Source organism: Bos indicus x Bos taurus, chromosome 9 (genome assembly GCF_003369695.1).
Source record: "Bos indicus x Bos taurus breed Angus x Brahman F1 hybrid chromosome 9, Bos_hybrid_MaternalHap_v2.0, whole genome shotgun sequence".
Lineage (NCBI taxonomy): Eukaryota > Metazoa > Chordata > Mammalia > Artiodactyla > Bovidae > Bos > Bos indicus x Bos taurus.
This window is the reverse complement of record NC_040084.1, coordinates 59,584,808-59,873,165: the sequence shown is the minus strand read 5'-3', so window position 1 is coordinate 59,873,165 and position 288,358 is coordinate 59,584,808. Positions and strand designations below refer to the sequence as shown.

The following is a 288,358-nucleotide window of genomic DNA, read 5'->3' as shown; positions in this document are numbered from 1 at the left end:
GCCTATCTCTGTGTGCACATGTGTCTCAGTGCCTGGATCTTCTGTATGACTCTAACCTTCCTTTCCTCAGGCCACAGTTGAGTCACTGCTTTTCATTAGGTGGTGTAATGAATCCATCTGCCCAGCGGAGTCTCCAAGCAGCACCCTCTCACCGTGCACATCTGTTCGGGCAAATCTGCAGCAACACCGACCTCTCTGAGATTGCAAACACTAAGAGACACTTGTTTTTTTTTTAACGTCAGCACACATTTATCCCATCCTCCCTTTATGTAGGTTAACAGGGAGATGCAATATTCCTGAGCATCTGGGGGCAGTTTTGAAGGGCAGTCCTATTGACAGGGCCTCCTGGCGTGCATGAAAGATGAGGATAAGTCTGAGTTTCATGGAACAGATCAAGTGTCTCTTTTACATGGCATTGTCCTTCTAGTTTCTGCTGCTCACGAAGGCAACTAACACAGGAAACCATGAAGACTGGGTGCCAGCAGGAAGGAGGCCCGGGCTTCTGACTCTGCTGGCCCCACATTTCATTCACAAAGTTGAAAGCACCACTCTCTAAATTCAAAGCGAAGCAGCTGCCAGGGAGAATTCAAATGGCAAATCTGAGGCCCCACTCGGGGTTGGCAGAAGACAGCAGGATTGAACTTCTCTCCTGGTGCCAACTTAGGACAACTATGGCTCTTGTATGGCTCTTAGGAACTGGAATATGAAGTTATTTCATTTGTAGTGTCAAAACAATGAGAATAAAAATAATCACTGCAGATCCTGGTCCTGCCATTTATGAGATGCAGGCATCATTTCTGAGAAGTGTAGGAGCACATAATACCCATTGTCCTCCTAGTAATTGCTTTGGTCCCAAGGGTCTTAATGGGGAAGGGGCTTAATGAGCTTTGGCTTCCCAGAAAATAGGAAATGGAACAAAATATCCATTGTTCTGAATGTAACCAGAATGATCCCCAAGACAGAAAACCCTAGAGTTATATAGGAAAGGGTACTCATGACTGATAAGAGACAGATTCTATTACTAGGAGATTTATTTCAATATGGGAGTAACATCTAGCATTATCCAAATACACAACAAACACTCAGCTTCACTCAGAATCTATTTATTGAGCCAGCACGATTCTGGGCACAAAGGATGTAGCTGTGAATGTAAAGAAATACCTGCTCTGGTAAGTTGACAGTTTAATGGGGGCATAAAATAACATGGGCTTCCCATGTGGCTCAGCAGTAAAGAAGCTGCCTGCCAGTGCAGGATATGTGGGTTTGATCCCTCTGTAGGGAAAATCCCCCAGAGAAATGGCAATCCACTGTAGTATTCTTGCCTGGGAAATCACATGGACAGAGGAGCCTGGCAGGGCTACAGTCCATGGGGTCACTAAATAGTTGAATACAACTTAGCAACTAAACAATAACAAAGATAACACGCAAATAAGAAACACATGGAGTGGTAAGTGACTTGCAAAGAGTTAAATACTGGATGGAGAGAGAGAGAGGCTGGGAGTGTTCAGGGAAGGTGTCTTTGAGCAGGTGACCTTGAAGTCAATATCTGACCATTGAGGAAAACCAAGTGAAATAAACACAAAGTTGAGGGAAAGAACATTCCAGGGAGAGAAAAAAACTTCCAGGTTCTGAGAATGAGCTTGGTATATTTCAAAAACACAAAGACTTGACCTGGGTGAGCAAGGTTAAATGAGAAAGAATGGTACCACACAAGAGCATCAGAGTTTTTCCCAAGTCATGACACTGTATGAGACTCCTTAGAGAATATATGAGGACATGGAAGACTAGGGGTCACTGCACAAACCTTAGTCCTCGGAGGTTCAGAAAAATGAAGCAAATCTGATGAAAGAGCAGCAAGTTTGGACAAGAGGCAGCCAGAAAACAGGCAGCAGAACCAGGAGAGTGTGTTAACAGTTTTCTAGGGATAGCAGAGAAGCAGGGAAAGGGCCATGTGAAAACGAGTCCTGAGGGAGTTGTTTTTTCTATTTTTTAATATGGGAGGCACAGGATCACACTCTGGTAGAGGAAGTGAAATGAATGGAGCCGAAGAGGAGGAAAAACTGGAGAAACAAAGTCCCTGAGAAGCACGAGGAGAGATGGGCACCAGAGGGTGGATAGTCCCTAGAGAGAGGAAGACTTGATCCCTGGTGACCGGAAGGAAGCCCTGAGAACACAGTGTGGTCTTACGGTGGCGATGTGATGAGGGAGGCCCTTTGGGTTGCTGCAGCTTTCTTGAGGAAGTGAAGGAGGCAAGGTCCCCAGATAAAACTGGGGTGCATATCCTGTGAAGAGCGACCATGTAAAACGGTCATTTCGGCGAACGGGAAAGCTCACCGACGTGGAGTGTGTGGTGGGCTCACCAGGCAGGGCTGAAGGCCACTTGGAGATTTTGTGATTGTGAATTATAGTGAAACTAGTCAGAAAATTTGTATAGAAATGAAAGTTATAAAATAATGATGTAAATACCTTTTAATAACTCAAAATGGGACATCATTTGGGGAAAAAAAACTGACTCACTCAGCTGTGTACCTAAAACTAACCCAATATTGTAAATCAACTGCACTTCATTAAATAATAATAATGTCTATATCACTCCATCATTCTCAAAGCATTCACATCCACTAGCTTGTTTGGCCAGAACATAATCCTGGGGAGTGAGAAGGTAGCATGAACACTTCCCCTTTAAAGATGTGCAAACTGTAGCTTAGAGATTAATGTCCAGCTTGGGCCACATAAGCAAAGCATCTGACTCCAAAACTCGTGTTCTTCTATCTCACCAGCATCTATGGAAGTGACTCAAAACAGGTTTAAAGACACAGAAAGACAGCAGTTTTACAAGTAAAAGACCCATGACCATACCTGTTTTGAAAAGATTTTATAGATGATGCTATAGCAGAATATGGCTGCCAGATTTGATGACAATCACTCACCGTAAAATAACTGTTCAAAGATTCTTACAGCATGACCGCAAGAAAAATACAGTTGATAAGTGTGGATGATAAATGGCACTAACACAGCATGGTGGTTAAGCAGGTGGACTTTGGGAAAAGAATTTCCTAGATTCAAAACTTGGCTTGATGAGTTTCAGGCTTTGTCAGAGGATAAGTAATTTAACTTCCCCAAAGTCAGTTTACTCACCTGTAAAATGGCCATGACAACAGTACCCTCCCTCATTGGGTTGTAGTGAGATCAAATAAAATACTTCATGTAAAGAGTATGGTACAGTGTCTGGTATACAGCTAGGGCTCGTTAAAGTTATACTATTATTATTAGTAGTAAAAATTAAAAATGCAATATGAGGATGGGCTGCTGTAAATTGTATCAACAGATACTAAAATGTGAAGCTCAGCAATTATTTTTCAAAAGTGAGTTGATAAAGGAATTTACACAGTACTCTATATATGAACCTAAGACTATTTAGCAATATTTGCCACCCGAGATACTAGAAAGAAGCCTAATCTACAAGACAATATATTTGGCTCTTAAAACAGTTTTCTGCTGGGTTAAAAAAAAAAAAAAACACACTCAAAGGAGAAAACAACCTTCAAGACCTTGCATGCCTGCTAAGTTGCTTTAGTCGAGTCCCACTCTTTGTGACCCTATGGACTGTAGCCCATCAGGCTCCTTTGTCCATGGGATTCTGCAGGCGAGAATACTGGAGTGGGTTTTGCTGCCCTCCTCCAGGGGATCTTCCCTACCTGGGAATTGAACCCATGTCTCTTACATCTCCTGCATTGGCAGGCATGTTCTTTACCACTAGCGCCACCTAAGAGCTTATACATATTTATTTATATGTATAAAGATCTCACTTAAAAATCTATTCAGGAAATATAAGCACATACGTAGTTCTGACAGAGAGACTATAGATAATATGAAAAACTACAAATTCTGACTAAACATGTTGGGTCACAATGTCAGTGATTCTGATCTTACCATGTAGGTACTTTACATCACATTATGGCAACATATCCAAAGCCATGGAGTTATCTGGCTGCCTTCTCATTAGAAAGGCCCTATGTGTGCATGCTAAGTAGCTTCAGTCGTGTCCAACTCTTTGTGACCCCATGGACTGCAGCCCGCCAGGCTCCCGTGTCCATGGGATTCTCAGGCAACAATACTGCAATGAGTTGCCATGCCCTCCTCCAGGGGTTCTTCCCCACCCAGGGATTGAACCCGCATCTCTCCTGTGTTGGCAGGTAGGTTCTTTACCACTATCACCATCTGGGAAGCACCCCCTAGAAGGGCCCTCGTCTGTCTATATGTGAATATGTCTGGCTTAGATGATGAGCCCACACTGTCTTATGGAGTTTCTCCCACGGTCATCCCAGCTACTGAAATAAGGTCATAAGGCAGCAGCATTGCTATTTCTGATCCCTGTGCAGGTTGAATGCTGGTTTATCCAGACCAAGTGCTTTGCAAAATTAAAGAGGAAGCCTGTATAACTGGCAGTAGAGGATTGCATATAAATCCTATGTCTTTATGAAACCTGATAACTTTTTGTAATTTGAGGAATAAGTCTGTTGAGTTAAAACAGCAAAGCTGTGCCATGCTTCCTGTAAAGCTATTTTACCTTTTCAGTCTGACTCTTGGAGTCTTTAGTACCATGGATTTGCTGAGCTTACATCCCTGCTAAGGAAGGCTATAGCATAGGTCTCCTTAAGTCCTGTGCCTCCTTAAACCACCTGTGCAAAATTTTGTGATATCCTGAACTCATCCCAGAAATGTGAAGGTAGAATCTCCAGGGCTAGAGCCCAGGAATGAGCATGTTCCACTGTGATCACACACTCCAAAGGTTGAGAAATGAAAACCTCCAAGGTTTTATAAGCTGCTATAGAAATATATGTGTGTATTCTACATTCCTAGACATATACTCATTTGGATTCAAATATTTAAGATTATTTAATGTCTACAGAGCTTATGCTCTGAGAGTTTGAGAGTCAAAGTGACTGTGGATTTTTCTGCTTAGGTCAGTAAGGTATTTCAGAAGCTTATCACAAAATTCTTTATCAGATAAGAGTGTTTTCAGCAGTAAGCAACAGAAAACCCATCTGAGTCACTTAAACAAATGAAGGGTATTTTTCTCACAAGACTAAGAAGTAGGTAGCCCAGGGCTGATGCAGCAATCAGTGATGTCAACAAGAAGTTAGGACCTGTTTCTTGTTCTCTCCTGACATCCCTACCAAGTGGCTTATTGCACTATGACTACAATATGGCTGCCTCTGCTCCAGGCATCAGGTCCACATTCAAGGCAGGAGGAAAGAAAGAAAGAGTAGCACTAGCTATGCCTCTATCAGGGAAGAAGATCTTGCTCACATCTCTTTGACCAGAACTGTGTCTTACGGCAATCTTTCGCTGCCAGGGAGGTTGGAAAAGTGACAGTTTAGCTTTTCTTGCCTCCAGAGTGAAAGGACTAGGAGGAAAGAGGGTTAAGAATGCCAGCAGCACTGATTGTCATATTTTGTATATCCATATGCCTAGTTGCACAGAGTCGGACACGACTGAAGCGACTTAGCAGCAGCAGCAGCAGCATGCCTAGTCCATTAGCTTCCCTGACATCAGAGAAAGTGTCTTAATATACCTCTCCGAATCCTGCAGTTTTTTTTTTAATGTCATCAATTTTATTGAAAATGGCAATAGCAGCTGCAACTATCATTTATTGACGACTTACATGTGCCAGGCATTGTGCTAGCAGATTCTTCTGTCTCACCGCTAATCCAGTTATTAGTACAATAATCTGCCCTGCAAGGTGAAAACCACTATTTCACAGGTAAGTAAACAGCCTCTCTGAGACTCAGAGAAGGTAAATTGTTTGCCCAGGGATACATTCTAGGAACTGAAGGAGCTGGGATTTAAACTTCAGTCTCTATGGCTCCAAAGCTTATGCTCTTTCCCCGGGCAAGCAGGGCTCTATACTTGGCTCAAAATTAGTCTTTAGTGATTCACACACACACAAATACACACACACAAAGAAATATAGATTTGTCATAATCACTACACATTTTTTTACAGCAGGCTCCATCTAGTACTCACATGCTACCCCTTACAACTCCTTGAAGTCATTCAAGGGAATAAAGTCATCCTGATGTTGAAGACATCTTCCAAGTGCTGTGGTCACTGGTCAGGGCAGCCAGCTCTGCCTGGGACTTGTTCTACTCCCCCTCCCCGTGGCCCCACATGCACTTTCCCCCTGCTCTTGCGTTCTTGCTGCAGGAAGCCCCTCTTGGAAGCTTTGTGTTGCCAGTCTTTCCAGGAATTCAGCAAGGTCTCTGGGAAATGCTGGGACAAGCAATTTGAAGAGGAAGTGCTATGGCTGTGTTACTTTCTGGCATAGAAACGGATTTTACACTGCCAAGGTCAAGTCGTTATTCCTGGGGCAGACTCGACCCAGCAATGGTGCTTGATGATGATGAGCAGGGCGCTCCACAAGACCATTCTGCAACCCTTGGGTCCCAGCTTCCAGGAGGCCGGCCCAGGGAGTGGACCCACTTTAGGTAGAAGGCCCTTTCTTATTTAAGTCTGATTTACAGGAAATGTGACAAGATGCAGCAAAGAAACTGACCTCCAGACAGCTCCTTAGATTGAACTTTGGGTATAAAGAGGAATCTTTGGATTTGTGAATCTTTCCTTCGGCTCTAGATAACCCCCAGAAACACTTCCTTGCCGGGTTAATAAAGCTAAGATTCTCAGGTTTTAGAAACCAGCTGCTGATCACAGTAAAATTCTCCAAAAGATGTTTTTGACGTCCCCGTTGTGTGGTCTCTTGGACAGTCAGAGGTGGGGTTAGAGAGAGAGTCCCTGAGGGATCTATTTCAAACCATGGAAGCCCAGGTAAGTATAATAACAACTTGTATTTGCTGGCTCGTCAGCGCTTAAAATTTCTCTTGAGACTCAGAAGCGAATCAGAAAACCTCTTCTTGATTTTGACTCTTGCAGATACTTAGTTTTGCTTGTGGTGGTGCGTTCACCGCTTACTCTGAGGAGGCAGGTGACCAAAGCTGACCCAGTCTCAAAGCCTCTTCTGTCTCCCAAGGAGCTCCTAGGAGCCTCTGACTGTTGGATTGGTGCAAGACAGACTCTGGACCTGCTTTTTCCGTGCCGAGCATGGATGGCTTCGGCAGTCAGCCCCATATAAAGCCCCCGGGGCTGACAGCCCACATAAACACCTATCCTTCTCTTGGTCATGGCAAACCAGGACAATTTTTTGATTCTGCCATCTCTCTACCTTACCTTTGGCATCTTCATCCACATATGGGGATCTCAGTCTCTACTGCCTGCAAACGCTGGTGCAGAGAGGGTGTGATGGGGGACAATCTATGTTCAATGGTCAGCCAGGAGCTCTGCTGTGACCTCACAGCCTGAGATGACCTACATTTTGGGTTTAAACTTGATTAGCATCTTACATTCCTTGGTTTTTGTAATGGGGCCTGAGGCCTCTAAATTCGTAAACTTATAAATACTACATGTCTCCTTTTCAAAGGCTGACAATTCACATGAGTCTGTAAACATCTGAGGAGGGTCCTCTGAACTAATCCTCCAGGCTCAAAATTCTCTCAGGCATTTCTTGCAAAGCAGCAGATGACTTGGGGTTTATCAAATTTTCCATTGCTCTTTTTGGCTCCCTCAGTAGGAAATAACCTGAGTGTCATGGTTTCTGCCATTCTATCATCCAGTACATCTATGCCTATTCCTTCCTGTTCCCTTAATTCTTTGTGACTTTTCGCTCTTTTGAGAAAATAATCCTGAGGGTAGAGATGAGAAACAGGTCTGCTTGTGCTAAAAATGGGCAACCCTTCCCGAGGAGGCAGAAATAAGCCCAACAGTTGGAGAAGTGGTACATTATTTTCTGAGTCAGTTCACATTTAGCAAGGTTCTTGGTGATTTCACCATCTCTGTCTGCTTGTCTTGGGCAACGTGGACAGCACAATGCCTTCCCATAAATGTGGCAGGATCGGGAGACTGGTTTACCACAAACCTCCAGCAGGTGGGGTCACAAGAACAACTCAACTGGATTGGGACCTTTTTTTAACCTCTAAAGTCAACACTGATGCTCCAGTGGCATAAACAGAATGTTCCCAACTCTCTCCGGGGGCAGATCCATTTGGCGATGTCTTTCCGGCTCGAGATAATTCCCCTCCTCTGGGAATGCCTTTCCCCCTCCTGTCTCATCCACAAGAGAGGCTTCCAGAAACCAGGCCTGCTTTTTGTGACCCTACCTTACTGTCCTAGTGATTGGACAGGTGGACACCTGGTCTAAGCTGGATCCATGAGATTTCTCTTTTGTGGATTTAGCAGTGAGTTTCTGAGCCACTTTGTATGGTGATTGGAAATCTTTCTTCAAATCTTACTTTCCTCCTGGGGTCTTCTCTGACCCATGTTTAAAACTGTACCCAGGGTACCTTACCCCACGTGCCAGGACCCCCACCTCCTGGCTCTGCTCCGTTTTTCTTTTTCCATCTTCTCATCTAATGTGCTATAGTCTCTGCTCTTTGATTTTGTTTGCATCCCTCTATTGCACTAGAATGTAAACTCCATGAAGGCAGGACTCCACTTTGTTCACTGAGGCACCCTGAGCACTTAGGCCAGTGCCTGGTATATTCTATACCCAGTTGACTTGGTGCATGAAAACTGGGGGGCCATATTTTGTTCTATGGTCTAGAGAAGCAGGAGAGTCAGGATGTGCATAGAGGAGAAAGAAGCAGACCTCCAAAGAGGGGAGCAAGAGCTGTCTCTCGGTCCCAGTCCCTCCTTGAGTCCAGCCTTCCCTTTTGCCCATGGGTTTCATGAGTCCTTGGGATAAATGGCCTCCCTTCCCACTTAAGCTGCAGCTGGTCCCCATGACTTGTGAGAAAAGATGTTCACTAATTATGTGAGTAGACAAAACCCCAGGCTGCCTAGATCTTGCATTCTAGTGGAGGGAGACAGACAAGGAAAAGTGAGTGGAATATGTGGTGTGTCCGGAAGTGATCAGGACTTAGGAGAATCAATTCAGGAAGGCGGGAGCAGAGATTTCTAGAAGGAAATCATCTAAAATCCTGACTAGGGACCCCAACTTCAGACGCTCAGGGAAAGCCCCACTGAAAATGTGATGTTTGAGCAGAAACCCAAAGCATGTGAGAATGCAATCCAGGATGGTATGTGGGGAAGAGCACTCCAGGCAGAGGGACGAGCAAGTGCAATGGCTCTGAGGCAAGTGTGAGAAAGCCCAAGGAGGCAGGTGTGGAAGAGCCCAGAAAGGTGAGGAGGAAGGCAAGAGGACAGAGAGGGGCAGGTGGGCAGGGATGGAAGGGCCCCGTGGACATTGTAAGAACTTTGGTCTTTAACCACAGTAAGGTAGAATGCAGCTTTGGAACACTTTAACATTTTAAAAGGAGCCCACCAGCTGTTGTGGGGCTTCCCAGGTGGCACTAGTGGTAAAGAATCCACCTGCCAGTGCAGGAGACCCAAGAGACCCAGGTTCAATCCCTAGCTCTGGAAGATCCCCTGGAGAAGGGAATGGCAGCCCATTCCAGTATTCCTACCTGGAGAATTCCACAGACAGAGGAGCCTGGCAGGCTACGGTTCACAGGGTCTAGAAGAGTTGGACGTGACACAAGCGACTCAGCATGCACTAGCTGTTGTAGGCAATCGTTGTGGGGCTTGTGGTGGTCAAGAGGAAGCTGAAATCCCAGAGGGGAGCTCCTGCTATAATCCAGGGGAGGAAGGTGAGGCTGAAGGGGCAGCAGAGGAGGAGGTGGTGAGAAGTGGCCCCGTGCTGTGTCTAGAAGGCAGAGCTGCACCTCCGACAGGTGAAGACCCTGGAATGGTAGCAGTCTCCCCCAGGCTCCATGAGTGGCTAGGCTCTTGATTCCCTGTACCCTGCCCAGTCCCCTGATTCACACTCTCCAGCCATGGCCTCTACTGGGTGAGGCTGGGCAGCCTCCACTAATCCTGGAGAGGCCACACCCCTTTCCCACCTTGAGGCTTCTTAAGGGCTGTTTGCTGAAAGGAAAGCTTTTTCACACTTGTGGCTGTGGTGTGGGGTAAACAGATCTGGCGTGGTCAATGTGGACCCAGTCCTGGGTTTGGCTATGGCTCAGGCCTCAGTTTTCTCATTTGTGAAACATGTTTGATTTGCACGATCGCAGGCTATCATTTTGCAGGTCTGAGGATGCAGTGATTCTGTCATTGAACCCAGGTCAAAACCAAAGACTTCATCTTAAGCCAAAAAAAATACACCCCTTGGGGGGTTCCTGGAGTAATGTAAGGGGCTTAGCCCTGGCTCAGGCCCACAGCGATGAGTGGTAAAAGTGATCTGGGATGTATTATCAACTGGAAAGAAAACAGGCCACAAAACTGAATTCCTAAATTTTATTTCCATAGGAAACAAAGATGAATGAAACACACTATAGCATCAGCAACGATTCTCTCTAGGAGGCAAAGTTATAGATTATTTTTCCCTGGAACTAGTCTATGTTTTCTGATTCTTTCAAGACCTTTTGATATAATTTAGTATATATGTATGTACATAAATGTATATGCTTTCAGAAGTGTGGTCTTCATTATTCTTTCCCTATTTTGATTGGTCCCCTCCTCCCCACCTTTCCTGTCCCTGTGGTCACTGTCTTGGCACATGTCCCCACAGCCCAGAAAGCCATTTATTTCTCCAGTGAACACCAGTATTACCTCAGTCAATCATCTATCCATTCCTTTGGGGAAAAAACAAGACTCCAAGGCACAGCCTTGACGCTCCCACCCACCATGGGCATCATCTTGAAACTCTCACCTGTTTCTGATGAGCCAGAGAAAGGGGTGGGTAACAAAAAAAAGGGTTGAGAGAAAAGAGACCAGGAGACTTGTTTCCTGAACGAGTGTCCTTAGGACTAATAGGACTGTTTGTAGAATTGCTTTGACAGCAGAATTGCTCTAGACTCTCCCACTATATTTGAACTCGGGGCAGCTTTCCACTGGGGAGACAAGTTGCCAGCATGTGGTTCTTGTAACAGGAGTGAGTGGGGAGGTCGCATGCTTGGGACTGGACCAGCGGCATGGCGGGTCCTGAGCGAAACTGTCCTCTAACTTGATTCAGAAATTGCTGTTAAAAGCACCCCGCTTGGCCATCCAGCCTAGAAAGCAAGGCTGTGGCAGAAGAGCCGGCCCAGCCAGGAACAGGATGTGTGATGGGCCCCCGCGACAGAGCAGGATGTTGACGGGTCACTTCCTGCCGAGAGGAGTCACCTGGTGAGGCTCAGAGCACTGAGCTCTGGGTGACCGTGGGCTTCCCTGAAACACATGGTTTTATAGATGCATATATTTACATGTATGTGTCCGTGTATATTTTTTCCTTCTTCCTTTTCACACCTCTGACTTGGATGGTGGTGTGAAGAAAGGCTGTGTGAATCAGAATGTATGAACAATGCATGTGAGAGATGCCTGGTTCCTGGAGAAAGAAAGAGTTCCGGAGAGGGTCGGGGCAGCTGGAGCAGACACACAGAAAATCATGGAATTCCACAGTCCAGACCCGGAGGAAGTAGAAACACAGATTATAGCCACGGTGGAGCCTGGAGGCTATTTATTCCACCCTACTCTCTCAGCAGGTGAGGAAACCAATGCCCAGAAACATTAAAGAGGAAAAATCTTGTTCTTCTAGCAGTTCAGGGACAGCAGATCAGACCCAAGTTCATTCACCTGCCTAAGTCTCTAAGTGACAGATTTCAAGGCATATAGAGGCTCAGTTGGACATGACTGAGCGACTAAGCACAGGACAGCATTTTATTCTTGTTTTGTCATAATAAAACAGATAGTTATTGATTCCTCCAAGGCAAACTCCAATTGGGAGGACTCTCTTTACCCTTTCTGAACTGAAAAGGTTTGTGTGTGTTCAGTCATCTCTGACTCTTTGCAACCCCGTGGACTATAGCCCGCCAGGTTCCTCTATCCATGGGATTTTCCAGGCAAGAATATTGGAATAGGTTGCCATTTCCTCCTCCAGGAGATCTTCCTGCCCCAGGGATCAAACCTGCGTCTCTTTCATTTCCTGCATTGACAGGTGGATCCTTTGCCACTGAGCCACCAGCGAAGCTGCTTCTTTTGCTTTGTGTGGGAATGGCTGGCACTGTTTGCCCATAGGCTATTTGCGATAAATTGCCTGTGAATTTTATCCTTAAGGCCTTGGGGACAGACGTAGAACCTTAACTTGAGTGTTTCATTTTTGGTGACTTTGCATTATTTTGGGAAACACTGAGGGAGTGGATTGGCCTTAAGTACAACCTCTCAAAATGGCTTGGAGGACCAGTCTGGGGACGTCCAGGCCACAGAGCTGGGACCTGCAGGATTACATACACAACTTTGAGTATCTATCCTTAAAGGTTATAAAATGCACCAGAGGATTTCTTCCTATTTTACAAGCCCACTGGGTCAATAGCTTCTGTGTTGAAATATATATAAATATGAAACCCATATGTGTATATGGAAATCGTCTTAATTTGGGCTAATACCAAGGAAAATTGGCCTAAATTAGGAACAGAACTAATCGAAAGGAAAAGTTGAAATAGGAAGAATTTAAAAAACAAAACAAAACCCCACTACTCTGTTCTCTGTAGCTACTCTTTTGTTTTGGTTTGGCTTGTTCACACTGTAGCGTATGCAGAAGTAGAAATACAGTGTTGTACACAAGAAATTTAATGTCATGTTATAAACCAATGTTATTACCTCAATAAAAAATAAAAGGACTTTGTAAGTGTGGTATCTGCAAAGTGTAATAAAGCAAAGTACAACCAAACAAACAAAAAAGAATACCATACATATGTCCATACATTTTTTAAAAAGGCAGATGCCTAAATCTTGCAAGTCATATACTCAACTCCCTGTGCACCTAATATTCAGCAGGGCTTCACTATGATACTGGTATCAGCTGTTTGAAGTACAGGTGTTCTGAAATGCTGAAAAGCCAGTCTTCTCAAACAGTGATAAAATCCCCCTTCACTCTTGTTAATTAAAGTTGAAACTACCACTGCTACTGAGTGATTTTTATCTCAATAGATGGGCCTATGAAATAGAATATCACAAACTCCAGATCCTTCTCATGGTGTTGGAGAGGGTATGCACATGACTCCCTTCATCTGAGACACCCTTGCTTCTCACATGACATAGGAAACATATCTTTTTTTGTTGTTGTTTTAAAGGGAAAAACAATTTACAGATCCTCTTGGAACACAAATAATGGATGGAATAATAAAGGAAACCACACTTTTGAGCTAACCTTGGGTCTTAGTTTTTACCTGGATGTAGAAACACATTGAAGACAGTATGCTCCCATAAGGAGTCAGATTGAAAAATGGAAAATCTGGAAAGCTTCTAATGCAAAAATAACGCCTCGATTGTTGCATCAGCAAAGGAGAGTCACTAGATTGCTCCCGCCCAGCATGATCCTCCCTCCTCCACTTCTGATTTCCCCTGTGACCCACGACATCCACCGACTGGGAGGAGAGCAGGCAGACCAGCGCTGCTCAGCCTCCCTTATCTCAGCAGAATGTTCCTGGGAGACATCATCTCCCCAGCTCTGTCTGCATCATTGGCTTTGTCTGAAACCGGTGTGTTTTGTTTGAATATTATTTTTTAAATAGTTGGCTCTAGAAGAGATATTGGTCTTTTTAGAAAACTGCTTCTGGCATGAACCAGATATTCTGTGACTTTAAGCTCTTCGAGAAAGCTGTGTGTATCGGAAAGCCAGCAGTAAAAGCGATGGTTGCTAAGGGAACAATTGAATTGCTGACACAGAGACACATGGTGGGACTGAAAACTCTTTTTTTCTTCTCCTGCCACACGGAAAAGAAAGCACATGAGTCAGAGGGAATGGTGGACGGTCCTTTCTGCTTGTTAAGAAAGCTAAAAGGCTGAAATTGCCTATTAGCTTAAAGGGAGCGAGTCTAGTGGCGGTTCAGGCTGAGAAAAGCTGAGAGCAGCTGGAAAGTTGGGGATAAGTCGGTGAAGGCAGAGCTGAAACTGTGACTCAGAGCGAGCTGAAAAGAAAAAAGCCACCAACTAATGAGACTCACGTTAGGCTGTAGCCGATGACAGTGTGCAACGGAAGGAGCTTAATCATATGTAGATAGACTTCTTTGAACACCAGCTCCTAAATACTTTGAAATGTTTTTTGATTGATTCATTCACTCCTGTACCCTTCAATTGCCATTTCTGAGAGTCTGTTGTTTGTTTAAACACCTTTTTTTTGAGGTATAAATTATATATCTTAAAATTCCACCATTGTGACTTTGTAGCTGAATGATTTTTTAGTAACTTTACAGAGTTCTGTAGTCATTCCTCCCATCCAGTTTTAGAATATTTCCATCTTGACATAAAGTTCCCTTTTGTCTCTTCAAAGTCAATCCTGCCCCAGCCCCAGGCAACTACTGATCTGTTTTATATCTCTATAGATTTGTCTTTTCTAGAAATTTTATCTAAATGGAATTATGTGATCTGTGGTCTTTTGTGTCTGGCTTATTTCATGTGATGTTTTTGAGATTCATCCATGTTGTGCCATGTATAAGCAGCTCATTCTTTTTTTAAAATACTGAACAATGTTCCACTGTATAAGTATATTACATTTTGTTTATCTGTTCATCAGTAGGTGGACATTTGGGTTGTTTCTAATTTAGGGCAATTATGAATAAACCTACCATGAACATTCATGCACAAGTCTTTGTGTGAACATATGTTTTCATTTCTCTTGGGCACATACCTAGGAGAAGAATTATTAGATCATATGGTAAAACATGTTTAACCTCCTAAGAAACTGCCAAATTCTTTCCCAAGTGGCGTTATCATTTTATGCTCTGATCAGCAGTATGTCGAGTTTCCAGTTTCTCCACATCCTCTGTCTCCATTTGGTACTGTCTTTTTGATTACAGCCATTCTAATGGGTGTGCTGCAGTATCTCATTGGGATTTTCCATTGCATTTCCCCAATGACTAATGGGGCTTCCCTGGTGACTCAGAGGTAAGGCATTTGCCCTGCAACACAGGAGACCTGAGTTCGATCCCTGGGTTGGAAAGGTCCCGTGGAGAAGGAATGGCAACCCACTCCAGCATTCTTGCCTGGGAAATCCCATGGACAGAGGAGCTTGGCAGGCTACAGTCCATGAGATCACACAGAGTTGGACATGACTTAGCAACTAAACCACCACCAATGACTAATGACCCTGAGTGTCTTTTCTTGTCCTAAGTGTTTGCCCATTAGGAAAAAACATTGAAATGATAGAATTTTGAGCGGAAAATATGAAAACAAACAAAAAAAAATGATGAATAAAGGCATGTGTTGGAATATGCTTCATCCCAGTTTATAGGACAGTGCTTCTTACTGCAAACTACTTGCATCAGAAGCATGCAGAATATTTGTTTAAAATGCACATGCCCCCTAGCCTGCAGAATTGATACTTGGGTAGGGGTTCCAGAGCCCACATTTTAAAAATTCCCCATTCCCAACACTGGGTGATTCTTATGCACACTGGAGTTTGAGAGCCTTTACCCTGAACCTAAGGCACCTTTTCTCACCTGGTGACTATCATGGACTGCAGGTCCAGGAGTCAGTACTGCCTGAGGTCCCCAAGGAACAAGGAGCCCTGGAAGAGACCTTGGCCCCAAGCGTCATGCTGCTGCTGCTAAGTCACGTCAGTCATGTCCGACTCTGTGCGACCCCATAGACGGCAGCCCACCAGGCTCCTGTCCCTGGGATTCTCCAGGCAAGAATACTGGATCGGGTTGCCATTTCCTTCTCCAGGGCATGAAAGTGAAAAGTGAAAGTGGAGTTGCTCAGTTGTGTCCGACTCTTTGTGACGCCATGGGCTGTAGCCTACCAGGCTCCTCTGTCCATGGGATTTTCCAGGCAAGAGTACTGGAATGGGGTGCCATTGCCTTCTCCACAAGCGTCATGAACTCTGTGTAAACCTGCAGGAAAATCAACTTTCTTTCCCTAGATTTCTTCTGCTGGAAATGGAAAAATTAGAATTCATTACACACAACACAATCCTTGTGTGCTATTACTAAGCAAGGAATTGCAAGAACCTGGTTCCCTCCTCTTTTACAAGGCAGATTGAAAGACCACAAGAATGCATGTGGGTTAAGTGCATAGAGTTCAAATATGACAGCAGTCGCCACCAAATTCATAAAAACCTTAGTTGTTTTTGACAAGGATAACTCTGTTTTAATGTCAGTTCCCAAAAGAAGGCTTTAACTTAGTCATCAGGTCAACTGAAGACTTCTCAGTGGTTGGCTTGCATCCTTCCTCTCAGGATTTTGAGTCTAGTGGTCAAGGATGGATGCAAGTGTCTTGATCGATGATACTCACCTATTAAGGCTGACTTACCAAAAGGGCTTAAATACTGCCCGTGAACTCAGGGCATGCTCTAATCATCTAAGCATCACTAGGTCATGCTCTAATGCATAATTTATAAAAACCATTGCTTTTACCTCAAAAATAAGAACAAAAATCCAAAAGGCCACGGCCAGGCTTTGGGAAGATATTTCCCTTGAGAAGGAAAGTGTAAGACTCAAAGGGACACATTCTTTGTACACCATGAGGATGTCATAAAGCAGAAAATGTTAATAAAACCAGTTGAAAAGAGGTCAACATGGAGGTGGGGCTGCTGGTCTGGAATCTTACCAAGAAGCTGCTTTTTCTTTCCATAAAAGAAAGGCTTGAAAGGGACTCATCCCACTTGAACTTCAAACTAGTTTTAAATATATTAGGGAAAAATATCTATACATACACCAAAGCTCCCACTTGGACACCCTCCCACTGGCTGGTGATTCTCTCTGCATGGTGGGAGGCACCCTGGGCAGTCAGTACTCTCCGTGGTTTTGGGGACATTCAGAATATGCAAGTGTGAGAGCAGGATGGGTCTTTGTGGGATCCTTTCCCTGCAAATGAGCCTAGGAAGCATGGTGAAGTGGAATTGTTTTGTAAGAAACCAGAAATACAAACATTTATGGAATTACTAGGCACAAATTACTTGGCACTGCAAATTGGAACAATTAGCTCACCTTTGTGAGGAAGGAATGTTGAACGTGAAACAACTTGAGAATGGAATAAAAATGGACCTATTATTCTTTGACTCAATTAAGGGCACGTAATATATTCAATATGCATTTGCCAAACCATATACTTATCTGTGCTGTTTGAGGCTGAAGGTGGGGCTACTTCTAAGCGAGACTCATTCACATCAGCCCTGCCACTCACCCACCTTGGAATGGCAGGAAATAATGGCTCCTGTTAAACGGATGAGAACTAGCCCAGTTACACAATATATTGAACAAAAATGATGCCAATAACACTGTTACTTTTCATAATGGGCACAGATTTTTATAGGAATTAGTGCTAGAGAAACGGACCATCTGAAATAATGCCATTTAGTAATGTGACTCTTTTCCCTTCCAGATAAGTCCACATTATGGACATACCCTTCCCTGTATTCGCCCAGATGGCAAATTAAATGTGTTGGTTGGAAGTGAGCTTTAAAATTGGCACATTAGGATTTCTGTTCTACTAAAATAAAAATATCAAGTGGCCTGTCAATAATAGTTTAATTTCAATAAACTAGAAATCCTTTTCTAGTTTGTCTATCCATATTATTTTAAAAATATAATGTGAAGATTTCCCTGGTGGTTTGGTGGCTAAAACTCCATGCTCCCAATGCAGGGGGGCAGGGTTTGATCCCCAGTCAAGGGACTAGATCTCACATGCCGCAACTGAGACCTGGCACAGCCAAATGTATAAATAAAAGTAAATACTTTAGAACATGTAACCTGGATAGTTATTATTGATGACCACCCACTGGGGAACGGGGGCTTCCCAGGTGGCGCTAGTAGTAAATACCCCACCTGCTGATGCAGGAGACATAAGAGATGAGGGTTTGATCCCAGGGTCGGGAAGATCCCCTGGGAGAAGGAAATGGCAACCCATTCCAGTATTCCTGCCTGGAGAATCCCACGGACAGAGGAGCCTAGTGGGCTACAGTCCATGGAGTCACAAAGAATTGGACATGACTGAAGCCACGCAACACACACTACTCCTCTGGGGAACTAGTAAGCAGTGACTCAAAGCTGCCATCAGAAGGGACAGTGAAGAGACTGAGGCACATACCTCCCCAGCAGGTTGGGCAAAGTCTCATCTTCTGACCCCTTGTCCAGGCCTGGCCTGAAATCACTATTTCTCAGTGATGTGCCAAAAACGACCTTGGAGAGCTGGGGTGGGCTGCACGGCTGGGCTAGCCCCAGGGCAATAGTTCAACAGGAACTTCTTTTTACAACTTTCTTCTATCACCTGATACTCTGTCTCTATCTCTGCCTTTTTTTTTTTCCTTTGGAGAGTGATCTTTGCTGTAATGCACATACTTGCTTTTAATCCACAAATAAACTTCTGATTCTTAGAGTACACTAGTTGGCTGTGTCTTGGCATTTATGTTTATAAAGTTGTTTCTGTTTCAAGTTTGAATGTCTTCCATGTTAGGACTCTTTTTTGGGGGTAGGGGCAACTTTTAAATTTTGAAATAATTTCAGAATTTCTGAAAAGCTGTAAGAACAATACAAAGAATTCCTATCTACCCTTTACCCAAATTCTCAATGATTAACATTTTCCCACATTTGCTTAATCACTTTCTCTCTGTGTAGATACATATTTATTAGGTTTTTTTTTGTCTGAACCATTTGAGTGCAAGTTGTAGCATGATGCCCCTTCACTCCTACATCATTCCATGTGCATCTTACTATGAACAGTATCGCATTTGATGCTGAAAAAGGAAAAAGCAGATAAGCAAAAAGAAGGAAATTAAAATCCATCTGGATTCTTGCTATCCAGAAATAAACATTTCACCATATATTCTTCCAGTTCTTTTCTATGCATATATTCAAATTTTTACCCAAATGTGATGTTAAATATACCATGTTAAGCCCTGCTGTCGGAGGCTACATAGCACAGAGGGCGAGCTCTGGTTCTGGAGTCAGCCTAGGTTCAAATCCTGTGTGTAATACTCACTTCATCTGTATTCATTTCCTGTGGCTGCCATAACAATTTACCACAAACTGGGCGGCTTAAGACAACAGACATGTATTTTCTCATAGTTCAGGAGGCGACAAGTCTGAAATCAAAGTGTCAGCAGGGCCGGTTGTTCCTGGAGCTCTCAGAGAGAATCTGCTCCATGTGTCTCTCTCTCCAAGCTCCAGGCGCCTGCCAGCAACCCTTGGCGTTCCTCGACTTGTAGACATATCACTTCAGTCTCTGCCTCCATCCTCACGTAGACTTCTGTCTGTGTCTCTGTGGGGCTCAAATCACTCTCTCTTCTCATGTTAAGGCTGCCAGTCATGGATGGGCCTGGGTAGATTTTGTTTCTAGCAATTACCTCTGCAAAGACCCTGTTTCTAAATAAGGTCACGTTCTCAGGTTTCAGGTGGCCGTGAATTTGGTGGGGTGGTAGGGGGTTGCTATTTGTCTCACTATATTAGTATTGTGCTCATGGACAAAGAATTTTACCACTCTGAGTGTAAGTTCTTGGGTTTTTTTTTTTTTTTAAGAACTAAGTGTGATAACACCCATAAAACTAATACATAACATCCAGGACACAGTAACCATTCAACAAATGCTAGTTACTAATGATGACAAAAAAATATGATTATACCATAATGTGATCGATCAATAACATATTAGCCATTTAGATTTTTTTCCATTTTTTGTTATCATAGGTGAACTCCTAATAAATATCCCTGTATCTTTAGTTTTGAAAATGTTTTACACATTCATGATTATTTCCTTAGCATAAATGAGGCATGGTTCCCCAAATTCTAAGGCTTTTGAAGTCCCAGTTCCATTCTTGGACTTCATGGGGTTACAATTGATTTCCATCGTCTGTTTCGGGAAATCACAGTCTGAATTCTTTGGCACAGCAGTCTGGAGACCTGTCTCAGTTTTCCCCAAAGTACCATTCCTGGAAATACACACTGAAGATCTGACAATGTGTTTTCTCATGCCTGTTTTCTCACGATTTTTCTCCGGATGGGAATGCAGTGGGGCCTAGGAGGAGATGCACCGTGGGGTTGTTGTCCCGGGGGGGCCACCGGTGGGTGGGGAAGGAGCAGTACCCATCTGGAGCTCAGCCACTGGATTCTGCAAAGCAGTTTTGAACACTCAGGTAGACGGTGAACCACAACAACCGTGACAGGAAAACAGCCCACCACAAATAAAAGCCTAGGGCTCCAGCTGACACTTGGGTGCTCACGTCTTAATAAGAAATTGCTCAGCAGTTCAAACGTCCTGGCTCAAAGCCCTCACTGCACGTTGAGGAGCCAAGGGGCCATCTTTCTGGGGCAACCCTCAGGCCCCAGGTGATCCCAGCCCCTGCCATCTGCCTCCTCCTGGGCACAGAGGTGAGGCCAGAGGAACAGGAAAAGGAAAAAGCCGTGTGCATGGCCCCTGCTGCAGCCAGAGTGCTTTGGTTTCCAGTTTGAATTACGCTCTTTACAGTGGCAGAACGCAGAGGGGGCTCACACAGATGCACCCAAGAACCAGGTGAGAAATAACACGGCGGAAGGCCATCCACTAAGGGCCTGGCTTCTGACAGTTTCCCCCTGGAGCAAACACACAAACATTTAGTCAGCTTCTTTTGACCACAATTAGAAAATATTACCAGGGCAGGTGACCACAAATGGTATTTAAAAACAGCTTGATGGTTTTGCAGGGGGAGCTAAGTCAGAGAAATGCTCCCCCATCACACGTACAAGCCCAGCCTCACCCTCCCTCCCCCGCAAAACTATTTTTCTTTTGACTGACATTCTTTTTTAAAATAATGTTTGAAATAGTTCTCAAAAGTCATGAATTTGAAGGTGAGTGGGGTCCATCTGAAAAAAAAAAAATCTATATTTAGCTTCGCAATGGGCTTGTGAAAACTTGTTTTTATTTTGATTGTTGTGGGTTTATACCCCTGGAGTTTCATTTTGACTTTTCGGGTTAAATGAGTTTCAAAGTGAAACTCATCCAATTGTCACATTTTCCCCCTTGTTTTAATGTAAAAACTGGAGGCTCTCTTATTCCAGAGGTTCTGACTGGTGTTTCTCCAGAGTTCCTCTCCTCTCCCTGTAGCAAGCTGTCAGCCCCAGCCCCCCGCGTGTTTAAAGCCTCTTTTAGAGCTGAGGCTGGGGGAACGCCCTTGGTTGAGGTGTCAGAAAAGCTGAGTTCATGTTCTTGCTCGTGGGCGGCGAAGCAACTTGGTCAGATCTGTGCTCGCCTCCTCCTTGGAGAAATGAGAGGCAAAGACCTCCTCCCTGTTTCTTAGGGTGCTGTGATGAAAAATCCAAGTTGAACCTGATTGGCAGTTAAGGAACAATATTTGTCCTCAAGTAAAAGTTGTTATCTAGGGAAGGATTTATCATCAAAATCATCAAGATGTTTCTTTCTTATATATATATATATATATATATATATAAAAGCATTATATATATATATATATATATATATATATATATATATATATAAAAGCATTTGGATTCAGAATCTGATGTTGGAAGCTGTAAAGTGAGTTTCTGCTATCCCAGAAAGGTACAGCCTCAAAAAGATACTCTGACTGTAAATAGAAGAACGAATTATTAAGCCCACCTGTGAAGAGAACATCATTCTATACTGTCTCTATTATGATGGTGTGTTGGGGATACTTTGTTAATGTCTGTTATACTTCATGTTGTTGTCGTTTAGTCATTCAGTTGGGTCTGACTCTTTTGCGACCCCATGGACTATAGCCCACCATGCTCCTCTGTCCATGGGATAGCCATTTTCTTCTCCAGAGGATCTTCCTGGCCCAGGGATAGAACCCACATCTCCTGCATTGGCAGGCAGATTCTTTACCACTGAACCACCAGGGAAGCCTGTTATACTGTATACAAAATAGCTAATAAGTTATAACTATATTCAGCTTATATTCATGTCCTATTGCTGCTGTGACACATTACCATAAACTGAGTGGCTTTCAACACAAATACAAACTTCTTACCTTCCAGATCTGATGATCAGAAGCCTGAAAGTAGTTTTCCAGAGCTAAAATCAAGGTGTTGTTACCAAGTCTAAGCTCAGTCTGCTCCCTGTACGATGGGTCAATGAATCCGAGAGGTGAGAGATGAGGCAAAGAGACTTTAATTGGGGAGGCTGCTGATCAAGAAGATGGTAGGTTAGCACCTCAAAATAACCATCTTATCAGGTTCTGGTTGCCAGATTCTTTTATAGATCAGAGGTGGGGGAAGATGAGGAAACAAAGTAAAAAGACCATTAATCTAGAAAACATCTCCTAAAATGGCAAGCCTCAGGAGGGGGATGTGTCAATTTCTCCCTTCCTGCTATCTACAGGTGGACAGGGTCCTGAAAAAAGGCACGTTTAACAGTCAGAGGGGCAGGATTCTCTGAGGCAGGCCATTCTGTGCGCTTATAATAACAACATCAACGAAAAGCAAGTCAAAGAAACAGTTCCAATATGGAGTCAGAATTGGCATCTTCTCTGCAACAGTGTCAGCAGGGCTGTGGTCTTTCTTGAGGATCCAGGGGGGAAAATCTGTTTCCCGCCTTTTCCAGCTTCTCAAGGCCGCTTGTATTCCTTGGCTTGTGGGTCTGCATCACTGTGACCTCTCATAAGAACTTCGGTGTGTCCATTGGGCCCACCTGGATAATCCAAGATGCTCTCTCCATCTCAGGATCCTTGACTTCGTCATGTCTGAAAATCCCTTTTTCCATGTTATGTCCATAACAACATACTCAAGGTTCCAGGGATTAGCATGCTGGCACTTTGGTGAGCCATTATTCAACCTGCCACAAGATATAAAAGCAGGGACCCAACTTCCCAGCCCACTGTTGATCCAGTACTTAGAACACACGCACATCATAGCAGATAATTGATTACTATGTATAAAGTGAATGCAAGAAATTATGCCTGTTTTGGCAGCTCCACTCATCTGACACTTATTGAGCACCTACTATGAGCCAGAACTAAGGGGTGCAGAGCTGTCCTGGAGCACACAGACAGCTGAGGAGAAGACTCAAAGGAGCACAAGTGAGCCCTGGGTGTCCAGAGTCCAGGGAGGCAGGGCACCCATTTGTACCCTTGCACTTTCTTCCTGTAATTATTGGCGGCTGCTTAGATAGATATTCTTATCTAAGAATTCTTTGAACACATCCTCTTGGCAAGTGTGATTAATTGCATTCAGATTTCTTTCTTTATTTCTAGTTTTACCCCCATGGGTATTTTTCTGATGTGTTAAGGAGTTTCTCCTGAGAATTATTAAAAGAATCAATGATTATGGCTCTGCAGAACCTCCCTCTCCCCCTCCCCACAGAGCGCCCCACTCAGAGAAAGCACAGGTGACCTAAAGAAGGTCACAGCACAGCTCAGATGCAGAGAAGAGGTTAAGTGGATTTCCCAAGCCAGCCTGGGAACCTAAGCACTGCAGCTCATTGGTTTTATGTGTAAATGTATTTCAAACTTCAAATGGGACTAATATACGTGTATGTGCCTTTGTGCTCAGTCACAAAGTCATGTCTGAGTCTTTCTGACCCCACCCAGGCTCCCCTGTCCTTGGGATTTTCCGAGCAAGAATATAGGAGTGGGTTGCCATTTCCTCCTCCAGAGGATCTTCCCAGCCCAGGGATAGAACCCACGTTCTCTGCCTTGGCAGGTTGGAATCTATACCAGTGAGCCACCAGGGAAGCCCAATATACATATTACCTTTCAGAATACAGTCTGCTAGCAAGCTATAAACTATTGGCTTCTGCACTAGTGGCCAGAGCCTGAATTTCCTGACTCAGTTCAGGACCACTCGGGAGAGTTACAGAACAGCATGTAGTTTAAGACTCTTCTACACAAAGTCTCCTGGGGTTGAGAAGCGGTTTTCGGGCCTTTTAAGGAAGCACCTCTGTCTTCTCTCTACCCTAGACATGGTTTCTTTGCATTTCTCCCTGTTCCCCTTTTACTCTCTGGCAGTCTGAAATGGAGATGAGCAGCCAGCTTGGAGGAGGGGATTGCCAGAGGCTGCAGATGGAGAAGCCCAGAGGCTGCAGCAACAGTGTACAGAGGTGGGATGTACCAGCTGCTAGTGGGAGCCATCTTCAAAGGTCAGGCTGCCTGCTATTTGCAAATCCACATTCTCTGCCGTGCTCCCAGCTGCACCAGGCACTTGCAGAAATCTACACTCACCCATATCGGAAAGGTTGAGGGGTCCTCCCAGAGTTGGAAGGGATACCTCTGTTATTCAAAGGGTATGAGTTACACCGTGAACACATTCGGCTCAAGTTCGATCTTGAAAGCTTCTCCTCTACACCGTCTCATGTCCCATTAGCTGATTGCGCTCCTGAGCATGAACGATTCTGTGCGGCTGCCCTTTGGATGGTGGATGCTGGAAAAAATACAGCGTGCTAATCCCACACACCTGCTTTCAATTCTGCCCACATGGGTTTGGAGTAGGAGGTCTGTTCGCTCTGATTCTTTCTACACAGTTTTTGAAACCTGCATTTTTCCATGCTAACACATCTCTGCTTGTTGGCACCTGAGTTTACACACATACACACACACACACACACACACACACACACCCCTTGTGTTCCCACACACTATTTTCTGAGTCAGCGAGTGTGACAGAGGGTGACCACTAGATGGCAGTATATGAAATACTCCTAACTTGCTCAGAGGAGGAGAAGTTTGAGGACCACCCAGAGATGGAGTTCCTAGATTTTAATCTGTAAATTTTTTTATAAAGAAGAAGAAAAGAGGAGCACTCTGTAGGTATGTCAAGTTTTTATTTTTCCAGGGAACATTATTAAGATATAAATCAACTTCCATGTCTTCCTAAGAGAAACATTTTCACCATGAACAGGAAGAGCAGAATCTCAAAATTAGGGATTATCTTCTCTGTAATAAATGTTGATTTAAAAAAAAAAAAACTCACCATATTGCCCTTGAATGCTCATTTTCATGCAAACCAGTGGAAGAGTCATCATGATCAAGACTTCAGAAAATAAACCTAGAGGAAAACGTGCCATTTCTGAGTGAAATCAAGATCTTTGCACTGTCTTATCTCCAGACACACTAGGAAGCTCGTGTACCTGAACCGGTGTGGAGGCATCACTGTTGAGCCATTTGCCTGATAGTCTAGACCACCTCCGTCTTTGCCTGTACCAGGCCAATCTCACCTTAGGGGTGGGCCTGTCCAGCTGAACATCAGCTAAGCCAGGCCTGTGGGGACTTCCTGCCCATCCCAGCTGGTGGGCATCTTGGCATCTTGCTCTACCTCCAAAGAATCTGCACTAGATGTGGAGTGAGACCCTATACGTAGTTCAAGAACATGATAAGCACTCACATCTCTTTATTGTTGGTTGTTTGGTCTCTAAGTTGTGTCCAACTCTTTTGCAACTCCATGGACTGTAGCCCGTCAGGCTTCTCTGTCCATGGGATCTCCAGGTAAGAATACTAGAGTAGGTTGTCATTTCCTTCTCCAGGGGATCTTCCTGACCCAGGGATCAAACCCATATCTCCTGCATTGCTAGCAGATTCTTTACCTCTGAGCTACCAGGAAAACCTGCTAACTACTTATAGATGGACACAAATGTTAGGTTTTTTCAATCAGAGACCTTCACTCAAATTCCATGGCTTGGGTAACTAATTTCTCAGTCTCTTCATTGGAAGATCAGGATCATGTTAACATTTGCTTCTGTTAGCCATTGTCAGAGTAAAGGAGGTAACCTATAGTAAGTGTGTACACGGTACTTTCTGTGAGTTCAATGCTGCTGCTAAGTATCTTCAGTCGTGTCCGACTCTGTGCGACCCCATAGACGGCAGCCCACCAGGCTCCCCCGTCCCTGGGATTCTCCAGGCAAGAACAGTGGAGTGGGTTGCCATTTCCTTTTCCAATGCATGAAAGTGAAAAGTGAAAGTGAAGTCATTCAGTCGAGTCCTACCCTCAGAGACCCCATGGACTGCAGCCTTCCAGGCTCCTCCATCCATGGGATTTTCCAGGCAAGAGTACTGGAGTGGGGTACCATTGCCTTCTCCGATATGCAGTAACTAATTTTTTTTTATTTGATGTGGACCATTTTTAAAGTCTTTACTGAATTTGTTACAATGCTGCTTTTGTTTTATGTTTTGGTTTCTTGGACACCAGGCATGTGGGATCTTAGCTCCCCAACCAGGAATTGAACCCGAAGTCCTTTCCTTGGAAGGCAAAGTCTTAACCACTGGAGCATCAGGGAAGTCCCTATTAACTAACATTAATAGCATAATTAATTTTTGTGCGGGATGCTCCTTTCTAGAAGCAGGCAGGCTGGGTCACCCCCCAAAGATGCCTTTCTTTGCAATGAGAATGTTAACTGCATTTTGGGAGAAATAAGCTCAGCACCTCTGAGTCTCCAATTTCCTATTATTAACGGCACTGACTCTGTAACTAGTCACAATTGAAAGCGACCAAGATGCTACATAGCCTGAGAATTGGTTTTGGGACATAGAGCAGGAGATCTGAAATTTCCCTTCTAGGATCCTAGGCAGCCCTGCTTTCTCAGAAGGATGACAATTACTTGGCATTCAAAGGGCGGACAGCCCCGTTAAGCGTCTCCCTCATTCACTAATTCTACATAATTCAGTAGAAGATCCCACAGCAGGTATCTCTACGCAAATAGAGCAGCCTCTGGTGAGATTGGAGAGCACAGAGAAAACTCCAGATAATCAGACACACTGAAACTGATACCACGACCCTGGAGTTGCGGAATGACTCACCCTAGACTGGCGTAGGAAACTCCGCTTGTCACCACCCTGGGTCGTCCACGGTGAGGAGGCCCTGGAAGCCTGTGCTTGCACTGCCACCTCGTGGTTATCAAAAGCAAGACAGTCTGGGAAGGATTCGGGACCTCACAGTCAGACAGACCCACCTGTGCCATGATTCCCGAGACCCAACATCCTCCTCACAGAAATTTTATAATATGAACATTTTATTCAAAGATTTACAACCTAATTACATAATTCAGTTTAATTTGATTTGATCACTCCCCCAAAGCAATGAAATGCTGTGAGATTCATGGTAAGGACAAAAACCCCAGCCTAGGAGTCTAAAGGCTCGCTTGAGTCACCAGCTCACTGTTCCACTTTGGGGAAATGCCTAAAATCTCCCATTTTCTCTTAGAAAAATGGAAGCTAACAATATGCAGGGTTTAGGTGACTGAGGTTTGAGTGTGAAGGTCCTTTATAAACTGTATGGTTTTCTTCCCTATTAATAACATCTTGTTCCCTCTTCCCTGGGGTTCAGCTTCTAGCCCTCAAAGCCCACGCTTGTTGTTCATTCGTTCAGTCATATATGACTCTTTGCGACTCCATGGACTGCAGAATGCCAGACTTCCCTGTCCTTCACCATCTCCTGGAGTTAGCTCAAACTCACGTCAGTTGAATCAATGATGCCATCCAACCATCTTCAAGTGTTTAGTGCTCATAGGGAATACTTGCTGCTGCTACTGCTAAGTCACTTCAGTCGTGTCTGACTCTGTGCGACCCCATAGACGGCAGCCCACCAGGCTCCCCCGTCCCTGGGATTCTCCAGGCAAGAACACTGGAGTGGGTTGCCATTTCCTTCTCCAATGCATGAAAGTGAAAAGTGAAAGTGAAGTCGCTCAGTTGTGTCCGACTCTTAGCGACCCCAAGGACTGCAGCCCACCAGGCTCCTCTGTCCATGGGACTCTCCAGGCAAGAGTACTGGAGTGGGGTGCCATTGCCTTCTCCAAGGGAATACTTAGAAATATGCAAATATATTTTAAAAATCTAAGCTTGTTTGTAAACTTTCCATAACAGCTTGTTGTCTTTAACCAGTAGTCCAGGGCAATGAATTCTCACTCATTCCCTGGATAGTCCTTGCCTGAAGGTCACAGGCTCGATTTCACACATGTCTCATGTTTTGTGTTTCTGCAGCCCAGGTTCCATCCCTGTCTGCTGAATGGATTTAATAAAGAGGTTTAGTCTGTTCAAACAGCTTTAATATGAATAGAAGGTCATTCCCCAGCAGCACTAAGACATGTTTCCAGGTAATGCGTTTCTCATAGTTGGACAGAAGATCTTTACTGATAGGCAGCAGGAGGAAGGAGCAAGTGTACCATGAGCCTCTGCAGGCAAAGGGTTCTGTAGACTCATCCCTGCTTACTTGTTAGTATTTTAGCAGATGCTCACGCCACACCAGCTCTATGTAGTAGGAACTATCTACATATGAACGTTTAACTGGCTTCCTTGGCCCAAACTTCACTGGCAATAGAGAAAGTCTCTTCTTACACAGTCCTCCACCTTAAAAGCAAAGATACATTCTGTATTTAATCTCTGGGAGCTTGTGGTTTTCCATGTGGCTGGATATAAGGGTCATTACTAGATCCCATCTACTCCCCCATCTTTCTCACCAGTCTACTACCATACAAGCTAGAGGTTGCCAACTTTAGATTTTATTTTATATAGAGATTTAATGATGGAAGAAAATGAAGAGATCATTGACTTTCTTTGCCCAACACAGCAGCCACTAGCCACATGTGGCTATCTAAATTGAAAATAATTAAAATTAAATAATAAATTTAAAAAGATTATTTCTCACAGGCACTAGCCATATTTCAAGGGCTTAATGGCCACTTTTCGAGCTTAGTCACTCAGTCATGTCTGATTCTTGCAAGCCTCTTGGGCTTTAGCCTGCCAGGCTTCTCTGTCCATGGGATTTTTCAGGCAAGAATACTGGAGTGGGTTGCCATTTCCTCCTCCAGGGGATCTTCTTGACAGGATCAAACCCAGATCTCCTGTGTCTTCTGCATTACATAGAGGATTCTTTACCAGCAGAGGCATCAGAGAAGCCTTCTCAAGTGGTGCTAGAAGTAAAGAAATTGCCTGCCAATGCAGAAGACACAGGAGATGTGGGTTTGATCCTTGGGTCAGGAAGATCTTGGTCTTCCTGACTACCCAAATATGGTAGCCACTAGCCACAATGGTCACTTGTGGCTAATGGCTACCATATTTAAAGCTCAGAAGTAGAAGTTTCCATTATCACAGAATTTCTATCAGGTAGTGCTAATAGACAAAAGCACTGATTTTAAAAACAAAGAAGAAATTACACCCTTCACTCAAGGGCTGAATGAAACCCAGTTTTCCATACTTGAAAGCTGCTAGTCCTCCTTGGAAGAAGCCAGGTCAGGCAGTGTGCAGAGCCAGGAAGGATGAGTCACAGGAGATGAGGCTCTATCATGACTCAGGGCGTGGGTCAGGCAAGCCCAAAGGCGGGACGTGTGTCATCCATGTCTGTATCTCCATGCCAGGACCAGAGACTGCATTGTGCCAAGGAAATAGGAGGAGCCAGGGGTAGCCTGAGCAGCTGGGTATGAAGCAGAAGGACAATTAGGGAAGACCAAATAACTCGAATCAAGATCTCCAATAAGAAGAGGGTGTCCCTGTGCCAGCTTTGCACTCCGTGTCGTCCTGGCCCTCCAGACTGATGCTCTGCTTACTGAGATGTACAACAACATTCTGAAATTGTTAAACTTTGCCTTAGTTCATATCCTAGGAACCTAAGTAATGAATTTCAACCCACTGAGTAAACACAGGCAAGCTATAGGTTAAAAGTTTACTTCAGTTTTATTTTTAGTAGCTACAGAGCTGAGCCACAGAAGGAGTATAACTCAGAAGCCCTGGGTTAATCTCCATCATTCCTTAATCCTGGAATGATCACTTAACCTCAGTACTCTCATCTGTAAAATGGGACAACAGCAAAGATCTCTTGTCAGGATTGTTGAGGCGATCAAAGGAGGTAATCAATATTCAAGACAATTCTGGGCAAAAACGGAATTGTACAGGTGGGGATTATTTATTATCTTTCTTATTGTTCCCTCTTTTGGCACCTCTTTCACAGCAGTTACGGTACTGAATTCTGGGTGGCCACATTACCTTAGTTTTATAGGATGTATGGATTTCCCTCCAAGATGTACTGTGTTTAAACAATCCATTGTTCGGTCGCTCAGTTGTATCTGACTCTTTGTGACCCCATGGACTGCAGCATGCCAGACTTCTGTGCTCTTCACCATCTCCTGGAGTTTGCTCAAACTCATATCTGTTGAGTTGATGATGCCATCCAACCATCTCGTCTTCTGTTGTCCCTTTCTCCTCCTTTCTTCAATATTTTCCTGCATAAACAATCGATGAATCTAACTAATGTCCTTATTGGAAGATGATACAGTCACAGCTATGTGGTTTTGTGATCCAGCAAAGAAGAGTTGAATGGTTCAATTAGCTCCTTGAGGAGATACATGGTGCTTGAGATATGCCAAATAAGCAGCAGGCGACCTCCGTGAGGAGAAGAGGAGTCGGCCGACTTCTTGCGAAGACACGGCTTCCTGCAGAGCCAGATGCAGTGCGCGTTTTCCTCTTGCTCTTTCCCAACAGCAGTGCTCAGGGGGGATAAACTTTACTTAACCTAATTAATTTTAATCACAGCTTTCAAATCTCATACTGTGAAAAGAATTACAAATTGGAATACATTAATAGAAGCCATAGTTTATGCTGTAAGCTAATCATGAAATGTTCATTTACATTTTCTGCATGAGTTTGCAATTACCATTAAAATAAAATTCCGTATGTCCTTTTAAATTACCAAAATGTGAAGAGCAGATTGAGTCAGACCCATTTTTGTGCTAAATTACGAGAAGAATGTCTAAATTTCCAAGAATTAGACAGCTTCCTCCATGTGAGTTGCAGTGAGGAATGATTTCCAGTCATCTGCTCCAAGCTATTTCCATTTTTAAATAATAATCTTTTAAATGAATTGTGGAAATGTCTCACCTGCTTTAGCGAGTAGTCCTTTGAGTTTAGTACACAGGAAGAATCATATATATATATATATATATGAGCCTCTGTGTGTGTATATATTGGTGTACACACACACACACACATATGTCTGTATACATACATTGTTGTTTAGTCACTAATTTGTGTCTGCCTCTTTTGCGACCCCAGGGACTGACTGTAGCCTACCAGTTTCCTCTGTCCATGGAATTTTTGGAGCTGATTGCCATTACCTCCTCCCAGGAATCTTCCCAATCCAGGGATCAAACCTGCGTCTCCTGCACTGCAGGCAGATTCTTTACCGCTGAGCCAACAGGAAATCCCTGTATATATGCATACGTGTCTATGTATATGTTAGGTGTATTTAGATCTATACATGGAAGTTTGCTTTTAGGTTCCATGTAGACTTTTATTTTATGGATGTGTGAATGTAAGTAAATGCCATCTGGTTCTTCAAAGGATGGAGGCAGTTTAGAGAAAACGTAGAGGATATAAGAATAATAATGATATTAATAAAGAGAATAGAATAGAATGGCAAGACTTGGGCAGGGTAATATCAGGGCTGCTGTGCATGGAGGACAGCAGCCTTTGCCTCCTTCCACTCGCTACACCTCGCTTGGTCCCGAGGCAGCAGCACAGGTGCTCTTGTCTCTTCCCAAGGTGAGGAGACGGAGAGAGTGTCAGTGAGGAGCAGAGTGGTTCTTTCAACTCCAATCTGGGGCTCTTTTTATAGGAAGGCTCCTGGCATTTAGAAATAAAGTTTTTGAACCATGACAGCCCAACCAGGAGGAACCAGTGGCCGTAAGCAGTGACCACGGGCAAGCAGCATTCTGATAGCTAAATATTTGTGACTGTAAAATGTTGGAGGGAGGTGAATGCTCCTCCATCACACTATATGAAACTTCAGCTCGTTCATTTAGCAACCTGGCTGGACTCCTGTAGACTTTGGTTTCCTGAAATATCTAATTATGCCCCCAAATATTCCTAGTATATCACTCGCTGGTTCCATAGCAATGCACAGAAACAACACCCTACAAAACAATAATAATAATAGTAACAGCAACTCCCAATTCCTGACTGCACGCTATGTTCAGACACTGTCAGATGGCAGTTCTTCCCATTTAACGATTTCTGTTCAAGATGGCTTTAAGTTATCTAACCAGTTTGTCTACATCTGTGCCTACCAAGATCGCAAGGGCCGTGTTGGACACCTGGTGGGCCCACACGGAGGCAGATCTCCTTTAGGACCAAGAGGCCTGGACCACTTTGTCCAAGAGCAATCCCATTCCCGATACCAGCTCTTTTTCAGATGCTGGCTTCTCTTGACTGGCTTCCTCCTGGCCTGACACTCATGGCTGACATCACTGATTTTGGATTCAGATAATCGAAAGACTATACCCTAGGGCACAGAGCCTGGACCTCATCCATCATTAAAAGGACAGCGGACAGTGTGTGGTCCCCAAAAGACTTGTGCTTTCAGATCCTGCACACTGGGATGTGAACTGCGGCTTCCCTGTATATCTGCTGGGAGGTCGAGTGATCCCCTGAACTGCTCTGCGCTTTCCCAGCCTCATCTGTTGGCAGGGATTTATGGTCGGTTTTGCAATGGCTTTGGGTGAAGATGATTGTGATATCTGCGTAAAGCAAAGAGAGTCACCGAGCAGACGGTCTGTGTGCAGTGTCTGAGGCTCTGCCTGGGCCCTTGTCTAAGCTCCTGCTTCCTTTTCTTGTGCTCTTAGTGTCTTACTTAGCTCCTGTTAGGAGCTCTCTGGGCCTATTTTCTGAGCAAGTGTCAGTTCCAGCCCTCCATTTCTGCCTCCTTCCTCCCAACTTTCACTTTTTGATTCTAGGTCTGTGGAGCCAGCAGCCCTTTTAGATCAGAGAGCCTGGACTCCTGCCAGACGGGGCCCTGTGCCTGGTTGCAGTCAGGGACTGAACACGGTCCTCTGGAGATCTCTGCCCTGAGCTGAGGTCAGTGGCTCCCCAGTGGCCAGTCTAGGTTGGCATCAAGACTGGGCAACAAGTGCATTTGATCTCGCTACTCAAAGTGTGCTCCGTGGACCTGCAACACTGACATCACCTGGGAGCTGGTTAGAAATGCAGAATCCTGGGCCACTGAATCAGAATCTGCATCTTGACAAGATCTCCAGGGGTTCAAATGGACATCCAGGCTTGAGAAGGCCTGGATTGGATCCTCACGTCACCTCTCCAGGTGAACTTGGGTTCTTCTTTCCAGGGTCAATGCTGGTGTCTGATTGATTTAGTCAGTCAAAATTAAAGTCAAATTTACCCATGCTGGAGTATTTTCATTCTTCTTTCCAGGTTCTCTAAAGCAAATTTTTGATTCTCTTTCCCTGACACCCACAGAAAATATAGTGTGTGTTATTCACTCAGTCGTGTCTGACTCTTTTGGGACCCATGGCCTGCCAGGCTCCTCTATCCATGGAATTCTCCAGGCAAGAATACTTGATTGGGTCTCCATTCCCTTCTCCAGGGAATTTTCCTAACCTAGGGATTAAACCCAGGTCACCTGCATTGCAGGCAGATTCTTTATTGTCTGAGTCACCAGGGAAGCTCCACAGATAATATAAGATCCTGGCAACTTGCTTCAAGTTAATTGCCTGTCCCCATGCCATCAGTGGAGTCTCTAGATGACACTCTAGGTCTTTCCTATTATGGAGACACAATCACACATACACTCAGAGAGGCATGCACACATACATAGGTGCATACATCTACACACACATGGACATATATCATGTTGTCATGTACATACGTGCACACACACCAGAGCCCATGTGATTTTCCACCCCTGGATCTGGGCTTCTGCTATCTCTTCTGCCTCAGTTATCCTTCATGCCCTCTTTGATTTCATTTTATTCATCCTTTAAGTTTCATTGAAAGTGTCCTCTCAGCCAGGGCCATCATTTGGCTCCACAAGGCCCTGCAGAAGATGATGCTGTTTCTACTGTTTCTATGTGATGCTGTTTCTACTGTCTCCACATTGCATTACAAAGTTTTGTTTGTGGCTTGCTCAGGTCCTGGAAACACTGAACGCAGTGTGGGCAAGGGCCAAATTGTATTTATTCATTTTTGTATCTCCAACTCTCAGCACAATGTCAGGCACGTTGTAGATGCTCCCAAAATGCCTACCCAATAAATGAAGTGGAAAAAAAGCTTAGCTTGTTCTGGTGGCTTGGTGTTTTCTCCTTTGAAGTTTAATCAGAATGAAATAAAATTACTGCAGACTCCAAGCGTTCGGGGAAAATTCTGTGAAACCTTGCAACCCAAGTGGAAAAAAACAGATCAAAGGGAAATTAGATGGCAATTTGTTCTTTAAAAAATTTCTGTGGTGGCATTTTAATTAAAGAATATTCTTTCTCATTGAAATTAGGAAACTCCCAGGGAAATACTTGGGATGGTAGAAAGTCCCTTCTTGAGTTTTTCACAAGCTATTATAGGACCTGCTCAGCTGCCTTGGTGAGGGAAAGCTTTGAGGGTGCAGCCCCAAGACCCTCGGCACTTACCCAGTTCTCTGCACTTCCCCCAGTTAAGCCTTTCGCCCCCCACTCACTTGACAGTTGAGGAGACTCAGTATAAATGACATGGCCAAGGCCACACAACTTGACCATCACGAGCAGAGCTGAGTTTTGCATCCTTCTCCCATGTCAAGCAGTTTTTTCCCCCAACAACCTCAGAGTGTAATCCCTTTTGACAAATATCGTACCTGAAACTCAAAGACTCTTCATAAGGTGACTGGATCAGTGTTTCCATTTGTCTTGGTGGCTCAGCAGTAAAGAATCCGCCTACCAATGCAGGGAACGCAGGTTCAATCCTGAGTAGGGAAGATCCCCTGGAGGAGGAAATGACAACCCACTCCAGTATTCTTGCCTGGAAAATCACATGGACAGAGGAGCTTGGCGGGCTTCAGTCCGTGGGGTCGCAAGAGTTGGACATAACTCTTGCAACACCGATCAGGCAAATGACTGAAACTAAGTTTAGACTTGTCAGCTTTTTACTTTGCTACTTGGGAATGCTAAGAAAATCTATGATCTGAATAATATTATACATTTTGACATTTTTAGTTTTATTATTTTTATTTATTTTTTGGCTTGTGGGATCATAGTTCCCCAACCAGGGACTGAACTTGGGTCATGGCAGTGAAAGCGTGGAGTCCTAACCACCGGACCACCAAGGAACACCCGATATTGACATCTTTAATGACCTCTGAATAAAGCTTAGCTTTTAAAAAATTGAATCCATTTAACTTCATGAAACACCCACCCCATGGTCATTTTTCTGATTCCACAGCAGACCAATGAAAACAGTAACAGTTTGGAGTCATGTTTGGGGGACATGGGTTTTGCCAAACTTTATTTGCTAGATCCACGCATTTTCTTGAAACCCCAGTGCCAAGTCAGGGTGGCAGAAAACCGAGTAAAGGCCACCAGCTGGCATTCCACACCAGGTCAGTCGTCTCCCTAGATGGTGTGACAGAAGGCACAGCTCACTCAGGACATTACTTTTCTGGAGTCAGCGTGTCTGCCTTATGCTCCTGAGAACGAAGATGGAAACCTGGAAAGCCCTGAAGTGATTTTCCCTGATAGTTGTAAGTAGGATTAGATAAGTAAGAACCTACCTGAGGACTTTATCCCATGGTGTACCCTCGTCTTATTTTTGCTTTGTCCACACAAGGAAAATAAAGATGATAACTTAATGTTAAGATGTGAATTGGGGGGATTACGTGCTAAGGGGAAATTTTTAAAAACAAACATAAACTCTATGTACATTATGAGAAAATTATGGAATAAAAAGTCTAAAAATGATTACTGTGGTTGGCTGAAGAAGGGGAATTGCAGATAGATTTTTTTCTTTAATGTTTTCCAAGTTTTGTTATTGTATTTATATCACTTTTAGAATTTAAAGTAATTTTGTAATTATAAAGAAATGAGAAAAACTGAAGAATTACGTCTTTACTGACTTAAAGGAAATATCCTAAAAGCAAGTAGCTAGCTAATCAGTGTGCTATAACAGGTTGTATTTTCCAAAGGTTATACTGGCATCGCCCCTCTGAAAACCAGTTGCATATAGCCAAGGACACTTTGATGTTCCATTGTAAATATGCCACGTGCTCTGCTCTCCTCTCTTGGAATGTTGCCCATAGAGTTCAGCTGCCATGCTGTGAGGAAGCTCGAGGCGCAGCCCATGTGGAGAGCCCACATGTAGATGTTCTGGTCAACAGCCCAAGTAAGGATTCAACATCAACTGCCAGACAGTTAAGTGAAGCAGCTTCCTTCCAGATGATTCCTGCTCCAGGCTTCGAGTCTTCCCAGACAAGGCCTCAGACACCATGGAGATGAGTCAACTGTCCCTTCTCTGCCTAGGTAAAGTTCCTGACTCATAGATTCCCTAATTCTAAGCATAGTTTTTTTTTTAAGAATTGTTTTTGGGGCCACACTGCACATGGTAAGGGGGATCTCAGTTCCCCGACCAGGGATCAAATCTGCATGCACTGGACTGCTAGGGAAGTCCCATCTAAGCATAACTACATGGTTACTTTATACCAGTAAGGTTTGGGGTTTGTTTCATAAGGAGTGTGTAGTATAATTCTTTTAGTAAAAGCAGTCAAGAGCAAAAACAAAATCTCTATATATCTATACATATAAAACATCCATATATACAAATACTCCTGTACATATATATTGAACTAAAATTTTTATTGTGCTCAAATATGCATATTTGCATAAACATGCAAAAAAAAACCACTTTAACATGTACATTTTCATGGCGTTGTGTTCACATTGTTGGATATTTATCACCACCATATATCTCTGGACCGTTTTTCTCTTCCCAAACTGAAATTTTGTACCCAGTTAACACTAACAGCTTCCCACGCCTACCTTCTCTCAACCACCCTGCTATTAATACCTTCTCTTTTCATGAGGTACTCTAGGTACCTCATAGAAGTGGAATTATACATTATTATGGCTGGCTTCGATCACTTGGCATAATGTCTTAATTGTGTCACAATTTCAATAATATTCCATTGTACATATATACCATACTGGTTTATCCATTCATCCATCGATGGACATTACTGTTGCTTCCATCTTTTAGCTATTATAAATACTGTTGCTATGAACACAGGTATGCAAACATCTTTTCAGGTCTGTTTCCAACTGTTTTGGGGATATACTCAGAAGTGGAATTGTTGGATCATGTGTTTGAGGAAGTATCATACTATCATTTTCATGGTGGCTACACCATCAGTGTTTAAAGTTCCCAATTTCGTCACATCTTCAGTAATACTAATTTTTTTTTTTAAATAATAGCTCTCCTTGACCCGAATTTCCCTAATGATTAGTGACGGTGAGCATCGTTTCATGTGCTTATTGGTCATTTGTATACATTTTTTGGAGAAATAGCTATTTAAGTCCTCTGCCCAATTTTTAAATTAGTTTTTGTTTGTATATATTGCTTGTATACATATATATATATATGTATATATATAAACATATTAAGAGGCTAAAGGCAGAGAAAAGCAATCAATCAGTCAATGGGTATTTGTTGCTGATAGAAGACCAGGAACAGTAGTCCTCTTTGCCTTTTATGTCATGTACTGAGGGTTTCACCTGTCATAGCCCGTGTCACTATTTGAATAAAGAAAAAAAAAGAAACTACTAATAAAATGTCATTTTGCCCAAATGTCTCAAAATCTCTGACTTAAGGTTTAATAGTACAGCCAAGAAAACAAGTCCTGAGCTGACCCTCCAAGCTTATTTCATTGGGAAGATTTTAATGAGAAGAAAACTTCCCTTCATTGTTTCAGTCACAAATGCTTGGCCCGCCGTTTCCCTCCCCTCCCACCTCTTCCCTCCCCTCCCACCTCCTCCCTTCTGGAACATGCTTAGATCAGGAGAGGAGGCTGTCTCTCTTTAAAGAGACTATTTGTTTCCATGGTAACTTGCCTTCTTCAATTTCAGAGTTGTAAACTGGGAAATTCTATTAAAGGCTTATCCAGGCAGTTGCTTTTGAAATGGTGTCTGATATTAGCTGTTTGCTTCATTCACCTTTGCTGCCCAGTAATCTTTTGAATTTGGTGATTCTATCAAATGGAGGAAGCAAAATGAAACAATATGAAATTGATTATAATCGGTGTGACTGGCCCCGCTGTGCACACTCATCAGGACCTGTCATGGGCTGTGGGCTGCCTGGGTGTCTGGGGTCTGTGTGGCCCAGGCACACCTCTGCACCGGTGTCTGTCATTGGAGCCCAGCACACGAGAAGAGGTGCTGGAAGAGGCCCCATGAGGTCAGCTGAAGAAATGGAAAGCAGCCCTGTTATCAAAAATGACTTAGATTATTAATTTCAAGTCTTATCTCTGAGATTCTGATACAGGCACGTGGAGTTGATTATACCCCTTCCGTGAAAGCAGCTGAAGTTCAAATAGGTGCAATAAAGCAAGTAACCAAATTACCTGAGGCTGATGATTTAAATTTTTCCAGTAGCACCTATGCTTATAAAGCTTCATTTATTGACTCTGGGAATAGAAGGTGTTTGGGTTTTGTTGACCAGTGTGATTGATATACATGAAATCTATATGGTTTTTAATCTCTTTAGCTACTCAAATAAATGACATTTAAAACAGTTTACAAGTATAGAAAATACTTCAATATCTCTTTCCCTTCTCAGGAAATCCAGCTATTTTACTCCTTTTGAAAGCAATTTCATTTGATTATAGGAAAAATAACATTCTATTGGTTTTCCTTTGTTAAAAAAGCTAATTGATGATTAATAGTTTAGTTTCAGCTTTTGAACACATTTGTTAGATAAAATATTAATATTTAAAAATAATATTTAGATTGGGATGATGAAAAATCTTTGGAGATGGGAGATAAGCCCTGGGATTTCTTTGGAAGGAATGATGCTAAAGCTGAAACTCCAGTACTTTGGCCACCTGATGCAAAGAGTTGACTCATTGGAAAAGACTCTGATGCTGGGAGGGATTGGGGGCAGGAGGAGAAGGGGACGACAGAAGATGAGATGGCTGGATGGCATCACTGACTCGATGGACGTGAGTTTGAGTGAATTCCGGGAGTTGGTGATGGACAGGGAGGCCTGGCATGCTGCGATTCATGGGGTCGCAAAGAGTCGGACACAACTGAGCGACTGAACTGAACTGAATGGTGAGGTTCTATAATAGTGTGAATAGACTGAATGCTACTGAACTGTACACTTAGAAATGGTTAAAAATAGTAAACTTTGTAATGTATGTTTTACCACAATGAAAATAATATTGAAAAATTCCAATTTTCAAAATTGGAAAATTTTCCAATTGGAAATATCTCTGCAATTGCTAAAGAAGTGCACATTAAGCAAAACAATCATACCTCAGGATCCTAGCTTTTTTCCCCCCCAACTTACTTAAAAAAAAAAACACTAAAATTTGTATACATTTAAGGTATACCACTTGATGTTTTTTCCTATAGGAAAACAGGGAAAGGAAATGGGAAAATAGGAAAAGGAAATGGGAAAATAGGAAAAGACATCAAGTGGTATACCTTAAATGTATACAAACTTTAGTTTTTTTTTTTTGATTAAAGTAAGTTGGGGTGGGGGGGAAAGCTAGGATCCTGAAGTGTGATTGTTTTGCTTAATGTGTACTTCTTTAGCAATTGCAGAGATATTTCCAATCGGGAAATTTTCCAATTTTGAAAATTGGAAATTTTCAATATTATTTTCATTGTGGTAAAATATACATTACAAAGTTTACCATTTTTAAACTTTTCTAAGTGTACAGTTCAGTAGCATTCAGTCTGTTCACATTATTATACAACCTCACCACTACCCATCTCCAAAGATTTTTCATCATCCCTGCTGCTGCTAAGTCGCTTCAGTCGTGTCCGACTCTGTGCTACCCCATAGACGGCAGCCCAACAGGCTCCCCTGTCCCTGGGACTCTCCAGGCAAGAACACTGGAGTGGGTTGCCATTTCCTTCTCCAATGCATGAAAGTGAAGTAGCTCAGTCGTGTCCGCCCCTCAGCGACCCCATGGACTGCAGCCTTCCAGGCTCCTCCATCCATGGGATTTTCCAGGCAAGAGTACTGGAGTGGGGTGCCATTGCCTTCTCTGTTCATCATCCCAATCTATAGCAAATAGATGGAGAAACAGTGGAAACAGTGAGAGACTTTTATTTTGAGGGGCTTCAAAATCACTGCAGATGGTGACTGCAGCCATGAAATAAAAAGACGCTTACTCCTTGGAAGAAAAATTATGTCCAACCTAGACAGCATATTAAAAAGCAGAGACATTACTTTGCCAACAAATGTTTGTCTAGTCAAGGCCATGGTTTTTCCAGTGGTCATGTATAGATGTGAGAAGTGGACTATAAAGAAAGCTGAGCGCCAAAGAATTGATGCTTTTGAACTGTGGTGTTGGAAAAGACTGTTGAGAGTCCCTTGGACTGCAAGGACATCCAACCAGTCCATCAGTAAATCAGTCCTGAATGTTCATTGGAAGGACTCATGTTGAAGCTGAAACTCCAATACTTTGGCCACTTGATGCAAAGAGCTGACTCATTGGAAAAGACCCTGATGCTGGGAAAGATTGAAGGCGAGAGGAGGAAGGGACAACAGAGAAGGCGAGAGGAGAAGGGAATGACAGAGGATGAGATGGTTAGATGGCATCAGTGACTCAATGGACATGAGTTTGAGTAAACTCCGGGAGTTGGTGATGGACAGGGAGGCCTGGCTTGCTGTAGTCCATGGGGTCGCAAAGAGTGGGACACGACTGAGTGACTGAACTAAACTTGATTTCTTACTGTAAGTATATACTGTGAAATGATGATTATAATAAAGCTAACATGTTCGTCACCTCACATAGCTACCATTTTTTTTCTTTTTTTGTGGTGAGAACTCTTAAGATCTATCCTCTTAGTGAACTTCAAGTAAACAACAATATTATTTATAGTCACCATTCTATACATTCCATCTCCATATCTTACTCACCTTAACTTGAAAGTTTGTATCCTTTGACCAACATCTCCTGATTCCCCTCCCAGCTTATCCCAAGGCCCTGGCAACCACCATCCTACCCTTGTTTCTATGTTTGACTATTTTATATTCCACATATAAGAGAGTATTTGTGGTATTTTCCTGTGTCTGGCTTATTTATGGGCTTCTCTGGTGGCTCAGATGTAAAGAATCCACCTGCAATGCAGGAGACACAAGTTTGATTCCTGGGTTGGAAAGATTCCCTACCCACTCCAGTATTCTTGCCTGGAGAATTCCACAGACAGTTGCTTAGTATAATGTCCTTTGGGTTCACCTAAGGTCCAACCTGTCCATCCTAAAGATCAGTCCTGGGTGTTCATTGGAAGGACTGATGCTAAAGCTGAAACTCCAATACTTTGGCCACCTCATGCAAAGAGTTGACTCATTGGAAAAGACCCTGATGCTGGGAGGGATTGGGGGCAGGAGGAGAAGGGGATGACAGAGGATGAGATGGCTGGATGGCATCACGGACTTGATGGACATGAGTTTGAGTAGACTCCGGGAGTTGGTGATGGACAAGGAGGCCTGGCGTGCTACGATTCGTGGGATCGCAGAGTTGGACACGACTGAGCAACTGAACTGAACTGATGCTGTTGCAAGTGGCAGAACTTTTTTCCAGGGAATAATATTCCATTACACACACACAGACACACACACACTCTTATCCATTTGTCGACAGGCGCACACTTAGCTTGCTTCTGTGTTTTGGATACTGTGAATAATGCTGCCATGAACTTGTGAGTCTAAGTGTCTTCTTGAGATTCAGGTCCTCATTTTCTATGAAGATTTCCTTCATCTTTAGACTACTGAGAAAATCCCAAATTTCAGTTTACCATCTTCAGTTTTGAGGCATTTTGAATGCTTTCCCTTTTTCATGAAAGATAATAAAAGTACTATGTTTGGTAGCCCTTATCTCTAAAGATATTTTTAAATTTCTTTGTTGCCAATTCTTGCCCTGGAAGAATTTGCTGTCTCGCCAGGGTCATCAAAAAACATGAACCACCCAGAATTATAAGGGATCTCTGCAGTCAACACATCTGTCCTACCAGAGCAGGCTTCCCTATCCCTCCATCTCAGGCAAGTGAACGTTCAGTGTTGGCCTGATCACTCCCAGTGATGAGTGGCTTTCAACCCCAGGCTGCCCATTCCACATCAGTCTCACTTACGTTCAGTCAACAGTGTGCTCTCACTTTGTGCTGGGCACTGGGTATACCAAAGGGAACAACATGGACATGGTCCTGCTCTAGCTTACATTAGAATGTTCTTTTAAAAAAAAAAAAAAAAAAAAGAATGTTCTTTTAGGCTGAATCCTGTCCCCTCACCTTGGGCCCATTTGTTCTAGTTGCGTCTGCAGAGTCACAAGGAGTGTTCTGGCACCACTTACTGGGTGACTGCCATGGGCAGCCTGGTGCTAAGATCCCTGGCAGCTTTGTTTCTTTTACCCATCAAAGGAATCCTTTGAGGCAGGAACCACTTTACCACTGAAGGAACTAAGACTTAAAAGGTTAAGTATCTTGCCTAAGATCATGCAGCTATTATCTGTTTCTCCATTCAGGTCCACTCATTCATATTCATTCATTCATCAAACACTGGTTAAGAATCTACTGTGCAACTGGCAATATGAAAAAAACCTGGAGGCTGTCCTTACACAACTCAGCCCAGTGGGGGAAGATAAACAGACAGCTACAATGCAGCTGCTGGGCTGTGTGAGACAGCTGCGTGGGCTCCCAGGGTAATGTCAGCATGCAGCAAAGTATCTCACCTGGTCCACGGCTCCAGATGAACAGAGCTCCTGTTGGTCTCTGCCATATCCTTGGCCCCTCTGATCCATCCACCACCTGCATCCACAGTGGTCTGTTTAAATTGTGAATCGGTTTTGTCACACTCACTCATTTGTTAAGTCAACAAGTATATTTGAGGGCCTACTTCATTAGTATTTGGGGACAGTGTGTAGTGATATGATCAGGACATTTACAGAGCTTGCATGATAGGTATGAAACAGATACAAGGAGATGCATAGGATAATTTTTTAAAAATGTGACTGCCATGGAAAATACTTTGGTATTTCCTCAAAAAGCAGAGAATTCTCAGATGAGCCAGCAATCCCACTCCAAGGTATACACCCGCAAAAGCTGAAAATAGGCAAACACTTATACACGAAAGTTCATAGCAGCATTATTTGCAATAGTCAAGAGGTAGAAACAACTCCAGTGCCCATCAATCGATGAACAGTAGTGTTAGTCGCTCAGTCGAGTCTGACTCTTTGAGACCCCACAGATTGTAGCCCGCCAGGTTCCTCTGTCCATGGGATTCTCCAGGTAATAATACTGGAGTGGTTTGCCATTCCCTTCTCCAGGGGGTCTTCCCGACACAGGGATTGAAATTGGGTCTCCTGCATTGCAGGTAGATTCTTTACCATCTGAGCTACAGGGAAGTCCTTAATAGATGAACGGAGAAACAAAATACAGTGTATCTATGACATCACATTATTATATTTAGTCATGTAAAAGGGTGAAGTGCTGATAGACGCTGCATCATGGGTGAAACTCAAAAACATGCCAAGTGAAAGAAGTGAGACACAAAAGGTTACATATTGTGATTCCTTTTATATGAAATATACAGATGTGTAAATCCGGAGAGATAGAAAACAGATTGTGGTTGCCAGGGGCTGAGAGCAGGGAAGAACAGGAAGTGGCTGCCTCATGGGTGCGTGGCTCTTTTAAGGTGATGGAGATGGGGATTGCACAAGACTGTGAATGTCACTGAATTGTAAAGCCAAGATGGTTAATTTTCATTACGTGAATCTCACTTCAAAAAAAAAAAGCACAGCAAAGGAGTCTATTTTAGACTGAGATGAAGGATTCGCCAAGCAAGTATGGGACATTCACTGCTTCTGTCTGGAGACTGTGATCTCAGGGTTGGTGGGGTAAATCATCCAGGTCATTCCCATCCTCATCTCCATCATCCCGACGTGTGGGCCCTCCATCACCATTTTCACATGATGCTTCCATATGTTAGGTCCTCACACAGGGTCCCATGCAGGAAGGACAGAAGGAACAAAGGCTTCTTCCTTCCAAGCCTCTGTCTGGAAAAGAGATGCCTTTTCAGGAGCTCCTCAGCAGTCTCCCTGCCACTGCCCCTTGGTCTTATGTAGGTCACTCAGCCACTCCAAGTGGTAAATGGAGCTTGAAATGCAGGTCTCGTGTTTCCAGCTTTTATGCAAGGAGACAGGCAAGGGAGAAGCACGGTGGAGACAGTGGTTGCTGCACATCTTTTTTATATAAACCTTTTTTCCCTTTATTTGAGCAACATCCTAGAAGCCCTTTCCCTCTTCCTTCTCAGGTGTAACTTAAATTGCTTTGGCTCTTTTAGGAAAAAAAAAATGGTATTGATGTTCTCATAGGTCTACGGCTCACTCCTTTGAGACTGGCTAATCTTGACTCTTTAAACGTCAGGTGTTTTGCCCATGAGCTGCATCACAACTCGTGACCCATCCATGGACGGACAAGTGGCAGCCTGAGATAAGACTAACCTACATGCCACTCCCCTTGTCTTGGAAAACTGTCAAGTCCTCAGAGGCCAACGAGGGTCAATTTCAGGCAGTTGAGTTCTTTACTTATGCCTTTTCCCTCCTCTCCCCAATCCATGTTCTCGGACAGAAAAAGTCCAAGGATACAATAAAAAAAGATGTAACCGTATGGCAGGAAGAATTTTCTTATATGCTAAGGAGGAGGAGCCTGGAACGCTAAAAGGATAAGTTCTCCCTCCTACTCTAAAAGAGTGCTTCCTGGTGGCTCAGACAGTAAAGAATCCACCTGCAAAGCAGGCGACCGGGGTTCGACCCCTGTGTTGGGAAGACCCCCTGGAGAAGGGAATGGCAACCCACTCCAGTATTCTGACCTGGAGAATACTATGGACAGAGAAGCCTGGGGGCTACAGTTCAATGGGGCAGCAAAGAGTCAGACACGACTGAGCAACTAACACAAAAACAGTCTAAAATGGTTCAGAAAACAGCTGAGCAAAAGGGACATTGTAGAGTCCTCTGACCTGGAGGTCCTGTTTTCAGGGGATGCAGAAATATAGACCAGGGTGCACCTTGGGGAAAAATATAAGGGCCGTTGGGCATTTTCAGCCACATGTGTTCTGTGTCAGTCGCTCAGCTGTGTCTGACTCTTTGTGACCCCATGGACTATAGCCAGCCAGTCTCCTCTATCCATGGAATTCTCAAGTCAAGAATACTGGAGTGGGTTGCCATTCTCTTCCCCAGGGGATCTTTCAGATCCAGGGATCAAACCCAGTCTCCTACACTGCAGGGAGGTTTTTTTTTTTTTTTTTTTACCATCTGAGCCACCAGGGAAGCCCATCTTTCAGCCACATAATGAATCAAAAAGTTTGTTTGTGCCCTTTCTGAAGAAGCTATTGGATAACATACATTAGCAAAATGAGGGTGTAAACCATAAGACAGACATGAAGTCCAGGAAACAGAGATCTAGCCCAGGAAAGCATCAATGCAGGGGTCCCAGGATGACAGCTGAGCAGCAGCTTGGAGAGCACCAAGCTGGTCAGGAGCTGGTGCTGAACTCAGAGGGAGATTGATGGCTCTACAGGGGACACAGACCTGGCCACTGTGCTTGAGAATATGAAAGATTATTGATGGCTGTGGGTGACACACCTGTTCGAAGTATGTAAAGGTGATAAACATCTAAGGCAAAAGGAAAATAGTACTAGGAGAAACATGGTTTTCAGAGAATGGCAATATAGTTCTAGTCATACTTTACTTGGTTCAACAGTGAATTCTAGTTACATGGTCACAATAATGTAATATTGGCAGATTTAAAATTGAGATTGACTATTTTTGGAAGAAGTAGAGGAGATTGAGAGATGTGGCTGTGTTAGCTAAATCCTGGCTACTGTGAGATGAAGCCAGAATTGTGGAATGCAAATTTGATAAATCAAGAAATAGTAGTATATTACTTACAAATGTGGGGCAGAGAAAAGGGGTGGAGAGCGGGGGTGGGGCAGCAGCTGCTCATTTTGTAGAAGATAAATGTGATGTAAAGCTATGTGGACTTTCAAGGACTACCTCAAAAAATTAAAAATTCATCTTTAAAAATGCATTTTAAAACTCAGGCAAATGGTAGATTTACTTGCTGCAGTGTGTTCTGCTTCTTCGCTCTGAGGATTCCTGCCCTCTGACCTGTGGCCCTGACACCATGGATGTGCTCCCCAGTAATAACCCTTAATGGGTAGTAGAGGAGGTGTCAGCGTTTAAAGGACTGGCTTTGCCCGCTTGTTAAGCAGAGCCAAGTTCTGAGGAATTTTAATTAAGCTCAAATTGGGAAAGCAGGGGAGGGGTTGGGAGAAGAGACGAAAATCCATTCCTTGTTATAGCATCCTTGTCATATGTTACTACTTACAAAGCAGTGAGCTGCCCTACTCCGCTACCATGGGGGAAATTACCCTATGTAAATATGATCCTTGGATTACAAAAGGTCCTCGAATGCTCCCAGTGATTAGTGTTCAACTTCATCCTTAGGGATTAGTATTTATGCCAAGTTAATAACTGAAAGGATATTCCATAAATGACTCATTTAGTCATAGTGTACATTTATGGTTTTACACAAATAATCACTACAATTTATGGTGATTAGAGTATTAAGTTCAATTTCCACTCATGTTTGGAGGCAGTTTTTTTCCCCTCAGCACCCCTCGGGTTTAATACAGCGAGACTTACAGTTGGCTGCATGTTGTTATGTGGCAACTCTGCCTTGCCATTTGATCTGAGACTCTTCCCATTGTGCTGAGCTTACAAACACATCATGAGAGCAGAGCAGCAGTAATCTGCCCTCAATCCAGGTTCTCCCTACAGTCCTAGAGATCTTCCACATGGAACCTGACTTTTACTTTCGTTCCCAGGATGTGTTATTGCTGTTTAGTCATTAAGTCAGTCATAGCTTAGTCGTGTCCGACTCTGTGACTCCATGGACTGTATCCTGCCAGGCTCCTCTGTCCACGGAATTTTCCAGGCAAGAATACTGGAGTGGGTTGCCATTTCCTTCTCCAGGGGATCTTCCCGACCCAGGGATCTACCCCACATCTCCTGCGTTGCAGGCGGGTTCTCTTCCACTGAGCCACCAGGGAAGCCCTCCCAGGATATTCACTGATTCCTAATCAAGGTAACATTTTTTTAAAGGACTGTGGAGAATTTATGGAAACACCGGTGCAACTGTAAATGAGAGGATTTAGAATATTTTTCTGAAAGAAGGAATCCACAAATACACATTCAATTCTATTTTCCCCCCCAACATTTGAGATCATTCTCTTATCAGCACCTGAGGTATATAATGTGATGGACGCTATGAATTTAGCCCTAGCAGAGAATGGAAAAGGTAATACCAAATATGGAGATGACAGGCATTTAGAATTGGATCCAGGCCATTCCTGTGTTTATTAATGAAGAAACTTATTCTCCTCTCTCCCAAGAGAGTCTCCCAACAGCAGGGTGGCATCTGGCCAGGACCAGAGGCAGTCTGCCTCCCAGGTCTCTGTCATCCCCTCCCACAGTCAGCTACACCCCTCCCATTTTCAGGCTCCAAGGCAAAGCTCATTTGATGACTATAGCGCCTTTCCCTGAATCCAGGGGCTTTCAGATGAATGCTGATATAAGAGAAAGCAGAAATGCACTTATCATATCACACCATCTATAGCTGGCACGCCTATCTTGGAATTATGAATAACGCAAACTGGAGACTGTTATGTCAATAGTCTGACCTTGTCCCTGTTACTTTAGCTCTTTTCTTTTTCCTCCTTTTCATTACACTAAAAAAAAAAAAAAAATCACTTAAAAAATAGATGGCTTGGGACTTCCCTGGAGGTCCAGTGGTTTAGACTCTCTGCTTCCAATGCAGGGAACACTAGTTCAATCCCTGATTGGGTAACTAAGATCCCACATGTCATGCAGCACAGCCAAAACATTAAAAACAAAACAAAAAACCCCAAACAGTGGCTATTCACCAAGGAAAAGTAAAAAAGAAGCATATCCACGTTTTCAAAGTCAGTTTGTAGAGGGCAGTCCTATGGGATGAAATGTTATGTTTTAGAGGATAAAAAAATGTCTCTTCCCTAACAGCCAGAAGAGTAAGAGAATTTGGGACAAGAGTGGTTAAGGAAATCTTTTAAGTAACAAGCAGCAGTCTGCCTATTTTTAAGTGTAAAACAAGACCTTTTCTTCCTTCAAGAGCCGAAGCACTGTGTGTGGGGGGCGGGGGGGCACACTGGCTGTTCTGTGTTAGTGACCATGCCTCTTGCTCTCATAACGAACAGTGTGCTGAGATGCAGCCTGCTCACACTGCAGACCCACCACCTCCACATCTGTCACAGGATGGTATTTACGGGAAAGGCAGGTTTTTTGGATCCTAAAATGAAGTTCCAGGGGACAGTTACAGGAATGTTTAAACATTTCATGTAGCAAAACTGGTTCAGGTACTATTAATGGTTTGTCTAGCAAGAATGGAAAATAAATGCCGATTTCTTGTACTTTTGATTTACAGACCTGGCCAAATACGGCAGCATTTCCCCCTTAGCCACAGTTTTGCTTTCTGGTTATCCAAAGTCAACCACAGCCCCAAATAATTAAATAGGAAATTTTAGAAATAAACAATTCATTAGTTTTACACTTCGAGCTATTCTGAGTACCGTGAAAAAATTTTGTGATGTCCTGCCAGGGACTTGAGCATCTATCCTTCTGGTGTTCCCATGGTGACACTGGTCACTTAATAGTCATCGCCTTTGTTCAGTTGACAGTTGTGGTATCATAGTACTTGTGTTCAAGGACCTTTATTTTACTTAATAATAGCCCCCAAATGCAAGAACAGTGATGCTGGCAATTTGGCTATGCCAAACAGAAACTGTAAACTGCTTCCTTTAAGTGAAAGGGTGAAAGCTCTTGACTTAATAAGGAAAAAAATATCATATGCTGAGATGGCTAAGATCTATGGAAGAAATAAATCTTCTACCTGTGACACTATAAAGAAGGAAAAAAATTTGAACTAGCATGGTAAAGTGCATAGTTAAGATGGAAGAGCAATAAATTTATAAAATAAGGTATTTTGAGAGAAACCACATTCAATGAACTTCTATTATTACAGTATATTGTAATAACTGTACTATTTTATTATTAGTGCCAATATTCTGTGTATAATAGACAAAGTAAACCTTGTGAAAGGGTCCAGTACTATCTGCAGTTGCAGGCATCTACTGGGGAACGTGGAACATCCCCTGCACGTGATCTCTTGGATTTTAATATAGTCAAAGAAGTTAGTTTCGCGTAGTTTTAACTGTGATAGCTGGCATGGCCAATATTGGAAAATGCAGATTCTTCTGAAGCCTTGGAAATGGGGAGACTATCCTGAAGGATCATTAAAACTAAGGGATCTCTCATGCTCATCATATTTTAAAGTAATTTTGTAGGAAACATTGAAAGTCAGAAAGGGTCTAGTGTGTGTGTAATGAAGAAATATCACCATTTTCTCTTCAACCATAAAGTTACGTCCATTTTCAGGTTTCTTTAGTCTCTAATTTGGTCAATATATCAATCAATGATTAATATAGCCATTTCTACAACTAAAGAAGAGGCAGGTATCCACAGAGAGAAAATAAGCAGTAAATGTAACTTCATTCTGTGAACTGCTTTTGACTTCTAGAAGATAAATAGTCAGCACTTGCTCAGTAATTTCTGGTGCTTTCAAGGCAATTATCCTGCAGATACTGCTGACCATGAAATTACAGGATGAAGAATGCTTTTCACTACTTGGAAATGTAAAAGCACCATGGAACTCAGATAACGTTAACTGTTTCTCAGAAAAGTTTCACTGAAAAAACTGACATGAAGGGACTTCCCTGGTGGTCCGGTGGCCAAGACTCTGCTCCCAACGCAGGGGGCCTGGGTTCTATCCCTGGTGAGGGAACTAGATCCCACAGGCTGCAACTACAGATCTCCTGTGCTATAACTGACATTTGGCACAGTCAAATAAATAATTAAACAAAAATAACTATAAAAAAAAAAAACTGACATGAAGGGCAGCTCATTTAAACAGAAGTGTAAGTTTCAGTGGGACCTCATGGCAGGGGCATAAGATGCTCTGAGAACCAAGGATTAATCATCAATGAACAAAGAGTATACGTCCTGCTGGTAAGCAGTTTACACTCTGCCAATGCAATAGATAGGACCACTGATAGCACCTGTATGAGGTATCATACCTAACAATTTTTAAAGAAGATTGTTTTTGTTATTTAAAATGTTGTTCTTCATATTATTTTGCAGTAACCAACCTAATCTTTCCTTTTTTTTGATCAGGAAAAAAGCAGCTACAACGTAAAAACAAACAAACAAACAAAAAAAAAACTGAAAAGAAATTACATGTATCAACCATATTTGCTGAAAATCACCAAGGACTGAATATTTACTAACGTTACTCACCATGACCATTCACATTTCTAACACCTGAAGTAATCCAGATACAAATAAGCTTAAAACAAACAAATGCAAGGGATTTTGTGAGTGAAGTATTAAAGTTCTATAAAAACAAAGTGATCCTAAATGTTTCAGAAGATGGTAACACTGTACAATCGAATAGGCCATACTGGACATATCTACAACCTCTTAAAACCTACATTTTCCCTCAAAAACCGATAACTGAAAGGTTTTCAAGCATCATTAAAAATGATTAAAATCAAAAATTCCTCTCAAAGGAATGAAAACAACTCAAGAGGAGGAAAAAGCATAAAAAGAGTACATATTGAATCATTTCATGTATGTAAAATTCTAGAAAATGTTAACTATTTTATATTGCTGGAGAGGAGAACACTGTGGCTTGGAGAGAAGGGAGGGACAGATTTTAAGAGATGAGAGAAGCTTTGCAAGGGATGGAAATGTTCGGGATCTTGGTTGCTGGGATAGTTTAAAGTGTGTGATTTAGCTGCTAAGTCATGTCGGACGCTTTTATGGCCCCAGGGACTATAGCCTGCCAGGTTCCTCTGTCCATGGGATTTCCTAGGCAATATTGCAGTGGGTTGCCATTTCCGTCTCCAGGGGATCTTCTCGACCTAGGGATCGAACCCACTTCTCCTGCATTGCAGGCGGATTCTTTACCACTGAGCCACCTGTGATAGTCCGTTTACAAGTGTGTACATATGTCAAAGCTCAATAAATTGCATACTTTAAATGGATACAGTTTATTGTATTAAAAATTACACCCCAATTATTCTTTAATGAGACCCCCTGCCCCCGCCACAACTGAAGTGACTTAGCACACACCAAAAAGGGCAAAAAACAAAAAAAGAACAAATCAAAAATGAAAAAAACCTGGGTAAAGTCTCATTTTTTTTAAAGAATGGAGGAGTCTAAAGAGCAGGTCTTATAAGCCCATGACCTGTTTTTCCATTTTGAGCACATTCTTCAGGTGTGGGGGTTGAGAGTGGTACAGAAGACTGAAGACACCCTACCCATCAAGTAAGTGAATGAAAAAGCTGAAGCACCTCAGTACTCAGTGAGCATTTTAAACTACAGCACAGCAAAGTGGTTTAGAACACAGACTTAGGCTTAAAAGAGATACACTTGGGTCTCAATGTTGGCACTGCTGCTATCTGTAGAGTGGTCACGAAGTCCCTGGGACTGCAAGTTCAAGGTTACCTCATTTCCCTTCCTTTGCCATTCAATTTTCCTTCACATGGGCTGGCAGTGGCCACAGAGTCTCCAGGCATATGATTCTGCTGAAAACAGATGATGATGGAAAAGCAGACTCAGGCACCAGTCTTAACCTTTAGGAGCCTACTGACACATCTGTGAAATGGGAATATCATCTGGCTATCATGTGACTGAAATGGACATGTCACTTGGCAGGAGCCACAGCAGCTTGGCTTATCACAGGTGCCCAATAAATATTTGTTGAGGAATGCATGAATAAGCGGATGTATTTACTAAAGTGAAGGCAGAGTTTATAAGGATGTGTATGCACAGATGTGTAGGTTAGAAGGCTAACAGGTTGATAAAGAAATGAAATAATGTAATTTAGACAGACTACAAGAAATCAGGTTGCTAATGAGCATAAGTGTAGTGATGTACACTGTGTTATATATTCATACAAATCAGGGTTCATTGAAATTGTGAAGAGAATCCATTTGACCAAAAATCTGAATGAGCAAAGCTTCTCAAAAATCATTTAAAAATTTTACGATGGCATTAAGTATTAGGAGTCTGACTTTTCAGTTTTTATTCTATTTTGTATAAGCCAAACAGGTGGCTGGAACTGAAGACCTCATAGCTCTTTTGCTGATATAAATCATTCACCAGTTTTATGACCAAGTTTAGAGTAACAATCTGAATTTTATTACAAACAAAAAATAAATCTAAAAAGCTTCCTTCAATTACATAGTATGCACAAGGATTTCTGCATTACATCATTTTACATAAAATGTTCTGAATGACAGAAGTAGCCAACTTCCTACCATTTGAAGAGAGGAGCTGACCGCTGAAAACCACACACATTTACAGAAAGAAACAAGAGTTTCACAGGGAAGGCCTGTGATCTCTGGCTACAGGCAGGAGCTGAAACTAGGAACACAAAAGAAACTTGGAGAAACGGAAAAGACATTCAATGCTCTAAAACACTTCAGCAAAAATAGTCAAACATTTGTAAACAACTTTTAAACAGATCTCTTCAATATACTATGTGGCTATAAGGTAAATATTCTTAACTGATTTTTATTTGACTCAAAAAGTCTATTGTAACTGCTGAGGAGCATTTCCCTGTAAGTTAGATAAAAGCTTTGTTTTCTTCCCCTGGAGGCAAAAATAAAATGTAATTAGCGCTTATTCAAGGACTGCCTGTGAATTTTTCAGACTAGGACCTTTTAGATACTTCCATGTTTGTTAGCTATTCCCATCCCCCCAAAATACATGAGTTAGAAGAAATGGTAAAGCCAGAATTAATAACAAATTTGGTTCCTTGTTAACATCTCTGAAGGGCTGACGGGTAAGAACACTGGTGAAACCGGCTACAGATTTTAATTAACCCTGCTATCTTTTTTTCCCCTTCATCAAGAATAATAAGGACTTAAAAACATGAGCTTGGCAATGCAAGAACTTAGAAACGAAGTAAGGCTGAATTGTGCTCAGTGTGCAGGACAACTGCAGCACTGGAAACCCTAGGAACATAATGTAAACAGACACATGAGGGTTTAACAGCCTTTTCTGCATTTGGCACCATGACTTAAAACTATTTTCTTCCATTTACCTATTTGGGATATTTTTATGAAGTGACTGCAAATAGCAATAACAATAAACTTTCCCTTTAAGTATGTAATGTATAACAAAAACACATTAATGACCAGAAATAAAATCTACAATCTGCTAAATCCTAATGGAAAAGTTCCGTCTTAGCATCCACGCTTGGCTATCTCATGCTCTGAGATGATTAGAAAAGTCTCTAAACACTGGCTAGGTCCCTTTTGGTGGAGTGACAGATGTACAAACAAGCGTAATACTATGAAAGAGTGACGCTTTTCCTTAAAGTTATTCTCCATGTCAATTTTATTCGACTACTAATACATTGAGCCTAATATCACCTTTGGCTAGGTAATTAAATTATTTGGGAATGAAAACTCTGTTTATTTAAATGAAATAAGTCAATATTTATTGATATTTATCAGAAACTTTTAAATAATAGATTCTGAAGAAGCTAAAAATGACACAGTTAAGTACAAACTGTCCTTTACCTTTATTGCTTGTATACACAAGAAATACATTATAAAACTAGTGGGAAGAGGAAAAAATAATGGAAGAAAAAGTTACCTGCTTTAGTATTTTTAAGAATAGTTTTGATAACTTCTTAGATCAACTTGCTTATCTGAAACAGAGCAAAACTACAATACAATCACAATATAATTCTAATAATCACAGCAATTATGCTTTCATTTTTAATTTTCTCTTCATAAAACATTAATGCTATAAAAATGAGGTTGATGACATCCTTATTTAAAAGACACATTATACTGGTATCAAAATGTAGTTTATTTTAATACCAACTGAAAAAATAGAGCTTATATAGTCTATTATTTCAATGAAGTTTTATTATTACTTTTATTTTCAAAGTTGGTAGCAAAGTTACTGTTAACAATATAAATTTTTTCTTTATAAGCGAAATTCCTTTAAAAGTGTTGAAACACTTTAAAAGTGTTGAAAGGCATTCTAGGATGGGCTTGCAAGGAAAATCAATCATTCCAATATTGATAAATAGGATACTTGATGAATTGAGATTTATTCCTTTAACTTCCTCACTAACTTGTCCTGATTTGTCAGGTTTTTTACTCATTTGGTATCGTAAAAGTAGTTTAGGCCTGAGCCTTTTAGCTGGAGCAATTATTTCCATTTTCCATGATTTCTCTTCAGTTTTCCAAATATACAATAAAACAATACAATAATCACTGCAGGAAGGAATGATCAGTTAAGTTGGATCATGTTCATTTACCTTTTAATTTCATTTAAGGGATATTAATATTAGTCATAAAAGCTTTACAGTTTCAGCACACATACACGCAATCACAGAATTAAAAATCTTTATACCTTTTAAGAAAAGGGTTCCACTTTGTTCAATGTATCATAGTCAAATTTAAGTCTAAAGAAATACACTTCTATTAAATACAGCGGCCATCACTTACCTTAAAGTTTATGGATAAAGTTCAGTACTGATCCAAGGATGCTGGCATCAAAGCCCTCCCTCTCAACTATCCCTAGTTTCTGCATTTCTATAATGTACCACCAATTATTCTAGATTTATAATACCCTGTCTTTAACTTGGTATATACCACCTTTTGGATAAAAAGATTATTGGTTGTTTGAGATGAGATACAAGAACAAAATCATTCTTGAGGTTCCACCTCGAAAAAAAGACGATGTTTGCTCATAGCAGCTAGTTTGACACCCCTGTTTTCCTTAGGCTAGCCTTCACACAACGAGCATGCATATACAGCCATGGTTCACTGCATCTGTTCTGAAGTTGAGAACTGCTGCTTATTCAAGTACAGATGCCCCCATGTGATGTAAGGAGACAGTTGAATTGCATGTCCACCATAAGAAAAGGAAAATAAACGATGAAACAAATGCAGCAAATATAGGCAGCTGGCATTCAGAACACGCCAAAAAGCTAACACTCATGAATTGTCATTATAAGGGTCTTTCTTTCCTTTAAAAAAAAAAAAAAAAGTCTTTCTTTGCATATTTTGAAATTTAAGGGTCCCAGAGAATCATGAAGTGCCTTGTCGTTTTTGCTGCTGACTCCTGATGACCTCTAGCTGTTTTTTGCATTGCTGATAGTAAGTTGAAAGGCTTTTGTTTTCATCTAAAAGCTTTTTATGTTCCTGCACCAGACGAGATGTATTTTGCTGGTCCTTTTCATCCTGGTCCAGTTCTGCAACTAGTTCCTGCCTAAAAACAAATACCACACATTACATAGGATGGAAATATTCCTACCTTAACAGCTGGTGATAAAAGCTCTAAATAATTAGAACTTTGATTCTGGGTCTATCATTATACATCTTAGGTACACTGCTGCTGCTGCTACTAACGGAGAAGGCAATGGCACCGCACTCCAGTACTCTTGCCTGGAAAAACCCATGAATGGAGGCTAGGTACACTAGTCGGACACAATTATGGGCTGGAATGGAAACTATCATCTACTCTTCTAGCATACCCATACAAATATCATACTCCTTTTAATAAGTGTAACTGTACTTAGATAAGTAGTGAAAACAGATAAAATGGTATAATAAAGTTCCAGAAAATTTCATTTGTTACCCCTTGTATGTAGGAAGGAAGAAAAAAGGCTGGGAAGAGCTTACTCTGGCTCCACTTAAAAGTAACCCGTGAAGTTTTAATCATTCACATTTGACTTTCACATTCCCGTTTTCATATGCAAAGTTGAAGTCACAATTGTATTCAACTACAATGCAGTGGTAGCTAATAAAACATTGCCAAGATAATTAAAATAGGTGCTATCCAACTTAAATCCTACTTAAATCCAACTTCATTTCCTACTTTGAAAATAATGAATGAAAAAATGAATACAAAGTACCACCCTTGCAATTATTTTTGAGAAAAACCAGAGTCTTTTACAGCCTGATAAAATTTTTTAAGTGCCTTTTATTTAGAGGATATTATGTATTAGTTCCTAAAGGGACTCTACTAGAAACAACTGAATAATTAATGAAAGGCTCTCAAACAAAAATTTACTAGTAACATTTCTTAAAGTACTTAAAACAGATTAAAACTGCCATATTTTTTTTACAGCGTCCCTCAATTCATCCTGTGTTTTTTTTTCCAGCACAGAATTCCTCTTTCAAATGATTCAAGTATGAAAACAGTACAGATTAAACATGTGACATAAGAAATAGCTTTTTTCCTTAACATAAAGTGTGACAAAATTCCATAGTTCTACAGTTCATACAGTTTAATATTTAATCTATTTAGCTTTACCTTTAAAATGTTAAACTGAATTTATCAAAATCATGGTATTAGAAAATTGTGAAAAAACCTTTTTTCTCCTTTCTTGAAAGTACCACCATAAATCAGTGTCAAAGGAGTAAAATTTCATGAAGGTCATGTTCAAGAAAACGGAAACACTGTTTCTTAAGAATCTCAAGTAGAGAAGAATGGAAATGGGACTGTATTTCTTTAAATGGGGAGAAAAGTAGTCTATTTCCCAGAGCAACGTGTGAGTATTGAACTCCTCAGAAAAACACTCAGAGATGAAATAAAGCCCTCTAATAAGTCATTCTACTCTCTGAAACATATACCTGGAGAGACTCTACCAAAATGTTTCTAAGATAAAGCACAACTAAACAATAGTAAATCAAATTATTTTACCTGTGTCCAAGGACAATAAATCTGTTTACCAATAAACCTAAATAGCTTTTAACTTTAAAATTCTGAGAACATAAAATATATGGTTAAGATCACCTATTTATTTCCCTTATGTCTTGCTAATATAATAAAATTCAGTCAAGAGTTCAGTCATACATGGAAAATTAGCCAGGGGTGCTTAAAAAACATAAATATAGAAGATTCTTTAAAAAACTAGGAATAAAACTACCATATGACCTAGCAATCCCACTCCTAGGCATATACCCTGAGGAAACCGGAAGTGAAAAAGACACATGTATCCCATTCATTGCAGCACTATTTACAATAGCTAGAACATGGAAGCGACCTAGACGTCCATTGACAGATGAATAGATAAAGAAGTTGTGGCACATAAACACAATGGAATATTACTCAGCCATAAAAAAGAACACATTTGAGTCAGTTCTGATGAGGTGGATGAACCTAGAACCTATTATACAGAGTGAAGTGAGTCAGAAGGAGAAAGATAATATGGTATTCCAATGCATATATATATGGAATCTATAAAAATGGTACTGAAGAATTTATTTATAGGGCAGCAATAGAGAAACAGACATAGTAGAATAGACTTATGGACATGGGGAGAGGGGAGGAGGCAGTGAGATGTATGCAAAGAGTAATGTAGAAACTGACATTACCATATGTAAAATAGCCAATGGGAATTTGCTGTGTGCAGGAAACTCAAACAGGGGATCTGTATCAATCTAGAGGGGTGGGATGGGGTGAGAGATGGGAGGGAGGTTCAAAAGGGAGGGGATATATGTATACCGATGGCTGATTCATGGTGAGGTTTGACAGAAAACAACAAAATTCTCTAAAGCAGTTATCTGTCAATAAAAAAATTAAAAAAAAAAAAAAAGAAAAAACATAAACATAGAGAAAAGCTCCACATGAGACATATACTTCATGATTAATTCCAAGAATTATGGTTTTCATGTCTTTAAACAATATTGCACCTTAGCACATTTTAAACTCAAAATACCAATTATTTATTTTTAGTCATAAAAGATAACTTACTTTCTCTGTAATAACAATGCAATTTCTGTTTGGACTTTCATGTATTCCTGTGCCATCTTACAATGCTGTTCAAACACTGCCATAGATTCTTTGGAGTTTGGGCATGGTGCTAGAGGCTGGAAATAAATCACAAATGTTAAAAACATAATTAAATCAAATCTCAATATCTAGCTGAGCATTAAGACAGACACTGTAATAAGACTTTTATAGCACTAAAGCAATGATCTTTTAAAAATAAGTGTTAAATAAACCAGGCCTAGAAAATCTCAGTGTCCTTTGCCAGTGTTAACTCAGATCTTAAATTTATACTTGCTGTTTTCAAACTTTTGAACCATGACTACCGTACTCTTGACCTCTGGTTTTACATTTCAGTTGCCAAACTATTATACTGAAAGATGTTTACAGCTCTCATACTCAGGCAGAGAAGTGTATTACTTATATTTTAGTCACCATGAACATGCCAATGTATCACAAAATCTATTAAGGAGAAATGAGCTTATATGAGTTTTAAATTTTAATACACTAACAATGAAGAGCCAAGACCTATTCTTGGCAGCTGAACAAAGATGAGAGTATTTTAAGGTGATTGTTGGATTCGAAACATATGATTCTGGCAATCTCACCAACTTAATTGAGAATCAATTATTTCAATTTGATTTTTAAAAGTTTAAGGAGGCCAACTGAAAGCATAAGTAAATGCATACACAATGACAAATAAGAACACAACCACCAGCTTTAAAGACAAACTTCTCTAAAAAGGAAAAAGGAAACTGCTGAGAAAGTACTCCTTTACCTGTAGTTGGTGATCCAGTGTAAGATATGCCATTGGGATGGAATTATCTGATCCATTGGTATCTGGAATTACAGCATGTGTTTTATTTATTTTCTGTCATAAATAATTAAAAACAAAGCAAGAAAGCAGATGATTGTTTTTCCTAGAGAAAAAAGTTATTGCTACTGGTAATTTTTTATTTCTAAAGGTAAACAGAGGACATCCAATTACAGATAATTGGAGTACAACCATACTCTCATGCCTAAATTTAAGCTGGCGATGAACTGAACACCATATATTAAAGCATGTAAGCCCTTGTTTAATTAAAATCAAAAACAGTCATATGGGACCTTTATATTTTAAATTCAGTCTTATGGACTTCTACCTAATCAAGCCTCACATTCCTTCTCTCCTCGATCACATTAAGTTTACTATAAGGCTGTGCCAACTCAGCAATTATCAGTGTTCCTTCACAGGGAAAGGGGGAAAGCAAGAGGTACATTCTTTTCCAGTAGGTCAGCCTCAATTAGCAAAGATTCTAGCCGCCCATCCCACTCCTCCCAATGAGAATCACTGCAGAGAACGAGAGGTGTTACTGATAGGAGTGTATTACACACATGGACAGCAAGAAAAGTGTGACTTAATGTCAAAACAATTAAATGGGTTAACTCGAACAACCAACCAGCCAATTTATCAAAATATCTGAACACACAAGTTTTGTTTGTATTTCAAAAAGAGGTAAAACTGCCACAACAACTCGCTAGAGAAGCATGGGTCGCTCTCTTCCCAATATGAACATGTATATATGTTTCTAGGAGCAGGAAGGATAACTGGGAGGTAATAGAGACTTTCCTATTTCAGAAGTAGCTGCTTCCCCAGTATTAACAGAGAATAAATGAGTTAAGCATGTGAGCTATTCACCCTTTTTCTGTTAGAGACTCCAGGAAAGAGTGGTGTAGATGAAGGCAAGGTCAGGAAGACAGCCAGGCACTTCCTCAAATACAATAAAAAACTAAGACAGTTCGATGGTTCAATAACCTAAGTTACTGCTGACTGATATTCCAGTTTTGTTATTTGTTTTTTTAAAGCCACTGAGAATGTGTTTTCAAATAACTCCAAAAACTAAGCTAATTCAGAGCAGATGAGATAATGTATTTAAGGAATACCATGCAGTGCTAGCTAGTCTCTGGGGAGGACTCAACACATGGCGCTGGTTCTTCCTTTTTAATTATTGTCTTTGATACTAAGTGAAGAATTGGGAAAGCACAGCAATTTAAGATATTCAAGTTTACATTTCAGATTTAAAAAGTCATGTTAAACTGTTGCTGTTGTTTAGTTGCTAAGTTGTGTGCTGGAGTGCAATAAAGAAGGAATAACAGAGTATTGCCTTAGAGCTTTAACCCTAAAATCATATATTAATGCAAAGGCTTTCTTTGAAATAGCTAAACAAGAAATACATTTATTTTTCTGATGAAACCTCTCCCCACCCCCTACAATAGTTTCAAATAATTCCTCCACTGATTACTGCTTTTCACAAAATTAAACTTATTAAAGGTGATTTCCTCTGAACTTACTGGAAAAATTAAGTGTCTTCAAATTTCTTTAATATTTCTACTCTTATCACTCTTTCTTAAATCTTTGATACTTCATATATCATATTTAATCAGTCCCCTTTCCCAATATGTATTTCAGAATTAAACATATCAATGTTTCACAGTATTCTGGGGGTTAAAAAAAAAAAAAAAAGAGTCCAAGGATTGTGCTATTTTCAAACAATTTTAAAGCCCTCTGATGGTGGGAATTAAGGTCCTTTACTAAATTTCATCTGTTGTCTGAATCCAAGAAGTGAGATTTTACCTTCTCACTTAAACTGAAATTCAGCTTTCAGTTTCTGGTTACAAGGCTTTCCTGACAGCTCAGTTGGTAAAGAATCTGCCTGCAATGCAGGAGACCTGGGTTCAATCTTTGGGTTGGGAAGATCCGCTGGAGAAGGGAAAGGCTACCCACTCCAGTACTCTGGCCTATGGAATTTCATGGACTGTACAGTCCATGGGGTTGCAAAGAGTTGGACATGACTGAGCGACTTTCACTTTCTGGTTTTAAGACAGCAAGGTTATTCCATGAAAGTCTGTCTTATAATGTTTTAATTGCTGATCAAATCTAACTTCCTTTCCTAAATATCAGAATTGATATTGAGTTGGTTAAGTTAGGTAAAACCTCTCGTCCAGTCTCTTAAACACAAAACTTATAACTATCTCATATTCTCTAAGTATATGCTCCCTTCAACTAGAATGCTGTCTTCTCCTTTCTGCTTTATGACTAAATAATAAATCTCATTATTTTTTTTTTAAAAGTCACAGACTATGCCAGGTCTTATCTATAATTACTAAAACACTCAGCTTATACTGTAAATGTAGCAGTTTGTTATATACCATGATGAGTTTACTTTTAATGTGTCAGTACCATGACTCTAATCAGAATACAAACAAATGGGGCATGACTCATGTTTCAGTCTTTGCAAAGTACTAGGTACAGGGCCATCTCTTGAGTGAGTGTCCCCCCACCACTGTGGCACGCTCTACTGGATCCAGGTTATCTCTCTTACTAGCTGCTCTTGGGTATGTCTGTCTTTTTTTATCCCCAATATATCACAAGTAGAAACCCATATTATAAGAGCACTATGCATTACAATTATTATTTTGTTCTTTTTCTCTGAAAAACACAAAAAACTGCTGCCCTTTTAAATTAAAAAACCCAATGAATTAGGTTGTTTTAACATATGCACTTCTACATTTTTTTCTTGGTCAGTGGGCCTTGAAAGAAAAAGGTTTTACCTGTCTCTTCCCTACAATTTATTCTGTTAGCTTCAGTATCAATATTTTTCTTAGAAACAGTGCAAAGCTGAACTTTATTATTTACAAACTTAAACCAGATTCTCAATACCTAAAATTATATTCAAAATTATTTAAAAACAATAACCACACATTTATAGTATATTTCACAGCAGAGATGAAATTTAGTTGATACTGAAACCTGGACTTATGTATGATGCCTAGCTATTGGTGTTTTGTGGTATTTTAGGTTCCAGAAAAGGAACAAAGAGAGATGGAAGTTGGAAGAAGAAGAACACATAAAATGGAATCACAGCAGTTAAATGAGAGGGATGTAGGAGAACTCTGATTTTGCCCTCATGAATTCGCTATCTGCCCCACTTTGACTGGGATGTCTAGGTTAGTCCAGGATGAAATGAGAAGACCCAGCAAATGCTGTAATGCCAGGGCAAGTATACCCTCATTGAAGGATGTGTGAATCAAAGAGAGCTAAAACTACCTGAATGTCAACAGTCAAATCTGTCAAGATCATTTCCCTGTCCCTTTCTGAGGAGAAGCCTGTCATGATAAACATGTGCTGAGTAGTGGGCAATGTTCTGGAAAATTGGAGGCTGGGCTGTGATGGGGGTGAAATTTAGGAGTTTCTGCCACCACTAAATTTAAACTTTCTAAAACTAGGGAGTACATCCAAGGCTAAATATAGTTCTATCTTACATGACACAGAGAAAAGCCACCCAGTTAATTTTTTTAAATTGCATTATGAACTTGACGATACCATGTCAAATATCTATAAATACTTATAAGCAGAATTTCAGTTTGTAAAGACAGAAAGCTGACTTTTTAATTTCAATTTAATTGCCATTATTAATACCATTGTTGATCTGATATAAAATCCCAAATGGTTTAGTTTTTCGAGGTCTAAGAGATCATCTTCCCTCTCTGACACAATAACATATAAATAATTTTCATAGAAGAATATTCTGCATATTTATCAAGGTATCCTCTGAATGCTAAAGAAAAGTTAATTTTATTATGGCACATAATTTCCTGGTTACCCATAATGAAACTATTTCATTACTACCTTCAGACAGACAGATTTTACTTATATTCTGATTTTGATCAGTTAAGTTATTCATGTTGGAGAGTTTTAATAACTCTTCAGTTCAGTTCAGTTGCTCAGTTGTGTCTGACTCTTTGCGATCCTATGAATCTCAGTACGCCAGGCCTCCCTGTCCATCACCAGCTCCCGGAGTTCACTCAGACTCACGTCCATCGAATCAGTGATGCCATCCAGCCATCTCATCCTCTGTCGTCCCCTTCTCCTCTTACAGGCCTTTAAAAATCTATTTAACAGGCTATTTATGTGACGGAAATGAGGTCTCTCTCTCAGTTAAAAATGATTCAGAAGGTCAAAGGACAGAAAAAAAAATTTTTTTCTTACCAAGGTACACAATATCTTGTATTTTTAAAACAAAACACTGAGATGAAGATGATTACTTTACCATCCTGTTTTTAGTTATTCAAAAAATGAGAATTAACTACTATCATTACTACCAGAAGGATATATTGTAATAGAAAAATCAGATTGAAATATCAACAACAGAGTATCTTTCTACTTAAAAAATCCCCAAACAAACCATCTTCAAAATACAGGTTTAGTATGGCGGGGGCGGCGGGGGGGGTGGGGGGGGTGGGGGGGGGTGGGGGGGGTGGGCGGGGGCGGTAGAAGGGGAACCACATGAGGAAAAGTAGTTTCCGTCTTAGTAGTCAAAAAGATATTTTAAAATTTATTGCTAAATATTCGATTTTATTAATAGGGAAATCTAAACTACAGTATAACGCCAGTCTTTATAAACATTAGAGTTATCACATGATTAAATGAACATAAACATGATAAATTCAACTTTATTGAGGAAATAAACTGGTCACCTGTGGAATCATCAGGGGTCCATGGATGACTGCGAGCTGGCTTTTCTGAGGTTGGTCCTGAGGTAGTGATCATTCTGACGCTAGGACTGGATGACCTACTGCTCACCTGGAGGAAGAAATGACAGGAGGAACAAAGTGTGATTTTGATATAAAAACAAAAATAACGAGAAAATTTCTATTCTAAGGCAAAGGAAAGACTTCCATTTTTATCAGAAGAGGTTCTAAAACACTTGCAAGAAATCAAATAGATCCTCTAGGAATATTATATTAATATATGTATGCTAAAATTTTATATGCATTCACACCTAATACCTCTTAGAAACCAATAAGCTTGCAAGAAAGTAAGGGAAATGCTCTGAGACCAGAAATAAAGTCTAGCAAGTGCTTAAGCTGCTAGCCCTGGGCATTTCAGCTGAAGCCCAATGGCCTGGAGCTTCTCTGTTCTGCCTGCCTGCTGTCCTCAGAGGAACAGGCACAAAGTCTGGGGTCTTTGCACAATGGGAGTAGGACTGGAGAACCTCCTGCTTAAAGCTAAAACCCAAGCAGGCCTCATTCTCAGTAAACTAGAAAAACAAAACCACAAAACCTACCCTACAAAAGCGGTAACAAGTAAATCTGTCCACCTTAAGTAGCAGCTCTGGGTACAGGGTAGAAAATGTAGCTGCCATCAATCAGTAAAAAATTTCCAAACTCGATGGAAGATGTAACAAATTCCAACCATAACAAAGCCCAAGCAGAAAAACATAAGGAGAAAACCTACATTACAGACTTAAACACAGGCCATATTACAGTCAAATTCTAGAAAACAAAGAAAATAGAAGACAGTAAAATGCAGCCAGAGTGAAAAGATCATCCATGAATACCAGTTAGATCCTCAGCAGCAACAGGGAAGACAGAAGTAGAATATGTTCAAACTGCTGAAAGAAAACAACTGTCACCCTAGATTTGTTCAGTCATCAAAAATGGGAAGAATGAGGTCAAAATAACATTCTCAGATGAACAAAAACTGAGGTTACCGCCCACAGACTCTTACCAAAAGAATTTACCATCACGATGAGATATTTTGATACTCCTGTGATATATAAAAGGGTCCAAAAACCAAACTATGCTCACAGTAAAACCTGACCTTCATAAAAAGCAAGTTTGGTCTAAACATATTTGTGAACCCTATGCTTAAAAAGGGATTCCCAGGTGGCACGGTGGTAAGGAATCCGCCTATCAATGCAGGAGACATAAGAGATGCAGGTTCAATCTCTGGGTCAGGAAGATCCCCTGGAGGAGGGTAGGCAACCCACTCCAGTATTCTTGTCTGGAGAATCCCATGGACAGAGGAGCCTGGCAGGCTGTAGTCCATAGGGTCACAAAGAGTTGGACACAACTAAAGCGATTTAGCACACAAACACACACATGCTTAACAAAAGGATTATGCATTCTTTTCAAGCACCCATGGAACACTTTTGCAAAATGATATAAACATTAAATGGCAGATAATTAGGTTGTTGTAACTATAAGATGAGAATATATGAGTAGACTTGTAGCACCTAACAATTCCTTTCCTAGTTCAAAATTACAGTTCTTTTACAAAACATAGACAGTGACCAAGCCTGGTCACAAAGGTATTTTTCTCTTTGAGTGTAATTACAGTCTGTTCAGACATGAACTCCAACTTGGGCCTGAAATGCTTTATACTACTCTTAAAGTCTGTGATTCCTCAAAAACATGAAAATCTCCTAAGGGCATAGATCATGTGTACTTTTCTACTGGTCACTCCAGGATTAAGGAGATTGCTGAATACATCATATAATGAATAAAAACCACATACATGGTAAAGAACCATATAATAAAGACTCATTAATAATAACAAGCTTTTGGTATTCAAATGTAAGACTGGTGTTTAGGTTTATTTACCACTGATATATAATAAGAATGAGAATATACACCATAGAGAATGGTGATGAAATAATCAACTGTTATTTTTAGAATGCTGTTAACCTCTGTAAACAAATAGATATGACATTATTCCTCAGTCCTTTAACCTTCTTTGTCTGAAAGCCAAGTCTTGAACTAATAAGTACCGTGATATGACCACAGTTATAATTTCTATTGCAAATACAGAGCAATTTTTCTTCAGAGTGCTAGAAGAAGAGGATTTCAGTCAGCCTAATTCTTTGTCAATATTTTACATATAAATATTTGCCACATATGAGAACCAATATCAGTTGTGAGAAATTAAACAAGATAAAATACAAGATTAGGTTTACAAAGTATAAGAATGAATTCTGTACACTAAAAAAAAAGGTCACTGAATATGTGGTATTAAAACAAATAATCCCACTTGAACCTAGTATGAATTATTATAATCCTTAAACTTAAATCTTTTCCAAGAGAATTCTTTGCTACTTTATTTCTCTCATCTCATCTCATGTGCACACTCATTTGTTCTACTTCAGATTTCCCAGGAGTTCTAAAACTAAGAAATAAGGCTAATATTTTTAGGTCATCTCATAACTGGTCTTTCTTCAAGGCTATAAGAAAAGCTACAACTTAAATTTAAATCCATAAATTAAGTAAACCAGTCGTTATATTTCAAGGAATGAGCATCTCAACAAGTAACACAATATGCTAACATTTGTATTAAAAAAAAAAAAAACTAAAGAAATACTCAAAAGCAAACCATATTTTTTGAATACCTGAAAAAATCCAAGGCATAAATCAGGACAGGTAATACTTTGATAATTTAAAAGAAGTATCAAACTGCTGGCAACTGAGTATGAAGGAAGTCTTATTTTTATAGTAGCTGTTTAAAAAAAAAAAAATCACTGATGGCCATAAATGCTCTGAAAACTACTAAAACTCATTTAGGTTGCTCCTTCCTTCAAGACATTTACAATTTCCTTCAAGACATTTATAATTACTTTATTCTCAAAGAAACGGAAAAGTTTAATAAGAAATATAGAGAAACTTGACTTACCACAAGGACTGGCTATGAAAGTGGTTCAGAAATGCCACACAGCAATTTAAGGCAGCAAAAGAATACTAAGCCAAATTTAAACTGCAGGGCGAATGACCATCAGTAGACACGAACCCAAACTGGACTTGGACCAAAACTTATAAAAAGGAATTGGGAGTTATTTACAAACAAAAATAAAGCTTTGCTTTTTATGTTTCACCTGAAAGACTGGGAAAATATTTTCATAAGTTAAGAACCTACGGCCAGGGTTACTATTAGACTGACATCTGAAAGCTATTTAAAACCCTTAGGAATCATCTTAGTTGCTAAAATTATAGGAGTACAAAACAGAGATTAAATGTTGATTTATATGATATTTTTGTGAAGTAACATCTGAAGAGCATAAATATTCAAAAGAAATGGGTATCAGTAGGTAATGTGGATGTACAAGGGTACTTACCCCATGACGATAATCACAAATTAATTAAATCTATACATGAAAGGATGTACTAAAAATATTCTTTTTAATCCAAAATTATGGGCTCAATCTAATTCTGGCTTCACCACGGTTTATTACAAGACAAATTTTAGAATTTTATTTTTCTTATATGGTCTTTAAATTCTCCAATAGGAAGGTATACTATGAATAAGGAATTATTTAGGAAATATAATTATGTAGGCTTCTGATTTAGAGCTTGAACAGAAAATTATTATTATAGACAAAAGAAATAGTATGAAAAATTGTATTCCTTAACTAAATAATGACAATGTATGATAATACATCTTTTGATATGTGACAGAAGGCCTTTAAAGCAGATACTTTCTATAGTCTCTGTACAGAAGCTTCCCTTATGATACAGAAAGAAATGAATGCCAAAGGATTTTACATCTTTTCAAGTGGTAGTTTTATTTTTCTATAGTAATATAGTGAGAAAAAGTGGTAAGAGACCTGGGGGCAGGCATACAAGCATGTACCAAGCATCTACTGGTGTGTCTGGTACTTTCACATGTTGTAAGAACCCTGGGGGTTGGACATTATGGTCCCCACTGGTACATAATGTTGAAGCTCAGGGAAATGAAGGACTTGCTCAAAGCCACATATCAGGTCAGTAAAGGTAGATTCTTGAGTCCATATAAAAATTAGTATGTCTGGTTCTCTGAATAATCACAATTGTATCATACTGCAGCTGTAATTTGTCATTGACTGCAGCACCCTCCAGGAGAAATCTTGAAAACAGATCTATAAATTTATTATCAAGGAGGATTAGCCTTGCTCAAAAATACAGTACAGTAAAAACTGATAAACAGTATTTAAATAATTAGTGATGATGCAGACCAAATGAAGCCAAACACTTGAAACTGAAGGGGTCTGGAATTACTTTACCATGCGTTGCATTCAGTTTTATATGCAAGACAGCACGATAGAGTGTAGAGTTCGTGTGCTTTTGGAATCAGATCTGGATTCAAAACTTGATTATAGCAAATACTAGCCAGTGCCAAGGGAAGTAAGACTTAGGTAAGTTTCTCTAAGCCTCAGTCTATCTATCTGCAAAATGGGGAAAATAAAAAGTACCAAACTTTCAGGTTAAAATGTCAATAACATATATTAGAAGCCTGACAGTAAAGGCACAAAATGGGTGCACAATAAACAAAATGCAGTTGTTATTACTGAAGTTCTCCAGTTGATCTGGATGTAAGTCTGATCTGCCCAAACAAGCTCCTGGGAGACCGGGAGACTGGGCCTTCTTGGTCTGTCAATGTACCCTGGTCAAAGCCTACCACGAATGCACCTACCTGTAGTGGAGTGAGTTGGGTTTAGTATCTGTTGCTGCTGCTAAGTCGCTTCAGTCGTGTCTGACTCTGTGTGACCCCATAGACGGCAGCCCACCAGGCTCCCCCGTCCCTGGGATTCTCCAGGCAAAAATACTGGAGTGGGCTGCTATTTCCTTCTCCAAAGCATGAAAGTGAAAAGTGAAAGTGAAGTCGCTCAGTCATGTCTGACTCTTCGCGACCCCATGGACTGCAGCCTCCCAGGCTCCTCCACCCATGGGATTTTCCAGGCAAGAGTACTGGAGTGGGGTGCCACTGCCTTCTCCATTAGTATCTGTTGCAGTAAAGCAAAGCACTCTCCCCCAAGGCACTTTGGGGGTGTTTCAGTAAGGTTTTAGGGTGGCTCAGACGGTAAAGCATCTGTCTACAATGCGGGAGACCTGGGTTCGATCCCTGGGTCGGAAAGATTCTCTGGAGAAGGAAATGGCAACCCACTCCAGTAACTCTTGCCTAGAAAACCCTATGGACGGAGAAGCCTGGTGTCCATGGGGTCGCAAAGAGTTGGACACAACTGAGCGACTTCACTTTCACTTACTAGAGGATTTAGGCTTTTGGTGAGTGATTTGAAGGAGGCCACAAGGAAGGAGGGGTTCACTCTAGATTGGCTACTGTCAGAAAGCAGTGGCAATTCTACCAGGAGGGCAGAGCAGAGTAAGGGTAAAGCTGCTAACTAGTAGAACAGCAGCAGGCACTCATATCTGCCGTGAGAGGGCAGTGTTTGGTTTTCTGTGGGTGGCACAGTGATCTTGTTTTCCATCTGTGCTTAGACAACACTGTAAAATGGCCCTGTTTTGTCTCATTTTTCATGATCTCAGAGTCACTTTGTCTACTGGTGTTCTGAGATACTGTTTATTTCCAGCTTCTTACAACACCAAGGCTTTAGTATGAGATCAGTTCCTCGACATCAGGGGTGGCTTTTTTCTCAAATGGAGGCCAGATCCATTACATATGCTTAATGAGCTTCCTGAATTAATAAAAACCTCAGTTAATTTAAAAGTGAGATGTATGCTGTGTGGATTCAATCTTTTACATGAACATTACACAAGCACTTTTAATTAAGAAGCTTGCTATGTTCACATTCCTCCTCTCCATAGAAATGGCAGTATAAAAATTGCCAATTTTAGTTGACAGATGAAAACTTTAAATGATTTTATTAAGATCAATCTTGAATCAAGAGGCAAAGTAGAAACACCTATCCGATCACTTTCCTCTATGAGATATAATATTGAACTTCATCAGGAAACTCTCTTTTCCTCTGATGATTGTACTGGCTGGGCAAATACTTTTATGTTCTTTATCAATTTCCATGGCCAAAACAAACCAAAAAAACCCCTATGCATCTGTTTAATCACTGCTTAGCCAGACTTTAAAAACAACTATACCTTCAATTTTGAAAATCCAGATTTGCATACTTTTCCTCTCCAAATAATGTTATTTTCATGAGTAATTAGAAAGATTTAATGGTCATTTATCATAAATAACATTTTCAGGGGAAAACGTTTTCACAGCATATTAAGATTACTATTTGTCACTCTCATCCCTAACTGGATATTAGGCATTTTAAGGTTGTCATATGTAAGTAATCCTGAATGAGTGGATCAATTTTAACACTGGCTAGGCAATGGTTCTATAGAACCTGTTTCACAATGAATTTTACCACTGTATCAAATTCCCCCTTATTCTAAACCTTTGGAGTATTCAGTGACAGTTCATGCAAGTCTGCCTCAGTTCCAGTGTTTTACTATCTCATGTACACATAAATATACATGCAAATAGTAGTGATCAAAGTCTCAGGCCATACAGGATTTGTGAGCAAATAAGTAAGGCTTGGTATGGTGAGGTCAGTCCTGAAATACAGTGATGCCTTTATCCTAGAACACAGAGAAAAAGCACTGGCAGATGCTCCTGAGCTGTCTTAGAGCAAGCCTCTCATTCTTAATCAAAGGGAGAATACTTTGCTAGAGTTTTTCATAACTGGAATGTCAATGGCAATAGTAAACAGCATTAAAAAGGCTGAGTTCATCAAACCTTTAAGGGATCAAAGCGAATACCAGATGTCAAGCTATCTATTACTAAATGCCCTGATTAATGCTTGAAGTATTTGAGGGGGAGAGAGTGGGAAATTTCATTCAAAAGTTCTGAGATCTCTCAAAAGCAGATATACTGAAAAAGATGCTATTAAATTAATAAAATTAAGATTTAGGATCACTTAATATCATAATAAATTAGTATTATACATATTTATTTTATGCATATATGTGTGCATATGCATATAGCTGTACATATATGAATTTGAAGGTGTGTGTGGGCATTATGAGAAATATTTCCAGATATAAGTGAAGATCAAAGATATTATTTTTTAAATATCTCAAGAAGTTTCTGTTAGTTAAGTTAGTTGATGGCTAGAAAAGGCTTTCAAATTTTTATTAACAACTACAAAGAATCTCTAAAATTTCAAGCATGTTATAAAAAAGAAGTAATAATAAACACCTTTTAAGATGAAAAATACTAACACGTTTTACCAGAAATTAAATTGCATTGGTTTTAACACATAATCCTGTAATTTTTTATGCGGTATTTTTATCACTTCAGATGCATGCTACAGTATTAAAATTTATTTCGGCACAACTGAAAGCAAATCAACAACAAAACCTCATAATTAGTTCTCACTTCATTTTAAGAATATGATATAAATTATACATGTTAGGTATTGATGTAAATAATAAAAAAGGCAATGATTGCTACTTTATATACTTGGTTGGTTAAAACTCTGCACCTGTTCAATAATGGCTTAAACTGCAGCACTGTCTGGGACATCTTCAAAGAGGTAAAGGGAGTTTAGAAGAACATCCAGAAATACAAAGATGAAGAATAAAACCCTTAACAACTGGGACAGAAGCCCTGCTAGAGTTCATACATTTGCTTAGTAAATACTGGCTTAAGGATGTTTAAAAATGTAAATCTAGCGGATATGACAAAGTAAAAGATTAGTTAGAGTCCACCAGGTATATCAGTGCCTGTGACCCCAGAGAAGTGACATCTTTATTGGGGGAATACTTAATCTCTTTAGTAAAAAGGAGGTTAACACTAATGATATATTTTGGAGGACAGTGTTAATGACAAATTGTCCCAAGTACAAAACTGAATACTTCCTTATTAAAGCATGTATGAAAACCACATAATACACACATAGCACTACTGAATTAACCCGTCTCTGCTTAGATTCAAGTTAATAATGGCATTTATACTTTTTTCCCCTTACATATTTAAGTTGATGATAATGAATTTCTCCATTATTATTTTAGGTCAACTTATAAAACTTATTTTGCAGAGGATACATATTCCAGTTAATTTTTGATTTGTGCCCATCGCTCATCTTCAAAGACAGAGAATTCGAATATTAAGTCTTACCTGACCAGGATCTGTTCCAGTAACAGTCAAGTCTTGGATGGATCTACGTCTTGGCTGCCCGTTGCCTTTTAAAAAAATAATAAAAAATTAAAATACTGAAATCTATTCAGAGACAAGAAGGGTTTAACTGCTACAGTAGGAAGCTGGAATTTGTTGCTCCTTGGATCTACACAGAATGTGAGAAAAACAAGTGTGTTCATTGTTAAAAGAGAAAGAAAGATGTAAGGAAAGAAAGAGAAACCGCTATAGTATTTTAACTCAAAAGCTGCTGGCTTACAATAAAGTCTGTCCTAATACAATAACCACCCCTACCACACGAAGAGCTGCTGAATTCTCTTCCACCATCTTCTGTCATGTACTTAAATAGATGACTGCTTGGGGGCTGGGGCTGATGACGGCATCTATTTCAAGGGCCTTACGTTACAGTTTCTACAGCAAGACAGCTAGCAAGTTGTGAGCCATGACTGGCTTTAACCAACAGCAGTACCTTGTTCGTTTCAGAGCTTAAAAGGATGCTTAGGCTTGAATTTATTGCACTGAGTCACACTTACCTAATCCCATTAGTCTTTGTCAGAATCTAGTAATTTATTATTTGTGAACAACAACTCTTAATTCCTAGTGGAGATGAATGACTCTCATTCCGTTCTCAAATATACAGGTTGTTGAAATGGGCTAGTGTGTTAACCCTGCTTCAGGAACTTCCATGCTAAACATAACTGACTTAAAAACCAGTTTATGAAAGAACCAGACAAATCCAAGTCTTCAGCAACATCGGGTGAACAATAGCTTCACTCAGCACTTCTATTTGGGAATAGGGCTGTTTACACAGTTATTTTCTAAGATGAGAGATCAGCTGTCTAAAAGGAAACACCAAAATACTATGAGTAACAGCTGACACAATAGTCAAAATTCTTTTGACTCTGAAGACCGTATTATGTAATAGTGGGCAGCGCTCAGACCACATACTCTAATAGTTGTGGCCTGATCAGCCGACAGAATTCATTCTTAAAATTTTATATCTCCATAACCTTCACTATCTTATTTTAAACCAATATATCCTAGCATCTTAATCAAGGTGACCCTACTATTTTGTACATACACTAAAAGGACCTTACAACAGAAGAATAATGTTTAATGCAATAGTACGTGCAGTGAATATAAAAACTCAAATTTATAGCTATCCTCGAAAGTATAACTCTTTTGTATTTAAAGCTATGTTTTAGAATTCTTTGCATAATCTTAAAGTTACTTCACATTTCTTTTTATTCCAAGCTCCAACTTTCAATTACAAATTGACATAACAACAAACTGCACATTTATGGAATCAGGCACACTAAGATATTTCTCTGAAAACTTTTAATTATCCCCATTTTCCTGAGGACAAAAAGGATCCCCACTACCATGACTAATGAGCAATTTCAGGCACATTTCATTCAACACAATCATTCTAAAATTAGCTGAGATGAGACAGGCTTGTAAAAGTGTCTGGAATTCTCTTTTCAGATTAGCAACATTTGTGAATCTGGGGAACCACCCAGCACATGTGTCTGAAAATCATTACATCACCATTGCAATAACAACAAAGACAAGCTCTAAGGGAGAGGGGGTGGGGAGAAGGGGAGGAAAGGGGAATAAAAAGTTTTAAGTAGGGGAAAGGAGAACTGACAGTTAACAGATGCCATAAAATGAGAAATCTATAAGCTACAGCATGAGTCAAAAGCAAGCAATACTAGGCAATGCATTTTCATCAGCATAACCATGGCAGAAACCATCTGGCATACAGTTCAGACGAAGCAAAAAAGGATTGCAATCAACAAATACTTGTTGCTCCAATATTAAGTTTCAAGCCATAATTTAGAAATATGAATGTAAAAAACATCAAGCTCCTATTATCATAAATGAAAATTACTGAGTGTGTGCTCAGTAAATTTAGACTGACTCTGAATTTTTGGTAACTAAACACTAATTTAGAAACTCATTTACTTTACATTTTTTCATGATTCTTTAATATGTGCATACCTGTATTAAACACAGCAGTATAAAGGAAAAAAGTAGAAATAAGGGACAATATGATATCATATTGTCAATGCTTAATCAAAAAATATGGAAGTTATAAATGATGTCTTGAGTTTTTTAATCTGTAATGAATTTTGGAACGTTCAGGACTTCTGACAGGGAACAAAGGATATTTTAAAAAATAACTTTTCTAAGAGCAACAAAAGGAATTTACTATATCCCTAAGCCTGCCTTCTTCCCCATCCCTAAAAGGGTGGTTGGAACAGCAGCTTATAGGGCAATTGCTTTTACAACATAAACAAAATCCATCTCTCCAAAAAGCTGTTCTTTTTATGTATAACTGATTTCTTGAGCTGGTATTTGAAAGTCATCGGAGTCCTTCCAGAGACTGCTGGCTTAGGACCCAGAGAGTCATTCCTGTGGTTTTTCTTATCAGTTTCCTTACCTAAACTACTTACATTTTTCTAGGTTCCAATTTTCTAAAGACATTAATCATGTAAAAATCAACACATTTTCTTGGAGACATCTTTTAATCAAAATGTTGGAAATTTTGATATTTGTTAAGTTTTGAATATTAAAAATTATGGGACACTTATCCTTTTTATATTTTAAAAAGTGATCTTGGTAGACTACAATAAGGTGGAAAAAGACGACCAAAATATTTCCTGTAAAGTTATATGCACTTTCCTATTTCACCCTGTTTATTTAACTTACATGCAGAGTACATCATGAGAAATGCTGGCCTGGAAGAAACACAAGCTGGAATCAAGATTGCCGGGAGAAGTACCAATAACCTCAGATATGCAGATGACACCACCCTTATGGCAGATAGTGAAGAGGAACTCAAAAGCCTCTTGATGAAAGTGAAAGTGGAGAGTGAAAAAGTTGGCTTAAAGCTCAATATTCAGAAAACGAAGATCATGGCATCCGGTCCCACCACTTCCTGGGAAATAGATGGGGAAACAGTGGAAACAGTGTCAGACTTTATTTTTCTGGGCTCCAAAATCACTGCAGATGGTGACTGCAGCCATGAAATTAAAAGACGCTTACTCCTTGGAAGGAAAGTTATGACCAACCTAGATAGCATATTGAAAAGCAGAGACATTACTTTGCCAACAAAGGTTCGTCTAGTCAAGGCTATGGTATTTCCTGTGGTCATGTATGGATGTGAGAGTTGGACTGTGAAGAAGGCTGAGCCCCGAAGAATTGATGCTTTTGAACTGTGGTGTTGGAGAAGACTCTTGAGGGTCCCTTGGACTGCAAGGAGATCCAACCAGTCCACTCTGAAGGAGATCAGCCCTGGGATTTCTTTGGAGGGAATGATGCTAAAGCTGAAACTCCAGTACTTTGGCCACCTCATGCGAAAAGTTGACTCATTGGAAAAGACTCTGATGCTGGGAGGGATTGGGGGCAGGAGGAGAAGGGGACGACAGAGGATGAGATGGCTAGATGGCATCACTGACTCGATGGACGTGAGTCTGAGTGACCTCCGGGAGTTGGTGATGGACAGGGAGGCCTGGCGTGCTGCGATTCATGGGGTCGCAAAGAGTTGGACACGACTGAGCGACTGATCTGATCTGATCTGATTTAATTAGTCACAAATACAGAATTTTACTGAAGGAGTAGTGTCTGCAGTTGGCAGAAGCAGATGTAGTATATCTCAGAAGAGCTCTCCTCGGGCCTCTGTGTCCCTAAACAAAGGCAGGTGTTAATGACACTACAAAGGCAGGTGTTAATGACACTATCTGTGCAAGGTAAGAACTTGAGATCTGGAAAAGCTCAATTCTTTTACCTCACGGTCTCCTCATAATGATGCTGTGCTGCTTATCGCTTGGCACTTTTCATATTTTACTTAACTACTTATCACACTTTTGGTAAATAACCAATATACAATGGAGCTCAGTGTACCTGACTGAAATTTAAAGTGAATGAATAGTCATTAAATTTTTCTCAGTTAAGAGATCTAAATGCAGCTGAAACCATAAGGACGCCTAAAGTTTCTTTTCAGTTTCAAGAATATTATTAACAACAAATGTCAATTAAATTCACAGACCTGGACAAAAATATTTTATGTGTATTAAGACTGATTCAACAAAACACTTGCATATTCAGCCTTCTCTAGCAAATCCTTAAGACAGTACATAATGCTTTTTGGTCAAAGCGTTCTATCAGTTTAAAATGTTAAACCATCTTGAATTCCAGGCTTAGAAATAACAAAAGGTACACTAGAGTCTCACTGTTGAAGTTTCTCAAACAGAAGTACATGAAGGCAGTGCTTATCTGTAGAATGGAGGAGAAAAATTTCAAGTGTTTAAAATGAAACCAAGTATTGTAATTTAGTCTGAACTTAAAAAAGAAATTCAGAACCACTGAGTATGATATTATAGCAGTAGTATTAAAAACTATTTAAATATATTCTAGAAAACCCTACAGTTTAGCTCATTTTAAAAAGTTATCTTTTATAATATAATTACAACAGTTATTCAATATCAGTATTTGGAATAGTTTACTTTTGCAAATCATATGTTGGAAATTTATTTCATTTCATAATAGCAATCGATCTGGTATAAACTATGCATGAGGATTTTTTAACAACAGAAAGGGAGAAAGTACAGAAGACTTATGTTTCAATTAAATCTTTTGCAGGTGGTATGTATATATGTATCTGACAGTACTTTCATCCAATGGATTTCAAAATATATTATCATCACAGTTGACTTTCTTAAGTACTATAACTCTTCACACAAGGACTCCAGAGCAGGACTGCTGATCTCCCCTGATAATAGACACCAGAGCCATGAACAAAATATTTTTCAACTATTCAGTCTCTTGTTGTTTAGTTGCTAAGTTAAGTTGGACTCTTCTGCAGCTCCATGGACTGTAGCCCCCCAGGCCCCTCTGTCCATGGATTTTCCAGGCAAGAATACTGGAGTGAGTTACCATTTCCTTCTCCAGGGGATCTTCCCAATCCAGGAATTGAATCCACATCTCCTACTTTGGCAGGTGGATTCTTTACCACTAAGCTACCAGGGAAGCCGACTCAGTCTCTTACTCTATGAAACTGGAAAAGGTTGTTGTTCTTGTTGTGTAACTTTTGAACATTTTACCTGTTTAACTTTGACATGTGAAATTTTAAAAGAAATGTAAAATATAGGTATTCTTCTAACACCAGATCAAATGTTACTATCAAATGTATTACAGTTTCCCAATTCATAATCCCTATCTCATTTGAATATTTGAGATGAAGATGGAGGGAAAACAGACCCTTGGAAGCTTGGATAATAACAAAGCAAAATGTGGGAAAGTCAAGAAAATCCAAGTAAAAGAACGAAATAAACAAAAATCCATGTTTTTATCAAAATCTTAAAGGAAAAAACTTTAGAAAAATTTAAAGCAATCCAGTAATCTGCCACCCACTCTTTTTTCTCTAAATAAAAGAAACACAAAACGGATAAGAAAACTATAGATCAGATAGTTTCAATTATGGGTAAGAGATGTCTGCATTTACATTAACATTGCTTAGGTTGCACAGTTATTTGGCAGAACATTCTCTACAAATGAAGAGTTAGCAAAATGTCATACTGTACTGGCAATTGCTCTTATTATGTGTCTTGCTTGCTAAAAAGAAGCCAGATAGATTTACAGCCATTCTGTGGGCAGGGCAAAGTAGAAGGAAGACTTAACCAGAACAAAGTTGCCAATACCTCTTTCAGAGCCAGGCCCAAGGTAGCAAGGGTACAAAAAATTGTGTAGTTTGATCCACACAAGTCCTGAGGTATTAAAGGTCCACTTTTGCATGACCTGAGAGACTGTTAAACTGATGAACGCTGATGTTAGCCACAGACTGCTTGTTCTTCCTCATTTGTTGACGGCAGGGTATTTAACAGTTAAGTGTTGAAGAACAAGCAAAAAACAAGATTTAAATTTGTTGACCCATGACCAGGTTAGGCATTTTAGTCATTATAAAGATTGTATTAAAAAATTTTTTTTAGAGTAACAGTGCCTATTTAAAAACTTTTAAAACTTGGTAAAATTTTTAAAAATGCAAGAGGCAACACTTCAAAAATGATACATTTGTACACTGCTAATAAATACACATTAAAAACTTACTTGATGCTTAAAGGAGTACTCCTAATAAAAAGAGGCAGTTTATTCCAAGAGGTACATTAAACTCAGTACATTGCACTTGGCCAAAGGAAAGTATTATTGAAAATACTTATCCATAACAGACGAAAAATATAGTTTATATTTTAAAAATGCTTACAACTGGGATCCAATGCTAATTAATGCCAGTTTGGATATATCAAGAAGTGTCTGATCATATAACCACAGAATTTGTAGGGAATCAACCTCAAGTAAAAAAGTTCTAAAAGGTATTAAGAAATTTAGGGAATTAAATTTCATCCTTCTTTACAATTAAAATGGCCATGTAAGATAGTTGAGATACTCCCAAAGCACAGGTTATATCTTTTATGTTTAATTTAAAAATATAACCTAAGGATAAATTAATGGTTTGACTTTTATGTCCAATTATTTCATTTCCAGTGGTTGCAGCCTTTATTAAAAAAAGCGAAACTACTAGGTTAATGTTTAAATATCTGGGGAAAAAAACCCAACAAGAATATTTAATAAAATGTATTACTGAATACTATTTCCACTTAACAAGCATTGGTACTCTGGCAATTAGCAGCAGAATTAAGCTTTCCTGACCCCATAAGGATCCAATGTCATTAAAAAGTATCTCCTGGATGAAGAGCTCAGTTAAATTTAATACGAACCCTAAGTAGGAGCAGCACAGAATTACTCTAACTTCTGTGACTCAAACAAAACAAAAAAAATGGGTGTAATCTGGTGTCAGAAGATCTACGATGGGATCCTGGCTGTGTAACTCTGGGAAAACCATTCAACATCATTGGATCTTTTTCATCTGTAAAATGGCTGTTAAGCTGATGTACTTTAAACTACCTTACAGGCCACACAGCACATCTAACTAGGGTTTTTCAGCCCTGGCACTGCTGACACTTCAGGATGGGTAATCCTTGGCTGTGGGAGGCTGCCTGAGACACTCCAGACTGTTTACCAGCAACGCAGCTTCCGTCTACCATGTCAGTAGCACCTATTAGTTTTGACAATCATAAACGTTTCCAGACAGTGCCAAATGTCCCCTGGCAGGGTGTGGTGTGGTGCACACATTCACCCTGGCTCAGAACCTCTGAGAACGTTTTTCTCCTCTTTTTCCCTACTCATTATCACATACATCATTGGCTACTTCGCTATGTGTGGGTGTATCTGTTCTTTATGTTTACCCATAAGACCCAGATTAAGATTAGTGTGCCATTTGGCTCAATTTTTCTGATACTCTCAAACATTTAAGATAATCAGAGCTCAACAGTATGAATATTTAAACGTTGCTGCTTCTTCAGTTAGTGTATTATTCCTTTAAACTTGGTATCTCTCAGGGCAGAAGTAAAATGATCCTAAGTACTTTACTAATTTTGAAAGCAGCCCATGACTCAATAGAAGTATGCGAGGAATAAATTAACTGTATTCTCTGAAGGGCAACAATGAAAATGTAAAATAAACCACTTGAACCACCAAAGTAACAAAGAACTACACGAGAAATACGGTGGTTTTGTATCCATGGAATGGGCCCGAAGAACTGCTAAATGTGTTATACACATCTGTGATTTACAGATTTTACATGTATACTAGGTTCTGACCCACTGGGAGCTCAATAATGGGTCATTTCCATAATCGGCACATATTTATTAAACACAATGTGTGAGGTCTTGAGCCAGACACGGCGGCTGACGCCATCAATAATAAATAACAAAGACATAGTCTCTATCCTCAGGTTTCAGTTTACTGGAGGAGACAAGAACTACTAGGCATGGTGATTTAGATTCATCTATGAGATAATCACCATAAGAAATGAAAGCAATTTAACCTTATGAGACTTGTGGGAGTTAGGTATAAGAACATAATTTGCAAGAAGATCCTCCTAATAATACATAGGAATCTGAAGTGACCATAATTATTTGGCAAGATACCATGTAAAACAGCAAATCTCATTTAGCTTTTGTTTCTGTTTTCTAGGTTAAGGCAAAATAGTATTCAGCTACTCTTTTCTCAACTTTGTATTTTACTTGTTACCAACAGAAAGAGGCTGGGACAGAGTGCCAAGAGGGAGCCGCCAAGTTGCAATGAAGGAAGAAAAGGAGCCAAGGACAAGTATTTTTAAAGGATTGTTTCCTCTTTCTGCTAGGTGCAAAAAAGGTCTGGGTTCAGCTATTCCGCTCATTTAAAAGATGCGAGGAAGTTGGCAGAATTCTGGGCTGGTATGCCTCCTTTCATGAAAAGGCTTATTACTTTACCTTCTAGTTCATCCTCAATTTTGGAGATGTGAGGTTTCTGGCCAAGCTGGCTTCAGTGCAGATAAATGTGTACAGTTTATAATCTGTCTCCCTAAGGACTGCATGCAAGGTATCTATTTTCACATTCTATTAAATTGGAGCAAGAAGCATTTTATAAGTACTAGGAATCATTATTCCGGTTTTACAGCTATTAGACCAACCCAGGTGGTCCATGATACCTGCTATGACGGTCTCAGGGACATCCAGAATGTTGCCAAATGAAGCGGTTTTACGGTGGCCCCGTTTAGGCTTGGAAAAGGCTGCAAAAATACACACATACAGTATACATGCAAACAACCACAAATAGAAACACAGAAAACGGTGAACAAAAACAGAATACTTTTCATATAGTTGTGTTAATAACACTTCATGCAGGATGGCATGCAGAACTATCAAACCCTTTGTCCATGCTTACACAAGGCGTGATTAAGGAGCAAACAACTATCAATACATGATGTTTCACATACTGGCTTTAATTAGCAGGAAAAAAAAAAGGACAGAGACAAACAAAGCTGCAGGTAATGAGAAAGCTAGATTTCCAACACTTCACAGAAATAATCTAAATGCAACCACTGATGTGCAGTGAGGGTCTACAATGAAAGTGGGAAGAAAAGAGGAGTTAAAAAGAAATATGCTGCCATATTTGTTTTAATTAAACAAACACAGGAATATGTGTTCAATGAGGTGTTTCTTGAAGTGTGCTACAAAGTACAATTCAGTGATGATATGATAATTATTGAATCAAAGTATGAAATATATATGCTTTTATAATTATAAATGTTTAAACATACTTCTGATAAACTGAGTATTTATTGTAGTTTCCAAAGTTTAGGGTCTATTCCTGCTAAACCAGAATAGTTCTGAAAGGCTGGAAAATATGAACCTGTCAAAGTAAGACAATTCACCAACAAATGTTCAGCCCATCTGTTTTATTCACATTTAGGCAGAGAAAGGATAGGGTTATTTAAATATATGTGGTTACCTTTAATCTGGTGAAATATGACTTCTGTGAAGATTAATTATAAACCAGTACCTGACTAAAAAATTGACACTAGCAGATGTTAAAATTATTACTATTACAGTACAGAACACTTCCTGTTTTAAGGTAGCAATCACTATTTGGCAGCTCTAACTTGAATGATATTCCTGAAATGAAAAGGACTCCCAAAGTGTTAGGCTGCATTTCTGTATACACTGTTCATCAGACACTGTACTGTGACAGCCCCACTGCACACAGAAACACCTGTGACTCAAGTGACCTCCCTCCACTCAACTTGACTGTTTCTGAAGATTCCATTTATGTGGCAGAGACCAGCCAATCTCTTTTTTCCCCTTTTTTCTTACCAACAGAACCTCAACTATACTCAGGACAGCAATGTTCCCAGATAAAAGACTGCAGATGCCCTCTTCCCTTGGGTCCAAAGGGAGCCATCTGACCCTATTGCTACGGCCAATGACATAAACGTGGAAGTTGTTGGGAGGGACTTCTGTGAAAGCTTTTTGAAAAAGTAGCCCTTGCCCTAACTCCTGCTTCCTGATGCTGGGACTGTGGATGTGATGACTGGAACAGCCATTATGGAGCACAAAGTCACCTTCTGGATGAAAGCCACACAATAGGGATTGTAACACAGAGAGACGGAAGAAACCCAGTCACCAAAGATTGAGGCGCCTACCTCCAGATTTGTGTGTGAAAAGAAGTTTTGTGTTAAAGACACTGTTATTTTGGATATTCTATAATATCTAACTGACTCTAATGCTAACTGATAAATAAGTGACCAAGATTAGTTGAAGACAAGAAGAGTTAGGATGGTCCTCTGGACAACTTCTTTCTTAAAAGAACTTCACACAAAATGAAAATATTCTTTTTAGAAAGAAACCAAAACAATCTTAAAACAAAACAAAATCCCACAAAACCTGGTTAGCTAAGTTAAAAAAAATATGCTAATACATTAGGGAATATACTTGTATATACATATGTAGTTTAAAAGATTAGAGGTAAATACACAAAAATTCTGTGTTTATTTTTTTAGTGGGACAATTATGGAAGACTAGGTTTTTTAAATTTATATTTCTACATTTTCCACAATAGAAATGTATTTATAATCAGTTCCTCTCCACCTCTAGGGAAATCAGAAAGAAAACAATTTAACCCACCATTACTAAATGAACCTGCTTAGAAAAGAAGGTTAGAAGTCCACTAAGGTAACAAAACATGTAATTATTTTTGTGCTGACCAGTCTTTCCACAGTTAATCATTTTAAGTACTGACAAAATGGAAGAGAAATACTAGCTTTTTCCAGATCAAATTACTATGATCTTTTATTTTACAATTAAAAGAATTAATCACAAACTTAGCTACTTTTGCCACTGAAAGGAGTAGCAGCAGACAGTAAGGCCAAATCATATTTTGATCTGGAGCACATTTTTCTGCTAAATTCAAAACAAAACATTTGCTATTATTTGAGTTCAGCACAAAACTCTAGTAGAATCACTCAAAATCCTCCTAAAACATCCTAGTATTGGCTAAATTTCAATTTCTCATTTAGATTTTCAGCTCATATTGAGCTGAATTATATTTGATAAAAATCTGTAATAAGAAATTAAATTTTATAATGCTAATAATTTTACAAATCATGCTTGGTTTATCTGGAATTTGAGATGCTTTCTGCTAGAAGCATAGGAAGTATATTGTAAATCAACTTCCTGCTTTAAAAAAATTTAGGACACACACAAAAAAGCCCCTGACATTCCCATGACTGAAACAACTGAAACTACATCTTCGTTCCTCTTCAGACTGTTACTTCCTTTTTACCTGTGGTTGCAGCAATCCTGGCTTCTATTTCAGACATATCGGCACTCATCCTCTTGCCTTCAGAGGTTGGGGGCAAGCTCTCCACGCTGCTCCCACGAGAAGCTCCCAAACTCAAACGCCCAGATTCACTCTGTTAAAAACATAGGTCAATTTGAATTACTGAAGCTCTTTATATTTACAAATCCTGGGCAGCTAGAAGAAGGGAGATACCAACTGGGATTTTTATGGGTTCTGTTCTGAAAGAAATGGAATACCTTCAGGGAAAGAGAACTGTAGGAGTGAGGAAGAACAAGCTGCAGACACTGGCCTTTAGGAAAAGGTGATCATTAGAGCTGGGAGTTCAATGTCCCAATTATTAGTTATCCTAAATGCCTCAAGGAAGACGAATAAAATCACTCCTTAAAATACTGAAAAACCAGTAACAGCAAAAATATAATAAATCTGGAAACATGAAATGATGGATCTAGAAGAACGCCTTTAACCAGGTAGTACAGCCAAGAAATGTCCATTTTATACTTGTAACCATCAACTGTTCAAGTTAGGTATCATCGTAAGGAAGATATGCACAAATGTCAAAGGCAGCAATCATCAGATGGGAGAACAATTAATTATAAAGAATTTCAGGAGAATCTCATTACACATCTCTACTCTTAAGCCTGTCTGTCTGCTTCAGGAACAAGATTCAGAACTTGTATAGTGGAAGAAGGCAAACAATACTTGTTAGTATAATGTTTAGGACTTCATGACTACTGGTAAGGTTACCAAAAGATTTTACTTTTAATAACAAAACAAACCTGTTGTTTTGCCTGGTTTTTCAACAATTTTGATTCTAAGCGTTTAATTGTATCATTTGTGGCAGGAACTTGTTCCATGTTAGTGTCACTTTTATTACTGGTGTTTGTAGAAGCGATGTCCATGAAGGAGCCTAGGAAAGCAAAAATATTTATGACAATAGGCTAGGAATAATACAAATGCTTCATTCAATAAAATGTAACTTAAATTCTTTTCTAAACTAGCAAGATATAAATAGAAATAAGACTTTTCAAGCTAATGAAGATACCCAAACAAACCCATTTTAAATGATATTTCAGGATAGCACAAAAGGGAATCAAAGTGCCTAAACAGTTTTCTAATAGTCAAAGTCCAATTAAACTTTATAATGCTAATAATTTTACAAATCATGCTTGGTTTATCTGGAATTTGAGATGCTTCCTGCTAGAAGCTTAAGAAGTATATTATAAATCAACTTGATTTAGAATCAAGAATGACTACGATTCTTAGCTTGAGAGAAAGAAATGGCTATTAATCAAGATGGAAAAGACTGTGGAAGGACTGAGTCGGAAGGGAGCTCAGTTAGGAAAATGGTAATTTTGAGCTCATAGCAGGTGTCAGTCAAGTAGCTGGATATGTGAGTATGGAGTTTGAATTTGGGATGGAGCAAAAATATTGGCGTATACATGTATACTGGATGAGATTACTAAGGAAATGAGTTTAGACCAACAAAGAGGTCAAATGACTAAGCCCTGGGCACTCTGACATTTATAGGTTGGGAAGATGAAGAATAACCAGCACAGGAAACCATGAAAACAAGTGACCAGAAATGTAAGATGAAGCCCAGGCTAGTATGGTATCCTGGAGACCAACTCAAAGTGCTGAAAACAGTAGACAGTAACAAACTGTGTCAAAGGCTACTGAGAATCAAAAAAGATGAGAACTGAAAATCCTTCATTTAGATTTAGTAATGTGAAGATAACTGGTGACCTTGACAAGAGCAATTCTAGAGTAGTGGTACAATAAAAGCTTGAATGGAGTGAGCACAAGAGAGAATGGCAAGAGAGAAGCCAGAGAAATGCAAATACAGACTTTAACAGTCCCCGCCTTATCCACAGGGGATGCATTCTAAGAGCTCCAGTGGATGCCTGCAACCTCAGGCAGGACTCAGCCCTTGCATACTGTGTTTCTTCTTATACATATATTCCTACGATAAACTTTAATTTATAAATTAGGCACAGTAAGAGATTAACAAGAGTAACTAAAAATAAAACAGAACTAACAATATACTGTAATAAAAGTTACATGAATGATGTCTCTCTCTCTCAACATATCTTACTGTACAAATTTAATACCTTTCTCTAACTAAGCACTTATCCTGCACTACGGCTGTTAACTTTTGCAGTTTGAAGCATGACAGCAAAACAGGCACAGATTTCTTTTTCCTTCATGATTTCATGGATAGAAGTTCTTAATGCAGATCTTAGCAATCTCATCCAGCATAGGATTTTTTTTTCCCTAATTAAAGTTGAGAATTTTCACCTTTTCAGTTAGAGGGAGCACTTTCCAGCTTCTCTTTGGCATATCAGAATTGCCAGCATCACTACTTGTGTGCTTTGGGGCCATTACTAAATAAAATTAGGGTCCCATGAACACAAGCACTGTGATACCTTGACACGTGACGTGACAACCAACAGGGCTGCTAAGTGACAAATGGATAGGATACACTGAATAAAAGGACGTCCATAGGATGGAGCGCGATTTCATCGTGCTGCTCAAGATGGCTGCAATCTAAAACCTATGAATTATTTCATTCTGGAATTTTTCATTTAGTATTTCTGGATCACAGTTGACCACGGGTAACTGAAACTGCAGAAAGTAAAACTGTGGACAAGGGGGGACTACTGTATATATACTCAGGGAATGATCCCAGCACAAAGGCTAAAACTGGTGATGCAAGAGACAGGAAGAATTGCTGGAGAGCAGATGGGATCTGATGCACAAGGGGACAGGCTTGCCTCTGGCTATGAGCATGGACAGTTCAGCATGGGAACAGAAGAGCGTGCAGAGCAGAGGGGCAGACTCAGGCAGGTGGGCGCATGGAGAGGGGGAGTTTGTGGCAGCTGTCTTTTGATCACAGAGAAACGGTAAAGAAGGTCAGCTGAGAGTAAGGAGTGGCAAGCAAATGTTTTTAGAGAAATTCACTTTAGAATTCAGAGCATCTCAGAAAGACTTTCAGTAAAATTGGAACCAGTTTAAATATAATTTTTTTGGAGGCAGGGGAAATAGACCAGTAAAAATAAAATTTTAAGAATGCATTAAGTATATGTGTACATACACACCTATGCCTTTTAGTTTTAATCAAACTAATAAATGTTCATAATACCATATATTTTGAGAAGTAAAATTTTTCTGAGTATTACTTCTACTATTTTTTTTGATGACCACAAACTATGGAACTGAGGAACTCTGAACTAAAACACAGATTCTTAAATGAATGTCTCTATGAATTCTTCTACAAAGATCAAGAAGTAGGGTGCTCATGATACAGGAACTATACTGTTTTATATATATATTTATAATAATTTTGATACTATTTGATCTAGCTGTATCTGTGTAAGAATTATTTTTCAAGAATGGCATCCACAGAAATATAATATCCAGTCTTTTTAGACACAACTGTGTAAGAATTTCAAAACTTGGAAGTGGGTTTTCAATTAACTAACCCTGGGTACCTGCATGAAGAATGATGCACCTGAAAATTCAAATTGCAATCATATTAAAGGAATAAATTAAAATGCAAAAAGGGACATCAGTCATTGCTTCTTGATTATCACTTCACAGGAAGAGAGACACAAACATTTAGCTTATTACGTTCCAATCTATCCATTTACCTGTACTGGTAGCAGAGTTGCTCTGTCCTTCATCTGAATACTGACAAGGATATTGTAACGGCTCATCTGCTCCTGGAAAGTACTATATATAAAAAAGTAAATAACAATTTAAAATTTCTTTAATACAAATCAAATCATGTGAAAATTAAAGAGTATGTTTGAATTACTTCCTTGCTGAGATCTGAATGCAGCAAAAACGCTGCTTTATTTTCACTAAGGCATATATGGAAATTTGTAGATACAAAGATGTGCTAACTCTTCTGAATTTCAACTGTTATCAATGCCATGTATCTACCTACACAGAGCCTAGATAATCTTGAAGAAAACAGCCAATATTCCTCTAGAGGAACATATGAAATACAGTAGTATCATTCCTCATAATTACATGAGACATTACTCATGTTCTCATAGCAGTGATGCAAATCTCTAAAGTGTTGAAATGACCTAGTCTGACAACAGAGATGGTATGCCATGGAATAATTTGTTAGACATTTTAAATATCAAGGATAGATTATGAATGTCACTCTATGAACCAGAGGTAAAATACTGGATATATCTGCTGGATAAAAATTAGAATTTAGGGAGAAAAAAGAGAAATGTTTTCTTCTCAAATTAGACAAAGCACAGATAGGCACAATCAAAATCTGAATAATTTATATAATCCAAAGTTTTAAGGTATTTGATTATGGAGACCAAGCTGTTTTCTCTACTTTTTAATTTTTACTGAGTTGTTTTCTTATGAGTGTATCTTTAGGTCCCAGGATTCTACATACAGCTATTCTCCAATATGAAATTAAGCTTTAATAAGATGAGTTTAAGCTGCTGTGCCTAACTTATTTTCAATAGAATGAACAAATTAATTATGTGGCCATTTAGGAAATCACTTAATCTATATTCAAAGAGACTGAAAGATTCTTCTGCTTAGCAAATTTTCTGAAATTCAGGCACTTTTCACATTTCCAAGTCAAGGTACTACTTGATAGATTTGTTAGTGCATAAAAAACCAGAGGCCTAGATTGATTTAAATAATTCTAACAAAAGTGTTTGATTTATAGACTGGGAAATTCTAATAATTATTTAAAATGATTCTTCTAAATTCTAAAATTCTACAGATCCTAGAAAAAAGTTTAACTTTTTAATGGCAAGTGGAAAGCTGAAAATATACAATGAAAACCAAAAGGTAAAAATCACTTAAATAAAAGTGTCTGGGAATGTAGCCTCTCTAGTGTGCTACATAAATGACTGCTTGATAAAGATTTGTACTCAAGAAAATTTATAACTCAGCAACAATTAGAGTCATAAAATACCCAAGCCATGTAAAGGCTTTAGAGATCATCTAATTCAACTTCTCTCACATTACAGATAAGGCAACAGGCCGAGTAACAAATAAATCTACCAAGTTAAGCAGAAGGAAAAAAGCATGTTCAGAGACCTAGTCTAGCCATCTTTCCATTATAAAGAACTAGATTTTTTTTCCCAAAATGTTTTCTCCTCTGATTATGTGAGTAATGATACCCATTCTAAAGTGGAAAATACAAAAAAGTATAAAACAAAAAAAAAATAATGATATCCCTTTACTTTAAAATCTCATTAAAACTCAGTATATATAAAAGTCCCTTAATCCCAAAGCCCCTCAAAAGAAGGATTATACCCGCATCAAGTGAGTCATTATTTTCACAATTTCCTCCATTGAAGGGCGCTGAGAAGGATCTTTAGACCAACAACGAGTCATCAGGCTCTCAATGGGCTTAGGTAAATTTTTGATCAGTGGTGGTCGAGTACCTGCAATTAAAAATTACAGGAGGGGAGAAAAGAATGTATTTACTCAAAGAATAGTATAAGTTTCTAACATGGTATTTATTTTCTAAATCAAGATTTTTTTAGGAGGAATAAAAGTACATTTATTTTGTCCTTTAGGTAAACATTGCATTTTCATAAAGGGGAATCTACACCTTTTGAGAAACCAAATTAAAATTTTCACATGCATTATGACTGAGAGTTAATAATAGTTCATTTACTATAAACACTCTTTTAACAAATAGTTAACAGCTTAATGTGTGAATGGTAACTCAAGGTAATCATATCTGACCTGTATTTTCAGATTTATCATAAAAATTTCAAATCTGTTTGAAAAATCATCTTCCATATATCAAAAGTCATCAACCATAGTTGATATATTACATAGTATTACACTCACTGACTTCTAAACGGTTCTTTTGTGGGAGGCAGGCCTTACAGTAGCTGTGAGTCAGTCATTTCACAAGCTGAAAACTGCCAACTTTTGTGTAATTTAATAAGACTAATATCACTAGCAAGATCCCTAACTTAAAAGAAGGGCTAGATTATAATGAAATCTTTGTAAATTTACCAATTAATAAGTTAGTTCTTTTATTTCTTACTTCACTGACATTCAATTTTACTGACACATGACAGAAAAAGAAAACACCATCCTGGTCAATGCTCTAGCATTCTCCATAACCACAGAAAAGGTAGCACAATGAACCGGAAATTGGCAAACACACACGATTACTCCAATGACTCCTTGACATGTCGATGAATGACCAAAACAGTGGGGCAGATATTTGTTCTATCACATGTGGAATAGTGTGTCAAAAATGCCATTAATCAGAGTAATTATAATCAAGAGATAGAAATTAAACAACAGAGAAGGACAGCAAAAGTTAAAAGATTCAGCAATTTCCTTTCAAGAAGTATATTTTCCCAAAGGAACTGCAAAGTAAATTGATTAATGAAGGAGATGTATTCTAGTATCATGAGTGGTTAGAAACATTGTAATTAGAGGTATAAAGGGATTAGGAGGGATGCAAGGACATTGTGTCCATAAATGAATATAACTTAAAAATATGGACATTTGAGTCAGAAACATCAGATCTAATCTCAGCAACACCACTTACTAACCCTGTGCTGCTGCTGCTGCTAAGTCGCTTCAGTCGTGTCCGACTCTGTACGACCCCGTACACGGCAGCCCACTAGGCTCCCCCATCCCTGGGATTCTCCAGGCAAGAATACTGGAGTGGGTTGCCATTTCCTTCTCCAATGCATGAAAGTGAAAAGTGAAAGTGAAGTCGCTCAGTCATGCCCCGACTCTTAGCAACCCCATGGACTGCAGCCTACCAGGCTCCTTTGTCCATGGGATTTTCCAGGCAATAGTACTGGAGTGGGTTACCATTGCCTTCTCCACTAAACCTGTGACCCTAGGCAAATTACTTAGCTTCTCTAGGTCTCAGCTTCCGAATAAGGAAAGCTGTAAAATGGGACATAACAGCACTCACGTCATAAAGATGAATGAGAAGCTAAAAAGCAAGACTATGTGATGCACTTCGTATTTTGCCTTTATGAATAGCTTAAGTAACAACTCTTACTGAATATGCTTTGCTTTCTCTCCTCAGTGAGACACTGCTTCTTCAAGAGAAAAAAGCAATAGCTCCCTAATTATCTTAACCATGTGAGAAATTTTTTTTCCCCACAGCGTCCAGTCCAGCGCGTCCCTGTCTGCTGGAGAGAGGCAACGAGGCAGCTGGCTCTGGCTGTCTACTGATGGCCTCTTCCGCACGGGCACAGCCAGCAGACCTCAGCTTTGTCCAGAGCCAGGACTGCCCCAGCTCTGCTCGATCTTGGTGTCAGGGCAGGTAGGGCTTGAGACTGGTTACAAGAAATCGTATACTTTAATACTGGGTATAAATGGTCTTCTTTGGGGGAGAAACAATTTCCAAATAAGAAATATACAAAATATACTGACGAAAAACTTCACAAACCGTTATGAACAGCCCACATGATACGGAAAGCCGGGCCACCAATTTCATCAAAGGGTTTCCGACGTGTTATCACTTCCCAAAGGATAATACCCCAGCTGAAGACATCACATTTTTCACTGTAATTGCTACCTAGAAAAAAAAGGTAGTAAAATTTCAAGACTTTTCCCCACATGACTTACAGAAGTAATGGCTTTCATAAATTTTAAGAATAAGCATCACGTACAAAAACAAGAGAATGCCACAGGTAGGGCTGAGAAACTTTCTGAAGACCTCAAGTCTTTGCAATAAATATATTTTTAAAAGGAGTTAAGTATTAAAATTGTACTCAAAAACTTACTCTATCATGTATAAAATAGGTAACTAGCAGGAAGCTGCCATGTAACACAGGGATCCCAGCATGGCACTCTGTGATGACCTGGACTTGGAGTCGGGGGTCGGGGAGGGAGGCTCAGAAGGAAGGGGGAATACACACACACACACACATATATATGTATAGTTATGACTGATTTGCATTGATGTACAGCAGAGACCACCACACTGTAAAGCAATTATCATCCAGTAAAGAGAAAAACAAACAAACAAACCCCACTTTAGAAAGTTAGTTATTTTCTACCTTCTTGTCAAGAAATGTCGACCTTATCTTTTATTTAAACATATTTTCTCTGGGGCAGAGAATTAAAACAACTTGTACATTCCTTTATGTAATTTCTTACTCCTTTCTGGAATTTCTTAACCTTAAAATTTTCTTCTCCCATTCTCTTGATGGAAAACACTATCAAAGCAGAAGAAATTTCTAATCTAGTGTGAAGATTCTTTTTTTCCAAAATATCTGGTGAGATAAATTATTAACTTGCAAACTTAAAAGTAAGTTGTAAGCAGGAAAACTACAAATACCAAATTTACAGTAGTTGATTTATGCAGCAAAATGCACATAATTATAAGTTGGTTGGTCAATCAGCTGATAAACAAACAAACAAAACCCTAAAACCCATGAACAACCCACTGTAAGAATGATCAGTTATTACAACAGTAGCTACGGATGTACTTTGCAGGCACTGGGCACTATAAACCAGACAATGACATTACAATCTGATCTGAACCACAGGTGCTGACATCTTTCAGAAATGAAGAAATCTGCATAGCCTAATAGTCTGAGTTTTGTTTCTCTAAACAATTAAGAGTAACTTTTATTTCTGGGTTCTTCTGTAAAAACAAATCTTTCTGCTCTCCACACTACAGTAATAACTGTGCTATTTTAACTCAAAGAAAGTCACATTAAATAAATAATTTCAAAACAATGCCAATTATGTGTATTCTACACACGAACTTAAAACAAGTGGCATTATTTAACCTTATATAATTTAACGCTGGCTTGTTCACAAACTTTTTAACTGAACTTTGTGGCAAAATAGCTCCACTCAAGGGACCAGCTATAGAGCAAATTTCTTTCTCTTGGTGGCTAAAAACAAAGAACAAAAAACTTTAAATTCATCAAAAATAAAAGTCAAAATCAGAATTCGATTATTGAATGTTTCTGAGTTTCATGGGCTTTCATACCTTCTAATGTATGAATCACATGTCTTCAGTTCAAATTTTCTCAATTGTTTAAAAGACAATTGATGTTTTTATACAGAAACCTCATATGCAATTTATGGATCACTCTTTTAAAACTTGAGTTAAGATACACAGATGTAAAAGAAAGCATAAGGTATCCCTTATTTGTTGTCCTTAGCATCACACTTCTGTCCAGTTACTTGCATTCTTTCTAAGGCACACTCATTTAAGCTTTGAAGGGCCGATTTTTAATCACTAGGAAACCAACACAAAGCACACTTGGTTCTCGTTATGCCCTGTATTGTCTTATAAAGTTTGCAGTGAACAGGACTGGAAAAGGTCAGTTTTCATTCCAATCCCTAAGAAAGGCACGGACAAGGCAATGGCACCCCACTGCCTGGAAAATTCCATGGACGGAGGAGTCTGGTGGGCTGCAGTCCATGGGGTCACTAAGAGTCGGACACAACTGAAGCAACTTAGCAGCAGCAGCAGCAGCAAGAAAGGCAATGCCAAAGAATGCTGAAACTACCACACAATTGTACTCATCTCACACGCTAGTAAAGTAATGCTCAAAATTCTCCAAGCCAGGCTTCAATAGTACATGAACCGTGAACTTCCAGATGTTCAAGCTGGATTTAGAAAAGGCAGAGGAACCAGAGATCAAATTGCCAACATCCAAAGGATCATCAAAAAAGTAAGAGAGTTCCAGAAAAACATCTACTTCTGCTTTATTGACTATGCCAAACCTTTGACTGTGTGGACCACGATAAACTCTGGAAATTCTTAAAGAGATGGGAATTCCAGACCACCTGACCTACCTCCTGAGAAATCTGTATGCAGGTCAGGAAGCAACAGCTAGAAATGGACACTGGACATGGAACAACACACTGGTTCCAAATAGGGAAAGGAGTATGTCAAGGCTGAATACTGTCACCTCACTTATTTAACTTATATGCAGAGTACATCATGAGAAAAGCTGGGCTGGATGAAGCACAAGCTGGAATCAAGACTGCTGGGAGAAATATCAAAAAGCTCAGATATGCAGATGACACTGCCCTTAAGGCAGGAAGCAAAGAAGAACTAAAGAACCTCTTGATGAAAGTGAAAGAGGAATGTGAAAGAGTTGGCTTAAAACTCAACATTCAGAAAACTAAGGTCATCGCATCTGGTCCCATCACTTCATGGCAAATAGATGGAGAAACAATGGAAACACTGAGAGACTATTTTTTGGGGCTCCCAAATCACTGCAGATGGTGATTGCAGCCATGAAATTAAAAGACGTTTGCTCCTAGGAAGAAAAGTTATGACCAACCTAGACAGCTTATTAAAAAGCAGAGATATTACTTTGCCAACAAAGGTCCATCTAGTCAAGGCTATAGTTCTTCCAGTGGTCATGTATGGATGTGAGAGTTGGACTATAAAGAAAGCTGAGCGCCGAAGAATTGATGCTTTTGAACTGTGGTGATGGAGAAGACTCTTGAAAGTCCCTTGGACTGCAAGGAGATCCAACCAGTCCATCCTAAAGGAAATCCGTCCTGAATATTCATTGGAAGGACTGATGCTAAAGCTGAAATTCCAATACTTTGGCCACCTGATGCGAAGAACTGACTCATCTGAAAAGACCCTGATGCTGGGAAAGATTGAAGGCAGGAGGAGAAGGGGCTGACAGAGGATGAGATGGTTGGATGGCATCACCAACTTAATGGACATGAGTCTGAGTAAGCTTCAAGAGTTGGCAATGGACAGGAAGGCCTGGTGTGCTGCTGTCCATGGGGTCGCAAAGAGTTGGACACGACTGAGCGACTGAACTGAACTGAATTGTTAATTTGTAAACACTGAATCATTTCCTCCAGGAGGAAATACAGGACTGGGTTCCTGTGAGCCTCTTCACAATGTTTTTGTCAACTTATCAATATATTAACCTTGTTTTATGTGTTTCTATTTAAAACATCTTTTTTAATATAAATCGTTGATTCATTAATATTAAACTCATGGCCAAAAGCACTGTAACTCATGCCTGAATGCAGATTAGCTAGCAAGCGCATTTTCTCTGTAAGACACATCACAGCCTTCTGACACTTAGGAACACTAGAAAGCACTTCAATATTACTCGTAGAGGCCATTTTAAACTGTGAAATCATCAACACAAAGTACAAAAAAGGGGAAAAAATGAGGCACTCAATAGATCACAGAGGTGATACAGTGTGAGAACTGACACAAGAGGGCAGAGCAGTGCCTTGTGTGACCTCAGCCGGGAATGTGAGTGCTGGGCAACTCAAAATTTTTTCCTGCTCTGTGCATACCTGTGAATAACCTATGAAAAGAATTATGAGTACTGATTTTAGGCAATTTTGGTAGGCAATTTTGCTGTTATGGAATCTGAGCATGAGGATCAACTGCACATATGCCTGAACTTCACAGACAACCGAAATCCTGCTATGAGATTCAAGATCTAAGGCTGTATTTATGCAGTACCTCCTTAGACTTTAGGAAGTATCTTGCGTAAACGCCATGTAGAAATAAAATCATGTAAATAGGGGAAAGCCATAAACACGTTGGATTTACATGGGGTAATAAGGCAGATTATCAGTCACATCATGCTTTTGCTATTTTACCTTCAAAAACTTCAGGTGCCATCCAAGCAGCACTCCCCTTATTGTTGGTCATGTGAGTCTGAATGTCACAGGCTGTACCAAAATCACAGATTTTTAAAACTGTCCCCCCTGCAACCAGCAGCAAGCTGTTTAAAAAACAAACGAGACAAAAAATAAACCAAAAAATGAATTAAAGGTTATAAGACCAGTATCTGATTCTACAATAAAAGAGATATTTGAGGAAATAGAAAAGGTTAATAAGCAAAATGTCACCATTCAACTTCTGTAAAATGTGAACCAGTCACCTGTAATAGCTTAATAATATAGAGGAATATTGGCAAAAGTTGACTTTAAGCCAGTTCTTAGGGTGACTGCTAGACTCAAATTCTGATGTCTCCATCTCTATCTCCATAATTTTTCTTGATTATGCTTCTCTCTGGGCCAAAATATGGGGTTTTAAAAAACATGTAGTAAGTGAACATTAAGGTGTTCTGAAATAGGAGTGGCTAGATATCAATACCTTCATAAACTGTTGGCTCCTATACTTTACCTGCCTACCCCAGTGTTTTTTAAGGTGCAAGTAGAAACCTAGTCATAAAATCTAAATCATAACAATTCTAGATCACATATCTGGGGACCTAGATTGCAAAACAACCCAGAAGATTATGACAGCATTAAAAAAAAAAACTGGAAATATCAAAGTGTATCACAACTACTAAGACTAAATATTGTTTCAGAAAAGTTCAGTTTCAGGTCTACACACATTATAATGCACACACAACAGACTGTGAAGTACTTCTTACTATGGATCATGGTGCCAGAAGTTTCCAAACCTTCTTTGCTCTTATTAACCTTACTGTAAACAGAAATGAGTCTTTAGTTAGCCTAATGTAGCAAGACTGCTTAGCTGTTCACTGACCCTATTTCCTTTCCTTTTTAGGTACATTTCTCAGCCTTCTGAGCAATTAGGTGTGGTTATCATAACCATTCTAGCCAGTAGAATGTGATGTACTTCACCTTCAAGCCTGGTCCATAAAAATCTCCTACATATATATATGTGTGTGTGTATATATATATAAACTCCTTTCCCTATATGTCACTGAATGCAGAGGATTCTGACATACAAGACAGGCGGAGTCTGGGACATGAATCAGGAACGTTCACTTTGAACTTTAGAAGCAAAACCCACAAACCACCGAACCCATTTAGGGTTCAGCTCTCTCTCTTTGGCTTAATGCTGCCCTTGTCTTCTTGTAAGATCACCGTGCACGTCAAGCGTGTTTGCTGTGGTATGTGGCACCCCTGGGTTTGAAGCCTTGTCTTCTTGTAAGGTCACCATGCACGTCAAGCGTGTTTGCTGTGGTATGTGGCGCCTCTGGGTTTGGTGCTGGGTGTTTCTGCAGTTTACCCAGTTTGCCATATTGCTGGAGGACCAAATTCTTCTCACGTGAGTTTAAGAGTCAAAGCCACGTTACTCACGATCCCTGTGAGCACCGTCAAGAGCAGTATACGGGGATTTAAGCATGTATAGGTTACACTATACATAATGTTGCTTTATTCCCTTACCAGGATATTTTTTTCATATCATTATATACAGATATTTACATAAAGTTATAAATTCTTTGCATATAATTCTGTTCCAAAATTCTAACTGGACAGATTATTTAGAATATTAGTTTTTTTTTTTAGTCCATCATGACTAAAATAAGCCAGATAAACTACTATTCATATCTCCATAATGCCACAAATACTGTGATAATTTAAGTGGAAAGAATGCTAAGTGCAAATTACCTTTATATACACTTAAACAAACAAAAAATTTTTCCTTGTTTCACCATTGCTAAGTTCTTACTACTCTTTATCCAAGAGATTCTGTAACTGACTTCTTGGTTTCATCCTAGTATATTCAAAATGTTACAGTAATTTTTCTGAATGACTTTTATATTATTACTATTTACAATGAATACCCCTTTAATCATAAGATTCTGAATGAACTAGCAAAAAGCTAACTAAAGTAGGGGCACAAGCTGATGCTGTATGAAACACCTAATTGTATCATCAGGTGCCTTCTTTCTGTGCCATTCTAAAAAACTCCTCCTGACTGGAGACTCCACAGGTTTTCCAGGGACAATAAGATAGTATATGCAATTATACATGGAAGTACAGCCATTCCAAGAGTTTCCTTTTCCCCAGCACCTTCTAAAAAATAAATTCTAGTGATAAAGCCCAATTTGTATACAGGGTGCCCCACAGGCAATTTTCAACACTGCACCATGAGTCCAACTGTAAGAATGCCCGAGAGGAATGAACGACCTAGACCATCTCTCTTATAAATATGTTAATGGTATTTATTAGCGAAACCAGAGGCCCTAGCTGCAGATGACTTTGGTAAGATACAGCTGGTCTGTCTAAATAGGTTGGTCAAATAAGCCTAAAATTTATGGATCTACAGGTATGGTTGAATGGAGAATGGAAGTAGATGTTTAAGCTGTGTAATTATGGAATCTAAAAGATGTTAAAAAACATCTCTTGTGAGATTATTTTAAAGTATATCGTTTAATAACTCATTAGTCATTTCAAAGCCAAACATGCCCCGGTGCAGACGGGTGTTCCATCTAATGGGTTCTGGCTCCTCCAGGACAACGATGCTTCATGCCTCATCTTTGCATCATGAAGGCATGACATCTTCATGCCTCATCCTTTGAACCAGCCAGTTTGTTCCTGGATAAGAGCTATGATTTTCACAAATTTGCTTTGATAATTCAACTCTGTTAATGTGGGGAGACAGGAAAGGAGAACACAATCTCCCAAAACAGGGACCAAAAAATCTGCTTTCTTCTTTACTAGCCAAGATAGGTAGCTACAACAACAATCTCGGGAGTCAAGTTAAAAAGAAGTATCATAAACCTGGGACTTAAACATTATTTGACCAACGACCCAGGGAAAGAGAAATCAGTTTAAGCTTGGAGGTGGAAGTAAGGTACACTAGTGAGAATGGAGACTCCAAGAGTTGAAACCTATGTAGAGTGCATCAGCTTAGAAAGGAGAGTGGGAAGGTCTACCTGGAAGGGATGCTTTGATGCTTTAAATCACTGTCAAGAGAATGGAATACTTCTGATAATTTCCTAGGGGAAACCTCTTATCTGAGAACCCATGTGATGGCCAGCAGCAGAGGAGAAAGGGCACAGGGGGATTTTTTGTCACAGGTGGATAGAAAAGAGAAAAATTAGAGAGAAATGGGGACAAAAATATGTATGTTTTCTTTAACTTGAGTACCCCTGGGGGGAAAAAAATCTCTGAAGTTTTAGCCTTTAAAAATATTTATTTAGGGAATTTTGAAGTTCTTTCAAAGTCCCAGAATCCACAATATAAAGAAATTCAGAGTATTTTCAGTTTCTACTCAGATGTGCCAGCAATGCCCTTTGCCTTTCTCTGAAAATGCAAATAATATAACCACCATTATAAAACCATTATAAAAAAAAATGCAAACAAAATAACCACCCTGTGTAGTGTGGTAGAATGCTGACTATGTGTGGACACTGTGCTTATTAGGGATACAATGGGGATCAAGACAGGCTTGTCTCTGCTCTCACGAAACTGTTCAGGGAAACCAATATATACCGTGGGCACAAAACAGGACACACAGACTACCAGACTCTAGAAGTACGCTAGTCTAAGGCAGAAGTTATTAAAAATAAAGATGCCACTGAAATAAAAATGCCACTGAAGACAACGTTCTAAAATGCAAGTTTAGATGGCTAAATGATGGAGGTGTGTTAAAAATAAACAATGTTAAAAGAATAAAAATACACATTCTTCAGCAAGCTAAAAGGGAAGAGAAAAGAAAAACTGATGTGCAATGACCAGCTTAAATTCAGGAGTGGGTGGGGGGTGCCAAGAGAGAGACCACATTATTAGAACTTACTTTGGTGGTTTCAGGTCCCTGTGGATTAGAGCTTTGGGCTGCATGCTGTGAAGATAAGCCACTCCTTGGGAACACTGTAAACACCAACTCATTGCGTGGGCAGCGGTGTAATATGGCAATGGTTCAGCACCATGCAGCACTGCAAAAGGAAGGCACAAACTAAAAAGAACTTTATTGCATATAACAAAAGACATAAGGTGAATACAGCACTGTCAGAACACATGACTGGGCATTTTCCTACACGTGCTCCCGTCGGCCCTGCTTCTCCTTCTTTTCTCAATAAAAAGATAGAAACAGCTAATGATTTCAAATGGATAACTACCACATAAGTACCTAACATTTAATAGGACATCCAAATAGGACATCTAAATAGGACATTTAATAGGACATTCAAATACAATTAATATATATTACCACATTTTTTAATCTCAATAGATGCAGTCTTGCATACAATAATATAAATTATAAGCATCTGATAGCATACTGTACTTTCAGAGAGATACAAATAGTATAGAAGAAAACAAAATAATGTGCATTGAAATGTTTACAATTATGCTTTCTATAATAGCTAAAAACTAGAAGTAATTCAAAATAAAACACAGAAGTATTAGACAGCCATTAACAATGACAAACACATGAGCAGGAGACATAGCTAAATAAAATGCTACATGTTATACAAATGGTGTGACAAGAGACTATATATATGGTTGGTGTTTCTTAGAGTGAAACAGCTCTGTTCTACACAGGTAACTAAATGGATTAGCTCTGTTTTATAAAGGGAACTAAATAATACAGTTTCCTTTCATTGTTACTAAAATGTTCCATAAAGTGAACATTTTCACAAATTTATTTTTTTGGGGAAAAAAAAGCAAAATGAAGAATAAGGATGTGTAGTTAAAAAGTTCTAAAATGAGGAGATTGAAAGCTAAGACAGGGCAAAAAGAAAAGGTTGTAAGTATGAAGATACTTTAAAATCTATTTAAAAAGCAAGTAATGCTTTTAACATTATGAAAAGTACCATCAATTTAAAAGATTACTATACTTAGACGTCTAAATTTCACATACTAATGTTGTAGCCTCTTGTCTTTAGCAGATTTTTAATCTTTGGCAGATTTCTTTTCTTAACTATCTCCTTTTGGGACTCTGAGGATAAATTGTGAAGAACATTAAGTAACTTACAGTTTGTATTAAAAGCTTTTCAATTATTTTACTCTAATAAAGACAGGTCTAATGACACTCACCATTATACAAGGAGCCCCCTTCAGCATATTCCATTACAAGACACACCTGAAGGAAACATATGCCAGAATAATTAACCACAGAGCTACAGCATCCTAGGGAACTTGAAAGACAACTTAGATCAAGCTTTGATTTTATAAATGCACTTAAAAATCATTCTTTTGGTCCCTAGTATCTGAATAGCACTAGAGGAAAAAAAAAAAAGGTATCATGATCTAAGACCTTGTCTTCTAGGGGCCCACTGTCTAAGTGTGAAGATGTATATAAAAACATAATCACAAGATCTTTGGGGATTTTTCCCCTGGAGAAGGAAATGGCAATCCACTCCAGTACTATTGCCTGGAAAATCCCATGGACAGAGGAGCCTGGTAGGCTGCAGTCCATGGGGTCGCAAAGAGTCGGACATGACTGAGCGACTTCACTTTCACTTTCCAGCGCAAATGAACAGAGGCTATCACAGGTTATTCTGAACCTCCAAAGAAGATGAGGTTACTGGATAAGACCACCCAAGATAACTCTTCCCTTATACTGTGTTGCTAACAGATTAGAAGCACACACAGTATGATTATTTTTTTTTTTTAGAAATAATACGACAGATCAAAACAGCTTCATGAACTACACAGCTGCATGTAATCTGCCATGTTTTTTCTCACAGACAGAGTAAAGTGAAAAAATGGCAAACTTACTGGATTCAAGCAGGCTCCATATAGCTTTACGATGTTAGGATGGTTCACACGCGATAACTGTCGAAGCTGTAACAAAAAAAGGTTTCTTTTGAAAAGTGCTAACTTTTGAGGAAGTGATCTCACAGTATCATTCAGATCTTAAGGTTGTACAAAACATTAGTTTAATCCTTCAACAACCACTGTTTTCTATGTAGCAGGCACCGTGATCATAAGTACCTGCCCACAATGGTACAGAATCCCTGCCCTGGAGTTCTCACAGATTAGTCGTGGGAGAGATACAAACACTAATAATTAAAGCAACATGCAAAGTGCTATAACAGGAGTTACGAACAAGGCGTGAGTACAAATAAGAAGCAATTAAGTTTGCCAAGAAATGTTAGAAGGCCATCCCTGAGATGGCACTGAGCTGAGCTATCCAAACCAGAGGAAGCCGTATCATCACATCACCTTCATCTTCACAGCTATGGTTGAAGGAATACTCTACCTACTCTATGCTGGGCACTGGGAGGCACTTTACAGATACTGTATAATCCTCACAACTTTGCAAGGCAGGTATTATCATTTTCATTTTAAAGATGAGGTACCCTGAAGATAAGGCTCAGAGTAGGTTAAATGAGTTGTTAAATACCCTAGAGCTAGGAAGTAGTAGAACCAGAGTTTGAATTTTGGTCTGTCTGACTTAAAATCTGCACTCTTGCATTCTCTTCCCTCCACCTCCTATCTCCTGAGTTAATTCCCTCTTCTCAGTTCCCATTACAACTGCCTTTTGCCTTAGCAATTCCAATCTGAACCAATGTAGTAATTAATTACTACAGCCTCCTTCTAATTGGTCTCCAGTTTTATCCAATCAAATCCAATCCAATGATTCATAGTGAGATCCATGAGTGGTTTGGCTGTACTCATTTCTCTTGCTCTATATCTCAAATTAATATTAACATATCTCCCCAAACTGCTCCCTACTCTTTCTTCTCCCCCTTTTCTGCTTCTTCCCCTTTCTTCTTCCTCTCCTTCTCTATTATCTACATAATACTGCTGGCTCATATGAAGCCCAAAGGTAAACCTTTTTGCCATATGCTACTAGAAAGCTGTACTTTTCTACAGCCAACATTTCTAGATTTTTAGTCCTAAGAGACTTAATATCACTATTTATTATATTTCACCATGTTAAGATTCTGAAGTACTGAGCTTTAGATAGCAGATTGTTCAAGCATTTACTCTTGCTCCCCCATCAAATACTACCAAAAGAGGAAAGGTACTTTTTTTCAAGACAAACTCAGAAAGATGAAGAAAACGTGATATGAGGAAACAGCACACATTTTTTGAAGTTGGAAAGCAAATGAGTAGCAATAACTGACACTGCAGACCTAAAAGGAAATGAGAAAAAGTGAGAAGCAACCAGATTTAACTCTAAAACCTCCAAAAGGTTGGGGAGTGGGGACAGTACCAGGCAGCTATTCACATAAGCGATTACTAATAAAAGGGCAGAGAGATCACTTAAAATTAGGCCAAAGATTCCCTCCTTCCCTGTCTTCAAACAGCTAGTGAAAGCCTCTTTATTGTCCCAAAGATTAGAGATTAAGCAATAAATGCTGGAGAGGGTGTGGAGAAAAGGGAACCCTCTTACACTGTTGGTGGGAATGCAAACTAGTACAGCCTCTATGGAGAAGTGTGGAGACTCCTTAAAAATCTGGAAATAGAACTGCCATACGACCCAGCAATCCCACTGCTGGGCATACACACTGAGGAAACCAGAATTGAAAGAGACATGTGTACCCCAATGTTCATCGCAGCGCTGTTTATAATAGCCAGGACATGGAAGCAACCTAGATGTCATCGGCAGACGAATGGATAAGAAAGCTGTGGTACATATACACAATGGAGTATTACTCAGCCATTAAAAAGAATACATTTGAATCAGTTCTAATGAGGTGGATGAAACTGGAGTCTATTATACAGAGTGAAGTAAGCCAGAAAGAAAAACACCAATACAGTATACTAACGCATATATATGGAATTTAGAAAGATGGTAACGATAACCCTGTATGTGAGACAGCAAAAGAGACACAGATGTATAGAACAGTCTCATGGACTCTGTGGGAGAGGGCGAGGGTGGGATGATTTGGGAGAATGGCATTGAAACAGGTATAATATCATATATGAAATGAATTGCCAGTCCAGGTTCGATGTATGGTACAGGATGCTTGGGGCTGGTGCACTGGGATGAACCAGAGGGATGGTACGGGGAGGGAGGTGGGAGGAGGGTTCAGGATGGGGAACACGTGTACACCCGTGGTGGATTCCTGTTGATGTATGGCAAAACCAATAAAATATTGTAAAGTAAAAAAAAAAAAAAAGATTAGAGGTTGATTCTTTAGAGAAGGTATAATAGTATCTTCTCTAAGTATAGATATATATTTAATGCAGAGATAAACACAGAGATAGAAATATAAAATTACCTTCTTTAGAGAAGGTGTGAGTCTGGATTGGGGGACATCAAACAAAACTAAGGATGAGCTCAAAGTAGTTGCCTCTGAGAAGCAGAAAACTTGATGGGAGGAGATACACGGGATTTTTAATAAAAATACATGGAGAACCATTCAACAATTTAAATTACGTGTATTTATAACTTTGATGAAAAATTTTTTCCTCCAAGCTATTATCATCTTTTTGACTGGATTCCTAGACTTTAATACATATGATTTTTATCTAGTTTTAGGAAACTGCCAATACAACAGTATCTGCTCAATATCCTCATTTAAACCATAAATAAAAACTGTGAATAAGGCAAGATAAAGCCAGACTGTTGGACTACAGATCATTTTTCCTCATGATGACATCAAACCATTCATCAGTATCTCTCAATTCATTCAACTAATTTACAAAAATCTACTTCATCATATCACAAGTAATTTCTCATTTCCTCATGTTATGCATTTAAAAATATCAGGAAGTATATTTTGACATTATAATTAAATAAACTCACAGATAAAAATTCAGAAAGTTTATAAGGTAAAGACCACTTCTGTTGACCAATGAAGTTAAAAACTTATAAAATCACTGATTTATTTAAATACTGTAATCTAATATACAAAACAGCATAAAAGAATAAACCTGATAATAAATAATATCATGATTATCGAATTCTCCATCATCAAATCTGTAAGAGAACAGCTATAAATTTTCATGCTAAATGAGAAAAGCCAATTTGACATAATTTTTACTTAAAATAATCTCATTCGAATTTCTTAAAATGTTCAGTCAAAAATGAATGCATAAAATTTCCCTTCTTAACTTTAGATAATGGGAGAGATTACCATTTCTTTTCTATTTTAAAATTTAAATTCTATGCCTTGAAATAGATCAGAGTTACATGGAAGAGACTGTATTTTAATTCAGGGATGAATTCATTTATGCAGCTAAATCTCTCTTCTAATTTTTAATCAGAACTAAGAGTATGAATGAAAAAATGTTCCTATGGCATTCCCTTTAGTTCAACTAAATTGCTGATGTTTAAGAACACAGAGAAATAACAATTGAGAAACACTTTGTTTTTCACAAATATCAAATTCACAGAGTATCTTAGGTAAAGAACTATACAACAGAAATGACTTTCCAACTTACCTCTACAATAAAAGCTTTCCTCTCAGATTCACTTTCTATTTGTTTAATGGCAACATCTTTTGCTCTCCACTTGGCTTTGCATACTACTCCAAAAGCTCCTCTTCCAACAACCTGAGTTAAAAGCAAACAAAAAAAGACCCATGAGAATCAGAAACAAATAGATCCAGCCCAGCATATAATGCTGAAGCAAACCTGAAAGGTTAAAGAAGATTTTAGAAATCATCACGATCTGGATTTGCCACAGAGCCAGTATGAATTTTCATTAATACAAGGAGACAATGAAAGGCACTGTCTCTGTCTTTGAAAGTTTATAGTCTAGACACCTCTTCATTCTCAAAACCAAAACCAAAAAATAATAGGACTCTTAAAGACAGAAAACAAATTAAGACAGGCAAGATGAATGAGAAGATACAGAGAAGATGGTTTGGAAAAACAAAAATAGAAAGCAGAAACATAATCAATGTTTTAAGCTCTTATATTTATGAAATTAAAAATAGCTTTTAAATAGTTCAGTGGGGTAGGGAGTAGAGGGGAAAGGATAAAAATATAGATGATAAGACTGGCCATTGTGAAGGACAGACAAAACACGGCATATTATACACTGGAATGTATTTGTCAAGAAAAAGGAACAAACTACTGATAACATGCTACAACGTGGATGAACCTTAAAAACACTAAGCTCAAATGACACACACACGAGACCACACACTGTACGACTCCAGTTATATGAAATGTCTGTAAAAGGCAAATCTTTAGTGATAAAAAGTAGATTAGTCGTTGTTTGGGGCTGAGAGTGGAAACTGGGAGTAACTGTAAACAGGAAGAATCCCATTTCGATGAAGAAGAATCCCAGGCGATGAAAATGTTTGAAAACAGACTTCTGGTGATGTGTGCACAACTTAGGAAATTGTACAAATTACTGTATACTTTAAGTGGCTAAATTTTATGATATGTAAAATATATCTCATTAAAGTTACTTTTTTAAGTTACAAAATAAAACCTGACCACATGTTGTATTATCGTTGAAGCTGTTAGGTAGCTCTCGAGTTCATTCCTCTCTCATGCTACTCTACGTTTACTGATGTTTGAAATTCGCCATTATATTAAAACAACAACAAAAGAATAACTTTTGATACTTGTTAGAACAAAATCAGTCTATTTTATCACTGAAAATGACCTTAGTTATGTGCCATTTACTTCAATCTTTCAAATTCCAAAGGATCTAAGTACCTCCTTAAGCGAAAAATCTACAGTTCTCACTAATGATGTACTTTCTATGTAGTAAGCACTGAGCTGAGAAGGAAATGGCAACCCACTCCAGTATTCTAGCCTGGAGAATCCCATGGACAGAGAAGCCAGGCAGGTCATGAGGTCACAAACAGTAAGCTACAACTGAAGCAACTTCACATGCATGCACGCAAATCTGTATCGTGCATCAGAAAGGAGCAGTTACATCTTCTCTTGGAGGAAGTCTTCACTTTAGGCAAACTTTTTCCAGAGTAAGAAACAGGTGCTAAGAGATACCAGGATAGTTAGTTGTAAGCTGAGATGGATGGCCACTCTAGCCATAACTCAAATTCCACTTCAAACATTACACAAAGCAGTATGGACATTTCTCATGTTGCCTAATGTATAAAACTACCCAAATAGTTAACATTCAGTGAATGTTTACCATGTGCCAGGTACTAGTCTATGTGCTTAAGTGCATTAATATATTTAATCCTCCTCCGTTTTAAAGGTAAGTAAACTGAGTCACACAGTTGCCAAGTTGTCCAAGATCACAGGGTCAGAGAAGCCAGGATTTGAAACACAGAGTGTATAATAAACAATTCACTTTATATTCAGCCTTTGACGTCATTGTTGTTTAGGCCGTAAGTCGTGTCTGACTCATCTGTGACCCTGTGGACTGGTGCCCACCAGGCTCCTCTGTTCATGGGATTTTCCAGGCAAGCCTGGAGTGGGTTGCCATGCCCTCCTCCAAGGGATCTTCTCGACCCAGGGATCAAACCTGCGTTCCTGCTTGGCAGGTGGATTCTTTACCACCAAGCCACCTGGGAAGCCCGTATGCCGTCAGCCTAAAGGAAACTGAGTTGTCTTGATTCTGGTGACTTTTCTTTTTCCATTCCTGGTCCTTGGTGCTAAGGGACCTCCTGCTAATTAGGCTCTCGCCCTCCTCAGGAGTCAATGTCACTTATTTGAACTTTGCATCCAATTACTTTAACATGAACAGTGATTGGCTAAACCTGGTACCTCTGGAATAATGGAAAGAGCACACCTAGGATCTGAAACCCAACAGACTTGAGTTTAAATACAGATTCTGTCTGCCTGCTAGCTACCAATACTGGGCAAGTTAATGTCTTTGAAATTCTGTTTTCTCAACAGTAAAAGGGAGATGTTTACATTTTCTTCAGCATATTATCTATAGGGTTCATAAGTCAAAATCAGACATTTTCTTACATACCACAAAAGAATAATAAGTGCTTGGAGTTGGGTATGAATAAGTTTGAGGAGTTATACTCCTTATTTCTTTCAAATTAACCACAATGAACAGCACACCTAAAATGAATTTCAACATTATGACAATATCAGGTGAAGAAAGAAAGGATGGAGAGACCAGTCTATCTGTTAACAGTACTATGAATAACGATTGGGAAGTAATTTAATATATTCTCCAACTATGTATTTATAAAGGGTGGCTCAGGTCTGACTGGCAAAGAGTTGGACACGACTGAACAACTGAACTGATACTGATACTGGTGGCTCAGACAGTAAAGAATCTGTCTCCAATGCAGGAGACATGGGTTCAATCCCTGGGTCAGGAAAATTCCTGAAGGAATGGCTTCAGAAGGGAATAGCTAACCAATCAAGTATTCTTGCCTGGAGAATTCCAGGGACAGAGGAGCCTGGCAGGCAACAGTCCATGGGGTCACAAAAGAGTCAGACAGGACCTAGTGGATAGTAATTTCACTTTTCTTTCCCTTTTCATGTATTTACAGATACATCAAAGCAACTGGTGCTCAGCAGGTCTCTTGTTTCATTTTGCTATTCTCAAGAATGCCCACATAGGGATTTCAAACATTACATTTGTGTATCATGCATCTGTTGCAAAAACTGTGTAAGGTGTGCATGACTAATTGTGATGCTCAAGTGCCACCTAGTGCTGAGATGATGGCCAACCTGAGCCTGCAACTTAAAACCATGAGAACAAAATGTGTGCAACTAAGGACATGATAAACGTTCTCCCTCTCATTTACAAAAGCAATTTTTTGGAAACACTCTGAAATATAAAACAGGCATCTCATGTAAGGTCCATGAACTTATTAAGAAGCCTCTGCGTGCATCAGGGCACGTGGTATTTCTCGTGTATGGTGAAACAACAGATCTGAAATGATTAAAGTCCAAGACGCCTGAGGTTGTACAGGTAAACTGAAATACATAATAGAAAAAAATAACTGTTGTGAATTCAAAGGTCAGAGGCACAGAATCAGTGCTTAATGAATTACATTTCTGTGTATGTAATGATTCTCATTACTAAATTCCAGTGTGTGGAGGGGGATCTCCCCACACTTTCAAGCAATCCTCAGATAGCAGCTGGATAGCCTACCACTGAGTTCAATTCTGACATCACCCACCTGGAGAGAGCATCAGATCCCACAGGTTAAGTTCTGTGAGACTGTGTTGTACCCTACCTCTCCCCCACCAAAGGCTTCTATGCCCTCTCTGTGCCCATGTGTTCACCAACCTGGAAGTTCTCTGAAACCCATTCTTCTGGGTTTACGTGAAGCTTCATTAAATGGGCGTGAATGATTAAGCTGCTGGCCACTGCTGATTGATTAAACCTCCAGCCCTTCTCCCTCCCCAGAGGTCAGAGGGGTGGGGTTGAAAGTTCCAACCCTCTAATCACATTGTCGGTTCTCCTGGCAAGCAGCCCTGTTCTTAGGTGTGGTCCAAAATTAACCTCAGGACATCTTTATCTCTCACCACTTACAAAATTCAGAGGGTTTTGGGAGCTGTGAGCCAGAAACTGCAAAGACCAAATATATTGAAGAAATATTTTGGTCATCTGAATGATCAAGTACATGTGTGCTTAGCTGCTCAGTCATGTCCAACTCTTTGTGACCCCATGGGCTGCAGCCTGCCAGGCTCCTCTGTCCATGGGGATTCTCTAGACAGGAATACTGGAGTGGGTTCCCATGCCCTCCTCCAGGGGATCTTCCCAACCCAGGGCTGCCGCATTGCAGATGGGTTCTTTACCATCTGAGCCACCAGGAAAGCCCAAGAATACTGGAGTGGGTAGCCTATCCCTTCTCCAGGGTAACTTCCTGACCCAGGAATCAAACCAAGGTTTCCTGCATTGCAGGTGGATTCTTTTCATATTTCTTGTAAATCACCATATGACAGAATCAAAATGTGACTTCCCATCTTTTCAAATGGCATAAGTATTAGGGGTAAAAGAAAAAACATAAAGAACTGATCCCTGCCTTCAAGGGTTCAAAGTGAGGTAGAGAAGAAATTCAAGACAAAACAATAACACACACACATACACACACACACACAGACACTTCCCAGCTGAAAAGGGCCAGAGATAAGAGTCTGTGATGGTAGCTTTCAGGACAGACTTAGGGATTCAAGAGTAGACAAGACTTATTTCCATGCCCCCTCCTCCTCAACTTCTCACAGAGATCTCCAGGAGAAAGCAGCCTCACAGGACAGGCTCTGCCAACATGAGAAGCTGCAAATGAGTTAAGTGTGGTAAAGGAGACAGTCAGAGGGAGGCCCCACATTCTTTCAGCCTTGACAGAACATGGAAATGATACAGAAAAACTCCTGCCAAGAGAAAAACAGGATAACTGAACACTAAAGTGTCTTCTGACTGCAGGAAGGAGGCTGTTGGATGGCAGACAGCTCAAAATACAGGGAGCTAAATGCAGAGCTCAGCTGAATCTCAGAGAATCAATGAAAGCCAAAGGGGAGGGCCCAGTTAGCAGGCGGGGAGAAATGGGTAAGGTCTCCTGCTTTCAAGGGGTGAAGTGAGGCTAATGCCAAGAGAATGATGAACTGCATTTATTCCTTAAACCAATATTTCTTGAATGTCTACTGTATTCAGCTACCATATGGGATACAAGAGATATAGCCGTAAATAAGACAAAGGCCTAGATCCACATGAAATGTACTTTCAATTTAAGTGGGAGATAGGGAGAGGAAAGAAAAGACAGTCAACAGACAAAAAAATGGAGCTTCCCATGTGGCTCAAGTGGCAAAGAATCTGCCTGAAAATGAAGGAGCTGCAGGAGATGCAGGTTTGATCCCTGGGTCAGGAAGATCCCCTAGAGGAGGAAATGGCAACCCACTCTGGTATTCTTGCCTGCAGAATCCCATGGACAGAGGAGCCTGGTGGGCTATAGCCTACTCTTGGGGTTGCAAAGAGTCAGACATGACTGAGCACGCATGCATGTGAAACAAAAAGATGAATAAGATAAATAACAGCTTATAAAAAACTGCCATGGAGAAAAAGAAAAAGTTGAATAATGGGACAAACTTACATGGAAATTTATGGCTAGACAGTATAAAAGGCATCTGACTGCTAAGCTAAGTCACTTCAGTCGTGTCCGACTCTGTGCAACCCCATAGATGGCAGCCCACCAGGCTCCCCCGTCCCTGGGATTCTCCAGGCAAGAACACTGGAGTGGGTTGCCATTTCCTTCTCCAATGCATGAAAGTGAAAAGTGAAAGGGAAGTCGCTCAGTCGTGTTTGACCCTTAGCGACCCCATGGACTGCAGCCCTCCAGGCTCCTCCATCCACGGGATTTTCCAGGCAAGAGTACTGGAGTGGGTTGCCATTGCCTTCTCCAAAAGGCATCTGAGGAGGTTACAAATTTCATATTTGAATGACACAAGGAATGAACCAAAGAAACTACTGATGTAAGGACTCTAAAGAGGGGAAAAAAACCCTACAATTCCTGTTCAACATTTGAACCCCATCTACAGTTTAGGCATTATCCTACACATTCCAGATATAGAACTAAACAAGTTAAACTAAAATCTTTGTTCTAACTACTTATATTCTCTTTGTGCAGGGAGACAAAGAGGAAGCAAGATGTGAGTATACATAGGTTTTTATATATATATATATAAGACAATGTTTTAAGAAAATGATAAATGCACTAAGAAGAAAAGAAACAAAATTGTGTGTGTGTGTGTGTGTGTGTGTGTACACATGCATGCACTCCTCCCACTCCAATTTTAAATTAGGCCTTACTGAGAAAGGTGACATTTTAATGATGACCTAGAGAAATACTTGGAGGGTTTGGTGTAAGCAGGACATAGTGGGAAAAGGGAAGAGTGATGCAGGATGAAGCCAGAGAGACAGACAAAGTCTGGATTCTGGAGGGTTCTTGGCACAATGAAAAGGAGTCTGAATCTCAGTCTAAGTGTGATGGGAAGCAATTAGAGGAATTTAAGGAGGAATGTGATATGATTTTACATTAAAAAAAATCATTCTGGCTCTATGTGAAGAATGAATTATAAGGAAGCTAGCTTATGTATAGAGAGAGATCAGGCAGAAGGCTGTAAAAGCAGCCCAGGCAAGAGAGAAGTGCTTTGAGAACAAGGCTGATGGTAGTACAGAAAAATGAGCGGAACTGGGATATGTTTTAGCTTGTTATTGTGCTCATGTGCTCAGTCATGTCCGACTCTGTGACTCCATGGACTCTAGTTCACCAGGATCCTCTGTCCAAGGGATTTCCCAGGCAAGAATACTGGAGTGGGTTACCATTTACTACTCCAGGGGATCTTCCCTACCCAGGGATCTAACCTGAGTCTCCTGCCACTCCTGAATTGCAGGCAGATTCTTTACCTGCTGAGTCATCAGGGAAGCTGAGGAATATCTTTTAGTTGTTGTTCAGCAGCTAAGCCGTGTCCAACTCTTTGCAACCCCATGGACTGCAGCACGCCAGGCTTTCCTGTCCTTCACTATCTCCTGGAACTTGTTCAAACTTATGTCCACTGAGTCGGTGATGCCATCCAACCATCTCATAAAGCATATGTTTTAGAGGTAAAGTTAAAAGAGCTTGCTGATGATCTGCATGCAGGCAGGGCAGGTGGACAGGAAAAGACATGAGTCAATTATAATGTCTAGATTCAGAAACAGTTTAATAAAGGATAAGAAAGGATGAAGCAAGCAGATTTTCTTTTTTTTTTTTAACAGCACAGAGTTCTGATTTACTCATATAAAGCCTAAGATGCCTATTTAGATATCTGAGTAGAGATATCAAGAAAGAAAGTGGAAACATGAGTCAAGAAGTCAGGCAGAATATTAAAGACTTGGGAGAGTCACTAGCATTTAGTTGGTACTTCGAATCAATCTCTTGGGTGTGGTGACCAAAAAATAACATGTGAACACTGGGGTCCCGGAACTGAGCTTTGAAGCACTTCAACATTTAGAACACAGGGGAAGAAGAAACAGCAAAAAGAAAGCAAATATAAAAACAGCAAAAGCATTAAGTCAATGGCTCTCTAAGTGTAATCTCTGGGTCAGAAGTATTTGCATCACCTGGAAATTTGTGAAAATGTAATTCTCAGGTTCCCACCTAGAATTACTGAGTCTGAGGGTCAGGTCCAGCAATCTGTGTCTTAACAAGCCCTTCAGGTGATTTTGATATTTGAGAATGACTGTATCAGGTTGTACTAAAACCATAACTAACAGCGAGACAAGATATCTCATTGGAAACCATCACACAGACCAGAGAGCCTTCGCTTACTGCTGATACGGTCTATGGAAGTTTTCCAGACCACTGACATGATATCTTCAGCAGGAAGAAAGGAAAAGGAGAATTCTTGAGAGCAATGCATTGTTGTTCTTGACACATGGTATATCAGAAGAAAAGAGTGGCATAGATGGCAAACTGAGACACAACGGCAACTGAGGTAAATAACAAAAGAAACTAATATTCAAACTACAAAACAATGAAAGGAAGTCACTCTTTACTTACTGCCAAATTTCTAATTCAAGTTCACAATCATATATGCTTTTTTGATTGTACTCATATCTGAGTAAGCTTCTCTGACATATTATTATTAACAATTATTGTGAATGGACAGCTCTCCCCAAAGATCAGTTTTCACCAAGATTGTAAAAAATGGCATATGTCCAAATTACAAGTATCTCCCCCAATGTACACATCCATCCAAAGTGGTGAACCCAGAAATAAATATTTCAGATATTTTTCACAATCCCTCATCTATAAAAATAGAAAAACAAAGGAATGCAGCGAGAACTTTGGTTTTAAAAGGGAAGTCAAATGAGAAATATTTCCTTCTGAACATATAACTGTTTTCTAAATTAAAATGTTTTCAGATTAATTCTCTTATTATATGTACCTCTCCCCCTGTGGTTTAGCCCTCATGGTTTGGGATCCACAATTTTAGTCTCATGTAGTAAAGCAGATTTAAATTTAATTTCTGAATATAAAAAAGTGCAGCAGAAGAATATGAAATGACGGAAGAAAAATATTTCCATGCAATTAATATTAAAGGCAAAAATACCAAAATCAAAATTTGGTGTATGTGTTCAAAGAAAGCAACTCCTTTAAAAACTAATTTCTTTAAGATGGACAAACACTCCATTCCTTTGTCAAGTCAGGTTTTTAAAAACAAAAAAACCATCTAAACGAAAACTAAATGGAAAAGGGTGTGCACCCTTGCACTCTTAATTTACTATGAAATAATTCTTAATTGAGTCCAATTCATGTTATTTTTAGTTCAGTGACTGTAGCTGTCAGTTTGCTTTGGCCCTGACCTGTGATCTACGTGAATGGACCCTGGCCGTGCTGCCATTGCTCTGGCTAGAAATTTGGGACATGACAGAACAAGCATAGACCTGAACATTTATTAGAACTTGGAGAACTTCAATATCTATTAATTAACTGTGGCAGAGTAGAACTGCCACCTGCTGACAAGACAGACTTTATAACACAAAAGTAAAGTTGATTATTCAGACTTTTTAAAATCAGCCATAAGACATCTGACCCTTTAAACAGGCCTTTCTTTCAAATAATATGCGCATGTCATCTTTTAAGTTACACAGGCACACTATAAATGTTATCACTGTGGCTACCTCTACACTGTGATAACAATTACAGGTTTCTCCTGAAACCAACAATCAAGTTTCACATGGAAGTGTTTATTAATAATTCTGAATATTCTTAATATTAATACTAATAACAAATCTATAGACAGTTTATTCAGGCCACTATAACTTAGGCTCTCTCTATTATCAGTTGCCCACACATTTAACATAAAAAAATCACAAAATGTACAACACCGTCAAAGCTCTTTCTGTATTTCAATTTAAAACAAAACCTCTGCATGTCTCTAAGAACATATGAAGTATCCAATTATTATATGTGCATTGCACATATGCTCGGAGAAGGCAATGGCACCCCACTCCAGTACTTTTGCCTAGAAAATCCCATGGACGGAGGAGCCTGGTAGGCTGCAGTCCATGGGGTCGCTAGAGTCAGACACGACTGAGCGACTTCACTTTCACTTTTCACTTTCCTGCATTGGAGAAGGAAATGGCAACCCACTCCAGTGTTCTTGCCTGGAGAATCCCAGGGACGGGGGAGCCTGGTGGGCTGCCGTCTATGGGGTCGCACAGAGTTGGACACGACTGAAGCGACTTAGCAGCAGCAGCAGCAGCACATATGCTATTCTTAATGTCAACACTCTGGATCTCCCCTTTAAAAAGTGACCATGCCAAAAAGGGTCTTTTTAGCATTTTAGTAAAGGCCCACTAATACATGGCTTGTATTGTTATAGCACCTGACCTCTGCAGAATCTTTTACCCCTGGTTAAACCAAACTATTTGCTAGGTATAATTAATTGCAATGAAATCAACATTTGCAAAGAGAATCAGATTTTATTTTTAGTGTAAATGCTGTGTTAGCCAAATCACTAACTTATCTTAACCTCTGGTTTAATCACATAAAAGAACCAGCTCACATAAAGAGAACCAGATGGACACTAGAATTCTCATGATTATGCTGCAGTAACTTCATTTACTCATTCAGCAACTGTTTATAGAAAACTTTGGATGCTAGGCATTGGAGTTAAAAGTGTGAATAAAGTTAAACTTTGCTGAGGGATACCTACTTTCAGTGACAGCTAAGTGTCATGAAGGATATTAGAAGTGACAAAGATCTAGGTTGCTCAGGGAAAGCTTTTCCAAGGAAGTAACATTGGAGAAGGAAATGGCAACCTACTGTAGTATTCTTGCCTGGAGAGTCCCATGGACAGAGGAGCCTGGCAGGCTACAGTCCCTGGGGTCGCAAAAGGTGGACACGACTTAATGAATACACCACCACCACCACCACCACCACCACCACCACCATTTGAATGCGACTTGAATGGTGAGAACAGGTCAATGAAATTCTAGGGAAAGAGCATTAGAGGCAGAGGAACAACTACAAAGAATTCATTTTAGTATCTTTCCCAATTTAATGCTTACTTTATTCAAAATCTAGTTTCAAAATCTTTCCCGCTAAATGGAGCCTTGTGTGATAAACTCTACCTTCAAATCATTGCTTACGTGTGCAATTCACATTACATTCATAGTTTTAATTTATGGTTCTGAAAATCTAGTCTCAGGATAAGTCAAAGTTTTTAAGAAGAGAACCTTAGGATCCTTCACTCATCTTTCATAATCTTAGCACAGAAAAGAATGTTCATTAGGTGCTGGAGACCAGCTATTATAAATGAAATTGGTATTTTGTTTCCCATTCTTACAATAAGGTTTGGCGACAAAGTAACTTTGAAAGAACCGAAGGTACCTTATAAATCCAAGAGGAAAGAGCAAATGACTCAGGAGTGTGAAATCTCAAACTCAATTCCCTCCTCTACCATGTACTTAGATATAAGGCTTCTGGCAAATCAAACTCTATGACTAGTTGTCAATATCTATAAAACGGGAGTATCATTTGCTCTATTTAATTAGGATTAGCAACTTCACTTTCCCTTTTCACTTTGATGCATTGGAGAAGGAAATGGCAACCCACTCCAGTGTTCCGCCTGGAGAATCCCAGGGACAAGGGAGCCTGGTGGGCTGCCATCTATGGGGTCCCACAGAGTTGGACACGACTGAAGTGACTTAGCAACAGCAGTCATAAACTACATTTCATCATGATCACTGTCCTTAAAGCTGACTGTGGAAACAGAGCATAAATGCTAGAAAAAATGTGAAACAGTAACTGTGATTTCATTTTAGAACCGGAAGAAACCTTAAATTATCTTGTTCAATCTCTCTTTTTACGTGACAAATCAAGAAGCTCAGAAAAATGACGTGATTTGCTCAAAGTTACTGAAATACATGATGGCAGAATCAGTATGGCATCTACATTTTCTAAATGCCCAGCCCAGTACACTTTTATTTTAACCACACCACACTGCCTCTATCAATTCTTGCAACCTAGTCCCCAGTGTACTGATAGATAACTTACAATTCAGTCAGATCCAGAATGATAAAAGCTAAATGACTTAAAAATTTAAAAAAATACCTACATAGGTTTCTAATGCTGAGACCTGACATAATTTGATATCAAAACTGAATTTAGAAAGTTTCACACTGATTATTACTGAGTCATGGTATAAGAAATGTAAGGATTAAAATCAGCTGATGCCTTAAAAATATGCATCTGTGAAATGAGTGCATATTTGGCCTATGGTCAGAGTATTTTTCTTTATACACAGTTTCTAACTGAATCAGTATAATGCTGATTCAATTACACTGTTATTTGAGAAAGAGAATATGATTTTCTTCATTTGTAGGCAATATACTGGTACCATATAAAATAATGAAATCAATATAAAATACTTTTTGTTTCTAGTCATCTTTCTCTGTTTCTCTGATTTATGATTTTAAGCTGAGAGCAGAACCTAAGTTGAGAAATAATGAGTGCCCGTGGTGCTTCCTAGATTATATAGTAATACTGCTTTAATGTGAAAATAAAGAATATGATGAAAATTATGTAATGGTTTTAACATTAGAAAGGTCTAAGTTCAAATCTTTAACATGAAAATAAACTGAGTAATAAAAACTGAAAAGAACAAAATTAAAAGACTGCCTAACATAAGAAAATTTCATCTAGAAACAAAAATTTACTCTTCAGGAATGTCCTAAATCTACTAAAGAATAGTTGAAACATCATCTAAACTAAAGGAAGGGTCTTTGGAAACAGAACCCAAGTAGGAAGTTAAATAGCTTTGGGGGAAGAGTAAAGGATAGATGAGACCTTACTAACAGCCAAGAATGTAAAATGCTTCAGAAAGCAGTGTGGGAAAACTAAGGTTGTAAAAACCAGATGATGTAAGTCTCTGAAAACATTTGGTAGACCACGAAGTACAAGTTATTATTATATAACAATTTGTAGTCTACAAGCATAGCAGTTCGCCACAGAGTAGACGTAAATGCTTATTTAAAAACTGCAATTCTTTTATACTGACTCACTGAAGTTTTATTCTTAAAAAAGAAAGAATGTTAGCCATGAAAGCGGGATCAACTATCCAATTCTGAAAAAAGAATTTATCATAGTCTCAATAGAAACACACACACACACACACACACACACACACACAAAACCTCCCCCTCTTCCAAAATATGGGTCCTTCTTTTAGCCATATGACCTTAAAGGAGGTCACAGTTCCTCTCTGGAACTCAGTTGCCTAGTAATGTGTGTCAGGCACTGAGTTGGGTGTCTTGCATGTATTGCCTAATGAAGTCTCATACAAATAAAATGAAGTAGAAATTACAATCATTTTATAGTTAAGGAAACTAAAGCTCAAAAAGGTTAGTCAGGAAACTTGCTCCAGATCACACAGCTAATAAATGGCATAGCTGATACACTGAACCTTCATCTAACTCCAAAGGTTTTGCTCTTCCCACTTACACTATCTTGTAAAATGAGGCTGTTTTCAGCGATCTTTAAGATTATTTTAAGCGTAAAAATAAAGTAACCTATTATTCTTCCAAAAGATGCATAGGAAAAAAAAAATCATTCGTTGAAGGATAATTATCTCACTACTTTTAGCTTACCACTGTCTAAAAGTAACTTAAAATTTTTAAAGTAGTGATAATTCTTTGAGAACACGCAGGATTCTCGTGGGTGTATGTAATGCAGGGTACTTAGTAAATTTCTTAAATGATAAACAAATGGTAAATAATAAATACTATTTCCAACCGAAGTTTTAATACTTTCTAAAGTATTTTAAAGTCTTTAAAATATACATAGCTTTCAGTTTTCTAAATTTTATGGTCTATACAACCAACCTCTGTTCATTGAAAAGAAGCAACGTGCTAAAGGCACATTGTTACCTTGCTCCAAAATAATTTTAAATACTGCAGAATAAAGGATGTATTCAGGTTTTATAACAGCGATTTCTGGTCTGACCTCACATTCTAGTTGTCACTGAAATCACTCGTTATTTCTTCAGAATATGCTACCTGAAACATTTTTTCATCCTAAACCAGTCTCCATTACTAATGGTGAAATTAGCCTAAATTAGTCTAATTGAAGGCTATTAAATAACATTTAATATAACTACTGCTCTATGGAATCGGCGAAACAGCTATTCGGTACCTGGAAAAACTATTAGACTTGTGGATGTATTAATTTACGAAGCATCCATTGAGCACCCACTGCGTGCCAGATGCTGAGCCAGAAGTCGAGCATAATATATTCCTTGACCCTTAAGAACACCATGTTTTGGAGAACTAAAACTCCAAAACGGCCATGGTCTTTGATATATTTTACTACTTACAGATTCTAGAACTGGTGGACCAGACGGTCGCACCAGTTTATCCTTTTCCGTTTGAGATGACCCAAACTCTAAGCACCGGAGTATTAAATCCAAACTCAAGAGTGCTAAAGTGAGAAAAAAAAGAGAGCTACCCCGGAGCAGCTGAACGCGGAGAGCTCCTTTACACCCGGTCTCTGTGGGGTGTGGGGACTCCCGGGTGGGTCCCGAGAAATAGAGAGGTTGGGAAGGCGCCTTTAGAGTCAGGACGAGGTAGAGTCCGGGACAGGCCAGGGCCCGAGCCTCTGTGCCGGGCCTCGCTCACCTCTTCCACCTCGATCTCCTTGTAGTCTATCTCTTCAAAGTTGAGGACTTGGGAGGGGGCTTCGATCATCTCACCGGCGGAAGACGAGGAAGAAGAAGAAGCGGCGGAGGCTGTAGACATGATCCCTCGCGGAGCCCGGGGGGCCCGGGAAGGCTGCCGCCCGGACAGTCCGGGGGAGACCCGCGCCCACCCGCCTCCGGACCGACCTTCAACCTGGAGCCACGGCGATCCGTGGCGGGGACAGGGACAGCGGCCACAGCCGAGTCCCGGCTCCGGCTCAGCTGCGTTTTCCGCCGCCCGGCCCCGCCCACCAAACTTCCGGTTCCTGCCAGAAATCGGAAACAAGAGGAGGGCCTTGAGATCAAGAGAGGGGAGGGGAGAATTCGGAGACTGAGACAGAGAAAGGAAGGACAGGTTGGGGGTGGGGTGGGGGAGAGGTGGGGTGGGGGAGGGTGAGAGGCTAGTTTGGACCTGAGGGACAAATTTCGCGAGACCTTTATTAAGGGCCTACAGCAAAGTGATGATACCGCGAGAGCTGACGTGTGACGTAATTAAAACGCGCGAACGGAAGTGGCGCAGGGCACGATGGAATCACAGTACGGTTGGTCCTTTAGGAACCAGCGGGAAAGATAAAAGCTACAGTTTCAACCTTGTTTGGTGAAGTATGTTTTGACCCTGCTCCCTTTTCTCTCAGAGACCTGCAGATGGACGGGGTAGTATTGGATTGAGTTTTTGTGATGAAGCTTACTATTCAGTTTCACTCCTAAGCTAAACTGCACTATTTCTTAAAAAGCCTAGGAAAATGTATTTTGTGTTTGGAGGGAAGCGATTTGCTACTGTTACTTTGAGCCAGTCCCTGATGCTATCAGAGATTATAAAGAAAATAATACACAGCGAGCCAGCGTATGTAACCTGAATAATACTCTATAGGCTCACGAACAGAAGTTAATTTTAGTTAAGGTAGATACTTATGATTTGGCATAATTTGTCGTTCATTTGAACTTATAGGATGTATTGGTACATGTCGGAGTGCAGTGCTTTGTGCTGAATGCTTTACATTTAGGTATCCATATTTTATCATTAACAGTAGCCTTGCAAATTAAATATTTTTGTTGCCATTTTCAGGACAGGAGTAAACAGGCTCGGGAGTAAATCAATTATGATTCTCACAAGCACCTAGCTCAGTATATTTCCAAGGTGAAAAGTATTTCCTGTGTTGTACTATCAACACAATTTTTAATTTTAAACTATCTGTTAAACATCAGTCAGTTTGACCTAAAGCCTACTTGGCAAAATTGGAGTTAGAGATGAAGAATGAAACGTTGTGAAGTTCAAATTCTATCTCAGTAGGAGACCAAAAAGGAAACAGAAAGGAGAAAATGAGGGGAATGGTGATGGGAATATCAGCGGAGGAGAGTTTTTCAAGTAAGGAATAGCTAACCAACGTTGGGATTCCGAATAGGTCATTGAATTGGGCAAATAAGGAGTTATGAACTCCTGGAAGACAGTGTGTGTCTTTTTTTTTGTTTGTAGTGTTAATAACAATGATAATTTGGTGAATGGGTAAGAGAATGGAAGAAAGAATAATTTCTTTCACAGAGCAATCTCTGGGTGATCTTACCCAGGGTATTGACCACTTTTATGATGATAACTCACAATCTCTCCGAGTTTTCAAATTTTTCCTGAATTCTGGACCTATTGAACATCTCTGTTTAGACGTAACTTAGTGCATGAACTTTAAGATTCCAAAAACAAATTCAGAAGTTATCACCTACTACATATATATTCTTTGTGTGCATTTTCTGTCTCCATGAAGGATCCCATTATCTACTCAGTTGTCCAAGTGAAAAATCAGAGCTTTATTTCTATGTGTATTACAATGAAATGATGCTTAATTAGTGCACTAATAACCAAATAGAATGGAGAAGGAAATGGCAACCCACTCCAGTATTCTTGCCTGGGAAATCCCATGGGCAGAGGAGTCTGGAAGGCTACAACCTATGGGATTTCCCAGGCAAGAATACTGGAGTGGGTTGCCATTTCCTTCTCCATTCCTTCTCCAGTCAGACATGACTGAACAACTAAACAAAAAACAACCACCAAGTGGAAGCATATTAAATTAATGGGATAACCATTTTTACCTGTCATTTCTTTACTCAAATTCCCAAACTAGGATGGTCACCTTTTAACCTTGTCCTTTCACTCACAGGTCATATTTACTTTTTCTTTAACACTTTGATCTTAAAACAGTGGATGCTACCAAGTGGGAATTCAAGAGATAATTCTTTTATGTTTTGGCTGAATGAATACTTCTGCCAGTCCTAACTTTCATGGAGTGCATGATCTATTTTCTGTACCTTCAGTTTAGAGCTAAAATACTGCAGACAAGGGATTAGTCACCATAGTCATGATGGTGTTCTGCTTGTTCCCCCCCCCCCCCCCCAAATTTTGTTATAAAAAATATTGAAATACAGAAAAGTTGAAAGAATTTCACAGTAAACAACTATATACTTACTGGTAGGATGCTATCATTAGCATTTTACTGTACTTGTTTTTATCATATATCTGTCTATGCATCCTCTCATGTGTACATCTTTCTTATTTTGTTGGATGCATTTCAAAGTGAATCTCCTTCATGATCTTGGACATCTACCTTAATACTTCTGCTTGTATATTTTATGCATATATTTGGACTTCTGATGTTGATAGTAATCTAAAATCAATCCTTTTGCTATTTGCTTGCAGTTTTTCTTTTTTTTTTTTTTTTTACAGTCCCAGATCTTATCGTCCTTAAGGCCCAGTGTACCGCTCTCATTCTGTGATTTGATTTTATGAGCTGGTTCAGTTCAGTCGCTCAGTCATGTCCGACTCTTTGCGACCCCATGAATCGCAGCACGCCAGGCCTCCCTGTCCATCACCATCTCCCGGAGTTCACTCAAACTCACGTCCACTGAGTCAGTGATGCCATCCAGCCGTCTCATCCTCTGGCATCCCCTTCTCTTCCTGCCCTCAATCCCTCCCAGCATCAGGATCTTTTCCAGTGAGTCAACTCTTCGCATGAGGTGGCCAAAGTACTGGAGTTTCAGCTTCAGCATCAGTCCTTCCAAAGAACACCCAGGACTGATCTCCTTTAGGATGGACTGGTTGGATCTCCTTGCAGTCCAAGGGACTCTCAACAGTCTTCTCCAACACCACAGTTCAAAAGCATCAATTCTTTGGCACTCAGCTTTCTTCACAGTCCAACTCTTACATCCATACATGACCACTGGGAAAACCATAGCCTTGACTAGGTGGACCTTTGTTGGCAAAATAATGTCTCTGCTTTTTAGTATGCTATCTAGGTTGGTCATAACTTTCCTTCCAAGGAGTAAGCGCCTTTTAGTTTCATGAGCTGGTACATTCACATTTTTCATTTAAGCTGATTCAAGTTGTATTTTTGTTATTTGCAATCAAAGAATCATAAATAATATACTTTGACTCTAGAGAATTGAGGGAGGGGAATTTGACTCAGTTCACCTGAATTTTGACTTCGTATTCCTTTTAACTTTTTTAACTTTCATGAGTTAAGGATGGAAGCTTAGACCTCACAATTTCATGTGAACTTCAGTCACTTGTCTATAGTGTCTCCACAAATTTCCAGATATCCAGATAATCACGATGGTATGATCACTCACTTAGAGCCAGACATCCTGGAATGTGAAGTCAAGAGGGCCTTAGGAGTCATCACTACGAACAAAGCTAGTGGAGGTGATGGAATTCCAGTTGAGCTATTTCAAATTCTGAAAGATGATGCTGTGAAAGTGCTGCACTCAACATGCCAGTAAATTTGGGAAAAACTCAGCATTGGCCACAGGATTGGAAAAGGTCAGTTTTCATTCCAATCCCTAAGAAAGGCAATGCCAAAAAATACTCAAACTACTGCATAATTGCGCTCAACGCTAGTAAAGTAATGCTCAAAATTCTCCAATCCAGGCTTCAACAGAACATGAACTGTGAACTTCCAGATGTTCAAACTGGTTTTAGAAAAGAGAGAGGAACCAGAGATCAAATTGCCAATGTCTGCTGGATCATCAAAAAAGCAAGAGAGTTCCAGAAAAACATCTATTTCTGCTTTATTGACTATGCCAAAGCCTTTGACTGTGTGGATCCCCACAATAAACTGGAAAATTCTTCAAGAGATGAGAATACCAGACCACCTGACCTGCCTCTTGAGAAATCTGTATGCAGGTCAGGAAGCAACAGTTAGAACTGGACATGGAACAACAGGCTGGTTCCACATTGGGAAAGGAGTATGTCAAGGCTGTATATTGTCACCCTGCTTATTTAACTTCTATGCAGAGTACATCATGAGAAATGCTGGGCTGGATGAAGCACAAGCTGGAATCAAGATTGTCAGGAGAAATATCAGTAACCTCAGATATGCAGATGACACCACCCTTATGGGAGAAGGTGAAGATGAACTGAAGAGCCTCTTGATGAAAGTGAAAGAGGAGAGTGAAAAAGTTGGCTTAAAGCTCATCATTCAGAAAACAAAGGTCATGGCATCTGTTCCCATCACTTCATAGCAAATAGACGGAGAAACAATGGAAACAGTGTCAGACTTTATTTTTTGGGGGTCCAAAATCACTGCAGATGGTGGATGCAGCCATGAAGTTAAAAGACGCTTACTCCTTGGGAGAAAAGCTATGACCAACCTAGACAGCATATTAAAAAGCAGAGACATTACTTTGCCAACAAAGGTCTGTGTAGTCAAGGCTATGATTTTTCCAGTAGTCATGTATGGATGTGAGAGTTGGACTATAAAGAAAGCTGAGCACCGAAGAATTGATGCTTTTGAACTGTGGTGTTGGAGAAGACTGTTGAGAGTCCCTTGGACTGCAAGGAGATCCAACCAGTCCATCCTAAAGGAAATCAGTCCTGAATGTTCATTGGAAGGACTGATGTTGAAGCTGAAACTCCAATACTTCAGCCACCTGATGCGAAGAACTGACTCATTTCAAAAGACCCTGATGCTGGGAAAGATGGAAGGCAAGAGGAGAAGGAGATGACAGAGGATGAGGTGGTTGGATGGCATCACCAACTCGACATGAGTTTAAGTAAACTCCAGGAGTTGGTGATGGACCGGGAGGCCTGGCTTGCTGCTGTCCATGTGATCACGAAGAGTTGGACACGACTGAGCGACTGAAGTGAACTGAATATCAAGCTATTGAACTGGACTTGAAGTCCCTTCCTGTTTGAGCACTCTGTACCACCCATCCTCAGTGTCAGTACATAACAGAACAAGTTCTGTATTTTACCTGTTCGTGTGACTTTGTTATGAGTAACAGAAAACTCAAGACAACGTTGCTTAAACAATAAAGGGGATTTATTAGCTTAGTTAAGTTGAAAGCTAAGAGCTAGAACAGACTTAAGAGCGTCATTTGAATCATTAAGTTACTGGTAGCATCAGTAATTGAGTTTCCAATTTTTGTCATCTGCTTTTCGTGATATTTGCCATTATTCTAGAACAGAGTTTCTCAATCTTTTTTCCCATTGTTAATCCCTTAAGGAACCTTTTAAGACTTTTTCTTCATAGCTCCCAGAGTTTTTACTAGTACATATATACTGTGTAATTTGTTTATGAACTGTATGCATATTTTTGGTTTATACATAAAGACAGTAAATTTTTTTTCCTCTCCAATTTCACCCACTGGGATATGATATCATCCCCATTAAGAATGCGTGCTCTAGCCATTTCATTTTTCATGTGACATACCACATTGTCTAGTACAATGACAGCATCTCTTTTGATAGCTGCTTCAGAAGAACAAGGAACTTTAAACTTTGGCAACTATACCCTTGACTGAAGAATGGAGATGGGGTTTGAAGTTATGAATGTCTTTATCTTAGATCTAGGACTCACCGAGTTGTGAGGTTTGAGAAGAAGGAGCTGCTAACCAGAAGAAAGATCTAGAGACTTTTAAGAGAGCAAAGCAGGGAATGGTTGCTGGGAATGCAGCCAACAAATGTTCATTATTTATATGTCTATTCAGGTTGTACTCTATACTTAGAAAGTGTGTCTTTACTGTGTCCCAGAACCAAACTAGCCTACCAGTCAAATATTCTTTATAGAAAGTTCAGAAGTAGTTTTCCACTGTATTCAAAACTGCAGTTTTCTCACAGAAGAGAGCCAAGCCCTTAGCAGTTTTGTCAAAGTGCTGGAGAGTGGCTCCCCAAATTCATGCATTTCTTTGATATTTGGGTTTCTTTATTCCATATACTCCCGATATCTTCATTCTAGATCTTTCATGGTCCATGGGCTTCTGGGAGGGTTTGTGTTCCAAGTGTCCACAATGTGGCTGGTCAGAGTGGGCCTGCAAAAGTGGAGTAAAGGTGCAGCTCCAAGGTGTTCTCTGACATGATACAAAGCTAGCATTTCTGTTTGCAGCTGATGTTCTTTTTTGTCCCCATCAATTGTGTTTCTGGCGAGGCAACTGCTTTGATGGTGCCCATGTGTCCTGCGGATAAAATTTGCATCATTGTTTTTGAAATTCTTGATATGAAACAATGTAGCTGGTTTCAAAATCTATTCATATTATCCCAAGGAGTTTGAACATTGTATTTGCCATTTAAGTAAGAGGAAGAATTGTTTAGAGAGTTTTAAATTACTATTTCAGCTGTTGTAAATTTTTAAATGGTTGTGAAAATATTTAAAAAGTTTCATTTTCTTGTATGAATATATGTTCTCTTTGATAATGACTATCAAGAATTTGAAGAGTTCATTTTTAAAAAGTCTTGATTAGGATTGTTAGTAGGTATTTCAAGTACAATATAAAGTCTTATATTAAAAAGTTAGAAAGGAAAGCTTATAAAAATTCCTCTTAAAATTTTGAAAAAATGTGTTTGATGTTTACAAGGATTCTTTTGATGTTGTAATGCTTTATTTTTAAAAATAACCCAATGTGGGAAAAGCAGGGGTTTTTTTTTGTTTTGTTTTGTTTTTTAAATTAAGTCCAAATAGATTCTTTAAAATCTTTTCCAGTTTATCCCAGAATATTTTGCAGTATTATCATCTTTAACCTGTACTATGACATGAAAATTTTGAGATGCTAGGAGGGTGTTCCAGTAGTAATAGAAGTGTTAGTGATTTGAACAATATAGATGGTGGCCACAGGGGTTTCGGATAAATGGATTTGAGAGATACTGAGGAAACAGAATTGGTGGGATGTTGGGGAAGGAGACAAAGGAAAGGGCAAAAGGTATACAGGATGATTCCCAGATTTCTCACTTGTACAACTCAGTTGGGAAGGGTGCTATTTGCAGAAGCAGGGAAGACTGGAACAAGATTGGGGGAAAGGAGAATAAAGAGCTGTTCAAGACACTGAGCTCGAGATGCCTGAAAGAGTTCCAAGTGTAATTATCAAGTAGGCAACTAATCTTAGGGAAAAAGGCAGTGCTGAAGAAACAGATACTGGCCTATTGATGGTAATTTCAGTCATGGAAATGCACAAGATTACTTAAGGAAGATGTATAAAATGAGAAAGAAGAGGAATTAGAACCTTATGGGATAAAATCTTTAAGGTAGGGGTAGAGGCAGAGGAACTGCCAAAGAAATTTGTGGAAAACTAAAAACTATGATGTTGTGGAAATCAATATAAAAGGATATTTCAGTGTTGAATACTTTTCAAGAAGCTAAACATGAGAAAAACTTGGAGTATCCATTGGATTTGGGTCTTGCCGCCTGAAGGTTAGCCAAGGCAAATCTCTATGTAGGGAGGGTGTGGCAATGGGCTCCAGTGGGTAGGTTGGAGTGTCCACATGCGGGTGGTGTAAGGTTCCTTGCAGTGTAAAATTAGGTCTAGCATAGGAGGAGTGGGGACAGGTCAGGAGCTCATACCACTTGCATTCTGGTGCAGGATGGAATTTGTTCCCTTTACCAATTATTTTGAGTTAGAAGTTATAAATATTTTGACTTACGTATGTGAGCCTCTGTTTGTATTCTTGCTCTGGGCCCTACAAATGTTAGGATAAGGCCTGCTTTTATATGAGGTAGATTTCTTTTCTCATGTACTAGCGGTCTACAGGTTGTTGTTTTTGTTCTTCAGTTGCTAAGTCGTGTCCGACTCTTTGCAACCCTATGGACTACAGCATACCAGGCTTCCCTGTACTTCATCATCTGCTGAAGTCTGCTCAAACTCAGCTCCATTGAGTTAGTGATGCCATCCAACTGTCTCATCGTCTGTCGTCCCCTTCTGCCATCAATCTTTCCCAGCATCAGGGTCTTTTCCAAGGAGTTGGCTCTTTGTGTAAGATGGCCAGAGTATTGGAACTTCAGCTTCAGCATCAGTCCTTCCAATGAATATTCAGCCAGATCCCCCAGAATTCTGACTTCTTCCTTCAGTTTCTTTTTGTGTTTTATGGGACATTGTTTGAAGTATTATTTCTTAATATCCTTCTGTTCAACTTCACTGTTCAGTCTTCTCCAACACCACAGTCCAAAAGCATCAATTCTTCAATGCTCAGCCTTCTTTATGATCAACTCTCACATCCAACTACTGGAAAAACCATAGCTTTGACTATAGGGACCTTTGTAGGCAAAGTGACATCTCTGCTTTTTAATATGCTGTCTAGGTTTGTCATAATTTTTCTTCCAAGGGGCAGGCATCTTTTAATTTCATGGATGCAGGTCTACAGGTAGGTAGATTTTCAATTTCTCTAATTTCCCACTGATGTCTATCTTATCATTTAGATCTTGGCTCAGTTACCTCCACTTCTGCTTCCTACCACTTCACTTTTTATCCATTACTCAGTTTTATTTCTCTCCCTTTACCTATTTGACATTATCTTATTTACTTTTATTGCCTTGTTTATTTTCTGTCCTGCCACCCTCTCCCCACTCCATGGGATGTCAGTTCCACTGGGACAGGAATTGATCATAAGCATTGTGTTCACCACTATTGTCTCAGGATTTAGAACAGCACCCGAAATGTAGACACTTAATAATCTTCTAAAACATAAATGAGTATCCACATTTCTAAGTAAATGCTGTTTATTTCAGGTATAAGGAATAGATGAACCAAATATTTCCTATAATACCACTGAGGAAAGATTTAATAGATAGCTAAATTGACATACAAGTAGCATACCTAATTATCACAGAGATTTCTTAAGTATTTGAGAATTTTGAAGGTGCTTTGTTCTATCAGTCAGTTTATACCTCTCTTCAATGTTAAAATGACTAATGTTTAGATAATTCACCTTGTGTGTTTTGCAAGGGTAAACTTTAGTTCTTCTTCTTCCCCAATACTCACTACTATTTAATCCATTTGAATTATTTGTTTATTGAAGTTTAGTAATAAGGTGTTATTGTGGCACTGATGATTGCTTTCAGACGTAACTTGTATTTTAACTAAAACAGATGCAAAATCAGACAGGATAGACATTTTTATTCTCTGAATGTCTGAGGCAAGCTTAAACATTCTGTTGTACCTCAGCATCAGTTTTTAAAAGCAGAAATTTAATCAGATAACAACATACTTCAGAAATAAAATTGGTCTTCATAGAAATAGTGCTTTTCACTACAAAAGGGCATTCATTAAATGTTTTCTTTCACAGACCAATATGTCAGGTCAGTGTTCCTAGATGGCCTTTTTCAGAAGAAATTCCAGAAACAATTTGGCTTCATTTACGGGAATGAATAAGGGTGTTTCATTTCACACAGCCTCAGGGAATCACAAATTAAAACTTTCCACTAAAATGGATGCCATCTACTATTCATTATTTCAGCAAACAAACCACTCTTCTCTGCTGAAGTTGCAATCAGGGTAAAGGATAGATAATACTTGAAACCTGCTAAGCTGAGAGGGTCTACTTTGCATTCTTATTTGTAAGCTGCCCCTTTAACATTTTCCTCTGAGTTCCCCAGCACCCTGCAGAGCTCTTCTCAGGGGCTCAAAGCTCCATTAAGTAAATAGAGGCTCCGTATTTGGAAGCCATCTCTGGGAATTCAGAGTGTTTTGAGGGGGAAATTGGTACTATCAAGATTAAGGTATTAATGAAAAGCTCTGTTAAATTTCTGTTGGGATGCTAATTAATCTTCTAAAAATTGTTAATCAGTTACGTAACACACTTAAACTTTAACACATGGTACAGGAAAAGTAACAGGGTATTTCAGCTATGCCCAGAGGCATCCAGAAAGTTAAGGGAAATAGTGTAGACAGAAAATCGCCCCCTAAATGTGATTGTATTAAATCAAATAGTTTGATCTTCAATATTTACTTGTTATATCACATTTGATAGGCTTGGGAAATCAGTATTTAGTGCTCGGATATTTGAAGAAATATTAGAAGTATTAGAAGATATTCAAGAAGTGGTTTTTGACAACTATTCCGTACTGGAATCTCTACCTGAAGTACAGAAATTTTTGCATGGATTATTAAACCCATGTTAGAAGTGTTAGCTTGAATTGTTAAATAAAGAAGTAATCTGGTAAGTCTTTAATATTTGAAGCTTGACTTAGCCATGCTGTCAATATTGAGCTAAATGAATATGCTGTAGTCCTATCAATATTAAAATATTTTGTTTCTGTTAATAGCAATATGAATCATATCAATGTTACATATTAAAATAGCATTCCATCTCTAAATCTTAATGTATTCCAAATGGTATGTGAAAGTATATAGTACAGTGCCTAGAACTTATGTGGTGTCCAAAGATGTTAATATGAGTGAAATGCTGTATAAAGGCATAGAGACACTTGACATGATGTGTCCATAAAAGTTACTTGCAGCCTACAGATTAGTCAATGAGTTTTACTTCTGGAGATTCTGATCCAGCAGGTCTCATCTGTGACTGAGGCAACCTGAGTTTCTATTTCACAGCCCAGTCGTGGAGTTGAGAACCATTAAGGTCACATATAGGCAGCAGCATATATTTTAAGAAATAAATTTAATAATTCATTTTTGAAGAACTGAAAATTATTGATAACATTTTAATCTTGGGCCCATTTTCCTGTTGTTTAAAAAAATAAAGTTGATGTTAGTGATTCTATTCTTATTTTGTAATACATTTCTTTTAACTAAAGTTCAAGACTTTCCAGTAGGGTGCTTGAAACAGCAATTCACCTTGGTGAGAGGAGATCTTGACCTTGGATGTAATCTCTGGTTTTGTAAATTCAGTAAATCAGTTTTAGTGGTTCACTTTAAGAACAGTTAGGTTTTTGATTCTTCCTTTCCAAAACCACTATTGGCCATGTGAACTAAAAAGCCAATACTGTATACTAGTCCTTTTGAGGATAGGGCTGGAGAAAGGGAGTATAGTTAAGCAGGGGCAATTATACTACTATAGATTAACAAAAGGAGGCTTGAGGAGTGGTATATTTAAAGAGATTACTACAGTTGTAATGAACTTACTAGTATCTTATAATTTTTTATCAACCAGAGCATTGCTTAAAAAGACAACAACTAGCTTGTAACCCTAAGAAGACATCTTTTTTAATGGGTTCTAGAGGTTGACTTCCCCGGTGGCTCAGATGGTAAAGCATCTGCCTACAATGCTGGAGACCAGGGTCAGTCCCTGGGTTGGGAATATCTCCTGGAGAAGGAAATGGCAACCCACTCCTGTATTCTTGCCTGGAAAATCCCATGGACAGAGGAACCTAGTAGGCTACAGTCCATGGGTTTGCAAAGAGTTGAACACAACTGAGTGACTTCACCTCACTTCAGAGGTTCCTTGTAAAGTCACCAAAGCCTTTTTGTCTGAAAGTGTGGAGTTAGATTACTAGTTCTAGGCTTCTGTTGAGCTATCAGATGATTAAATTACTTTGGAGTATATTGGGTTTCCTTAAGACAGATGATTAATTATAATCTTATTTGTTTGAAGAATATGGACCTTCCCTGAAAAATAATATGGGGCCTTTCATACTCATTTATTTGATTGATAATTATACCTTAGGGTTACATCACTATGATTTTCCTAATAGTATTCTCTTTTCTTATCTGATCATTTACTACTCATTTAAGGCCTGCTTAAACTTGGGCTTCCCTGGTGGCTCAGAATCTGCCTGCAGTGTAGGAGATGTGGGTTCGATACCTGGATTGGGAAGATCCCCTGGAGGAGGACATGGCAACCCACACCCGTATTCTTGCCTGGAGAATCCCATGGACAGAAGAGCTTGGTGGGCTACAGTCCATAGGGCTGCAAAAAGTTGGACATGACTGAAGTGACTTAGCATGTATGCACATGCTTAAACTTGGGCCTGGTGTGGTGAGATTCTGTGGTTTCAGGGAGAGGAAATTGAAGTTGAAATTTAAGTAGAGTGAAATATTTTAAAGAGTGAAAGGTCACTTAGTCCTTAGGAATGAATCTTCAAGGATGTTTAGGAATGTGGTCATATTACAATGAATGTATCAAATGTATTATTGTTATACTATATGCCTTTAAATAGAAATTGATAATTTTGGGGAGGATGAAAAATAGCAAATATTGTCATTCAGTTTATGTTAAGGTTTTAAATCTCTAAATTTCTGTAAGTTTTCTAGTAATTACTTCCAGTTTCCTTGATAAATGGCAATTGCTTAAGTATTTCATTATCCTAATCCAAACTGGATGCAATTCACTGCCTGAAGGGGAATTTTATTCTGAGATCAAATTAAGCAATTCTCGATCAATCTAAATGAGAGCAAGTTTTACACCTCCTCATATATGCAGGCAATTCAAGAGTTTATTAATCAATATAAGCCATCTTCATTAGAAGAAAAACAATAGCATATTTGAATTGACATATGGTGGTTATTAAACTAACAGAAGTGGAGTCATCTTTGGTTTCCGTTTCATGTAATATTGCTTACCTTAACTTTCCTGCTTAGAATTGATTTCTACCTTTTTCTAAGGGACTCATTATCAACTTTAATAAATCTCAGATTGATCCCCTTTGGGAAACAAAGAATACATTATTTCCTGTGTCTCTAGCTTAATTTATTAAAAAAAGGTATAATCAGAATTGATAATTCACTTCCAATTGAAGCATATTGAACTGGCATACATACAAATGATTTCTGAAAGCAACAAATTTTATCTGTAGAACTAAGATGTGAAATCTGGATTAAAAAATTAGTGTTTAAAAGTCATTAGAGCTTGAGAATGTAAGCTTAAGATTTACAAGGTTTAGGAGAAGGCAATGGCACCCCACTCCAGTACTCTTGCCTGGAAAATCCCATGGATGGAGGAGCCTGGTAGGCTGCAGTCCATGGGGTCGCTAAGAGTCGGGCACGACTGAGCGACTTCACTTTCACTTTTCACTTTCATGCATTGGAGAAGGAAATGGCAACCCACTCCGGTGTTCTTGCCTGGAGAATCCCAAAGACGGGGGAGCCTGGTGGGCTGCCGTCTATGGGGTCACACAGAGTTGGACACAACTGAAGGGACTTAGCAGCAGCAGCAGGATATATAGAGAACAAGAAGTTAAATGACTGTTTCTTTCAAGATGCTTTTTGACTTTAGATTTTTGATTGTATAATCATGTTCATATAGGGGAAATGGTTAGGGTTTAATCTGTTGTTTTTATTTTTGATACTTTATGACTAAAACAGAGTATGTAACTTGTATAGAATAAAAAGTTCTACATAAAAGCTATCCCCTCTTAGCTAGGTTGTCAAAGTGAAATTTAAAAAATAAATATTCAAAGCTCAGTGTAAGTGAGCTGCTACAACTGTGGAATTCTGGTATATCTGTTTCTGAATAGTTCAGTCCTAAATCATTGGTTCCGTCCCTCATCAACAACAGTGGTTTACTGAATACAGATAGTGGTAGCCACTGTTCTCTAGTGCCTTTAAAGGCTATTTAACCTAATACTAAGGAATTACAATTATATTTTACTTTCATATCCTCTCTTTATTCTAGGACCTCTTCCCATTTATATATCTATTGCCATTACTTGCCTGGTGTAGCAGATGCTGTGAGTGCTCCACCCATATCCCCTCAGATTCTATTACTCTCCCATGCGTGCCAGCCTGACTTTCAGGGGCCAGCAACTACATCTTTGTTGGACTAGCCTTGGGTTGCCAAAACGCCCTTTGTGTACATGCTTGGGTAGGCTGAAAGTGAATGAGAACTAATGTCTCTCAGGTGATGGCCCTTAATCCAGTGGAGCTATGATGTAGAGGTATAAATTTCCAGGCTCTCCACCCCTTTGCTGGAATAATTCTAAAGCTTCCCTGTGATGTCCAGTGGGTTAGTTGGCTTAATACACCCTCTGTTGGCTGCCTTTCCTTTTCTCTATCATTTTCGTATTTCCTCGTCAGAGTCAACTGTTCTAAAAAGCTGTGTACGTTCAGTTCTTGTCTCAGGATTTGCTTCTAGGAGAAGCCAAGCTAAGAACTTGTTCTGCAACCAATCCAGGTAGAATCTTGCTTGTGGCACTGGAAGTCTACAAGACACAAATAATAGGTAGAATTTTTGTATCTTTTTCCAATCCGAAACTTACATACCCCAACATATGACTGGTAGAGTCTTTCTGGGTTTATTTGATTATAGATTCACAGACACATAAATGCTGTATTGGATTAACTGTTTTCATTTTGAGATCACAAAATGGCCCACCGAACTATTCACTTAAAATAACTGGATAGAGTGATTATATGTGTCATTCTTCAACTGAACAAAATTTATTGAACATTCACTATGTGCCAGATGAAAGTGAAAGTCACTCAGTCGTGTCTGACTCTTTTGCAACCCCATGGATTATACAGTCCATGGAATTTTCCAGGCCAGAATACTGGAGTGAGTAGCCTTTCCCTTCTCCAGGGGATCTTCCCAACCCAAGAATCGAACCCAGGTCTCCTGCATTGTACCAGCTGAGCCACATTCTTTACCAGCTGAATCACATTCTTTACCAGCTGAGCCACAAGGGAAGCCCATTTAAAGATATAGCAGTGAATAAGATGAATGATTACTTAGTCTTACCTCTCTGCCCTCACAAAAGCTTAAAGTTGAGCTTATGTTGTTGTTTCCAGGTATATTTATATGCTATTGTTGCAAATGTGTGCGGTTCTTGAAAATTTTGATAGTTTTTAATAGAAGATTATTGGTTTTGCTCAGTGTGTTTAAGTTTTCTCCTAGTACTTACATTGCAAGACTCAGAGGAATCCTCTGTAATACTTTTCTGTATCGATCACAACTTACTAATTTTGCATATCTCATCCATCTATTTCTTTTCTTTTTCCCTTTTCAGTTGTCATTGCCTTTCAAGAACTCTCCTTCAGTGACTTTTCATTATTGTAGAATTTTGTTTGTTTTAAGGAATATATTAATATTTCATTAATCTCAATGAGGTTTTCCTTTTTCAGTATTCTTGTATTTGGTTTAGCCTTTTTTTTTCCCCCTGCACTGCATGGCTTATGGGATCTCAGTTCCTGGACCAGGGATTGAACCTGGGCCGTGGCAATGAAAGTCCAGAATCCCAACCACTTGACCACCTGGGAACTCCCAGTTCAGCCATGTTTTGTAGTTAAGATTTTTGAAGTTTTTGATTAAGTATAAAAATGCTCAAAATTAAAAAAAAAAAATGCTCAAAATTGTATGCATTTTTGATTAAGTAAATAAGTGGTCCAAAACACAAGTAATACTATAATGAATAGTGTATTATCAGTTTGAAATAATTGCCACATTTAGCTTTCCACATTGTGGCAGTTTTCAGCTTAACTTAAAAATATATCAAGTTAAATCTTTGACGTGCATAAAATTCTTGTAAATGGTTACTGCCTTCCTGTCACATGTCAGGGTAAACATATATAAATTAAAAGCTATGCTTTTTTTTTTTTTTTTTAATGTGCATGCATTGATTGGATTGTTCATCTGAAACTTGCACTCAGCCAAAACTTGAGGAAACATTACAGAAAGTTTATGTGTATAGTCTGTTATTTGAATGTTTGTAATATAATCTGTGCATTCCTTAAAAAAAAAAAAAAAGCAATTTCTAGCCATTCTCTGCCTTTAATTTTCTTTGTACATAGAAATAATTCTTAACACTCTGTAGTTGCCTTTTCTTTGTCCCCCAAACAGTCACTTCCCTAAAATTCTTGTGGTATTAGCATCTTTGTTTTTTTTGGAGAATGACCATTTTCTGTACTTGGGTTTAAGGTGAGGTTGACTACTCACTCCCCCTTTCAGTGGTAAGAACACCATCTTGGTATGGCCATGAAGAGTTGTATACCCCTCTAGCCATGGTGATTGGTTTAAGAAAGGATGTGTAAACCAAGTCAGACCAATAAGAGCCAATAGACTTTGGCTAAAACCATGGGAAAGAGGCATTCTCTTTCTGCTTGTTTTGCTAGACTCTTAGTCAGTATACCTGAAGCTCCTAGTAGGTATCTTTGTGGAACAAGTTTGCTTGAGAACAAAGCCTGTGAACGGAAATTGGAGTGTGGGTGGAAGGAGACTCCTGAGGACAATGCCAGAGCATTGGGGTTCAGTGGTACCTGGGGATCTACCCTGAACTGTTACTTACATGAACCGGTATGTTCCAGCTGTTCCACCAATGCTTTCCTGCAACTCCTTCATGGTTTGCTTTTTTTTCCCCCCTCACTTTCCACGGTAAGTTTCGTAATATTTGCTATATGGACCATATGAAACCATTTTTCTCCCTCCCTCAACAAGTCTTTTGTGATCAAAACACCAAATAAATAGACTTCTATTTTAAAAACATTTTGACTCTTGGAGTATGTGCTAGAGAGTTAAGCTTTTCTTTGCTGTGAAGCAGTAAAAAATGGCTATGATGTTGAAATGATAGTTGCTTAAAGGAGAGCAGAGCCATTGAAACAAAATCTACAGTCATAAGGAAGACCTGTTGTTCTTAGAGACACCCTGTTGATTCAACAAATGTTTCCCAAGTTCCTGCTATTTTAGGCATGGAATAGAGCAGTGAGCAACACAGATAAAAATCCCTGACCTCTTGGAGCTGACATTCTTGTATTATCCCGGAAGATTGGTCCACAGAACTGGAGCGATTTCTGGGGTAGGTGGTACTCAGGAAGACTTCATTCGATTCTCTGACTTGAACCCAGGGTCTCCCATTGTACTTCAGTAAAATCCAAAGCCTTGGCACATTTATCAGAACTGCTCGAATCTGGTCCATGCTCACTAGTCTGAAACCTTATCCAAGAGCTTATACCCCCTTACTCCTGCTGCTCTAGTTTAAACAGGCCTTCTTCCCTTTCCTCTAATTTTGCTGTTTCATAGACTTTCACATCTTCTCCTTTCTATCTTGACTGTCTGTGCTTTCTGATATTTCATATGGTCACAATGTAAATGACATTTCCTCAGTGTTTTCTCCCTACTTAGTTTAAAGTAGATGTCCTTAATAATCCATCAGAGAACCCTACTTTTCATAGTATGTGTAATAAATTCTAAAGGATATATGTATAGGTATTTAATTTTTAGTGCTTATTTACTGTTTCTCCCACTAATGTAAGCTTTGTGAGGTCAGAGACTATATTTTGTTCACCACCGAATTACTCATTGCCTGGCATATTGCCTAGCACATTGTAGGGACTTAAATAAATTTGTTGCATAACTGGCTGGACCGAGGCTCTTGAGATGTAGCTTCTACTGTCTCAACGCTTTTCTGAGCCTCATGCCTTCCCAGAGAAGGACCCTTTGTAGCCCTTTCCTTTAGCTGTCTATTCTCGGGGTCACGGTGGTACAGCAGTCATCATCTATTTATGTGATAGGCTGGGCCTCAGGAGCCAAACTGGGAGAGTGATCACAGAAAGCTGATGAGACAACAGAAACCAAAACAGAAACCCCGCCCTTATTACTAGAGCTTCCCAGAGTTGAAATCGAAAGGGGTAGGGTAATCCCAGAAGCCCATGGGTCATCACGGGGGCACTGAATCATAAGCCTGACTGTGGGCAGAAGAGGCTCAGGCAGCAGCATGGAAGCCAGTGTTGAGCCTGGGAATATGGGCAAGTGTGTCAGCTTCTAAGCTCGTTTTTTGGAGTAAGGTGTATGTATGGTTTGGGGTGGGGAGTGTTATATAATGGACAGCTGTATCTGTTTTCATACTGACTGCCTAATGCATAGAATGTCTGGATTACCAGGAAAAGATTGGCGAATCAATATAACCTGAGGTCCTGGCGGTGGGGTGCTTTGGGAGTCAGAAGCAGGGAAAATATGAGCTGACAAACTGAGCTTGCCTGTTCTATCCCATTCTGGTTCTTTGTTGGTTTTTAAATGCAGTGTAGATAGATGGTATCTTACTCTACTCTGGCCCCTTTTAGACTTTACACCTTCTTGGATGCAAGGAAGTAACTTTTCCCTCCAACATCTTGTTGTGAAAAGTTTCAAACATACAGCAAACTTGAAATAATTTTATTGTGAATACCTGTAATTTATCACCTAGGTTTTATCAACATTTTACTTTTATTGTTTTATCACATCTCTGTCCATGCATTTAGTACTTTATCTACCTATTGCTGCTGCTACTGCTAAGTCGCTTCAGTCGTGTCCAACTCTGTGCGACCCCATAGACGGCAGCTGGGATTCTCCAGGCAAGAACACTGGAGTGGGTTGCCATTTCCTTCTCCAGTGCGTGAAAGTGAAGTTGCTCAGTCGTGTCCGACTCTTAGCGACCCCATGGACTCCTCTGTCCATGGGATTTTCCAAGCAAGAGTACTGGAGTGGAGTGCCATTGCCTTTTCCACCCATTAGTATATCTTAATTTTGATGTATTCATTTATGAAAGTAAATTGCAGACATTGGTACATTTTCTCATAAATACTTCAGCATTCATATCACTAATGAGCTCAGTATTTTTTACATTTCTTTCTCTTGAGGTGAATGTTCCATATAATAAATGCATATGTCTCTAGTGTACATTTGTTGAGTTTTGACAAATGAATACATCTATATAATCTAAACCCTATCAAGATATGAAACATTACCACATCCCAGTAAGTTCCCTCATGCCCTTTCCCAGTTGATTTCTGCCCAACTGGTAGAGGCCAGGGCTGTTGTGTTTTGTTTTTTAGAGTAATAGTTTCAAAATGTTGATTTGTACCAGTTAATATCATTAATAAGCTCTCAAATAATCTATCTTCAGTTTCCTGTTCTCATGATTCAAATAGAAAAGAACTCTGCTTCCAAAATTTGAAATCAACCAAAACTGGAGAGAAAAAAGAGAGAAGCTGGAACAGCGTCAGCTTTGTAATGACTTTTTCCAGTTAGGCCTTAGTGTTATGTGGTCTAACTCATCTTTCCTTGGGGTGAGGAGATGCAGAATAAAAATAGGGTCAAAGGTCACACTTGCAGAAACAGTACAGTATTTCTCTGTTTATCACCTCCCCTCCATTCTCCCCGGTCAATTCCCAAGTCATTCTGGCCTCTTAAATTCTTATCAATGCTTTCAAGCAGTCCCCACATGTGTCACATAAGTTTCCTAACATGACTGAAATCATCCCTTTTTTTGTTGACACTAACTTACATTTACTTGGTTCAAACTGATACTCCTAAAGTCTCTGCTAACCTAAAGGTGAATTATTTTCCAGAAGCATTCTTGGTCTCTTTGAGAAAGAGAACCTTGATGGCCAAATCTCATTTGTCCTCTAGATATACTCACACATGTCTAAATTTCCTGTGGATTCATGGGCTCAGCTTCATCTTGGTAGCTGTTGCTATTATTACAAATGACATCTTTCAAAACTAAACCATAGCTAAGGGCCATACCTTTTTTCTAGCCTTTACTCCTCCAGTACAATGGGAAACACTTTATTTTTTTATGTTGGCGTTTAGTTCTCATACATTCCTTTTCACGAAGTGCAGGCTTTCATACCTTAAACATTGACAAACCCACACCTACCTTCTGTGCACTGAATTTGGACTTTTCTAAGCCACCTTATCAGCAATGGTTTTGAAATAGTATGGGGTTGGCACTGACTGTCAGCCAAAAATCTAATTTCACCTATTTTCTTGACCTTATCCAAGCAGCAGAATTTATTTAATATTTGAATATTCTATTTTATCCTTATTTGAAAAATGAATTCACAATAGAAAAAGAGCTGGTAAGAAACAAAGGCCTATGTATCTTAATAATAAATTTGGGATAAAGATGAAAATTATTAAATGAGTTGAAAGCAGTGATTTGTCAATATCAGAGGCTCATTTGACTTCAGTTCCTTGTCTGTAGGTTGAGGTGTATTTTTTCAAAAAGAACATATTGGGATGCTTAGAAATATACCATCAAAGATTGGGTCAAAAAAGGTAAGTGTAATAGAGATTTTATAACATTTTTGTAGCTCTTTAAGAAGAAAACTCAATGTTAAAGTAGTTTACTATAATGTAATATTCCTGCTACTATTTATCACAGTTTATAAATGATAAACATACTATGTGATTATTTATCCAATGGGGATTTATCCCAGTACACTGTAATCTCTCTGAGTTTTTCTTCTTTTAACCATACTTCCAGAAGAACCTAGTAAAATGACTAACACTTAGATAGGTTCAGTAATTGATTGACTGAATTAGTGAATTTGTGTGAATATGCCTTTAGAAAGCTACTCTGGTGCTGGATTGAAGCATATGCACATTTTTAATATTGATAGATATTACCAAATTGCTCTCCAAAAAGTATAAATTCCATTCTTGAGGAATTGGGAAAATCTAAAAAGGATATAGATTTTTTTTCTTGTGAAGAAATTAATAGGCTTTAAAAAAAAAGCCCCATTTTATTGTGTTTAAAATGTTGGAGTAAAGAATTACATTGTATTGAGAAATTATGTTTTAAATTTTTGAAATTGTGGCTTCTTCCAGGTTGGTAGTGTTGTTACTCTGGGGTCTAGATGGTGGCCAGGTGGAGAGTAGGAAATGTATTTTAGATAGAAGGAAGAGCAAGTGCAAATACACAATGTAAGAACAAAAATCCAGATATTTGACAATATAGATAACTTGTATACATCCATTCTTTGACTAATGAATGAGGTGGTTCTGTGGCTACTGACACAGAGAGATATATTATTAGGGACAAAATGCAGGTGATATGATCTTGTGTTCTTGAAACCCCCAGTATGGGTGTGTGTTAGCCCACTCGTGCTTGTACCTGTGCCCACAGGGAAAAATTGGATGTGTGCAAACCAAAATGATAGCTGTGTTATTCCTGGGAAGTGAGTGGTTTAGGATTGAGATATAAAGATTTTTAATGTATTTCAGTTTTGTTTTGACAGTCAATTTTGTATGTATTTTGTAATGAACTATTTTTCTAAAGAAAGAAAATACGGTATGTGTAATCACAGTGGGCTGCTTTTAAGGTGCATTTTTTAACAAATGTGCAAGAAACATCAGAACATTTCTCACAGCAATTCTTTACTACACTTAGACAAAATAGATTAGTGGTTTTCTAACATTTCTAGAGATGTGGAGCCTGTTGTTTAACCTCAATCCTAGGCAGAATTCCTGTATGTGAAAGCGATGAAAGCAGAGTCAGTTGGTAGAAGCTGAGAGTGAGGGGCTTCTCTCAGTGTTCCCCTCCCCTTATAATCCTTTGACAGCCCCTAGGGCTCTGCTGAACACAGTTTGAAATACACTGGTCTCTTCCCAGGATGCTTTTGATTTAGTCCTTCCTGAAGGTCAGAGGGATATACCAGCTCTGTGATTCTAAAGCATAGAGAATAAAGAATGCCTACAGGTAACCCCGGAATTCTCTCTTGCTTTACAGAAAACACGTTTAGAGCAGGGAACATTTGTGTCATGTAAGATATTTCCAGATGTACAATAGAGGAGAAACAGTTTTTATTTTGCATTTCTCGGCTTTGGAGTCTTATAATCTTCTTAAATCCCAGGTTTATGATCTTATGCCCTTTTTATATTCTCAAAGTGACTAAAACAGCTTTGTTAAACCAACTCTGATATAGGTTCTAAAAATATCTGACTGTTCTGCCGATCTTAAATGTAATGAGACAAAAAACTGAAAAAAAAAAAAAAAAAAAAACATTACTTTTTATTTATCTAGGAATGTGGCTTTTCCAGGTCCAAACAACTGAACAAAGAACTAACTACATGTTAAAAACCCATGAATAGTATTTTATAGTGAAATGTAAACCAATTTTTAAAACAATTATTCTTCTTTTAGAATGTATACATAATTTTATATTTACCATTGCATACCTAACATTTGATTTCTGAAATTATTTGTACTACTAGAAGCACAATTTCTTAATATTATACATATATTGTTACATTTAATGTAAATGTTATTTTGATATAAAACATGCTGGTGTGTTTAAAATAATAGTGAAAGTATATTATCACATTTTATTCACATAGACCCAAGTTTTTGTTAATGGCTTTATTTTTATTTTAAAAATGTGTGACTATATAGTGGAAGGAAATAAAACAACCATAATGGAGAAGATGGAAAAAAAAAATCTCTCTTCCCCACAAGGTGGTACTGTGGTTCTTTTACTCTTTCAAAAATCTAAGCATAGAATTGATATTTCTCCACTTGTCTTTCTTCCCCCAACATTTTACAGGTGATCTTCAATTAGATTCTAATAAAAATGAGAAATAATTTCAAAGGAAACTTGATACTTTTAGGTTTGAAGTAACTGACAAGTAATTAAAAATTCTCTATTTAGCCTTAGCTTTTTGCTTCTTTGTAAATACAAACTTTGGTTATAGTTTATGATGCTTATACACTAAAAAGTGGAGTTTTGTTACAAAGAAATAATGTATTTTCAGGTATCTTTAAAATGTTTCAATAAATGAATATAAAGGCAGCTCATTTTTAGGCAATTCAAGTTTTAGGCAGTCCGGTTTTCTCTCTCTAACCCACTCCCAGTAAATAAGAACTTGATCTAAATCTCGGTTTTACAGGTAAAAATCACAGAACATGCTTAAAAAGCACGAGTGTACCTTGTGCTTTTAAAAAGCTGTACCTTTGAGCTTATTTGAAGATTAAAAAATATGTTTCTGTGTAAGTATGGACCATCATATATGAATTTGCTTTTTCTCTTAGTAAGAAACCAAGACTAGTAATTCAAGACTGGATTCCAGTTTCAGCTTCCCAGTACCGTTCGCAGGCGCTTGGGGACGTTTGATGAGCCCTGGCATAGATTTCTGGGCCTGGCGGCGTCGAGGACATTATGACAAGGCACGTTGGTGGTTTTAGGGGTCCCAGAGATCAGAAATTTAATGGTTGGAAGTAGGGCGAAGGGACTTGTGTCTTGAGACCGTATTTACACAATAAGCAGAGTTCTTCCTTGACTGCCCGATTATTTGGGTGACCCAGGGAGGGGGCGAATGGAGATTATGGGCATTTATTATCTTGGAGAGTCTAGGGTCCAATAGGAAGTGGAAACAAATCTTTAATGAATTTGTTGGCTACAATAATGAGCTTGGGAGGAAAGGAAGAAATCAAAGAAGAGAAGAAAACGAATTCTTCGGGAAATTGGGAAGACAAAACCAAGGAAAAACACATGAGTCAAAAATGATAGCAAAAGGCAAAGAAAAAAAAAAGACAACGCAGAAAAGAAGCGGAACGAAGACGGGGCAGGGCGCTAGGAGCTCCATCCATCCTTTCATTTCATCCCACGGGGAGCCCGCGGAAACAGTGTCTTCGGTTCCGCTTAATAGGTGGGAAAACATCGACCTTAAAAGGTTGGGAAACTGCTCAAGGTCATCGAGCCAAATGCCAGAGTCAGGATTCTCATCGCTCCTCAACCGGGATCTGGGCTTTGGCGGGATCGCGCCAGCCGCTTGGGAACAAGGACGAGCAGGGCGGGTGGAGGCGCGGCCCGGGGCTGGAGCACGCCGTGGAGGCGGCGGGGCGGACGCGATTATTACCTCCCTAAACAAGAGCGCTTCTTAGGGGGCGCGGCCCGAAGTCTTTCCCAGCCCGAGTCTGGGCATAGAAAGGAGAAGCGAGCAGCCCTGGGCTCCGGGGAGGGGAGAAGCGCCCCATCCCTAGCCTCCTCGTTGCGCAAAGACTCATCTCGCGTCGCATGCAAGGTCCCCTGGCCACGCCGTGGCGGGGTGCCCCCTGGCGGGGCACGCAACACAAAGGTCTGCGGGCTAAGGATGCCCGGGGTTCCTGCTGAGTTAACCGCTCACTTCAGGACTCACGAACCTGGCAGGGACGATGGTTCCCAGAGCCCGGGCGCAAGCTCCGCGGTGGAGCGTCCCTGTCAATGAGACCTGACTCAGACCTTTGGAAATCGCGGGTATTTACCAACCTAACGGTAACTTAACAGGAATATACACAGAAACAAGACTAGGGACGTATGTACTTCATATGAGGTAAAAGCAAAACAACCACAAAGAATAACACGCAAAAAGTCTGCATTGTAAATCGGTGCATTTTCGTGTTCCGAGTACCGTTTTCGATGAAAAGCTCCTGCCAATCCTTAGTGATTATTCAATGATTATTAATTGACGAGACACCTTTCACCTAAAAATGGCTTGTCTGCATTGTCTTTCCTCGCAGAGAACTGCGAATTAAAGTTTCTTTGTTAGAGAGAACAAAGAAGAATCCAAATTATTTTAAGAAGGCTTTAGTATTTGACTTGGCAAACCGTTTCGCTAAAATAAAGATCAACCTTCGCTCTTTGACTCGCCCCCTCTCTGTCACAGTCTCACTGTAAGTTGTCTTTGCAACACGGCTAATGCTCTGGCAGGCAGGTTTGGCTCCTCTCTCCCCACGCCACCCTTTTTAGAGATTAGCAATTTAAAGTCGAGAGGCTATTTAAAAGCCTCGTAATACAACCTTTTACTTTCACACGGAAGGTAAGTGAGGCCTTGGAGAAATTAGGGGCATCTTGTAAATTTGTGCCATAGCTTGGGACCGGACACCAGGTCCTGCCCTGGTGTTCCCCGTTTTGGTTGGGGTGGTGGCCTGACCGCTCAGTTGTCTCTCACTTAATTTGGCCCTGCTCCTTACGCCCATCCTCCTTGCTGGAAGCCCAGTTTAAAAACTCCCTTTTTGAGTTTCTTCTCTAGAAGGCAATGTCTTCTTCCTTTTCATTTTAAAAATTATTTTCTTCTGCTGTCAGATTTATTCTGACATAGATCAGGGGTGGAAAAGTGTGTGGTATAGAATAGAGTCATTAGTAAATCCATCTCGTTTTTTGTTTCATTTGACAGCAACACATTAAATTAATCCCTGTCCAAAAGAATCACATTAAGCGAGCTGTCAATGCTAATCCCCAGCTCATTGTTGCTACCTAGCTCGGGGTTGACTTTAATAGGTCGTGCTGACATTTGTTTCTTGAGAGGCACATCGGTGACTTCATCCAGACCCAAATCTATTCTCATCAAAAGGGGAGGCACCTCCCAAGTTTTCACAGACCCTGAATTCTCCCGGCTCCTAGCTTAGGATTTGGGCTCTTGTTGGAAGTACTAACTCACATTTTTACCTTAAACTCAGTAAAGATGGTTATAACAATAAAAAGAATGCAAGACAGAATCCTCTCTGAGTAAAACAAAAAGCTGATTTTAAAAAATATATACATTAAAAGTAGGGTGATGATTATTCATTACTTGATTTTAGCATCCTATATTAGCTTCTACGGTTGTTTATAGACCTGACTGTATACAAACCAGATTTTTTGTTTGTTTGTTTGTTTTCAAGTCAGATTTAAGATAAAAACAAAAGACAGTGGTGGAAAGAAGAGTAAATTACATAGACTAATAAAGGGAGAAGAGGCAAGGATGAGAAAAGCTTATAAAGATGTATAGAAGAGATGGATGGAAAAAAGGGACTTTACTGGCAAGAAAGAATAACATCTAATAGTAATTTGGATAAAATGAATTTAGGCAGTATGAAAACTAGGAAAAAATACATTACATTAAGATTAAAGCAGTCCATTAACCAACATTTAGAAACTATGACTATAAAGTGTTTTCTTTAAATGTAATCTCTCTGCCTCTCTCTCCCTCGTCTTCCGTATCCACCAACCTCCTGCCCGCACATTGATACGGATTTTCCAGCTCTGTGCTTATGACATTTATGGATTCCAGGTCTGACAATCATATATTAGCCTTTGTCTGGGTGGCTAAGAGAAAGCAGTGGATTGATCCAATCTTAAATCATTTAACCTGTTCTTAAAATACGCTTCCCACCTGGTTATTCTTATGTTCTTAGAGATTTGGTAAGGTTTTTAAGATGCAGTGGGAGCTAAAAATTGAGAAATGGGCATCCCATCCATTATTTAACAAATTTATATTGAGCGATTAGTGTACAAATACTACAGATCCTTATATACCAGAAAAGAATTATGTTTATCCTGTTTTTACTAATTGAACCATACTTTTTTCATATTGCAAAGGGATACTGTAAATCTTTTTGTCAGGTGAAAAATTACCTCTGCCTCAAAAAAAATTTTTTTTTTTTTAATCTGTTTTCAAGTAAATGTGGCACACTTGTACCTCTTACTCTCAGGATTTTAGTTATTTTAATTTTCTTTTATTACAATTTTTATTTCCCTTTGCTTCCTTCATCTCTTCAGAGTTATCTCTGGATATAAACATTTTAAAGTTACTTTCATATTATCCCTGTAATACACAGTTTCACTGAGCTGCTTATTGAAGACAATTTCATTTATTTGAATGAACAACTGAGATTCATTTGGAGAAAATAGGTCAGGATTTTTTGGTGGTCCAAACAATAAGATGGCAAAGGATCAGTAAGAAAAAAGAACTATGCATGCATTCAAGAATCTCCAGACAAATGCCAGGAGTGTAAGGAGTAAGAACTTAGGTTCCTATTGCATCAGTGGACTAAGACCTAGTTGACATTTTAGAAATTGGTAGGTTAGAGCAGACGTGAATAGAATGCTAAAACTCCCCAGACTCCAAGCTTAACAATGCTTTGTAGTCAGTACAGTGTTTTGTATACAGTAGGCACTCAGCACATAATCTTTACATCAATAATGAATGTGTGGGTAAACCTGCTTGGGGGAGGAAATGCAGGACTGGATGAATACAGATGGAAAACATAAGAGAAGGCCAGAGATGACAGAATCGGACATTGTTAGTTGTAGAAGTGGTCATAGTTGGTGCTTTGCTGGGTTGCAGTGAGGTGGTGCTGGTAGTAAAGAACCCTCCTGCCAATGCAGGCAGATGCTGGAGACGGATTCGATCCCTGGGTCAGGAAAATCCCCTGGAGGAGGGCATGGCAACCCGTTCCAGTATTCCTGCCTGGAGAATCCCATGGACAGAAGAGCCTGGTGGTCTACAGTCCTTAGAGTTGCAAAGACACACGACTGAAACAACTTAGCAGGCATGCCCACAAGGGACTGAGGAGCTGGCTTTGTGGGGCTCAAGGCAGAGGTTCAAGCCAGTAGACAGTAATGAAGTGATATATGAGTACTTATCCCTTGGAAATGTATTCTTATGCAGTTTTCATTGTATTCATGCTCAGATAGGAGCTTTGTCTTCAAGGAATGTGTATTTCAAAGGGAAAATATATGTCCAAAGTTAGATAATTCATTATGTGTAACAATATTGTGTCAGAAAATAACTTTCAGTGATTGAGCATCTGGGTGTACCTAGTGGTTCCCCTCTGCGAGGTCCAGAAGAGCTCCTCCCTTCCTCTCTGCTGGATGGATGAAGCAGGGGATGCCCTGATGAGGAACCATTGGTGGTGGGCCCCAAGGCCACTGCTGGAAGCTGGGCTGGGATCTGGGGGTTGTTGTTGGTTTGGTGGTGGCTGCAATGGCAGTGGAGTTACAATATGGGGAACCTCCTGGGGTTCTGGTAGAGTAAATCCCCGTCATTTTCTGGAGTCTCAGGCCGTTTCCTATACCCTCCCCTTTCCTCTTCTCCCCTGCAGTTGTCTTCTCTGACTCAAGGTGGGGGTCTCGTTTTCACTTCCATAGCTGTCTCAAGTGGTTTTTGTCTGGGTTTTCTTCATCTGTTGGTGAAATAGAGCCCTTATTCGTTGCTTTTGCCGTCTCCCATCAGACCTGGAGGCAAACAAAGCATTTTTTGATATTTTTAAAAGGATTGTTTTTGTTAGTAATGGGAGTGGAGGGCACACATAGAGGTGAAAGGGTACTCCCATTTTCTTTTCATTTATACAGTTACATTTTTATTAAAACACACACACAAAAATATATATACACACAAGGGCCTGAGTCAGACTAAATTTCCGACTCTACTTTTCTAGATATTTGTCACAGGAGTTGGGGTAGATGTCTGGGAAGAATGGGCTTTTGAGAGAAGGGTAAGGATTAGAATAAGGGTGTGGGCACTGCTGGCGATATTACAGGTTTGACTAGGTGGGAAGTCGAAGGGAAGAAGTCAGCTTTGAGGCTTTTCCCTCAACTCAACTTTCGTCACTTGCTATTGCTTCTGAACCACAGGTTCCCTCCCAGGACAACAGGGAGCAAGGTGAGAAGTCAGACACACGGGATTGTTTCTAAGTGTTGATAATCTTCTCTGAGTGCTTGATGGCCTCTCATTACTGACCTTTGGCATGTTTCTGTGATATTGTTTTCTGGGTTAGTAGACCAGGCTATGGAATATAAAGAAGACCAAATCGGCCGAGAAAGGAGGTGTTCAAACTTATATACTTTTAGTTTTGTTCTATTGCTTCTAAGCCTTAGAAAAGACTGTAACTGACAACTACAACCCATTTTCAAACTTAATTTATATCTGTGCAATTTAGGTAGAAAGCCCCTGGGCAGGTACGGTAACTTTTTTCTGTGCCTGCCAGGGTACCGAGCACATTGAAAGCATTTAACAAATAATGATAATAATTTAAAGCAATGGGAGCGTTGGGTGTATAGGGAGATAAGAAACTGGAAAACTGGGGCCCACTAATAATTAATAATGTCTCAGGAGGTGGTCCCACTGTTTTTGGATTTTAAATCCCCTTGTTCAATTTCTTGCTGGAGTGAATTCTGCACAAAAAAGAATAATCTTTAATTTGATACTTAGTCACTTCAGTGTCCTGTGCTGAGCTGGCTAAGATTGCATATTCTTATGAAAATATACGCATTCATAATCAGTCTGATAATGTTGCTCCCTAGGGCTTCTAAATGCAAAAGCAAGAGATCATTTACTCAGATATGTGGCTTCAAAGTCACAGGATCTTCTGAGAAGTTCACATTTCTCATTTTTCACTTTTTATTCTTGGAACTGAAAGGAAAACAACACCATGAAAACTTCTAATTGAATACATAATGAAACAAGGCCCGGCACTGACGAGTTAAGTCTTCACCAGGAATGAATTCTTGCCCCTTTATGCAATAGACTCAATCGACAGATATTTTAATAAAATGACAGGGTAACTCGAATATGGCTCTGATTAATGTTTGCTTACTAATTATTTTGATGCCCCTTGTGCTCACACCCTGAAGATTTGGAGTCTGTCTTTATTTATGTGGATTAAGATGTTTAGAGATCATAGGAAAGGCAACTCTAAGGATAGATCGGAAAGGATGCAAAGTGACTCTCCTTGGCCCACCCTCCCTTCCTTCAGTGTGTTATTTCCCTATGTCTGATGCATCCCTTAGCACCAGCTGTGGGTTAAGGTTAGACTTTCCTTCTCCCTGTATCAAAGTTTGTGATTCTTTGCTTTTCTGAATTGACTGCTGCTGCTGAATTTTATATTCTGCTTTCATAATGCTCTTGAATCCTTCCTCTCCTCTATATCCTCTTTGCTATGGTCCAATTTTGAAACTATACCGTCTCTTGTCTGAATTACTAAAGTAGCTTCCAGAGTGGTACATTCAGTCTGGTCTTCTTGTATTAATAGTCCACCCTCACCCTGCTATTAGAGGATTTTTTTTTTGTTTTTTGTCTTCATCCTAAAGCACAGGTCTGCTTTAGTCTCCCCTTCAGTAAAAATTTTCATGCCCCACCTCCCTCAGCTATTGGATAAAAATCATATACCTTGGCAGAGCATACAAAGATACTTTGTTATCCCTGGCTATCTTCCCAGCATTATCAATAGCTTCCTTGCTGTGGATCTTTATACCACTGCTACTGCTGCTGCTGCTAAGTTGCTTCAGTCGTGTCCGACTCTGTGCGACCCCATGGACTGTAGCCCACCAGGCTCCTCCGTCCATGGGATTCTCCAGGCAAGAACAATGGAGTGGGTTGCCATTTCCTCCTCCAGTGCATGAAAGTGAAAAGTGAAAGTGAAGTCTCTCAGTCGTGTCCGACTCTTAGCGACCCCATGGACCGTAGCCTACCAGGCTCCTCCGTCCATGGGATTTTCCAGGCAAGAGTACTGGAGTGGGGTGCCATTGCCTTCTCCATATACGGGCTACTTTGCTTCATCCATATACCTTTGAATATGACAATCTGTTTGCTTGAATTGCATTTTTCCCTTTGTTTCTCTGGAAGATGCCTACCTTTCCTCCAAGGCTCACCTTGAAATTACCTTATTGTATTGGAGATGGAGATTATTTCCCACATTTTTTAAAAGCCAAGACTCTATTCTTGGATTAGTGTAGGATTAGGTCAGTTTCTCTTTCTAAGGAATTGATAATAGGGGTGGAAGGAGAGAGTTAATTAGTTGGCTGTGGGTGTTGGATGAGTAAGGTCTTATGGTCTCAAGGGTTGATGTGGTCGTATGTGCAAGCCAAGAGAGATGATCTGTAAGGAAAGGTAGGAAAATGGGCAAATTGCAAGAAAAAGCATGTGTAAGTGATGAGCAAACAAATAGAGAATGAGTGGGGACTTGTCTTGGTTCTTGGTGGCTTGTTAATTCCTACTGGAGTCCCTTTTGATGCTCCAGCTGCTTTTTAGACACTCAAGTCTATGCTAATATCTTCTTATTTAACTTGACCAGTTGAGTTTCTGTTCATTATTATCAAATGGTTCCTTATTAAGACTCATCATGCAATACTTTATAGAAATGATTGTGTATATGTTCATCTTCCCCACCGACAGTAAACTCCCCGAGGGCAGTGACACTGCTTTATTTATTTTGAGATTTCCAGCAATTAGTCTCGCTGTGGTAGGCTGACAATATATGTTTGAATGAATGGAAACTAATCTCATTTTTTCAATGCCTTTTCTAACAAGGAGCTTATGAAATTACAAAGCTGGTGTTGCTATCAGAGTGGATGATAAAATGTTAGTTCTTCCAGTAAATATTTGTATTTTAATAAGGACCTTCTGGAATCAATCCTTCAAGGCACAGGAAACGCTGTAAACCTGGGAACTTATCAGTACTAGATTTGATGGGCACTATTTTGGGAGCCTTTCAATGCCTCTAAGATTTAACATACCTTTGTTCAGGGCCAGCAGGGTGTAGGACTGCAAGCAGAAAGACCTGTCTGAGGGACAGAAAGACTCTTTTCCAGAAGGGTCTGATGAAGTGGGCACCAGGACTGGGACCTCACTGCCCAGAACTGCATTTGCTTCCTTCCTAATGGTTTTATATAAACACAGATCATCCAGGAAAAACAGAAATACTCTTAGTGAAATCAATCAAAACAATAAGTTACTTGAGGTAATATGATAGGGAAGTTCACTTTGTGAATTAGTATATTGCTCTTTAGATATTGTTGTCTCTAATAATACATTCTCTTACACTTTCTGCGTTGGTGTTACTGATCAAATGACAGAATAAACCTCCTTTTCTATGGCATGAATTAAAGAGGATGCTTCCATATTTTAGCTGAAACTTCTTTATAGGAAAATCAAATGGAACAGATCATTGAAATTAGCTTGAGACGAATGTTTCCCTCTACCAAATTTGACCTTCCAAGATTTTTAGGTCATATAATTCTTGATCTACCTTTTGAACCGTGAGAGGTACATTTTCACCCTCTTTTCCCTCTTTACAGTATTGTATTATTAATCATCCCCTTTTTTGGTTGGTACAATCAGGGCCATGAAACTATCATTTCTCAAGCTGCCATCCTCATTAACTGGCTTTTCTGTTAGGGCAGATACCTTTGAGAACATCAGCCTTCATCAGGACCAGAATCTGTTTAACACAAGACTTCTTTTAGACAAATCTTTAAACAGAGAAGGCATCTTTCTTTATACTATATCTGGTAAATGTGCTAGCACTAGAGTCTAGCTTTATCTGAGGACTCAAATTCTACTTGTGGTTTAAGATGGTGTTCCTTTTAACATTAAATGTAATATAAGGTGGGGGCTTACGTGGTGGCTCAGTGGTGAAGAATCTGCCTGCCAAAGCAATACAGACATAGACAAAGAACAGACTTGTGGACACAGTGAGGAAAGTAGACGGTGGGACAAATTGAGAGCAGCATGAAAGTATCTATATTACCATGTGTAAAACAGATAGCCAGTGGGAATTTGCTGTATGACTCAGGGACCTCAAATCTGGTGCTTTGTGACAACCTAGAGGATTGGGATGGAATGGGAGGTGAGAGGGAGGTTCAAGAGGGAAGGGACATATGTATACCTATGGCTGATCATGTTGATGTATGGTAGAAACAAACACAATGTTAAAGCAATTATCCTCCAATTAAAAATAAATAAGTTAAAAAGAATCCTCCTGCTAAGCAGGAGACATAGTTTCACTCCCTGGGTTGGGAATATCCTCTGGAGAAGGAAATAGAAACCCACTCCAGTATGCTTGCCTGGAAAATATCCCATGGACAGAGGAGCCTGGTGGGCTACAGTCCAAGGGGTCACAAAGAGTTGGACATGACTTAGTGACAAAACAACAGCATGATAAAGCGGAGGTGCAGCATGGGCATGCTGTTGGATAAATACTTTAAAATGTTAACAATGTGCTAAATGAAGATGTTATTACTTCTCAGGTTTGATATTATCTTTCTGTAGATATCATGCAGTGACATAGGACTCTTACAAATCTATTCTTTCTTCCCTATATTTAAGAAGTTCAGTTAATATTTGTTTAGGAGTGATTGCCTACCAGGCTAGGATTGGAGACTGGTCAGTTTTAGGGGGAAGCTTAATTTAATGGTTGAGTTTTAGGAGAGGGGAGAAGCTCTTTCTTTTTGCCCACTCCTCAACCCATTTCACATCTAGTGGAAAAAATAGTGAAAGCAGGTGGGAAAGAAGAAAGGAAGACCTGAATGAGAGTGAGGTCCAGTTCAGAGAGCTTTTCATGCGTTTGGAACAAGCGAAATAAAAGTAGTCCTCCATACACAATTCAAACTTTTTATTTAAATATAACAAAGCTATCAAATATGCCATCTTGACAACAGCTAATAGCTCTTTATATTTTAGACTTTATTTACAAAACATCCAAACATTTCTTTCCATTCGTATCCAATATATTGTAACCTATGCTTTATGTAACCTCAGAGGCCATCTAATTTATTTTCCTCATTGTGCAGGAGAACAATTGAATAATCCATTTTATAATCAGGATGATTATATACTTTATTGTCCAAATCTAGACACTGAGGATAAAAGAGGTTGTTATTCATAATACCCTAGGAGAACATGTATAAACTGGGAAACTAGGATTTATGAGCACCTTGATAATAAAAAATAGAAATTAAGATTGCCAGGTGGCTGAGTCATTAAAATTAACTTAATTGCCTTTTTAGTGTTCTGCCATTATGACTGAGGGAAAAAGTTAAATTGGCCATTCTAAAAGTGCTAACATTTTTTTTTTTTTTTTGATGATTCATTTTGTACCTGGTGGTATTCTGAGCATTTGATTCATAAAAATAAGATGAATCCTCATAATAACTCCATGAAGTTTCCACTCTTTTCCTGACTTGACAGATGAGGAAACTAAGATCTGGAAAGGTTAAATTACTTGTCCAAAGTCATAAAACTAGTAGCCAAGAGAGCTGGGATTCAAACCCAGTTCCATTACCTCCTGAGTCCATGTCTTAATCATCACCTTATTCTGCCTCTCATGTGTCTAAAATCCATGGTTGTGGAGGTGGGTCTTTAATAGGCATTTGGTAATTGATGCTTTTGAACTGTGGTGTTGGAGAAGACTCTTGAGAGTCCCTTGGACTGCAAGGAGATCCAACCAGTCCATTCTAAAGGAGATCAGCCCTGGGTGTTCTTTGGAAGTAATGATGCTAAAGCTGAAACTTCAGTACTTTGGCCACCTCATGCAAAGAGTTGACTCATTGGAAAAGACTCTGATGCTGGGAGGGATTGAGGGCAGGAGGAGAAGGGGACAACGGAGGATGAGATGGCTGGATGGCATCACCGACTTGATGGACATGAGTCTGGGTGAACTCCGGGAGTTGGTGATGGACAAGGAGGCCTGGCGTGCTGCAATTCATGTGATTGCAAAGAGTCGGACATGACTGAGTGACTGCACTGCACTGAATTGAACTATAAAATTCAAGATGCTATTTAGCTTTTCTAAGATAATCAAATTTTTTTTTCTTTTCAATTTTCACTGTACTTGACCATTTTGCAAAAATACTATTTTTCTATCTTCCTATTAAAAAAAAGAACCCCCAGTTTTAAATTAGGAGGGAGATCAGAGGTTATCTAATTCAATCTTCTTTATTTGGTGAGCGGTCAAGGCTCAGCATCTTTCGTATCTATGGAAGTTCACTTAGGGGCACAAACTGAACTGGAACTCAAGTTTCCTGCCCCTCAACCTGCAGCCCTTTCAGTAGTTTAGCATTCACTTAAAATAAGAAAAACTAATATACCAGGTATTGAATACAGAATGTTCTCTATAAAATTATGCTGAAAGGTAAAAGCAGAAATATAATTCAGGAAGATGTAATTTTTCTCTAACAAAAAAACACATTCCTGTTATGCACACAAAGAACCAGCCAAAATCAGCAAACTGCACAAATCATTCTAAATTCTAGTCTAGCTTCTGTCACTGTTTTTGTGCAGTATTTGGTAGGTCAGTTCACCTCAATGACAGTTACCTTATGTTTATAATAGGAAAAATAATGTCTTTACTCTCTGAGGCAAGAAAAAGGCTGCCTTTGAAAAAACATACATTAATAATTTTAAAATACATTTCAAGTTGGAAGGGACTTGAACATTCCATGTTGTGAGCATACTACCATGTTTTGATAAAAAGCAAATTATCTAAAGTACTAACAGTAATGGTTAAACAAGGCAGAAAATCTTTAAACATGGTAGTCTCTGTTTTTGCCTTTGATTTCAATTCTATTCTTCTGGATAGACAGAATTAAATAAATTTTCTGTATATATGTTTTTCTGTCTTGACCACATTCTTGTTCAAAATAAATTGTATTATAAAGCTGCAATAAGTTTCCTGAATTTAGTAAACGAAGGTAAATAATTCAAGCAATTTCTCCTTGACTCTCCTTAGCTCAGCAGACTATTGCCACTGGTCACGTTAACTGGGTAATTACTAAATTTCTATTACTTTCTAATATTACAGCTGAACCAAAAGTAGGAGAGCATGAACAGTGAAGGTAAACTGTGAACAAACAGAACTGTATTTAATTTTTTCGTGTGTGCATATGTTTACATTTTTTAAAGGTTAGAGGCAGACTTTCAGTTCATGTTAGAAAAATAAAAATGAAGGAAGAACCAAAATAATCTATTTTGGATTAATAGCTGTTTTTAATTAAATGCTTAAGTTATGATATTAGAATAGGTATAACCCCAATCTGTATTTCAACTTCAGCACATGCAAGACTTAATTATAGATATCATTAAAAAAAATTGATGCTTTTTAAAAATAGGAAGTACATTTAAATCTATTTGACAAGATCTGTTTGCTGTTCCTCGTTTGCATTATCTGTTGTACAGAATACATAAAATGCATGTTCTAGCTATTTATTAAAGACATATGTTGAAGGCATAGGTTCAAGTTAAAGAAGTATTTTTTGAATAGAAATATTCCTGGCAGTTGATAAATTGGCATTTCTTTTATGGTTTTGATTATATCTTTATTTTAACCATTAGAGGGCACATTAGTTCAAGAAAAATTAAAATCACAGCAACAAGAAGAAAATAGGCTTAGAAGTGGTAGGCAGAGAAAATTTCTGTGTTTAACTGTGCTTATTTTCACTCATTTTATTGTCACTTGCAACATAATCTATTAGTTTTTTAAATCTGGAAAGAATTCAAGTGTATATAGTTTCGTTTAAGAAATGACTCTTCACTTTTTATTGCTAGCTACTACTCCTAAGAGAATGAAGTTGGCCTAGTTGAATTTGATGGGGTTGACTATTATGTGACCAAGAAGAACATAATAAATCATGGCATTTGAAGAACATCCTGAGTTCAAAGGTATGTATGATTAGGTTATTATGAAGTAGGTAAATGCTAGTCCCTGGTCTTGTAGTTATTAAAAAAAAAAAATGGCACCTAACCGTGAGTGAAGGCAGCTTCACCACAAGTATTTATAACCTTTACAATTTGGTACAAATTATAGAGAGAACAATGGATGGCCCCAGAGTGAACACAAGGCTTTATTTCACTAGAAAGACTTGACTGGGGTCATAAACTGCAAGAGGGTAGGCCTCTCAAGTGGCTTATGAATGACTGCCCAGTCCCAGAATGAGTTCATTTGTTTTCAATCTACAGCAAACTGTTATTATTGCTAATGTTCAGTCTTTTGCTCTAAGGCTGCAGGCTTTTAATCTGTAAAGGCTGAAATAGATACTAGCTAGTATTTAACAGTAATGCTTTTATTATGTTGAGTGAAATGAATGCATTACATGATTAGTTCATTAATTTAATTAATAAAATTAATTGAGCACCTACTAAGTTTCAAGTTCTAGCATGGGTTGTAGGGAATAAAGGCAGCTTAATGTATTGTCCCTAGCTTGAGAATACAATTTTTTATTACCCTGTGATTTATGAGAAATAAATCAACAAATAACTGTAGCATATGATAAACTTTATGTATTAGTGGGAAAATAGGAAAGTAATTTGTCAAATCTACTATAAAAGTATTTTACGTTTTATTTTTAAGGGAACAGAGGGTTAGGCCAAATCATTAGTATATACTATCTTCAGTTTATGCAGAACTTCTTTGGTAACATTTTTTTCTGAGAGTCAATTATACAATAAATTGTAGTAATTAGTGGCATAAAACAAGGTAATAATGTAATTAAAACCAAAATATTTACTTGCTATACAAGATACTTTTATGCATCTTAATTCTGCTCCTTGCAAGCTAATAATACTCTATAGGAATTTCTGTGTGGCTTTTACATCTGGTGCCTGTGGAATTAGCATGTACAAAGAGAGCTCAGAATTATGCTTTAATTATGATTTGAATGATGATTTGAGTCTGAGCATGAGTTGTCAACAGAATTGTGAGCTGGGGAAAAAAGAGATAAGGATTGTTAGTGGGATAAAAAGTATATTTGCAGTCACTTACTTTAAAGTGCCTTTTGTTTTAGAAGAAGTAATTAATGTTAGGAATTAATTGGTTTAGATTCTTGATTTTAAAGTTATCACTTGGTTGCTACGATAAAGCCTTTACAAAATTACTACATGATTTGCAATGACAGGAACATTTCGGTTGAAAGGTAGAAAACATAATTGAAAAGCTAGCTTTTGAGTGCCTGCTTATCACTCTAATTGATAGCAGATGAGCCCGAGGAGCTAAATGTTGTAGTTCAATAAAAAATAATAATAATTTAGCTGGATTTCACATTATGTTGCGTAGTTTCCTCTAAAGGCTGAACATTATTGCTAATGTTTTGATAAAATACTAGGCTTTCAGTGGAGCCTGGTCAGTTTGTATTAACTATCACAAAGCAGTCATGAAGTCAAAATTATATACAAAATATAGATCCAGGTATAGCATCTGAAAAGCTTTAAGGTTTGGATAACTAAATTAGGGCATTCATAAAATCCACCCGTAAAGAATGATGTTGTAGAGGTATGTTTATTGATAATAGAAAACACATTGAAAAGCAGGCTATATAGTATGAGACCTACTACTGTAAGAAAAAGCAACATATATAAGAATGGAAAAAATCAGAAAGGACATATGCCAAATGCTACCAGTGGTCATCTCAGGGAGTGGAGTTATGAGAGATTTTCATTTTGTTAGGCATATCTGTATTTTCCTAACTTTCTACAGCAAATATATTTAATTAGGATATGTTAATGTTCCAATCTGCCTAATGTTTATCAGGAAAATCTTTACATGACTTTAGAATACAACTGTGTCCTCTTGCAGATATCTAGTTGGTCCCAGTATATATTTACAATTCTTATTTATTCACTTAAACTCTATTTTTGTATTTACATATTTTAACAAGTATTAAAACCTTAACATGCAGCAAGGATGAAATGAAAGGAAATAGATCCAAATTGTACCACGTTTTGGGTCTGCACGCGAGGAGGATGGTAGACCTATGGGTGGTGATGGTGGGGACTGGTCAAACCAATCACCTGGGACAGAAAGCGTGATTTGCCTTTAAAGAAAGGTAACAGGCCACCTAACACCCTGGCTGCTTGTTTCTATAAGCCAGTAACCCTTTGAGTGAAGAGAAAGCGTGGACCAATTGTTCTGCTCAAGGAGAATTTATTTTCTAATTTTTACTTAAAAGAAGAGTAGCTTTCGGCAGGTGTATTTTCAGGGCACTGCTCACATCAGTGTGAACAGTTGGAGCACTCATACAAAAATCAAATGAGATGGGCAGGTTTGAGTGGAGGTTAAGTAGGAATTTTCATCCATGGGAAGAGCAGAATAAGCCTCTAAACTATTTACTCGAGAAGCAATGTGCCCCCCCAAAACACCCACACAGATTTACATATGTGTTGTAGTGCTCTGTGGCATCTGTACTCTAGGGCAAACAAGATCAAGCTACACAGTAAAAGAAAGAAGACTGCTTTGCTAGTTGGGATTAATAGCTAGTCACAAGGTGAGCATTTATTAATTGTTGGAAGTAAATGTTATAAAATCATAGTTTAAAGGAGGAAGTTATATTTCTGGGGACCCAGTATTAATCTCCTTTTTCCCCTCTCTGATTAAACGAGATACTCTAGTGGGGTTTTATTTTTTTTGCTTCATAGGCTGTCTTCGTTCTGACTTGTGGAAAACAGATTTTAACTACTAGTGAATAATCAATTTTCTGTTACAATTTTATTAACAGTAACTAATTAGTCTTACAATTTTATTTAGAACATTGGTTCAAATATCCGGCTGTAATTTTTTTCAGCCCAAATGAAAATTTGTAAACCATGTTTCAAATTGGTCCTTTGACTGACAAACTGATTTTCTTGAGAGAGAAAGCTTAGAAAATTTTCTAATTAGTGCTAAGACCTGATTTTCTTTGGCTCACTGCTTCGTGTATTCTACTTCTTCAAATTATGCTGTAGGAAATGTCTTTAGAGGTTGGTGTTTTCTATTGATCTCTACAATTGTTCTCAGTAATTTAGAAGTTAACTGTGCAGTGATTTTTCAAGAATGCGTGGGAGCCTTGAGTCAGCACACACTCCTCTCCACTGAGCCAGGGGGCAAAGATCTTTGTAGCCCATCGTTAGCTCCAAGCATTAAGAGTGGGGTGCCTGGCTCAGTTCATTTCCTCTATGTAACTTTCCTGTCCTTTCTTCCTGCAGTTCAGGCCTTAAATGCCTCTTTCCTTATAAACTGAGAAGGGATTTGTGCAGCATGAGCTTACCTGAGAAACTAAAGATCATTAATTAGAAAGGTGCTTCTGGGCAACAGGAAATTTTTCATTGGAAAGGTTTCAAATCTAAGAAAGTAATTAATTTCTCTGTGGAAGGGGATCACATTTTTCTCTTCTGATGTCCTTCCTTATTGCAATTGAATGGTTTAAGGCACAACAGAGGGAATACGACTCCTCTCTCATTAACCCTCACAGTTTGGCTCCCTCTTTTCTGTCTCTTTCCTTTCCTCTTCCATTTCAGCATTAGCAGTGCCTTCTAGGGATTTAATGGGACATTTTATTTTATTTTTATGAAGGAGAATTAATTTTCTGTAATGTGCATATACTGTCAGAAGGAGTTTTTAAAGACAAAATATTCCTGTTTATTAAAAGAAAAATGACAAATTAGAAAAAATAGTTACAATTAATATGATAAAGTTTTGTTAAAAGGAAAATGAAAAATTAGGAAAATGACAAGTTGCAAATTTAGTTGCAAAATATAAAGTTTTGCCATCATAGGTGTACTATGATGATCAAAATAAGGGGAAAAGAAATGGGCTGATATTTCAAAGGAGAAATAGAGGGAGCTGAAACCCATTGCTATTGATAACCAAAGACATTAATATTGAAATAAGATACATTACAAAAGTTTATGTACTTATATAGGTATGTATGTGTCATCTATCATTACCATTGTCATCTAGTATTCATGAATTCCTACTTTATTCAATAGATTGTGATTCTTATTGTAATTATTTTCATGCTCAAATTGACCCAGATTTGGTCAGTGGGAGGCCCTTCGAGCTGGCTCTTGTGGTTTTTTTTTTTTTTTTTTTGACATGTTTCCATCATTTTTTGGAGTGCTTTCTGAATTTCTGATATAAAAAAGTTGTTTAAGGCTGATCTTAGACTTTTCCTGCCCCAGACGTACATTAGTATTTCTGCAAGGAGCTCTTGCTGAACTTGTATGTATTTGTGTATTAGAAACCATGAGCTCTTGCTGATATCTCTGATTTTAATCCAAATTCACAAAGTTCTTTACTTGCCTTTCTTCATTCCACACTTGCCTGTCTCTTCTTGTGCAGTGAGAACTCTGGCTTCTCTCAACATCAACACATTTGCTCATTTGCTTATCCCTTCAATGCATATAAAATAGTATAAGGATTCATACACTTTACCACAAAAACAAACCTACTAAGATGAAGTCCAGATTTGTTTGTAAATTTTACTCCGTGTGTGTGTGTGTGTGTGTGTGTTTGTATTAGTCGTCAGTCGTGTCTTATAAATGCTTGTGATTGTCCCCTGAGACCTGGGAGGCTGGTGGGCACTGTCTCCATGTTCTCCCTCTGCTCTGCCCCAGGGCACTGGTGTCTCCGTGGAAGGAGCTTGTGCACACGTCTCGTACCCTGGCTTTTGTGGTTGCAGTTCAGAGGATGAAGTCCTGATAGTCCGCATCTGGTAGCCAGTAGGACTTGTGGTCATGGATCCCACGGGACTATAGGAAACAGAGAGTTCCTAACTGGCTATACCCCCAAGGCTCACTGCAGAGCGGGCAGACAAAAACGCCCAGCTCCCAGTCTTTCTTTCAAAGCTACTGCCTAAATGTTTGGCTTCTTATAAGCCTGCATCTAGATGCTGATGGAGATCCTTTCTTTGGGACACTGACAGGTCCTGGCACAGCTTCAGTTTCTGGAAATCCTAAGAACAAAGAAGGCAACTTGGACAGTAACAAAAGATTTGACAGACAAATGAGCTAGGACCGGGCTATAATTTTCATCTCCTAGATAAGACCACTGCATCAAGATGGAGAGGTGGCTATTTTACCTAATGAACAGAAACCAACAGACCGTCAAGGAAAATGAAGAAATAGAGGAATATGTTCCAAACTAAAGAATAAGGTAAAACTCCAGAGACAGACTTTCATGATATGAAGATAATTAATTTCCTTGATAAAGAATTAAAAATAGTGGTCTTAAAAATGTTCACTGAGAGCGGAAGAATGCATAAATAAACTGAGAATTTCAACAGGGATGGAAAGTGTAAGAAAATACCAAATGGATATTACAGAGCTGAATATAATAATTAAACTGAAAATTTTAATAAAGGGGTTCAAACTATATTATAAACTTATAGCAATCATAGATCAATGGAACAGAACAGAGACCTCAGACATAAACCCACACATATATGATAAACTAATTTTTGACAACAGTAGCAAGTATACACAATAGAGAAAAGATAGTCTCTTCAATAGTGCTTGGAAAACTGGGCAGCCACATGCAAAAGAATAAAAACTGGATCCCTATCTTACACCATATACAAAAATCAACTCAAAATGGATCAAAGATCTAAAGACATAAAATTCCTAGAATAAAATATAGAGGGTAAGCTTGTTGACATCTTTTTTGGCAGTGATTTTTATGGACTTACCACTGGAAGCAAAAACACCAAAAGCAAAAATAAATAAGTGGGATTACATCAAACTGAAAAGTTTCTGCAGAGCAAAGAAAACCATTGACAGAATGAAAAGGCAATCTCTGGAATGGGAGAAAATATTCTCAAATCATATATCTGATAAGAGATTAATATCCAAAATATATAAAGAACTCATACAATTCAATAGATTTTCATTGAAAATCTATTTTCATACAATACAAATAACTCATACAATTCTTTGATTTTCATTGATTTATCAATCAGGTGAAATGCTGGGCTGGATGAGTGACAAGCTGAAATCAAGATTGCTGTATCTGAAAGGAGCTAGAGAGCCTCTTTCAGAGAAGGCAATGGCAACCCACTCCAGTATTCTTGCCTGGAAAATACCATGGATGGAGGAGCCTGGTAGGCTGTAGTCCATGGGGTCATGAAGAGTAGGACACAACTGAACAACTTCACTTTCACTTTTCATTTTTCACTTTCATGCATTGGAGAAGGAAATGGCAACCCACTCCAGTGTTCTTGCTTGGAGAATCCCAGGGACAATGGAGCTTGGTGGGCTGCCATCTATGGGGTCGCACAGAGTCAGACATGACTGAAGCGACTTAGCAGCAGCAGCAGCAGCAGAGAGCCTCTTGCTGAGGGTGAAAGAGGAGAGTGAAAAAGTTGACTTGAAAATCAACACTCAAAAAACTAAGATCATGGTATCTGGTCCCATTACTTCATGGCAAATAAAAGGGGAAAAAGTGGAAGCAGTGACAGAATTTATTTTCTTGGGCTCCAAAATCACTGCAGATGGTGACTGCAGCCATGAAATTAAAAGACACTTGCTCCATGGAGGAAAAGCTGTGACAAACCTAAATAGCATATTAAAAAGCAGAGACATTACTTTGGCGACAAAGGTCCATATAGTCAAAGCTATGGTTTTTTCCAGTCAGTTGAATTCAGTCGCTCAGTTGTGTCCCATGGAGTGCAACACCCCATGGACTGCAGAACGCTGGGCCTCCCTGTTCATCACCAACTCCTGGAGTTTACCCAGACTCATGTCCATTGAGTCGGTTATGCCATCCAGTCAGATCAGATCAGATCAGTCGCTCAGTCGTGTCTGACTGTTTGCAACCCCATGAATTGCAGCACGCCAGGCCTCCCTGTCCATCACCAACTCCTGGAGTTCACTCAGACTCACGTCCATCGAGTCAGTGATGCCATCCAGCCATCTCATCCTCTGTTGTCCCCTTCTCCTGTCCCCAATCCCTCCCAGCATCAGAGTCTTTTCCAATGAGTCAACTCTTCGCATGAGGTGACCAAAGTACTGGAGTTTCAGCTTTAGCATCATTCCTTCCAAAGAAATCCCAGAGCTGATCTCCTTCACAATGGACTGGTTGGATCTCCTTGCAGTCCAAGGGACTCTCAAGAGTCTTCTCCAACACCACAGTTCAAAAGCATCAATTCTTTGGCACTCAGCCTTCTTCACAGTCCAACTCTCACATCCATACATGACCACAGGAAAAACCATAGCCTTGACTAGACGAATCTTTGTTGGCAAAGTAATGTCTCTGCTTTTGAATATGCTATCTAGGTTGGTCATAACTTTCCTTCCAAGGAGTAAGCGTCTTTTAATTTCATGGCTGCAGTCACCATCTGCAGTGATTTGGGAGCCCCCAAAAATGAAGCCTGACACTGTTTCCACTGTTTCCCCATCTATTTCCCATGAAGTGATGGGACTGGATGCCATGATCTTCGTTTTCTGAATGTTGAGCTTTAAGCCAACTTTTTCACTCTCCACTTTCACTTTCATCAAGAGGCTTTTTAGTTCTTCTTCACTTTCTGCCATAAGGGTGGTGTCATCTGCGTATCTGAGGTTATTGATATTTCTCCCGGCAATCTTGATTCCAGCTTGTGTTTCTTCCAGTCCAGCGTTTCTCATGATGTACTCTGCATATAGGTTAAATAAACAGGGTGACAATATACAGCCTTGACGAACTCCTTTTCCTATTTGGAACCAGTCTGTTGTTCCATGTCCAGTTCTAACTGTTGCTTCCTGACCTGCATACAGATTTCTCAAGAGGCAGATCAGGTGGTCTGGTATTCCCATCTCTTTCAGAATTTTCCACAGTTTATTGTGATCCACACAGTCAAAGGCTTTGGCATAGTCAATAAAGCAGAAATAGATGTTTTTCTGGAACTCTCTTGCTTTTTCCATGATCCAGCGGATGCTGGCAATTTGATCTCTGGTTCCTCTGCCTTTTTGAAAACCAGCTTGAACATCAGGAAGTTCACGGTTCACATATTGCTGAAGCCTGGCTTGGAGAATTTTGAGCATTACTTTACTAGTGTGTGAGATGAGTGCAATTGTGCGGTAGTTTGAGCATTCTTTGGCATTGCCTTTCTTTGGGATTAGAATGAAAACTGACCTTTTCCAGTCCTGTGGCCACTGCTGAGTTTTCCAAATTTGCTGGCATATTGAGTGCAGCACTTTCACAGCATCATCTCAGGATTTGGAATAGCTCAACTGGAATTCTATCACCTCCACTAGCTTTGTTCGTAGTGATGCTTTCTAAGGCCCACTTGACTTCACATTCCAGGATGTCTGGCTCTAGGTCAGTGATCACACCATCGTGATCATCTGGGTCATGAAGATCTTTTTTGTACAGTTCTTCTGTGTATTCTTGCCATCTCTTCTTAATATCTTCTGCTTCTGTTAGGTCCATACCATTTCTGTCCTTTATCGAGCCCATCTTTGCATGAAATGTTCCTTTGGTATCTCTGATTTTCTTGAAGAGATCCCTAGTCTTTCCCATTCTGTTGTTTTCCTCTATTTCTTTGCATTGATCTCTGAGGAAGGCTTTCTTATCTCTTCTTGCTATTCTTTGGAACTCTGTATTCAGATGTTTATATCTTTCCTTTTCTCCTTTGCTTTTCGCTTCTCTTCTTTTCACAACTATTTGTAAGGCCTCCCCAGACAGCCATTTTGCTTTTTTGCATTTCTTTTCCATGGGGATGGTCTTGATCCCTGTCTCCTGTACAATGTCACAAACCTCACTCCATAGTTCATCAGGTACTCTATCTATCAGATCTAGGCCCTTAAATCTATTTCTCACTTCCACTGTATAATCATAAGGGATTTGATTTAGGTCATACCTGAATGGTCTAGTGGTTTTCCCTACTTTCTTCAATTTCAGTCTGAATTTGGCAATAAGGAGTTCATGATCTGAGCCACAGTCAGCTCCTGGTCTTGTTTTTGCTGACTGTATAGAGCTTCTTCATCTTTGGCTGCAAAGAATATAATCAATCTGATTTCGGTGTTGACCATCTGGTGATGTTCATGTATAGAGTCTTCTCTTGTTTTGTTGGAAGAGGGTGTTTGTAGTCATGTACAAATGTGAGCGTTGGACCATAAAGAAGGTTGAGGACAGAAGATTTAATGCTTTCAAACTGCGGTGCTGGAGGAGACTCTTGAGAGTCCCTTGGACTGTAAGGAGATCAAACCAGTCCATCTTTAAGGAAATGAACCCTGAATTGAAAGGACTGATGCTGAAGCTGTGGCTCTAGTACTTTGACCACCTGATGCGTAAAGCCTGTCATTGGAAAAGACCCTGATGCTGGGAAAGATTGAAGGCAAAAGGAGAAGAAGGCAACAGAGGATGATAGTTAGAGAGCATCACTGACGCAATGGACATGAATCCGAGCAAACTCCAGGGGAGAGTGGAGGACAGGGGAGCCTGGCATGATGCAGTCCGTGGGGTCACAAAGAGTTGGACATGACTTAGCAACTGAACAACTAAAGAACCAGAACTTTGATTTTAAATTTTAATCCCTTTTCCCCTAATTCTCTGCATCTTTAATTTCTACTTTTATTTTTATATTCCTTTTTAGTGCTTGCTTCTAGTTCTGAATTGTAAGTTTCATTTATTTTAATTTATCATTTAATTTAATTTATCATTTATTTTCATTTATTATTTTATTTTAATTAATATAGATATTCAAGGCTATGAATTTTCTTTTGATCACTGCCTTGGATATATCCACCAGACTCTCTGACATGTAGCATTTTCATTTTTAATATTCAGAAGTTTGGTAATTTCTATTTTCTTCAATTTTTTTCTATGAGTTGTTTAACAAAATAAACATTTTCCAGGTTGGAAGGCTTTTTACATTTTTAATTGTATTTTTCACTTCTAATTTTATTGCATTGTGATCAGTGTGTGTTGTTTGTAACGTTTTTACTTTATGTAACTGTATGATGTTTTCTTTGTCAAATAACATATTAACAATTTTGGTGAATTTTTCATGTGCACTCTAAGATATTTTTTTTTTATTTCAAGGATAGTATTGTATATATTTAAAGACATATCCAATTATTATATTGTTTCAATCTTCTATGTTCTTATTTATATTTTTCCTTTTATTTTGTACTGAAAGTGCGTTTCCATCTTTTTTCCTTATGTCATCAGTACTCCTGATCTGTATTAGAACTTTATGTGTTATTTGGGGTATAGGTATTTATAACTATCCTATCTTCTTTGTGAACTCTGGCTTTTAGCATTGCATAATGCATTTAGTTTTCTTGAATGTTGCCTTTTGGCCTAGCTTCTACTTTATATTAGGATTACAACCCTACTTTCTTATTGTTCCCATTTTTGGCATTCTTATAACTGACTTACAAAGAACTTTTGGAAATTTTAATCCAGGAAACAAAACTGGTAAGATCAAATCTTAATTATCTGTGTTTTAAATAGAGAAACATCAGAAGCATAAAATAACACTTATCTTTGTCAGTGCAGGTATGCCTTGTTTTAAAATACCCCAAAAATAAAATATGAACTTATTAAAGACAATAATTTTGTTATGCATTGTATGCTGCTGCTGCTGCTAAGTCGCTTCAGTCATGTCCGACTCTGTGTGACCCCACAGACGGCAGCCCACCAGGCTCCCCCGTCTTTGGGATTCTCCAGGCAAGAACACTGGAGTGGGTTGCCATTTCCTTCTCCAATGCATGAAAGTGAAAAGTGAAAGTCAAGTTACTCAGTCATGTCCGACTCTTAGTGACCTGCAGCCTACCAGGCTCCTCCGCCCATGGAGTTTTCCAGGCAAGAGTACTGGAGTGGGGTGCCATTGCCTTCTCTGATGCATTGTATAGTTACTTTGTAAAAAAATCAGTGATATATACTTTTGAGTAGTAACTATCAAGCTCAGATAAGGCATAATTTTATTTATAAATAACTGTTTGAGTTTTTTAATTGAATTTAATAATGATAACATGCATTATTTTAAAAATTAAACATTTAAGTGAAACATACATATATTCCAGAAGAAGTCTATTTAATCCCTTTGTTTTAGTATAGTAACTATGTTTATTCATCTCTAGCTTTTTATGTAAGCTTATAATCTTTATATGGTTGTAATCAATGAGTTGTACCACATTTTCTTCTTTTTAATTTAGCATTATGTCAAAGAATTTGTGTGTGTGTATGTATGTGTGTGTGTATGTGTGTATATCTCTAATTATAATATTTAACCCTTTATTGGCATCATATATTCTATCAAGTCAGTATGTGGGAGTGTGCCTTATTTTGGTTGCACTATTCTTGGACCTTAACTGTCATCTAGATCTCTGAAGCAACTCATCTGGGAATTTTGAAATAAGAGTTCAGTAGATGGAAGAGGTGGAAAGTATGAGTAGGGGAGATATGGAGAGAAGGGCATTCCAAGCAGTGAGTTACCCTATCAAAGATACTGAGATGCAAACCCAATAGACTATTCAGACAATGCTATATATTTTCATTGTTTGGAACTCTTAAAGCAAAAAGGATAAGATTTTGAGGACCTTAAATTCTAGATAGACCATGAAAATAGTAACTAAAGAATACATGATGATCTGATTTGCATTTTAGAAAATCATTATAATAAGTATATGGGCTTCCCTGGTGGCTCAGATGGTAAAGAATCTGCCTGCAATGTGGAAGACCTGGGTTCGATCCCTGGGTTGGGAAGATCCCCTGGAGGAGGGCATGGCAGCCCACTCCAGTATTCTTGCCTGGAGAATCTTCATGGACAGAGGAGCCTGGCCTGCAGTCCATTTGGCCTCAAAGAGTCAAATACGATTGAGTGACTAAGCACATAATAATTATGTGGAGAAAGGCTAAAATGGAATCCAGGGTAGAGAAAGTGGAACTATTTAGGAGACTAGTTATAAATCAGGCATGAGATGACAAGGGTCTAAGCCACAATGGCAGTAATAAGGATAGAGAAATAGGAAGAGAAATCAAACAAGATTTGGTCACTAATTGGCTGCAGTCAGTGAGATTAAAGGAGGAGATGAAGATGTGTCCCAGGTTTCTGACTTCAAGGATAATAAGTATTTGTCTAATGAATGAACAGTATGGATAGCAGTATTAACCAAACTTGAGAGTTAAGATAATGGTTTCAGTTTAGGTCAATCTAAATTGTAGGTGCTGGTGTCAGATGAGGGGTTGGATATATAATGATACTGGGAGTCTGGAGAGAGGTCTGGGTTGAGCTGTAGACTGGGCTGTCAGTCCTGAGCAGTTCCTTATGTTCAATTATTGTAGGGCATGTCTACCTGGATATTCTACTATCACCTGAACTTCAACATAATCCAATTTTAACTCATCAACTTTCCCCCCAAGCTAATTTTGTCAGCTCCCTCATGGCTAACTGTGGTACTATTAAACCACTCACCTCTAGACTCTAAGCCACAGATGTAAACTTTATGCTTTTCATCTTTATCGTTATTGCCAAACTAGTCTTTAACAAGTCCCACAGTTTCTTTCTTCAAAATTTCTTAGTAGAATTACCTAGGTGCCCAGAAACCTAAGTTTCAATCCTGACTCTGCTGCTAACGGGAAGATAATCAACTTGTACAAGCCATAGCACCTTACTAAGTCCTCATATTCAAATCTGGAAAAAAAAAAAGTTTGGCTTACATAGTGAATTCTCTTCTAAGTGTTTGAATCTATATTTTTTCTTGCTGATTCTGATACTACCATCTAGGTTTATGTAACTGCTTCCAAACTTCTGTTCCAGTTTTTAGTGTTATACCTATCCAATCCCATGCATATATTAGTCACCAGAAACTTCCTTTAACCACTAATTTTTTATGTTATGTCCTTGTTCGAAAACTAGTCTTGTGGCTCCCTTTTATCTGTTGCATCAAGTCTGACTTCTTTGTCTAGTTATCAAGGTTCTATAAAATGATTTCTACCTAGCTAAGCTTATCTTTCATTACCTTCTAACATCATCTCTTATCTCCAGTCAGTCTAGACTTCTGACTGATTCCTTCAAATAATTTGATCATGATCTTTTCTCCATTTGAAAACCTAGTACACTTCCCCTGAATCCTAAATTATTTTTCAAATATCAACTCAACTCAAATATCAACTCAAGTTCTCTCCTCCAGGGAGATTATACTCACCCATTCCATTACTTAGCATTCACCTTTTCTCTGATTTCCAAGAACAGTTGTGTTCTGTGATGCAATTTAGTACTTAATCCATAGGTTTAACTTTTGACTGATTTCTGTGTGGGGACCATCTTCTGTATCTGCCACCACTTCACAGAATATGAAACCTGCTGCTGCTGCTGCAAAGTCCCTTCAGTCATGTCCGACTCTGTGCGACCCCATAGACAGCAGCCCACCAGGCTCCTCCGTCCCTGGGATTCTCCAGGCAAGAACGCTGGAGTGGGTTGCCATTTCCTTCTCCAATGCATGAAAGTGAAAAGTGAAAGTGAAGTTGCTCAGTCGTGTCCTACTCTTAGTGACCCGTGGACTGCAGCCTACCAGGCTCCTCCATCCTTGGGAGTTTCCAGGCAAGAGTACTGGAGTGGGTCGCCAGTACCTTCTCCAGAACATGAAACCTAATGCACCATAAATACATGCTGGTTTATTAGCTTCCAGGAGCACACTCATTTCTTAAAATAAGAAATAGGCTATAACCTCCACGTTTGAGATAGCAAAACAAAATAACAAAGCCAGAGCTCTGTTGGAAAGGTAACCTGTAAGATGATTTAAAAATCATATGCTACAGTGGACATGGGTAATTGAAGAGCCTAAATAGTCTATTAAATAGAAAGTTAACTCAAATTATTTTTTATTGTATTTATATACAGTTGCTGGTTTGGGCATTATGGGTCAAGTATTGTCATTAGAAGTTGTGCATTTAGGAACTGAATTGTCTATGCTCTGATAAAAGCACTTTAGTTTTAAGGATGTCACTTTTAACTACTGAAAGTATCTAGTGCAATTTCAACTTATATATATTGTTTTAACAGGTCAAGGTTTCAAATAGATTCCATGAATTACTTGAAGAAAGCAGCCACAAAATAGGCCATAAATTACTTGATTATGCCCCAAGTAATATTTTAGCTGAGTTTTGAAATTTAAATGCCTCTTTGGACTTAAAAATTTATTTCTATTACATTAGATTTCAGAAGAGAAGAGAACTTATCAGCCACTGCTCATCTTTTCTCCACATCTGTCATCAAACTCTTAGCTAGTTTTGTAATTATTATTTAGTACTTTTATATTTTTTCAAGGCACCCTGAACTAATATTAATTATCATGACAAACTTGCAGAAATACTGTTTGATTCTATAAGACTTTTTCTGGTATCTCTGAGTTTTTGGCTGTCGTCTATTTATAAGGAAGTTTATTTAGCCGTGACACTACCTTCAAAAAGTTTAAAGTCTCCCAGGTTAACAATGAACCACAGAGCAAAGACAGGCCAACCTACATGCAGAATTTAAATGTAAACCCTCATGGGCTGAAGATCGGATTCTAAAGAGAACCATGATTCATAGTCTATGTTCTCTAAGGTTGAAAAAGTGTCTAGACTCCTGAGAGCAGGTGTCAGCAGTCTTTACCACGGTGGTTCTCAGTGTAGCAGAAGTTGTGGAAAACCACATCAAGGATTAAAAAGCTGAAGGGGACAAAGCTGTCTCTCAAAACACAAGAGACCCAGAGAATATGAAGTATGGCAGAGACCTCATGGTTTCCATCTGTTCAAAAACCACTTGGGTAAACATTTCAGTTGGTTTTCATTCCCTGCCCCCCATCCTGCTGGTGTTTACTTACTATTCACTGCATCTGCATGATATATTCTTATTAACTGAGAAAAATCCGCTTTTTCATAATTTGGATGTGATTGTACAGCCACTTGTCCTCTAATGATAATTACACCATCACATAATTTATATTCTACAAAGCACTGTTGCAGACATTATTGCATATAATCCTATGACAAGCCTGTGAGGTAGGTATGGCCAGAAGCTGTTCTAGTCATGAATAATTTGAGATTCAGAGCAGTTAACTGATTTTTTCCCTCAAGATCACATATCTAATAAAATGCCATTAGAACTGGAACCCAGGTCTCTTGACCTAAAGTCCAGAGATCTTTCTATTATTCTTGGATTTGTATTATCAAGCTTGTTAATGATCACATTCAAAGGGGAAAATGATGATAAAAATACGAAAGGATTCACATTTCATTGAAAATGAGGATGAGGACTGCGACTCCCTATGTTGCCTTTCTGATTCGATCATAGAATTGTAGGATTTGATAATCAATAGAGCAATGAATTGATAAAACCATTTTTTGTTATTACATATAAAGCCCTACTGTTATCTAAGTTCTTGATTTATGGGATCCTGGAGAATAATGCATCTTATTTTCAAACAGTCTTGGGGTAGGGCAGCTCTGGTCCCTCTCAATATGATTCTTTCCAATATCTTAACTTCCGTCATCACGAAATATTTACCATCTAATCTAAATCCTGACTGCTGTCATGTAGGCATACGTCCTTTTGGTCAGTAGATGCTAGTGTACAATTTTTATTTATACCTTTGGAAGCGAACAGGAAATACATCTGAATGATTTCTGACTGCTGACAAGCCCTAATAACTGATAGTTCCAGACATTGAACTGAATGTCCTTTGACAGGGATGGCTATTTTGAGGGGAAAAGACAGAAACTAGCAAAAACTTTTTTTTCAAGCAGGTGTGATTTTATGATGGCATTTTATGACAGAAACTAACCAAGTGTCCTGTATATGGTTTATGATGTTATAAGCTCCTGGCCTGAGATTTCTTTCTCATTATTCATGTTTATTTGACTTAAAGCAAATTAAAAATCAGACAAGAATATTGTGATATAATTTTGATTTTGCAGATGTAATAAGACACCTGAGCAACTTCAGAGAAGTTGGCTTCTTTTATTTGTGCTCTTTAGTTCTGTTCTGAAAAATGCATTTGCATTTTCAGAGGCGATATTGTGCTTCGCAGTTTGGCTTGTGCAATTTTGAGCACTTGATCCGCACTTGATATTAATGGCAAACAAGAAACCTCTGTATGTTATAGTTATTTTTCTAGCTGCAAAGATTTTAAAAATTAGTCTACTCTGAAGAATAAACTATAACTGGAGTTCTCTGACTACAGTGTATATTGATGCATTTCTTTGAATTTTTTTCTTCAGCCTGTGCAGTAAGTGGTGTACAATTCATGGAAGGAGTTTGTGTTTTTCCGTTCTGAAAAGACTTCTTTCTGAAGGCCCAGTTTGGTATCATGCACGTTCAGTGCCAAAAACAGATGTCAGAGGTCCAGTAACACTTGTTACCTTTGTAGCTTTTTTTGTGAGTGGTCCACTTTCCATTGCAGCAGATGAACCTGACCCTGACCAAGTCTGATTGGCCCAGCTGTGAACATCAGACCAAATGGCAGCATTTATAAACTGACCGTTATGTCCCTTCCAAATTTACCTCCCAGTTGCTCTCTGGGAGTAATGCCTTATACTCAACATTCAGACGTGTGTGAGAAAATGATCTATTTAGCTTGGGGTTTCAAGATGGTTCTTGATGGTCTTGCCATTGTAATTCATTTTTTGCAGCTGGAGTCTGTAACCTCTTAATTTAGGATGATGCATAGAGAGCATATACTGAATATCAGGCTCAACTTTTTAAAAAAATTTTCTTTATTTTATTTTTGGCTGTGCTAGGTCTTCGTTGCTGCTAAGCTTCTCTCTAATATCGGTGAGGGGCCTACTCTCTAGTTGCAGTGTGTGGGCTTCTCATTGCAGTGCCTTCTCTTATTGAGAAGTACGGGCTCTAGAGCACTCGGGCTTCAGGAGTTGCACACGTGGGACTCGAGAGCACAGGCTCCAGTAGTTGTGGCACATGGGCTTAGTTGCACCACATCACGCAGAATCTTCTGGACCAGGGATCAAACTTGTGTCTCCTGCGTTGGCAGGTGGATTCTTTACCACTGAGCCACCAGGGAAGCCCCAGGCTCAGCTTTAAAAATGATAAAATGGGACTTCCCTGGCAATCCATTGGTTAAGAATTCATGTTACCCCTGCAAGAGGTGCTGGTTTGATCCCTGGTCGGGGAACTAAGATCCTGCATGCTGTGTGGTATGTTCCCTCCCAAATAAATAAAAGTAAAAAGACTTAAAAAGTGATAAACAATTCAAAAAATAAATTGTAAATTATGTCTCACAAAACACAAATCACAGGCTCAGACAGATAATATAGCCTTGATTTGATTATGGTTCTTGGTAACAAGCAATAGTTTTCAGCTGGGAACCATGCATATGTTCATGGCCTTGCGTGTGTATGATAGGTCTCTGTAAAGACCCTCTGCAAGGAACTGTAGCAGTCAGGGGTTAGTTCACAGCAGGGCCACTCTGAGTATTGTGGAAATAGATTTCTTATAGTAATTAGACTTGAAACAAACATGGGAGAAACTGGAAAGTAGGGTCCAAGGAGTTCCTAACCAATTTGCCTGAAATGCTGGCCGGATAAACAAGTCAGAGCTTACAGGGAAGTCGGTGTTGACTGATCTGGGAAGCTAAGCTCATCCAGCTGGCAAGTGGAACCATGGAAAAGCCCTTGGGAAACTGGAGCCTATGTGGTTACTCCCGCTGAGGGTCTACATTGCAGCAGCTGATGATGTGCCTGAAGCCACTGTTGGCCAGTAGGGCCATCAGTTGTCAAGAAGAGCTGGATGTGGAAGAGAGCAGAGTGAGAACAAGCTGGCACCTACCAGGCTCCTCTGCATGTGTTTGCTACTATGTCAGACTGTGATCACCTTCCAAGAGTAAAAGCTGTTGGCCAACTTTAATCTGGAAACCTCAGGGTTCTCAGCTAACCTGAGTGGACAAAGCATAGCATAGTGTAGGCTTGTCAGTTTCTCCGGGGCTATGTAGGAAAGAAGAGTCACTGTTTGTAATTGAGAACCGGCACTATCCTAGTAGTGTCATTTGAGGGCTATTGAAAGGTAAACCTGTCGACCACCATCCCTCCATCCACCAATCTGTCTTCAGTGGTGCCCAAGGTTCTTACCAGTCATCTCCATTTTGGGTTTAAGTATTCAGTTCAGTTCAGTTCAGTTCAGTTGCTCAGTCGTGTCTGACTCTCTGTGACCCCATGAATCGCAGCACACCAGGCCTCCCTGTCCATCACCAACTCCAGGAGTTCACTCAGACTCACGTCCATCGAGTCAGTGATGCCATCCAGCCGTCTCATCCTCTGTTGTCCCCTTCTCCTGCCCCCAATCCCTCCCAGCATCAGAGTCTTTTCCAATGAGTCAACTCTTCGCATGAGGTGGCCAGAGTACTGGAGTTTCAGCTTTAGCATTATTCCTTCCAAAGAAATCCCAGAGCTGATCTCCTTCAGAATGGACTGATTGGATCTCCTTGCAGTCCAAGGGACTCTCAAGAGTCTATAAAAATTCCCAGTTAAAATGCAGAATCTTACTGAGAGAGTTAATACATTAAACCTTGTTAGTTTATCATTTATATAAACATGCCCTTATCACTTTGCTGGCCTGACATCTGAGAAGGTTTGGGTAAGGAAGACAGAGAAAGCTCCAGTGTTATCCTGGAAGTTAAGGATGAGTTGAGTATCTTGGTAGAAGCACCTATACATATATAAAAGGAGAAGAAAGAGTGCAAAATTGAAATTTGCCTACCTAATTGTATTTCCTGGTAATAATTCTGCTTAGAATTAGGCTCTCCACTATATTGCTCAAGGGTGAAATTACAAATGGTACTCGTGAGACGTTACTATTCATATTTATGTTCATGAAGTTAACATGAGGATATTTAGAATCGTGTTCAGTTTGTAAAGGTATATAATTGCAATGATTTGTTCTTTAATATCAGAAAAATCAACTTATTTTTAGGTTGCCTGATATTCACACATATTATTTTCATCTAGTACTGCTTGATTCCATTATAAATCTTTGGATAGAACCTTAATAAGACAAGGGTGTTTATTAAGTTTACCTTCCCGTCTTTTCTTTGCTGATGTGGCTTTAAACAAAATGCAGTGGTGATTTCTGTTTCTGACCTCTGGCTAACTGTGATCTCCTGTGATTGGGCTGAGTGCTTTCCTTTCAATGGGCAACATTACAGGCAGAGACAGGGGCACTGGAGGCAGCTACTCGTGTTCCGGTTACTGTGAGCTGGGAGGAGAATTAGGCAAACATGATAGATTGACATCGAGGACATCTGAGGTGAGCAAGTCCTTCTAGTTTATACATGAGGCAGTAAGATAAATTAATAAGGGAGAGTGACAGTCATTTATTCTGACTGGCTTCAGCAGGCATCTCAACTAGGCTGTCGACAAAAGGTCGCAACTCACCTGCCATCGAGACAACCAACAGTGAGTCTGGAGATGATTTGTTTTCAACAATTGTTTAGATACTTTATACTTTGTGGCAACAGAAGAGTGTCTCTTTGCCTTTCCCTCTTCCTCTCCCACCCCTGGACGCTTTAGATCACTTGTGAGCAAGCATGAGCTCTCTCTTTCTAAAAACATGCAGAAGCAATAAATCAGCCAGTTTAAGAAGACCCAGCCAGCCCAACACAGATCGATTTCACAGGGAAGTCGATGGGCTGCTAATAGAATTACAACTACCTGTCAAAACAGGGAAAACATATCTGTGACAGTGACAAAGGGCAAATCAATTTAAGAAAGGATTTTTTTTTCTTCCAGAGACAGATGTGGAGTACATGGGTGTCTCTGAGAGTCTGTAATTACGAATAGAAACCATATACTTGGACCGTTAAAGCTAAGGTTATGTCAATGATTCTGGACAAACATACTGACTCTTCCTTCTTTTCTAGATTGTCTGGTCACTATAGCAATTTGCTCTGTAATAGAATAAATATGTAACAAGAAGCTGCTGCCTGAAAACACATTCTTTTAATTTTGTCATACAGAGTAAGTTGGTTTTGTCCATTAGATAGATTATATTCTCAAAAACTTTGCATTTTCAAGTTTCCTGTTGTGTCTCATTTCAGACAAGGAGCAGTACATTGCCAAGGACATCTATCTGGCAAATTTTTATCTTCTCAGTTAACTTGATCATTTTCAGAGGCCTTGTAAAACTGCTGGCAATGTGACTTTGAGTAAGAGGAATCTTTTTTTCTTGCAAAGATTCCCTTTGCAAGGAAAAACTTCTGGCTTAGTTTCTTGCAAAGGGAATCTCAATCCTAAACAGAGCTTCCAGCCTAAACCCATTGTGTATAAACATGAGGCCTTTTCAGACCAAGGACTTGGTTTTTAAAAACAATTTAATATGAATTAACTTAGCACTTAGCACAGCACCATGGATGGGGGTGGAAAATGTTGCTGTTACTCAACATTTTTTTCTAATGTTATGTGCCAGCCTGGATGGGAGGGGAGTTGTGGGGAGAATGGACACGTGATTATACATGGCTGAGTCCCTTCGCTGTTCACCTGAAACTACCGTAACATTTTTATCAGCTGTACCCCAGTACAAAATAAAAAGTTTAACGTTTTGGGGGGGAAAAAAAGAAAAGATTAAAACATTTTCTTGTGATTAAAAAAAAAGAACAAAGAAAATATCGTGTAATGAGATATATATTTGATTTCTGCTCCCATTGCCTGGCTTACAGCTTCTAAAACCTTCTGAGTTTTTGAAGTGACAAGTATTGTTTTGTATGCTAAGAAGATGCTTGTGGCTAGGGGATTCCTGGATAACCTCTAAAGGAGGCTGGTTGTCAAAAGAACCAAACAAGGGATTAAAAGTTGGGACTTCCGGCCCCACCCCCTGACCTCTGGGGGAGGGAAGAGGGACTGGAGGTTAACTTAATCTCAAATGGCCGGTGATTTAATCAACATTGCTTCTGTAATGAAACCTCCATAAAAATCCTAACAGAAGGGATCCCTTCTGGATTGGTGAACACACGGAAGTGCTGGGAGGTTGGCAAACGCTGTGAGAGAGCATGGAGCCCTGTGCACCCCCCACCACCAATACCATGCTCAATGCTTTGCTTCCGGTTGGCTGTTTCTCAGTTGTATATTTATTTTTGCTTTAATTCTTTGTGTGTGGGTGGGAGGAAGAAGATAATGACATATTTACTGTTTGATTAGAGGAGAGTTGGGATTTTATTTATTTAGCTGGATTGGGTCTTTCATTGGAAGTCAGATTCTTAACCACTGGACCATCAGGGAAGTCCCTCTGAGTTATATCTGTGATAATAAACATGTAATAGTAAGTAAAGTGCTTTCCTGAGTTTATTTATTTATTTATTTTTATTTTTTGGTGGCACCACATGGCATGTAGGACCAGGGATCAAACCTACATCCTCTGCATTGGAAGCACGGAGTCTTAACCACTGGACCATCAGGGACGTCCCCTCTTTCCTGAGTTTTAGAAAGTTATCAAATCTGAGGAAGAGGTCCTGAGTACTTTATAGTGGGTTTGTCAGAAGCACAGGCGATAATCTGGGGAGGTCAGTCTTGTGGGACTCAGCCCTTTCCTTACGGGGTCTGTGCCAACTCCAGGTAGTTAGTGTCAGAACTGCTTGGTGTGGAAAACCCACACATTGATGTCGGGAGTGGTGAGGTGAGTAGAAGAAAACAGGAGGGTTTTCCCTTTCAGAAACAAAAACTAATCCACTGTTGCAAGGAAATCTAGCCTTATTATAATCAGGAGGCACACTGGGTCTCATACTCACCAATTCTCAGTGACCAAAATGTACCCTCATTTTTTTTTTTTTTGGATTTCAAAGCAAATCCAAAAAAATTGCTTTATTTCTTTAAAGCAATTGTCACTATTATGACATAAGCTTAAATTCAACCCAATTTTGGCCTTGCTGGCCTTAGCATAATTCCTGGATGAAATCAGGTTTGGAGAAATTTGAAAAATTTAATACTTTATGTGACCCTGGAAAAGTCATTTAACTACACCAAATTGTTGTTATTTTACGAATAACATTAGATTATTAACATAGTAATCCCCATACCCTCATTTCTGCTCCCTCCCTGAAGAAGAGCTGCTTTGTGGCAGTGGAAACATGGTTCTGGAATCAGACACATTTTCATTTTGGTGTGCTGTGTGTGTGTGTGTGTGTGCACTAAGTCACTTTAGTTGTGTCCAGCTCTTTGCGACCCTATGAAGGGTAGCCCTCCAGGCTCCTCTCTCCATGGGATTTCCCAGGAAAGAATGCTGGAGTGGGTTGCCATTTCCTTCTCCAATGGATCTTCCTGACCCAGGGATCAAACCCATGTCTCAAGTCTCCTGCATTGGCAGGTGGGTTCTTTACCATTAGCGCCACCTGGGAAGCCCATTTTGGTCTGCTACCTGCTGCTTACTGGCTATAGGACTTGGGTAAGGGCTTAGCCTCTGGCTGTGCTGGTTTCTGTTCTGTACCATGGGGCCATTAGTAGTGCTTAACCTCCTGTGGTTGTTGTGAGGAGTACCTGGGCTCCAACGCCGAGGGGAGGAGACCTGCCATCATTCCTTCTGTTATCTCCCTTGTGCTTATGACCAGGCCGAGCAGAGAATGAGCTCACTGACCAAGTTCTGCTCTAGAAGCTGGAGCAAAGTCTCCCCATACTGTGTTTAAGTTAATAGACACATAAGAACTAAGTTTGCCTCTCCCCGCACTCTTCCCTTGTCCTGTCTTAAAAATCTTGTGCCTTCCGTTGTCATTTCCAATTCCACCTTTCGACACCTGTCCTATCCCTGCCGGGAGAGCTGGTTAAGGGGGCTAGGAAAATGCTGGGTGGTATTCCTGCTGCCTTGTGTTTGCTGGGTGGTGGCATCTGCCATTGGGGGTCAGCGATTCAGCCTCTTATTTCAGTTGGTCTTTGCTGACTCCCGTTCTCATCCACACGAACTCATTCGCATCCCCACTCCTAGGGAAATGAAGGTGGGAAGAAGATTTCAACCACTTCTCAGGAATGTTAGAGAGTAACCAATAATGGTTTTTTTTTTTTTTTTTTCCTTCTAGATTCTTCTCTTCCAGACTAATGCTGATCAGAGCTGCATGCCATGAGGACTTAGTGATAAAACCACACTGGCCTGGCTGCTTCAGAGTGTTATCTGTGAAGAGAGGCGGTGGCCCAGGTGGATGCTCTGGTTATCGGCTTACATCCACATGCCTTTCACTTGGGCCCTAAGTCCATTCACTTTCTGTAGCGGTTTCATGAGATTCGTCCTGGAGCTGTCACGATCTCAGAGCTATCGTAGTGGCATCACTGTTGGACACGAACACATATTGACAATAGCCTTAACTTCTCTTCTTCCTTAAAGAAACTTCTAAACCACGGCACTACGCTGCATCTATGTGGATAGAGACCAAAATGTGAGTTTCCCTTGGTGACAATAGGATAAATGTGTACTTTGTCTCACTTTTCAATTAGGGTGATTGTGTGATAACTCTATCCTTAGTACATTTATACATTGTTATCCTGGGACTACATCTTCCTCATCATATTAGAACTTTCTGCTCTGAAGGCTGAGGAGTGTGCAATGGCCTGTGGGCTCGGTGTTGGATATTTTAAGTATGGCAGAGCCAGAGGAGGTGTGCTGAGTGACTGAAGATCTCTACGTTAGGCCCTGTGTGGAAGCTCTTTGTGTAAGTCTACACTCTCTGCCTCAGATTCCTCTTTCTCTTGTGTGTGTGGGGAGAACCTAAAAATAGTGCTTGAAAGGGTTGCCAAGATCTTAGCTTTGTGTTGGAGAAACCGTCCACTAATCTTATTGCCTGAAACCAGAGTCAAAGAAGGTGCTCTGAAATGAAGGTTCAGAAGAAGAACAAACGTTTCCACATTGATTTCCAGCAAAGCATCCAGCCTTCTACCTGGTTACTGAGGATGTGAGGCAGATGAGAACGCACCTGCGGCTCAGGGCCAGGGCGGGCGCGTGCCTCCCAGCTCTGGGTCCCTGTGGTGTATGCCATGTTTGATGTGTAACTAACCCATCTCAGCCTCAGGTTTTAGGTATAGCAAGTGGAGGAGAGCTCTGCTATGTTGCCAAAGATAGGAAGTGTTTTTAAATTTAATAAATGCATGGTATGATTATTCCTTTTTAGAACCACAGACAGAAGCCTTTAGGGCTCACCGTTCTGCAGCTGGTGCAGTAACTTCCTCCTCGGCTGGCTTTCTCTCCTCTTCCTCCACCCCAGGGACCTGTTATGGCTCTCTCTTCTAGTGCAGAGTTAAGACCGTCAGGGGAATACCAGTTAATTGCTGAGTAGCTAATCAGCATTGTAAAGGTCAGTGATAACAGGCAACAACTTACTCATGTTCACAAACAGCAGGATATGACAAAAACAATTTACCTTGATAAATGTACTTCAGAAATCTACTGAGCTTACACTGTCTCCCTCGGGCTCTGTCTGTCCATCTTCATTGGCCCCTCTCGGTTTCTGCTTCTGCCCCCTCTTTGGGTCTTGTTTCTAGGTATTCCATGTTGCTATCTGGTCCCCTTTGAAGGGTTTTTGCATTCATTTCTGCTGTCTGGGGGTTTTCCCATACTACCCCAGTATCGGATGCCAGCTGACTGTTCTGCCACGACCACTCCATCCTGACACCATCTACCCAGAGGCAGCATCAGATTCCACAGGTTAAGGGCTCAATCTTGCAAGACTACCCTCTGCTTCAGATGTCAGTCAAAAGCTCAGGCTGTCACTTGTGCCTCTGACCCACACAGAGATCAGAGGTTCCAGCCACCCCCAGAAATCAGAAACATTTTACCCACTAGATCACCAGATTACCAGTATTGGGCCCCCTTTGAGTTCGCTCTTGGCTTGTGCATGGGGCAGAACGACTCACCACAGCTGCCTGTGCCCCTGGTGGCCACACTGACCCCTGTGCAGGATCAGACTCCTCGTGCCCTGAAGTCCATGAGCCCTCTTGTCCGCATTCCCAGTGGCTGATGCCCCACTTCGTCCTCCTCTGAAATGGGGAGAACGTCCCAGTGCCACCTTTCGCTCCAGGACTGAAGCAACTTTCTTACTGGCCTGCATCAGACAGTCCCAGAAGGAAACAGAGGGTCCAATGGAAAGGGCTTTTGGGGAGAGTTTGAAGGAGGAATTCTTTTCACAGGTGTTGTTAGTTATTAATGCTTCACAAACTTTTTTGTTGCCTTATTAATAATAATCACTAACTTCTATAATAATAATAATCACACTAACTTCTGTATGTTGGGTATATGAATGAGGTCATTAAAGACTATTCAAGACTTCCCTTTGAGGCTTGCAATCAAATTCCAAAGTCCTTTACACATCCTATGAGGCCTCTGACTCCTCTATACCTACATAGCCTGATGTTTAGACTCTCCAGATCCCTAAACTCTGCTTCATTTTGTTTTGCAAGTGGCTGAACTGCTTTCCTCCTCAGGGCCTTTGCACGTGTTGGTCTCTGTCTGAAGCACACTTCCTGTCTCTTCCCTTCCCTTATGTGGCTCGGGTTGCAGTGTCATCTCCACAGAGCTGCTATGCACACTCATAACACCATCTGTATTATCTTCGTAGAACTATGGCAAACAAAAGAAGACAATAAGAGGATTTCACAGGCCTTTCATGACAGTGATCAGTTTAACACTGAGCATGTGGAGGTGGGCGGGAGGGTGTGTTTTACTTAATTTGTGATTGCTCGTATCCATCTCCCCACCGCGTGACTGCAGGAATTGTGTGCGCTGATGCTTCCCCAGGCCTAGCACGTAAGAGGCTGACTAGCCACTGTATGCCAGGGTCCTTATAGGCAGTGTGGGTTACTTCAATCTTCATTACGATTCTGTAAGCAGAAATTAGCAATCTGTGGTCCATGAACTAAATCCAGCATGTCAACAGTTTTTGTTGGTAAGGAGTCAGTAGAACACAGCAACAGCAATTTGTTAATGTATTGTCTACAGCAACTTTTGGGCTACGGAAGGCAGAATTGAGTAGTTACAAAAGAGATTTGCTTGCAAAGCCAAAAATAATTACTCTCTAGCCTTTTAAAGAAAAGATCTGCTGACCCCTACTATATATGGGGTAACAGAATCTCCATTTCACAAGTGAGGAAACTGAAGATCAATGATCTCATATCCAGATTTCAAGCGGCAGAGCTGAGACTTAAAGTCACCACACTTCCTTTATCATCTTTCCCCATAAACCAAATCTCCCTGCTGACATATGTCTAGGAGAGAGCAACAAATTTCCACAGAGGAGGTGAAAATTTCCTTTGGTCTAAATCTTAAAGGAAAAGTTGGAATTCTGCCATGGACAAGAAAGGACAAAACACTCTAGGCTGAGACACAGAGGTATGAGGGAGCTTGGTGCGTTAGGAGGGAGCTTGGTGCGTTTAGGAGATAGCTAGTCAGACTGACTAAAACATGATGCCAGTGGTTGTGGGAACAATGGGCAGAAAATGACAGATAAAGAGGCTTCTAGAATGCAAAGAGACTGTGCCAGACTGGGGAGCCTGAACTTAAGTTTACAAATTGTGCTTTCTGCTTGTTCATCTTCTCTCTCAGTTAAATAATTTGACCATTTGTTCTAACTATATTTTCCATAAATTATCTACATGTAACACTATATTAGTACTATACTGTATACATTATAAAATATACAAATATGGGAAACTATAAAAGATAAACTGAAGGTAGGATGAATATCTAAAATATATCTTAAAATTTTTTAAGTATTAATGGCTTACAAAACCTTTTGGCTTCCTTATAATAATGATGATGCTTAATGAGAGTGATGTTAGTGAATATGCTTAATTATACTTGAAAATCTTGGCTTAACACTGGTACAGCTGTTTAAAGTTATTATTTCAAGATTAATTTTCTTTAATGTGTGGTTTAAATAGCATCACAGCCAAAATGATAACTCACAGAGATACATGGATGCAAGTGAAAGAAATGAATTGTTGGTTTCACTTGCAAATTATAATAGGCATTTTTCAAAACTATCCACCAATTATGCAAAGTTTTTGTTTTAATTTGTCTGCTATGTTTACACCTTCCCTGCTGTCAATTGCTTGTCAATATGCAAATGAATTTGAAAGTGCTTTGTTTTCATATTTTATATGATGTGCTTACAATGTGTTCAAGCCACTGGAACGGTTCACCTGGAAATTTTTAAACAGGTTAGGAAATTGGAACTTTACGTCTCTAATTTTGGCAGTTCTTGAAGATGATACATATCATGATCAGTGACAAAAATTGTATAACAAAGAAAATAATTCTAAACATCTATTTTGAAATGCTCTCTTAGAGGTTTCTCCAGGAAATGAACTATTTCCTCTCTCCTTACACCATAATGTTTATGTAGAAGGAACATATTTTGTGCTTATTTTTTAAAAAATAACCATACTCAGTGACAAGTCTGATTATTTCATTGCTGAATTCACTTCCTCTTATGGTTGACTGGAGAGTTCAGACTGTAAATGGGGGAAACCTTTGTCTTGGCATTTTCTTGTTGTTCATGGGCTTCGTTTGCATTTTCTTTAATCCACAGCCTTTTTGAAATATCTCTTTAAGCCATTTATCCCTTTTGTGATGGCTGATCTAGTTAAAGGTATTCCATATACCCTGTAAGTCCACTTGGCCTGGAATACGGGAGCTGAACTGTGTTGTATCGTGTTCAAGTAACTGAACAGCTGAGGGCTCCACTGTCAAATCCTTGAGGTCAATGCACATCTTAAATATTAGAAATCCTTAGCTGCCTTTTTTATAGTTTGGGTATCTAAGACTAGGAGTGCTGACGTTTTACTTCTGCTCCCAGTGGCTCATCTTGTTCACCCCCTGGTGCACACACCTTATTTTGGAGACTGCTGCCCTGAGTAGTGGAAAGCACACCACAAGGTGTTAGAAGTGGGTGACATGATCAGGTCCAATTTATTTTGGGGACTATATTTTGTGACTTTGTGTGTAGACATTTCAAATATTCTCCTAAAGTTTTTATTGTGTACATATTCAAATAAATAAGCTAGCTGGCTTTAAATAATGTTATCCAAATATCTTGAACAGGCAGCCACTCTGAGCCTTGTGAAAGCTGGTCTAGCCTTGTTAGTAGCTCAGGGCCCCTGGAAGTTCCCTGATAAGTCCATAGGCTTTGCCCTTTAGGTTAGAGAATAACTTGCTTTGGGAACAAGGAGACCACTGGGGTGACTTAAACACCTCAGTGTGGAAAGAAGAATAGTTGGGTTCTGCAAGAGTCAGGGGAAATGCTTTTTGTGACCCTATTAACACTAAAGATTTAAGAGGAAGAATTATTAGCTCTGACTCCATATTAAAAAGAGGGAGAAGAATTAAAGAAATGAGAAATGACTCTAGGTTAAGAGTTGCTTGAAGAGTTATACCCTTTTAAGCTTTAATGAAAAATTCTTGTGTTTTTCTTTAATATAAGCATATGAAGATAAAGAGCCAACCACTGACCTTGAAACAAGGAGAGAAAAAAATGGAGTTGGTTCCTGAGAAATAGAAGTTGTCAAAACAATACCTACCTAGGCAAAATTTAATAACCATTTTGGATAAAAGTGCTGTGCTAGTTTATTTTGCAAACCATGTACCCAGTACATGAGGGACTTCATCTTCTGTTAAGCCTACAGGTTTACTTTTGAAGGAAGAATTTGTGTGAAAAGTCTATTGCTTCATTTTATAATTTTTTCAATTACTGTAATTGTGTGAGTTTAGAAGACAAAATAAATTTTAAAACTTGAAGACTACTCTGTGTAACTGCAAATGGCTTACAACATGGCATCCACATACGACTGTGCTTTCCAAATTCTTGAGTGATTGGAAAATGCTTTTTATGTCTTGGGAAAAGGAATATATAGATAGACAAAATGTTAAATTGGAAGCTTACCCAAGGTACCAAGATATGATCGATATCAGACACCAGAATGAGTTGTGAGACAGAGCATCTGTTTGGAATTTCGAAGTAGGCGCTTAAAACCTGGTTTTATGACTCGTCAATCTTTTACTCACTTTGCGTGTAGAAGAGTTGAGAAGGTTCCTATCCATGGACAGGGAATTTTTGTAAAGGGCTTCTTTGGACGAAGGTGCTGGTTGAGTTATGGGTTTTGCCCCCTCTACCATCAAGGGCAAGGTTTAGGAGGCAACTGCCTCTGGCCTTCAACAAATCTACAGTAAGTTACCTACATACAGATGAGTTCCATTACAAGAGTACGTCTGTAAGTCCAGTTTGTTTGTAAGTCCAACAAAGTTAGCCTAGGTACCCAGTTAACACAGTCAGCTAGGTGATACTGTATGTAATAGGTTTATTATACTTTTCACACAAATTGTACATTAAAAAAAAACAAGCAAAAACACAAAGCATTTTTAATCTTACAGTACAGGACCTTGAAAAGTACAGGAATACAGTACAACAGCTGGCATACAGAGGCTGGCATTGCACGCACAGGCAAGAAGAGTTACTGACTAGAGTAGGGAGAGGAGGTGGAAGATGGTAGATCTGAAGGATTGTCAGCAGTAGGAGATGGAGGGCAAGCTGCAGTTTTACTTACACCTGAAGTTTGATGGAAAGCCTGTTTACATCTTTGAAAGTTCACAACTTGAAGGTTTGTATGTAGGGGACTTCTATACTTGGAGATCTTAAAAGTTTGCCTGTATTTAGCCAGACACCAATGGCAACCCACTCCAATACTCTTGCCTGGAAAATCCCATGGATGGAGGGGCCTGGTAGGCTGCAGTCCATAGGGTCGCTAGGAGTCGGATATGACTGAGCAACTTTACTTTCACTTTTCACTTTCATGCATTGGAGAAGGAAATGGCAACCCACTCCAGTGTTCTTGCCTGGAGAATCCCAGGGACGGGGGAGCTTGGTGGGCTGCTGTCTATGGGGTCGCACAGAGTCGGATACGACTGAAGCGACTTAGCAGCATATATGGGGAATCTAGAGCATGAGGGATGGGCTTCCTAACTGCCTTGGCCCTGGAGGAATGAATTATTTCTGATATATTAATATTAGGATTAGCCTATATCCTCTGAATTTGTTTGGGTAAAGAATTTGTGAGTATTTCCCATGGGAAATGTGGGTTATTCATGAGAGAAAGTTGGATGTGGTGTCTTTGGTCCTGTTTGATAGTGCTGATTGGAAGGGTGGAGGCACCCCGGCAGACAGAGTGAGCTTTAGGTCACTGATGGAGTCCTAGCAACTGCAGGAGAAATCAAGTCACCAGCCCGACTGGAGATGCATTGCTTGAATCAAAGAAGTAGCAACAGAGGTGATGATGCTTGAGAACCCAAGGAGCTCTCAAATGTGTCTCAAAAATAAGAGCTTTAAATACTTGACAGATCCAGAGAGCATGATGTTATCTTGCAGTGTTACCAATCAGAGAAAGCCTTTCTTCCTTTCTTTCCTCTTTTACCTTCCTCCAGTATATCCAGGCAGGACAAGAAGATGGGGATGAGGTTTTGGAAATACGAGACAGGGAGAAGAGGAGAAAGCTAAGCCAAGATGATGTAGTTACCAGATCGAGCCTGTGTTTGTGATCTAATGTGCTTGGAAGCGTTTTGTACTCTGACAGTGAACTGAAAAGTATAGTATTGCCCAGGGTTGCTTCTCAGGGAGAGAAAGGACTTTCCTTCAGTGAGTACATTTTAGTAGCATGAAAGTGAAAGTGTTAGTTGTTCAGCTGTGTCTGACTCTTTGTGACCCCATATACTATAGCCTGACAGGCTCCCCTGTCCATGGAATTCTTTAGGCAACAATACTAGAGTGGGTAGCCATTTTCTTCTCTAGAGGATCTTTCAGACCTGGGATTGAACCTGGGTTTCCTGCATTACAGGCAAATTCTTTACTGTCTGAGCCACCAGGGAAGCCCTATAATAGTATAGTGGAAGGCAAAAGTTAAGATACTTGCTGATTATATCTCATCAGTCCTGCCTCATCAACATCTTGGTCACAGAGCCATCCATTAACTCAGAGCCCTGAGAACAAAGAGGCAACAGGACGCAGGGAGAGCTCTGTTCTCAGTGATCTGGGGACCTGGAGGAAAGGCTGTCTTGTAATATTTCAGCTCTTTTCCTTTTCTCACTGGCTGCAATGACTGGGGCAGAGGAAGACACTGTTGTAGAATGAGCAGTGAGTGCTGTTTCTTTGGTCTGCAAGGAGGACTGCTTGGCAACATCAGTTGGTCTCATTAATGAACTATTAAAAAGTTGATGGGCATTGCTCATGTGAGATTTGGAAAGCAACACAATATTCTCCCAGCCAATGGCACCCCACTCCAGTACTCTTGCCTGGAAAATCCCATGGATGGAGGAGCCTGGTGGGCTGCCGTCTATGGGGTCACGCAGAGTCGGACACGACTGAAGTGATTTAGCTTAGCTTAGTGCAAAGTTAATAATACTCTCACAGTGTTATTGAATATGTGTTTTTTTTTTTTTTTGCATAAGGAGGTGAGGAAAAACAGTAACAAGCACCCAGGTGTGGGTTGTTTGTGATCAGGGAACAGTTCAGGGTGAGAAAACTAGTGAGACTCTGTATAGCAGAGGGATTAAGAGAGCAGATTTTGGAGTCAGGCTGTTGAAGTTTCAATCCTAGAACCTCAGATAAATCTAAGCCTCTGTATTCTCATGTGTGAAAGAGGTAAAGTATGGGTCTCATGGGATTACTATAGAAACTGAAGAAGATTATCCCCATAGAGTACATGCGCTTGTTCCTGGTACCTGATAAGTGTGCAGTAATTTTCAGCTAATTATTGTTTTCTTTCTCTTTTTTTGAAACTTTTTATTTTGTATTGGGGTATAGTCGATTAGCAAACAGTGTTGTGATAGTTTCAGGTGAACAGTGAATAGATTCGCACCATTCAAGGTAGTATGCTCTATAAAGCCACCACAAACCCTGAATTAGCACATGCTGAATCATTGTTCCTAGGGGAAATAAAGGGTTAGGTTCCTGTGAGCCTCTGGTCACGCTGACTTCATCCATGAGTGTAGCTAGTTGCCGTCTGCTCCAAGGATGATGCCTGAGTCTTTTCTGTCACAGTCATTCATCCCTTCGCAGTTCCATAGGAGTGTATGGTGGTCAGTGGGTCTGATATATCTTGACATGTCCTTATATATTACCCTGTATATCTATCCCAGAAAGAGAGGAAAATACCCTACTGGCTATATTTGACTTTTGCCCTGTGATTTTCACCCCTCAGTGGTAGATGAGGGCCCTGGGTCGGGGACTATAGGCACTGAATTATCCATGGGCTCAGTGTCACACTTCCCCACTGTCCCTCTAGATGCCCGATGAAAACAAGTGTTTTATGGTCACAGAGGTCTAGGAATAAAGAATTCATTGTGGAGATTTTGAATACATCATAACGTGCTAAAGGCTCTGAGGAACCCTGCAGGAAAGAAACCTATTTAACTTCACTGAATTCAGTAGTTCTCAAAGTTATCTAACCTTGGAACCCATTCTTTCATGGGATTCATATGATTGTCACATTGAACTAGCTTTGAACAGCATCCTCTTCTAAAAATCTTGGACAGCAAGATGACAGTTTCTTTCTTTCTTAGTTTCTTTTTTTCTTTCCTTCAACCTGACCCTATTCCAGCAAGGTTTTGGAGAGAACTCAGAAACCACGGGAGAAGGCAATGGCAACCCACTCCAGTACTCTTGCCTGGAAAATCCCATGGAGCCTGATAGGCTGCAGTCCACGGGGTCGCAAAGAGTCAGACATGACTGAGCAACTTCCCTTTCACTTTTCACTTTCATGCATTGGAGAAGAAAATGGCAACCCACTCCAGTGCTCTTGCCTGGAGAATCCCAGGGACGGGGGAGCCTGGTGGGCTGCCATCTATGGGGTCGCACAGAGTTGGACACGACTGAAGCGACTTAGCAGCAGCAGCAGCTGCAGCATGCTACTCTCAGTTCATCCCTATTCCTGTTTTCCAAAGCCAAAGGCATATTCTCTATTCTGCTTCCCACAGGTACCTCTCTAGACTTCATATACCAATTCTATGTTGAATAACTTCCAAATATGCATTACTAATATAGCTTCTGCCCTTGGTCCAATAATGCATTTCCAACTGTCGCCGGCATAAGTGAAGGAGGAAAATTGAAATCTTTCACTTATCTCTAAAATGGGTTTCTTCTTATAACCACTTTATTTCTGTTAGTGACCTCACCAATGTTACAGTCTTCATGTAACTTTGAAGTTACATTTTATATATTCTCTCTCATTCATGCAATCTACACTATGCTATGCTATGCTAAGTCACTTCAGTCGTGTCCAGCTCTGTGCGACCCCATAGACGGCAGCCCACCAGGCTCCCCCATCCCTGGGATTCTCCAGGCAAGAACACTGGAGTGGGTTGCCATTTCCTTCTCCAATGCATGAAAGTGAAAAGTGAAAGTCAAGTTGCTCAGTCGTGTCTGACTCTTAGCAATCCCATGGATTACAGCCTACCAGGCTCCTCCATCCATGGGATTTTCCAAGCAAGAGTACTAGAGTGGGGTGCCATTGCCTTCTTATAACCACTTTATTTCTCTTAGTGACCTCACCAATGTTACAGTCTTCATATAACTTTGAAGTTACATTTTATACGTTCTCTCTCATTCATGCAATCTACACTAGCTTTGTCTTTTATTTTAAAAATGTTTTTTTGTATTTTATGCATGTCCATTTTCTGCACAGACTCTCCTGATTAAAACAGAAGCCTAATTTCCAAATACATGGGTTTTTTAAGGTATCTTTGATATTCATTTCTCATTTTGGTATTAATTGCTCATTTAAATGTTTTCTTCTCTGCAAGCAGCCTCTGTGTTTTTCAGTCCTCTAACTTTATTGAGACTTTCAATGGCTAAGTCAAAGATCTCCCTTGGTAAATAAGACATTGCACTTGAAAATATGTGGGTTATTTTCAAATATATTTCATACTGATTTCTAACATAATTTCACAGTGATAGGAGAATGGACTCTGTATGATTTCCATACCTTTAGACCATGAAATTTTTACACCTTGTTTTATGTCACTGGATATGTTCCAGTGTCTCCTAGCTTATAGTCTATGGGAACTTGTATAAAATTTGTATCCCACTGTAGTGTGAAAATTGTATAAATGTTAATTATGTTGAATTGTTTCATGGTGCTTTTCAGGTCTACCATATCTTTCTACTTTTCTGTATATTCATTCTATTAATTTTTGAGTTTGATATTGAAACTCCAACTAAATATCTTGTTTACTTAAAAAATAATTGCTCATATAGTCAAAGCTATGGTCTTTCCAGTAGTCATGTACATGTGTGAGAGTTGGAGCATAAAGGAGGCTGAGCACCAAAGAATTGATGCTTTCGAATTGTGGTGCTGGAGAGGACTCTTGAGGGTTCCTTGGACAGCAAGGAGATCAAACCAGTCCCTCCTAAAGGAAATCAACCCTGAATACTCATTGCAAGGAGTGATGCTGAAGCTGAAGCTCTAATACTTTGGCCACCTGCTGCAAAGAACTGACTCACTGGAAAAGACCCTGATGCTGGGCAAGATTGAAGGCAAAAGGAGAAGGAGGTGGCTGAAGATGATATGGTTAGATGGCATCACTGACTCAATGGACATGAACTTGGGCAAACTCCAGGAGAGAGTGAAGGACAGGGAGGCCAGCCGTGCAGCAGTCCATGAGGTTGCAAAGAGTCAGACATGACTTAGTGACTGAACAACAACAAATAGTGGAACTATATGTAACTTTGTTCTGTATTTTCCAAGTCTCCTGTAAATGTGTTATAAATATCACACTTTCATAATTTAAGACAGAAAAAACAAAGAAAAAAACCCAGAAGCCTGTGAAGTTTGACCCTCACCAAACAGTTCTAGATCCTGAGCACCCCTAGTGATGTCTGTTTCCTGTTCCCTCAAGTTTAGAGTACGTCAGTTGCCTTCCTCTAATCAAAATTCTCTTTCTCAAAAATGAGAAATGCCTACCTTGAGGTAGGAATAGCTGACAACAGTTTATCACATTACCCAGTATGATTACTCTTATTACTGCAACTCAAGTTTCTAAAAATTAAACTAAACTTTGTATTGAAGTAATGAAGGCTCTCAATCTTAGATATCATCTACCACTAATAGGGAACTCTGAAAATAAGTGGCTTGTATGAGTACCTGGGCTTCCCAGGTGGTACTCGTGGTAAAGACTGCACACACCTGCCCCTCAGCTGCCTGCTAACGTAGGAGACATAAGAGACATGGGTTCTATCGCTGGATCAGGAAGATCCCCTGGGGGAGGAGATGGCAACCACTGCAGTATTCTTGCCTAGAGAATCCCATGGACAGAGGAGCCTGGCGGGCTACAGTCCATAGGGTCACTTCAGACATGACTGAAGCGACCTAGCACGAGTAGCACCGTGGGTATCTACTTCACTTGAATGAAAGTCCAGTGCCCCTGTCTTTGGTGAAGTCCTAATCTTACCACTTTTTGTCTTACCTCTTTGATGCCAGGGTCTCCTTTTTCGAGTCCATCTAACTACCAACTTCCCACAGCTCTTATCTCCCTCATTGCTTCCAACGTTGCCTCCTGTACCAAGTTTGGTACATCTGCTGGTTTTGGGCATTTCCTGTGGCCCATACCCTCTCACTGCATTTCCTCCACTGTTTTCAATCTCTCCATATTCTCCCAGTTAGCAAGTGGGCCTTTTATTCTTGCCCTTCTTTTAAGCTCTGATTTTGCTATTTTTCTGACCCATCTCTTCATTTATTGAAATCATATTTAGCTGTTAAACCTTACTTTCACTAGAAAGGTAATCTTTCCCTGTACCAACACCAATTTCTCTCTCTCTTGAATTGCTCTGGTAATGACGGTCAGAATCACTTAAATCAACATTTAACTGCTCTCTAAGTTGTTCATTACTTTTCATTTTGCCTAACTTGTGGGCAAAGGAGGGTGACATCTCACCCTCCTTTAAACATTTCATTTATACATTATAAGCATTAGATAAGTATGTGTGGATTGGCAGCTTGTTCTTTGATGTTTATTAGAAGTTGACCCAAATTGATAACTACTTGAATATATTGCTGAACTTATTCCTTTGAATTAGTTAAGAGTGGATTTATTTTTCCCACGTGAAGGGGTAAAATACATGCTCGTCATATTCACAATATTAGTGTGATTTCCACAGATGTTACTGCAAATACTTGGTTTACAATGAAAGTTTTGGAATTCAGTTCTAAATGATAGGGTAGGGTTTAAAGAAGTTTGATAATGAAGGCATTTAAAATAAAAATGTAAATGAATGTATGAATATGCCTCAGACTGAGTCACACAACCTTCCAAAATGAATTGCAAAAATAAGGATTAAAATAATTTCTCAGGCTCTTACTGTTAAATTATAGTGAAGTGAAAGCATTTAGACGGGGGTTAGAGGCATTGCATCGTTAATTATAGTGGTTTCACTTGCTTTTGTTCCAGTGCATTGTAATTAATGAAGATCTACAGCTCTGTGCTTTGTCTTGGAAAACATACACTGTTTTCATAGGCATTGGTATAGCTATGATATTCCTCATTTATTTCTCAAGAATGACTCTTTTTTCACACAGGGGAGTCCATTGTTGAGGCAGCAACATGAAAATCACAGCGAGATTTGAGCTTGGACGGATCAGAGAGCAATTGACTCTATTCACATAGGCCTAACCTTATCTTGATACCCCACAAATGTGGGCTATAATGACATCTGAGGCATTGTTTAGACCAACTCAGTAATGATAGTATAATCATGCCTTTTAAAAAAATTTTCAAGCCCTACGAATGACTTTAGGATACAAGTGAGGAAAAGTTAGCAACAGCATAAATTAAATTATACACTCTGGACCTGAATCTTAGTTTGACCTTTGTGATTATGTATTTGCCATGATTATGATTATTGTGCTTGCATCTTGAATAGAAGGCTATAGCAAACTTTTGGGGAAAGAGACAGAAGGTAGGTAAGTAAAAGTATCTCCAACTTTAATGATCAAAGTGAAAGTGGTAGTGAAAATCACTCAGTTACGTCCAACTCTTTGCGACCCCATGAACTATACAGTCCATGGAACTTCAATGATACCAGTATTTTATAAGCAGATGGTGACTGCAGCCATGAAATTAAAAGACGCTTACTCCTTGGAAGGAAAGTTATGACCAACCTAGATAGCATATTCAAAAGCAGAGATATTACTTTGCCAACAAAGGTTCGTCTAGTCAAGGTTATGGTTTTTCCAGTGGTCATGTATGGATGTGAGAGTTGGACTGTGAAGAAGGCTGAGCGCCAAAGAATTGATGCTTTTGAACTGTGGTGTTGGAGAAGACTCTTGAAAGTCCCTTGGACTGCAAGGAGATCCAACCAGTCCATTCTGAAGGAGATCAGCCCTGGGATTTCTTGGAAGGAATGATGCTAAAGCTGAAACTCCAGTACTTTGGCCACCTCATGTGAAGAGTTGACTCATTGGAAAAGACTCTGATGCTGGGAGAGATTAGGGGCAGGAGGAGAAGGGGACGACAGAGGATGAGATGGCTGGATGGCATCACTGACTCGATGGACGTGAGTCTGAGTGAACTCCGGAAGTTGGTGATGGACAGGGAGACCTGGTGTGCTGCGATTCAAGGGGTCGCAAAGAGTTGGACACGACTGAGCGACTGAACTGAACTGAAATATTGAAGAGCTAATTACAAAAGACAGAAGATGGTAAGATTTTTGCCTCCTATAGAATTATTACATAAATGTAGAATTAATAACGGAGAAGGCAATGGCACCCCAGTCCAGTACTCTTGCCTGGGAAATCCCATGGATGGAGGAGCCTGGTAGGCTGCAGTCCATGGGGTCGCTAAAAGAGTTGGACATGACTTCACTTTCACTTTTCACTTTCATGCATTGGAGAAGGAAATGGCAACCCACTCCAGTGTTCTTGCCTGGAGAATCCCAGGGACAGGGGAGCCTGGTGGGCTTCGGTCTATGGGGTCGCACAGAGTCGGACATGACTGAAGTGACTCAGCAGCAGCAGCAGCAGAATTAATAATGACGATGATCACTTTCATCTTTTTCTCTGATGGGCCCCCTTTGCTAAGATCCTCCTGTATAAGGGCACTAGCTCCAGAAGAAAAGGCAATGGATTGGACTTACCACGTGGCCCAAAAGAAACCTGATCGTTACCTGCCCACAGCCTTCATGAGCATCCGAGGGCTTTGCGCTGCTGTTGTTTTGAAATAATCGGTGTGCACACAAGAGTGAACATACAAATTGTGCTGCTTGATCCTTCCTCCCTGCTCTGCGGGGCCAACAAGGCCCCCTATGGAGAGGTGGATGGCAGAAAAATCTTCCTCTAACTCTCTCCAAAATTCCCTGTTGGAGACAGGCGAGCAGCCTAGTAGGTGCTGAGACTGATTGCCAGCACCTTTCTGTGAGGCCACCGGCTTGGATGTGACCCTCCCAACCTCTCCAAAGTGAGCCCTGGTCACTGTATGAAGCCTCTGAGAATTTTCAAAAATGTAAACGGTGGCCCAGAGGGCAGCAGCCAGAGGGCAGTTCCTTTGGTGCTTGGGAGTTGACCCAGTCCTCCGTGCCCTGGGGGGAAAAGATGATTGAACCCTCTCTCCTGAATCCACAGAGGCTTATGAGCTGCGAGTTGATAAGAGCCCCATTTCCTCTCTGGGTGTTGAAAAAAGTGGGCTGATTTTGATATTTGAAAAAGAGTTTTAGAATTTTGTTGTAAGTGCCACTTAAGGTTTTTTAAAAAAGTACTTCCCTGTTTATAGAGGAAAACACTCCCTACATAATATGGAGAAGAAACTCTCTCAAGTCTGGAACAAGCTAATTGACTTTAGATTGTCTTATCAAAATATAAACTGATATCATAGGACTCCAGCAGATTTATCCACTACAGATCTTTTACTTTAATTTATTGGTTACTTCACAGAATTGCCGACTGTATTACAGTCCTGGGTGCAGTGGGAAAAGCACTATCGTAGAACTCTTGAACAGATGTGCTACAAGAGTCTTTTCATTTCCTTTCTTAAACCCAAAGAATAATGACATTGCAATATCATGTGGCGAAAAGAGCAATAATTTGATAAACATTGTCTTTTCATTAGATTAGAGCAATTAATCTGATTCTAATTTGGCTGAAACATTATCATACTGGAGTCCCCAGAGCCCTGTGAATAATCTCTAAACACATTGGCACACTCAGTAGACAAACATTATCTCCACTCGCACTGTTCTTCCATATGGTCTCCTCCCACGGTGATGGAGGGCACCCTGCTGTTTCAATCAAATAAATGTCAATTATCTGAGATAGATTTTTAGTTCTCCAGCCCAGGCTTGCAGTGCAGCCAGAGTGACTGGGTAGAATGGTCTGCGGCTCTTTCCCGCACATGCTGCCTGCGTTTTATAAGGAATTCACACCTTACCGCATCGCCCGGCATTCCAATAAATAAAATGGGAGGTTTCAGAGACTCTGTGTGTGTTTGTGAGAGAGAGAGAGAGATAGGGCTAGAGAGAGAGAGATTCTTGACTTTCATTTAGCTTTATTTGCTTATTTTGGGAGGTAGAGAATATTTTTTAAGTTCAAGAAGAGACACTCTTCACTCTGCCTGGGCTAAAACAGGGTTCTTATGCATCTTCATGTCCTATTCAGTCACTTCCCCCTTTGTAGCAGCCCCTTCTGTCCCTGAATGGAAATCTGGACATAAAGATTTCAGAGATAAAGACCTGTATCTGATAGCTGGTTTCTTTTGCAGGCCTTTCCTTAGACATGCCTGTTCTGAGTATGGTGGGCTTTGGTGGTAAGAGTGACAGGATTTTCCCACCAGCCCCGTGGGGGTTGCTGATGAGATCAGGGGCCACGCTGGACTCCAAAAGGCAGTGGAGGGAGGGAGAGCACCTCTGGAGCCAAAGAGAAGAACCTAGCCTTTTAGAAAGAGGGCTTGGAATATGAAGCTGACACCATCAAACTGAGCAGATGTAGACTGGGAAAAGTGACGTGCTGAGAAGACCGTCAGTCCTACATTTCTTTGCAGAGCTCTCTATCTTGAGGGTGTCAATTATCAGGTGTTGGTTTTGTTATCAGACAAGCCCTTGCCTCAAAAGCTTGTAAATTTGCCCAGAGACCCGAGGGCCTCTCACGACTACATGTCTAGACTAAAAGCACTAGGTCACCTTCCTTGCTGCTGCTACTGTGACAAGCTGGCACAAAGAAAAAGACAGTCCATGGGGATCTGGACTAATACACTGTGGCAATCCAGCAAACGTTTCAGAGAGGATTTCAGTTTCAGTTTCAATTGGCTGTGATCCTGAATCGAGGAAAGCCACTGAAGGCTGAGTGAAAAAATACAGTCGCATCAAACCCCTGCTGCCCCCGAAGTGGTTTCATCAGAGATTGTCAGTCATTGACAAACAAATGTCGAGCCCCAGGTCACCCACTGCAGTTAGAGGGCAGGAAGTTCCTGACTCCAGAGCTGGGTCCTGTGCACCTGCTCTGCAAAGCAGGAGGTATGGAGGATGGGTATTTTAGCAACAGCTGGAACATTACATGAAAATAGTGAATGAACATTCTGTAGGCTGACATGTGGAGGAGGAGGCTTGTGAAGAGAAGACTGAGATGAATTAGAGATGGTGAGGTGCAGGGGTTAGACATGCAGACTTTGGCAGGAGATGGCTTAGATTCAAAACTTGAGGAGGTCAAGTACCACTTACTCCATAATCATAAGAAAGTTCCTTAGGCTTCGAATTCTCAGCTTCTTTATCTATAAGATGGAGACTGAGATGGCATCTAGTCCATGTGTTTGTTGTGGGGACTGGGTAAGGTAATGAAAGTAGTCTGGCACATAATATGTGCTCAGTTAAACATCTGCAGCTATTCTTAGAGAGCGAGGGATTCAGAAGACTTGACTTTGAATTGTGTGGCTCCACCACTAACCAGTTTTTTGTCTTCGACTAGGTCACTAAAATGGTCTAAGCCTTAATGTTCTAAAAATCTTACTGATATTACCTGGTTATTTTGAGACTCAAGTGACAGGAATGCAGTGTTGTCATGAGGACAGAGCAAAGTGTCTGTAATATACATGGCAGCAGGCTATAGACCTCTAAATGCAAATCAGGCAAAGTGCCTTCTTCAGTGCTCTTGTACAGAGCTACTGAATACACAGATTAAACATGCATTGCATGGGGAAGGGCTCTGAGGCTGTTCAAGTTTGCTAGGGCTGCCACAACTAAGTTCCACAGGCTAGGCAGCTTCAAAACAGACTCTTCACAGTTTTGGAGTCTAGAAATCCAAGATGAAGGGGTCAGGAGGACTGTTTCTTCTGAGGACTCTCTCTTTCTCTATTATTATTTTTTATTTATGAACCACATTGGTGTAGATGCTGATGATAAATTATAGAGGTCTGACTTCTGTCTTATAATTCAAATTTCGTTTTTCTTAGGGGGCAAAACATTGTAGTAGCCTTACTGAGAGCCTAAGCAAACTTGTGCACATTAAAAAAGTAACATTCCCTAGAGTCTGATGGCTCGAGGATTAAGTAGAATCATTAATCATCTTTTGATTTATTTTCAGAAGATTTATCATAAGTGCCTGACCATTTCTTAGTGTGCGTATGTGTGTGTTCTCATTCAGAGAGGCAGTGCGATGCAGGAAAAGATGATCACAAAAGTGTAAGGGCTTCCCAGGTGGTGCTAGTGGTGAATAACCTGCCTGCCAATAAAGGAGATATAAGAGATGTGAGTTTGATTCCTGGATTGGGAAGATCCCCTGGAGAAGGACATGGCAACCCACTCCAAGATCCTTACCTGGAGAATCCCTTGGACTGAGGAGCTATGGTCCATAGGGTCACAAAGAGACGGACGTGACTGAAGCAACTTAGAATACATGCATGCATATACTAAGAAATGATTACCAAAAAGCTGTAGTCAACATATATCGCCTCATACAGTTACAATTTTTTTCTTGTGATAAGAACTTTTAAGATTTACTTTCTTAGTGACTTTGAGATATACAATACAGTATTGTCAACTACAGTCACCATGCTGTACATTACATCCCCAGAACTTACTTAAGGAAGTTATGAAGCCACTTTATATCTTTTGATCACCTTCACCCGTTTGGCCCACCCCTTCTCTTATTGGCTTGTAGTTGTCTTCATGTGGTCTTGTGTCTGGATGGGTCCTAATTCCTCTTCTTAAAAGGATACCAGACACTGAATTAGAGTCAGGCCTAGGGAACTTCATATAACATAATTACCTGTTTAAAGGCCTTACCTTCAAAAGAGTCAAGCTCTGAGGTCCTGGGAGTTAATATCTACACATATGAACTTTAGGAGGACAGAACTCAACCAACGATAGTGACCCACATCAGGATTATATTCTCATGATACTCTCGGTTCTATCAGATTTAAAAAAAGGAAGGAAATCAGAAGAATATTGAATATCTTGGCTGCTGCGGTCTAGTCAGCATTTATATAAACCAGCTGAATGATATTGAGAAAATCCTTCATTATTTTAGAATGTCAGCTTCCTCTTCTCTCAAGTTCATTTCAACATTAACATCTTATAATGATCTAAATGATATCTATCAATCTGTCCCTCTTTTCATCCTAACATTCATTCATCTCATCATCTCTACCCATCGATCTTCTCATTCAATCAACAAACATTTATTGAGTACTTACTATGTTCCCAGCACCAAGCCAATGTCTGGGAATACAGTGATGGATGGAATGCATTCACTTCCCTCAAGGCACCTGATAGTCTAATGGGAGAAACAGACAAGTAAAACGTACATGGATTTTCTCAATGCCTTCTTCTACGTGATAATCCTCCAAATATTTCAGGAAGGCTAATATTTTGCACTTTTTCTTTCTTGATGTTTTGTTTCTATATTACAAATAGTCTAACTGATTTATTTTTATTTTTTTAGTCTTAATTTCTTTAAATATCACTCAGAACACAGCTTACAGACTTTTAATTTTTTAAAATTAATATTATATGATATTTTCTAGTTGCTTTCTAAAAAACTCAGAAATAAATAAGAGCTATATGGAGATACTTTAATGCCAGATACTTCCTTTGATTAGGAAGCAGACGATAATCAGACTTTACCCATGCTGGGGTCTCACACTGATTTAATCTAGATCAAGATGGGATGTTACAAATTATCTTGGCGTCTCAGTGTGTTTCTCTCCCATGTTCTCCAGTTGTGTCTTTTAGCCACATTTATTGAGCTTCATTTCTTGTGGAGTGTTGTACTTGGAAAGGTTAGCATATATTTCTTAGTCCAATACAGAAATCATAATATAACATTAGTTAGCATTATTATAAAAGTATGAATGAAATCTATTAATCACGTACCAAGGACTTTGTGAACTATATCTCTTTAATCATTGTAACAACTCTATGTAATATTCACCATTTTATAATTTGAGTTTTAGATGTTAAATGACTTGCTTAAGGTCACACAGCTGGTCAGAGGAGCCAGAGTTTATTCCCAGATCTCACTGATTCTAGAGACTTGACCCATAACCCCCAATCTTAAACCCCTCTCTAAGGGGGCTCAATTAAAGGTCAGGGTACTGCATGGTGGGTCTCCTGGATTTCTCAGATATTAGAGTTCCCTTGTAAGGGCGATGTTAATAGCAGATTTAGGCCAGGCCTCATGCAGATTCCACCTTGACCAAGACGTTATGGCCCTGTGTCTGGGCCTCAGCTTTTCCCTTTCAAGATCTTACTTTTACTATTTTGTCAGGGTGATTAGGCTTCACAGGATAGACTCAGAAATTTCTAACAAAATACAAAAGCCAATGATTTATAAGCCACAGTGCCCACTTGCCATGGGGAATAGAATCAATTTTTAAAATCAGGTGTATTTCTTTAACAAGGAGTATTTCTGTGGGGGGTCAGCCACTCAGAAAGACAAATAATAATTCAGAAGTTTGCTTGGTGAACATTAGGATTTACAGCAAAGAGATTAGGTTTTGCCCAAGGGAAGTCTCCTCAGGCTAATATAATTTTGAGTTAATCCTTCTTTGCCCTATGGTTATTTCTTCCTAAATTACTGGAATCCATCTTCTAGACTCACAACATAATTTTCTTTGGTCACTGTTAGGCTCAGACACACTGACAGTCTAACCTCCCAATTCTCTTTAGGCAGTATTTCTCTTCTGGAAATATCTATTATCAAAGGCATCGCTTGTGGCATCCTTCACGTTACAACATGCTAAGTTATTGTTGCCTTTACTCGTTTACACTGTAGGTTGTCTACTCCTTAATGAAGTTGGGATTGGACCTTGTGTTTGATGTTGGGGTTGAGTCATCCATTTCACAGCAGGCAGGAAGTTTGGGGCATTGACCTTGGCTGGAAGGATGAACCCTAATTAGGCTAAGGGAATCACAGTAAAGCTTTACTCCCAAGCCAGCACCAGTTTTAGTATGCCAGACTTAAGTTGGTCTGCCATTTCCTTAGCTAGAGGGTTAGGTCAAAGAATTTGTATATATTCCAGTATGGGCAAAGGGATGTGAATTGAGGGGAGGGGCATTTCTGGGGGAAAAAATCACCTGCATTTAATAGGGATCCATAGAAAGAGTAAGGGTGTGAGGATAGAATGGTTGAAACTACTTTTCTGCCAGTCTAAGTGTGAAGTACCCATGCATGGGGAATGAACATAGAGCAATGCAGGGGAATGGGGCTGGAGTCATTGTATTCACTCAAGCCCAAACTCCAGCTTACTTCTGGACATTCACTTATGTGAGCAAATACATTCCTTCTTTGTGAGAACCAGTTTGATTTAGGTTTTCAGATGCATGCAGTTAGAAGTATATTAATTGAACAATGACTTTCACAAATTTACTTCGAATTCACAATCCACCAAGGGAATTTCTGCAGATGGCCCAAACCTATCCCTTAGATATAATTTTTAATACTCTCAGTTCAAGGAGTAAGATCTTTTAAATAGCTATTAGATTATGGGGTCCGATTTGGCTTTTGTGCAATTTTGTAGATATTAATCCAACCATAACTCACAGAAATATCAGCATAGCCATTTCGCTGAGCTCAAGGCAAGAACTGTTCTTTAAGTATACCTATTTATCAAACAAATACATTTTTCCTTGGAACCTTCAGATTACCAGTTCCAAAAGTGTCCTAGACCTCCTCCTGACACTAAGAGCTTCTTTGTTTAGCACTGGCTCCACAGACATTGTCAGAAGTCTACCACCTCTGGATCCCCAGGTAAATCAGATTTAGTGGCCCGTTGTTCTGGATCCAACCAAAATCATATGTATTATCAAAATGCTGGTTCCTGATGTAATTAAGAGGTTATGCAGCAAAGTGAATCAGTGTACTATTTGCTTCATAGTAACAATAAAACTGTCAAACTAAATGGTATACTTCATAATCCAATTAGTTTACCTACTGGAGCAAGCTCCTTATCTTGTTTTGGATTAATAATAAACAACACTTTGTAGACCCCACTTTGAACAGAAATAAATGTGGTTCTAGACAAACCATTCACTCATTTATTTATTATTTTAATAAACATTTACTATTAATAAATGAATATGTGGAGATAACCTAAGAATAATCTTGAGAGTCATCTAAGAAATCTTCTGTCTTATTCTTCAACTATATTCAATCATACATCATGACTTCTTCTGCATTCCTGCTGCCATAGACTTTGGGATTACTTTCTGAAATGTTGCCATTTCCTTGCTGCTGATCTTTCTTTCTTTAGGCCAAAATATGCTCTTAAAACATATATCTGTGTGCTCAAGTTGCTTTGCTTCTTCTCTACCATATTGGACACTGTGTGGAATACACCACAAAGAGATGTTAGCACCTTGTATTAAAAATATTCTTGGTTAATGAGCTTTCTACCATGGTCTCCTGAGATAAATGTGTCTGCAACTTATGTGCTTTCCTATGAGGGCTGTGTTTATGCCATTTGTGTTGTGTAGGGAATTTTTGACTCATGATGGTTGACAAATGATGTGCCAATGATAGGCTAGACATGTGGCAAAGAGACAAAAGAAAGAATGTCATATTGGGTGTTATAATGCAAATGATAGTGGTAGTTCAGTCATCTTCAGGAGTTGATTCAAGAAAAAGAGACTATAACAGGATGACTGGACATTCTTTGCAATTTAAGCATCATAGTTTTCATTGCAAGCTTGGAGGACTAACCAATAATTGTTTGGTAGAGAGTAGAGAGAAACTATAGTTAGGATATAGAGATTTCAGATGATTTAATGAGAAAGGAAGTGCAATGATCCTTGGGTCACTGGGGAATTCTGGGACCTCCTGTCTCAGGAAAGGATATTTTAATGCACCCTAAGTGCTAATTGGAGAAGGCTATGGCACCCCACTCCAGTGCTTTTGCCTGGAAAATCTCATGGACGGAGGAGCCTGGTAGGCTGCAGTCCATGGGTCGCTAAGAGTCAGACACGACTGAGCGACTTGACTTTCACTTTTCACTTTTATGCATTGGAGAAGGAAATGGCAACCCACTCCAGTGTTCTTGCCTGGAGAATCCCAGGGACGGGGGAGCCTGGTGGGCTGCCGTCTCTGGGGTCGCACAGAGTCAGACACGACTGAAGCGACTTAGCAGCAGCAGCAGCAGCAGCAGCAAGTGCTAACTGAATTTTGGCCCAGTTTCCACCAGTGTATTCTTGTGCCTAAATGATTATTTTTTTAAAAAATTGTGAGTGCATAATATTAGTGATCTCTGTCCCTTAGTTTTTGAAGAAGCTAAAATTTTATTTTTTTATAGTTATTTTACATAAATATCATTAAATGCATTGTATTCTTTTCTGCTTATTTCTGTCAATGCTGTTAAGCAGATTTAAAGTTTTTGTGATGATTTTTAAAGTGATCACTGTGAACATTAATTCATTCAGTTCAGTCGCTCAGTCCTGTCCAACTCTTTGCGATCCCATGGACTGCAGCACGCCATGCTTCCCTGTCCATCACCAACTCCTGAAGCCTGCTCAAACTCATGTCCATTGAGGCATTATGCCATCCAACCATCTCATCCTCTGTTGTCCCCTTCTCCTCCCGTCTTTAATCTTTCCCAGCATCAGGGTCTTTTCCAGTGAGTCAGTTCTTTGCATCAGGTGGCCAAAGTGTTGGAGTTTCAGGTTTAGCATCAGTCATTCCAATGAATATTCAGGACTGATTTCCTCTAGGATGGACTGTTTGGATCTCCTTGCAGTCCAAGGGACCCTGAAGAGTCTTTTCCAACACCGCTACAGTTCAAATGCATCAGTTCTTTGGAGCTAAGCTTTCTTTATAGTCGCAACTCTCACATCCATACATGACTACTGGAAAAACCATAGCTTTGACTAGACAGACTTTGTTGGCAAAGTAATGTGTCTGCTTTTTGATATGCTGCCTAGGTTGGTCATAGCTTTTCTTCCAAGGAGCAGGCATCTTTTAATTTCATAGCTGCAGTCATCATCTGCAGTGATTTTGGTGAACATTAATTATATTGCATTATTTTATAATGTGGCAATATCTTTGGGAGGCAATTAACTATGTGGAAATGTTTTACCTCTGGGGTCTCAAAGAGTCAAACACGACTGAGCAACTGAATTGAACTGAACAGAATATGTGAGAATAGCCTAGAGCACTTCAGATAAACAAGAGTGATGAAGGGATACTGGTCCTACCACATACTTTAATGCCTTATAAAGGTACTGTAATGAACACTGTGTTTGTGGTACAGAAACAGAATACATAGTCCAGAAATTTATTCATATGTATGTGTATATATATATATACACACACACATACATATTTAGCATATACTGAATATGGAATTTCAGACTAGAGAAAGACAGAGTATTAAAAACTGACAGTGGGACAATAGTTCAATTATTATGACTGAAGAATTAATGGTTAGTCTTTACTTCACATGATTAATCCCATTCCCTGCTGACTCAGTTGTAAAGACTCTGCTTGCCAATGCAAGAGACACAGTTTCTATCCCTGGGTAGGGAAGATCCCCTGGAAAACAAAATGGCAACCCACTCCAGCAATCTTGCCTGGGAAAGCCTATGGACAGAGGAGCCTGGGAGACTATAGCCCGTGGGGTTGCAAAAGACTCAGATACAGCCACTAAACAACAAGAAAATGTAATAGAAATGAATCTTTAATCTTGAATGAGGAAGAGTTTTTGAAATAATATATTAAAACCTTAAAGATATAAATTGCTAATTTATCTACATAAAAACTTTAAAATTTCCCAAATACGTAAATTAAGAGAAGAATGATGTCACATCCATTAAGATGGCTACCATTTTTTTTTTAAAAGCAGTGTTGGTGAGGATGCAGAAAAACTGGAACTTTTGTACACTGTTGGTAACAAATGTAAAATAGTGTAGGCTGCTATGACAAGCAGTGTAGCAGTTTTTTAAAAAATTAAAAATAAAACTCCCATAAGATTTAACAATCCCACTTCTGGTACATACTCAAAGAATTCAAAGCAAGAACATGTTGAAGAAGATTTTTGTACATCCAAGCTCATAGTAGCATTATTTGTAATAGCCAAGGGGTGGAAGCAATTCAAGTGTCCATAGATTGATGAATGGATAAACAAAATCTGGTATATCCATACAATGGAATATTACTCTTAAAAAGGAAGGAAATTCTTATACATGCTGCAATATAGATGAACACTGAAGGCATTATGTCTGTTAAGTAAAATAAGCCAGTCACAAAAGCACAAATGCTGTATGATTCCACTCTATGAGATACCCAGAGTAGTCGAATTCCTAGAGACAGAATGTAGAATGGTGGTTACTAGAGGTGGGGTTGGCATGGGGAGAGATGGAATATTATTGTTTAAAGGGCACAGAGTTTCAGTTTTGAAAGATGAAGAGAATTCTGGGGATGACCGGTGATGACAGTTGGACATCAGTGTGAATGTATTTAACATCGCTGAACAGTACACTTAAAAATAGTTAAGATGGCAAATTTTATGTTATGTGTATTTTGTGTGCGTGTTCAGTCGCTTTCATCATGTCCAACTCTTTGCAACTCCATGGACTGTAGCCTACCAGGCGCCTCTGTCCATGGAATTCTCCAGGCAAGAATACTGAAGTGGATAGCCATTTCCTTCTCCAGGGGATCTTCTCGACCCAGGGATCAAACCCAGGTCCCCTGCACTGGGGGCAGATTCTTTACCATATGAGCCATCAGGGAAGCCTGATGCATATTTTAACACAATTTAAAAAGTAGCAATAAGAGAAATGGTGATGCTGAGTGGTTAAGAGCAGCTGCAGTGTCAGACACACAGGGTTTTCCCTGCCTTTCTTTCCTCTTATTATCTCTATGAATTTAGACAAATTTGTTAAACTCTTGGTGCCATACTTTTTTCATGGATGGTTGTTTTGAGGACTCAGTGAGATAATTCCTGTAAAGTGGTTTTTATAGTGCATGGAAGATAATAAATGCCAATAACTGCTGTCTACTATTATGTTAAAAGTCAAATTATGAACATATACTACAGATTTATAGACCTGATGAGCAAAGAACTCTAATAAACCAGTGAGAAAGTGATAAATCTTCAGTTTATAGACAAAAGACTTTAGGCATTTCTGATTTTAAGAAATGAAGATATTTCCAGGCTATTTTAAGTAATTATGGACTTTTAGAAAAATAAATAAGAGATATGGAGTCTCAGAAAAATCCAAGCACAGGAAATTAGCACATATTAGAAGTGAAAGGTGGTTCTAGGGATTTTGACAGTACAGCCTCCCTTTATCTCCTCTTTAATGTGTGCCTCATTCCTTCTCATCTAATAAATCACTGCCTCACTCTTTTATTTTATCAACATCACTGCTTACTTTTGGTTTGTGCTTCTTATGTCTTTGATTTCTTTATAACTTTGATTTGTTCTTGACCCCTCAGGGATCTTACGCACATCATCTTTTTAGCTTCAGTTCTCGTTGCCAACAGCCTGGTTTTTCTCCATTAATCCAACTCCAAGTAGAACTGGAATCTGCTTGGAATCTTCCTTGCTTTTGTCAAGAATCTTACTGGATCTTTTTTCTTTCTAATGTCTTTTCATACTAGGTCATCCTGGAACTTACTGTTCAGCTGACTTTTGGCTGTATTTACATCACGTGACCAGCCCTAGTTCAATCAGCTGTGATCTGGGTGGCAGATTTCTGTGTGGAACCAAACAGGAGCATCCAGGGCCACCTGTGGAAGGGGCCATTCATATTTTCTAAATTTTACTAATCACTTTTGTAATGCCCAGATTGTGGTTTTATTCTAGCTGAAGATTGACGGACTCCTCCTTCAGTTCTTTAGGTCTGCTTTTAATAGTTTATCCCTGTTTCTATCACGTTGTTCACAAGCTGCTAAATGGTTATTCAGCCTTCCATCTACAAACCAGAACAAGACAGAGGTGCCGTGGGAACATAAGGTAACCAAGTTGGTAAACTTAATTTACAGTGACTTACAGAAGAGAATAAGTCAATGAACTCTGCTTTGAAAGCAATCTTTTTTTTTTTTTTTAATAAGTCCATTATGTTGGTGCACAGGCTTTGTGGATTACTTCTGGTGTATGGGCAGCTTAGGTGGTTAAAGTCTATTAGACTCCATGTTTCTTGTACATTTGACCAGATGTGTCAGTTTTATTCACAGTATATCATAGTCCTTTGTGAACTTGTATACTTTTTACTCCTCAGTGTATTTGCTATGAAATGTTTCCTTTCCGATAAAAAAAAAAATATGGCACGTTTTCTTGTTATCTTTTGGTTAAGGGAGGTGGGAGTACTCCTTTCAAGGAAAACAATTAAAAGTAATATAAAACTACAGTGTCAAAGTATGATGATCTTTTTATGCAAATACTACCTTGCAGTTTTTAACCATCTGTTCTTAATTGCGCTTGCATGAGATTATCCTCATATTCTAAGAGATTGTACTGTGAATGCTTAGGTATGTGTCTAGAGATCCCAAGAAAGTAGGAATCAACATCATATATGTTAAAAGAAATTAGTCAAAGGAAAAATCTTACCTTTGTTTGTGCATGAAAGATGGAACTAAATTGAAAAGAAGGAGATAAATTTTCTATTTCTGTGGTGGAACGAGTCAAAGGTAAACCATGGTGATTCTGTTTAGGGATCCATATATATGCATATCATGTAGTAAGACACAATTGCTTCCATAGCAATAAGCTACTTTTATTTGTTCTTGTTTGTTATGAAGTAAGCTTTGTTGTTCTCCGGGGCCCCAAGAGATTTTAGAAGACGATAATATGAAGATGGATAAAGCATAGTCTGTATCACATCTGTACCGAGGGAAGTCAATATATTTTTAGTGTAAGAAAATTGGTTGTAACTTGTTGATAAAGACGAACCAGTTTGCAAAGAAAGACTGTTTGAAATCTCAGAGAATGAGTCTTGAACCTTGGAGAGCTGATATAGGATGCGTAAGACCCGGGACAACAGTTAGTTGATAGCATTTCTGGAGCACACATCAAGTGCAGAATACTGTAAAGGATGTAATGTTCGTTCCAATATTGTACCGTGTGACATGTATAGTTTGACAAATTTATAAATTGATAGAGAAATATCATTAGGGCCGCTGGTTTGACTGCAGAGAAGTAGCATAAATGATCCTCTGTCCAAGTGGAAATGTTTTCTGCTGCTTTTTCTTTCATTCCTACTTAGAAAAATCACATGAAAACTATAGAACTGGGGAGTACCTTGGATATCCAGTTTCTGCTTTTTAGAAATTAAGAAATGGGGAGGCTCAGAGAGGGTGTCTGAGTTGTGCTAGGTAACCCAGCTAGAGAGTGGTCTATTCAGGATGGGAAACCAGATCTGTGGTCCAATTGTCATTTAATATACTGCACAGAACAGGCACCCTGTGTTGCTTGCAAAAATAGCAGTTCAGTTCAGAATGCATTACTAAAATAATTCTTTCAACATTTACTGCTTACTGAGACTTAGAATGGTTGTTTTGTATCAAGCAGCCTTGATGTTTCGTCTCATACATAGAGAATTTATGACTGAGTCTTCTTCCTGTGTATTTTGTAAGGTGACGAGGGGTTATTAATGGACATATGGTGGGACCTGTAACTTGCTTTGTGTCAGAGTGGGAGGATGAAATGTGGTCGTGTAATTGCCGTATGTTGGTAATGTCTCCAGACAGCAAGCTAAAACATCTGGATTATGGTCCCACCTCTGCACTAATTAACTCTGTCTTCTGTCATCTGACCAGAGAAAGCTTCAGTTAAATAATCTCTAAGGTCCCCACAAGCTGAAATACAAGAATATTCTAGATCAGGAAAAATCTAGTGAAACTTCAGTCTATACTTATTATAAGGCGTTTATGGGCTAAAGATGTGCAAAAGTCTACATCTGCTTCACCACAGTTCACTAAACAACTGCCCAACTTTTAATTTCATGCTGTCTTTTGGGTTTTCTTACAAAGTTGTCTAGCTTGAATGGTCAAGTGTATAAAGTGAGTACGTTTACACTAATACATGCATTACAACCGCAGTGTACTCTCAAGTCCACTAATGCAGAGCTGAAACACCCATGCTTGTCTGACTTTCTTTGCACGTGTCATTTTCCCTGCCTACTGTCTCTTTACTTCACCTTGGCCTTGGCCTACCGAATTCCTACTCACCTTCTAAAATCCATCTCAAATGTAATATCCTCAGGAAGCTTCCTATAACCATCCCAGGTGTCAGTCAGACCAATATTTATTGCTCACCTACACTCAGTTGGTAAAGAATCCACCTGCAATGTAGGAGACCCCAGTTTGATTCCTGGGTCAGGAAGATCCACTGGAGAAAGGATAGGCTACCACTCCAGTATTTGTGGGCTTCCCTAATGGCTCAGCTGGTAAAGAATCTGCCTGCAATGCAGGAGACCTGGGTTCGATCCCTGGGTTGGGAATACCCCCTGGAGAAGGGAAAGGCTACCCACTCCAGTATTCTGGCCTGGAGAATTGCATGGACTCTATAGTCCATGGGGTCACAAAGAGTTGGACATGAGTGAGCGACTTTCATTTCACTTTCACTACTTGCAAAGCATTCTGCCAGTATGTCAGGGTGGTCACAGTTCCAGTTCTCATAGCTTAGTAACAAAGACTGTTCTGTGCTGTGCTTAGTCACTCAGTCGTGTCCGATTCTTGTGACCCCATAGACTGTAGCCTGTCAGGCTCCTCTGTCCATGGGATTCTCCAGGCAAGAATACTGGAGTGCATTGCCATTTCCTTCTCCAGTCAGTAGCAAAGACTAGAATCAAGTAAATGATTACAAATAAATAATAATTACAGGAATGCCAAATGATGAGAGGGAGAAGCACTGAGTGCTCCTGGGAAGTCTCTTGGAGGAAATTACACTCAGGCAGAATTAGTGGCCCTCTCCTCTGTGTTCCCACAGCACTTTATTGCCTGTGCACTGGTTATATTGCATTCTTACCAGTATTACAGGTTAATAGATCTACCTCCTGTTCTAAACCTGTGTTCTCCAGCATGGTAGCCACTAGCCACATGCAACCTTTATGTTTAAATTTAAGATTATTAAAATAAAATCTCAATTCCTCAGTCACACTAGCCACGTTTTAAGTGCTCAGTAGCCGCTTGCTACTACTGGCTACTGTACTGGACAGCACAGACAGAGTATTTCCATCACCATGGAAAGTTCTGTCAAACAGTGTCCCTCCAAATAATAAATTCCTCAGTGTCAAATATTGTATTCAATTCATCTCTGTATCCCCACCCTGAACAGGTATTTATGTAGCAGGAGCTCAATATTGATCAATTCTCTCATTTACTTACTCAAAAAAATATTTGTATATATGCCTATTATGTGCCAGGTGCAATTCTTTCGTGGAACTGGCATTTTAGTATGGTTGAGGGAAATTGAAGAGACAACAAATCAACAAGTAAATATGTAATATAAGAGATGGCAATGTGGAGAAAAATAAAACAGGTTGTTATTCAGGAAGTAACAGGAGAAGGGATGCGGAGTGAGCAGCTTGCTTTTTTATATAAGGTGGGCAGGAACGACCTCCCTGAGGGGGTGAGCCCTGCAGAGGGAACAGCAAGCCCAGTGCCCCTGGAGCAGGTGTGTTTATCTTGTTCCAGGAACAGCAAGAAGGCTGGTGTTCCTGGAGCTGAATGGGTGCTGCAGAGAGTCACAGAAATGAGGGCAGTGGACAGCAGAGGAGGGAGCAGGGCCTTTGGGTTTTACTCCCAGTGAGATGAGAAGAGATGGGAGTCATTGACAGGACAAGTGAAGGGGTTGGACTTAGGTTTTACAGGTGGCCAGTCTGGTTGCTGCTTTGAGAACAGACTGAAGGGCACAAAGCTGGTGACCCGTTAGAGGCTCTTGGGCAAGAGGAAACAGTGGCCTGATGGATGGACAACGAGGGCTGTAAGAAGTGTATATATTCTGAATGCGAAGCAGGCAGGATAGAGTGACAGATTACACAGGAAATGTGGGGGAAAGAGGGGAGGAAGGGAGCCTCCAGGTATTCTGGCCTAAACAAGTAGAAGAATGGAATTTGGATCCACTGAAGTGAAGATGCCTCTGAAAGTTGTGAATTGGGTAGGAACATCAGGAATTTGGTTTTGGACATAAGTTGAAACATTGTTTGGGCATGAGTTAGATTTTTGTATCTGAGATCCAGGGCAGAGGTCTGGCTAGCGGTCTACATGCTTGTTGACTTACCGACTAATTGAGTGAGTGAATGAGACATTACCTTAAAACAGTAGTTCTGAATGTGAAGCTGTAGGACTTAGGAAACAATTTGCCTATGGACAAGAGAAAAATCAAAAGGGAGGCCTTAGCACCTGAGCAGGCAAGGAAGGAATGTTCAGTGCCACCGGTAAGATTTATTCATTCATCCTTAGGATTATGATTTGAACAGGGACTTTAAGGCTTTAAATCCAAAATTTTCTCCTTTTCAGATGTTGGGGCAGGATGTGTTAGTTTCCCATGGCTGCTATAAAAATTACTACAAAGTTAGTGGCTTACAACAACATGAATTTATTATCTTCCAGTTCTGGAGGTCAGAAGTCTGAAATGAGTCTCAGGTGTAGGCAGGGCTGTGCTCCTTCAGAGAGGCTCCCGGGAAGAATTTGTCTTTCTCGTTGTCACTCTGACTCTGATTCTCCTGCCTCCCTCTCTCACTTATAATAACCCTTGTAATTACATTGGATAATCCAGGCTCACCTCTCCATCTCGGGGTAACTGGTTGAAGCACCCTTAATTCCATCTGGAACCTTAATTCCCCCCTGCCATGTGCTAGAACATATTCACAAATTCTGGGACTTAGGAGGTGGATACACTGGAGGAGGTGATGTCTTGAGTTTGTCCATTCCTTTAGTGCTGAAAGGTCAATATACAGCAATAAAAATGATTGAGAGGATGTCTAGAGTATAAACAAAGCCTAATTAGATGTCCTCTCTATCGTTTTATTATTGTATATTGATCTTTTGACACTGAAAGTAAAAAAAAGGCTAAGAAAAGCTAAGCAAAAGAGGAACTTGAACAGGAGTCAACATTTACACCAAGTCATGCACATGTTCTGCTTTCAATTAACCTTAAGAATATTTATGGTATATGTAAAAACAAACTCAGCCCTAAGAATATTGTGCCAGAGGGCTTATGTGTGTGAGTGTGTGTGTCTGTGTGTTTGTGTAATTATTCCATATAAACATTTTTATTGGTTATAAATCTTATACAAAACCATATAAAATGAATGCTGGAGTTTGTTCTATGCTGCTCCCAGGGTTTATTTTTTGACTTTTACGTATAAATTAGATTTATGAGGACCATATTTTCTGAACCCAGAGTTTGTAAAATGCAAATGTCCATATGGGGGTCATGGGATAAAACATATGAATTTGAGATTATCCTGGGGTTACTATTTTATATAATTGGTCCAAAACCCATCAGATCTTATTCTGAAATGTCTCCCCCAGCTATTTTCACCAATGTTCTCATGACTGCCTTTTCAGGCCAGGCCAGGACCACCATGCATGTGCGCTAAGTTGCTTCAGTCATGTCCGACTCTTTGTGTTGCTATTGACTGTAGCCTGCCAGGCTCCTCTGTCCATGGGATTCTCCAGGCAAGAATACTGGAGTGGGTTGCCATGTCCTCCTCCAGGGGATCTTCCCAGCCCAGGGGTTGAACCCGAATCTCTTTTGTCTCCTGCATTGGCAGGCAGGTTCTTAACCACTAGTGCCACCTGGAAAGTCCAAGACCACCATACCAGCTCTCTAATTTGCCTTACTCAGGTGAATCTGAATGCAGAGAGTGCAGTGTTTAAGAAAGAAGGTTCTGGAATCAAATGATCTGAGTCCAGCCTTCTGACTATTTACTAGGTGGATGCTGCTGAGTCACTTCAGTTGTGTCCGACTCTGTGCGACCCCACAGATGGCAGCCCACAGGGCTCCCCCATCCCTGGGATTCTCCAGACAAGAACACTGGAGTGGGTTGCCATTTCCTTCTCCAATGCATGAAAGTGAAAAGTGAAAGTGAAGTTGCTCAGTTGTGTCCGACCCTCAGCGACCCCATGGACTGCAGCCTACCAGGTTCCTCCATCCATGGGATTTTCCAGGCAAGAGTACTGGAGTGGGGTGCCATTGACTAGGTGGATGGCTGTAGACAATTACCTCACCTCTGTAAACCTATTTCTTTCCTGTACAATGGGGATGGTACTGATCTCACAGAGCTGTCATGAGGTTTATACTAAATTAAGGAGTACACAGACTTGTCTAAGACAGCTAGTCATCAAATTATTGATTATCAGATCCAAATCTACCTCTGTTGCCTTGATTTTTGGTAATAGAGCTGGACCTTTTGCTAGCTGGGGCAATACTAGGCTTTGTCAAGAGATGGCTCTGGAGGGAACCTGCAAGGCAAACAGATAATAGGACTTTTCTTACCAATTCTTGTGTCTTTTTCTTTTTTTCTCCTAAGGCTCGGCTATCAGTGGTAGCGGGGAGACCCAGTGGAGTTCACCCTCCAGTGAGTTTCTCTGGCACTCCAATGGGCAGTTTTCTACATGCCACTCTGAGTTGCCCATACCCCAGTAAGCAACTTCCAGAAGACTATCCCTGACCTACAGTACCCAAGCAAATGTTGGACATTTCACTGGACAGCTTCCTGTGAAATAGCTCTGGCCTACAAAATCCCAGAAACCTTGCCACCCAGTAAGCTCTAATCATACCCTCTCTAGGACTGAGGTCTGAATCTCAGCCTTAAGGGGAGCTGGGGTGGTGGAGGTCCTTTTCCAAATTTGTTTCTTTTTTAGTTATCCTCAACTTAGAAGTATTAGTTGTTCTCCATATTCACTATTATTGTGTTCTTTGGTCTTCTTTTTTTCTCATTTCTTATTAACCACCTTAATTAATAATTGTTTATATTAAATTGTCCTTATTCAAAATACTGATATGGTTTTTGTCTTCTGAGTGAACCCTGACTGAGATATTAGCAAAAACAATAAGCAGAAAAATAAACTTTTGAGATACATGAGACACATAAATAATCTGAAAGTGATTACAAAATAATTATATGTGAAATGAATGAAGTACTAAAAGAAGTAATATAAGCCATAAATATTAGGGCCCTATGAAAAAAGAATATAATATACAGATTGAAAAGAGGGCTTCCCTGGTAACTCAGCTGATAAAGAATCCACCTGCTATGTAGGAGACCCCAGTTCGATCCCTGGGTCAGGAAGATCTCCTGGAGAAGGGATAGGCTACTCTCTCCAATTTCTTGGGCTTTGCTGATGGCTCAGATGGTAAAGAATCTGCCTGCAACTTGGGAGACCTGGGTTCAACCCCTGGGTTGGGAAGATCCCCTGGAGAAGGGAACAGTTACCCACTATAGTGTTCTTGGCTGGAGAATCCCATGGACAGAGGAGACTAGCAGGTTGCAGTCCATGGGGTTGCAAAGAGTTGGACAAGACTGATCAACAAGAGTTGGACAAGATTTCACTTTCACTTGAAAAAGAACTAAATAAAATGTTTACAAATTACAAAAAAGTAGTCATTAATTAAGATTTAAGTGGGAGATCTAATATTTGGTTAGATTCTGAATAACAAAGAATTGATGACTTTAGGATAGACTTGAGGAAATTGTCCAGGATGTAGCAAAGAAATTAGAAATAAAATATTAAAAAGAAAAGAAGTACAATAAAATAAAATAAAATAAATAAAGTACAATAAAATAAAATACAATAGAATAAAATAGAATGGGTACAACTGAATAAGATGATCCAACATGTATCTAATAGGAATCTTCTTTTTTCCTCTCTCTGTATCAGCTATATTTACACCTGCTGCTGCTGCTGCTAAGTCGCTTCAGTCGTGTCTGACTGCAGCCTTCCAGGCTCCTCCGTCCATGGGATTTTCCAGGCAAGAGTACTGGAGCAGGGTGCCATTGCCTTCTCCGTATCTACACCTATATATCTATAGATACATAAATTTTATATATTTTCAGAAAGATAAAATAGAATGAGGAAAGAGACAATATTTTGATAGAGATTAAGAACTTTTCAGAACTGAATAAATACAGTTGGGTTTATTCTAGGATTGTGTATGTGTGTGTGCATGTGTGTGTGTGTGCGTGCACGCTCAGTTGTATCCAGCTCTTTGTGATGCTATGGATGGTAACCCACTATATTCCTCTGTCCATGGAATTTTCCAGGCATGAATACTGGAATTGGTTGCCATTTCCTTCTCCAGGGGACTTTCCTGACCCGGGGATTGAACCCTTGTCTTATGCACCACCTGCACTGGCAGGTGGATTCTTTACCCGTGTGCCACCTGGGAAGCCCATATTCAAGGATTACAGAGATAATTTAACTTTATAAAGTCTAGTGGAATTTACCATGTTAACGTATCAACAGAGAAAAATTTTGCTCATCTCAGGTTAACAAATCTTTGTAAACCATGAGTAAAAGGAAAGTTTACTTAAAGAAAAGATTTCTACCTAAAACAATGTGAATCTCACATTTAATGATGAAACATATGAAACATTCTTTTAAAGTCAGGAATAATTTAGGATGCCTGCAATCACCACTTCTATTTAGCATTGTACTAGATGCTGTAGCCAGTTCAACATGGCATAGGGAATGGAAAAATAAGAAACCACTGTCACAGGGATCCCTGGTGGTCCAATATTTAGGACTCTGTGCTTTTGCTGCTGAGGGTTTGGGTTCAAGCCCTGGTTGGATAACTAAGATCCCACAAGTTGGGTGAAGCAGTCAAAAAAAAAAAAATGAAGAGGAAGAAAGAAACCACTGTCATAGATAGTACAATTTTGCACATATAAAATTCAAGAGACTCTACTTACAAATTAGTAGAAATAATCAGACAGTTGAAGGTTATTGTCTACAAAAACTATATACAAAGTTAATAGTACTTGTTTACATCAAATACAATTGTTTTAAAAATAGAATTTTTAAAAAAGCCTAGTTTTCTAGCCACAAAACTATAAAATATGTGAGATTAAATTTAACATACTATGTATGGAACTTTTATAGAAACCTAAAATATTATTGAAGAATTTATGCTGTGTTGTGTGCTATACTAAGTCACTTCAGTCATGTCCAAGTCCTTGCAATCCACTCTTCTGTCCATGGGATTCTCCAGGCAAGAATACTGGAGTGTGCCATGCCCTTCTCCAGAGGAAAATATATAAAGAGATCTAAATGGAGAATTATGCCAAGTTTTTTTGATAGGGAGTCTTGGTATTTAAAAATTTTGATTCTCAAAAATCCATAAAACCAAAGTTAGTTCAATCTAATTCTTAAATTTTCTCAGGACTTGACAAATTGTTTCAAACATTAAATGGGTGATGAATAAAGGGGCAAGGATAACTAAAAGAAAACGTTTGCTGCTGCTGCTGCTGCTAAGTCGCTTCAGTCGTGTCCAACTCTGTGCGACCCCACCAGGCTGCCCCGTCCCTGGGATTCTCGAGGCAAGAACACTGGAGTGGGTTGGGTTGCCATTTCCTTCTCCAATGCATGAAAGTGAAAAGTGAAAATTGAAAGTGAAGTCGCTCAGTCGTGTCCGACTCTTCACAACCCCATGGACTTCAGCCTACCAGGGTCCTCCGTCCATGGGATTTTCCAGGCAAGAGTACTGGAGTGGGGTGCCATTGCCTTCTCCGAAGAAAACGTTTGATGAAGATTAAAGAGAATGAACTTTATCATTTATCAAGAGTTGTTATAAAGGGATAGTCATTAAACTGTATTGTATTGCCAGAAGAATGCACAAATATATCAGTGTAACAGAACAGGGGACCTACAAACAGCTGTGTGTATATGAGAAATGAACATATGAGAGCACTAGGTTCAAGTCAGTGGTGAAAGATCAAATAGTAGGTGATGATCCTAAAATTGACTAGTTACATTGGAAAAATAAATTTGTGAGCCTACCTGATACCATACATAAAAATAAATCCTACATGGATTAAAAATGTAAAGATAAATTACATTAAGAAAATATTTACATTAAGAAATTTACATGTAAAAATTAAGAGAAGTAAGAACGTTTATGATGTTAGAAGCTGTTTAAAAAGCTCTTACACAGATTTAAGAAGCACAATCCTCATGTAGAAAAAAGGAAACCCTGGTGCACTGTTGATGGGATGGTAAATTGGTGTATCAACTATGGAAAACAGTATGGTGAATCCCCCCAGAATTAAAAATAAGACTACCATATCCAGAAATTCCCCTCCTAGGTATTTATCAGAAGAAAATTAAGACAGTAACTTGAAAAGATAAATGCCCCTCTATGTTCAATGCGTATTATTTACAATAGCCAAGATATGGAAGCAGCCTAAATGTCCATCAAATAGATGAATGAATAAAGAAGATATGAGACTATACACACACACAGTGGGATATTATTCATAAAAGAGAATGAAAGCTTGCCATTTGTGACAGTATGGATGGATCTAGAGGGTATTATGCTAAGTGAGTTACGTCTGGCAGAAAAGGGTAAATACTGTGTGACTTCACTTATAAGTGGAATCACAAACCAAAACAAAGAAGCAAGCATAACAAAACAGGAAAAGAGTTATAGATTCAGAGAACAGACAGGTGGTTGCCAGAAGGGAGGGGGTGGGAGAAGAAAGAAATAGGGGAGGGAGATTAAAAGGTACAAACTTTCAGTTGAAGAAAAAGAAGCACAAGGCTTAAAAAAATTGATAACTTTAGCTATCAATTATTGATAACTTTAGTTATCAATATCAAATTGATAACTTTTAGACCACAAAATGGAAAGATAAGCCCCATATTGGTAGAAAATATTTATAATTCAAGCAACCAGTAAAGGATTAGGAAAGAAAATATACATTAAATAAAACCCTAAAAGCAATAAAAAGGAAATATTTCAATAGAGAATGGATATAGGATATGGTTCCTGCTGCTAAGTCGCTTCAGTCATGTCTGACTCTATGTGACCCCATAGATGGCAGCCTACCAGGCTCCCCCATCCCTGGGATTCTCCAGGCAAGAATATTGGAGTGGGTTGCCATTGCCTTCTCCATAGGATATGGAGTGCCAATTAATATAAGAAGAAATCTTTAATGTCAATACATAGATAAAATGTTGCAAAACCTCACTGATTATTTATTAGGAATGATGAAAGTTAAATTGAGACAATATTTCATAATTAGTAGATTGGCAAAACATAGAAACTGGTTGTATGATGTGTTGGCAATAATATGGGAACATAGAAACTTTCAGAAGCTACTGGTCTTAGGATACATTGACACATCTATCTTGCTGCTGCTGCTGCTAAGTTGCTTCAGTTGTGTCCGACTCTGTGCGACCCCATAGACGGCAGCCCACCAGGCTCCCCCGTCCCTGGGATTCTCCAGGCAAGAACACTGGAGTGGGTTGCCATTTCCTTCTCCAATGTGTGAAAAGTGAAAGTGAAGTCGCTCAGTCGTGTCTGACTCTTTGCGACCCCATAGACTGCAGCCTACCAGGCTCCTCCGTCCATGGGATTTTCTAGGCAAGAGTACTGGAGTGGCTTGCCATTGCCTTCTCTGACATCTACCTTGGAGAATAATTTAACAATACCTTTGGAGTTGAAAACATGTGTACCCTACAAGACAGCAATTTTACTTTTAAGTTATATATCTTGGTTGAATGCTCAAATGAGGAGGCACTCTGAAAAATTCCAGTGCCTCATTGTTGTATTAGCAAACATTGGAAACAACATAATTGTTTAAGGAGATGGATAAATTAAACAGAATTTAGTAGAATACTAAAAAGCAAAAATATGAATTAGAAGTGTACATATCAGTGTCTGGGAAGGAAGAAGTGGTATCTCTGAGAGTTTATTTGTATCTGCTACATTTATTTTACAAATATAGGAGGCAAACATTGTAAAAAATCAACAGTTGTTAAATTAAGGGGGAGGATGCTTTGTGTTTTGTTATATTTTTATCTGTACTTTTAAATCTGTTTGAAATAGTTCATAGTCAAAGTTTAAATATTCACGGGGGAAGCCCTTTTAAATGGAGGCAATAGTAAAAAATGTTAAGGTCTTTTATCTAATCCTATTGTGACCCACAACATAAGTTTGAGATAGTAGCTGTGACTTTGGAGGGAGTCTTAGATGTTTATTTATTTGGCTGCGCTGGGTTTCCGTTGTGGCATGCAGGATCTTTAGCTGTGGCAAGTGGGATCTAGTTCCTTGACCAGAGATCGAACCCAGGCCCCCTGCCTTGGGAGCAGGGAGTCTTAGCTACTGGATCACCAGGAAAGTCCCTGGATGGAGTCTTTAATCTTAGAATTAAGAGCGGTTATCTTGCTAGTAACAATAAAAGAAGGAATTTTTAACCTTGGTTTCATTAGTACTGTTCTCTAATCAACTAACTGTCCACACGTGACAACATTTATTAACAAATGAAAAGCATTGGTTGCTTGGTAAGTTTGGACATTGTCACACAATTAAGATAGTGAAAGTGAAGTAGCTCAGTCGTGTCTGACTCTTTGCGACCCCTGTAGACTGTAGCCTACCAGGCTCCTCCGTCCATGGGATTTTCCAGGCAAGGATACTGGAGTGGGGTGCCATTTGCTTCTCCAGTTAAGATAAGGAATATTTAAATTGCTTATGGAGCCTAGAGTAACAGGATGCTATTAACATTGCTAACCAATTTGACATAAAAATACTGCATATTATAAAATATTTGAGCGCTATTAACATTTTGGTATCAAGTTCAACTAATTTCTAAGATGGAATTTTTGTGTGGAGTGAAAAGTAGTAAGCAATGATTTGTTTTAATTTTATTTTTATAAAACAACTATGTGTATAGAGTTGAAAAAGTGGTAGCCTTGAACAGAATTTGAGGACTTTAAAGAAATCTTTCCTACATTTACAGGTATTTAGAAATTATAAATTCAATTTCACCTGCAAATGTTTCTAAAATCTTCATAGTGGGAGAATTTCTTAAAGTTTTATTTACTTATTTTTTGGCTATGCGGCAAAGGGCCTGGGATAAAGAGAATAGGAAGAGCAAGATTTAAAAAGTTAACATGTCAAAGCTTATATATATCTTCTATATATAAATATGCAAGTGTGTATATATTCATGCATAAAATGTGTATATGTGTAATTAAAATAGATATTAAAACATAAAATAGTAATCACACTAGTTAGTAAGACTATCAGTGATCTTACTCTTTTGAGTGATAATAACAAGTATTTAATTTGTTCTCATTTATCTTTAATTTCCAGTGATTTCTGAAGGTGCAGTGTGTGAGTGGTCTTTGAAGGAGGGGTTGGTTGGGAAAGGGAGGGAGCTGAGTCCCAGGGGTCCCACACTTAAACCTAGGGTTCTTTATTTCTCATCACTTAAGTGAAAGTTTGAGTTTAGTTGTCCATTTTGCCATTAGGGGACTTTAGTGGCTAATCATGGTTAAATGCCACTGTTCAGTGTTTTGGGCTCTTCAGAAGGTACTTTCTGCAAGTAACTTTTGACTGAAGAAATTATGATCTTTAGAGAAGATTGTGTTGCAAGCCCTTTGAATTCTTCTATCCTTCTTCCCCCAAACCAGCAACAGGAAAAAAGGAAGACAGAGGCTAGAGGGTCTTGACCTTTTCAGAGCCAACGCTGGTTCTTGATCATCTGACTGAGGCTAGTTACAGGAGTGGCCCATTCTATTCTCATATATTAGAACTGAAATCATTATGGTTGCTGAAAATGTTTAGAGAAGGAAATTCCGTAGTACTCAGATTTCATGAAAAGGGAACTCGTGGGGAGGGAAAACTCAATGTATCTGACTGCATTAAACCTTAGAATTATAGAATCCTATGTCATTAAAGCTGAGAGAAACCTTAGAAGTTTTCTAGTTTAACCATTTTATTTTTTTTCTGTTGTAGGGATACTTAAAGCTGTGTCTAAAGGCACAATTGGCTCAACTCTTTTCTAATTTATCTTGACAGTCATAACAGTTAAACCAATTGTGTGTAGAAAGACACAGAGACAATTTCAAGTGGGGTATTAACCTCTTGCTACATTTTAAATATCATTCATAAAAACCCCCAAAGTTTAGAATCTCAGCTTATGGCTTATGTCATCTTGCATATTTTAAATGCACCATAGTTGAAATTTAAATGCCAAATTGTCTAGATATCACATATGGCCAAATATGCCTTAAATAGACAAGGACTATGCTATTTATAACCTACAGAACACCATGAAAAACTTCATTTTCCTAAGTGTAAAGTGTGGAAGCTAGGATGAAAGAGAGTGTTTCACTTGATTTATAAACTTTAAAATATTAAAAATAAGGCACCGCAAACCAAGACCTGGCTTCCAACATTTAATGAATACTTGACTGTATGAATTGGCTGTCTGAATAAACTGCCTCATTATGATTAGAATGCTTTTTCAAAGTGTTCTTGAAAATTGTCTTCCAAGTAGATGTGAACAGTTCACAAGGTGGGGAAATTGACCCAGATGAATTTTTAAAGTCCATGCAGTTTTTCTGGAGAAAATGGAGAGAAATCTCTGGAGGCTATGTATATGAGGCAAAGTAGGGTTTGTAGGAAACAAAGAAATCCTTTTTGGCTTCTAGGTCACTTGTGAGCTGTCTTCTGGCAGACAGCAATGGAATTTAATGTGCAAGACTTTTATTAGGGGAGATGCCTGTGAAAGGAAATAGAAAGGGAGTCGGATAAGCCTGGGAGATTCAGTCCATGAGGCAAGCCTGATGCTGAGAGAGAGAGAGAAGATTGGAAGGAAGCGCCCTAGACTGCTGTGCAGTCTCAGGAAGGTTTGTCTGGGCCTTGAGCCCAGCCTGGACAATAAAGGAGTCTCATGTCTCCTCGGAAGCAGGAACCTATCCACCTGAGTATGCTGCACCTGCTCAGTGGCAGACAGCTGTCTGTGAGGGATACAGCCTTGGGGCAAAGGCACAGAAGAATTTCACAGCAAAACGACTAAGGCCTTGGATCAATTTCACTCTCTGTAATGGGATGGCTGCAACATGTGTTCTCATGGCTGCTACGAGGAACCATGGGCAAAATTATGAAACAGGCAGTCTCATCTATGTTTTTTTGCCTTCTTTTCTCTACCACATCTCTTTTCCTTTATAAGGTGTTGCTTCTTCTCTACTCTTCATAAAACTTTAGTCAGAGCCTTTGCACTATCTCCGACTCCCAGAGAATGGTTTGATTCTGGAAAAGATCTTACAGTAGGGTACTTACAGTAGGGCAAAATTCCATGTTCTTCAAATATTTTGCTTTTGTACTCCCCTAAAAAAATTTCAAAAAGAATTTATGTATCCACAAATTCTTGGAGTGCCTTATTTTTAATATTTTAAAGCTTATAAATCAAGTGAAACACTTTCTTTTATCCTAGCTTCCACAATTTACACTTAGACAATGAGGTTTTTCATGGTGTTCTGCAGGTTATATATAGCACAGTCCTTGTCTGTATAAGGCATATTTGGCTCTATGTGATTTCTAGACCATTTGCATTTCAATTTCAACTGTGTTTGTGTGTGTGTGCCCGCATGTGTGTGTGCATGTGCTCAGTCATATTTGACTCTTTGTGACCCCACAGACTGTAGCCTGCCAGGCTCCTCTGTCCATGGGATTTCCCAGGCAAGACTATTGGAGTAGGTTGCCATTTTCTCCTCTAGGGGATTTTCCCGACCCAGGGATTGAACCCCAGTCTCCTGCTTTGGGCAGGTGGATTCTTTACCACTGTGCCACCTGGGAATCTCAATTTCAATTGCTGCTGCTAAGTCACTTCAGTCGTGTCTGACTCTGTGTGACCCCATAGACGGCAGCCCACCAGGCTCCCCCGTTCCTGGGATTCTCCAGGCAAGAACACTGGAGTGGGTTGCCATTTTCTTCTCCAATGCATTAAAGTGAAAAGTGAAAGTGCAGTCGCTCAGTCATGTCTGACTCTTAGCGATCCCATGGACTGCAGCCTACCAGGCTCCTCCATCCATGGGATTTTCCAGGCAAGAGTACTGGAGTGGGGTGCCATTGCAATTTCAACTGTGGTGCACTTAATTATACAAGGTAGCATAATTAAAAAAAAATGATGTACACATTCACGGATTTTGATGTAGACATCTACAAATTTTCTCCTATAATGCTTCTGTGTATCACAGCAGTGGCATTCTTTCCTAGGATTCCATAATCAGGCTCTCTTCTCTTGTTTACTATATTATACCAGAGATTCAGAGCAGCTGCAATGGCTAGGGGGATCCAGGTAGCAGGGCTTCAGTGAATGGATGAAGGTTGAGATGAGTTGGGGCCACTTTTTAATGGAGAGCCATCATCTTCTGTTATCTCACTTACCCCACATGTGTTGAAGGGGACCTGCTGAGAACAATAATGTCGAGGGGACCTAAAGCTTAATGTAATTGACTCTGGGATCCTGGCAAGGCAGGTGCTACCTGGCTAGGCCCCACTCAGCTCTTAGGGTACAACATGGCATAATAAAGCATTGTTGAGTGTTAACACAGAACTTAATCACTGCTGTTCCTCTTAGATAATGTTCTCTCTCAATTCTTGAACTTCATTTGTATCTCAAGAAGTTTATTTTCTGCAGGTTGCCTGCATCGTATCCAATGTAGGCCCACTCCCCCTACTCCTCCCAAGCAGACTGGTGCACTTTGCACTAGCTGACATTGCTTGTCCTTAACTGTGACCTGGGGAATAGTGGATTGTTTCTAACATGCTCAGAGCATTTCTAATTTCCTGCAAGTGAGTGTCCATGTGCCAATTCCTAGTTGAATTCTGATGGAGAAATACATTACTGACCATGGTGGAAATCTGAAACTTGTAGCCTATTGTAGACTTAAAAAAGGAGAGATCCGATGCAGAGAAAATGCATACTTCTCCTCACACAGCCTTATTCTAATCTTCATTCAAGTTCTTTCTTCTTGCTCTCCTATATTGGTTGTGGTTTATACAGAATACAATTCAGTCATTTTGTTTCCATTTGCAGTTCAAGGACATCTTGGCATTTCCTTCTATTTTTGGCTAGTTCAGCATATTGCTGTTACTAAATTTATAGACTCTGCTTTTGTTTGGGGAAATGATCTGATTTTTCAATAGAGTAGGATTTAGTCTAATATACTTTAAAATAAAAATTTTTAAATTGCCTTTTTACTCCTTACTTAGACATTTAGTTGATTCTCCTGCATACAGTTCTTTATGGATGAGATTTTCATTTAACACCACGATTTAGATTAAATTACTTTCTTAAAATCACATTGCTCCCATAGTCTACTTAGTTCTCTAATTCCCGCATGTTCCACTATTGCCGAATCAACTTCATCTATATAATGTGACTGAAGAGGCAGCCTTCATTCACCACACAGCACAATCTGTTAAAGTGGTAAATATTATCCATTTCTATTATTAGAGCTGAAATAGAATTTTCCCTTGCTGCATTTTCAAGATGCAACATAATTAGATAGCCAGCATGGAAAAGTCAGAAATAGTGGAAGCTAACATTGTCATATCTGTACCAGGGAAGCTTGAATTCAGTCTGCCTTGCCTGGCTCCTGACTCATTCACACAGTGCCCTCGGCCATCTCATTCCCTGTGTGAATTATAGGGTGCTATGTGAGCTTTGCAGGTATTGAGGTAAGGAAGCGTGAAGCAACGTTTCCAATTCTATATTCATTTTCAGACTGAAAGACAACAGGGAAATTCTTACTTGATGTTTCAATTCTCTTTGGCCTCCAACAGACACACCTTCCCGGCTCTGAGAAGTAGCCAAGGAGTTCTTCATTCTACCTAGAGAGACTTCTGACTTCTCCCTTCTTTACCACAAATCAGAATTGTTTAAAAAATAGAAACCCACAACTGTCCTTTCTGCAGAAGTGTTATTGAGATTCCTGCAGTGTTCAATTCTTGGCAGAAGTGAGAGAGGGATGTGGGAGGGTTGTGTGTGTGTGTGTGTGTGTGTGCGCGCGCGCATGTGTGTGTGTTGACTTCACAAAAGTGACTGAGGAAGGAACTGGGCTACCTAGAGAAAACTGCAAAGAAGTAATTTTCTTTTTTTACAAAAACATGTTACTAGAAGAGCTTTATAGTTAAAAATCAGATTCATTTTTGGCCTATCAGTTTGTGAAAGTAAAACTTTTACATCTTCAACAGGGTTATTAACATCGTAGTGTACCAGTTAATGCCTTCATTGAGTGCATCAGTGGAATTCAACTCAGTTCTCCCAATACTCAAGTTGTGCATTAATCACTGATACAGCATGGCCTGCCTTGTCTCATTGCTTAAGTAGTTTCCTACTCTTTTATTTTATTATTCAACCATAGCATATCGAGGATTCTAGGCAAAGTTAAAAGGGTAGCATGGTTTGATCTGTTTAATAAACATTAGATAATGTTGCTGGTTTACTAGAGTCATCTGATTTGAAACTCCCCATGGAAATCTTCCTTATGACTCATGTACTTTGAAATTAGAAGAGATGCAAACCTCTGGGCTTTCTTCTTTTTTCCTGCCCTTTTTTAAAATTTAAAACATTTTAAAAAATTCTTTTTATTTTGTATTAGGATATAGTCGATTAACAATGTTGTGATAGTTTCAGATGAACAATGAAGGGATTCAGCCATACGTATACACGTACCCATTCTCCCCCAAACTCACCTCCCATCCAGGCTGCCACAAGACTGAGCAGAGTTCCCTGTGCTATATAGTACATCTTTGTTGGTTACCCATTTTGAATATAACAGTGTGTACATATCCATCCCAAAGTCCCTAACTATCCCTTCCCTTCAGCCTTCCCCTCAAGTCTGTGAGTCTCTTTCTGTGGAATCTAAAAAGAAACGGTCTTCCTTCTAAGTCATGTGTGGAAAGTGCAAGAGGCCTGGATGGACTCTCTGGAGCCATGCCTTCTAATACAGCCTCATCTATAATGAGCCTTCTGTCCTGAAGTGAATTATTTAACCTCTCTGTGGCCTGTTTTTTCATATGTACAAGTATAAGGGATGAACTTTATAATCTTTCTTTATGATTTAGGCATGCCTAAAAATCCCTAAGATCTGATGAGAAACACAAGTGGAATTCTGGATATTTGGCCTTGATCTTTAGCTTCCTTAGAGAATAAATAACAGGGACACCAAAGATTATTCATGTCTTTGCTGACACTCAACAAATGGTGTTGAGATTATGTCTCTTTGACAGATGGAAAATGATTTTGGTGGAATCAGGCATGGCTGAATCAGTGATTTTTTTGTTTTGTTAAGATATTTGCAGCAGACCAACTAAAAATCAGGGTTTAGCCACATGTGACAGTAACCTTTTCAAATTGTCTCTGTCCCTCTTGATGACAAAGATAGAAGTGCACAGTTAATTCACAGGTATCTTAGCGGCCGCTGGAGCAACTATTGTAGAGAGCATTGATGGCTCCTTTCTAGATCTGGTGCCAAGGGCGTGTGTCAGCAGAGTGGAGAGCAATGATGAACTGGAGCATTTTATGTGTGGCCTCAAGAACTCACCCATAAAAGTACACACTAGCCTCTGAGGATGCTTGTATTGTTTCTATGTAAATGATTCCCTACTTTAAACCTCCCTCACTCCACAAAAATGTTTTGACCAACAACGTTCATATTATGAACTTGATATAGTCCTCGATTAAAATTTCAGTGATGAATCGTGATGCAGCAGGTTGCTGTCATTTAGTGTATACTTTTTGTACACAGGGCATTGTACATTCATATTCATGAACACTTATAGGCATTATCTCATTTTAATGTTGAACAACAATCTCTTAAAGGAGGGATTATTCTTGTGCCCATTTTGCAGATAGTGTAACCAAAGTTCAGAAGGATTAAGTGACTTCTCCAACCTCAACCTACCTAGAAAATGTTAGAACTAGGACTCAACTCCATGTCAGTTTGACCAGAAAGCTTTGTCTTTACCAACACTACACAGTTCTGTCTCTCCACGTCATCTTCCTTCTGCCCAAGAACAAACTCCCCACTGCCAGCAGGTGACACCATAAGTGCAAAGAAACTTTAACACAGAGATACTTTAAGGCAGGGATCTGGGATCTATCGGTTGATGATCTGAAGTGGAGCTGATGTAATAATAATAGAAATAAACTACACAATAAATGTAATGCACTTGAATCATCTCGAAGCCATCCTCCCCTCTCCCCTGCCTACTGCTGCTACTGCTGCTGCTAAGTTGCTTCAGTCGTGTCTGACCCTGTGTGACCCCATAGACAGCAGCCCATGAGGCTCCCCCGTCCCTGGGATTCTCCAGGCAAGAATACTGGAGTGGGTTGCCATTTCCTTCTCCATCTCGCCTGCCTAGTCTGTAGAAAAACTATCTTCCATGAAATGGATCCCTGGTGCCAAAAAGGTGGGGGACTGCTGCTTTAAAGGACATGTGTTCCTGCCCTATTTGCTGAATATTCTGAAATTTCCCTTCTCATGGAAATTTAGCCGCTGGGAAATATCTGTGAAATCGCATATTCCTATTTACACGAAGGCGCTGCTATTTCCTAAATTTAAGGAGATTCCTCCAAATTTAAATGAACATCTCTCTTCCCATTGAAAACAAAAGTGCCTCTCAGCCAACAAATGAGCGGAACATCTCCCCAACAGGTCTTTTAATTTGCAGATGCTTGAAAATGAATGAAGATCAAAAGCTTTTCTGCAGATTGCTTTTCCCTCTGGGAGATATTTGAGCATGTTAAGAATAAGCATCATTTTAAAAAATTAATAGAACAAGTTGGATTTTAAATATTTCAAAAAATAGGTTTGCACAAATATGCCATCTTGTGCTGTTCATCTTGCGTTTTTAGGCACCTAATGAATAGTTCTTTCCTCTGTCTAACCCGTGTTGTTTGTATACATAGGCATTTGTAGTACAGAACATCTTAATTTAGCTAGAAAGATCATTACCAGGCAACACATTTGTATATTGCAGAGAGCTCCGCAAAAAGGTATCTGTGCCCTTGCAGATAAGGATGTTCCCATTTAGATTAACTGAAAGAAAAACAAGCTGAACAATGGATGTTGCCTTAAAAAATAAATAAATAATCTGATTTTCAAATAACATCCCAAAGCCACTGTGGGAATAGCTGTCATCCTGTCAAATAGAGTTGGCCTAGTTTGCAGTGGATCATCTTGAATGGCAAGGGCCAAGTGTGTGCTCCAAATTCCCAATTGAGTTCTTTCTTCTGAAGGCATATGGACTGTTTGACCACCTCTTTTTGTTAGGATTAGGGTTAGTATTTTATGTCTTGTTTAGTGGATTTACTTAGCTCCAGCTAGGACCAGCTCTAGACAAAAATATGATGAAGATAAAGCTTGCTTCAAGTCTCCCCTAATCTTCCCTCTAGCAACTTCCCCTGGGAGGCATGCTGTGTACCCCACTTCTAAGGGGGTGGGGGATGAACTGGTTTATTGCCTGTCACTCTAGCTTCCGACCCCAGTGTGCTCTGTTTAACTACCTGCTTTCATATCTTTGCTCCCCACACAAGTTCTGGAACATCCCTTTCACCTTGCCTTTCATTAGTGCTTACCCGACCAAGTTCCATTTTCCCAGGGTGACTAAGGCTAATGTGATAAACTAATGACTGATATTGGGTGAGCAAAACATTAGCATTTAAATTGGGACCTTCTGGAGGGGATGCACTTAACAGGGACGAGGTCTTCAGAGGGAGCAATTTCAGACGTTATGACAGGACCAGGTCAAAGATAATTTTGTCAGATGGGGCCTTGAGGTTGCGAGCAGGGGCAGCCCTAGTTTCTAGCCATTCTCTCAGTCAGGATTTCAAACATTTATGGCAGGATCCCAACAGCTCTCACAGGACTTTTGACATAAGTACATTGACCCTAGAGCATTTTTGCCTGCTCCTTGATAGGTTCCACCTTTCCTCCTTCAGAGTATCCTGCTCTTGAAACAATTGAAAATAGGAAACATGAGTAAAAATGTGGCAAGTGGAGATTTTCCAAAGTCCCTAAGTCCAGGGCCTCAGCATTGCCTAGGCTCCGGGGTGCTGACCACATAGAATCGTAGTAATTACTGCCTCCTAGAGATCTGAATACAAAAAACTGCAGAAATCTGGATTTGTGCTCGGAGCTCCTGAACCAGACGGGGCTCTGGCAACCTAATCAGAGCTACAGATGAGTTTTTACTTTCCCACTCTGCACATACAACACAAGTCTCCTGATCTGGGGCTCCATCCGTTTACCACCCCCCTCCCTAAATACAGGGCAAATAAGAGATTGCCACACGAAGCAAAAACTACAGTGGGTGCTTCGGAGCCATTTAACAAGTCTGCCTGAAGAATACCTGACTAAAAGCGACGCTGACTCAGGGCTAGTTGCTTTATTATCTTTATTAATATATTCAATGTCCCCTCTCTGGTTCTCTGGATAAAGACGATAGGAGACACATCTGTTCCAAAGCTGTTCCACTGAATGGTGATTCTGATGACTTAATGCCTTTTCAGACTTCTGCTGCCACCGCTGTTCTTTGGTTTTGCTTTTAAAGTGGCTGAATGGAATCTCTAAGCCTTCTATTATGTCTGCCTCTTATTTCTCTTTTTTTTTTAAAATTCTGAGGAAATAATTCAGAACACGTCAAGGACAAATGCTTGTTACAGAAACTTTAAAAAAAAATACTATTATTATTCCAAAGCAACACAAAGATCTTTTAATTTCTTTGATTGTTTAAAGTACTCTGTAGAAACATGACGTCTTAGATGTGGAGACAGTTTATAATTGAGCATGCAATCTGAGTGCCCGGAAAATGCATTGGTTACTGGGATTCCCAGGGACTCCAGAAAGTGAAGAGGGTCAGGAAAAGTTTATCGGAATTTGATAGCAGCCTGCATACATACATCCAGATAAAACTACAGCCAATTACTATGGATGGCTTATTATGCTCCCCCGCCCCCGAGCTCCCCCAATTCTGTAGAGATTTAAATCTTTCATCTAAAATAAAGATTTGTAGCGTAATGACCTGATTTAGCTACAAAGAAGAAATAAATCTGACAGCTGGGACCAGAAGAAGTATTAATCTCCAAAGTTCATGGGTGCTTTTGTCTCCCCCTTTCAGGTTTTATGCAACAGGATGGAAAAAAAAAAATAGTGAGTGACTCTGTATTTCAGCTCGAGTTATATTGCTTGGGAGAAAAGGGGCAGGGAAATGGGGAAATGGGGAGTGGGTGTTAGAGTTGAAAGAAAGATTTTCCATGCTTTAGAGACAAAGCAACCAACGAGAAAGCAGAGAGCTGGAGCCATGCCGTCCCTTCTATGGCCTGGCCGGGGCTTCGAAGAGGCGGGTGGCCAGGGGGCTGCAGCAGGAGGAGTGATGGGGGCACCTAGGTATGGTTTCTGATCACCCAGGCATAATTCAGTGGGACTTTCATGATGTGAAAGTTGGGTACTGCGTGATAATTATTCTCCTTTCCAGTGTCACGTGTGACCCCTGGCTCACACTGACCCCAGGTGAAGACAGAACCCTCTCTGTAGTCGACCAAAGGATGAGCTCTGATCTCAGCCCTCTGAAGTCACTGGCTTCTGGACACGTGACCTCTTCAATTAGCCTTCTTTACATTTCCTATGGATGGAGAGTTTTGGCTCACATCCCCACTTCTACCTTTGCTCAATGTGAAAACACATTATAAAACATAATTGTTTGAGGGTGATTTTAACAGTTCTAACCAACCAGCTGTTCTGCAAGAGAAAAATAATGTGGCTTTAAAGAACCCTAACTTTGAAAGTGAAGTGAGTCCTGTATGCTGCAAAGGGATATATTGACTTGATGGTCACACAGAATCCTTTGTAAAATTAGTCTTGAAACAGACAGTAATTTTAAAGAATAGTGCTGCTATTAAAATATATCTCTGCACAGCTGTAGGACAGATTTGATTCCCCTAGGGGGAAACTGAGAGGTCTGTGCGGTCTTCACCGGTCTATGAACTTGCTGTGTGTTAGTGACAGTTTGAGTACTTGAGGCCATAGGACTTAGATTCCTAAACAAATTCTCTAGGCTCCCACAGAAATAGGCGATAAAAATGGTCTTTCTGTGTTTTTAACTTCCCTTAGATCTCATTGAGCCAAGAGTCAAATCCACCATGAATAAATGTGTTGAGCATTGTCAGAGAGCTGTATTAATGGACAAAGGCCCACTTGAAAGGTCATAAAGTATTTCTCTCACATAGGTGATAGATGGCAGTTTGGAATTTCCTTGGCTTTGTTATACTGTGTGCTGAGGTGATGGTAATGTTTGTCAGGGACAGCCTGTCTTGGCTCATTGAACTAAATGAGAAGCTAAGAATCAAATTCTCAGCCTTGGCAGGGTCTTATAGATAAGTCATGAGATTTTCTCTAATGAGGTTTTCAAAGGCTCATTTTTAACATTAGAAGCTATAGCTACTGGTTATAACTAGTGTTCAAAACAAACTTGGCTTCAATCCAGTAAAACTGTTAGAATTTCATCCAAGACCTGTATGACTGGATCAGAAAATCTAACCCATGGGGCCATCGGATGTCCATACAAAAGTGGGCAGAACTTTGAGAGTATAGGATTAAGATTTGAAATCTTATTGGGAAACTAGAGAAATAGATAAAGCAGAAGAGGTCTGGTAAAGACAAGATCGTAGTGTTAAATCTGCAGAGAAAGCACTTTGTACAAAGATCAGATGGGAAATAAGGGCTAGTATACATTGCTAGCAGAAAAAATTTGCGCACCTCTAATTGTTTTCTGTTCAGTTGTTCCCTCATTTTGTAATTCAGTATTCTATCTGAAATCTTCTTCCAGTGGAGATAGACTGAACAGGGAGTCCAAACTTATAAGGAGTTTACTTATTTCCCCAACTTCACCTTTGAAGCAAAGGTAGTTTTGAGGCAGGGCTGTGAGAGTCCAAATACTGAAAAATGACACAGCTCACAGTGAAAGGTAAAGTCTGAGGCCATTGAGTCCCCCATTAGAAAGCAACCTGGGACCATTTGGTGTAGGGGCAAACAGCTTGCATGTTTAATAGTCATGAGGCTACTATTATATTAAAGCATTTGCAATAATTATTTTTATAATGCTAACACTGTCATTATGAAAACTTGAAATGATGTCCAATAAAAGTTTGGGTTCTTAAAGAAGTAAATGTTTCTATGGGGAACTTCTTATTCTTTAATGACACTAGATAAATTTACTGACTTTGCAATCTATTATTAATATTATTTTTTCACAGATAGCACTAAAGTAAACTTTAGGATAGCTCTTCGCAAATAATCATACAGTATGAGGTAGCAGGGACTAAACTGATAGGTTTTCAAGGATGTAATTTTGAAAGCAAAAGGAGTTAGATGACTAGATATTTTAACTGTTTTTTACCTTTATTCACATCCATCTTTACATAGCACATTTCTTATAAAAACTTGAGAAAATTTTTATAAGAAATGCATAAGCACATTTCTTATAAAAGCACATTTCTTATAAAAATTTATAAGCACATTTGTTATAAAAATTTAAGAAAATGAAAAGGGAATGAAAGAAAAAATACTTTCTGTATATTGTACTTACACATTGAATCCAAAATAGATGAAAATGATTCTCCTAGCTGGTTAAATGATTTCTAGCTTGTGTCGTCTTCTTTAATCGTCTTCCTCCAACGTAACATTTTTCCATGGCTTCCAAAGCTAGGATAAATAATCACAGAACATTTTGAAACAAGGATTTCAAGTGAAACAGAAAGAAAAAAACCTCCAGCATAACTATTTTAAAGATCCTGGCCTATATGATTTGCAGTTGAAAACAGTTCCTCACTTCAGGGAAAACCAATCAGTCATACACATCCATGAGGAAGCTGCCACACCATGGCATCATGTTGAATATTGCAAATGCCTGTGACTGTTCACAGTGGCAGATCCAAATAGTACTTAGGAACTTTGGTGCTATCTATGCAAATAGTGTTTGCTAGATTAGGACAGAGGGAATTGGTGACATGGGTCAAGGTAAATGGGGTGTGATTTCAACATAAGAGAGCCTCCTCACTGCAGACGGTGAGCACTGTTTTTCCTTGACTTCAACACAAATGTGTCTTTGACAAAATAAGTGAAAATACATTAAATCCCAACTAAATCAAAGACAAAGAATTACAACCTCACAAGTGCCCCCTGTTTTGGATGTTTTCATGGTCCATCTTCATAGTGCAGTTGCTAGTTATCAGAATATCATTTATTTTGTTCTGAATCAAGGATTTCTTGGAATTGTGCAGTGGGTCAAAAATGTAAGCCAATTCCATATGCTGTCTTTCGTCCTGATGAAAAAATCACTAATGAATATTCTCTAAATTTTGAGTGATCTTTAGTAGTACAGAGTGCATTTTCAAAGTGGTAGGCTGTGAAATACTGCTAATGGGATCCTTATAAAATAAACACTGGAGTGACAAAGCTAGTTGCTTTTGCTTTATGTTCTCTTCAGGAACCAGTGCTTTATGAGTGTTCAATAAATATTAAATAATTAGGGTTATGGCTATGGAAGCACAGCCAAAGGCTAAGTGGCATTTTCAAGGTTGTAAAACATGTTAGCAAGGAAATCTGGGATTGAAATTAAGAGTTCTTCACCTCTTCCTGGGGCTTGGATCAGTATGTCCCTCTGTTTCCTTAATCACATATAACCATTGGATTCCTTGGCAACTCCTAATCCACTGCTCAGTTAGGCAAAATTTGGAAGCCTCCAGGCAATGACCTGTTTTTCAATGGGAGAACATATTTACTTCCAGCTGGAACACATCAAGACAAGCCATTTCTCTTATAGCCCCGTTCTTGCCAAAAGACTGGAAAATAACTTATTAGTGAGTCTAACATCTCAAGAGCCACAACAACAGCTGCACTGAATATAGAACACACAGAATGACTGAACGCTGTGAAACTGGGATGACTGAGACCAATGCAATGATAATTCCAGGCCTCACTTTGATCTTTTCAACCGGAGGGCGAGTCGGAAGGAAACTTTAACACCTACATGATCAGATTGATTTAGCTCGTCTGTTCATTTGTACACTATTTTTGTAGCCTTTGCATCTGTGCTCCTTCAGATAATATCTAAATTAATAATAGAGACTTATGACTGAATTTTATTTTTAGAACCTCTCTATAGTTCACATTTTAAGCTTCTTAATTAGGCCAAACATCATACTGGGAATATAAACTCAGTTTAAAAATATATGTTATTAGTCATGAAATTCAAATGCTCAATAAGTTCAAAGGAAACCAGGTTCAAACAATACATTATTTGTAATATGCACTCCCATCACATTACTGAATATTTAGAGATCTACTGAATTGAGTGAATTGATTAGAAATTATATCATTTACGAAATATATGAATTTAATTGCAATGGTATTTGCTTTTCAGCCAGTTGGCAGCAGCATTTTTGGAAAAATCTCCTATAACCTGGACAAATGTAAAAAAGAAAGAGAGAACATTTCAATCCTTTAGTGTTTCATTTCTTTAAAAATCTCATTCTTGTAGTTTAATACAAAGATTTAAAAGTTGAAAGTAAATGCTTATCACCCATTCACTTAAGTGCTGCTAAGATACTAGACAGTTCAATCTTTGATCATTTAGAAGAGGAAAATAGGTTATCTTTTATTTGAAATTTGAATTTGTTTCCAATTTTGTCCAATTATGGCAACTGGTGGGCATCCTCTCAGCAGTGTTTCAGTGGCATATACACAGTCCGAATGTTGAGCAGACATTTAAAAATATTTCTTGAAATACAATGATATATATTGTATGGCATATGAGTACTAGTTATAGAGATGCTGTAAAACTAAGCTGCTGCTGCTGCTAAGTCGCTTCAGTCGTGTCCGACTCTGTGCAACCCCACAGGCGGCAGCCCACCAGGCTCCCCCATCCCTGGGATTCTCCAGGCAAGAACACTGGAGTGGGTTGCCATTTCCTTCTCCAGTGCATGAAAGTGAAAAGTGAAAGTGAAGTTGCTCAGTTGTGTCCGACTCCTAGCGACCCCATGGACTGCAGCCCACCAGGCTCCTCTGTCCATGGGATTTGCCAGGCAAGAGTACTGGAGTGGGTTGCCATTGCCTTCCCCATAAAACTAAGCTAATTGTAAATAAATAGAAGAAATTAAAATTCTAAAAGGTTTTGATGGTCTAGTGATGTAAATAGGTTTTGATTCAGCTGTTACTGGGAAAACAACAAAAATTTAACTGTAGCAATAATAACAAAATAAATGAACACTATTATATTTTACATGTACTTTATGCATGTTGTTTCATTGACTATTTCAGTAACTCAGTCAGTCCAGACTAATGATTTTATAGATGAGGAAACTGAGCTCAAGGAGAGTAATATGACACAGTTAGACACGGCAGGGCCAGGCTTTGAACTTAACTCACTGTGACTCTAAAGCCTCTTTATGCTCTCCTGCATTAAATGTTGAAAGATGTTAAAGGATTAGATCCAGTCTGGAGCACGGTATGTATATCTGAATGAAAGGCTTCACTATTGTCAGGTATACTTGTACTTAATAAGACTGAAGTAGTGTTGTTTGCCTACTTATTTGTCTGAAAGGTGGATCAAAGAAAGAGGAAGTACAGAAACAATGTAAGAGTGTGAATCTGTAGGTAGTTTTATTCTCATACACAGATACGGAGGGTCTGAAGGAGGTGCTTATTTTGTACATTAAAAAAAAACCATATGCTGTGAAAGTCTATCACCACTTTCACTGAAGAAAAGATTTATTCCTATATGTATATTTCTCACAGAAGTATGTTGGAGTTTAAAGAGCATCTCTGAAAAGCGTTGTGATTTTTTTTTTAATTTAAATTTATTTATTTTAATTAGAGGCTAATTACTTTACAATATTGTATTGGTTTTGCCATACATCAACATGAATCCGCCACGGGTGTACACGTGTTCCCCATCCTGAACCCCCCTCCCACCTGCCTCCCCATACCATCCCTCTGGGTCATCCCAGTGCACCAGCCCCAAGCTTCCTGTATCATGCATCAAACCTGGACTGGCGATTCATTTCTTATATGATATTATACATGTTTCAAAGCCATTCTCCCAAATCATCCCACCCTCTCCCTCTCCCACAGAGTCCAAAAGACTGTTCTATACATCTGTGTCTCTTTTGCTGTCTCGCATACAGGGTTGTCGTTACCATCTTTCTAAATTCCATATATTCACAACAAATGACTAATTTTTGGATCACCTGTACAATATTGAGAGGACATTGAAGAAGAAATACAAAACTATGCATAGTAACTTGCTTTTTAAAAAAAGATTTATTTTTTTATTTTATTTTTGACTGAGCTGGTCTTCGGTGTTTCCTGCGGGCCTTCTTCAGCTGTGGCAAGTAGGGGCTACTCTCTAGTAGAGGTGCTCAGGCGTCTCACTGAAGTGGCTTCTCGTGTTGCGGAGCACGGCCTTTAGGCATGCAAGCTTCAGAAGCTGCGGTGTGTGGGCCCAGTCGTTGCGGCTCACGGGCTCTCGAGCACTGGCTCAGTAGTTGTGGCACATGGCCTTGGTTGTCCTGAGGCACGTAGGATCTTCCCAAACCAGGAATCAAACCAGTGTCCCCTGCTTTCAAAGGAGGTTTCTTTACCACTGAGTCATCAGGGATCCCCAGCAACTCTTAATAATTGTTTATTTTTCCAGTCAAGAGCAGAGCATGGCCTGGAAGTTGGAGCTTTCTTCTTAAGCTTGTCTATGAAAGTAAAAATGCTTGAAAAATTCTTTGACACTGTAGAAGAATGCAAGAATAGCATATAGGTTTCAATTCTGTTGCCAACTCCAGTTCATTGACAGTTGGTATCTGGGGAGAATTGCCTGGTGGTCTAGTGGTTAGGTGGAAAAGGAAATGGCGATCCACTCCAGTATTCTTGCTTGGAGAATCCCAGGGATGGAGGAGCCTGGTGGGCTGCCGTCTATGGGGTGCGCAGAGCCGGACACAACTGAAGCGACTTAGCCACAGCAGCTAGTGGTTAGGACTCTGCACTTTCACTCCAAGGGACATGGGTTAAATCTCTGGTCAGAGGGCTAAGATCCCACATGGCATGTGGCCCAAAGGAAAGAAAGAAAAAGAAAATGGATTTTTTATTTTTATGGATTTTAAAATTAAAAACTTATGGATTTTAAAGAATTTACGGATTTAAAAATGTATATTCTTATTTTAAGAACTTATGGATTTTAAAATGAAAATAAAAAATAGTTGGTATCTGGAAGGATTCTGAGGCTTGTCTGAACTCAGGATACAAATCTGTGATCTATTAGTGGTATCTATCACCAGTGAAAGATTTAGGTCCAGTCACACAAGTGCCAGGCATTACTAATATTTTTCCTTCTACTAATTTATTATGTTCTTAATAGATATAAGGCAATGAAGACAGAGACAATACTTACTTCATTTTATAAAGTGATCAGTTGTCCTGGTTTTCCAGAATTTAAGGGGTTTTCGAGGATGAGGGAATTTTAGTGCCAAAATGGATAGAGTCCTGGACAGTTGGTCACTCTATTTAAAAAACAAAACAAAACAATTTATTTTGTAATAATTATAAACTCACAGGAGGCTTCAAAAAATAGTACAGAGTCCTATGTAGTCTTCCCCCAGCTTTTTCCAGTGGTGACTTTTCATATAGCCTTACCGGAGTACATATTCTACTTTTGTCTCCCCAAAATCAGGGTCAAGTGCCTACATAACCCAGCAAAGGTGTGTTGAGTGAATGAATACATGGGTAAATAAATACTGATGTCAGGTGAGATGTTCTCCATCTATTTTTATGAGCATTTTTACCCCCTTTCAATAAAGAAACAACATCAAATGTTCTCAAAGTTTAAAAATTATGCATAAGAAGCACTTATACACAGGAAAAGTGAAAAAAGCATAAAATCCTCTTTAAACTGGACTGTATACCTAGAGCCAGACATCTTGGAATGTAAAGTCAAGTGGGCCTTAGGAAGCATCACTATGAACAAAGCTAGTGGAGGTGATGGAATTCCAGTGGAGATATTTCAAATCCTAAAAGATGATGCTGTGAAATTGCTGTACTACATATGCTGGCAAATTTGGAAAATGCAACAGTGGCCACAGGACTGGAAAAGATCAGTTTTCATTCTAGTCCCAAAGAAAGGCAATGCCAAAGAATGCTCAAACTACTGCAGAATTGCACTCATCTCACACACTAGTAAAGTTATGCTCAAAATTCTTCAAGCCAGGTTTCAGCAATATGTGAACCGTGAACTTCCAGATGTCCAAGCTGGTTTTAGAAAAGGCAGAGGAACCAGTGATCAAATTGCCAACATCCATTGGATCATTGAAAAAGCCAGAGAGTTCCAGAAAACATCTATTTCTGCTTTATTGACTATGCCAAAGCCTTTGACTGTGTGGATCACAATAAACTGTGGAAAATTCTGAAAGAGATGGGAATACCAGACCACCTGACCTACCTCTTGAGAAATCTGTATGCAGGTCAGGAAGAAACAGTTAGAACAGGACATGGAACGACAGACTGGTTCCAAATAGGAAAAGGAGTACGTCAAGGCTGTATATTGTCACCCTGCTTATTTAACTTCTATGCAGAGTACATCATGAGAAATGCTGGGCTGGATGAAGCACAAGCTGGAATCAAGATTGCCGAGAGAAATATCAATAACCTCAGATACGCAGATATACACAACCCTTATGGCAGAAAGTGAAGAAGAACTAAAGAGCCTCTTGATGAAAGTGAAAGAGAAGAGTGAAAAAGTTGGCTTAAAGCTCAACATTCAGAAAATGAAGATCATGGCATCTGGTCCCATCACTTAATGGCAAATAGATGCAGGAACAGTGGCTGACTTTATTTTCTTGGGCTCCAAAATCACTGCAGCCATGAAATTAAAAGACGCTTACTCCTTGGAAGGAAAGTTATGACCAACCTCAGTTCAGTTCAGTCCAGTTGCTCAGTCGTGTCCAACTCTTTGCAATCCCATGAACCACAGCACGCCAGGCCCCCATGTCCATCCCCTACTCCCGGGGTCCACCCAAACCCATGTCCATTGAGATCCAACCAGTCCATCCTAAAGGAGATCAGTCCTTGGGGTTCATTGGAAGGACTGATGCTGAAGCTGAAACTCCAATACTTTGGCCACCTGATGTGAAGAGCTGACTCATTGGAAAAGACCGTGATGCTGGGAAAGATTGAAGGCAGGAGGAGAAGGGGACAACAGAGGATGAGATGGTTGGAATGCATCACCGACTTAATGAACTTGAGTTTGGGTGAACTCTGGGAGTTGGTGACGGAGAGGGAGGCCTGGTATGCTGCAGTCCATGGTGTCTCAAAGAGTTGGACAGAACTGAGTCAACTGAACTGAACTGTACGCAAAGGAAACTGGGTTTATAAAGTGAACACAGAATTATGACCTTTAAAAGAAGGGACTGGCACAATGGTTCAAATCTCAGATCAGTAACACAAAACTATGAGTTTTCTTCAATATTTTGGTAGTTGAAGGATACATTCTGGTAGATTTGAGAGTATAGTCAGTGTTCTCCAGTGTACTATTCGATGTAGAAGCTAAAAGCAGAGAGAGCTGGCAGCTGGGTGTGAGCTGGCAGAGCATCAAGATTCAGTGTGGGTTGGACAAGCAGCATAGAATTTTCTTATCTTTGTAGGAGACAACCATGCTGAAAGGGATCTGGGATGTTTTTTGCAGAATGCAGTTGTAGTTTTGTTTTGGTCTTTAGAAAATGCTCAGTTTGGAAATTGTCCGTGTAGCAATAGCATGAGTCAGTGATCGAAACTTATGGGAAAATCAGAGTTTTATGTCTCTGAAACCATCATGGACACACACACACTGCACACATTAAACATCCAGTGGACATTAATGCTATAGGTAAAGTTTATTTAAAACTTAGAGCATCAAAAAGTGATTTAAGAAAACTGATCACTTTTCTACTTTTTCTGTTGGCCTTCAATTTTGAGCTCCTTTATCTAACTTCTAAATTTATCCTGGGTCTAATTCAAAACCAAACACCAGATTCCATATATCTTCAGACTTATTCTATCTTGTCTTTGCCTCATAGTTACCTTTGACCTCTAGTACTATTCATTCTCACCTTGGCTTTCTCCTTTAGTTTGTTTCCCTGCTTTCTTATCTTCTCTCTTCATCTCCCCATAGTTGCAACAAGGAGTCATGTAAAGAACTTTATTATATGTCTTTCTTTTCGTAGTGTGATTAAACTCCCTTTGAAGTCTGTGAAATTGGACACTAAATGACCTGTAAAAAAATTAAAGGGTACTAGATTTCATTATACTGGTGATGGAAAAATGTTCCTGTAAGCATTTTAGGGACAATTTTGCTTTTCACTAATAGACTGGAATCAAAGTTGTCTAACGAACAGATTAACATTAAGTCTTAGGGTGGGGAAGGAGGTGGGAGGAGGGTTCAGGATGGAGGGCACACATTTACTTAAGGCTGATTCATACTGATGTATGGCAGAAACCATCACATTTTTGTAAAGTGATTATCCTCCAGTTAAAACAAATAAATAAGCTAAAAAAAAATCAAGTCTTTTTTCTTAGAATTCCACTTATGCCATATATCTTTCCCTGTTTTTTGCTTGGATCATAGTGGTGGGTGGAGAAAGACAAATGGGGGTGGGTGTCAAAGCTCCTCGTCAGTTCCATGGAACGGGGCAGTGATCCTAGTCACTGGGAATCCTGCACCTCCAGAGATGGAGGAAGCCACAGCACCTCACCCCAGCCGGAACAGATCTCCAGGGAGAGAGAGAAGCTGCACTAAAGGGAAACTACAGGTTTGCTCACATTGTGTCCACACATGCACAGGCGTGACTGAAGTTAATTGAAAGCAAAGTCAAAGAAAGTAAGATACGCACTTGGATGCCAATCAATTGTTTTTCACTAATGTTTTCACTTCTGTGATTCCATTTTCAGTTCTGTCTGGCTGTGTTGCAGAAATTCAGGCAGAAATTCAGGGCAGTTTTCAGCCCTGTCTTTTCCTTACCTCCCAGGACTTCGCTGGCATAACCCTCCTTAAGTGATTGATGGGATTCCACGCCCTGCATCTGGGGCGGGGGTGGTCTGCTTTGCAGTGGGGGTTCCTGGATCAGAGGCACACACAAAGCGGCTTGTCTGCCTCTGCATTCCTATGAGAGTTGGGGTTCCCAACTCCCTTTGTGTGAAGTGAAAGAATAGAGCTGATTTACAGGGTAAATAAAATATCAGAGGAAGTAGAGGTTAGCTGTTACTTACAGCTAGGAGAGATTTATGAGATTACATAGTAACTGAACCTACCCTTTAAGCTGTAGTCATTATGGCCTGCATAGTTCCATACCTCATTAGAGGAAAAAAAATGTGGAGAATGGAGAACACTAAGACCTTTTTCTATTGAAAAAAAAAAAAAAGTTTCTGGTCTTGGTGCAGATGTGATCTGTAATACTCTGCATTTTTTATAGCATCTTTCCATAGCAGGTTTCACTAGAGACTGTAAATTTTACTCTAATATGGCTGAGTAGAAAATCCTCTCCTTTATGTTTGGGGAAACTGAGGCTCAGAGGCAGTTGGCACTTGAAGGTACTCACAAGAAGTAAATGACTGAGGCAAGAGCACCTGGAAATTTAATTTTATTTCCAGTCTGTTTTTATCTTTCAAAAATTCAGTGAATAACAAAAGAGGGAAAAAACCCTTACAGGATTCATTGATATGCTAGGCAGCGCCCCCTGTTCAATTACATTTCAAAGCTTCTTTCCCCCAGAGCACTGATGGATTCCTCAAGTCTTGGAACAAGCGAAGGGACAGAAGGGTGTTTGTGGATGCAGTGAGCTATTTTGAGTGTGCTTTTTGAACACTGAAATAACTGGAGCAAAATTTGTAAAGGCTCAATGTTGTACTTGCCATAGAAGGGGAAGGATTCCTAAAAATCCAGAGGTATGTGGATCAAGAAGCAGACAAAGCTAGAGGCAGCTGGGTTTCCATGCCCACATCTTCTGTGAAGCTATATCCTTGCTACTCAAGGTGTGGTTCTGGGGTCAGCAGCAAAAGCATCGTTTGGGTGCTTGATTAAAATGCAGAGCCTTGTGCTCCATCTCAGAAATAGTGAGTCAGAATATGCCTTTCAACAAGATCCTGGGGATCTGTGTGCACATGCATATTTCAGAAGCACCATTCGAATTGCGCCAAGGAGGGGGGTCAGACCAAGGCCAGAATAGGTGAGACTCCATTGCAGATTTGGGATGGTGTGGTGCAGAGAACTCATGCTAAGAGGGATGATCAAGGTGAGTGCTTGTGAGTATTCTTAGAATCAAGACAGGGAAAGGGAAGGTCAGAAGAGTCAGCAGAGCAGGAAATGGAAGTGGACAGGTTGAGAGCCCCTTCATGGAGCTAGCCAGCAAGTAGCGGGTGTAGGGACACAGACGAGTGAAGAGAGGGGCAGTCTTCTGCAGCTCCCGGAAGACAGCAGAGAGAATTGATGGTTGTGTTGTCTGGAAGAAAATCATGCTTGAAAACTAGAAAAGCTGAGGAGGTTGAGAGGGTGTTTGCCCATTTAGGATCCATCGCCCTGGAGGAGGGCAAGGCAACCCACTCCAATATTCTTGCCTGGAGAATCCCCATGGACAGAGGAGACTGGGCTACAGTCCATGGGGTCACAAAGAGTTGGACACGACTGAGCGACCAAGCACATGATCAGGGAGGAAAATTTTGTTGATAAGGCCCTAGACAGACAATGCAGGCAGTGCCACCCTTTCTCCAGGGTGGTCCCATCTGTTTTTAAAGGGAATTTTCTTTAAGGCATATGGATCCTTGATTTGGCCTCTAACATTGGCATTTTTCAGTCACATCAATTTCTTTGTTTCCATTCTATTTAACTCAAAATGAAGTTAATAGTAATTTTCTTAGGCATCTTACTACTGGCTCTGCAGAGAGCATTTTAAATGACCATTGGGAAATACATGAATAAATAGGAAGTTTGAAAATCTATAGTATTATAGACCAAATTATAGTCTAGCTTCTGACATTGTGGCTACTAAAACAACAAATGCTAATTTATAAGGAAGATTTTGTTTTAGGAGCCATTAAAATTTTTTTTCCTGAGCTTGCTTAACTCTTTCCTCTTCACTGCCAACCCAGAAGAGATTTAGTTATACTTCAAATTAGTAACTGAAAATATAATCCGAACCCTACATCTGGCACTTCACTTAATATGATTTTACTCAGTTTTAGGGAGAGGAATGTATGCGCTGAGCCTGATCTCATTTTACACACTATATTGTAATTTCTTTATCTGGAAATAAAAAACTAATTTAGTCCTTGGGCAATGTTAATTATAAACCAGACAGAGGCACCATGCCTGTCTTTGTAGGATGAGGAAACACATAACGTTTTTTTGGAGACTGGATTCTTTTAATGAGATAAATGCAGGGCTGTGTTTCTATTTGTAACTAAGTTGTTTAAGGAAAGAAAGAGTCTTTGAACTCAGCAGGTGAACCCCAGGCTAGAAAGCACAGAAATTGTCTTCTGTTGCACACTCAGACCCCAAGTAGCAATATTTTTAGAGGAAGAAGGGCTCAAGGATTCAGGTTTTGTAAGAGTGACCATAATTAGCCATATAATAGTTTAAATCCAAGAAGGGTTTCCTTAGTACTCCATTTTACTTGTTAAAATGAATTTCCACGTGATGGACTAAGTGAGAGCCTACAGAGCCTTGTAACTGCTGCTGGAGATCAGCGACGCCTTTGCAAGTTATTTAAGCATGTATGGAAACAATTCTTAGCAAATGCAAGTGCTAGTTAAGCATCACCTCCTCCAATAAAAAGGATAGGTATATTTTGGAGGAGATGATGTGGAGTGGAGAAGGAACAGAAAGGTCCTATTAGAATGAGGTCCTTAAGCTGTACTTAAATGATCCTTTCTGGATTCACCACCAACTTTTGATTAGAGAAGAGTCCGCTGCATCCATAGGCCATTGCTTCTAGCTCCACAGTGGTGGAGTTAGGGGTGGAGTTGGTATATCCATGCATCTGGAATTGGCCATAGACATCTTATACTCATCTAATTAATTTAATTACTTCACTTAATTTTCATTTCCATAAAGAAGAAGAGTTGCCCAAAGGTAGGGAGAACTGATGAAACTCAATAAAGAGAATCTTTTTATTGACCATGATGAGATTCTTGTTTGACTATGACTATCACCTGGTCACTCTTTCCCAAGACTCTTTTGAAAAAGATGATAATACCAAAAAAAAAAAAAAAAATATATATATATATATATATATATATATATATATACTGTGTAGCAGTTGCTGCCATTTATTGAGCACTTGATATGCAACAGACATTGTATAAACACTTTACATTCATGTAATCCCACAATAACTTTATGGCATTGATTCCATTACAGTATGAGATGAGAAAACTGATGAGTTTGATAGCTGAGAAAACTGGGTCTAAAAGACATGTAACTCTTTTGAGGTCAAACAGCTTGTAAGTGGCAGAGTTAAAGCTCAAAAACCCTGATTTGTCTGGGACCAGACCATGCTCCAAATCCCTGTGCTAGTCTGTGTACCATAGAACAAATTTTGAGCTTTTAAGTTGAAACATACCATATCAAATAAGAATGATTACACCTTCCAATATAATGAGGTATTAACAGTTCCTCACTGTTCTCCATCAACAGGTTAAAGTATTGATATTTCTGGTGAGTTTCCCAGCATGACAGTTCTACTTATGTTCCCTTGTGGTCTCTAATTTCTCCTTCCTGTATATTCTAGTAAAGCAAATTTCTCCTGGGTCCCTTAAGTTTCTCTTCTTGTATTCTTTTTACTCTGGCCTCCCTTAATTTCCCCACATCAAACCAGGCGCTATATGAGAGAATAGATGTGAAAATATTTTGAAATATTAGATGCAAATCAAACAGAATATTATGATTATGTCTGAGAAAGCTTTCTACATCTGCTCAAAGAAGTTACTTTTCTCTATCCAATCAAGACACTCAGCAAAATTCTTTCTGGAAATGCCAGAAGGCAGCTATGAATCAAGTGTGTGAGCTGCCAAGTTAGTCAAAAGTGTCCAACCAGCTTATATATGTAAGTATACCTTAAACCTAATGAAGGTCAGTTTCCAGGTAAAGATCATGAAGAAATTTTGAATAAGTATTATATCACTTGAAAACCATTCCATGACCAAGAAGTTAAATAGGCATACTCATTTTGTCAAGAAAAATGAGTATGCCTGAGCACGCTAACATACAAACTGGCTAAAATGAGGTGAATGAGGAAATTAAAAAGAGACACAAAAGAGAGAAAAAAGGTCGAGAATTCTGTTTCAGAAAGAAGCAACATATAGTTTTTAAAGAAAAATTGATTGCTAACACCAAAGCTTTTTCTTCATTTGTGTACCTGACACCACAACGAGTTTGGGAGTAATATGGGAGTTATAAATCAGTGAAGATTAACTAACTGCTTATGGTGAGTGGCTATGAAATCTCAGATTGAATGCAATTTTTGATTTATCTTTTTAAAATTTTATGTTCACACAGTTGCTTTGTGAGTCATGCCAAGTGAATCACCATCTACATGTTCTCAGATTTCTACCCTGGCCCTTAGACATAAGCCTGCTATTATTTATGGGACTTGAAATTTGGTTCTAGTCACATGATGATTTATAGACTGTGCAGTAGCAAAAGTATTTAATGACCACTCACAGCAGCAGTGTCTTCCAGAAGGTTCTCCTTCTTGCTGTAGAGATGCTCCCTAGTCTTCTATTCTGCCCTCCATTTCAGCCGGTAGAGACCAAGAAGGTCTTGGCCAATGAAGTATTCCAAATGGCAGTGAGAACACAGCAAAGGAATTCACTTTTATAAATCTCTATTTATGTGTAAAGAATTTCTTTAAAAATAGTTTATAGAAACCTCTCAGATAAACTAATGATTGAGAATGAAGCAATGAAACCTACTTATTATTTTGTAAATGTAGGTCTCTTCCCTAGGTGAAGTCTGAAGTGTGCTTCATTGCCTTGTTCACCCATCTCATCTTTTTACAGTTTTCCTGTTTCCTGACACCTCAGTTTTTCAGATCCTATATTGGATGTAGGGGAACTTTATTCAGACATGTATACTGTCTTTGTTGACCACAATGTTATAGTTAGATCAATCCCAATTAATCAATCAGATCATTTAATTTACACAAATTATGATGAACAATTTTATGTTTATCCTCTTGGGGATTCCCTGGTGGCTCAGATGGTAAAGCGTCTGCCTGCAATGCGGGAGACCCGGGTTCGATTCCTGGGTCGGGAAGATCCCTGGAGAAGGAAATGGCAATCCACTCCAGCACTCTTGCCTGGAAAATCCCATGGACGGAGGAGCCTGATAGGCTACAGTCCATGGGGTCGCATAGTGTCGGACATGACTGAGCGACTTCACTTTTCTTGTGCTGTGCTTAATTGCTCAGTTGTGTCCCATTCTTTGTGACCCCCATGGACTATAGCCCGCCAGGCTCCTCTGTCCAGTGAGATTCTCCAGCCAAGAATACCGGAGTAGGTTGCCATGCTCTCCTCCAGGGGATCCTCCCAACCCAGGGATCAAACCCAGGTCTCCCACATTGCAGGTGGATTCTTTTACTGTCTCCGGAAAGCCCAGGGGAATTTAAAAATGTAAAGAAAATGCCTGAAACAATAAATGCTTAAACAAAGAAATGAGTCTAAACATGATGACATAAAAGTGTTTTTACTTTAATGATTTGTGAATAAAATTTTCACTCCAAAATTCATCGTTGAATTGGAGGTGCCCACAGGGATGCTGAAGGAAGGAATATTAAAAAACAGTTATGTCTCACATGCACTCATGTTCTGGGAAAATATTGTTTGAGAAGAGTTACTGGTCCAAAGATGACTAACTTCATAGAACTTCTGGGAAGTCGGAAACTCTTATCCATGATTCGCAGAAAACAGAACGTCTGAGGGGAAGCTGCTGAAGCTTTACTGGGGTGGGTGGTGCAGTACCAAGTCAGCAAGAGTGTGGGGACAAGGAAAATGAGGCAGGGAAGGAGGTGGGGTGTTACTGAGCTTCATGAGAAACACAGCTTTGTAGCGCTGTATCTCTGAGGAGGTATTCTGTTACTAGTACAGCTCAGGGCAGTCTTAGTGGGAGAAAGCATGTGGGGTTTATGTGCTGAGCCTTCCTGTCTCCGGCTGTCCCTGGTTCAACTCTATTCAGAGGGCATGAACTCCCCTGCGTCTGGCTGAGTAGTGCATCTCAACCTACTTCTGCACTGGTAGTCTGAGATGGGACACCTAGGCTCTCCCTGCACTGACAGTGAGTGGAGGGGTAAGGGGAGGTCACATGTGGCTCAGTGAATCTGGAGGCGGGGTGGCTGTTGCTGACCTCAGGTGGTGATTCTTCATGCTGACAGCCACAGATAGAAATGGTGAGAAAAGAACAAAACCACAGATATAGTCCCAAGCAGTATGCAAATAACCATAAATAGAGAAGGTGGGAGTGTTAAATGTAAGGGAATAGTCCTGAAGAGTATTTTCAAGGGAGGCAGGCTGATGCAGGATGCCCGGGAGAGAGGAAAGGAGAGGAGAGCTTCAGGAGCAGAAATGCTGCTGCCTTGCAGTTCCAGTAGTGGAGATAACACACACTGTGACTGGATTCTAAAGCCCCGAGGACAAGCTCATGTCCTTTTCGGTTGTGTCACTCCAGGCACCTAGCATGTGGCCTAGATGAGCTGTAGGGATTCGAATAAGCATTTATTAAATTAGGAATCAAATGCTTTGTGTGCATGCTCAGCTGTGTCCGACTCTTCATGACCCCAAGGACTGTAGCCCTCCAGGTTCCCCAGTCCATGGGATTTTTTTCAGGCAAGGATACTGGTGCTGCTGCTGCTAAGTCGCTTCAGTCGTGTCCGACTCTGTGCGACCCCATAGATGGCAGCCCACCAGGCTCCCCCATCCCTGGGATTCTCCAGGCAAGAACACTGCAGTGGGTTGCCATTTCCTTCTCCAATGCATGAAAGTGAAAAGTCAAAGTGAAGGCGCTCTGTCGTGCCCGACCCTTAGCGACCCCATGGACTGCAGCCTACCAGGCTCCTCCATCCATGGGATTTTCCAGGCAAGAGTACTGGAGTGGGTTGCCATTGCCTTCTCCAGGAGTGGGTTGCTATTTCCTACCCCAGGGGATCTTCCTGACCCAGGGATCAAACAGGTTAAATTGAATCTAATTCATCTCTTTGTTTGCAAATAAGTTTTGCCTTGGTAAATGAGCTTAAGGCTTTTGTGTGGAGGGGCCAGAACTTTGTATGTAAGAATGTGATCTTCTACAGGGCAAAGAAGAAACCTATGTTGCTTTGGAGTTCATGTAGTATGAGTTAGAATTAAACAAATTCAGGTCAAATCCTGGCTCTGTCACTTACTTGCAATGTGACCATGGGCAAGATAATTACTGTCTCAAAGCCTTATTTTTCCTTGTCTGTAAAATGTATATAATAATAGTACTTACCTGTGAGATTATTGATACTAGACTAGGGCTGTATAATAACTGGGCAATTACTATTAGTACTAGCTATGATTACCATTGCTGGCTTCCCTGGTGGTTCACATAGTAAAGAATCTGCCTGCAATGCAGGAGACCAGTGTTCAATCCCTCGATAGGGAAGATTCCCTGGAAAAGGGAATGGCAACCTACTCCAGTATTCTTGCCTGGAGAATTCCATGGACAGAGGAGCCTGGTGGGCTATACTCCATGGAGTCGCAAAGAGTCAGACATGACTGAGCAACTTACAGAGACACACACCATTGCTATTGTGTGATCTTCCTGCTGGGGGTACTGCAAAACATAGATGAAACCTGGTCTGACAAAGAATTTCTTTTAAATTTATTTTATGTCAATATTTATACACTTCTTTATAAGCAAGTGAAATAGTAAAAAGCATTTTGTTGAGAAGTCCTATACAATTATTTTTAAAGGTGTTTCAAGTTTCAGTGCTATGAGAAATGAAAATTTCTAATGAGTTTGGTTTTAGAAGATAACTATATGGCATGTATGACTTAAACTGAAAGGAGACTTAGGTGGCTTTAGTGTCTCATGCTATGAATGTGAACATAATTTAAACTGAAACTTCCTATTTCCTGTCTTCCTTGTTATTACAGTTCTTCATTAATAAACAGAAAAAATGCTGCCTATAAATAATTACTACTTAGTCAAGGTAGGTTTTGTAGGTATCTATTTGACTATATAGATGATAAAAGTTGCTTATTAGCAGCACTCTGCTATAATTTAAAAGTAAAAATGTCACACAGTAATCACGACAAATCAAAGCAGATGTGCCAGCCTCTACACAGTTGTTTGAATATTGTTAAAAACTCAGAGTCAACCAACATCTTTGTGAGGCAGAAAAGTAAGCAAATTATTAATTTGCCTTGCTGTCCACAATTACTCTTGAAGAAAATTATTTATTTTTCTTTAATTAAGATTTGAGCCCTTATCAGAAGTGTAACCACAAAGAAACATTTCTTGGCTTTTGCTTCTTACTACAAAGTGGAAATCTCATGAAAGCAAAAATTGGAGAGGAGGGAAAAGCAAAAACAAAACAAAAAACCTCACAGCAATTTAACTATTTTAGAGGATTTATAGTCAAGGCGTAAGCTCTTACTTAAATCAATGAACACTTAGTTTGAGGAACAAATTGAAAATAGGATGTTCACAAAAGTCTCCAGGAAGTAGTGGGTTTGAACACTGGCTCTGGCATTTACCAGCTATGTGAATTGGGGCTGATCTGTCCCTTTTTAAACTGAAGTATAATTGATTTACAATGTTGTATTAGTTTCAGGTGTATAGCAATGTGATTCATATATGCGTGTGTATACATACATTCTTTTTCAGATTCATTTCCTTTATAGATGATTATAACATATTGATTATATTTTCCTGTGCTGCACAGTAGGTCTTTGTTGTTTATCTGTTTTACATAGTGGTATGTATCTGTGAATTCCAGGCTCCCAGTTTATCCCTCTTCCTTCCCCTTCATTAACCATAAGATTGTTTTCTATGTCTACGAGTTTATTTCAATTTTGTAAATCAGTTCATTAGTATCATTTTTTAGGTTCCGCATATAAGTGATAGCACATGATATTTGTCTTTGTGTGACTTAACTTCACTTAGTAGGATAATCTCTAGGTCTATCCATGTTACTGCAAACGTCCATATTTCTTTTTCATGGCTGAGAAGTATTCCATTATATATATATATATATATATCAGTTCAGTTCAGTTCAGTTGCTTAGTTGTGTCTGACTCTTTGCGACCCCATGAATCGAAGCACGCCAGGCCTCCCTGTCCGTCACCAACTCCCGGATATATATATATATATATATATATAAATCTTTATTCATCTGTTTTTTAAATTTATTTTTTATTGAAGAATAATTGCTTTACAGAATTTTGTTGGTTTCTGTCAAACTTCAACATGAATCAGCCATAGGTATACCTATATCCCCTTCCTTTTGAACCTCCCTCCCATCTCCGGCCCCCATCCCACCCCTCTAGATTGGTACAGAGCCCCTGTCTGAGTTTCCTGAGCCACACAGCAAATTCCCACTGCTGTCTATTTTACATATGGTAATTAAGTTTCCGTGGTACTCTTTCCACACATCTCACCCTCTCCTCCCGCCTCCCCATGTCCATAAGTCTATTCTCTATGTCTGTGTCTCCACTGCTGCCCTGTAAATAAGGTCTTCAGTACCATTTTTCTAGATTCTGCATATATGTGTTAGAATACAATATTTATCTTTCTCTTTCTGACTGACTTCACTCTGTATAATAGGTTCTAGGTTCACCCACCTCATCAGAACTGACTCAGATGCATTTACTTCAGTTTGGTGTTTATTTCAGTTCATTAGTATCATTTTTTAGGTTCCACGTATAAATAATAGCACATGATATTTGTGTTTGTGTGACTTAACTTCACTTAGAAGGATAATCTCTACTGCAAATGACCATATTTCTTTTTCATGGCTGAGTAGTATTCTATTATATCTATCTATCTATCTATCTATCTATCTATCTGCCTATATATATATATAAAATCTTTATCTATTCATCTGTTAATGCACACTGCAGTTGCTTCCATGTTCACCCCTATGAAAATTGGGGTGCATGTATCTTTTTGAGTTAAAATTTTCATCTTTATTGGATAGATGCCCAGAAGTGGGATTGTATACTTTTTGATGATGGCCATTCTGACTGGTATGGAGTGATACCTCATTGCAGTTTTGATATGTATTTCTCTAATAATTAGCGATATTGATCATATTTTCATGTGCCTGATAGCACATGTCTTCTTTGGAGAAATATCTATTTAGGTCTTCTGCCCATGTTTTCATCAGGTTGTTTAGATAACTTTTAGAGTTAAAATACTTTTAATAAAAATAGAAACTCTAATAATCATTTTACATGCTGCTCTGGGGCTTTGGATTAATGAACAGAGCACACCGTGAAGCATATGTCAGACAACCGAAATTTAATAAATACAAGCTATTATGTTGCTAGCTGTAGTGAATATTGTTATTGCACAAACCACCTCCTCTATGAGAAACCCCTGCCTTCACTGTGTTTATTCACTGAGACGGATTGCATATATTGTGTCACACATGGAGTTCATTATTAACTGCATTTTGATTGAGGGGAGCATGGAAAGTTCTAGGTAGTCCTTCATCTAGACACTCTCATCTGTTACCCTAAACATTGCCTGGGGAGTTGTTTCTGATGTAAATTTCTAAGAAAAATGTAGCATTAAGAGAAATGTTATTTAGATTATCGAATCCAGTACATAGCCAGAGAAATTAATGTGAAGAGATTATACAGCTGGGATTTTCTTTTCTGTTGACTGGTAATTTGTACATTGCAGTGAGGTGAAAAAAGAAAAGTATTCTAGACTGAGACCTCAGCTCTGGGGATTTAGTAGCAGAGGAAAGCTCTCAACTCCATTATGCTGCTGACCTTCTGAAGTTAAGAAATAAGGAAGTTATGGGACTTGAAATTCATAGCAAGGACTACATTATAATAGCCTGATAAATAACTACAAAAAGTTTATTAGCTCACTTATGAAACAAATGCCTTGCCCCTAACATATATATTACACTGGTGATAAAAATGAACAAAATTAGCATCCATTTTTATCCTTTTTGAATAAACTGATTCTCACCTTGGATGAAAAGGTGAGTGGTTATTTCTATTACTGTCTTGTAATGTAGTTATTTTATGTCTTCCCAGCTTTTGAAATTCCAGCCACCACAAATTTTTTATCAGGCTTCAACTTTATAATAATAACAAAAATAAACTTGACTGTCTAATGGTTGTTACCTATTTGCTTGAAAATGAATTCATGTAATACTAGGGAAGATATACTTCTTATTTCTCAGCTTTCTACTTGTGTATACAAATTCTGTTAGAGCTGAAGCTCTCTAGTAGTCATGGTCTTGTTGAAGAAGGGAACATGAATCAGTAGACATTGGGGCTTATTAACTGGAGCAGAGGGACCATCCCTGCCTGGGCCTGTTTGACAGTTGGCAACTGTAGAGGAATATCTGAGCTTTTTCAAACATGCTTCCCTCTTCAGGTATCCTGATGGGTCCACCTCCTTCCTGGCAGGTGATACGGCCTTGGGGTTTTTTACCCTGTGTCAATCACACTCTAAAAATGATGTGAACAGTTCATATCTCTCCCTTGCTTTGGGGTAGAAAGTTTTTGAAAATCCCCGGTCCTGAAGGAATGTATAAAGTCACAGAATATTTGCTTGGAAAGCATATAGACAAGGCCTCTCTTGCCTGAAAAATAAAACTCCTCAATCTAATAAAAAAGTTTAATACAATTCTTCTTTGAAAACTTAGTAAGGGCTTGAGATCAAATTGTCTGAGTTCTTTTTAAAAATTTTTTCTTTATTTTTTAATTGAAGGATAAATGCTTTACAGAATTTCGTTGTTTTCTGTCAAACCTGTCTGAGGTCTTTTTACATCAGGCTACTTGATATTTCCAAGATAAGTTTTGGAGGCATGAATACATCCTGTATGCTAAGTTGCTTCAGTTGTGCCTGACTCTTTGTGACCCTATGGACTGTAGCCCTCCAGGCACCTCTGTCCATGGGATTTTCCAGGCAAGAATGCTGGAGTGGGTTGCCTTGCCCTCCTCCAGGGGATCTTCCTGACCCAGGGATCGAACCTGAGTCTCTAAAGCCTTCTGCATTGGCAGGTGGATTCTTTACCACTTGTGCCACCTGGTAAGTCCTGAATATATCCTAGGAATGGTTTTTAACTTTGTGCTTTCTGGGCTGGTGTCCTAGAGAACACTGCTCTTGAAAGACATACTGGGAAATTAAAAAGGGAAACAATTTAGATGGGTCTTATGGCCACACTAATTGGGAAACCATGTATCATACCCCCCAAGGTTGAGAGGTCTTGCAATGATAACATCCATCATACTCAAAACTCAAATGAAAATGCATGCTGCTTTTTTCCTTAGCTTATACTTTGAGCAAATCCTGACTATTTGAAATACAGTGAGGGAGGGGAAGGGGCATTGGAGTCACCATCATCAATCTGGTGACAAGCAACCAACATTAACAAAGTTCGTAGAAATTTTAATGGTTCTAAACATGGTGCATATTCACTTTTGATCTAGCCTTACAGCGTCCCATCACAAATGAATATGTTGAAGGACAGTACAAGAGCACGAAGTAAACTTTTTTAAGCATGAAAATTAATCAAAAAAGGAAGCTACTTTACCTTTTGATGTTTTACTACTGCCCCTGTGTGAATTGTTTTTGGCAGCTCAGAGACAAAAAACCTAAACGCGATAAAGTAATCCTTTCATTTCCAGGCATGAGTCAAATCAGGGGCAAGATTTGAAAACCTATGGCTCTGTGACTGGACAGCCTTACCTTTGTCCTAGGTCAAAACTGGTTTTTCCAAGGCCTTCCATGACCAGCTGACAGTGACAAGTAGAGCAAAGTGCTTTTACACAAAATATGGGGCCCAGTGATGCCATCTGTGTGCTTATTCACAGAATCCTGCTGACTTGCTTGTTTGCATTGCAGGCTGTTTGCTTACACACCTTCAGTGTTGGAACCGAGGCCTTGAAGATGTACCAGAAACTAGACGAGGTGAAAAGAAACAAAAGCACTTTCACAATATTTACAAAATAACGCAGACTTTCTAGTCCTACAATAAACACAAATGTAATGTTTAAAGTGCTTTATATGACATATTTTAAATAAAAATCCTGCAATCCAGAGATCACACTGACTCCAGAAACCATGCTCTTAACCTCTGTGAATGACTGCCTTCTATACTATGGAAATAGATGAATCAAGATATGAAAAGTTATATGAACTCAGATTCAAATATTTATTGGAAATGGAAAGTATGTTAAAAGGCAGTATATGATTAATTCCCAAATAGATTATATAGGCCATATATATTATTGGAATATCAAAAAGAAGGAATTAGATCAGGTTGGGGATGCACTATCAATTTCTTCCTTGAGAGTAATTGGAGAGGAGAGTGGGGGTTAGTTTTTAGGCTTGAAGGAAGGGCTATGTTTGCGACATTAGAGAGCACAGTGTCTTGGGAATAACTGACGCAGTTCCTAGTCAGTTACCTACAGTTGGGCAGGTTAGTCCAGGAGAGGTTCCATGCCTGGAATTAGGTCTCTTTACTAGAGTAGAATGGAACTTCCCGGGTGGCACTAGTGGTAAAAAAAACCCACCCATGTCTCATATCTCTTACACTGGCAGAGACATAAGAGACATGGGTTCGATCCCTGGGTCAGGAAGATCCCCTGGAGGAGGAAATGGCAACCCACTCCAGTATTCTTGCCTGGAGAATCCCATGGACAGAGGAGCCTGGCAGGCCTCAGTCCATAGGGTCACAAAGAGTTGGACACGACTGAAGCGACTTAGCACACACTAGAGTAGGATAGGAATCGGGGAACTGACTCAGGTAGAGGTGCTGATGTGCTGCTCAGTCTGACAATCATGGAGCAGTTTTCCAGGGGCAAAATTGCCATTGATAAACAGTTGACTTTGGAAGAATTGTGATGACATAGCACTTCACCCTTTTAATAAAAAGTCGCTCTTAATATCATCTCAGGAGGCGGAAATGGAAGGGTGTGTTATGCAATAATGAAGCAGATGATTAAAGCGTTACCTTTGGTATCTTGGTGCTCATGCCGTGTGCTTACTGAGGCTGAGTCATTAATAGGTTTGATAGCAAAGTGTCAGGATACTGAATTTTATGGACTATATTTTGAAGCCTCAAGAATGTCCTACCAAAAAAAAGATAACCTTGGATAGAAACTGTCTTGTCTGAAGTCAGAGAGGGAGAAAAGCATGTCTTGTTAAGAGAGGCCGTTTTGCCCACAGCCCAGAATCCAAGACCGTCTAAGAGTCTGGTTTTATAGGTTTGAAAAATCCTAAACCTAATCTCCAAATTAAAAATATGCAGAGTCAGGATGGTGTGTTCAGGCAGGAATCAGGGAAGCAGTAGGAAGACGGAGGCCTGGGGAAAGTCTGATGCCCCAGGGCTTTTCAGCAGCTTCTTTTATGCCTTCCTACCTTATAAACAGTAAAGCGTCTGCCTACAATACGGGAGACCTGGGTTCGATCCCTGGGATGGGAAGATCCTCTGGGAAGGAAATGGCAAACCACTCCAGAACTCTTGCCTGGAAAACCCCATGGACAGAGGAGCCTGGTAGGCTACAGTCCATGAAGTCGAAAAGAGTCGGACATGACTGAACAACTTCACTTTTCTTTCACTTTATAAAAGAGACCAGTTTTCTCATAATATCTGAGAAGCAGTTTTGGGCACAGGGCAATTAGCACCCTGTTGACAAATTGCCACCCGGGCAGAAACTAAGATGGATGTGATTAGGTTGAGCCCAGAGAGGATGGGCTGAGCATTTAAACTCTTGCTAAAAGACAAAACTCCCAGGGTGGGTTCTAGATTTTGAAACCGATGATCTAACCAAATCCTGAGAGTTGAATACCAAGTCATTGAGTTGGCTGGGAATCAAAAAACCAAAACCTACCATAGATTTAAGAGAAATATAATGCCAGAGAAATGTCAAGTTTGATGCACTGGCTCAACTTCAGTTTCCTCCATCCCAAACCTCTACAAGCGAGTGTGTTTAAATGAAATATTCTGAACCAATATTTATTTGTTTAGTCAACAAATATTTATGCATGCCATGGGTTAGGCACTCTGCTCCAAGTAGTTATATAATTCTTAAAAGAAACAGATGGTCTTCTCCTCCAGACCTAGAGCTGAAATTCCAATGAAGGGAGCCAGACAATAATCAAGTCAACAAATAAATGAATAGATGAAGTCAGATCATATTAGGATTATGAGAAAAAAGAAGGTGCTGATGTAGATTGACTGAGAAAGGGGGTGGTAAGGTGAAAATTTGGAAACTCTCCCTTTCCTACTACAAATTGTGAACAGGCTATTTTGGCCCTTCTACTAAAAAGCACTGATGTAGGAAAATAGCCTTGGCTTTGATGCCGTAATTATCTCTTTGAAAGATCTGGATCTCTAATATCTGTCAATTTCCAATGCAAAGGTAGGCAGTAGCGAGTGAACTTAATCATTGATATATCTGAGTAGAATTGTCCAAGGCCATCTTCCTTGTGCAGAGACAGTAACCTGAAATGTCGACTGGATGGCATATTATAACCGTCTAATGAATCCGCTCCCTCCCAGTTGGGATCTCGGGCGCATTTATTCATCTTCAACCAATGTAATTAATGATGAAAAGTATAACAGGGATGTATACTTCTCTGGGGAGGGAGTTGTTTTAATTGTAGACCCATCTGTGGAAAATGAACTATGCTGGAGAAAGATCAGGCTTAATTACACACCTGTTGGTGGTATCAAACGAAGCTGTTGCACTCTGCTGTAATAGGGGAACTACTTAGAAAAACCCTGAGATTTGGCAAAGCTCAAAAATATCACCTCATTAAAGCTTGTAATTTCTGCCTTTTAAATCACTGAGTCATCAAGTTTTAGGTGAAAGGATCTTGAGGTTGTTTAGTCTAATTCACATAATTTACAGATGAGAAAACCAAAGTCTGGAGTAGTTAACTGACTTGTCCAAATTCATACAAATGATTTGAGAGGCATTTTATTAAGCTTCTTTGCTAACTACTCATGTCTTCTAAATGCTATTTTAGGTTTGAAAGAGGATGGTAGAGGCCAGAACCTCCATTCAGAATATCAGAAAAAGTTTTAACATTAATCCCAGACAAGTTTCATTTTATGAGAGATTTTTCTCAAAATAGGAGATGTAGACTGTTAGTTCGGAGAAGGGAATGGCACCCCACTCTAGTACTCTTGCCTGGAAAATCCCATGGATGGAGGAGCCTGGTAGGCTGCAGTCCATGGGGTTGAGAGTAGTCGGACATGACTGAGCGACTTCACTTTCACTTTTCACTTTCATGCATTGGAGAAGGAAATGGCAACCCACTGCAGTGTTCTTGCCTGGAGAATCCCAGGGATGGGGGAGCCTGGTTGGCTGCCATCTGTGGGGTAGCACAGAGTTGGACACGACTGAAGTGACTTAGCAGCAGCTGCAGCAGCAGCAGATTGTTAGTCAAAGACCAATAACTACGATTCTAAATATTTTAGGCAACTGCTCACCTACTGGAGCTGAAGCAGGAGGCAGATGCTCCCCCCATCCCCTCACAGGGTAAAGCAATTGGAGATTCATTCCCTATTGACCGAAACTCCAAGAAGAGAATAGCAGGACAATTAAGTGAGAAGGCTGGGCCATGCCTAGACCACATATTTTTTTCTCGAAGTCTGGAGACCCTCCTGACCACACAAGTGCAGAAAAGGCTCCTTGGAGGCCAAAAGGGAGATATGTCAAGGGATGTTCCCTACCCACATGCCTTTGCGGTAGAATCCATCTTGGCTAAGAGGTGTGTGTGCACACATGCGAGGATCCTGAGATATACCAAATATGGATTTGTGCAGTTTGATTTGTGAATCATATAAATCAAAATAACTGGCCAAAGGAAACCTGGAAGAAATACCCCATAGAAGTAATTCAAACTGCCGTGAGGGCATGACTCAGTGACTCACTGTCTCTCTTCCTGAGTCCGCCCATGGGTCTATCTATACATACTGTACTTTTTTCTCCTCTTAGTAAATACTTTACTTGCTTCACTACTTTTTTTCTTTGTGGAAATTCTCTTCTGCGAAGCTGAAGGCCAGATCCTTTGTCACTGACCATGGGTCTAGTGGCTAGGATCTGGTGCTTTCACCCCCGAGACCCAGCCTCAGTCCCGAGCTGGGAACCCAAGCCCCGCTCCAAGTCATTGCAGGCCAAGGCCACCTGAGATCAGAGTGATAACTAATTCTTCTAAATTCCTGAAAGATGTAAAAGATTAAAAGGACAGAGAACTCTCTGGGGAAAAAATCATATTTTTAAATGTCATCTCAGATTATAATCTCAAATTCTTGTTTAACTTCTTTTTCATAGTGACTGTCCTGAAGTGCGTGATCCTGAAAGTCTTCTCCTACCATGACTACATGTGGGTCTGGGAGGTTGGACCCATGCATAAATTTCTCTGGGCTGCCTCCTGGGATTTGCTTGGCTTTCCTAAGACAAGGGCTTCCAAAACACCTAGGCTCAACAGAGCAAAAGTATTCGAAGATGCAGGGTAAAATGTGCATGTATTCTCATGCACACGCATGTATGAGTGAGAGGTGGGGAAGGAAGAGAGATCCGTTTATTAATTCCCCAACTTTTTACTGAGAGCCTATTTTGTGCCAGGCACTTTGACGGGTTTTAGGTATAGAGATATAAACATTTACTCTCTTTATGGAATCTACAGCGTTGGAGGAGTCTGAGGACACTTTGGCACTATTAATGTCTTGGTCTAGATAATTCTTTGTTGGGGGGGCTCTCTTGTGTATTGTAGGATATTTTGTAGGCTTCTTGGCTTCTAGTAGCACATCCCCAGTTGCGGAAATCATAAATGACTCCAGACATTGCCAAAGATCCTCTCGATTGTCACCAGTTGAGAACCACCAAGTTAGAGAATAAATGAATGTTCACACATAATTAAATCATATTTAATCATATTTAATAATAATTAAATAATTCTTTTTTGTTATATTTTCTGGTTGGTTACTTTGGAAAAGCAGTACAGAAAAGAAATGCTGTTTTTTGGAGGTAAACTTTTCACTGAAATAGAATATACATACATGAAAATGTTTGAATCTTAAGTGTACATCTTGGAGAGCTTTCATAAATTATAAATACCCACATAAAGAAATAACGTATGACCAGCTTCTTAGAATTTTTCTGTCCCATCTTTGTCACTATTAAAACTTTTAACACCGCAGTATGTTCTTTTTCATGGACTTCTGCTCATTGTATCTTTTATGAAAGTAATACCTATTGTTGCATATGGAAGAGTTTGCTTTTTTCTCATTACATTATAATATCTATGTATTTATTCTACTTTGATGGACATTTGGGTTGTCTCTAGTTTCAGTCTATTAATAATAATGCTATTTTTAGTGATGTCATTAAGATGGCAGAATAAGGAATTACAAAATAGCTAGGAAACAATAAGATGACATTAGTAAGTACTCATAAACCAATAATTACTTTAATCTAAAGAATTAAACTTCTCAAAGACATACAGTGGCTGAATGGATAAAAAAGTAACACCTGATTATATGCTGCCTACAAGAGATTTAGTTTAGCTTTAGGCTCAAAGTGAAGGGTTTGATATTCCATGTAAATGGAAAGCACAAGGGAGCAGGAGTATCTACATTTTGTATTAGAGAAAAATATACTTTTTTTTTTTATTAAAGAAAAATAGACTTTAGGTCAAAAGCTGCAACAGGAGACAAGAAAGGTCATTATATGATAAAGGGATAAAGGAATATTCATCAAGAGAAGTAACAATTTTAAATATATGTATGAATTCAACATTGGAGCACCTAAATACGTTAAGCAAATACTAACAGATCTGAAGAGAGAAATAGGCATCATGTAACAATAGTAGGCAATTTCAATAACACTCCATTTCAACAATGGACAGATAATCCAGACAGAAAATAAGGAAACTTTGGACTTGAACTATACTTTAGATCAAATGGATCTAAAAGGCATCCCTGGGTATCTTGGGGCATTTGTTCCAGGGTCCACTGTGGATAACCAAAATCCATATGAGCTCAAGACCCAGGGTTGGCCCTTCATAGCCACAGATTCTGCATCGATAGATTCAACCAACCACAGATTGTAAACAGACTAGCGTATGTATTGAAAAAGATTCATGTGTAAATGGACCTACACAGTTCAGGGCCAACTGTACAGACCGTTCTATCCAACAGCATCAGTATACACAGTCTTCTCAAGCACACAGAGAACATTCTCCAGGAGAGAACATATGAAGTCACAAAATGAATCTTAACAAATTCAAGAAGAAATCATACCAACATCTTTTCTGACCACAGTGGATATGGAAATAGAAATCAATAGCAAAAGGAAAATTGGAAAATTGACAAACATGTGGAAATTAAACAGTGTACTCCTGAACTACCAATGGGTTAAAGAAAAAATCAAAGAGAAATAAAGTTTCTTGAAATAAACACAAATGGAAACAAAACATACGGAATATAACCAGATTCAATAAAAGCAGTTCGAAAGAGGAAGGTTTACAATGATAAATACTTACATTAAGAAAAAAAGGATCTCAGATAAACAACCTAACTTTACACCTCAAGGAGCTAGAAAAAGAATTAAGCTCAAAGTCAGCAGAAGGAAGGAAATCAAGTTCAGAATATAAATAAATGAAATAGAGACCAGAAAAACAACAACAAAAAGATCAATGAAAGTAAGAACAGAGATTTTTACAAGATAAAACTGACAAACTTTTAGCTAGACTAAGGAAAAAAGAGGCATTATAACCGGTACCAGAGAAATACAAAGGATTATAAGAGACTATAGTTGATCCTTAATGTGGAGATGAGGGGTGCTAACACCCTGTGCAGTCAAAAACCCATATGTAACTCAGTATGGCCCTATATCTGAAGTTCCGTATCTACAGTTTTAACCAAGCATAGATCATGTAGTACTATAATATGTGTTCATTGAAAAAAAATCCTCACTAATTCATTGTTTAGTCATTAATTCATATCCAACTCTCTGCCACCCCATGAACTTCAGCATGCCAGGCTTCCCTGTCCTTCACTATCTCCCGGAGTTTGTTCAAACTCGTGTCCATTGAGTCAGCAGTGCTATCTGGCCGTGTCATCCTCTGCCATCCCTTTTGCCACTTGCTCCCAATCTTTCCCAACTTCAGGTTCTTTCCCAATGAGTCGGCTCTTTGTATCAAGTGGCCAAAGTATTGGAGCTTCAACTTGAGCATCAGTCCTTCCAATGAATATTCAGGGTTGATATCTTTTAGGATTGACTGGTTTGATCTCCTTGCTGTCCAAGGGACTCTCAAGAATCTTCTCCAGGACCACAATTTGAAAGCATCAGTTCTTTGGCACTTGGCCTTCTTACATGGTCCAACTCTCACACCCATACATGACTATTGGAAAAAAACATAGCTTTGACTATACAGACTTCTGTTAGCAAAGTGATGTCTCTGCTTTTTAATATGCTGTCTAGGTTTGTCATAGCTTTCCTTCCAAGGAACGAGTGTCTTTTAATTTCACGGCTGCAGTCACCGTCCACAGTGATTTTGGAGCCCAAGAAAATAAAATCTGTTACTGTTTCTACCTTTTCCCTTTCTATTTGCCATGAAGTGATGGAATCAGATGCCATGATCTTCATTTTTTAAATGTTGAGTTTTAAGCCAGTTTTTTCACTCTCCTCTTCCACCCTCATCACCTCAATAAGTGGACCTGTACAATCCGAACTCTCTCAGTTCAAGGGTCAACTGTACTAGGAAGAATTATACAACAACTATTTGGAATATGTAGAAGAAATGGCTAAATTCCTAGAAACATATAATTTACCAAGACTGAGTCATAAAGAAATAGAAAATCTGAACAGACCAGTACAGGTAAGGAGATTAAATAAATAATCAAATATCTCATAACAAAGAAAAGTCTAGAACCTGTGGCTTTACTGATGAATTGTATTCAATATTTTAAGAAAGAATTACTACCAAACCTTCTCAAATTGTTTCAAAAAATAGAAGAGAAGCAAACACTAAACTCTCTTTATGAGGTCAGCATCATCCTCACATCAAAGCCAAATAAAGGCACTACAAGAAAAAAATTACAGACCAACATCTTTGATAAACTTGAATGCAAAAAATACTCAATAGAATACTAGTAAGCTGAATTCAATAGCACAAAGATTCATAAATCACGGTCAAGTTGAATTTATCCCTGGGATGCACGAATGGCTCAACATATGCCACATTAACAGGATGAAGAATAAAAAGTCATATGATCATCTCATACCATAAAACTTTCCCTTTTGAAGTGTATAGTTAAGTGATTTTTGATGTATTCCCAGAGTTGTGCAACTATCACCACCTCCAAATTTTAGAATATTTCTATTACTCCAAAAATAAATCCTGTACCTATATGCAACGACTTGCCATTCCTCTCCTTCCCTGCCCTCAGCCCCTAACAACTCTAACGTACTTTCTGTTTCCATTGATTTAACCTATTGTGAACTTTTCATATAAATGGAATCACATAAATGTGTGGTCTTTTGTAGCTAACATCTTCACTTAACAAGCTTTTTTAAAGATTCCTCCATGTTGCACTTTGTGTCAATACTTCATTCATTTTTATGGCCAATTAATACTCCATCATATAGTCATACCACATTTTGTTTATTGGTATAAAATACATTTGGCTTGTTTCCACTTTCTGTCCATTGTGAATAATGCTGCTATAAACCTTTATGTACAAGTTTTTGTGTGGACATATGTTTTTATTTTTATTGTGTATAGACCTAGGAGTGGAATTGCTTTATTGTATGATAACTCTATGTTTAATTTTTTTAATGTCTGTTTTCTATAGCAGCTGCATCATTTTACAATCCCATTAGTAATGTGTTCTAATTTCTTCACATCCTCATTGACACTTGTTATTGTCTGTCTTATTTTAGCCATTCCAGTGGGTATGAAGTGATGTTATGTTGAAGTTTTGACCGGCATTTCCCTAATGACTAATGATGTTGAGGATCTTTTCATGTTCCTGTTATCTTATTTGGAAAAATATTGATTCAAATCCTTTGCCCATTTTTAATTGGGTTATTATTGAATTGTAGTAGTTGTTTATACAGTCTGGAAAAAAGTTCCTTATCAAATATAAGATGTGAAAATTTCTTCTGTTTTGTGGGCTGCCTTATTCACTTTCTTCATAATGTCCTTTGAAGCACCAAAGTTTATAAATTTTTGATGATAAATTGATGAAGCCCAATTTATCTATTTTTCTTTTGTAGATTTTGCTTTTAGTGTTATATCTGAGATACTTATTGTTTATCCCAAGATTGCAAAGATTTATTCCTTATTTCCTTCTAAGAATTTTACAGTTTAAGTTTTAGCTCTTACATTTAGGTTTATGACTCATTTTGAGTTAATTTTTATATATGGCATGAGTTATGAGTCCAACCTCCTTCTCTGGCATGGATATTCAGTTGTAGCACCATTGGTTGATAGAATATTCTTTACTCAATGAATTGTGCTGGGCACCACTGCTGAAATCAACTGATTGTAAATGCAAGATTTCATTTCTATATTCTCAATGTGCTCAGTTTCACACTGTCTTGATTTTTGAAGTTTTGTAGTAAGTTTTGAAATTACAAGTGTGAATCTTCCAGGACTTACCTGGTGATCCAGTGGTTAAGAGTCCACCCTCCAATGCTGGGGACTTGGGTTCAAGCCCTGGTTGGGGAACTAGGGTCCCACGAGCCATGGAGCAACTAGGCCCACACACCACAGACAGAAGCCCATGTGCTGTAACCAAAGATCGTGCATGCCACAACTATGATCCCATGCAGCCAAATAAATAAATAAACATTTTGAAAAAAAGGTGTGTCTTCCAACTTTCCTCTTTTTCAAGATATTTTGGCCATTCTGGGTTTCTTGAATTTCTATCTAAATTTTAGAATTAGTGTGTAAAGATAGCATCTGGGATTTTGACAGGGATTACACCAAATCTGTAGATCAGTTTGGAGAATATTGCCATCTTAACCATATTAAGCCTTTTAATTTGTGAATGTAGAATGTCTTCCTATTTATTTAGCTCTTCTTTGGTTTTTACACTGATATTTGATAGTTTTCAATGTACAAGTCTTGCATTTCTTTTGCTAAATTTATACCTATTTCATTATTTTTGATGCTATTGCAAATGGAATTGCTTTCCTAATTTTAGTTCGGATTGTTTATTGATGAGGCATAGAAATACAATAGATTTTTTGTGTATTTATATTGAATGTTGCAACCTTGCTGAACTTTTCTTTATTGCTTGTAATAGCGTGTATATGTGTATGCATTTTAGGATTTTCTATATATAAAATCATGTTATCTACAGATAGTTTTACTTCTTTCTTTCCAGTCTGCATATTTCTTCTGACATTTTCCAGTGTATTAATCTTTTCTTCAGCTGTGACTAATTTGCTTCAAGCTCTACTATTAAATTCTTATTTTCTGGTATTGTATTTTTCACTCCTAGGATGTCCATGGGTAATACTGATGTATTCTAACAAATTTATATTTGGTAACTCTCTGGTGAAACTTCATCTTGTTTTCAAATTCCTAAAACTAATTAGAGTTGTTTTCAAGTCCAAATATGATAATGTCAATCTCTGAGTCCTCTCTGGATTTGTTTCTATTGTTTGTTTTTCTTTGGCCATGGGGTATTGTTTCCTTGTATGCCTGCTGCTGCTGCTGCTGCTGCTGCTAAGTCGCTTCAGTCGTGTTTGACTCTGTGCGACCCAATAGATGGCAGCCCATCAGGCTCCCCCGTCTTTGGGATTCTCCAGGCAAGAACACTGGAGTAGGTTGCCATTTCCTTCTCCAATGCCTAGTAATTGTTTTTTATTGCAGGCCAAGTATTGTGTATGAAAAGTTTTATGGATAATTTCAGCCTCTGTATGGCATTATCTTCCTCCAGAGAGGGTTTAATTTTGCTACTGATTAAGGACAGGAGTATCTCAATACATTCAGAAAATGATCAGAGGTGAATATTCCTTCAAAAGTGTTTTCAAAGTATGTCAGTATGTCACAAAACTTCTGAGGATGTCTATTAAATGCTCACATTTAAATTCTTTTCTAGCTAGATATAAAACAGATCAAAATTTTTTCTTCTTTATTTCTTTTAGAAGTATTATTCCATTATTCTCTTGTATATGTTCTTTCTTATATAAATGATCTGCTTTTTCTTTTTGTAAGATTTTAGTCTTTCCTCTTGTTCTCTTATATTTTAAAATTTTATTATAATCTTCTCAGGTGGAGACTTGATTAATCCTGTCAAGCATTCTATGACCATTTCTCAAATTGAAGTTTTTAAACTTCCTTTAATTCTTGGAAATATATAGTCACTATTTTAGGAATATTTTCTTTCTTCCATGAAAGAGAGTATATTGTAGTAGATAAGGTCACGTGTTTTAGAGTTAGAGAGATCTAGGTTTGAATGCAGTATTACTTATTAAACTGTGAATCACTCAGCTTCTATCATGTGTGTTAATTTCCTCATTTGTAGAATGAGAATAATAATGTTTCCTTCTTAGGATTTTAATAAAAGTTAAGTGAAATTTATGCCTATGAAGTGCTTAGAGGAATGGCTGGTAAAGAATAAGAATGGCATAGTAATACTTATTTTTTCTTCTACTTCTGTGCTTTCTATATTCCCAGAGAAGACCCTCTGAAGTATTTCTATATTCAAAAACTCATCTTTCCTTTCTTTCTATTTCAATCTACTTTTGCTTTCCTGCTGCCTTCTGGCAGAGTTTTTCATGCATCTTTCAGGTCATTAATTTGTTCCTCAGCAGTAATCATATACTTTTATCTCATGTACACTATGCTTTAAAATGCCAACCATTTTCTTATTAATTTCTAGTGTCACCTCATAATCACTTTTATGAGTTTTTTGTTCCTGCTTCAAGTTACTGGTAGCCTTCTTGCTTATCTTTTACATTTTAATCTTAAAAATAATTTAATATGATATTTCAATGTTAGGAGTATAATAAGTAAAATTAAACATTTTACCTAAAATGATGAGTTCTATTTAGCAAAAAGTTAGAATATCTGAAATGATATCATGTCTGAGATGTTTAAAAATAGTCATGAGCAGGAGGAGTGGTTGGGGATATAGATGAGATAAGATTGACTATGAATTTGTCAGGGGAGTGTAATATCCTCGGTTCTGTCTCGTCTCAACAAAAATATGAAGCCACGGACGTTAAAGCCCTCTGTGTGTCACAGCTCTCAGCCAGACCGTGTTATAGTTCTCGGACAGATCAATTTTATTTAGAAAATAAAGGAAAATACATCTCGAGGCGTGAGGGCATGCTGACCCAAAAGACATGAAGAGAAGAGAGAGAGAGAGAAAGAGAGAGAGAGAGAGAAAGTGCATGCACGTGTGCACATGGGGGAGAGAGAGAGACCCCGGCCCTTTGGCTCCTCTTTTTATATGTTTTTTCCTCCCCCTGGGCCTGCCCTATGTAAATTGGGCTAGCCAGGAGTGCTGTTTGTTCTACCTGAAGTCCTCACTCTAGTCCTCCGACCTTCCTTTGTTCTATTTTGCCAGGCTTTTCCCTTCCTTGTCTTTTAGCCACCACCATTCTGGACTTGGCCCACAAAGATCCGTCTAGTCAAAGCTATGGTTTTTCCTGTGGTCATGTATGGGTGTGAGAGTTGGACTGAAGAAGGCTGAGCACCAAAGAATTGATGCTTTTGAACAGTGGTATTGGAGAAGACTGTTGAGAGTCCCTTGGACTGCAAGGAGATCCAACCAGTCCATCCTAAAGGAGATCAGCCCTGGGATTTCTTTGGAAGGAATGATGCTAAAGCTGAAACTCCAGTACTTTGGCCACCTCATGCGAAGAGTTGACTCATTGGCAAAGACTCTGATGCTGGGAGGGATTGGGGGCAGGAGGAGAAGGGGACGACAGAGGATGAGATGGCTGGGTGGCATCACCGACTTGATGGACGTGAGTCTGAGTGAACTCCGGGAGTTGGTGATAGACAGGGAGGCCTGGTGTGCTTCCATTCATGGGGTCCCAAAGAGTCGAACACGTCTGAGTGACTGAACTGAACTGAACTGATTCTGGACTCCTTTTTCCTATTCTAACTACCTAACAAATTGATAACTATTTAAGCTAAGTGATGGCTTACAGAGGTTTTTTTATACCATTCTGTTTACTTTAATATGTATTTGAAATATTCCTTAATAAAGTGTTAAAATAAATAAAAACCTAGGGAAAAAGTCAGAAAATATAATTCAAGAAATGACTTTAGGTCATAAATGCTAATACCAAGTCTTCTCCTTTCAGTTCAGTTCAGTTCAGTCACTCAGTCGTGTCCAACTCTTTGCGACCCCATGAATCGCAGCACACCAGGCCTCCCTGTCCATTACCAACTCCCAGAGTTCACTCAAACTCACGTCCATCGAGTCGGTGATGCCACCCAGCCATCTCATCCTCTGTCGTCCCCTTCTCCTCCTGCCCCCAATCCCTCCCAGCATCAGAGTCTTTGCCAATGAGTCAACTCTTTGCATCAGGTGGCCAAAGTATTGGAGTTTCAGCTTTAGCATCATTCCTTCCAAAGAACACCCAGGGCTGATCTCCTTCAGAATGGACTGGTTGGATCTCCTTGCAGTCCAAGGGACTCTCAAGAGTCTTCTCCAACACCACAGTTCAAAAGCATCAATTCTTCGGTGCTCAGCTTTCTTTACAGTCCAACTCTCACAGCCATACATGTAAATAATTTCCCAATGATTATTATTTTTGGGAATCAGTTTCCACAAAATTGGATCATTTATTAAAACATCAAGCAATAATTTTCTTACTCATGTCAAAAAAATTATTTTCTTACAATAAGGATTTTCTGGAGATTTAAACCTAATGTAATTTTCAGAAACATTGAAATTTTTATGAGGAAATATTTTGAAATTCACGCTAAAATAAATTGTTGTTTCCCGAAATGCATGCTCAAAAATTACTGTTTATGGGAGAGATTTACACTAGAATTAATCATATATTTCTCTAACTGGTGGATATATGGTTGGCTTACATAGTTCATTTAAAATTTTTTGATTGTCTCCCCCAATTAAAAATAAATGAATTAAAAAAATGTTATCCCCATGTAGATGAAAAATACACTACAATTAATTCAGGTTCTGAATAGACAGTGCTGGGAGTGAGTGATGGGTGACAGTACCGAACTTACATTTTTTCATTTCTCAAAATGGAATTAGTTTCATAATTTTCTGTAGTCTCAAAAGAAACATATGTTCATTGCAAAATATTTTAGGCTATATATAGAAACATATAAAGTGTGAATAAAAAATACACATTCCTTTCAAGATGTTTTTATACAAAACCACACATTTTTCTTTAATGGGCTCAAAAAACATAGACAGTGATTATGACATTTCCCAAGTGCTATGCAACAACCATACCTTTATTATTATCTTTTATCACTAGCTTTATTTCCATTCCAAGTTCTGTTGCTAATGTTGAAACCTCTGAGTCACTTCCAGGTTGATGCAGATTTTTAAAGTGATTTCTCAGTCAATTCACCCCTCTCCCAATCTTCAAGTTCTCTCAGGATTATGTCGCTCCTCACTGCTCAGGGTAATGAGAGGGGAACAGGCAGGAAGGCCAGGGGTTTCCAAACAGAGGAAATAGGCTGCAAGTGTCAGACATTTTTTCTCTCTCTCTTAAGTGTCAGGAAGAAACAAATTAGTGTTATATTTTTTCCCCTTCTCTATACAAATTTAAAAAGAGGTTTCTCTTAAAATTCTGTGTTGCAGTAATGACACCTGGTTCCACCTGAACTTAACTTTTCTCAAACCTTGAGCTAACCAAAGCATTTTTCTTATGGAAATGTTTGTCTTGATCTATGTTAATGTGCTATGCATTTACCCTAGACTCTATCTTCAAGTCTGTTCCGCCTAAAGGCTCAGATTTAGGCTCAGAACCGACTTGACAGACCAGTGTGTTATACATTGTTCTCCTAATCTATGTTAACAAAACTATATATTTGTATGGTAATCTGACTTTCTTCAAGATTCATGTCTATCATTTTATGGCCTGGGATGACTCACCTGGTGCCATTCTCTGAGTTTTAAGACATTTCCTTTCTTTAATTAGCAGACTGCTAGTAGCTATATAACATCCAGCTAAAGACTAGCAGGGGGGCACTCTTTCTGCCCCCTTCTGATGTCTCTGTCAGAAGCTTTCTCTATCTCTTTTATACTTTAATAAAACTTAATTACACAAAAGCTCTGAGCGATCAAGCCTCATCTCTGGCCCCGGAATTGAATTCTTCTCCTCCGGCGGCCAAGAATCGCGGCGTCTTTCATGGTTCAGCAACAACCTTTCAGTAACATATCAGTTTCACCTGGTGTTATGCTGTGTTTAGGCAGTGGTGGAAAGGGTGTATGGCCAGAGAGCATCCTCAGGCATCCGCTGAGGGGTAACATATCCACCGTGTCTTTGATGTTCATCTATCCTGCTCTGCATCTGGTGATAGGATGGAGTTGGCCTTGGCCATGAGTTATGCCCACGCAGATCAGTTTATACTTTCCTGGTGCTAACTGTAAGGTTTCAAGTGCCCTGTTTTTTACCCTTTTGGGGATATACTCATTCAAGTATAGTCAGACTCTTCACTGACTATTGTTACCATCTATTATTAATTGCATAAATTTTAAGCCCAGCTTGCTTCAATGACTTCTAAAATATCCAGTTCTGGCAAATCAATAGCCTTAACTTTCAACCTTTTCCTCTGTTAGAAGTTCCTACTGCCTATTTTAACACTCAAATTCCAGTATATTTCCTTGCTTTCTCTCTCTTTCTCTTCTTTAAATGGCCTCTGAGACAATGAATAGTATTGAATTGACGAGGCTATCAAGGGGAAGGGACAAAAAGAAAATGCAGGGAGAAATACCAGAAATTCAATCCCACCAAACGGATCTACCTTCTTTTTTTCTTCAAAATGGGAGGTTTGTGATTTTCTTCTGCCATATGGAAATTGTATATAATCATACAGAAGTTTCAGTCTTTCCAATCAAATATAACTCATCCTGTATATTTTTCCTAGATTACTGATTCACTCTCTCTACATCTCAAATTACCATTTACATCCATATGCTCTGATTTTATATAGATAGTGTATACTCTATTTGCCATCTTGTGACCCGATTTTATATAGATAGTGTATACTCTATTTGCCATCTTGTGACCCGATTATGTTTTCAGATGCAATTTCTTTTTAAACATTGAATAATAAAAATGTATTATAAAATATGTGTGATATGTAAAGTATAACATAAGAAATCCTCATATGCAAACCACCTAGTTAAAGAAATGCAAATTTATTTACCTGTGAATCCTCTTAAGTCCTCCTCCCACTTTTCTTTTCCTTACTCTCCTCAAAGGGAATCATTTTGAATTTGGTGTTTGTTTTCCCTTGTTTTTAATTGCAGTTTTTCTGCATGAGTATATTTGTAACTAACAAGTTAAACAATAATTAGCCAATAAATTTAGTTGTGTATTAAGATATTCTATAGATAGAATCATACTTTATTTACTTTTCTGTGACTTTTCTTCATGCACTTAACATTTTATTCCTAGATACTTTTATGTTGTTGCACAGTAAAATGTATTCATTCCAGTGCTCTTTAGTATTCCATCATGGAATATGCTATAATTTATCTATTTTGCTATTGATAGATGTTTGAGTTATTCTGGTATTTGCTAGTACCAAAGGTTGTCTTATAACCTTGTACATATCTCCTTGTGTAATTATAAATTATTTAAGCTATGTAGATTCAATTTCTGGATCATGAGTTATGGGCAATCAACATTTGGTTGTCATATTTTTGTATTTGCCAATTAGATGAGCATAAATGATGGTTTTCTTTGATTTTGATCGCATTCTCCTGAATACTAATAAAATTGAGCATCTTTCAATATCTAATAACCATTCATATTTTTTCATTTTTAAAATAAAAAACTTGTTTCATGCTTGTCCAGATATTTTTCTGCGGACTTTTTTGTCTTCTTAATTTGTAGGATTTTTAGAAACTTGTTTTTGGTGTGAATTCCTTATTGTTAATATGAATAGTAAATATATATTCTAGTTTATATTTATGTATATTAGGACACATTTGGGCAATTAGATGGTTTTCAGTGTTTTGCTATCACAATACACCACTGAAAATTTTGTAGCATTTTGTCCCACTTTAAAGACTAGTATTGAATAGACCAAATCTTGAGTTCAGGTATTGGGTCAAAAGGTATGAATATCTTCATGGATTCTAAATGAATATTGCTAATTACTTTCCAAAAATTTTGTACCAATTTGCAATGCTAGCAACAGTAAAAGATGTAACAATTTCACTCTCATCAACCTTAAGTCTTGTCATTAAATATTTTTGGCTAGCTTAATGTGCAACATGTTTCTCAACATTGCTTTAATTTGCATTTCCTGATTACTAGCATGGATGAGCATTTTTCACAGTATTTGTTTACTAATAGCATTTTCACTTATGTAAATTGTGTATTTTTATCCTCCGGGTCTTTATTTTGTGTTAAGCTAAGAATAATAAATACAGCTCTCCAAACCAAAAGTAGAAAGTGATCTGTTTTCAAAATGATTACAGAAGATTTTCAAAGTCTAAGCATCTTACATACAGTCACTTATGATAATTTTAATAAATATAAAAAAAATCATCTGGCTTTGGGAGTAGAAAGCCAAAATAATTGGTCCTTGCTTTCAGAGAGTTTTAATCTTTCAGGATAAAGTACAGGATTGTGACAGAGAAGTGATCCTATGGAGGCTCTCAGGAGAAGTCTCTGCCTCAGATGAAAGTTCTGAAGGCATCCCAAGTTGGTGACCCTTGCATTAGACCAGGGAGATGAGTGTAACTGGAGACTGTGCCACGAACTGAGCTGACTGCATGTGAGAAGGAGTGGAGGTAGGAAGAGCATGGAGCTTCCCTGTGTCAGACCCACATATATGCTCTAAAGATTTTTAAAGTCTATTCAAAAGGGCTGGAGGACTTTTAGCAAATCTGGAAAACTTCTCACAATTGCAGAGTAGGATGAAGGATGAGGAGTCATGGAAAAAACAATGTAGAGACATTTAGAAGCATTCATACCAGAGTAAAGGGATGGGAAAGTAGTGCTGAGAACAAAGAGGCGACGACTTGAGACCTATTTGAAAGCATATCACTAACTTTAAGAAAACTCAAATTTAAGTCACATTTGCTTTGGGAAGAGAAGACAAAGAAAGGCTACCACAGCATCATGGAGAAGGGTGGCAATCGCAAGGCAGAGTCAGAGATGGGCAGAAGGAGGCCCATACCCTCCCACGTATCACCGGGTAGTTGCCTCTCTTACCATATATGAAGATTCTCTCCTACAGTACTGTGGACACCTCACACAACTGTGTCCTAGTCTCCTTGCAGCACCCAAGGGTGTGTGGGGGCTCCATCTGCCCTTGGGCTTGTGCAGGGCCTTAAAGAAGGCATGGGCCTATTGGGACAAGGAGCTTCAGGCTCCCAGGTGCTCAGACTGTGCTTTAGGAAGGGATACGTTAGGCTACAGGTAGCCATGTACCCTGGGTCTTAGAGGCTCCTTGCTCTATGAAGCAGGTCCTGGTCAGAGGAGAGAGCCAGCTCCCTTTGCTGGTATTGAGGACAGTACAGATGAGAGGCCCTGTCTCAGCAGGTGATATCTCCTGGCAGGCACATGGCTTTGAGGCTGGGAGGCTGAGCCTGAGTCATGTAGATTCTGTGGGCAAGGTTTAGCAGACACTCTGCCCCTAACAGGGGCTTTCCAGGTAGCACTAGTGGTAAAGAATTCACCTGCCAATGCAAGAGACATAAGAGATGTAGGTTTGATCCTTGGGTGGAGAAGATCCCCTGGAGGAGGGCATGGCAAGCCACTCCAGTATTCTTGCCTGGAGCATCCCCTGGACGGAGGAGCCTGGCGGGCTACAATCCATGGGGTCACACAGACCTGAACACAACTGAAATGACTTAGCACACGGCCTGCACTGCCTCCAACAGACTTTAATAACCTCTTAGGAACAGGGAAACGAAGAGACCTTTGCAAACTTGATGACACTGCTGCTGCTGCTGCTAAGTCGCTTCAGTTGTGTCCGACTCTGTGCGACCCCATAGACGGCAGCCCACTAGGCCCCACCGTCCCTGGGATTCTCCAGGCAAGAACACTGGAGTGGGTTGCCATTTCCTCCTCCAATGCGTGAAAGTGAAAAGTGAAAGTGAAGTTGCTCAGTTGTGTCTGACTCTTACTATATATAAAATGGGTAACTAATAAGGGCTTTCTGTATAGGACAGGGAACTGTATTCAATACTATGTAATGACCTATGTAAGCTTCCCTTGTAGCTCAGTCAGTAAAGCAGGAGATCTAGGTTCGATTTCTGGGTTGGGACGATCCCTTGGAAAAGGAAATGGCAACCCACTCCAGTATTCTTGCCTGGAGAATCCCATGGACAGAGGAGCTTGGCAGGCTACAGTCCATGGGGTCTCAAGAGTCAGACACCACTTAGTGACTAAACCACCACCAATGACCTATATGGAAAAAGAGTGTAAGAAAAAGTAGATACATGTATATGATTAACTGATTCACTGTGTAGTGTACACCTGAAACTAAGGCAACATTATAAAGCAACTATATTCCAAACAAAAACCCAAAACCAAAACTTGATGACAATCACAGTTTTTGGAGACACCCATAGGGGATGACATTTATCCACTTTTATCCAACTCAAGCTTCAAGTTGGGTTGTCTAAGGAAATGTTAATATCTATTATAGAAAATTAATATTTATGTTAAAGAAAATCTCCTTTTCAAATTATTAATACTTTTTTTGGTTCTAAATGGTCACAAATGGACTTTCTGTAGCTGTTAAGCATCACTTTTCTCATAAGTTAGTAATGACAACTTATTTACAAATAAAGAAGGCAATGGCAACCCACTCCAGTACTCTTGCCTGGAAAATCCCATGGGTGGAGGAGCCTGGTGGGCTCCAAAGCAAGTTTAAAATATTCAACAATTCTCATTAAATATTTTTTGAGTAAATATTATGTATGGGGTTGAAGATACAGTGGTGAAGATGATGGAAAAACGGCCCTTCTGGAGCTTAATTATAGTGTGTTTGTGTGTGTGTGTGTGTTGCTCAGTCGTGTCCGACTCTTTGCAAACCTAATTATAGTGGGGGACATAAAATAAAAATGTAAGATATGAGGATAAATGATAATTAAAAAAAGATCAATGCTATATGAAAAATAAAACTGGTTATGTGCTTGAGAATGACAGCAGAGTGGGGAGAAGACTTTTCTAAGGACTGAATTTTTAGCATCTCACTTAGGTTAAAATCGTACTGAGATACTGAAAATGTTTCCTTTAACCATCAAGACCATTTTCTCCCCAAAGCCATCCCTTTGTTAAGTTCTTCTTTTGCTCTAAAAGCTCCATGCACTGTTCGTTACAGCACTGATTATGTTTGCATTTCACATTTTTTGGGGGAGGTGATCATTTGATTGATGCTCTCCCCCAGAGACTGTGTTCTGTGAGAACAAAGATCAGGTCAGTCTTTTTTCTCCACTCCATCCAGGCACCAGCGATGAGCTTGCTTGTTGTAGAAGTGAATGAACGACCAACAGTTTGAAAATGCTTAGCGAGTCTAGAATTGTGCATATTTTTCTGAAATGTTTCAAGGTCAGAGTGCACTTGACAAAGTGGGCACATGATAAATGTCTCATTGAATAGAAATAAAACTTTCCAGATCTTAATATGTTGATCTGGATGAATAGTACGGAGCCCTGTTTGATTTTGAAAACTGGATCATTCCCACTGAGGAACAATGGTAGAAATACAGGTAAAAGAAGAGAGAAGCCCTTTTGAAATGGAAACTATTTCTGAACTGACAGAATAACCTCCCTCTGTCAGAAGAGGTAAGGGAGCAAAGTGCTTGGTGGGTAGGCTGAAATTTAAGCAGAATTTAGACAGACAGGAACAAATGTACGATTCCTATGTCATCGGGGCATAGATTTATGCATAATTTGATAGTATTTATGGTTAGAACTCAGGGAAAAGGAGGAAACTATTTTAGAAAAAGCAGTATGAAAAAAAGTGTCAATTTATAACTTACCAAATTACTGAGTATTGTTAGAATTCAAAGACTGAGTCTTTTCCTGTTAGGGGCTACTGCAGCTAACTAGAAGGGAAAGAGAAATAGGGGATTATTGGGTTTGAACAACAACAACGAAAGGATGAAACAAAAGGGAAAGAACAAGGGAGACTGACTGCTTAGGAGAATGGTCAGCTTGATTCTTCTATAACACAAGCAAGTCCAAGGATCCAGTGGATGTTTAGTAAGTTTTCTGATCAACTCTGATCTTTGCAACAAGTGGATCAGAAAGAAGTCTCAGGTAGGAAGATGCGACCACCTGCAGCATTGGTGAACCACTCCAGTACTCTTGCCTGGAAAATCCCATGGATGGAGGAGCCTGGTGGGCTGCAGTCCATGGGGTCGCTAAGAGTCCGACACGACTGAGCGACTTCACTTTCACTTTCCACTTTCATGCATCGGAGAAGGAAATGGAACCCCCCTCCAGTGTTCTTGCCTGGAGAATCCCAAGGGTGGGGGAGCCTGGTGGGCTGCCGTTTATGGGGTTGCACAGAGTCGGACATGACTGAAGCGACTTAGCTTTAGGAGCAGCAGCAGCAGCTTCTTCCCACTAGTTCTCGAATATTCTTAGTGATGAAAACTCCATTGCTTTTCAAGCAGCTCACATGACCTCTAGACACTATTGTTAGAAAACACTTGTTCATGTGGAACCTCTCTTTTCTTATAGCTTCTGTTTATTGTTCTTGAACGTGAAAGAGTTTGTTGCTCAGTTGTGTCTGACTCTGCAAGCCCATGGACTGTAGCCTACCAGGCTCCTCTGTCCATGGAATTCTCCAGACAAGAATTCTGGAATGGGTGGGCATTCCTTTCTCCAGGGATCTTCCCTACTCAGGGATCAAACCCACATCTCCTGAATTGCAGGCAGATTCTTTACCATCTGAGCTACCAGGGGAGTTCTAACTAAGTTCTTTATACCTTCAGAACCAATCTAAATTCATCTTCTTCATCTTCTACATGAGCCCCCAAACATTCATAGCCATGTCCCTCTGTTCTTGTCTGTAGGCCACCTTCTTTGCTCCCCTCTGCAAATGCATGGTCTTATCTATGTTCTTCATTTTCTGTGATGCCCCTGATTTCAATTTATATTGGAGTGACCACTTATTTTATACTAAATGCGATTTTACCGTTAATGGAAAACAATATTCTTGGTAGTCACACCTCACAGTAGGCACATATTGAGTTCAATGCCAGATAAAACCTTTAAGGATTTTCCAAATTATTCTGTTGTTGAGTCATGTCACCCCATTCTACCTTTATGCAGTCACTTGTTTCAGTTCAGTTCAGTTGCTCAGTCATGTCTGACTCTGTGACCCCATGAATTGCAGCAAGCCAGGCCTCCCTGTCCATCACCAACTCCCGGAGTTCACTCAAACTCACGTCCACTGAGTCGGTGATGCCATCCATCCATCTCATCCTCTGTCATCCCCTTCTCCTTCTGCCCCCAATCCCTCCCAGCATCAGAGTCTTTGCCAATGAGTCAACTCTTCGAATGAAGTGACCAAAGTACTGGAGTTTCAGCTTTAGCATCATTCCTTCCAAAGAACACCCAGGAATGATCTCCTTCAGAATGGACTGGTTGGATCTCCTTGCAGTCCAAGGGACTCTCAAGAGTCTTCTCCAACACCACAGTTCAAAAGCATCAATTCTTCGGCGCTCAGCCTTCTTCACAGTCCAACTCTCACATCCATACATGACCACAGGAAAAACCATAGCCTTGACTAGACGAATCTTTGTTGGCAAAGTAATGTCTCTGCTTTTGAATATGCTATCTAGGTTGGTCATAACTTTCCTTCCAAGGAGTAAGCGTCTTTTAATTACATGGCTGCAATCACCATCTGCAGTGATTTTGGAGCCCCCAAAAATAAAGTCTGACACTGTTTCCACTGTTTCCCCATCTATTTGCCATGAAGTGATGGGACCAGATGCCATGATCTTAGTTTTCTAAACAGTTGTATTCCTTTCACTCCAGCCTTTTGAATGTTTTAGATTTTAATTGTCATCCAAACTCTTTACTATTCTTCATGGTTTTATGCAACAGAAAAATCTGTTAAGCCTGCCTCCATTCAAGTCACTGGTAAACCTTGATCATGAAAGGACCACTATCAAAGCCCATAATTACCTTTAAAAGGAACTTCCTCACAGGTTGGCATAATCTGTTAACTGGTATCTTCTTTGGCATGGTTATTCAATCTTCCTTTCTTTCTTTTTTGACAGCACCATGTGGCATGTGGGATCTTAGTTCCCCAACCTGTGATTGAACCCGTGCTCCCTGCAGCTGAAGCTCGGAGTCTTAACCACTGGGCCTCCAGGGAAGTCCTGGTATGGTTATTCAGTCTATCACAGATCTGTCTTATGATGCTGTTATTGTGCCTAGTGGTTTTCAACTTATGCAGTGCATTCAAATCAGCTGAAGAACTTTTAGAAATCCTGGTACCCAGTCCCTGCTGCTGCTGCTAAGTCACTTCAGTCATGTCCGACTCTGTGTGACCCCATAGACGGCAGCCCACCAGGCTCCCCCGTCCCCGGGATTCTCCAGGCAAGAACACTGGAGTGGGTTGCCATTTCCTTCTCCAATGCATGAAAGTGGAAAGTGAAAGTGAAGTCGCTCAGTCGTGTCGGACTCCTAGTAACCCCATGGACTGAAGCCCACCAGGCCCCTCCACCCATGGGATTTTCCAGGCAAGAGTACTGGAGTGGGTTGCCATTGCTTTCTCCGACCCAGTCCCTATCCCCAACCAATTAAGTCAGAGTCTTTAGGGTGAACTAAGGTATTAGCATTTTTAAAAGATTTCCAGGTGATTTTAACATACAGCTGAGGTTGGGAAAAACCAACCTAGCCCAATATCCTCCAGACTTCTCTGATGACAAGCATTATCAGGGGATACATTTTATAAGTACAAATCCCTGCTCCCATCCCCTTCTCACTGGATCAGAATCTCCCAGAAAGCTTCAGAAATCTGGGAACACTGATAGCTCCTACTTAAGATTTTCTTCCTCCAAAAGGTTATGACCAGGGAAGCAGTCAAATCCTTGCTGAAATCCAGATTTACTATTTTACCATATTTCTCAGTAAAGGAAGGAAATAGGTCAGTATGACTTACACACATGTAATGAAATATACTTTTGGGGGTAGAGTATCATTTAAATAGCATCAGTGGTCCACATGAGAAGTGCTTGTCTCCTAACTCTGGGACTCCTGCCCATTCTCTCTTTCCTTAGAAGTAGAAGTCATCTCTGGGATATGACGTGGGTACTGGAGATTTGGATTCCTCATTTTGCTGCTTTCTAGTTCTGAGACCCTGGGCAGACTTTGGACTTCTCTGTGTCTTACTTTTATGATCTTTAGTGGAGCCAATAATACCTTGCTTTTGGTGTCATTGTGAGGATGAAGTATCAGAATTTTAAAGCCTTGTGAACATGGAAGTTTGCCTATGCCCCTCTGCGTGTTGTGTGTGCAAGCGTATGTGTGGGTATGGAAGAGATGGCTGTGATGGGGATGCTCAGACTGAGGGAACTGCTGGAAGATTAGAGGCAAGATAGGGGCACAGTCTGCTCTGTAAGAAGTCAACGGAGTGTCTGAAGCTTTCTCAGTTCAGTTCAGTCGCTCAGTTGTGTCCGACTCTTTGCGACCCATGGACTGCAGCACGTCAGGCATCCCTGTCCATCACCAACTCCCGGAGTTTACTCAAACTCACATCCATTGAGTCAGTGATGCCAGCCAACCAACTCATCCTCTGTCTTCCCCTTCTCCCGCCTTCAATCTTTCCCAGCATCAGGGTCTTTTCAAATGAGTCAGCTCTTCACATCAGGTAGCCAAAGTATTAGAGTTTCAGCTTCAAGTTCAGTCCTTCCAATGAACACTCAGGACTGATCGGCCTTTAGTATGGACTGGTGGGATCTCCTTGCAGTCCAAGGGACTCTGCTTTCTATCAGCAGCTGTTCCATTTTATTGAGCATTGCATGCTTACAATACAAACTTGATTAGTCAGGACAGTTTGCTGCAAAGCTTTATAGCAGTGCTCATGGATTGATGGTCATGGTTGGGGAATAGAAACAAATGCTGAATGTGGGGGCAACCTGAGAATTTGATACATTCTGTAGGTCTGCATCTTCCTATTTCCCCTATATGATAATTGTTTCTAAAATGGTTTCATTCTTTCAGTTGGAGCATTGCATTGCTTTGATGGGCTGGGGGAGGGGGAAGTTCAAACCCACTGCTGTGGAAAATAAATAGTGATGTCCTGTAAACTTTACCAGCAAGATTCATAAGGTAACCTAAGACCCATGGCTTCATGGTGATTTTCTCCTATTTTGGAAAGTGTGAGCTCATGGTTGAGAGTCACTGTGGATTAAGAAATGTTCAGATGGCCAAGGTTATGACTACCAAAAGTCAAATAGGTTGTTTCAGTTGAGGGACTGGGACAGGTCTTGGCCCCTGTCTTTGAATTTTTCCATCTACTGTTTCATTCTAACTCTCTGAGCTACTGCACTCAAGCCTTAGCCTCTGGTCTTTCATCATGATTTTGGTCAGATACAGTGACAGTTTGTAGTGATTACAGATTTATTTTAAAAGACAACCTACTGACCTTTTTATGAATAGCAGCTTTAAAAAGAAGATGAGGAAAAGTCTCTAAGTCAAGCATATATGCTTAGTATTATGTTTAAATTTGGAAGGGATGCAATGAGGAAGGCTAACCCCATTCTCCATGTGTTTTTAGTTATCATATTATTCAGTACAGTGTACTTTATAATTTATATAAGCTTAATAAAATTTATTATCTTTGACAAAAAGGCAAATGCTTGGAATATTAAGTTTTTATTAAGACAAAGAACATAATTAATTTTTCCAAACTTGTCTAAAAATGCTTAGTGGTCGGTTCTGCCATTTAGATTTATTTAAACATATGTAAATTTGACATTTTGAGCAGCAATTAATAAAGTTGCTGTAATTTTAATCTTGGATTTTCTCTTCTCTGGCTTTTTGAAGAGGTACTAGACTAAGCATTTAAATTACTGTTCCAATTTTTGAAGATTTTGGCTAGTACTTTCTGGGATAATAAATGGTATGAATGCAGTTTAATCATTTTTTAAAGGTACATGGTTTTTAATAAAAATAGAATTTACTTGTCCTTATTTTAAAGTGCAAATGTGTTAGTTGATTATGACAATAATATTTTTAAATTATAAATGAAATCATGATTTTAATTAGTTGATTCCCAAATATTCCTTATCTTAGTACTTAAACTTATGAATGCATTCCTTTTTTGCATTTGTTTTCCATGTAATATTCATTTATAGCAAATAAGTTTTACCTTTTGAGCAACTACCTAACTCAGTGATTTTGACTAAACTGAGTGATTTTGGACAGATCATATTGAACCTTTTTTGGGTGTCGTTTTCTTCATCTGTGAAAGATCTAAGGCCCTTTCCAGCTTTAAAATTGTCACTCAGGACTTCTCTGGTGATACAGTCTGGATGAGAATCTGCCGGCCAATGCAGGGGACACAGGTTCAATCACTGGTCACATGCCAGGGGACGACTAAGCCTGTGTGCCACAACTACTGAGCCTGTGCTCTAGAGTCCCGAGCCACAAACACTGAGGCTGTGTGATGCAACTACTGAAGCTCACGTGCCCTAGAGTCCATGCTGTGCAACAAGAGCAGTCACCACAATGAGAAGCCACACATTGCAGCTAGAGAGTAGCTCTCATTCACTGCAGCCAGAGAAAGCCCACACGCAGCATGAAGGCCCAGCGCAGCCAACAATAAATAAATAAATAAATAAAATTTAAAAATGTTGTTCAAAGATCTCTCACCTTTGAATACACATGACATTTTTCTTGACCCCTTTTGGGAGCATTTATTTATTAAGCATCTTGTTTGATTTCTTTATGTAGGCATCTTTCAGTTCAGTTCAGTTCAGTTCAGTCACTCAGTCACGTCCGACTCTTTGCAATCCCATGGACTGCAGCATGCCAGGCCTCCCTGTCCATCACCCACTCCTGGAGTTTACTCAAACTCATGTCCATTGAGTCGGTGATGCCATCCAACTATCTCATCCTCTGTCATCCCCTTCTCCTCCCGCCTTCAATCTTTCCCAGCATCAGGGTCTTTTCAAATGAGTCAGTTCTTCACATCAGGTGGCCAAAGTATTGGAGTTTCAGCTTCAGCATCCGTCCTTCCAATGAATATTCTGGACTGATTTCCTTTAGGATGGACTGGTTGGATCTCCTTGCAGTCCAAGGGACTCTCAAAAGGCATCTTACCTGACCTGTTTTTTAAGCCGCAAGGAGGTATAGACAACTGATTTCTCAATTTTTTAAAATTGCTTTTAGTATTAGAAGGAAATCTCACACAAACAGAAATTCAATAAACATTTGTGAAATGAATAAATAAAAATATAAAAATTTCTCCCTAAAGCTATTCATTTCCATGTAGAAGATTACAAAATTACTAAGCTTTTCCTTTTTTTTTGTTTGTACATAAGCTTTAAAAACAGAAGTATCTGACTTTTTACTTTTTTTAAACCTATAAATTAATGTAACATAGTATATACTTTAAAAAGTTTGATGAGAATTAAAATGTCTAGAAGATGTCAGTTGTGCTCACCAAGATACAGTTTTCCTCCCAATTGGGTAGACACTATACTGAAGTTGGGCATGGCCATGAGACTTACTTTGATAATGAAGAGTCCCTCCTCAGTGGGTATATTAAAGAGCTGATGTGTGATTCCTTTTGTTCTCTTCCCCAACTCAGAGAAGCTGAAACCTCAATTGCAATGGAGTCATAAATGATGGAAAATGAGCAGAGTTCCCCCTTCCTCCTCCCACTACACAGGTTCTGATGTAGATATAGTTAGACAGGTAGCATAAGGCAGAAATAAGACTTTACTTATTTAAAGTCACCAATTTTTTTTGTTGTTGTTGTTACCATGGCATAACATTAGCCTATTCTGACTACTTCAAGTTGTAAATTGAATTAAAATAGTTTTAAACTTTATTAAAGTTGTAAGAAAAACACTGTAAATTGAAATGTTTTATATTTAACTTTGAGCCTCCAATATATTTTATGAAAACTTAATACAAGTACTTGAGTAAAATTTAGCTCAGCTTTCACATACTGTTTTCATAGAGTGAAAAGTAATACTGCTTTTGATACAGCTGCAAAGTAAATTATTAAAGAAACAGTTTTAGAATTGTGTTGCAATAGAGATAATGGAAAATCTCTGGTGGTATGAATGCTTGTTGGATATGTTTTTATTCAAACTTACTTTTCCCAGGTAAGAACTAGATTCAACTGCTTCCTGAATTCATTATCATATTTATTTAGTCATAGTGATTTTCAAGTCAGTTATTATTAATAATTTCATTATAGAAAATAGGTTTTTAGCATGTATAAACAGACTGTATTTGAAGCTTTTCTAGTTTTAATTTCAGATCTTTCAATGGTTATTTCTCCCTGAGGAAAATATATGATTAAAAAATTTTAAAAATTATCTGAAAGGCTACTGTTTGATGTATCAACATTGCAAAACTCAGTAATTACTAGCACAGACTCTAGGGCTGGATGTGTGGGTTTAAATCCCAGCTTGACTTGTAATGAACCTTATCATCTTAGTAAGCTCAGTTCAGTTCAGTTCAGTAGCTCAGTTGTGCCTGACTCTTTGTGACCCCATGGACTGTAGCACGCCAGGCCTCCCTGTCCATCACCAACTCCCAGAGCTTCTCAAACTCATGTCCATTGAGTCGGTGATATTATCCGACCACCTTATCCTCTTTTGTCCCCTTCTCCTCCTGCCTTCAATCTTTCCCAGCATCAGGGTGTTTTCTAATGAGTCAGTTCTCTGCATCAAGTGGCCAAAGTATTGGAGTTTTAGCTTCAGTATCAGTCCTTCCAATGAATATTCAGAACTGATTTCCTTTAGGATGGACTGGTTGGATCTTTTTGCAATCCAAGGGATTCTCAAGAGTCTTCTCCAACATCACAGTTCAAAAGCATCAATTCTTCGGAGCTCAGCTTTCTTTATAGTCCAACTCTCACATCCATACATGACTACTGGGAAAACCATAGCTTTGAATAGACAGACCTTTGTTGGCAAAGTAATGTCTCTGCTTTTTACCATGCTGTCTAGATTGGTCATAGTAAGTTACTTATTCTCTTTTTGCCCTGTTTTCTCTTTTGACAAATGGGGATGCATGCATGCTAAGTTGCTTCATTGGTGTCCGACTCTTTGTGACTCTATAGACTGTAGCCTACCAGGCTCTGTCCATGGGATTCTCCAGGCAAGAATACTGAAGTGGGTTGCCATGCCCTCCTCCAAGGGAACTTCCCAACCCAGGGATCGAACCCGTGTTCCTTAAGTCTCCAGCTTTGGCAGGCGAGTTCTTTACCACTAGCACCACCTGGGTGTTTATATAAATGGGGATAGTAATCCTAAATCATAGGCTTGCATGAATATTACTATATGAAAAACATTTAAAACAGTATTTGCCACATAGTGAGTCCTCAGTAACTGTTGCCCACTCTATTAGGAGGATTCCTCTGTTATTGGAGATGCCTATTGAAAAATTATCATTTATTTTACTGTATGCTAGAGACTTGCCTGATGGTCCAGTGGCTAAGACTCTGTGCTCCCAATGCAGGGGTCTGGGTTCAATTCCTGGTTAGGGAACTAGATCCTACATGCTGCAACTAAGAGTTCTCAGGATGCAACCTGATCCCACATACCGAAACTAAAGATTCCATTTGCTACAACTAAGAACCAACCAGGGTATTTAGAAGCAGAGACATCCCTTTGGCAACAAACACCCATACAGTCAAAGCTATGATTTTTCCAGTAGCCATGGATGTGAGAGTTGGACCATAAAGAAGGCTGAGTGCCGAAGAATTGATACTTTTGAACTGTGGTGCTGGAGAAGATGCTCAAGAGTCCTTTGGACTGCAAAGAGATCCAACCTGTCAATCCTAAAGGAAATCAACCTTGAATATTCATTGGAAGGACTTGATGAAGCTCCAGTACTTTGGCCACCTGATGTGAAGAGCCGACTCCTTAGAAAAGACCCCGATGCTGGGAAAGATTGATGGCAGAAGGAGAAGGGGATGACAGAGGATGAGATGGTTAGATCACATCACTGACTCAATGGACATAAGTTTGAGCACACTTTGGGAGATGATGAAGGACAGGGAAGCCTGGCATGCTGCAGTCTATGGGGTCGCAAAGAGTCAGACACAACTTAGCCACTGAACAACAAAACTGTATGCTATTTGACTCTTTTTCTTTTCTTTTTTTAGTTTAGACTTTGTTCTTCTACCACTTTTTTCTTTGTCACATTTTGCTATCGTGCTGGTACTTAATCATGCATGCATATTGTAAATTATACTTTCAACTTATTTTTGTTGATATCTGGTGGCCTTTGAAGTTATTTACCTCTAAATGACTATTGCTGTAACTAATCCCCTTTATAATTCTACAAATCTACAATAATAAAACATGTTTCTAGAATAATAAAATTTATTTCTGATCCAAAGTATATAATATAGATGAAACATTAGCCAAGGTAAAAAGCTAGGCCAACAGACATTTATTAATGTATTCAGCACTGGGTGGGTGAGGGGGGAAAAATACATATAAAGACAGGGCTCCTGCCCACCATGAATTTGTAATGTAGTTGAAGAACTGTGAATAATAAACATGAGGCAGAGACGCATATGAGATAGGTTAGAAATGAATCATCATTCTTACATAAGTGGTGTAGAAGGTTTGAAGAGGGAAGCATCACTGGAGGCTGAAGAGTTCACAGAAGCTTCAAGGAGCTATGATGTACATGTTTCAGATAATGTATTTAAATTTAGTTTAACTCATTTACACTGTTTCTATAGCACGGGAAAGCAACGCAGCCTAAGATACAGCTGCATGGCACAACATTAGATTAATAAATCTTGAGGAGCCTTTAGTACTATTATAATAGAGAGCTGATATGAATTGATGGAGCAGAATGAGAACAGTGTTTGGGAGTGGAACTGTCCAAGGAGAATGGATTGCATGAGAGAGGAGATGGTGGAGCCAGGTTTGGGTAGGGGGAGGACATCATGATAGGGAGCCTGCTGGGAGCTGGATGGTCACTGTGGGGCTGGGATGGCACAGACTGCAGCTCTTAGAAGAGCCATTCTGCGGGGTGGTCTTTAGTCTAAGGACTCTGTGCAACTTTTCAGAATATCTTCTGCGGCTCCTGGATTATTAAGGAAGAAGATGGCATTATGGATCACATTGATAATGCAATTTAGAGTACAGTGATTGTGACTGAAAAGTCTAAAATGGTATTATAGAGTAAAAATATAGGGTATTTTAGTATGTTTTAAAATAAATATTAATATATAGGAATAAATTACAGTATCCTTCTATTAGGAGCTGGTAAGTTTTGGCTTACTCTTGGTTGAAAGGCTACTATGAGCCATAGTGAGGCATAAACATTTGTATTCTGGAAACATTAATCCAACAACATTTTCAAAAAAAGATGATAAAGGAGAGACAGTGTTAAGGAGAAGAGGCATCTAGGCAGGTGGTGATGAAAGAGTGGGTAGAACAGGGGGTGCTGAGTGCCTGGAGTGTGTGTTAGTTGCTCAGTCATGTCTGACTCTTTGTGACCCTACAGACTGCAACCTGCTAGGCTCCCCCATCCATGGAATTCTCCAGGCAAGAATACTGGAGTGGGTAGCCATTCCTTCTCCAGGGGATCTTCCCGACCCAGAGATCAAACCTGTGTCTCCCACATTGAGGGCATATTCTTTACTGTCTGATCCACCAGAGGATGTGGGAAATCAAAGGTACTTGAAACGGTGAACTGGCTGTTTTGTCAAACATTTGGATTCTCCCCCTTACTTGAATGAGAAAACCTTTTTTTTTTTTTTTTTTTTCTGAAAGTAGATTTGAAAAGGCATGTAGGAGACTTAATTGGGGAAAGGGGGAGGAACAGAAGGCAGAAAGAGGATTAAGGAAAGGTAAAGAAAAGGAACTTACCCTTCCCTGTTCTTCAGGTGGGAGGTCTCCCAGAGGAAGTCAGCCTGAGCTGCTTTAGAGCCAGCCCTGGGATAACTCACACCACCACCTCTGCCTCTCCCACATCCTGACTGTGCAGAACCCATCTGGCTTTTCCAAAGAGAATCCCAGTAGAGTCACCTGCAACAAACTGTGGGATCAGATGTGAAATTTCTTCTTTGTCTGACACTGGGAAAAGATCGACATAGAAAAGAGTATTTTGAGCATGTTTCCCAATCAATAATGCTAGAGCAAAAGTAAAAATGACTTTACAGATTAGGAGGACATTTATAACACGGCCTCTTTGAAAAATTCTTTTTTGTCATATAAAAGAAATAACTCATATGTAATTAAATGGTCAGGATGATAGACATACACATAATATCTGTTTAAATTTATCAAAGTAAATGATCCCTGATAGTTTTTCTTGATCTCTATTTCCCATAAACCTCACAGTAGCTGTAGATGCAATAAATAAGGAAAAAGTGCTTTCTTTCCTAGTTGGCTGTATATCTTGGTTCTGGACATGTAAGCACATGGCAAATTTCAAGACCAAATTACCTCATCAGCCCGGGTTCTGATTTTTGCCACATTCTACATGAGAAAGTGCTAAGTGGAGGTTGATGGGAAGTTGAGTGATATGTTACTTTTAAAATAAGCTCATTAAGCCCAACATCAACTCAAGTCTGCACACTTTGTTCCTGTGTGGCATGGCTGCTAATTATTCCCTGCTGACTGAATGAGCTTTAAGAGAGCAATACAGTAAAACAGAAAGTGGGAGGTTCCGAGAAAAAGCTGTTGATGAATATCGATTTGTACCGGTTGGAGACACAGCACAGTGGTAGAGCTTTTGACTCCATGTTGTTGTTGTTTACTCACTAAGTAGAGTCTGACTCTTTGTGACTCCATGAACTGAAGCACACCAGGCTTCTCTGTCCTTCACCTCTTCTGGAGGATGCTCAAATTCATGTTCATTGAGTTAGTGATACTATCTAACCATCTCATCCTTCTCCTCTTGCCCTCAATCTTTCCCAGCATCAGGGTATTTTCCAATGAGTCAGCTCTTCCCATCAGGTGGCCAAGGTATTGGAGCTTCTGCTTCAGCATTTGTCCTTCCAATGAATATTCAAGGTTGATTTCCTTTAGGATTGACTGGTTTGATCTCCTTGCTGTCCAAGGGACTCTCAAGAGTCTTCACCAGCACCACAATTGCAAAGCATCAGTTCTTCAGTGCTCAGCCTTCTTACATGGTCCAACTCTCACATCTGTACGTGATTACTGGAAAAATAATAACTTTGACTATATGGACCTTTGTTGGCAAAGTGATGTCTCTGATTTTTAATATGCTGTCTAAGTTTGTCATAACTTTCCTTCCAAGAAGCAGTTCAGTTCAGTTCAATTCAGTCGCTCAGTCATGTCTGACTCTTTGCAACCCCGTGGACTGCAGCACGCCAGGCCTCCCTGTCCATCACCAACTCCTGCAGTTTACTCAAACTCATGTCCATTGAGTCGATGATGCCATCCAACCATCTCATACTCTGTTGTCCCCTTCTCCTCCTGCCCTCAATCTTTCCCAGCATCAGGGTCTTTTCAAATGAGTCAGTTCTTTGCATCAGGTGGCCAAAGTATTGGAGTTTCAGCTTCAGCATCAGTCCTTCCAATGAATATTCAGAACTGATCTCCTTTAGGATGGACTGGTTGGATCTCTTTGCAGTCCAAGGGACTCTCAAGAGTCTTCTCCAACACCACAGTTCAAAAGCATCATTCTTTGGAGCTCAGCTTTCTTTATAGTCCAGCTCTCACATCCATACATGACTACTGGAAAAACCATAGCTTTGACTAGACGGACCTTTGTTGGCAAAGTACTGTCTCTGCATTTTAATACGTTGTCTGTGTTGGTCATGGCTTTTCTTCGAAGGAGCAAGCATCTTTTAATTTTGTGGCTGCAGTCACCATCTTCAGTGATTTTGGAGCCCTCCAAAATAAAGTCTGTCACTGTTTCCATTGTTTCCCCATCTACTTGCCATGAAATGATGGGGCCGGATGCCATGATCTTAGTTTTCTGAATGTTGAGGTTTAAGCCAACTTTTTCACTCTCCTATTTCACTTTCATCAAGAGGCTTTTTAGTTCTTCTTCGCTTTCTGCCATAAGGGTGATGTCGAAGTGAATGGCAAACTACTTCAGTATTCTTGCTTTGAGAACCCCATGCCAACAATGATAAGGCTGTGATTTGTTGATCTTTTGCCCTATACCAGGGACTGAGGTAGAATTTATCACAAATTCTCTTTTAATCTTCACAGAAACATTTTGCAATAAGTTTTATTATTAGTCTCAATTTACAGATGAAGGGAAGAAAGATTATAGAAATTGCATAGGTATTAACAGGCGGTGCTAGAATTAGAATCCTTGTCCCTCTGAAGCTAAGCCTGTGCTCTAATGGTGATAGTCTAAAGCAAGATTTTTTTTTCCATTAAGTAGCTTGTGCTGGAGGAGAGGTATCTGTTTTTTTCAATCAACTCTAGCCCAGCCTTTGAAATGTTTAAAATTTAGACATAGTGGTGGTGGTGGTGGTTTAGTTGCTAAGTCGTGTCTGACTCTTGGGACCCCATGGACTGTAGCCATCAGACTCTTTTGTCCATGGGATTCTCCAGGCAAGAATACTGGAGTGGGTTGCTATTTCCTTCTCCAGGGGATCTTCTGGACCCAGAAATCATACCCAGGTCTCCTGCATTGCAGGCGGATTCCTGCATTGCAGATGGATTCTTTACCGACTGAGCTATGAGAAATTATCGTTAAATGTTATTAAAGCTATAAATAAAAAATGACACAATGTCTTCAAGGAGTTCATAGCTTCTTAATTGCCAAATTCAATGATGTATTTAGGAGAAAGTAATTGAGAAATAAACTGGCTTGTAGATTACCCCAGGGCGGGGAGAGGTATCTGTAGTCTTTCAGAGGGCAGCCATGTATAACCTGGGTTTGCTTTGTGTCAGGGGATTAAATTAAAAGGCTTTTATATTTTATAAGGTCTGCCATTTTTTATCTTTTATTTTTTTTAAGGTCTAGGCTCAGTGAAGAAGGAGCTGAGAGAGAGTGACTCCTAGGATTGAGGGAGCAGAAAAGTAGGTCAGCCTTGTAGTAGAGAGAGTTGGAGTGTGAGTGCTGTGTGTGTACCCATTTGTCAAGTAGGGGGAGCAGGGAGGAGGAGAGGGAGGAACTTCTGCTCCGATTTCCTGAAGTCTTTGGAGGGGGCAGAGCGGAGAGCCTCCCAGTGGCAACCACGATGAACTGAAAGCTAGGGTCCATCTGTGGTTTTCCAGCACCATGCCAGCCCTAATGTGAGTGAACCCCAAAATGACTAAGGCTGAATTTTCCGCCTAATGTTTTCATTTTGATTGGTAGTCTAGATTTGATTTAGAAAAATAACTGGAACCTCTCCTACATCTAGTGTATCGGAACAAAATTGTACTTAAAACTCTAAAGGGTGTGTTCTCAATGAGGGTGATATCTTCCCCAAGGGGAATTCAATTTGTTCTTCGAGAGGGCTGGAAAAAGTCTTCCTCCCTCCTTTTATTTGTAAACCACAGATATACATATAGTCCACACACAGCTACACAGTCTAGCTGTATGTGTATCATGTGGTGATTAGGAAAAAATATTTTAAAATGCCTCTTTAACCCCAGTTGTGTGAAAATGAAAATCCATTGAGAAATGCTTATTTAGAGTCTGAGATTCTCAGAGAAATATTCAGAGTTACAGGGGTCAAGAGGGAGACATGAAGTGCAATTCAGGAGAGAAGATTTATGTGCAGTACTTGTAGGAACAGAAGGAAGTGAAGAAGGAAGGACAAGTACACAAGCACCTTAAGAAAGAATTTTGTTTTGCTGTTTCTATGGACAAAAACTCATATACAGAAAATGACAAATTAGTTAACTTCATGTCTTTAAGAGATATTGTTATATGCTCTTTGAAATGTCTCTGCAAAAGTCAGGAAACAGAAGTTCCCCTTACACGTGCTCATTTCATTCTCTCTCTTGTGAGGATCTGCCTACTGCTGGGCATGAAATCTGAGCATCTCTGGCAGTGTGGCTTGAGATGCCCTCTTTCTCAGAGTTTTGTTAATACAACCCTACACGCCGCTCTCTTCATAAATGTTTGCTGTCAGAATCCCTAGAAAGTTAAATTAATTGCCTTCAAATATCCTCCAGATTGCAAAAGGACCAGAAAAGGATGAGAACCTTTGGCTTTTTCTGGATGTGGCTTAATTTATTATTGTTATTATTTTAACTTTTAGTATTTTTTATTGAG

General features: G+C 39.5%; 1 protein-coding gene and 2 long non-coding RNA genes across 4 annotated transcripts; 1 reads left to right on the top strand and 2 right to left on the bottom strand.

The window, feature by feature from the left end:
* Positions 1-52,248: 52,248 nt before the first annotated feature.
* MAP3K7 (mitogen-activated protein kinase kinase kinase 7) lies at positions 52,249-118,461 on the bottom strand. Of its 2 annotated transcripts, XM_027551384.1 has the most exons (17): positions 117,995-118,461; positions 103,882-103,992; positions 100,261-100,326; positions 99,577-99,622; positions 98,336-98,474; positions 94,432-94,556; positions 90,263-90,391; positions 88,138-88,268; positions 86,487-86,568; positions 83,616-83,746; positions 82,822-82,951; positions 80,189-80,269; positions 71,581-71,645; positions 63,390-63,495; positions 58,651-58,712; positions 57,858-57,973; positions 52,249-55,367 (listed from the first exon to the last, which is right to left on the bottom strand). In XM_027551384.1, exons 1-17 carry the CDS (start codon positions 118,112-118,114, stop codon positions 55,187-55,189), a joined length of 1,821 nt encoding a protein of 606 aa, XP_027407185.1. In that variant the 5' UTR covers positions 118,115-118,461; the 3' UTR covers positions 52,249-55,186. The 2 variants fall into 2 exon arrangements, with proteins under 2 accessions (XP_027407185.1, XP_027407186.1); XM_027551385.1 differs by lacking the exon at positions 80,189-80,269 and having other exon boundaries at positions 53,641-55,367.
* Positions 118,462-118,495: 34 nt separating this feature from the next.
* Positions 118,496-179,740, top strand: LOC113898352. Its single transcript, XR_003512621.1, has 3 exons — positions 118,496-118,656; positions 154,010-154,123; positions 177,182-179,740. It is a non-coding gene; the product is annotated as an uncharacterized LOC113898352 (long non-coding RNA).
* A 47,205-nt stretch (positions 179,741-226,945) lies between these two features.
* Positions 226,946-230,511, bottom strand: LOC113898805. The gene is made up of 3 exons (XR_003512743.1): positions 230,395-230,511; positions 230,152-230,267; positions 226,946-227,184 (listed from the first exon to the last, which is right to left on the bottom strand). It is a non-coding gene; the product is annotated as an uncharacterized LOC113898805 (long non-coding RNA).
* Between the last annotated feature and the right edge of the window lie 57,847 nt (positions 230,512-288,358).

What these genes read in the sequence shown, in the direction of transcription:
- MAP3K7 (XM_027551384.1), bottom strand. Translation starts at nt 118,114, where the DNA reads ATGTCTACAGCCTCCGCCGCTTCTTCTTCTTCCTCGTCTTCCGCCGGT. An exon ending in CTGGAACAGATCCTGGTCAG is followed by an intron (nt 63,496 to 71,580) that starts GTAAGACTTAAT and finishes TTCTTCCTCCAG; the next exon opens with GTGAGCAGTAGGTCATCCAG. An exon ending in CACTGGATCACCAACTACAG is followed by an intron (nt 57,974 to 58,650) that starts GTAAAGGAGTAC and finishes ATTTATTTCCAG; the next exon opens with CCTCTAGCACCATGCCCAAA.